A 288,358-nucleotide genomic window follows, 5' to 3' on the forward strand; every position below is an offset into this window, starting at 1 on the left:
GTGGCTCAGCGATTTAGCACTGCCTTCAGCCCAAGGCCTTATCCTGGAGACCCGGGACTGAGTCCCATGTCGGGCTCCCTGCATGGAGCCTCCTTCTCCCTCTGCCTGTGTCTCTGCCTCCCTCTCTCTCATGAATGAATGAATGAATGAATGAATGAATAAATAAATAAATAAATAAATAATCTTAAAAAAAAAAGAAATTTGGATTTCATACAATTTTCATCACATGGCATCAAATAGTCTTTTTTCCAACTACTTTGAAATGTAAAAATCATCCTTAGCCCATGGGCCTGATCAAAAGAGGTAGTGGGCTATATTTGGCCCAATGGCCATAATTTGATGACTCTTATCCTAGAACATAATTTACAATAAATAACCTTTTTTTAAAAAAAAAAAAAGGATTTTATTTATTTATTCATGAGAGACACAAAGAGGCAGAGACACAGGCAGAGGGAAAAGCAGGGTCCATGCAGGGAGCCTGATGTGGGACTTGATTCCAGGTCTCCAGGATCACAACCTGGCCCAAAGACGGCACTAACAACTGAGCTACCCGGGCTGCCCTACAATAAGTAACCTTAATGACCTTAAATAAAATATCCTGTAGTCTCTGAATGTATTCCCATGCCATTTAGGGACTAGATAGATATGTGGAGAGGTTTCTATTCTAAACTTTCAGATTAACAGACTCCTGAAAACTTCATCACAATTACTAGTCAGCCGGTTCATTTCAAATGGTTATTAAAATAATCATTTCGGGATGCCTGGGTGACTCAGCGGTTGAGCATCTGCCTTTGGCTCAGGGCACGACCCAACATCAGGCTCCCCACAGGGAACCTGCTTCTCCCTCTGCCTGTGTCTCTTGTCTCTTTGTGTCTCTCATGAATAAATAAATAAAATCTTTAAAAAAAATCATTTCATTTATATGAAATTAAGTTTTTGAAATTTACAACAGAATTTATCAGATTAAAATCACACTTCTGTTATTCTTTATTTTTGTCATAGCAAGTTTGCCAACTTTTCTTGGTGTCCTTCACCCTTTGACCCAGTGACCTTTTACCCATTTAGCCTTCAAGTGTGGTTTCTATAAGCAGTCACTACTTGAGATGGCACAGGTAAGTGATAGGTATGATTTCTTATTCATCAGCTGTAGAAAAGATTCAACCCTTATATTGGCATCATTTATAGTTATGTCATAACACTAAGATCATTTTCAGAATATTTAATATTTAATGGTGGTAGTGGGCTGATTTTAGGCTCAGAAAGGTAGTACAGACTATAAATCTTTGTGTGTAACCAACATTAAGCTACATGAGAACTGCGGATCCTTTCACAATCCTGCTACCTACCAAGTAGTTTAAACAAGTGCAAAATCCAAATGAGACCAAATTTAGCAAGGCAATAAACATTTATTGGACAAAATTATTAGCACTCAGCAAAAAAAGTTTGCACTGTTTGGTATACTCAATGAAATTTCAGTTTTGTGTTTCTTTGGGTGCTTCAATTTTTGCATAAAAGGTTCACTCCAGACAGATGCAACAATACCCCATAGGCATTACTGTTACCTTGTAGTGGGCAACAGGCAATTAAAATCTACCAAAATCAGTTCCACATTTCACTGTCAATGCCATTCTAAGAGGGAAAGAATATAAAGTTTACCAGATCTATGTCCTGTTTCTAAGTAAGGGGAATATCTTCAAAATATTTAGGCAATTCACATGTATCAAATGTCACCAATTTCAAAAAGAGCCCATTTCTAACATCTGTTACTTAAAGGAGTATCTGTTATGTAATAGGAATAGCTTCTGACGGCTTTTAGTAGCTGCTTTGGGAGTGTGAACTTTCTGATTAAACACTAGTTGATCACTCCTAGAATGTAAATTCTTACTAACATTTAGAGAAAGAATGTAAGCTCCATAAAGGCAAGGATTTTTGTCTTTTTTGCTCAGTACTGTACCTGGCCCAGAGTAAGTGCTCAAATATTTGTTGAAATGACTGCTGAAGTATTTAAGGTATAACCATTATATAAAAAAACACATTTTGGCCACAAGCATTCTTAATGCAATCACAATAAATAGGTTTCAGACATATTCTTATTTTAGGGGAGTTCAAGAACTGAAAAGAAAACAAAGGTAAGAGGACATGCACACTAGATTTCCCATGTTGGATATTATATTTATATACTTTCTCTGAGATTATTAACAATATGGCAGCCATCACAGAGGCCCACTTAATCTAAAAAACTGGTACTTACGGCTAGGACATTGTGGGCCTATATTTTCTGTATAGCTCTTAACTCCTTTTTCTCAAAATCCTTCCCTTTTGAGTAATTTATTTTTAAATATTTCACTTTAATATTTTACATTTTTGTATTATACTAATCTGGCTAATCCTTAAAATGTTAAAGGCAAGACATTACTATATTTCTTAATGAATACACTAAACCTTTACATAGAAATGTTTTAATATTCAGCCCCTGTAAAGCCATCAGATTTTGAAAAGTTTTTAAACATGAATCAGAGAGTCTAGTTTTAAGAATTTAGCTATGAATGGGTGAGATCATTACCCATTTAATATAGTCCCCAAAAGGAATAATAAGAGTAAAATGAAATGAAAGAAAAGTCCCTCAGTTTGAGATTCTGTTGCACAATCCTGTCTTCTTTGTTCAAGAGGTTTGTAGTCATTCTCAGAATCCACTCCAGGAACCAACTTCTTAATCTAGACATCAGGCAAACCATTCTGTAAAAACCAAATATTTGTCAACAATGTCTCCTTCCCATTTTAATACTTTACCCCAATATCTGAAAATCCAGGTTGTCTCAGTCATTTACCTATTCCTAAATGATTTATATGTTGATAAGAGAGAGAGAGAGAAAGCCTGGAGTATACCTCCTAAGGCTTCCATTTTCTACCCAAAACTTAAAACTCGTGTCATTTAAAAAAAGAAAAAGGAAAGAAAACATATTTGAGATATCAGTCTTTAGCAAAAAAAGGCAAAGCAGAGGAGAGTGGAGACTCTAATGGTTGGGCAGAGGATTTTAAAGAAATCCCCATCTCTTCCATTCACCCACTCAACCTTCTGCCTTCTAATCTTGTCACACTATCCAAGAGACCAGCAACAATGGGGCCTTAGATACAATGAGTTTATGCCCAAATCTTTGCCAAAATTTTGGAGGTGGGGAAGGAAGATATAATTGCCTATCAAGGATTACAAATTCTTAAGCATAATGATGGAGAAAAGTTAACTTACGGTTAAGCAAACAACCCTGAAGTCCAAGCGAGCTCCCTAATGTCCAACCAAATGAGCTGCGCCGCTTTTCCACAGGTTCTCTCTTCAGCTCACTGCTTCTCCTGAATTTTCCCTCATCATTTCAGTCCCGTCTCCCTCTTCTTGTTCTGCTCCCCTGCCCTTTCTTTATCCTTCCTTCCCTTACCCTTTCCAAAACTGTCTTTTCAGAGTGCGTTAACATTTACCGAAATGGGGACCCTGAAAAATAACGTCTTAGTAAGACGTTATTAAGCGTTCATATCTGGACCTGTCTGAGATCTCTACCGGGCCTGCGGGACGTCAAGCTGCGCAGTACAGCCAACACCACCTTTCGTTGAGCGCTTACTGCTGCCGGGCAAGCGTGCACATCGCTTTCGGATCAAGTACTATGTCATTTAATCCTCACTACACCCCTATGACCTGGTTACTACTGGTCCCAAGTGGTAAATGGGAAAAATGAAGCTCAGAAAAGCTAAATAGTATCTCTAATTTTGCGGTACTAGAGGAACTCAAATCCAGCTGGTTTCTTTTTCTTTTATTTTTCTTTTGTAAGATTTTATTTTTTTATGAGAGAGCACAAGTGGAAGGGAGGGGCAGAGGGAGAGGGAGCAGTCGGCTCCGCGCTCCGCAGGGAGTCTGACGCGGATCCCAGGCCCCGGGGATCATGACCTGAGCTACCCAGGTGCCCCCAACCCCAGGTGGTTTCATTCCAAAACATAAGAAGAAGAAATTATGAAGCCAAATTCCTTCCACACCTCTTTGAAGACCCTGAGGTGCCCAGGAAGAACACTTTACTTCGTCTCATCCCGACCCCCAGCACCCCCAGTCGACTCTGCCACTTGGCCAGCTGGGTCATTATTTTGGGCGTACCCTACTCCCTGGAATTCAGTTACCTGGCCAACGCCCACACCGTGGTGGTCGGCTCCCTACCCGTTCAACTCCGCGTTCCGAGTACTCACTACGGTAAAAGATACACGAAGACGAACAACACCACGTCGAGGAGGATGAAGAGCCACAGATCCAGCCAGTAGGAATGTTTCGGAAACCGGTCGGCTGCGGATTGAGGCCGCACTTCGTGGTTCTGCGGCTGCCTCCCGGCTTCGCCCAAGCGCAGTCGCTCCCGGGGGCCGTCCCGACCATCTTCTGCTGCTGCGCCCGCCTCCATCACCCACCAGTCGTCGCCCCGCCGCAGCCGGAAATCCCTCAGGTCCCGCACTTCCGGGTTCGCCTTGCCCGCAAACGGCCACAGCGCGGCGCCTACGCATGCGCGCTCCCCTCCCCGGAAACGGCCTGGTCCCCTCGCCTTCCGGCGCTTCGCTGTCTCCGTGACGCTCGGCAGGCAGCTCGGCGCGCAGCTCGGCGGGGCTCGGCCTCCTCCCGGCCGCGGCGTGCGCGGGGCCGCCCCCTCGGCTCTGCTGCGCCGAGGGAGAGCTGGTTAGACTGGTTTCACTGGAAGAAGTCACCCTCAAGTCCCGCGGACGTCAGGTGCTGGATCCCACCCAGGAACTGCCCACGGTCACCTTTCCTTGTCCCTGTATTTCTTTCGGGTCCTCATTGCCAAGGGTTTAGGGCCCCCTCTGATAGGGTCTGTATTGTGTATATGGCACGTCACACCTATTCATTCCTGAAACAGTCATAATGAGGTGGACGTCGTAAGTAAGAGCCGGGGCTTCTAAGGAGGCCGAGAGCAAATCCTGAGACTGCGGCATGTACCCCATGGGAGTGAATTTAAGGGTAACCCCCAAGGTTTTGGGAATGTGACCCCCTAGGAGATTAGAGTGCTAGCAGAAAGAGAATGGCCATTGTAAGTGAGGAAAAATTCCCCTCTACCGACCTTCTTTGGGTCTCCAGCAGGGCCTAGGCATTAAACTGACATAAGATGAGACTTCAGGGGAAAAGCACTCAAGGTCTATTAGTTTTTGGTTTTTATGTGCACATGAGAACCTTCACAAGAGAATGAAGATAAAAGAAGCGACCAGAACAGAGAGCTTTACTCCTTTTAGATAGAGAGTCAAACCAGGCAAAGGGGTTTGGGTCAGGGGTGGTAAATTGTGAAGAATGACAGGGAGATAAACATCAGGGTCCCAAGGTTTGTTTGTACAGATTTCTCAGCCTGATTCCCCATCTCTGGTGATAAGAATGTTTTTCTTCCTCCTCTTAGAGGGTAGGCACCTTTCACATGGGAGTTTTATCTCCTGTCGGGAAGAATTGAGGAAGGCCAGAGTGGCCCTCTTGCACCTGCTGTTTCTCAGGCTCCTTTAACTTAATCAATATGCCAAAGCAGTGTATTTTGGGGTGACACACTCTGAACTCCTTCATTTCCTCTGTCTGAAAGTTCATTAGAAGTTTTACATGAAAGCTGAATTGGTGGCTGTGGAGAAAAAAAAAAAAAAGAAGTTAGCAGCCAAGTGGCAAGGGATCTATCTGCAAAGGGAAAGAATAGGTTAGGATAAGAATACATAGGAAATAAGTCGAAGCACATTTCCTCATATCCTGTTAAATCAGCCTCCTATCCCTAGAAATAGGTCAGCCCAACAGAATGGCTGAACCTCATTTATCTGATGGAGAGTGTTTATCTGGTCTTTCAAAAGGTGCAGGTTAAACACTATTTGTTTCAAGCAATTTACACAGAAGTAGCATTCTTCACCAGTGATTGCCTGAACTCCTCCTTTGGGGCTGTCAGTGTGTCTAGGAAGAGGTAACTTTGGAGTATAACAGAAAGCCTAAACTATTAACTGATGATAGAAGGGCTTCCAATGTGTGTGTAATGATACTGAAATCCTGTTATATTTCTGTGGAAAGATTTAGAACTGCCTTTTCCAACTCAAGAGTTTGAAAGCCTGGGAAAAGGGAGCCCAATATTGAAAAAAGAACTTAGAATTGTGATGCACGAGCCAGTTTTCTGTAACATCTTGTTTAGTGTATTCATGTGGCACTACTTTAAGACCAAAGGACCCTAAGTTTGTAATTGGGCTGGCATTTAAGGTGGAGTACCAGGACAGAGAGTATCAGGAATCTGAGTCCGCATCATCCTGACCGTCTAGGTGGAACTCTTTGTATACCTTATCATCACATAAGATAAAAAGACCAGTACCGGAATGCCTGGGTGGCCCAACGGTTTAGCGCCGCCTTCAGCCCAGGGTGTGGTTCTGGGCTCCCAGGATCCAGCCCCACATCCAGCTCCCTGCATGGAACCTGCTTTCTCCCTCTACCTGTGTCTCTGCCTCTCTCTCTCTCTCTCTCTCTCTCTCTCTCTGTGTCTCTCATGAGTAAATAAATAAAATCTTAAAAAAAAAAAAAAAAAAAAAAGACCAGTACCATTCATGGATGAGATCAGAATGAAACTTTTGACCTACTAAGTTGTGGTCTGATGTATCTTGTCACCTGCCTTATTGGCATCTGCACATCTCCATCTTCTGTGTATTCCTGTCAGTCTCTAGAAGAACAGGTTGTGAAATATTGGATATAGGAGGCCTGCAATTAGGCCTTAGCAGCAATAAGGCATGGTTTTGTTATATGATTAGGTTAGCGCAAATTTTTTGTTTCCCCATATGTGATCTTTGGCCTTTGGCAACTCAGCTGCTCCCGGGTTACGCTGGGAACCTGCTGTAAAATCTGGTGGTTTGGTAAGTGTCTGTACCATAAGAGTCAGTAATGAAATGATTTCTGACCTTCATGAGAGGCTTGAGGATGCACCTGTGGAATCAGACCAAAAAGTTTGATTGTAGTATTGACTTGATATGTCATGTGGGAAAGGTCCAGTACCATCGGGATTTTCAATAAAAAGGAAAAAAACTCCCTTCTAATGTCTTTGAGCAAAGGACAGTCCTTGAGCTTCCATAGAGGTTTTTCCACGTACAGTTGACTCACCAAAAACTGAAGAATGATATGTATTTTTGGTCATGGATGCCATACCCTGTCATATATCCATTTTCCCAAATTGGTCCACCAGTTGGTCATATTCGCAGGAATAAAAATTAATTTCAGGTTCTTTTGCAAGATCTAGATGTTGACATAACCAACAATCAGATCGATTAGTTAATGTGGCCAGGGTTTGGAAAAGTGATTTAATGGGGTGTCAGTTCTGCATAACCTGCTGAGAAAACAAGAGTTAAGTGAGACACAGTTTGAAAGACAGTCCATAGCAGAGGGTCAGAGGGAGAGTAGGATAGATTGAGACAAGCAATCTCCTCGAAGATTTTATTTTTAAGTAATCTCTGTACAAACTCACAACCTGGAGATCAGGAGTCCCATATACTCCACCAACTGAGCCAGCCAGGCACCCCTCCAATCACCCTTTTAATAAGTGGCTAAAGAAAGGGGAGGCTTTGTTAAAAGGAAGATTTTTTTTTCCTCTTTCTTAGTTCCCACTGGGAGTAGGGAGACCCAGTGGGGGAGAAAATAGGTGGAAGTGAAGGTTCTTGATCTGTGATCTTGGGAAAAGCTATCTATCTCATGATTTTGTCTGCTTCTAGGACTTGGGAATTTGCCTGGGAAATCTTTACTTTAAGGTCATCTTAGGAATGGTCTTCTATTTGTCACAGGAGTGCTGATCCTGGTGTATGTTGGCAAGGCTTGTGTAACTCCAGGAGGATTTTCCCTTTATTTTGATAGCAGTGTGAGTGGTTAGCAGTACTTCATAAAAGTCTTCTCAGTGAGGTGATAATATGTGCTTTCCTCTAATGGCAAAGCTTCGCATTCAACATTTTTACTTGTTGATGATATGCTCCATTTATACTAGTTAGGTCTTGTATATAGCTAGTCACAGTGACGTGAAGAAATGTAGATAAAATTAAATCTTGCAACTTGCAGTCTGTTGACAAATACTTGTGGCGGGCAGAGTATGACATTCCTCAAGAGACTCACAACTGCCATAATGTTAATGCTTTGCTAGAGTCAAAAAGCAATCTTAACTTGACATTTGTCTGACCTCCAGGATCCTGTAAGTCTTCTTTAACATATGAAAATACTTTTGGAAACTTCCTTTGTCTCTGCCACTCCCAACTTAAAGTATATAATCAGTCGCTACTCACCATCACATTGCAGCTCTTATTTGCCCATGGTTCCTGTCACCTGCTATAGTAAAAACAACTTCTTTGCACTGTCACAAGAATTCTTTTTTGACCATTCACTCCCAGCCCACATCACATCAGTAGCATCAGATTTTTCACTTACACTCCAATAATGTTTACTTAATCCAGGAATAGAAAATTTAGAGATGCCAATAGGAATAGAGTGACCAAACATTATTTCAAAAGATGTTAATCTATGTTTTCTATTTGGAGTATTCCAAATATTTATAAGGACCAGAGGTAATGCTCCTGGCCATTAAATCCAGTTTCTTGACAGGTTTTTCCTATAGTCCTTTTGATATCTGGATTTATATGTTTTGTTTGTCCTAAGAATTAGGGATGATACAGAAAATGAAATTTTAATGAGTACCCCTAAGTTTTTATGAGCAAGTGGTTAATTTCTGCTGTAAAATATGTTCCTTCATCTGACCCAACCCATAAAGGAATGCCAAAACAAGGAATACTCCCAGTTATTAATTCTTCACCACTGTTGTAGCGTTGGTACTTCTGGTTGGCTAACATTCAGTCCCCCCTACTAAATATACAGACAATAACCAAATAGTGGGAATAGCTTGACACTGGAAATAAATCTATGGAATCATTTTGGGGTCCCACAAAGGGCAATGTGGGCCTTAGAGGATTTCCTGAGGTATGTTTGTTTCCTCCAGAAATTTGGTGAGATTTATAAGTAGTCCATTGGGAAATAACTTGGTCAGGAATTTTGTAGATGCCAGGGAAGAAAAAATTATCTTTTAGTTCCTTAACTATCTCCCATCGTACCCGTATGATGGGATATCCCATCAGATGGGAGATAAGTACAAGCTGAAGGGTGAAAAGAAAGGGGGCCTCAGGAAGTCTCTTTGACCCAATATATAATCTCTAATCACTTGGCACCCTTTTGTATTCATTTGTCTTTTTCAAGATTGTGGGATATTTGCCTGAATAGTTAATAATATCAGTCAGGGATAAAGGCAGGTTTATAAATTAAGTGGAAAAGGAAAGGAGCTCTATTTTCAACTGCATATATAGCAGCCCTGTCAGCCTTATTATTCCCTAGAGATACAGTAGCTGTCACCTTAGTATGGCTACATAGTGAACAATAACGATTTTAGCTGCAGTGAATAGCTTGTATATAGCAGCAGATATGCCCATTGGCAAAATGAACCAGCAGAGGTTAAGAATCCTCAGGATTTCCAGATTGTGCCAAAAGCCTGAAGGACTCCAAAAGCATGTCTAGAATTGGTGTAAACTGTGCCAGTTTTTCCTTTTGCCAGTGTTCAGGCTCTGATGAGAGCTATACGGTTAGCAGCTTGGGCTGACTGTAGTGGGACAGAGAGTGTGCCCAGGTGTTTTATGTAGAGAAACTATGGTATGACCAGTTATTAAGTTTCTCCCAGAAATCTCCTCTGTAGGAACTATCACAAAATAGAACTTAAGTCTGGGGGCACCTGCATAGCTCAGCGGTTGAGCGTCTGCCTTTGGCTCAGGGTGTGATGCCGGATTCCTGGATTCAGTCCTGCATCGGGCTCCTTGCATGAAGCCTGTTTCTCCTCCCTCTGCCTATGTCTCTGCCCCCCTCTCTCTCAGTGTCTCTCAAAAATAAATAAATAAAATTAAAAAAAAAAAAAAGAACTTAAGTCTGGGTTGTGTAAAGGCAGTATCTAAGAGATCCTCTCATTGCTTTGAGAGAGTTTCTGTATTTGCAAAAGCAATCCTATGGGGTGAAGTGACTCCGTCCATTACAAGGAAGGGATAATAGAGTAGTCAGATTTGAAGTGTTACAGCAATGGAAGATGAAAGAGGTTGGATAATAAGGACCTATTCAAGGACCTGGTTGTGATTTGCAACCAGGAAGAGAGGTGTTGTCATATGAACTTGTAAGAGAGCAGACGAAGCATGAGGAACATACAGGTGAATGGGGAGCCTGATCTAAGCGTACCGGCTCTGGCAAGGAGGCAGCTGATGCTAGTGCATGCAGGCATCATGGCATGCCTGCTGTCAGGGGACCCAGCTGACAGAAAGGACATAACTGAGAGACAAAGGTTTTCCTGGAATTCCTACAGCAATCCCAGTAATTTTCATGATAATATAGGTGAAAAGTTTTGTCAAAATTAGTAAGCCGAGACTTGCTGGTGTTGACAGTGCGAATTTCAGCCTTTAAAGGAGGTTAAGGCGGGCCTGGTAATGGGCTCTGAAGTAGCATCTTGGGAGAATCAAGGGCAGCAAAGTTAGGAATTCATTTGCAGCCATAGCCAGCTGCCCCTGGAAATTTATTTAGCTTTTTTTTTTTTTTTTCAATCATTTGTGAGAGAGGGATATACAAAACTGACTGATGGCATTTTGAATGCCTTGAGACATCTCCTGTCCTGAGTAGGTAACAGTTGTTTGTACCCCTTGAAGTTTAGATTAAGAGGTCTTACGGCCTCTTTCAGCTCCTATATGAGCATACTGCTCAGTTTGGTTACAAGGTAGAAGAGCATCAACATACTGAACAAGAGTGGAGCCTTGGAATCTAAGTTGGTTTTAAGGACTTGAGAAAATACTGAGGGAGACTTGTAATACCCCTGAGGTATACCAGTCTAGTTACTTACCTCCCTCTAAATGTGAATGAAAAGAGGAATTGTGAGTCAGGTACATTGGAATTGAAAAGAAATTTGAGCAGAGCTTAATTACTATAAATCAGGCTGCATTAGCAGAAATTGAGATAAGAATGGTAGCTGAAGGGTGCCTGGGTGGCTCAGTAGGTTAAGCCTTGACTTTTGGTTTCAGCTCAGGTCAAAATATCAGGGTCATAGGAAGGAGCCCCACATAAGGCTCTGTGCTCAGCACAGAGTCTGCTGGAGATTATCTCCCTCTCTCTCCCCCTCTGCTCCTCCCCCTGCTCCAGCTCTTTCTCTCTAAAGGAAATAAATAAAATCTTAAAAAAAAAAAAAAAAAGAAAAAGAAAAAGAAAAAGAATGGTAGCTGAATTAGGAACTATGGGGTGATGAGGAATTAAAAAGGCATTAATGGCTCTCAGATCTTATACAAATCAATAGATTGATTCTAGTCTGAATTAGATTTTCCTTTCTTTACTGGTAAGATTATGGTGTTACAGAGCTAGAAAGTAAATACCCTGCTGTAAAAGAGAGTATGTTCAATACCTTACTGTGCACTCATGAGGGAGGCACTGGGGTACTGATAGGAGAAGTTTATTCCTTTTTCCAGGTAATATGCACAACTTGTGTTACTGTAACAATCCAATCTCATTTGCAGGTGAGGCCCAGGCTGGGCCCAGGCTGGGACATCCTTTAAGGTTGCATCCTCTTCAGAAGATTTTTAGTTGAGATGGGTTTCCATTAGGGAAAACAAGAAGTTTGCAGTTTGATCTGAGGGCAGGAAAATTAAAAACACTTTTCTCATTAAATCGTACAGTGACATTGGTGAGGAGTCAGAAACTAGAAAGGTATGATGGGTATTAAAAGGACCTAAGGATATTGGGGTGGCCTGAGATATAGACAATGAAATGGGTTGACCAGAAACTTGAATAGAATAAGAGGTGACAGCAATTAATCCTCTAAACAGATGGTAAAGTCACAGCAGTGTCAGTTAAGAACCAGTTCCTGATCCTCTACTGAGTTTGATGGTGAGTTCTGGGGTGCACTTGGGGATTAGTTGACCCTATTAATCAGTGGGGTATTACCCCTACAGAAGGGGAAAACGAGATGAACCCTCTGAGGGTGCTGGGGTCTAGGGAGATTGTTTTTTAAGCTTTATTTATTTATTTATTTATTTATTTATTTATTTATTTATTTATTTTGTTACAGCCATTTGAAATAGAAAACAAGAATACTTGTAACAGAAAATCACTGTGCCTAAAGAACTAGTTCACACCAGAGTTTATACCTGCTAATCTAAATTTGGAAAGGGAAAAACATGAGGAAAGATTCTTACCACTTTTGCTTTGATTGGATCTTATAGGCAGAGCCCCAGGAGACAGACTGGTGAAAATTCTTACCTTGTACTGGCTTATGTCAGAGGTCCCCGTGATATGAAATGTTAGAGTGCAGGAATGAGTGGTCAAGAAAGAATTCTTGAGATGTCTTTAGTGCAAAAAAAGGTAGTTTTATTAAAGCATGGGGACAGGACCTGCAGGCAGAAAGAACTGCACCCGGGTTGTAAGCAGTGACTAATTTATACTTTCAAGTTGGGAAGGGTCTAGGGATAGTGAGTCTCCAAGAAATTTGAAAGTGAGCTTTCCAGGACCTTGGGAGCCTAACAGCTGTTAGGATAAGGTTATTTACTACTGTCTAGTAAAACCTTATTCGTGAAACCCTCCAGATGTCTATCAATGGGCCATATGTCTGGAGGATGATTGCTAACATATATCCTGGGGGTGGGGGGCAAAGGTAAAGGAAGTTTACAAAGGGATTTTTATATGTTAAAGAAGACTTAGAGGATCTTGGAGGCCAGGCTAATGTCAAGCTAAAGTTGCCTTTTGCCTTTAGCAAAGTATTAATAGTGAGAGAGTTGAGTTCCTGGAGAAGGTTATTCTGCCTGTCTCAAGTACTTGTTAATGGGCTGTAAATTATAAGAAAGTTTAATTTTTTTCTATATTTCTTTTTCTTTTGTTCTCCACATCACCAGGATCTCTCAGCTGCAGTGACCCCAGAGTGAGCTGTAGGTGAGGAAAAATTCTTCTCTGTCAACCCTCTTTGGGTCTCCAGCAGGGCCTAAACATTAAACTGACATAAGATAGATTAACTGGACAAAAGCACACAAGGTTTATTAATTTTGGTTTTTAAATGTACACGAGAACCTTCACAAGAGAATGAAGACATGAAGAAGTGACCAGAACAGAAAGCTTACTCCTTTTAGGCGAAGAACCAAATGAGACAAAGGGGTTTGGGCCAGGGTAGTAAATTGTGAAGAAAGACGAGGAAGATAAGCATTCGTGTACCAAGGTTTGTTTGTACAGATTTCTCAGCCTGATTCCCCATCTCTGGTGATAAGAATGTTTTTCTTCCTCCTGGTAGAGGGAAAGCAGTTTTCACATGGCAGTTTTATCTCCTGTCAGGAGAAATTAAGGAAGGTCAGAGTGCCCCTCTTGCGCCTACTATTTCTCAAGCTCTAACTTAAAATAATCAATATCCCAGAGTAGCATACTTTGAGGTGACATGGCTCTGAACTCTTTAACCCTACTGCCTGGATTTTCCCTGGCTCCAAATTCAAATATTTTCTTCCTTGTCACATTATGAATCTTGAATTATTCAGAAAACACAGGTATATATTAGTGGTTCTTTTAGTGTGATATGAATGAAGATATGACCGTGTACCACTAAATCTTTACAAAACCTCTTTGAAGCTGTAATAATACCATTTTGCAGAATTTGGAAGTGAAATACAAAAGGAGTACATAGCCTAAGGTCATTAAAAAATTATAAGCTTAAAATTGATTCCAAATCCAGCACTTCGAATGCTGTTCTATAGATGCCCCACCCTTGCTTTAATTTGCCTCCAAATCTATTACCCAATAATAGAGCAAAGACAGTATACTACCTTAAAGAAAATAGCATTGTCCATTTGCCTTGTAGAATGCAAATGGGAATGAGAAGACCATTACCTGAAAATTAGCTAGGCTGTATGTTGTAGCCCAAATTATAGGCTGGTAGTAGATTGGAAAAGCCCTTATCATAAGTGACATTGAGGCTTTACAAAAATTTTTGGAGGCAAGTAAGCTATTGCCCATACTAATGAAGGAAGCATTTTTCTCAATGGCAAGGTTGAGTCAATTGCTTCTAATTATTGAAATAGGATTGATAAAAATTATTGGAATTATTAGAAGTAGCCTGACATAAACTGAAAAAGTTCTGAAGTGGTTTTAAACTTGTCCTTGGCAAAAAGTTACATCTTGGTACTAGAGAGTCTGATCTCTTGAGTCAGGAAGGTCTGTCACATTTGGGAAAGCAATTAATGCAAACAGGGAGGGATCATTCAGACTAAATTCTTTTTTTTTTTTTTAATTTTTATTTATTTATGATAGTCACAGAGAGAGAGAGAGAGAGGCAGAGACACAGGCCGAGGGAGAAGCAGGCTCCATGCACCAGGAGCCTGACGTGGGATTCGATCCCGGGTCTCCAGGATCGCGCCCTGGGCCAAAGGCAGGCGCCAAACCGCTGCGCCACCCAGGGATCCCCATTCAGACTAAATTCAATTGAAAGAGCCTGTGACCTCTTCTGGCTTCCTCTCTGTAAAAATTCCAGTAATTCTTGATTATTCCACATGACAGAAATGAATATGGAGTATGTGGTGGAATTTTCTATGTCTTTAAATAAAAAGCAACTTAATTCCTTTTTTAAAAAAGATTTTTTAAAATTTAAATTCAATTTGCCAACAGATAACACCCAGTGCTCATCACATCCTGTGCCCTCCTAAAAGCAATTTCAAAGAAAGTACTTTACTGAAATCCAGGTACACTGTTAGGATGTAGGAGCTCAGCATTCCCCACACCCTTAACTCTTCTGCCTGATATGTCCAGTGGAAAAGATGCATCAGAAACCACAAAATGAGTTATTACAGTGCAACCGTCATCCAGCACATTCACAATACTGTCAGTGCAGTTAGTCTGCCTGGAGCTAGGGTAGAGAAGATATTGAATGAGAATGCCATAACAATTAGATCAAAGATAGATATTTTCAGGAAGACTTTCCAAATTTCTGAAGTTCAAGTGCACTAAGTTCTCGAGAGGGAGGTGATAAATTATGCTTTAATCTGAGGTGATAATGCAGGTTTCTTCAGGCAGCTATCTAGTTAAGTATGTCCACATAATAAATGATCCTCATGATCATTCTAGGAATTAAACTAATTTCATAGAGTAACCTCTCCAACAGTAAAAAACTTCACTAATTTTTATCTGAAAACATGGGTTTTTCTTAAGTTATCCTCTTCTTATCTTTATTCCATTTCTGTCTCTTTTCCAGATTGAATGAGTATTCCAATCATCGTGTTGATTGGTACAGCAAGTTATTTCTCTGTCTTCTAGAATTTTATACATTTGTTTTTTTTTTCTCTTCCATCATCACTGCTATATACCTCTATTATAGTTTCCTTTGAGAATTGTATAGTCATCATAACTAATTGTTATTTGTTGCAGCTTCCCTTTTATCTCCATCTTGGCCTACAGCAGCTGCCATCCATATATCCCACCATTAATCTGTCTCCACCCTCCTCAGCCAACCTCCTGTCTAGCCAGACACCCTTTGCTCCAGCCAGATTGCTGTCTTCCATCTTTCTCATGGAAACTGTATGCCTCTTGGCCCTTGGTGCATATTGTTCTCATTAACCTAATACTTCCCCACCTATCCTAATTCTACCCATCCTTTTTCAACTCAAATGCCAACTTCATAAAGTTTCCCTCTAGAATTCACATTGATTTCTGTTCTCAGTATTTCTAACATACCAATTGTGAAAACTTCACATTTAATTTGTTTCCACCTATTTCATACACCAAGATTTCTTCTTTGGGAGAAAGTTATCTTTTCAGGATCAAGGCAGTGAAGTATTTGCTTCCATACTTTTTTTTTTTTTAACCTTCTTTTGCATTAGTTATTACCCCCTGCATTGTATAACAGCTACCTATTGATGAGGCTATTTCCTGGGCTGGTCATTTTTCAAAATTTTTCTACCTTCAACTCAAAAAAACACCAAAATTTTCTTGACGTTGTCTGGCACATTTGCTTGCTTTATATAGCACAATGTTATGTAAGTTTTCTTCCATATTAGAGTATTAAGTATCCTTTAGAAGGGAAACTATACTTTTACCATCTTTGCAGCTTCCACAATCCCTCAAACAGTACCTTGAGCATAGAAATAAATATTTATTCATTTATATTTTGTTGTGTTCTGCAACCACTAATACAATCCTGGTCGAAAAATACATGTTGAATGACTTCTCTTGTAACATAATAGTATAATGATACTACTAAGCTATCTCACTACTGATTTACTACTCTCCAGAGGGGATACTTTGTGAGGTCTTTTTGTCTTGTTTTGTTTGTTTTAAAAGATTTTATTTATTTATTTTTTTGATACAGAGAGAGTACAAGCAGGAGGAACAGCAGAGGTAGAGGGAGAAGTAGTCTTCCCACAGAGCAGGGTGCCCAATGCAGGGCTCGATCCCAGGACCCTGGAATCATGACGTGAGCCGAAGACAGACGCTTAAACTACTGAGCCATCCAGGCACCCCCGAGGGTTTTTTCAAGTACTAGTAACAGATATGCACTAACCCATTCCTCCCTTTTGGATTTCTTGTCTTTGATTTCAATAAATACTCCTTGAATGCATTGAAGCACTGTCTGAACAACCATAGGAGGTGGTGCAAGTCACTCAACTCATTAGAAGTACTGACCAAGGACATTTAACACAGCAGTGCGATGTTCAAATACTCTGTCCCAGAGCCCTGAGGTTCTGCATCATGGTTTTGGAGTTAGGAAGGCTAAGCAGGATTGGCTGTTGAACAAACTACCTTCTTCCACCTACACACATGTACATACTTAAACCGTAAAAGCTCAGTATTGTTTATTTAAATTTTAGGATTTTATTTTTTTATTTTTTTAATTTTTATTTATTTATGATAGTCACACAGAGAGAGAGAGAGAGAGAGGCAGAGACATAGGCAGAGGGAGAAGCAGGCTCCATGCACTGGGAGCCCGACGTGGGATTCGATCCCGGGTCTCCAGGATCGCGCCCTGGGCCAAAGGCAGGCGCTAAACTGCTGCGCCACCCAGGGTTCCCTAAATTTTAGGATTTTATAAAAGATTTCATTTCGAAATAAAAAAGGAATTCTGCTTTTTAAAGTTTAAAAACAACCTCAATAGAACAAGGCTTAAATTGGTAGGCATAGATGACAAAGATGTTGAAATCTATAATTTTGAAATCTCATTACTCTAATCAACTGAGTGATCAACCTGTTTTTGTTTTTTGAAAGGTGTTGGAAAAGACAGTCATTGAGGGTGGAGATTGAAATATTAGTCACCACATGAAGTCTTCTCTCATAAAATTATATAATAAGCATCTAAAAGAAGACATGATGATATTAATATAGGTGTGAATAGAATAACAATGTTAAGTAAATGATTGCCAAGGTGATAACTTCTATATATAAAATATTAACCAGAATTTAACTTATTTAATAAATGTGAAAAATGTTAACATATTAATATCAATTATCTCTCGAAATGGGATCATAGATAATTTTATTCTTTGTGCCTTTTAGTATTTTCCAGATTTTCTCAATGCAAATGCATTAGAAGTTGGGAGTAATGAGTAAGTTTAAAAATAAGCAAGAGATAGACTAGGCCAAAATTATTATTTAACTGTTTCTAACATCAGGTCATAAACACCAGGCACATAACTATCAGAGGGTTATAATGACTTATAATAGTGCTTTTCAGACTATAGTTCATGGAGTTCTAGGATTCCTCAAGGGCTGACATGAAATGAAAGAGCTAGATGCAGGGAATGAGGCTTCAAACCCCTACTGGAGAAGGTCAGCTTTTATGTTCATATCTATAAATATGTCCTGTTAGAAAACAATTATTTTTTTCTGCTCTAGTGAGAGCTGTGTCAAAAAGTCACCTTGGGAGACCCATGTTCACATTGGTGAAATAGGCTATGCCTAGCATCCAGGAACATTGAAAAATAAGCAGAAACTATTTGAAGCAAATTTGTCAGAACTCTGGGTTATAGTCAAAGGTTTGCAGCAATGAAGCAAATGCTGAATCAAAATGAATCAATATGAAGAAGATTAGTACAGAATTAAAGGGAGAAATAGCCTATTCTACAGTAATAGTTAGAAACTTCCATATGGGATACCTGGGTGGCTCAGCAATTGAGAGCCTGCCTTCAACCAAGAGCATGATCCTGAAGTTCTGGGATCGAGTCCCACATCAGACTCCCTGCATGGAGCCTGCTTCTCCCTCTGCCTGTGTCTCTGCCTCAACCTCTTTCTCTCTGTCTCTCATGAATAAATAAATAAAATCTTTAAAAAAAAAAAAAAAAAAGAAACTTCCATACCTTACTTTCAATAATGAGTAAAACATCTAGACAGAAGATCAGTATGAAAATTGAGGTCTTGGGGCTCCTGGATGGCTCAATTGATAAAGCATCTGACTTGGTTTCTGCTCAGGTCATGATCTCTGGATCATGAGATCGAGCCCCACGTGCAGAGTCTGAGATACTCTCTCCCTCAGCCCCGCTCCCCACTTATTCTCTCTCTCTCTAAAATAAATGAATGAAATCATTTAAAAAAATAAGAAGAAAACAAGGTCTTGAACAACACTATACATCAATTAGACCTAATAGACATATATGAGATACTCCACCCAAAAACTCTAGAATATACTACACCAGTTGGTAACCCAGACAGAGTAAAATAGTGTATTAACTTTAGAAACTGGGAAGAGGGGATCCCTGGGTGGCGCAGCGGTTTGGCGCCTGCCTTTGGCCCAGAGCGCGATCCTGGAGACCCGGGATTGAATCCCACATCGGGCTCCCGGTGCATGGAACCTGCTTCTCCCTCTGCCTGTGTCTCTGCCTATCTCTGTGTGTGTAACTATCATAAATAAATAAAAAATAAAAAAAAAAGAAAGAAAGAAACTGGGAAGAATGATTCCATGAAGTTTTCAACATTGCCAAGTCACGAAGCAATCCTACACAAATTCCAGCTCAAAATAAATGAAGAGGCTGTTGCTTGTTTAATAATGTTCATTCAATAGCATTATTCTGCCCTTCCTAAACTAGCAACTTGGAGCTCTCATAGAATGTGCTACTTAGGCTCTTTATATCGCAATCCCAGAGTTCCTAAATGTAACTCCAGGGCTATTTTAGTACTTTCGTGAGTCCAAGGATCCAAACCCAGGGCTCTTACTCTACCAAATATCATATAAGGCATACTTAGAGTGATACATTCCCTCACTTCTTTCAGGTTGTTGCTCAAATATCACCTACTCAGGCTACGTCCTTGAACACCTTATTTAAAATTGTACCCATAGTGTCACCCCTGGCATTCCCCTTCCTTCTTCCTGGCTTTATTTTCTCCATAGCATTTATACCATCTAATGTATCTTGTATTTTGCTTCTCATATCATCTATATCCCCTCCATGAAAACAGGGATCTTTTTGTTTTGTTCTGATCGCTGTTATATCTCTAACAGGTAGGTCAGCACCTGCACATAATAAATGCTCAATAAATATTTGCTGAATGATATTTTGGAAGAAAATTTACCTGCATAAGCACATTAAATTAAATTGAATCTGGGAAAAAAAAAAGGGGGGGGGGCGGGGCGACGCGCGGGGGCGGGGGGCGGGGGGGAAAAAAATTGAATCTGGACTCTAGGACACATAGACTCTAGAACCAGACTGCATGGGTTCAAATCCTAGTACAGCCACTTACTGGCTGTTGACCTTGGCCAAGTTATATAACCATTCTCTGACTCAGTTTCCTCATCTGTAAAAAGAGGACAGTAATACTAGTTCTTATTGTACAGAGTTGTGATAAGGATTAATGTAAAAAAAAAAGGATTAATGTGAGCTGATTTTTATAAAGCACTTTGAACAATACCTACCATAAAATTTTAAACACCATTAGATGTTAACTTGTAGTGGTAGTAAAGACTTGTATTGAACTGCATCTGAATTAGTGCTGTGTTCCATGAATAAAACATTGTTTGTTTATATTTTACAGTTTCCTCTTAGTATTTTGAAACAAATTCGTATTTTGAAGATTTTGTAGGCCTTGGGAACTAGCTTTTTCATGTCTGGTTACAGATGAAAATAAGAATGAAAAGAATCTCAAGTGGAAATTAGGCGTCCTGGAATTCCAGAAAGGCCATATAATCAGGCATTTTAGGAAAAACATATTCTATGATGAGAAGCCCCCTGGAACACTGTTCTTTATGGGTGACTATTAATTTTCTTCATGTCCCCTAACTTTCTTCATCCTCTGCCACAGCCTTGCTTTCTCTTTTTTTCCAAATGATTCTCAGTAATGTCTGCCTCACCCAACACCCTGAAGGCAGCCCATTGGGCCTCAAGGTCATAGATAGATACCACCTTCACATTAGCTTACACTGAATATAAAAATATAACTCTGTCCCTAAAAAGAGGATGTTATTCTAAGTATTCTGATTCAGATGTAAGATAAACTTGAGAATTTGAATTCATTCGATATTCTTAGTGACCTAAATATCTCTACTAATGGTGTTCATCACTGAACATTTGATTTCTGGAACAGTTACTTTTTAAAATTTGTTTGGTGGGGGGGAGGCTGGGTGGCTCAGTTGGTTAATGTCTGATCAGGGTCATGATCCCAGGGTCTTGGGATTGACCTCACATTGGGCTCTCTGCTCAGTGGGGAGCCTGCTTCTCTCTCTCTTTCTCTCTGTCAAATAAAATATTAAAAATAAAATTTGTGGGTTTTTGTTGAATAAAAAAAAGCTGTAAGAGATTGCTCAGAGGGATAGAAAAGATCTGTCTTTGTTATTACTTTAGTTTGGAAGTTGGAACTGTGGAAGCACTTAATAATTATTGGTTTTAACTGCAAAATATGTTCTCTCTCAAACCATTCTCCATCAACCTTGGGACACTGAAATGCAAAGACCCTGCGTTGAAGTCTTTGAAAGAGTTTATGTCATTGACCAGTAGATGGCAGTCTTATTCAGGGAAAGCAAGTAGCCCACGGTAAAGAAACATTTCATAAATTGAAATATCCATCCACAGTGCTCTTGCTCTCCTACTCCTCCCACTTACTTTCTCCCCCAGTCACCTCTCTTTAGGTTCCAAGGGATCTCTTGCTGCCAGTCTCTATTTTCTCACAGGAAATATGTTTTACACTTATTCATAGTTCATAGGAACAGGGCCAGCCACATAATCTGCAGGGCCCAGTGTAAAATAAAAATGTAGTCTTCTTGTTCAAAATGTATTGAGAGTTTTAAGACCGTAACAGCAGCACGTTAGGCCAAACACAAAGGCCCTTCTGAGCCCACATAGGACACACATGCATGAAGCCAGCTATGCTTTTATGAACTTAAAAGGTATCTTTCTTTGCCCACTCCACCCTCTGCTATTGCAGTGCCATGCTGTCCTGTGACACACACCAAAGGGCTACTTAAAGGAAGAATCACTTAATGTTATGCAGACATCATAGAGTTTTCTTTTCTTTCTTTCTTTCTTTCCTTTTTTTTTTTTTTTTTTTGGTAGGCTCCACACAACATGGAGCCCAATGCTTAAATTCACAACCCTGAGATCAAGACCTGAGATGAGATCAAGAGCCAGATGCTTAACCAACTGAGCCACCCAGGGGCCCCCAGATATCATAGAATCTTAGTACTGTGAGAGAACTAGAGATAATCTAGCCCGATTGCCTTATTTTAAAGATGACTAAACCAGGGCACCTGGCTGGCTGACTCAGTTGGTAGAGCATGTGACTCTTAGGCGTCATGAGTTCAAGCTGCACATAGGGCATAGAGCTTACTTAAAAAAAATAAATAAATAATTGAACTCAATTCTGAAGAGATGAAGTGGTTCACCCAAAGTCCCTAGCTGTGTCAGACTAGAACCAGAACTAAGAGTTCTCACCTGCCAGGCCAACACTCACTCTACCGCATAGGCTTGGTGAGGGATATTTTGAGAAAAGAATTTTCTTGTCTATTCAATCAAGACTGCTTTGTTTTGTTTTCTCTACAAGAGAAGGGCACAGGTTCATATTACATATATACATTATACTATATGCTTTGCATCATGTTAGATGTTTTATATATCATGCCTCAATTAAAAACAATCTTAGAAAATCATTACTTTTTTCCTCATTTTTCAAGTAAGAAAAAATGAGGCTCAGAACTTGACTTTTAGTAAGTAGGAAGATGAGAGCTGAAGTGCCTCTGTAGGATTCCAAAATCCATTTTCTTTTTACCACATCATTCCTGAGTTCTAGGAATGCTGAGTCAGCCTGCATTTCCTGAATATTGCTCCTAATTTTTGGTCAGCTCTAGATAATCTAAAATAATCTCTTACTAGACTTCTTACGTTCTTCAACTTGACCAAGCTTGGCTGTTGCTTTAGGACTTTTGCTCCAGGATGTTTCCTCCACTTGGGATTCCCCTGGACAATCCATGAAAACAGGAATGCATGTCAGCTAAATAGAGGACCTGATTGTGGGCACTGTAAGGAGATAAGCTTTTTCTCTGAATGAAATGGGAGACACTGCGGTTTTTTGTCAGAGTAACATAATCCGATTTAGATTTTTCTTTTTTTATTATTTTTTAAAGATTTTATTTACATATGTATTCATGAGAGACACAGAGAGATAGGCAGAGACATAGGAATAGGGAGCCAGCTGCAGGACTTGATCCCAGGACCCTGGGATCACAATCTGAGCCACAAGCAGACACTCAACCACTGAGCCACCCAGGTGCCCATGATTTAGATTTTTAAAGGATCCTTCTGGCTGCATGAAAAACAGACTAAGGGGGTGAGGAAAGGAAAGTAGAGGTTGGGAGACTTTTTAGGGGAATTACATTAATCCATGGGGAAGGCAATCGTGATTCAGACCAAGATTTTAGTAAGTGGAAGTGATCGGAAGGGGTTAGCTTCTGGAGTTATACATGTATTTAAGTATTATATATTTAACTTTGTGTTATGGAGAATTTCAAATATGTACAAACATAGGGAGAAAAGTATAATGAATTCCCCTGTTCCTAGTGCACCTAATGAAACTATCATGTGTTAGGTACTTTTCAACAGCTGTAACAATTGTTAACTTGTAACCAATCTTGTTTCACATATTACACCCTCCTAACCTGACTCCCCACCCCTAGATTGAAGAAAAAGCAAATTGAAGCAAATCCCAGATACGTATTTCATGTGTAAGTATTTCCGCTTTTACTATTTCAACTACTTCTGACTGTCCTTTTTGCTTTCTGTTTGCTCATTCTTTTGGATCCTCATGACTTTTATTTACTGTCTGCCCTCTTTGTCATCTTTAAACCTTTTTCATTCCTACCAATTACAAATTTTATATTTCTCAAATTCAAACTTCCTAAAGAGAAGTCCGTCCGTCTTTCCTTCCTCCCTCCCTCCCTCCCTCCCTCCCTTCCTTCCTTCCTTCCTTGGTGTAAGTTCTATGACCAGAAATGGGACTTGAATTCACAACCTCAAGATCAAGAGTTGCATGCACTACTGACTGAACCAGCCAGGCGTCCCAAGAGAGATTCTTCTAGGTTCAGTTAGTTGAAGTGTTCTCTCTGCACGGAGGTTATAAACTGGCCAAATTATGATAGATTGGCTGTTCTTGAGTCTGGCACCCTCCCTCGGTCAGTCAGGTTGACATAACATTAAGGTCAGGTTTTCAAAGAGGGTTGATGGCAATGGCACTCCATTAGCAAATGACAGGTGGATCTCTAATACTAATAAATAGTGGAAATGTAATACTGGAAAGGATATAAATTGTGGAAAATGTGAACCTGCAGTAAAGCTGGAAATCAGTAAGTACCTAACCACTTAATTGCCATTATTTTACTGTCTGACTTGACTCATTTTGAGTGCTATTCTTGGGTGCCACTAAGGAATGAAGGGGCATTTTTTTCTTGAGGTGTTTTGTTTATAACAAGCTGGGTAATAGTGTAGATCATAATGTACTGGATTGAAAGTCAAAAGGTACATTTAATTCCTCCGTTCATTATGGACTCTGTACAACATTAGACAAGCTAATAAACTTCTTTATGCCTTAGCTTCTCCACTTTCAAATGAGATTAATGCCTGCCTTTTTTCTATTTCACATATGTAGAGAAGATTAGAGATAAAAGTACTTTGAACTTTTATTTTTTTAAAAAAGTGAAACTCTAAGTAATTACCATTTTCTATGTATAGTCTTTAATGCAGTTATAAAATGAACAGTAGGGGGCAGCCCAGGTGGCTTAGCGGTTTAGCGCTGCCTTCAGCCCAGGGCCTGATCCTGGAGACCCCAGATCGAGTCCCACATCGGGCTCCCTGCATGGAGCCTGCTTCTCCCTCTGCCTGTGTCTCTGCCTCTCTCTCTCTCTCTCATAAATAAATAAATAAATCTTAAAAAAATAAAATAAAATCTTAAAAAAATAAACATGGATTTAAGTTCTTACTTTTGCAAAAGATTACATATTCTCTAATCATTTTCTTTTCATCATGTACTCAATTGTTTTCCTTCCCACACTGTAATGTATCTGCCATATGTATGTAACACTTAGAACAGTGCCTGATACTTGGTAAGAACTATGTAAATGTTAGCTGCTACCTTCATATGAAAAAGAATTATTTAAAACAAAAGTTCATAGAGTTAAATGCTAAAAACGTTGATTCCCCTCTCCACCCCTTAATACCCATCTTTTTAGAATGTAGTTGCCTGAAGTATGTAACTTAGCACACTGTGTGAGAATATGAGGAAATGAAACTTTTGGGGGCCCTAGCCAAACATCAGAATCAGTGTTTATGGGGAAAAAAAGGAGAGGGGGGTAGCAGTTGAAAGTGATATTTTGGTATCTGATTGTCCGGCTGTTCTCAAAGACTGGTTAGCAGACCTGCTGCAGCAGAGCCACTTGGGAGCTCTCTGAAATCTCTGGTTCTATTTTCAGAGATTGTGTCTAGTAGGTTAACAGTAGAGAGCAAGAAAACAAAAAAATTTAAGTTTCTCCAGTGGTCCTGAGTCTCAGCCAGGTCTGGGAATCACTAGTGTAGAAAAATACAATAGAATTCTTTAACTTAGTACATTGTTTGTTTATTTCCCATAATTTTATTCCGAGTAGTATTTATGGGGAAGTATACATATCTACATCCAGAGAAGGGGACCAGGAGGATAAGTGTCAAAATCAAAATAGCGATTATCTCTGGATTGTAGGTTATGGAAATATTTATTTTGTGATTGCTTTTCTTATTTCTGAGTTCTGGTTGAAGATGTATTGTTTTTATAATAATGTTTCTAAGGAAGATATTTACAACCAGTGCAAGATTTATTTTTATTGAAGTATAATTGGCATACAGTATCCTATTAATTTAAAGTATGTATCATAGTGATTCCATATTTTTTATACACTATGAAATGGCCCCCTGGGTCACCCGGGACACCTGGGTGGCTCAGCGGCTGAACGCCTGCCTTCTGCCCAGGGCATGATCCTGGAGTCCTGGATCGAGTACCACATCGGGCTCCCTGTGAGGAGCCTGCTTCTTCCTCTGCTTATGTCTCTGCCTCTCTCTCTCTGTGTCTCTCCTGAATAAATAAATAAAATCTTAAAAAAAAAAAAGAAAAAGAAATGATCCCCATAGTAAGTCTAGTTACTGTCACCATACAAAGTTAATACAGTATTATTGGCTATATTCTCTTTGTGTATGTTACATTCCTATGACATTTATTTTATAACTGGAAGTTTGTACCTCCTAATTCCTTTTACTTATTTTGCCCACCCCTCAACACCTCTCCCAACTCTGGTAAACAACAGTTTATTTTTTATTATTTATGACTATTTCTGTTTTATGTTTGTTTTATTTCCTAGGTTCTACATAATAAGTGAAATGACGCGGTATTTGTCTTTCTCCGTATGACTTATTTCATTTAGCATAATACCCTCTACATCCATCCATGTCACAAATTATAAAATTTTATTCTTTTTATAGTTGAGTAATATTCCACTGCGTGTGTGTGTGTGCGTGTGTGTACACCACATCTTATTTATCCATTCATCTATTGATAGTTTCCATATATTGCTTATTGTAAATAATGCTGCAGTGAATGTGGAGGTGCATATATCCCCTCACATTGGTGTTTTTGTTTTCTTTGGATAAACCAAGAAGAGGAATTGTTGAATCATATGGTAGTTCTATTTTAAATTTTGGAGGGGAACCTCCACGCTCTTTGCTACAGTAGCTGCTCCAGTTTACATTCCTACCAACAGTGTATGTGGGTTCCCTATAGCTTTGCTAACATTTATTTTTTGTGTTTTTAATAATTACCAATCTGACAGATGTGAGGTAAAGTTGTGGTTTTGATCTACAGTTCTCTGATTTGCATTTCCCTGATGTTGAACATCTTTTTATGTGCCTGTTTACCATCTGTAAGTCTTCCTCAGAAAAATGTCTATTCAGTTTCTCTGCTCAATTTTAAATCAGGTTGGGTTTTTTTATATTAAGTTGTGTAAATTATATGTATTTTGAATGTTAACCCCATATCAGATGTATGATTTACAGATATCTTCTCCCAGTCAATAGGTTGCATTTTCATATTGTTCCTTCTTTGTGCAAAAGCTTTTTGCTTTGATGTAACCCTATTTATTTATTTTAGCTTTTGTTGCTTTTGCCTGAGGAGACTAGTTTAAAAAAATATTTCTCAGACCAATGTCAAAGGGTTTCCAGCCTATGTTTTCTTTCTTTCTACGTTTATGGTTTCAAATCTTGCATTGAAGTCTTTAATATGTGAGATAGTGGTCCAGTTTCATTCTTTTGCATGTACCTATCCAGTTTTCTCAACAGCATTTATTGAAGAGGATGTCTTTTCCCCATTGTGTGTTCTTGCCCACTTTCTCATAGATTAATTGACCATATACACATGGGTTTATTTCTGGGCTCTCTATTCTATTCCATTAATCTATGTGTCTGTTCTTATGTCAGTACCCTACTGTTTTGATTACTATAGCTTTGTAGTATAGTATGAAATCAGGGAGCATGATACCTCCAGCTTTGTTCTCCTTTCTCAAGACTGCTTTGGTTATTTGGGGTCTTTGTCATTTCAAATAAACTTTAGAATTTTTTTGTTTTTGTTTTTGTTCTAGGAAAAATGAACTTGCTATTTTGATGGGTATTGCTTTGGATCTGTAAATTTCTTTGAGTAGTATGGACATTTAAACAATATTAATTCTTCCAATCTATGAGCACTGTATATTTTTCCATTTGCATGTTTCAGCTTCAATTTCTTTCATCAGTGTTTTACAGTTTTCAGTGATATATGCCTATAATTTTCTTCTTTTCTTGTGTCTGGTTCTGGTATTGGGTAATGCTGCCCTTGGAAAATGAGTTTGGAAGCACTCCTTCCTCTTCAATTGTTTTGGAATAATTTGAGAAGGATAGGTACTAACTCTTTTTAAAATGTTTGGTAGAACTCACCTGTGATGACATCTGGTCCTGGACTTTTGTTTGTTGGGAGTTTTAAAATTACTGAATCAATTTCATTACTTGTAACCAGTCTCCTCAGGTTTTCTTTGTCTTTATGATTTGGTGTTACAAGGTTGTGTGTTTCAAGGAATTTGTTAATTTCTTCTAGGTTTTCCATTTTATTGGTGTATAATTATTCATAGTAGTCTCTTGTGACCATTTATATTTCTGTGGTGTCAGTTGTAATTTCTATTTTCTGATTTTATTTGGGCCCTCTGTGTTTTTTCTTGATGAGACTGGCTAGAGAGTTATTGATTTTGTTTATCTTTTCAAAAAACTAGCTTTTAGTTTCATTGATCTTTTCTATTTGTTTTGTTTCTATTTAATTTATTTCCACTCTGGTCTTTTATTATTTCTTTCTTTCTACTAACTTTGTGCTTTGTTTGTTATCTTTCTTCGTTTTTCTAGTTTCTGGTGTAAAGTTAGATAGTTTATTTGGGATTATTTTGTTTATTTCTTGAGGTAGGCCTGTATTGCTATGAACTTCCTTCTTAGAACTGCTTTTTGCTATGTCCCATAGATTTTGAAACATTGTGTTTCCGTTTTCAAGGTGTTTTTTATTCCATTTATTTTCTTCATTGACCCACTGATTGTTTGGTAGCATGCTGTTTGATCTCCACATGTTTGTGTCTTTTCCAGTTTTCTTCTGGTAATTGAAGAAATTACATGCTGTGGCCAGGAAAGATGCTTGCCACAATTTTAATCTTCTTGATTTTATTGAGATGTATTTTTTTGTGGCCTAACATGTGGTCAATCCTGGAGAATATTCCATGTACACCTGAAAAGAATGTATATTCTCTAGTTTTTAGATGAAGTGTTCTGTGTAAAACTATGTCCTTCTCATCTAGTGTATTGTTTTAAGTCACTCTTTCCTTATTTTTATTATTTTTATTTTTTGGCCTGGGTGATCTATGTATTGATGATGTAAATAGGGTGTTAAAGTTCCCTACTATTATTGTATTACTGTCAATTTCTCTGTTGCTTTATATATTTAGGTGCTCCTATGTTGGGTGCATTAATATCTACAAATTAATTGATTTTTGGATTGACCCCTTTGTCATAATGTCCTTCTTTGTCTTTTGTCACTATGTTTGTTTTATTTTATTTTTAAATTTTTATTTATTTATGATAGTCACAGAGAGAGAGAGAGGCAGAGACATAGGCAGAGGGAGAAGCAGGCACCATGCACCGGTAGCCCAACATGGGATTAGATCCCGGGTCTCCAGGATCTCGCCCTGGGCCAAAGGCAGGCGCTAAACCGCTGCGCCACCCAGGGATCCCATGTTTTAAAGCTGATTTTATCTAATATGAGTATTGCTACTCTAGCTTTTTTTCATTTCCATTTACATGGAATATCTTTTTCCATCTCTTCTATCTTTACTTTCAGTCTCTGTGTGTCTTAGATCTGAAGTGAGTCTCTTGTAGACATCATATTGGTAGTCTTCTATTTTTATCCATCCAGCCAACCTATATCTTTTTATTGGAGCATTTAGTCCATATTTATTTATTTATTTTAAAGATTTTATTTATTTATTCGTGAGAGACACAGAGAGAGAGAGAGAGGCAGAGACACAGGCAGAGGGAGAAACAGGCTCCATGCAGGGAGCCGATGCGGAACTCAATCCCAGGACTCCAGGATCACGCCCTGGGCCAAAGGCAGGCGCTAAACCACTGAGCCACCCAGGGATCTCATCCATTTATATTTAAAGTAATTATTGGTAGGTATGTACTTATTGCCATTTTGTTATTTGTTTTCTGGTTGTTTTTGTAGTTCTTCTTTGTTTACTTCTTCCACTCTTTGCCTTCTCCCCTATAGTATGACAGTTTTCTTTAGTGTTAAGTTTGGATTCTTTTCTCTCTCTCTCTCTTTTTCTTTTCTTTCTTTTTTTTTTTTTTTTTTTGTTATCTGTTACAAGTTTTAGGCTTGTGGTTACCATGAGTTTTATCTATGTTGATCTATTTATACAGAAGTTTATTTTAAGCTGATAGTTGCTCAAGTTCCAGTGAATCTAAAAGCACTACATATTTGGGATACCTGAGTGGTTCAGTTGTTGAGCGTCTGCCTTTTGGTTCAGGTTGTAATCCCAGGATCCTGGGATCGAGTCCTGCATTGGGCTACCCACAGGGAGCCTGCTTCTCTCTCTGCCTATGTCTCTGCCTCTCTCTGTGTCTCTCTCATGAATAAATAAATAAATAAAATCTTGTAAATAAATAAATAAATAAATGCACTGCATGTTTAACCTCTCTCCATGTTTTTGATGTCAGATTTTTTTTTGATGTCAGATTTTATTATCTTTTTATTTTGTATATTTTTAACTACTTAGTTATAGTTATTTTTACTATTTTTGGTTTTTAACTTTCATACTAGCTTCTAAGTGGCTGATCCACTATCTTGAACATATATTTACTAGTGAGATTTTTTTCTTTTATATGTTTTCTTATTTCTAGTTATGACATTTTCCTTTCCAATTAAAGAAGATCCTTTAACAGTTCTTGTAAGGCTGGTTTTAGTGGTGATGAACTCCTTTAGTTTTTGCTTATCTGGGAAACTCTTTATCTCACCTTTAATTAATTCTGAATGATAACCTCGTGGGGAAGAGTGTTCTTGGTTGTTAAGTTTTTCCCTTTCAGCACTTTAAGTATATCCTGCGACTTTCTTTTGGCCTGCAGTTTCTGCTGAAAGTCATGACCAGTGTAAGATTTTAAAGACTGCCTCCCATGCTGTTTATCTTTTTAGTTTATCAAATGTGAAAAGAAAAACAACAGCCGTATCGTTAATCAATATATATGTCATATAGTTATTTTTTTAAAGGAGAAGCTACTTATAAGGCAATGTGGAAACAGAGTTTATTCATCTGTTATTAAAAATGTTACACATTCCTTTAGAACACCAATAGAGCAATAATTGTACATTTTAGAGAATGTAAAACAAATTAAATCGTAATTAGTTTTTACTTCTTTTGCCTTGGCAAGACTGGAAGTATGAGTCACTGGTTATGTTTACAAAAGGACTAATCAGGAAGGGAAAAACAGTTTTGGTATAATATAGATTTTCCATTCAATTTGTGTTCTGGGCTGTGCTCCAAGAACAAAGCTCATTCCTTTTTGAAGATCCTCTTGGCTTCTACTCCTTCATATGTGTAAGTCTGAAAGGTGTTAACAAACATAGAAGGATTTGTCATAAGATTTAAGGTTCAATTAAGGAAAATATTAGTATTATTATAGCTTTGAAATGATATAGTATTTTTTTCTTAGTCTTGATAGCAACATTTTATACAGATACAGGATATACCACTTAAAAACATGGCTTTTGGTTTTTAGTCACATATTTTTAGTTAAAATTGTCATTGATATATTTTACATCTATATAAGTTCTCTTCAAGAAATAGGCAATAGAAAATACCTATCTTTTAAAAATAAGATTTATGAGAAAGGTAATACTTTATTTGTTAAAGATATAACTCAGCAATCAAAATACAAAATAATTATTATGTAATTACTTTTGTCTTTAAAAAATAGCTATAATCTTTTTATAACTCACCTGCACAAGTTCACCACCTATAATTTCTCGGATAGCATTCAGTTCATTTCCATTGTCTACCCGTTTGAATTTTCCAACAAGTTTATTTCCCTCTAAGTTCCAAGTACCCTATAAATATAAAATAAAAAAAAAATAATACCAAATAGCTTTTTTTAGAGTCTTACATATGAAAAAAAATAGAGTCTTCCATATGTCAAACACTGTTCTGCGTTTTATAGGTCTACTTCTCAGTCTTCACAATGACCTTATAAAGTGGATATCACTATCTCCGTTTTATGGTTGAGAAAACTGAGACATAGTAGTTCACTTAAAGTCACAGAGCCAGGATTGAACCTAGGCTTTTGGGGCTCTAGAGTACATGCTGGTAACCATTATGCTAGTCTCACTCGTTTCCAAATGCTAAATATTAAGGTAGATGAGCAATGCCTCCCTTTTCTAAATCTTTCATGTTAAAAAGAGTGTCCTAAATTTAGTCATGGCTCAACTTAGTTTCATAAAGAGCCTAACAACTTTGTATATGTTTTAATTTTATTATTGTTGTAATAATTTAAAAAGTCCGGGTGCCTGGCTGGCCCAGTCAGTGGAGTGTGCAACTTTTGATCTTAGGGTTATAGGTTTGAGCCCCATGTTGGGTGTAGAGATTGCTTACAAATAAAATCTTCAAAAATAAATAAATAAATAAATGGCCACAATTGATCAAATATTTGACAATTTGTCATTACAAACATATAATTTAACTAGAATATCCTGAGGACAAAAAAGATTTTAAAAAGCCAGTTGAAAAACATCACTACCTAAAATTTCTTGTCTTAAACATTAAAAGGTATATTCCCGGGACACCAGGGTGGCTCAGCGGTTTAGCGCCTGCTTTCACACCCAGCACGGGATCCCAGGGTCCCAGGATTGAGTCCCACATCAGGCTCCCTGCATAGATGGAGTCTGCTTCTCCCTCTGCCTGTGTCTCAGCCTCATTCTCTCTCTGTCTCTCATGAATAAATAAATAGAATCTTAAAAAGAAGGGGGGGGGTAGTGCAAAGGGGCTTCTGACTTCCAGGACACAAATGCAAATATCACCTTCCAATAAATAAATAGATAGATAGATAGATAGATAGATAGATAGATAGATAGATAGTATATTCCCAATAACCTACAATGTAGCGTCAGATTTTTCCATTTGGCCACTCATTCATTAACTAATTTATTCATTTATTTTATTATTTCAGTGTATTTATTAATGACTATTATGTTTTAGATAAATCTAAAAGCTTTTGTTGCTATCATGTAAGTTAAGTTGAAAATACTGAGCTTTAGTTTTCTTTATAAATAATAGGTCTATACTTAATTTTCTGAAGGATGTTTTTCTAATTCTTATTCTTATTCATACAGATACGAAAATAAAAATATTAGATTTAAATATCCTACCAATTTGTGCGGCATGTAATGTGGATAGACTCTATTGACTGCTTCAGTAAATGAAGGAGGCTTAACATTAAATCTATCCAGGGACAGAAACATACTATTTTAGTATCATGTAGATAAATCAAGAATACATTGCTTGTAAAAAAGTTTCTTACAGTGAGTTCAGTTCCATCTGCTAGACTGTAATTAAAAGTGACACCAAGCTCAAAAACAATTTCAATGGTACGAAAAGTGCTTGATTCCTTGACGGTGAATTTATTTCCTTCTTGTGTAATTGTCAGTTTCAAATTGTCATGAGTTGCAAGCTTCCTTTTCACCACATTAATACCTGCAAAGCAAAAGATGTTGGAATAACATAAAAATAAAAATAAAGTCAAAATGCCATAGAAAGTGTTTATTTCAAAAAGTTCTATTTTATTTGTTTATGTATATTTTGAGGGTGGGAAGGAAAACCTGATAGCATTGCCTTTGCACAAGAGCATTCAGATTGCCTGTTGCAAAAAAATTTCAAGCTTAGTCAAATCAAGACTAGTGATTCAAACTATCTTTCCAAAACTTATGAAAAATTAAATGAAAAACAGAATTGAATCTTGAATTGAGTAATTTTAATACAATTATCAAACTTTTTGCTTCAATGTTAAGTAAACTAAGTTCCAGAAATGTAGAACATAGGATTTAATATATTAATATATTTATAAGGAACTTTAATTCTGCATAAACAGTATTTTTTAAACTTTTTTTGACTTTTCATAATGGCTTTATTTATTTTTTTCCATAATGGCTTTAAAAATTTGAACTTAATAATTCTCTTTGCTTTGTGTTTCATTTCTCTCACAAAAACGAGAAAATTGGCAAAGATTTCAGTGAAATTTATTATTGTAAGAATGTACAAATCCCATAAATTTCAACATGGAATTCTGGAACTATAAGATATAATTGATGCAAATTTTGTTTTTGGGGAATGACTCCAATTTGTTTGCACATCCTGTGCAGTGTATGAGCTGCCAGGGTATTAGAATAGCTATTAAAGTTAGTTAAATTATTATTAATTTTTAAATATTTATTCATGAGAGACACAGAGAGAGAGAGAGAGAGAGAGAGAAAGGCAGAGACACAGGCAGAGAGAGAAGCAGGCTCCATGCAGGGAGCCTGATGTGGCACTTGATCCTGGGTCTCTAGGATCATGCCCTGGGCTGAAGGCAAATGCCGAACCCTGAGCCACCCAGGCATCCCAAGTTAGTTAAATTAAAACCCACAGAGAAACCACATGGAAACATAAGATTATTCCCCAAATTTTGTATGTCGGAGGAAATGAGAATTAAGTCCAATTTATTTAGAACTGCCAATTATTATAGAACTTTTTTCCATTACTCTACTATATGATCTTTGTTTTTCCACCCTCTAGTTTTCCATCCTCAAAGTTTTGAAGTTTTCATAATGCACTTCCATATTTTAGAGTTTTGAATTTTTCATTATGCACTTCCAGGTTTTGCTCTCTAAACCAAAAAAATACCAGTTTTCAATAATATAGGCACAAACAGCAGTTGAAGAATGAAACATACCTGGATCTTTTCTGTTTCAGAGAACTCAAAGAATCTTTTCTCCCACTACAAAGACTAGGTAGTTTTACTAATATAAGAAGTAAGAATATTATTTTCCCTACTCTGAGCCATCACACATCCTGGATCCTCACCATCAGAACAGGAACCATTCCCTAAACCCTGAGGTTTAGAAGGAATTAGAAAAATGTCTGTAAGGAACAAAATAACAAGCCACTAAAGAAATAAGCCCTTACCCATTTTTTCCATGAACTTGTCATAGTTCTCATTCCGGTCTATCTTCCAAGTACCATCAAAAGCCATGATCTCCAGTTGAGTCAGCCTCTAAGCAATCAGAGATTCAGGTCTGTCCTTAGGAGACAATTTATTCTATTTTCTTATCTTAGAACCAACTTCATACTGTGATGTGGAAGTTTAAAGTTTAAAAGGTCACCTAACTACACTAATGCCCAGCCATTGTAGTTTATCTTTCTATAAATTTCTTAGTTCCTCTCCTGAAATTCAACTGAATTGCAGTTGACCCTTGAACAACATGGGTTTGAAGTGCATGGATCCACATATATATGGATTTTTTTTCAATATATACAATACAATATTGTAAATGTATTTGCTCTTCCTTATTTTTTAAATATTTTCTCTAGCTTACTTTACTGTAAGAATACAGTATGTAATACATATAACATACAAAATATGTAGGAGTTTTTTGTTTTTTAAAAAGATTTTATTTATTTATTCATGAGGGACACAGAGGCAGAGACATAGGCAGAGGGAAGAGCAGGCTTCCCATGGGGAGCCCAATGAGGGACTTGATCCTAGGACCCCAGGAACAAAACCTGAGCCAAAGGCAGACGTTCAACCACTGAGCCACTCAGGTGCCCAAAATATGTGTTAATTGACTGTCTATGTTACCAGTAAGACTTCTGGTCAACAGTGGACTATTTAAGTTTTTGAGAAGTCAAAAGTTATATAAGGATTTTTGACTACATGGGGGGGTTGATGCCCCTGATCCCCATGTTGTTCAGGAATCTACTATAAAACATGATAAACAATACTTATTCTGTCTCCAACTACAATTTGTGAGTACATTTATTTCAAGAACTAGAATGTATACTCTGAAAATAAAATTTTCTGCTTACAAGTTCAAAGTGCACACTACATTGGAGGTAACACAATTTAGAACATATATCAAATAACATCTGGTATATGAGACTATTAATGACCTATCCCTTTTTTACAATAGCAATTACCTTGTAAAGTTAGATTTTATGACCAAATATAAATAAAAAGTTAAAGTTAATACAATATTGAGACTGAAGATTTATTCATGTTGCTAATATGTTCTTTTGCATTGTGTTTTAGGTTGCCAGGAGTTTGGTAAATATCCTGGTACCTGGTACAGTGCATGGCACATAGTAGATACTCAGTAGGTTTTTACTTTGGTCTTGAATGGTGATAGGCCTCTGAGAAAAATTTTAAGATGTAGAAGTGTAGTTAGATAACCCGAAAACTTCCATAGGAGAATCAGTTTTAAACATCTGCCATGTACAGAGAAAACCAAAATCAGATGTCAGCTATGTCATTAATTAAAACTATTCCTTTGTTTTGCTCTTATTCCCTCTCATCTCCAATCCTGGTACAATCAGAAACTAAAACTCAATATGTATATGGGACAAGGCTAAAAAGATAAAAAGACAAGAAGATCACATGTCTCTCCTTTCCCCCACTGCAGGCTTTGAGCCTGGAGCAGGATTGAGCTGGTGGAGGAAACACATTAAATTACTCTGAAGTGTAGAGTTTTGATTATTAACTAGTTGGAACATATAATTTCTAAAAAGAGACAGTTATTGTGAATAAATGTGACCAGGGAAACTCTTATCAACTAAAGGTCATTAGAGAAGCAAAAGAGCATGCCGAAAATTTTATTCAGGGTTGGAGGAAGGATGTATCTAACATGTGAATAGAAAATTGGGGAATAGAATTAAGTTTTTAATTTCTGTTTTAAGTAGGCTCTATGCCCAGCATGGAACCCAACACAGGGTTGAACTCACAACCCTGAGATAAAGACCAAAATGAGATAAAGAGTCAGACACTTAACCAACCAAGCCACACAGGCACCCTTAGTTTTTTTTTATTTGATTGCATCCATTGGGCACTTTTTCAGTGGAGTTGCCCACTTATTATTTTATCAAGTAAGTGCTTTAAAAAGCAAATGACCTTCTGTTAGCTCCATTATTTCATTAATGGGGAAAAACACATCAGAACATAGAGAATGGGATAGGGAGAGGGATATTGAGAGAGAGAGAATGCAATTTTAGAATAATAGAAGTCCTTTACATTTGTAGCTAACCTTATGAAAAAAAAATTACTTGTCATTGTTTTTCTCCCTTTTGTCAAAGGTAATGAAAACTTCATCATTTGGAACCATCATCGTAGTATACTTTCAACTTGAGAAGAGTAGAAAAGTTCATGGTTACCCTAAAGTCAAGGACTGGTCTCTTAGGTAATCAATCCACTACTTATGGTTTATTTGTGAATTTAGAAGGCCATGAATAATGGATCCAATATTTCTTTCTAGATTAGAAAAATAGTTATATCTGGTCACTGGAATAGAAATGTGGTACAGTAAAATGAAGATGTAGTTTAGAAACAAAAAGACTTAAGTTTCAATACTGCCCAGCACCCATTACTGTACAGGAACTTGGTGAGATTGCTCTATTTCTCTGAGTCTCAGTTTCCTCAGGTATAAAATGAAGAAAATAATAAAATCTAATACATAGGGTTTATTAACAAATTATATAAAGCACACATCTGAGCAAGACTTCAAGTAGACATCAAGTCCTCAGTAAATCTTTCTCCCCTCATTCTCTGAGAAAGAAACTCCAACAGTCATAATAAACTTTGAGATAGATGCTAGGTCCAAGCCACTTTAATTTTTATAAATAAAATCCCTGTCTTTCTGATGTTTATTAGAAAGTCATCTAATAGTTGTTTGGGTATTTCATGACTTATACTCATGATTAACTTGGGACTGGGTATGACTTGGATTTGCCTGTTATGGATATAGCATGATGCTTTGGTCCCTCTAGGAATGTATCTATCTACCCTGTAATCTCATGACTGAAATAAAAGTGCCTGCCCCAGTTAGTAAGGTGGGGAGTGTTGTGCCCAAGATTGCGAATCCTAGAAACCACCAAGGAGCCGACACGGATGCAAACACACGAGGGTTTATTTACAAGCTCGAGCTTGGGTCCAAGTATAACCCGACACAGCGGAGCAGGGACTTGGACCCCAAGACTAAGAGGCGTAGCAGCTTTATAGGGGCCAGTGGCCAATGGGATACGCAGAAAGTTGCACAGTCTTGTCGGTCCACATGCAGGTGGCCAATTGAATTACATTTTACCCTAAAGTATCCATTTGAATTGGCCTATCACTGAGCCAATTTCCGATTAGGGTGTGCCCAGCGGCTTGACTAGGGTGGGGCAGCGCCTTAAGCAATAAGGTCATGTAGGGGCCATACAGGAGGTGGCGGGTGCAGCACAAAATTAGTCCTGCTCTGCTTGTCCAGGGGTAGGGGATTTTTGTCAAATTTCCTGGGTCCCACAGGGAGGAAGAAACAAGAATGGCTTAAGTCAATTGGAGAAAGACAATTACAGTATGGTTTCACTCATATGTGGAATATAAGAAACAGCACAGAGGATCATAGAGGAAGGGAGGGAAAATTGAGTGGGAAGAAATCAGAGGAGACAAACCATGTGAGACTCAACTCTGGGAAACAACTAAGAGTTGCTAGAGGGGATGTGGGGGGTGGATGGGTAATTGGGTGATGGATATTAAGGAGGGCACAAGATGTGATGAGTACTGGGTTTTTTATACGCAACTGATAAATTATTGAACACTACATCTGAAACTAATGATGTACTATATGTTGGTTAATTGAATTTAAGTTAAAAAACATAAAAGAATGGCTTCTTGCGCTTGTTCACCTAATAGTGTCTTCTGCCCTACGACCCAGCAATTGCACTGTTGGGGATTTACCCCAAAGATACAGATGCAATGAAATGCCGGGACACCTGCACCCTGAGGTTTATAGCAGCAATGTCCACAATAGCCAAACTGTGGAAGGAGCCTCGGTGTCCATCGAAAGATGAATGGATAACGAAGATGTGGTTTATGTATACAATGGAATATTACTCAGCCATTAGAAACGACAAATACCCACCATTTGCTTCAACGTGATGGAACTGAAGGGTATTATGTTGAGTGAAATAAGTCAGTCAGAGAAGGACAAACATTATATGTTCTCATTCATTTGGGGAATATAAATAATAGTGAAAGGGAATAGAAGGGAAGGGAGAAGAAATGGGTAGGAAATATCAGAAAGGGAGACAGAACATAAAGACTCCTAATTCTGGGAAACGAACTAGGGGTGGTGGAAGGGGAGGAGGGCGGGAGGGTGTGGGTGAATGGATGATGGGCGCTGAGGGGGGCACTTGACGGGATGAGCACTGGGTGTTATTCTGTATGTTGGCAAATAGAACACCAATAAAAAATAAATTTATTATTAATAAAAAAAATAGTGTCTTCTAAACTTAGTCTTGTCTCCTGGCCACCTTGAGTTTCCTAGGAGGAACAGGATGGGATCAGGTAAGTAAATAGCACTTGGACTCATGCCACCCTACTAACAGAATGGACATGTTAAATTTTTCAGCTTCCATTTATCAGTGGCAGTCCCTGTTGTCTTTGGAGTGGCATCATTGGATTTTTCAAATGACTAGATCAAATTTTTAACATTATACTTTTCCTTTTTCAGCTTCCCAACTCTGTAGCTTCTCAATTCTTATCACTCACCTGGACCCCACCTAGAAAAAATTATACAGAACCTATGGACCAAATTCCCTATAGACAAAGTTCCCCACAGACCTCTCCTACTGATGATACAATTGAACCACCCAGCTGAGGGCCGACACAGTTCTTTCTTTTCTTTTTCTGATAAAGCTAGAAGACTTAGGGTCCTGCAGTTGGGAGAGTGGGTGGATCAGGTACATGTGTGCATGTGGGTGCAGATGCTCTTTCTCTGGTCTTGTAGTCCATGTTAACCACTGAGTAGTATGGAAGAAGTGGAAATCAGCAGAAGCTCCTGGTGATCCTTATCCCTTTGCTGCAGGGGATTGTACAACCTAAATTCATAACATGGCTTATGAGGCCTTTACTCTTATTGCCTGTCTCTTGCCATTCCTTACTATATCCAAAGGTCTGAACACACTTAACTTCTTTCAATCTCTGGTCACTTGAATGTGGATTCTTTCTGTTGTGTCAGGTCCCAGCTTGGTCATTAACCGCTCTGAGAAGCCTATCCTGAACCACAAGTGGGTCAGTAAGCCTACTTCTCCCAAATGTAATGACCTTCGTAAGGTCTCATAAAAGTCATGAAAGACAAAAACAGCTGATTCATAATAGCCAAGGAAATATTAGTATCATCATGAAGACCAGAGACATCATGAGGAAGGGCAGTACAATGTTTCAAGCTCATCTCAAAGAAATAGCTCTCTAGAGATCACAGAAATCCTTTCATGTCATTGTATAGTAGGAGGGAACATTTTTCTAGAGTATTTAAAAATATATCATTTATGGAAAACAGCAAAAAAAAAAAAAAAAAAGAAAGAAAACAGCATTTTCAGGCCTTTTCTAATCACCTCAGAATTTCAATCCCAATTTGTTTAACTTTTACATGTCAGGGAAAAACAGTGGTCTCTATCAGGCCTGTGGAAAAGGAGGATTTGAGGGGCCCATTAAAGGAGCAACAAGAAGTCTTAAGATTACTCTCTAATCCCTAGCAGTGGATAATGAGAAAGAATCTAATGTTTGCCTACAGAGACCACTTCATTCTGTTTTAACCATAATCTTCATAATATTTTAGAAATATTAAGACCTGTTAAATTATGTCTTAGATTTTTGAACCTGACATGACTGGTTGGATTTCTTCCAAAAAGACTGTAGAGTTATAGCAGTGCATAGCAGGACATCTGCCATATAATGGCAGGTATGGCTTGCTAATTGTCGTTAATAACAGGACAGCCATTTTTTGGGATCCACACAAGACAGTTGAATGATCTTGCATGAAGGATTTAAAACTCCTTCATCTTCTGCCTTCTTTGTAATCTTATTCCCAAAATGATCAGTCTCCTCAAGCAATTTAGATGGAAGGTCACTCATCTCCTATGCTCCTCATACCACAAACAGTGGAAGATGGGTTTGCATTATTTCAGTTCTCCACTGCCCCATCCAAACCATTTTGTTTCTGTTACCCCCCCCCCCCATTTTAAAGAAAGTTTCTTCTTTTGAGATCATTTCCTTTTGGCTATCACTTTCCAGCTTACTTCATCATAGTTATCTGCCATTTACCCCGTCTATCATTATCTACCATCTGTCCCCATCTAACATTGCTATATACCATCTATCACTGAAGATCTTGACATCTGGCTCACGGTCATCCTCTGTGTCCTGCCATTATCCTGGGTGACCTCAACGTCCACGTAGATAAGTTATTTGTCACTCTGGCCTCACAGTTCCTTAACCTCATCTCTAGTAACCTTTACTTCTGTTACACTTTATCCACTTACATCCACAGCTATAATCTGTGATTCGTGTTTACTCACTAGAGTTGTTTCTTCTGTAAAATGTAATATGTGACCCTCTGACCACAACTCTCCATTGTCTCAATCTTCTTCATTTTCTCACATATCTTGGGAAAAAACTTGGCTTGGAGAGAACATTAGTCAGTTCCCTTTATTTTCTCCCATATTGAAGCCCCCCCGGTTGCTTTACATTCTCTAATCAATATCCTGTTGCCAATAAAAAGACTCTCTTACACATTCTCCCTGCACCAACCCCTGTGCTATCACAAATGCATGGTTTCTAGTCTCAGCTATATTGTCCACACTGCCTGGCAAGACTTTTCTGTATCCCAATCAACTCCCCCCTCATTTTATGACAATATCTTTAACCATTCTTTTTTTTCTATCAAAGGTGGAGTTTTATTCTTTTTAAAAATTATTTTATTGCAGTACAGTTGACATGCAATGTTACATTAGTTTCAGGTGTACAACACAGTGATTCAGCAACTCTATACATTATGCTATGCTCACTATAAGTGTAGCTACCATCTGTCACCATAAAACACTATTACTATATCATTGACTATATTCCCTATGCTGTGCCTTTTATTCCTATGACTGGTTCATTCTCTAACTGGAAACTTTTATATCTACTCTTCACCCATTTTGCCCATCCTCCCAACCCCCTCCCTCTGACAACCACCAGTTTGTTTTATGTATTTATGGGTCTGTTTCTGCTTTGTTTATTTTATTTTTTAGATTCCACATATAAATGAAATCATATGATATTTGTCTTTCTCTGTCTTTTATTTTACTTAGCATTATATGACCTAGGTTTATCCATGTTGTCTCTAATTGTAAGATCTCATTATTTTTTATGGTTGAATAAAGTTCCATTGTATCTATCTATCTATCTATCTATCTATCTATCTATCTTTCTATCTATATTATATCTTCTTTGTCCATTCATCAATCGATGGACACTTGGGCTGCTTCCCTATCTTGGCTACTGTAAATAATGCTGCAATAAATATAAGGGTGCATGTATCTTTTCAAATTAGTGTTTTTGTCTTCTTTGGGTAAATACCCAGTAGTGGAATTACCATATCATATGGTGTTTCTTTATTTTTCTTTTAAAGACTTTTTTTAAAGTAAATCTCTACACCCAATGTGAAGGTCAAACTCACAACCCTGAGATCAACAGTTACATGTTCTACCAACTGAGCCAGCCAGGTGCCCTTCATATGGCATTTCTATTTTTAATTTTTGAAGAACCTCCATACTGTTTTCCACAGGGGTGCACCAATTTACCTTCTCCCCAACAATGCACAAGGAGTCTTTCTCCATATACTCACCAACACTTGTTATTCCTTGTCTTTTTGATACTAGCCATTCTGACAGGTGTGAGGTGATAGCTCATTGTGGTTTTGATTTCCCTGATGCTGAGTGATGTTAAACATCTTTTCATGTGTCTGTTGGCCATCTGTATGTCCTCTTTAGCAAAATGTCTATTCAGGTCCTCTGCCTATTTTAATTGGATTATTTGTTTTTTGGTGATGGATTTCATCTTTTTCTATTCTCTTCTTTCCTTGCCTTCAACAAATGACCTACACATTATTCCACAGGGGAAATAAATGGTCAAATAAGAATTCCCTCAATTCTTGCCTTCTCACTTTCAATATTACCTATTACTTTTTTTACTCCTATAAATTCTTTTACCCACTTACTCAACAAATATTAGAATTTCTACCGTGACTTAGACTCTATACTTAAGTATAGAAGAATGAATGCATACAGTTTCAGTCATGAGGAAGCAAGGCTTAAAATTTTAATAGTGAGGCACATGCAAAGACTTTTTCCCCCTTCATCTTCATGTTTCCCCCTCTCTCTCTTTTATTTATTTAGCTGAGGTTGGATCTTTTCTCCTCCACTTCAAAGTGGCCAAGTTTTTCTCCTTTTAAGAAATGAAAAGAACTCTCTGGATTCTTTTGATGTTTCTAGAAACTACTCAGTCTTTCTCCTTTCTTTTGTAGCCAGGCTTCTTGAGAAAATAATCTATACTTGTATCTACATTCTTCTCTTCCCTTAGTGCCTCAATCTACTGCAATACCAGCTTTCATTTTCATCACTCCACGAAAACCACTCACTGAGATCATAGGTGAATCTTTTGTTACCAAACTCTATGCACATATCTTGGCCTTTATTTTATGTCACTGCAGCATTCTAGACCATTAATTCTTCTGCCTTTGAAATTTCTCCTTTTCATTTCCTGACTTGATTCTTTCTTGACATTCATCTTAATTCTCTGAATACTGCCTTCGAGGCTCTTCCATAGGCAGTTGTTCCTCACTTTACACCTTGTATTTAAAGTTGTATCTTAAGAACTCTTTTCATTCCACATAGTCTACCTGGGCCATCTTTTTCATTCCCATATCTTCAGTTCCCACCTATGTGATTCCAAACGTCAGATCTACAACTCAGATCTCTCTCCTACCAGGTATTATCCCTTACTAGGTTTCTTTACCTGTATGCTTTATCAGCACCTCAAATTCCACAAAACCAGAAGGGAGCTTAACTTCCCACTCAGTCTTGTTCTCTCCTCTTCTATTTTGTATATCAGTAATTGATCCTGCCATTCTAGGGATAATTCTAAAGTCTTTTCTCTCCTTTATTCTTGGCTTGCCATTTTATCAAAAAAATCAACCTTTACTCCCTAACATCACTTAAATATATCCTCTCTTTGTATTTTCTAGCAGTCACTATTACTCACCTAGATTGCTACAATAATTTAAATAGTGTTCCCCTCCTCCAGTATCTCAGAATCCATTTTATCCAGAGAATTATCTTCATAGAATGCACATGTGAGCATGTCCTGTCTTTGCGTCTTTATCATTCAGTGATTCCCTATTACCATCAGCATAAAATTCTGTATTTCTTACCTCTCCTGTTCATCTTACTTTACTCTTCTTCTACCCAAAGGGCTCTAACTCTCCCATCTCTGTATTTTTGTTCATCTTCTTAACTCTGCATGTCAATCCCACCCCTTACCCCATGCTTTCCTGACTGATACCCACTTAGACTTTAAGAGTCAGTTGGGTGTCACCTGTCCAACAAGCTGCCTTGCCAAGCTTCCTCCTTCCTGCTGGCCTGGGTTAAGTCTTTGCCTGTGCTCCAGTATTGCCATCATAACTCTTTTACACTTTACTGTATTAACTGTGGTATCTGTTAACCTGTTGTTTCTTCTAAGAGATTTTCAGATTTGAGGGCAGAGACAATGCAAAGTGGGTACAAAATATGAACAAAGTAAACTTATGCATCCTAATTAAAGCCTTTGTTGCCTGTTTAGAAGTTCCATTTGTTTCCCAGTCTGGGTTCTGCATGTGGGTCTTTGACTAGCTAACAGGTTGTTTAATAATGAACAGTAGTACCCCACTGCCCTCTATTTTGATACTAGGGCCATGGGTTTACCAAGTGTAATATTTTGACTCCCTGCCTATTTTGCAACCTAATTGAGGAGCCTCCATTTGCAGGCTTTCCAAAAGAAAGGTAATTACCGATCATAGGCTCCAAAGCTATCTGGTTGGCGGACTTTGGCTTCTTGATGAAATGAAGCAAACTTTTATCTCAGAGTGAAAGAATAATGTTGCCAAAGTGATACTTTTTTAGGCATGGCAGAAGTAATCCTATAGAAATCAATAAAATGTTACCAGTGTTAGGAAAGTATCAGTTGGCTTAGCTATACCATAGTTTACATCCTTGCCATAGAGAAGCACACTTAGTGGGAAGACTACCATGACTGTATATGTCACTGTAGAAAATTTTAGGAATATAGCTAAGCACAGAGAAAAGAAAAAATTACTCAAGATCTTATCTCCCAGGGTAGTCAGTGCTAGCATTTATATATATATAATAATATATATTAAAAATATATGTATATTTATACACACACCATTCATTTATATAAAATACATGTTACACAAGTAGATGAATTTATATCATATATATTATTTTACAAATCTTTAAAAGTTAACTTTATCAAAATTTTTCCATTTCATTAAATATTCCTCTACATCAAGAAATTTTTTAAATTAATTAATTATTTAATTAATTAATTTATTTCTTTATGGGGCTGGCATAGAGAAAGGGAAAGAGAGACTCTTAAACAGGGTCTATGCCCAGAGCAAAGCCCAATGTCGGGATTAATCTCACAACCCTGAGATCATGACCTGAGCAGAAATCAAGAGTTGGAGGCTTAACTGACTGAGCCACCTACCTACCTGCCTCAACAAATTTTTTTTGAAAAATTTTTTAAAATTATAGATTAATGAGGAATCAATGCAGATAACTTAGTACAAAAAGGCATAAAGAAAAAATTAATCAAGGACTTATAACCAACTGGGCATAATTAATATAATGTTTACATATAACTCATCTAGTTTTAAGTGCGTTTAAACATACGTATATATGTATGCATATATATTTTTATGTATTTCTACATACCCATATGTGTGTATATGTACATATAGATGTGTGTGGGGGTGTATTCCTATAAGTTTGTGTGTGCATAGATACCCATGCACATATCTTCATTTGATCAAGATTTGTATTTTAGAAGGCTTCATTTGGCACCAAATATAAGAGAGATTTGAGGAACTCATCTGGAATCCTTACTGAGAAATGAGAACTAAAAATAAGACTGTGAAAGTGAGACTGGAGAAAAGAGAACTATATAGATGTGGGAATGCCCTAGGTGGCTGTCAGACTAGATTAGCAGATCAGACAGCAGATGGCAGCTGTGCCAGATGTGTATGCTATTTCCCAAGGGCATCCAGGCACCAGCTTCTCTTTTCAGCAAGCTTATCTATATGGAAGACGGACCTTTGAAATACAGATAAAGTCCCTAAACAACATCAGTCAGTCAGACATTGAAATTTGCCCCCAGTGAATGTTTGTTCCTCTTTCAATTGGCATTTGCTTCTTAAATCCTTTCCCTGTTAAAGAAACAGATTAATTTAAATAGAATCACTCTCTTTAATAACTTAAAGATTGGCCTTTACAATCTGTTTGTTTATTCATCCATTCGTTCCTCTCCTCATCCTTCTGTAACCATGAATTGAATGAGCACAATTTATGGAGTTTAACTAAAATGCAAATTTATTTTTGTCTTTATCTTTCACTGGGTCAAGTTTTTTTCCTGTGCTTGTTTGAAAAACTAGGCAGTCCCTTGTTTTTTCAGCCCAATCAAGTAATGAAATGTTCTATCAGGGTCTCAGAGACACCCAGCTCCAGAGGGCACCATTGACATTGTAATCTTTGTGAAGGAGTCTCCTGGAGTTTAGCCCCAATAGAGTCTATGGAAATAGTGCCTTTGTAGTTTTGCAACAGACCCTTGGGTACCAAGCCCACTTTCATATCGAAATCATAGTTTTAATTCAATATTTAGAAATGTTTTGTCTGACATCTTAAGAATATTTTTCGGGGGTACCGGGTGGCTCAGTGGTTGAGTGTCTGCCTTTGGCTCAGGTGGTGATCCCAGGGTCCTGGGAATGAGTCTCTGCATCAGGCTCCCTGCAGGGAGTCTACTTCTCCCTCTGCCTATATCTCTGCCTTTCTCCGTGTGTCTCTCATGAATAAATAAACAAAATCTTTTTTTGAAAAAAGAATATTTTTCGTTCAAGGTCAAGACTTCTCCTCTACACTCTACCTTCATTCCAGGGCCTGGCTACAAGCAGGCCAGCATTCTTCAGGGAAGAGGATGCCATAAACCTTCTTTTGCTTCTGGCCTCTGGGGTTGGAGGGTAGGGTAGAAGGTAGAGAGAAGTGGAGCCCTTTTCATTGCCCTGGCCCTCAGTCTATCTCTCCAGATATAGCAGTGCCTCATTTTCAGTTAGTGACTCTCAGTGCCCTTCTGCCTGCCAGCTACTAGGTTGTCTTCAATCCTCTCAGACCATTCTCTTGGACAGGATACTTTTTAAAATGACCCCAGGACAATATTCCTACCATTAGTTTTCATCCAGTTCCTAGAATTCCCATACTTTTGACCCACTCTGAAAGGAGGATGCAGATCTTCCTAGTCACCCACCTCTATCCTCCTGTGATAGGCTGCTTTAGCAGGCACAGGTGAGGGTCAGACATCATTACCTGGTACTCCTCACTCAGAACTGGGACTAGGGTGGAGCTAGTGAGGCACTCACCTTAAGAGAAAAATTAAAGGGGATGCCAATCAGCATTCAAGATAAATAGATAAGATAAATAATATTTTATTATTTATTTATTATTTATTTTATTATTTATTTATTATTTATTTTCACTAAAATATAAATAATATTTTAGTGAAACATTTAAAAATATATTAATGCAAACAAATATGGGCAAGATACCAAAATTTTAAATAAAAACAGGATTAGTGCAGTAGATAGTGAATTCTATGACTATCTTGAGGTACATTGCAAACAATTCTTGTCATTCATTGTTCACCCACAGCATAACCATCGTTCCAATGAAATAATCCTCAAAAATTCTCTCAGTTGCCATCATCTTTTAGAACTATGTTGAAATTTAGGCTCTGTGGTCTAACAGCTCCCTTTGAAATGTATTTTATGTATTGTTGTACTGTTCAAATTTCCAACTTATTTATTTGTTTTTTTAATGATTTTATTTATTTGCAGAGAGAAAGAGAGCACAAGCTAGGGGGAATAGCAGAAGGAGAGGGAGAAACAAGCTCCCCTCTGAGTAGGCAGCCTGATGTGGGGCTTGATCCCAGGGCCTTGGGATAATGGCCTGAGTGGAAGGCAGATGCTTAACCCACTGAGCCACCCAAGTACCCCTAAAATTTCAGTTATCCATCAGAAGAGCATGAGACTCTTGATCTCAGCATCATGAGTTGGAGCTCCACATTGGGTGTAAAGATTATTTAAATAAATAAAACTTGAAAAAGAAAAAGGTAATCTTCAAAAGCTAAAGACTAATTCATTCTAAGAGATGTTAAACTAATGACTGGTGGGCAGCCCCGGTGGCGCAGCAGTTTAGTGCCACCTGCAACCTGGGGCGTGATTCTGGAGACCGGGTTCAAGTCGTGCATCGGGCTCCCTGCATGGAGCCTGCTTCTCCCTCTGCCTGTGTCTCTGCCTCTCTCTTTCTGTGTCTCTATGAATAAATAAAATAAAAAATCTTTAAAAAAATAAAAATAAAACAATAAACTAATGACTGGAAATATTTATAGTAACAAAAGATTTGCTAGATTGGTCCGCCTCACCAAGTAGGCCCTGAGTGCAGACTGATGTGTAAAATTACAGGGGGTCACAATGCATTTTACTCTCCTGTTAGAACTGTCCCCTAAAACATGCCTGTTACCAACTCCTTTATTCTGCCTATTTCCCCACCTCTATAGAGTCAGTTCTTCTTTTTTTTTTTTTTTTTTTTAATTTAGTTATGATAGTCACACAGAGAGAGAGAGAGAGAGTGCGGCAGAGACATAGGCAGAGGGAGAAGCAGGCTCCATGCACCAGGAGCCCGATGTGGGATTCAATCCCGGGTCTCCAGGATCGCGCCCTGGGCCAAAGGCAGGCGCTAAACCGCTGCGCCACCCAGGGATCCCCGAGTCAGTTCTTATGAGCTGTTCCTAAACAGCTCATTCCATAATTTCTGATGAATTTGTTGTTAATGTAAATAGACACCTTCAGAGGTAGAATGGTGAGCCTTGTTTTGTTCAGAGAAAAATGAAGGACCTTCAAGCTAGTAAATTGTCAGTTCCTTTGTAAAAAGTGTTTTAAATTGTTTTAGCCTACTGGATTAAGTCAAATTTTGTGTCAAAGAATACAGGCATGTCATTGTAGGCACTGAGATTGTTTTGAAACCTATTTTCTAAGTTGTGTTTTTTTTTAAGCTGATGTATTAAAGGGGGTAATTTAGTGAATAAATATGTGTTGTCTATTTAGTTGACTTCATACAGAGCTACTGGATCCAATGATTTTTGAGTAGTCAGAAATAATTCTCTAGAATCAATTAGGGCACCTTTGGCCTATTTGTGTAAGCCAGTACAAATTAGTAAGCACCCCCCTTGAGTCCAACTGCAGTGCATGGTTCAGTAACATCCAGTCATCAGCTATTGTTGCCTTGGTTAGTTAAATGTGCTCCATAAGCACACCATAAAATGCATCTGGCTCAATAAACCAAACTGTAACATGCTGTCCACAGAAAAGGAGATTTTATAGACCTGTTCTTGCTTAGAATAGCATAATTGGGAATTCAGTTAATTGTAATCCAAAAAGTTGTCTTAGCCCATGGCATATGAGTTCTGAAACCCCAAATTCTAAAATCTTGCTACATAAAAATGGCCCATATAATGTGAAAAATAGACACATAAATTGAATTGAATTTCACAACATGTTGTTTTCCTAAAATATACTGTCTAAAGAGTTCTTGCAAATCAGTTCCTGCTGCTTTATAAATGACCATATTTACACTGAATTACAACAGCCCTCCTGCAGTTGAGGCCAGCTTGTTCAGAGAATGAATTAAGGCCCAATGACACCAGGGACTCTATGGCCCCATTGTTGCAAGTGAGCAGAAGGTCAGTGAAAATGAAACATATTATAAAGTTTCCATTTCTAACAAACATCTTCCAAAGAATAAAATGGGAATTTAAGAAACATGTACAAGTTTACTTAATATTGTTTTTTTAAATGAATATTTTATTTATTTATTCATGAGAGACACAGAGAGAGAGAGAGAGGCAGAGACACAGGCATAAGGAGAAGCAGGCTCCATGCAGGGAGCCCGACATGGGACTTGATCCTGGGTCCCCAGGATCACACCCTGGGCTGAAGGCGGTGCTAAACCACTGAGCCACCTGGGCTGCCCTACTTAATATTCTTAATTAACATTAGCATTGATATGAAAGAATACATTTCACATATAGAGTGTGAAGAATAACCAAATAAATCCCATTTTAGCCATTCCTAGTTTAAAAAATAGAATAGTGCTGTGGCTAGCAGGCTTACCCCCCAGTGCTCACTATTCCCAAAAGCACTAATGACTCTCTGACTTAAGCACCTGAGAAGCTTTGCTTGTAGGCTTTCCTGTGATCAAGAAACATGCTCAACCCCTACCAGTACGGCATCTGGCTGTGCCAGGGAATTAAAGCCATCAGGAGCAAACCTCAACTAATAATGCACAGGAACTAGTAGATAAATACCTAAGCTTCTTTGTCTCTCAGGTAGGAAGACTTTGACATGTATTCTATACAGTCTTCAAGAGTTCCCCAGCGTGTAAGTCACAAGAAAATTCCCCAAACTGAAAGATGGTATTTTCCACGTTGAATGGGCCACCAAGCACTTATACAGTAGGTGAAAATAGGGCTACACTCAGGCACAATGTGTAATTTCATATATGTGGAGAAAAATAATTTTGTAAATTTCTGTGATTCTGGGGAGTACGATGAGGTGGCAGGGACAAGTGACATACACGTCATAATCATAATGGGTTTAAATTTCCCACCAGTGTACTGGAAGTTAGATGATCAAGGAACATTGCCTTCAAAATATAAAGGAAATTATTGCTTATTTTTCTAATCTAGAATTTTACCCCAACCAAACTATCAACTGAGTAGAAGGATAGACTACAGTTGTTTTCCAGTTTTACATGTCTCAAAAAAATTATCTCATAAACATCCTTTCTGAGAAGCTGCTAGAGGACAAAGTGTGCATATAAAATTTGGATTAAGAAAAAAAAACATTAAAACAGATTTTTAAAATATGGGGAAATATAATACCAAGTAACTTTTTCAAAGTGGTGTATTAATGTACCCTCCATAAAACAGTGTATATATATGAGTGCCTTAGGCCATGTCTTCATCAGTATTTATTTTTCCTCTAAAAATGTGATAGGATTCACTGTAAATCTGTCTAAGCCTGACAGATACTTGTTTTTCTTTATGAGAAAAATTTTAAAAGAGCAATTTAATTCCTTTAATTATAATAATATATATAATAATATGGTGTAATGCTATAGTATATATAATGCATATCATATAATATGTATATTATATATATTACTATGATTTTTACTGCTACTATTATATACATATTTTATGTTTTTTTGAGTCAGTTTCAATCAAATATTTATTTCCAGGATGTTTTTCATCTGTTACGATTTTTTTTCACTAATATATATAATGTTAGTATTAGTTTTGTCTTCTCTTCATTTTTTTTCTTGGTCATTAAACATGAAATATTTATTCAAACTCACCAATTACTAGACAAATGCAAATTCAAATAACAATGTGATAAAATATTATTTCCTTCAAATGTCTCCTCTTCATTTTGTATATTATAAGTCACTTCTCACTGGGTGTTTTTCCTCTGAACCTAGGAACTCCGAAAAATTTTATATATATGCAATGTGTATGTATGCATATATAGCTCTTACTATAGAAGTAATTTATTGTTGAAAATCAGAAAATGCAGATAGAACCTTCAATAATCTCTTCATTTAGGAATTGCCATTATTCACATTTATTGTAAGTTGGGTTCCCTGAGAGTCTTTTTTTTTTTTTTTTTAATTTAAAGATTTTACTTACTTATTTGATAGAGCAGAAGCAGGGGGAGCTGTGGCAGGCAGCGGGAGAGGAAGAAACAAGGAGCCCAATACGGAACTCGACCCTAGGTCCCAGGGATCATGACCTGAGCTAAAGGCAGACACTTGACCGACTGAGGCACATAGGCATCCTAAAAGACAGACTTGAAGACAGATAATTCAGTGCAGCTGATTGGGGAATGAGTGAAGGCAGCAGGACTGGGCAGAGGGAAGAAGCTGGTCCTCTCTGTCATACCAACAAAGTCCTTAGCCAGTCCTCTGAGGAAGTCTGGAACTGGAACAGCCCTTCAGAGTTGTACCTCACTCAGATGAGCGGGTTGGGTCTTTGTTCTGAACCTTCATTGCCCTGTGATAGGACACAGGCTGCGCCTGGAAAGAAGGCATAACCTTGAGCCTGGCAGCTCCCTTAGGCCTGGGACAATTTTTTGGCCCATCTGTAAGCTGACACTGTCAGCAGCCAAGAGTCCTGACAGCCTGGACGGTGAGTGCCTTTGTGCCTTGGTGTAGCATGTGTAGGGCTCGGGGTAGAGGTGGTTAGAGTGAGAGGTGAATCTTTTCAGTAAAGCACAGCATCTACTAAAATCTGCCTCTTGTATTTCCTGGATCAACTTGCTTAATATAATAAGTTTACTTCATCTGGGAACAGTTCCTCTAATTCTCTTTTTTTGGGGAAAAGTAGAAGTTTAGTGGGATAATCTGTTAGCCCCAGGAAGGCAGCTATCCTTGAGGTCCCATAAACTGAGTTTATAACCTCTCTCTTCTATTCCCCATTCTAGGTTTGCCTCACATTAGGGGCTTTCCCTGAGAAGCCTGGGATTCTGGCTCACACCGTGGTGGCTGTACTTACCCATTTTCTTCTAAAATTTGGCAAAGAAATACTAAAAGACCCTCCAGTGAATCATCTGGGTACCAAACCAATTTTTTTCTGCTTCCACAGTGTAAGAGCAACCCTATCTTCTGATACTCTGCTGTTAATTATTCCTGCCAGGATGGTGACTTCTTTTCTTGCCTACTGGCCTCTTGGGAAATAGGATTTCCTAACTCACAGAGGCCAGAGTTGGGATGGGAAGTGGTGGCAATGGGGCAACTTTTACTTTTTATTTCTGAGACCCATGTATTCCACCTGTTGAAGACAGAGCACCATATAGTGTTAGTGTTTTTCTGAGTGTGTACTATACCCTAGAGGCTGATGCCCTACTCTTGCAGTGTATGCATATATTCATTATTTAGACAGAATTCCTAAATTAGGTTTGATGACCAAATGCCCAGAGTAAAATCAGCTCACACAGATGAGAGGAGGTGTTCCTTCCCATGTTGAGGCCACGTCACAACACCCTGGGCTATCTACCAATGCTCTCCTCCTATTCCATTCCAAATTGTTTGTTCTACCTGCCAAGTAACAGCCCAAGTTGGTGCTGCCCAGGAACGCTGCTCTGTTGTGGAGGAATGGATTCTGACATGGAATTATCCTGGCAAATAGCTTGTAAAAAGAAGGATATAATTGTAGCTGGTAAATACAAAGGGAAGTATCAGTTAATACCCTACTATTCTATAATAGTTAAAATCCCTGCTGGGGAGTAATAAATTATATATTCCCCCCCCCAAAAAAAAACACTATATAGTCCCAAGAAGAAAGGAGTCTGTTTTTGAAAGGGCTCAGTTTGACCAGCTTGAAAATGGGAATACGAACTTCACAAAATATTATTCTTCTGACTTAGATAGCCTAATGAATGATTAACTGGCTGAAATATCAGTGATGGTTATGACTGTGTTGTATATCAAACTTGCTTAGGGCACATAAAAGAACACTTAGAGGATTATGATGGAATAAGCAGATTGCAGCAAATGCTGTTTGGCCTCCTTTGCAATAAAACGTTTACCTCAGCCTTTTTTTTTTTCCCTCATGGAAGAGATAACAAAAAAATTGATGATGGCTTTCTGTTTAATTGACATGTGTAGGGGTAACTTGGAGGAAAAAGGTCCGGAAGGAGAAAAAGGAATAGATAGAATAAGTAAGGATCATCCATGAGAAAAGCTCCCGGCTCAGCTCCCGGCTCAAAACCCCAGGTTTTGAAGAAGTTTGATCTCCAACCCCTTGTTTGGTGGTAGGTGAAGGGCATAATGATTCTCCCTCAGGACAGCATAATTAGGATGTGTGTTTATGGAAAGATGGCACAGGTGATGTCTACCCTATGATTTCCATTGAACTGTGGGCAATAGCTCACACAGGGAGGCCTGAAGTGACCTTTGCTCAGAGACAGGTGGTGAGCCCAGTGAGCCCCTTCTGCCGTGACAGCACTATGACGAGGAGAGCAGGGACTTTGCAACCAGACCAGAATTCATATTCTGGCTCTGCCAACTGCAAACTGGGTTGACTGAATAAGTAACCTAACTTTCTCTGCTTTGTTTTCTTGTCTGAAAAATGAGTATAAAATGATCTACTTAAGGGTACCTGGGGGGCTCAGTCGGTTAAGCGTCTGTCTTTGGCTTAGGTCATGATCCCAGAGTCCTGGGATCAAGCCCCTCATTGGGCTCCCTGCTCCTGAGGAGCCTGCTTTTCCCTCTCCCTCTGCCCCTTCCCCAACTTGTCCATGCACGTGCATGTGCACACATTGTCAATCTCTCTCTCTCTCTGTTTCTGTCAAATAAATAAATAAAATCTTTTTAAAAAGATTATCTACTTAAGGAGATTGTTGTAAGGATAAAATGAGTTAATGTATGGTACAGGTCTGGCACATGGTTGCTGCTCAGTAAATGTTCACCTCCCTCCCTCCACAATGTGAGAAGGCCTTACAATGCCGAGAATTATCCTCTGGTAATTCTATAGAAAAATCCTCTTTAGGCATGAAATCGCCTGCAAGTTGTGCTCAGGACACAGGCCTTATGGCTCTTGTAGACCGACTAAGGTGCAGGGCTCAGGCAGAAAGATGTTTCACTGAACCTGTGGCAGGACAGTCATCAGGGTCTCTCCCCTGGCCTGGGTACAGCTCTTTCCCTGAAGAGTTGGAATAGCCCCATTCTCATCTGGAGTGTACCCCAGGTTTTGAAGAAGCTTCAAACTAGAGCAGCAAAGAAGATCTAAGTGTTGTGCCCAAGATTATGTATCCGAGAAACCACCAAGGAGCCGACACCGATGCAAACACATGAGGGTTTATTTATAAGCTCTAGCTTGGGTCCAAGTATACCCGACACAGCGGAGCAGGGACTTGGACCCCGAGGTGGGTTTCAGCTTAGTTTTATAATGGGCTGGTCTAGGGGACCTCCAGAAGGGGGGAGGAACTTCTCAAGTTCTGTTTACATTCTAATATGGGGCTTTCAGAGGCATTGAGCTCCGTTCTCATTCTGATATGGGACTTTCTGCCACTGGCTTGGGCTCTGTTCTCATTCTAATATGGGGCTTTCCAGGTCGCTAAGCTGTAAGCTGTTTTTTTCCTGTAACTGAAGTAATGTGAATTTCAGCTCTTATTCACAGGGGCCTGGGATGGCTGGACCTGTGCTAACGCTGAACTTAAAGTGGAATGGCCTTAATTTCCTTGGCCTCCACACTAAGGTTGAGTGGTGGACCAACCTTACCCTAGATTTTGATAAAAGTACCACCAGCCTCACCTCCTCTTCTGAATCTTCTTTGAAATGTTCATTGTCTGTGATAGACTAGGAACAGATTGCTTTTCCTCAGGGATGATTGTTTGCCAGTCTTCCCCAGGGCCTCTTTCAAAGCTGGACTGATCTCTTGGTTCTGATAATGAGCAATGATTGTCGGACCTCTGGTGTGGCAACCTGCAGGAATCTTTGCCCTCCCAAATTGCTCCAGGATTTTGATTCAACCCATCAGGACACAGATGATAAATCAGAATGAGAACCTTTGCCCTTACTCCTGGATCTAGAAACAATTTGGTGAATTGCTAGTAAGCAGTATTTATAACATATAAAATGTCAGCTCTCCCTTTGACCTTCTTGGCCTAGGGCATGCCACATCCAATTTGTCTTTGTTCCAACTGTGAGAGGACTTAATCTCATCATTCTGGCCTGCTGCAATTAAGTGTTCTCTAAGCATATGATCTATGAGGAGGAGCAAGAAGACTGATAATGGATCTGATCTTTCAAGGTCCTGCTTAAACAACTGTAGATAGCAGAAAAGGAGAGGAAATTCTGGAAATCATCATTTCATTTATTTGTTTATGTATCCTACAACTTATTTTTAAAAATTTTAATTCTAGTGTAGTTAACATACAGAGTTATATTAGTTTCAGGTCCCTATCACTTATTTCACCCATCCCCCCACCCACCTCCTTTCTAGTAACCTGTCTGTTCTCTATAGTTAAGAGTCTGTTTTTTGTTGTGTTTCCTCTTTTTTCCCCTTTGTCAATTTGTTTTGTTTCTTAAATTGTACATATGAGTGAAATCATATGTTATTTGTCTTTTTCTGACTGGTTTATTTCATTTAGCGTTGTGCTCTAATCCATCCATGTTATTGCAATAGGCAATATTTCATTTTTTTATGGCTGAATAATATTCCATTGTGTGTGTGTGTGTGTGTGTGTGTGTGTGTGTATAGAAAGAGAGAGGCCGAGAAAAATTAAGGCCATTCCACCTCAAGTTTAGCATTAGTACAAGTACAGCCATCTTAGGCCCCTGTGAATAAGAGCTGAACTTTATAGGAAAAACTGCAGAATGTCCTCCGCAAGGAATCCCATATCAGAAAGACAACAGAGCTCAGAATTGCCCTCGGCAGAGAATCCCATATCAGAAAGACAACGGAGCCCAAGCCAGTGGCAGAAAGCCAGTGGCATTCTCATATTAGAATGAGAACAGAGCTCAATGTCCTTGAAAGCCCCATATCAGAATGTAAACAGAACTTGAGAAATTCCTTCACCCCTTCTGAAAATCCCCTAGATCAGCCCATAAAAAACCCAGCTGTAACCCACTTCGGGGTCCAAATCCCTGCTCTGCTGTGTCGAGTATACTTGGACCCAAGCTCGAGCTTGCTTATAAACCCTCCTGCGCTTTCATCCGTGTCAGCTCCTTGGTGGTTTCTTGGATTTGCAATCTTGGGCACAACATATTGCCACATCAAAATAAAAAGCTGTTGCCAGCAAAGGAAAAAACCTACAAAACTAAAAGACAACTTATTGAATAGAAGATATTTGCAAATGATGTATCTAGTAAAGGGTTCATAACCAAAGTGTGTAAAGAGGGTATACAACTCCACACCAACAAAACAAATAATCCAATTAAAAAATGAGCAGGGGCAGCCTGGGTGGCTCAGCAGTTTAGCGCCACCTTCAGCCCAGGGCGTGATCCTGGAGACCCACGATTGAGTCCCACGTGGGGCTCCCTGCATGGAGCCTGCTTCTCCCTCTGCCTGTGTCTCTGCCTCTCTCTCTCTCCTCTCTGTGTATTCTCATGAATAAATAAATGAAATCTTAAAGAAAAAAAAAAGAAGAATGTTCTGATTTGTACATTACATCCCTTGAACAGCACAGCCTATGACAGACTCAGGAAAGCAGATCTACCTCACTGATCAGAAGGAGGAGAGGCCACTAATTGAAAAGGCCCATTGATATTTCAGAACAACATTCTGGAAATACTTTGTAGGAGATAGGCATAGCACTCTGAAAAAACCATGGGCTGCTGGCTGGTGTGGAGCTTTGTGGAGATGGTTAGGTAAATAAGGTGTCTGAAGAAAATGTATAGGTTGGAAACATGCTATGGTTATATGGGTTTGCTAGCATTCTCTGCCCCCCTCCCCCTTCAGAAGGTTAGATCTTGAGACAAGGCCACATATCCGGACACACTTACCTAGGATTTCTGACTTACACTGGATCAGGATTAGAAAGGTAAGGAAAAGAAACAAATCCCCAGCATTCACTGCTTTTATTATATTTACTTTACCCATTTAAAGGCTGTCAACTGATATGGCTATCGTCCTCCAATCTGACTGAGTTGGAGTTAGAGGTGGAACAAGAGGCTAAGAGTGTCATTTTAGGGGTGTTCCTTCATTTGGAAATACAAGAATGAGGAATTAATGATTTCTCCCAACAGTCCCTATCAAAGAGTTCAATTGTCTGAATTTCTTGGGGATCTAATCCTAGTCTTGTGGCTTCTGACTTCCTGCATTGTGAATTGCTGCCTCATGTGTTTTGCAATTACGAATTATGAATTGTCTTTAGTGGCATAATTTCTGTAGCAATTTTATGAGTCTATTTGAGGTTAAATTCTTCCAAAGACATTTTACCTTTATTTTGCCAGAGGTCCAGGGATATTACTGGCCTGAGACTTCTTTTGTGCTTGCAGTCTAACTTGGGTAGTCCCAGATCATATTCAAACCTCAAATCTGTGTTGAAGATGGACACAATGTTAGTTTTAGCCCAGATTAAGCCAGGCATGCTTCTTTTGTGTCTCCAAGTGGATTTCTTCTGTCCCCCAACCCCTATCTGAATTTCATTGATGGCATAACTCTTTAAAGTTTTCAGCCTTACTTGGAGAGCCATAACCCATGTCTGGGTTGGATGGGCATTAAACCCACTTCATGATATAGATCTGCACATATTCCCAGGTCTGACATAATATCAGTTCATGCTTACTGATTTGATTTTTAATTAACTTTATTTTGGCCTCTGTAAAGTTCTCTTTCTTAAAAGTTTAAACACACATTAAAGCACATTTGCTTTATTTTATAAATATTTATACATTATATATGTTATAGTATTTATATTTAAGTATTATATCAGTACTTTATAGTTTTAATCTTCATCATTCATAATTATAAAACCCAAACAAAACAAAACCTGCTGGGTGAGGGATATTTTATCTCTAATGCTTCTAGATAGCCCAATTGATCCACTAAGAATGGATTCGAGACCTTTTACTATTAAGATTCAAAAAGAGAACTAAGAGGAATATATATACCTGCCTTGAAACTAGACAGGTCTAGGCTCAAATCCAGCTTATACCATTCGGCAAGAATAGAACTCCTAAGCCTTAACTCCTCATGCAACAGGAGGCCAGAAATAATCACCCTCCACAGAGCTGTTAGGAAATCCAAGTGAAGAAGGCATGGAAAATGTTGCCCTTAGATTGGTAGCAAAGGATGTTAATATAAAGAAGACTATTACTGAGAGGAGTCTTGGCTAAAGGAAAGCATCTAATAAAACCACACTTTTCCAGCCAATATGGCCACAGGCTAGCTTGCCTAGTCTCTTAAACCATTGGGCCATTCTCTCTGCCTAAATAAAATTCTCCTAATAACCACACAATACTCACACCGACTTGTTCATTCTTCCTTTTATTTTTACAAAGCATAGCAAAATGAGTAAACAACTGACAGGTGAAGAGTTTGCACAACAGACCACCCTGACCATCTCTTGATTTTATGGGGATCATAGGTGGGAATGTGTTCCTTTAAAGTGATTTTTTAATAGAAGAGTCATCTGAAATGGTTCTCATAGTGGAGGAGAGGAACGACAAGAAATCAACATTCACAATTATTTAAAATGACTTAAAAGCTAAACATAATATACACAGCAACTCCTTTATCCTAGTACAAAAATAGTGCCAGAAACTATATATTTGTTCAAATATATTGAAAAAGGTATAAGAATACAAATAGATATTAACAGTGACTAGTGATGATTCATAAGGTTTTCTAAAACTGTAATAGAAATTTATATTTTCAACTATTTACACTGCTTTCAACGACATTTTTTAAGACATGTTTACACAGGCTTTTGAGAAACATACGGAAGGGTGAAGTGAGCTTTAATACTTTCTTCCTTGCTCCGTGTAGTGGAGCAGAAGGTGTCCAAAACTGTGCACAATTTAGCAATCTAAAAGAACTCTTAGTAATATCTACCTGGCTAACCTATGGGAAAAAACTCTATAGCGTAGAATACATGACTCCTTACGTAAGGTGTTCTTTAAGCTATCAACAGGTTAAATGATTCATATTTGTAAGAAAACAGGCTATTCACTGGCGGATTCTAGTAAGTTCCAGTAAAGAAGGTCCTTGGGGGTGGTGGTAGGTAGAAGGTCCTTGGAAAACTGTATAATACATATGTTGTAGATGAAAATGAAAGTGATATCATGTACCCTATATTTTCTTGTTCAATTTGTAAGATCAGAAGTTGGTAAGCCTCTTACTCAGCACTTTTTGCAGACTGGGTTCCTTGAGGTCACAGCTCTGTCTCGGGCTGAGCACAGTGCCTGACATGTCACAAGGACTCCATAAAGGGTGGACTGTCACATGTCTGATACTAACTAATTAAATTTTACCACTTTATTTCAACTACAGTTGTTCACAGGAGAGGACAGCAAATACACCTTTTCCTCCTCTCATCTTAAAATCACTCTTGTAAACAGAACAGCACTGCTTGTGATGATCTATAAAGCATTGAGTAAAATCTGGTGAAAAACACAGAAAAATCAAAAATCCAATTGGAGTACGTCTAACATTTGTGCTCTATGTTAAAAATAAAGGCACTTTACCGCTAGGAAAGACTACTATATCTGTGACCAGTTCCTCCCAGAACCCAATATTTCCATACACTTTATCTCAGTACTCCTATCTAAGGAAACTATTCTCAACTAAGAAATCAGTGGTGACAACATCACTTTCCAGAGTTTGCACCTTGAAGGCAAGTTATTCAAAATCTCACACTCACTAGTGATCTGCATGAGAAACCAAATAAATGTAACTGTCTTTTTTTTTCTTTCAGTCTTTGAAACATAGGAAGTGACATGTGGGATTAGATACCATGCTCTATAGCCCAATATCCCACATGTGACAGTGGTCTCCAGGGCCCATTAGGGCTTACACAGTGGCTGCCTTCTGTGACATCCTTGAAGACAAAGGCTTTGCCCACACATTAACTCCTTTAATAGCACTTGTTCAGGCACACAGAGGTTAAGTGACTTACACAAGTTTACACAGGACTGCAACTGACAAGGGCCAATCCTGTGAAAAATATAAGGCCGGGCAACTTTACAGACATCTTTTAACAACTCAGTAAAATAGTGGGCACTTTTTGGGCTGAAAATTGAAATTGAAATGGTATGTCATTCAGCTATACCCATGACAACTTTAATCTAGAAAAAGAATAACTTCTTACTAGCTATGGGTAATATAAATACAGAGTGGGGAAGGGAGGACTATAAATATATTTTTTCCAACTTGGGAAGATACTGGAAAAAAATATTCACATAAGAGCAAAAGCTCTCATTTGTGCCCATGTACGAGATAATCTAGATATGGAATTATTTTCCTAAAAATTAAAAATTATTTGAACCAACTAACTGGTCCTAAAGAAGTACTCTTTTTCTGTAAAAACTAAAACTTCTAACAATAGAGCAGACACAGCACTAACCAACTTCTTTTAATTGCTAAATTAGTAAAGTAAAATAAACCACTATGTAAAGTTAAACCAAACAATTCCAATCTATGTACATCTTCTCGCTTGTGAAAATGACACACATACAAAACCTCCATATATCTCAGTGACATATTAGATGGGTCTAAACAAACTATTAAGTATATGATTACAGATTTTAGCATAACTGCTAAATCACAATGCGTATGATAAAAAGGTTACTAAGGACTGCTCTTCTTTCAACAATTTTTCTACACTAAGGAATTATGTATGCATGCATAGTTGTATACCAGTATATGCTATTTTAGTGACAGCCTGTGTAACTTACACACCAGTGCCACCAAGAGGCAACTTTGTAGATCTCACCTATATGACATCAAATAAAAATTGAATAACATCCTGAAAACACAAGTATTACGACAATTACACATATAGCAACAAACAGTTGGTAACTTCCTAGACTAGCCTTTACCAGTAATAAAGTAATGGCAATACAATTTATTTTGCTTTTTTTTTCTTTACCTGAATAGTAAGAATAAAGTCACATTATTTAAGATACACACTCAGAATTTTAAAAAACTTGATGGATATGTTGAATTTTAGGCAGTTTAGAAAAAAACACCAATATGGATGGGAAAAATATGTTTGGTAAAAGTTCTTTGAGGGTGCTGCACCATGTCCCCAAGAAATTCTCCACCCAATTTAGTGACTGAAACTCAGAAACATTTTTTTTGGCATGGGTGGTTAACAAATCACACAAACAGCTCTCTTCCTACTTTCCCTGAGTCCAAACATTAGCATATATTTGGAATAGATTTTCCTTTCCTGAACCAGTTGCTAGATTCACTATCTACTTCTCCAATAATGAATAAATTGGTATTTAGGGTACACACGATCAATGGGAATCCACTCAAACAGGCTCAAATCTAAGACAATGTTAGCATTTTCTATATGTGCTAAAATTAAAATCTATGAGAAGTAAATATCAACAACTATATGGCTCAGGGTAAGCATTTAGTATACACACCCAAACTTCCGTGATACTGAGCTGACCAGTCCTATGAACTGAAAAAAGGGCAGTTTCTCAATTGCAAACTCAGTACTCTTACGTTTAATTCAGGGCTAAGCCTTCTTACCTTCCTGCTCTCTCACTTTAATTTTTGACCCCAATAGCAGGATAGTCCTTTGCTGTTTATACAGTTAAAACTATTCTCTATACTTGCTCTGACAAAGAAAAATGATGATTCATTTTACCTTTTATCTGCAGTCGTATCTCACCTCAAGTCAATGCTCCAATTATCATATTTTCCTCAGTTTTCTGTTGAGACCTAAACTGTTCACTCATAAACTATGGCTTGTAAGAAAAAGGATAAGGAAGTTATTTTAAAAAGGAAGTTCAATATTCAAAACACGGACTCTCAGAGAGGCTTCCAACAGAATATTTCTCTTCACTGAGACAGATACAGCCATTCCATTTCCGGATCACACCCCCATCCCTCCCTCATAAAGCCAGGGACCATGAAGTCCATGAAATCATTGTCTTCTAAGGCTTCCCCTGCTTTCCATCAGGCAGTGTATACTGAAATGACTTACGGTTAGTCTCTGGATAGATGTAAGTACTGAAATGAAAGAGTTCTCCCCTTCCTGCTCTCAAACAAAAACAGCAAATTGATTAAACAATACCTTTTCTTTACAGTACTGCCTTAGAGTACTTTCCAATTGTTGCAGAGTTTTGACTTTTTTTTGTTAAGGTAATACAACTGTTGACAAATACTATCCTTTCCCTGTAAAATCCACTAAGCCAGCACTTTTCTCTAACTATGATGGTTTTAAATGTCACAGAATACATTCAATTTGCTCCTAGACTATTTTTGAGAATGAAAAGATTCCAAACATTCTTTAGAAGATTGGTAATTCAGAAAACACAAAACCAATTATTTAAAATCCCCAAGCAAAAAACAAAAAAGCAAACCCCCAAAACCCAAAAAACAAAACAACAAAAACCTACCTCAGTGCAAGAACTTAACTTGCACTTTGCAGTACACAAAGTATCACAGAGCTCTCATCTGTGTGCTAAGAGTGGGTGGTGCCAATAATCTCAGATCAGTGGCATAAAACAAATATACAGAAAATATGTAATAGTCCCCTAAAAACGTTTCATGCTGTGCTCTTAAAAGTTGTGCAAAAATAAAAATACAGCAGTGGCAAAGTATATACTAAATCTGTACAGTGTATAGCAAAATTAGACATCCTGCAGATACACCATCTGTAAACTTCAACTCCACGTAAATAGGCCACTCAGTTCCGCTTGGCCTGGCTGCTTTCCCCATTAATCAGCGTTTTCTCCTGCTGTTCTGCTAGGGCCTGCCATTTTTGCCTGTTCTTTCTGCAGCCATCCAGCAAAGGGAAGCAGTCCTCTGATACGTGGGTCAGAGCCTAAAGAAGAAAAAAGAAAGCAAACAACTAGAAGGCATCCAGGAAATAAGCCCTCTCCCCAGGCCTATTAGCAAAGAGCCACATCTTACACTCATTTCATGAGCAGGCCCACTGTTGGGGTTTCCACAAGCTGTGTGAACAAACAGGCAGCTCATTTATGACTGATCTCTCCTCATCTATACTGACAAGTGGCATGTGCTGGGATAGAGCATACACATATATTCCAACATAATATTACTCAGTTATGCTTGAGACAGATCTGTATGGAATCTGCTCTGCAGGGAAACAATACATTTTGCTTTTTTTGTAGTACAGATGGCTCTCCCTAAGTGTGAGTGTACTGGGCACTGTTTAGTTTTCATTTTTTTCTATAAAATAGTTCTATACAATGTACTTAAACAGATCTGTATCCAAGATTATAATAAAGATTACTTTATAATTCTGCATGGTATTATTATTTACTAATTATACTGCAATACATATTTAGATATAAAAAAGTTCACTGCAGGAATAGAGAAACTCTGAAAATAACTTTAAATACCCAACGACAGGGTTGGATATATTAGTTCACTATTTTGCAGCCTTTACTTTTTTTTTTAAAGATTTTATTTATTCATGAGAGACACGGAGAGAAAGGCAGAGACATAGGCAGAGGGAGAAGCAAGCTCCCTGCAAGGAGCACAATGTGGGACTAGATATTGGATCCTGGGATCATGTCTTGGGCCAAAGGCACACTGAGCCACCCAGGTGTCTCTAATTTGCAGCCTTTAAAAATATCATAGAAACACATATGGTATGGAAGAATACACATTATGATATATTATGAATTACAAAAAGCAAATTTGTTAAGTGAAAAAAATGAAAATTTCATAAAACATATACACTAATATATTAATAGTAGTTATCTGCATAGTGAAATTATAATTCCGTGATTTTCTGCAAGAATATTATTTCTGTAATAAATAATAGTAAAGGTACGTAACAATATTACATAGAATTTAACAGTAGATTCAAATGAAATAAATCCTTACACAGATACAAAATGTAGGATAAAACAGTTATGAATTGTGAAATGTCTGGATTAGAAGATTCTAGGGTTTCTTTGAGTCTTGACATTCTATAACCCTATGATAAATGCTGTTTTCCCAAACAGTTAAAACTTAAGATAGTTTCCTATTTAACCTTTAAAAATAAGGATAGTGTCTACTTTCTGTACTTTGGGCTTAAGCATCTAAACTAGCAAACTGGATGTTTTAGGAAGACTATCTCTACCTAAAAAATAAAAATCCCAAGCCAGCAAATGGGAACCTGTACTATTCTTCCAGCTACCTCCTTTACATCATTATAAAAATTTTAACGATATTAAAGCTACACTATACAGGATCCCTGGATGGCTCAGCGGTTTAACGCCGCCTTCAGCCCAGGGCATGATCCTAAAGACCCAGGATCGAGTCCCACGTCGGGCTCCCTGCATGGAGCCTGCTTCTCCCCTGCCTGTGTCTCTGCCTCTCTCTCTCTCTCTCAAATAAATAAATAAATAAATAAATAAATAAATAACTCTTTAAAAAAATAAAGCTACATTATACAATGAGAAAAAGAATGATTTTTTTTCTTTATTTAGTCCTAAACTGAAAAAAAGATGCTAACATAGAGTATGCACAGTATCCCTCCTTAAGGTAACGTAGTTAATTCTTTTTAGTATTCCTACATCAGTTTGCTAGAGTCTAGCACAAAGTACGCACTCAACAGATAGTTCTACATTGATGAATTAAAGTTTTTGAGAAAAATCAAATATAAAATGTGTTCTTTATTCAATGCAAACAGTGTGATCATCAGGAAGGGAAAAGAAAAGAAAAGAAAAGAAAAGAAAAGAAAAGAAAAGAAAAGAAAAGAAAAGAAAAGAAAAGAAAAGAAAAGAAAGAAAAGCCTAGTGTCAATTGCTTCAATTTACTTGAGGTTTTAATTCATAACACAGTCTAAGTTTAGCAAGTCTCGTGTTTTCATATAAATACCTCATATAGTTGCAAGCAGATGGCATCTATGAACCCAACTTGCATACTTGGGATTTTGTTTTTCTTCTCCCTGTTCATTAGATCCTGAAAACACAAACACAGAAACACATACACACACATACACACACAAACACAGAAACACACATACACACACAGATCTGCATTTACTTAAAGAACACAATGCAAGTTGGCTCCAAAAACATGCATCATGGGCAGGGTGAGAAAGGCCAGGTACTTGCCTATCTGTCTCCTTCCTTTGTGGGGAAGTTTCCTACACTCCCTGCCAGCCCTGTGCTCTGGAAGACCCTGATCCTTACTGCCTTGTTCATCCTGGCTGACTTTTCCCACACTACCTTGGAATTGATCTCTTACTAGAGTCAGCCACTGACCCAGAGCTGACCACTGACATATATCTGGAGAACAGCTCTGAATTGTCTATTTATTGATGTAAAATCAAACACCCTCAGTTTTGTGGAAGAAGCCACCGAGGCCACAGCTGATTGCAATTCAATTCATGCAGAGAGCTTTCTGAGTGACGATTATGCAGATGTCCCTCTGTTTATTCCCAGGAGGTCATGGCTGGAGCACCAGATGAGCCCAGCACTGCCATGGGAAGAAATGAGTCTGTCTCAGTACTTGTTTAAAATGAAGCAGATTTCCCATTAGCTGTTATCATCACTCTGCTACCCACCACTTTCTAAAAAGATTCTGAGCTTCTGAATGAGCCTACCATTACATTAGAGGACACTGAGTAATTGTGAAAGACACAGGATGTGCCCAGCTGAGGCTAAAGAGCAGAGTGGATGGAGCTGTACACAGAGGGGGGTCATAACCATGTACCCATTAATATGGGTTCAATAAATGTCCATTTGAATTGAAAAAAAGACTCAAGGCTTCATTTTCAGGAAAAACTCATTCTAAAAGCCAGAAATGGCTTTTTTTTTTTTTTTTTTTTTTTTGTCTGTGAGATCCATACTCTGTGTATCAAAGACCTTAAAAAAATCTGTGCCCTTTAACATAGCAATTCTGGGAATTTATCCTAACAAGATGATGAAAACTGGCACAGAAACATTAGCAACAGAGAAGTTTATCAAAGTGCTATTGGTCATAGTGAACACTGCAGACATTACAACAGAGGAAGCAGGGGAACTATGACTCCATCTACTTCATGTGATCATTATAAATAATACACACATGGACATCTGTTAGAATGGGAATTAGCTTATGATATTTAAATAGAAAAAACAAATTATAAAAAAGTAGGTACATTATGATGTAAAGAATCTTTTTCTCTTATTTGCTTATGTTTTCTGTAATGAACATGTATAATTCTTTTCATAAGAAAAAATGTTTTAAAAACTAAACTGAAAGAAATTGTGTTCCTCAGTAAAGATCCCATAGAAAATATAAGAAGTCTACACTAAGCAAGTCTATCTGTATAATTCCTACCACCAAGGTCTCATACTTACAGCAGGCTCTATGTTGAGTTCTTTTCTCTCTCTGTCTCCTTGGTCAAAAAATTCAGTTGCTACAAGTTCTGCTATCTGAAATAAATAACCGAATGAGTTTTGGCAATTAAAAGCGTGTAACTGTCAAATAGAGACTTTGAATAAAGATAATAAAGTCTATCAAAGCTAGCTTTCAACCACGTCAGTAAAATGATAATAAAGCAATAATGAGTACTAGAAATTATATTTTGTTTGCTTTTAAATATGTGCCTCATCACAAAGGCTAGAGCTTGTAACTTGTAATTAGGCAGAAAAAAGCAACAGGTTATTTCAACTTCAGCAATCAATGGGGAAGAGGCAGTGTGTGCCCATCTGTACGCATCATCAATGAGATATTGGTTAAGCACCTGTTATACCACGGTGCCGATATAGGTGCATATATGGCACCTGACAGATATGCCTTTTAAGTTTATTTTAATCTACATGTTCCTCCTCTTTTCAAAATCTTTCCCTGTAATTTTTGTTGTTGTTGTTAAATAAACTGAGTTGTGTATCCTGAAGTTCCCCACTATCTGGATTTTGGCAATTGCTTCCCCATGATGTCATTTGATGTTCCTCTGTGCCCTGGATTTCCACACACTAATAAAATCTAGAGGCTGGATTAGATAAATTCTTTTCTTGGACTACTTCATAGGCAGTGCTGTGTACTTCCATCAAGAGCTATATAACGCCTGGCTGCCTCTCTTTTTGTGCTATTAGAGACCATGAGTGATCTTTGTCTAGATCTGCTAATTCAGGGGCTACAAAAAGCTGATATTCAAAGTGATCATTCCTTTATAAAAAGGAATAGTTGAAATATTGAAATACAATAAATACAATAAAAAGAAAGTTCCCACCATCAATTATTTAGTTACCCTAAAGCACAATTCATATAAGGAAAAGAAGGAGAAATGTTGGATTTTTCTACTTTAATTACCATTTGAAAAAAATAACTTTGGGTTCCTAAGCAACTTATCAAGGATAACTAGGGAAGGTTTCATTTTATTTTTACTATTGTTTTGAACTTTTAAATTTAAATATATTTAATGTATTTCAAACCTTAGTGATACTGAGATTGTCCATTTTGACCAGTGAGCTTAATAAGGTGGCTTCTCTGTCTTTTGTCAAAACCCTATGAGTCTTTGATAGCTTCTCTGCTTTCTGATATAATAAGATGTTCCAGGCTCATTTTGTACATTTCCTGCTTTACAGCTGCTATCAGCTATTTCTTTGTTGGAGCCCTTGTTCATTTAAACTGAGGTACTTAGAAACCCCAATATGAGCTCAATCATTACTACCAGGTTAAGTCATTATTCAGAGGACAGAGCCAGGATATACAACAGAAGTTCAAATAACATTTCAATTCAAGTTCAGGACTACAACATTTCCACCCAACCTTATTCACCTTTATCTTTCTACATAAACTGACGATCCTGGCTGTCAACAATACCAATACAATCTTTTATTTGCTTTTATTCCATATAATCTACAACAGTGATTGAATATCTGTACAAAATTACCACTAACACTAAGATTACTGAAAACAGCTTTAAAGGCTTTTTTTTGGTAATTCCTTTTTGTTTTTAGGGTACATTCCACTGTAGATACATGATCAAATTACTGTTTTAATGTCACGTGGAATGAAATAGTTCCTTTTAGTGTGGTTTTGCAACCACAAATCAGGTTTGTCTCATTTTATTTTCAAGGCTTAGGGCTACTTAGAATTCAACTTTACAATTTTATTTTTTTTAAGATTTTATTTATTCATGACAGACACACACACACACACACACACACACACACACACACACACAGAGGCAGAGACACAGGCAGAGGGAGAAGCAGGCTCCATGCAGGGAGCCCCATGTGGGACTCGATCCTGGGTCTCCAGGATCACACCCCAGGCTGAAGGTGGCGCTAAACCGCTGGGCCACTGGGGCTGCCCTCAACTTTATAATTTTGAAAACGATTTATGTGGTTCCAAAGTTAAATCTACACTAGTACATAGAACTCATTCTGTAAATGTACTATAAATTACTTAATCAGTCCCCTACTGATGAATATTTGGGTTACTTCCAGTCTTTGTCCTTACCAATAGTACAAAAGTGAACAGCCTTGTATAAAGGTCTTTTTATATTTTTTCCACTATATCTTTGGGATAAGATGCCTAGAAGTAATGGTAAATGAATATGTGTATTTATAAACTTCCCAAGAGTTACAGTATTTTGCATTCCTTGTTTTCCCTCAACTTCCCCAACAGAGTAGATCATAAAACCTTTGGATTTTGCCAACTGGACAGTAAGAAATGGTATCTCAATGTTGTTTTTCTGTGTGTGTGTGTGTGTGGGTGTGTTTTAAAAGATTTTATTGGGGCAGCCCCAGTGGCGCAGCGGTTTAGCGCCGCCTTCAGCCCAGGGCCTGATCCTGGAGACCCGGGATTGAGTCCCACGTCGGGCTCCCTGCATGGAGTCTGCTTCTCCCTCTGCCTGTGTCTCTGCCTCTGTCTCTCTCTCTCTCTCTCTCTCTGTGTCTCTCATGAATATATAAATAAAATCCTTTAAAAAAATAAAAGATTTTATTTATATATTCATGAGAGACACAGAGAGAGAGAGGCAGAGAAAGAGGCAGGGGGAGAAGCAAGCTCCATACAGCGATGTGGGACTCCAGGATCAACTGCTGAGCCACCCAGGGTCCCTCAATATTGTTTTTCTTTTAATGAAGTAGAATTTACATACTGTGAGTTGCACAGAACATGAGTTCAGTGTCTTGACAAATGCATATAACCATGTGACAAATACCCCATCCAAGACAGAGAATGCTTCTACCACCCTTAGGACCCTTCTCAGTCAATTCCTGCTCCTTCCTTCCTTCCTTCCTTCCTTCCTTCCTTCCTTCCTTCCTTCCTTCCTTCCCTCACAATCACTATTTCATTTCTTTCACCACAGATTAGTTTTGCCTGGTCTAGAACTCTATATAAATGAAATCACAGGATATATTCTTTTGCTCTGTAGAGTGTTTATGAGAATCCGTGTTGTTGCATATCAACGGCGAGTTTCTTTTTATTGTTGAGCAGGACTCCACTGTATAAGGAATATACTGCAGTATGTTTAGCTATCCTGCTGGTAGATGTTTGAGTTGTTTCTAGTTCATTTTTTTTTTTTAATTTTATTTATTTATGATAGTCACACAGAAAGAGAGAGAGAGGCAAAGACACAGGCATAGGGAGAAGCAGGCTCCATGCACCGGGAGCCCGATGTGGGATTCGATCCCGGGTCCCCAGGATCACGCCCTGGGCCAGAGGCAGGCGCTAAACCGCTGCGCCACCCAGGGATCCCTGTTTCTAGTTCTAATTACAGTAGCCACTCCTCATCCACAGTTTTGCTTTCCATGGTTCCGGTTACCAGAGGTTAATCACGGTCCAGAAGCAGATGATCCTCCATCTGATAGATGTTCAGAAAGTCAACAGTAGCCTAACGAACACTACATCACAACACCTGTATCCTCCACCTTGCTACCTCTCAACTTTATTGTCTCCCATCGTCACGAGGAGAGAGGGTGCAATATAATGAGAGAGAGAGACACCCCACATTCACATAACTTCTATTGCAGTATATTGTTATAATTGTTGTATTTTATTATTATTGTTCATCTCTTACTGTGCCTAATTTATAAATTAAACTTTATCATAGTTACGTATATAATGAAAAAACATAGTATATATAATGGCTCAGTCCTATCTGTGGTTTCAGGCATCCGCTGGAGGTCTTGAACATGTCTGCCACAGATAATCTATTAGGAATAAAGCTGTTATGAGATTCTATACAAGCTTTTTTGTGTCAGTGTAGTTTTATTTGCCTTTTTTCTTATGAATACGGTTCTGAGAACCTTGGCAGATGAGTAAGGCCCATTCACATTCCAACAACTTTTAGTTCAAATTTTTGGCTTATTTTTCTTTAGTGTTGCTGTCATTTTTTCTTCTCTATTTTTACAAGTTTTTTAATATTAGGGGTATTAACTATCTATCAAATATAAGCTGCAAATATTTTTACCATTTTCTCATGGACTTTTACTTTGCTTATAGTGTCTTTTGCCATTGATTCTGCATGTTGAGCCATAGCTAGGAAAGTTTTCTCACTCCTAAGTTATAGAAGAATCCACAGATGTTTTTATTTAGTACTTCTATGGTTTAATTCTCACATTGATCTCTATGCTCCATTTGGAATTTAAGTATGCAAAGTACATCCAATTTTGTCTTGCCATCTGGTTATGGAAGATGGGAAAGTCACCCTAAGATTATTTAGTAAAAAAGTCTCTCTTTTCCCCCAGTTATTTGAAATGCTATCTTTATTATATACTAAATGTTCTATGCAATTCTCAATGCTCTATTGTGTTCCGCTAGCCTGTCCCCAATAACAAACTATTTTAGTTATAGAGGCTTTATAATATTGTTTTTCATGTCTGGACCCCAACTTCACTGCTCTTTTTTGGGGATTTGATTAAGAAGAAAGGATAAATGAAAAAAACAAATTATTCTCTCCTCCATTTTCTTCCCTATTTGGAAATGGACATATAGTCCCAATTATTATGGAGCAGGACAGTCTGTAAAGACTACCTTTCCTGAGTGCTTACAGAGTGTCAGCTTTGGCACGTAAAGGGGACATTTCATTTTTAAAACTTTTTTTTAAAAGATTTTATTTATTTACTCATGAGAGACACACACACAGAGAGAGAGAGAGAGAGAGAGGCAGAGACACAGGCAGAAGGAGAAGCAGGCTCCATGCAGGGAGCCTGACGTGGGACTCGATCCTGGGACTCCAGGATCATGCCCTGGACTGAAGGTGGCACTAGACCGCTGAGCCACTCGGGCTTCCTGGAGGGTACATTTCTGATCTCGTTTTCTCAGCATGTGAGATGAACCTGTCACTGGGCTCCATGACTATGCACCACAGAGCCCTGACCAGCAGCGGGCTGTCAACAGTCTTGGGTAGTGCATTTAGGATTAACAGCACAGTTTCAAAAACCAAAACACAATATACACATCACTGTATGTACAGCTATCCCTTTTGTGAGCCGAGGCCCTTTACTGCCTCTGCAAAATGTTAGGACAGTTACTTATTTAGAGAGAAAGATATATGTCTAGCCTCCTAGCCATAGGCCCTGATCACATCCCTCCTGATACCTTATATCAACATTTCCTATATTTATGAGCCCCAAGAAATGCTTAAGTTCTACTCGTTAATGCCTACTTGGAGCTGAGGTATAGCTGGCTAGGCTAACTATAAAGAAGAAGAAAAATAATTTGCTTCTCCTATTTTTCAGGGTTATTAAAAAAATGTGCTAAAAAGATTCCTAAGTGAGGCAGAAGTAGTACTGGGATTAAAAGACTATCAACAGCTAGGTTTTTGCTGTGTTAATATAGATGTTCTCTTTCTTAATATAGCTTATATTAGTAAATGTTAAGGAATCTTCTAAAAAAGAAAACCTGTTTATGTCCAATTATCTGCTTTTAATGCTACTTAAAGATCAGATAAAAAAAATTCCACAAATACTTTAGAAGCCACTTTTAGGAAAACAGACTTTTCTTACTTTGGCTTTTTTTTAAAAATTTTTATTTATTTATGATAGTCACACATACAGAGAGAGAGAGAGAGAGGCAGAGACATAGGCAGAGGGAGAAGCAGGCTCCATGCAGGGAGCCTGATGTGGGACTCAATCCCGGGTCTCCAGGATCGCGCCCTGAGCCAAAGGCGCCTGCTAAACTGCTGCGCCACCCAGGGATCCCTTACTTTGACCTTTTAATCCCTACTTTTACTGTCACCAAGCAACATACCCGTTGTTGAATAGGCCACGGTTTTGTAATGGCAGACAGGTCACAAGCTGTCATCAGCATCGCTCTGTTAAGGCAAAAAGAAGCCCAATGCTATGATTAACTTTTTATGCAAATATATATTCTCAGTAAATAGTTACAGGTAAAAAGGTTAAATTAAAGCCTCCTAAACTCTGAAGATGTCAGTTTATAAAGACTAAAGAAACAGAAACAATTTATATGGAAGTGTGGCTGACTCAGTGATAGCAGAATGTCAACTCTTTTGGTTGCCCATTGAACTGGAATTGCCCTAAAATTGCCTCATTTAGCTCCAGATTGGCACAAGGAGAGAAATTATTAACCTCTGGGCAAAAACTTGCCTCCTGTTACTATTTTTTTTCACCTTGGTAGTCCATTCTCAGTGAAGTAAGATGAAAACACACTGACTACTAATAATTAGCCACTGAAGGATAACATCAGATATCCTACTGATAAAAGTCCTAGGGGAGCAAGAATTATGGTGGGTCATCCTTTTTTTTTAATGTTTTATTTGAATTCAATTTACCAACATAGAATAACACCCAGTGCTCATCCCATCAAGTGCCCTCCTTAGTGTCTGTCACCCAGTTACCCCATGCCCCCACCCACCTCCCCTTTGGTAACCCTTTGTTTCCCAGAGTTAGGAGTCTCTTATGGTTTGTCTTTAATGGTGGGGTCATCCTAATGCTGACCTCAGCACATGTGAGAAGCTCTGGCTTCCAAACAGTTCTGCCATTTCCCTTCAAGAGGGAAATGAGAGGATAGTGCTGTTTCATCTTTCTGTTGAGAGAAGTGGAAACCATGCTGGGCTGTAGAGTCAATGACAAGGTGCTCTAGAGCTCAACAGCATAATTGTATGAAAATGGTTCTGTCCTTCGTGCAATGTTTTCCTATGTTGGACCCAGATGTCTGTTTGTAATAATTTATCTAAAGGAACAGGTGGAAAGGCCATCACCGTAGTATAGAAACACTTGTGGTGAAGGACTGTATCCCTTGTCCCTGCAGGGAAACCCAACCTAAAAAAAAAAAAAAACAAAAACGTCCTTCTTAACTACGTTAGGCAAAAAGAAGAGTGGTTTTCTGCTGCTACCCTAGCTCTTCCACCACCTCTCCTGGAGAAGTGAGTGCAACAAAGATACTTTTAATCATGTTTAAACCCATTTTCATGAAGGATTTCAGTGCTTGCCAGTATAAACCACTTGCCCCAAAGAAGGCTATGCATCCACAGAGGCTTCACTAAGATCTGAAAAATGAGGGGATCCCTGGCTCAGTGGTTTAGCTCCTGCCTTTGGCCCAAGTCGTGGTCCTGGAGACCCGGGATTGAGTCCCACATCAGGCTCCCTGCATGGAGCCTGCTTCTCCCTCTGCCTGTGTCTCTGCCTCTCTCTCTCTCTCTCTCTCTCTCTGTGTGTCTCTCATGAATAAATAAATAAATAAAATCTTAAAAAAAAAAAAGATCTGAAAAATGAGTGCACACAGGGACACTGACAACTCCAACCGCACTTCTCCACTCGAGGTCCCTCGGGTAGGAGGGAGCAGCAGGGACCTGTGCAGACTTGGAACTGCAGTTCGTTTCTTTTTTTGTTATTGGGATAAACTGTTCACTAACTATAGTAGCAGGTCTATACTTTTTCTTTTCTTTTTTTTCTTTTTTGTTTTTTAAAAGACTTTTATTTTTAAGGAATCTCTACACCCAACATGGGGCTCGGACTCCTAGCCCTGAGATCAGGAGTCATGCTCTACCAAGTGAGCCAGCCAGGTGCCCCTTAAAAGTTTATACTTTTCTAAGCACTGTGATGAAAAACATTTTGAGGCTATGAAGTTAAGCAAGATTACAGAACAGCCGGGCATTTGAGTATTGTCTCCTTAAAATCTGCATCTTCATTTGCATGCTAAATGGTATCATTCCGTTTAAAGAAATGCTAATTTCAGGGGCATCTGAGTGGCTCAGTTGGTTAAGAGGTTAAGCATCTGCCTTTGGCTCTGGTCTTTTTTTTAATTTTATTTATTTACTTACTTATTTTTTTTGGCTCAGGTCTTGATCCCAAGGTGCTAGGATGGAGCCCCACATTGGGCTCCCTGCTCAGTGGGGAGCCTGCTTCTTCCCCCTCTGCCCCTTCCCCCAGCTCAAATAAATAAATAAAATCTTTATTTTCTCTCTCTCTCTCTCTCAAATAAATACAATCTTTAAAATTGTAATAGCACTCCTTGGAATTCTATGTCATTCTTCTATTATTGACCACTTGTTCTTTGTTATCAATCCAATTCTTGCCAAGGCAAAGGTACCAGTGAATGCTAACAGCAAAGGGGTGGTGTCTACAGCTGGAAGGGAGGGACAGGTGTACAGGGGAGTTAAATGGAAATCCTGCCTATCTGACTGTGCTACGCTACTATCACTCAAGAGAGGGAAACCCTTCACAACCATCCTCTTGCTCCCACAATCTTTGGGGTGCTATTTGCAGCTGTTCCATTCCAAAGAATCAGGAATATGAGCAAGGGGACCTTATAGCTTTGTATCAATATTCAACCGCCTTTTAAAGGTCCTTCTAGGACAAAGTGATTTATTCACTTGCATTTGCAAATCCATTTCCTTTCAAATAAATATTCATATTCAGCCCTTTATATAACACTAGAGAATTCTGACAGCCTCCAAGATCATCACCCTGTGACAAATAACTGCAGTAAAATCTGATAATAGTAAAATTAATTGGGTAGCAAAACTTCAGCTTTAAGGACAGTAAACCTACTTACAAAAACAACTCTTTTTGATGAGGATCTTCCAAGTTGAATTGATTTTTTCTTATAAGTTCAAAAAATTCTCCTCGTCTCCTTGAAAATAAAGAAAAATATTTGGTAGTTATGATGAGTCCCCAGGCTCTTGTTTCTTTGGTTGACAGACTCACAGAGTAAATTTTTTGGAAAAAGATCTCTAATGGTTTTTTCCTCTCTTAAAATCCAATATAGAAATCATTTAAGGAACTAAAAATCTCTCACTTTCCTCTCTTCTTTCATTTTCTTTGGGTAAAACAATAAACTTCATCTAGTTTTTAGCTATGAATCACAAATAATAATAGTAATTTCAATTCTTAAACATGATTTTAAGAAAATGAAACAACAGGAGTTAAAAATTTGATGCCAAGAATGACTTAAGAAATTTTAAGTGTATGGCATAATCAGATTTATATGGCTTCAGTTTAATTTCATTTATCTTATATATTATGGTATAGGGTAAAAACTTTATGTTCATAATAATTATTTTATGTCAGTATAAAATGGTAAAGGCTTTTTGAAGCAAATTGACTTTGGGTGTACACTAATATTCACTAGTGTACATACAGTGTGCAGTGAATACCTCCTATGCGCCCAGCACTGTTAAGAATCTTGGGAAGTTATTAAGACACGAGTCCTTTTCAAAATCTAGTCGGATGGGCAGCCCGGGTGGCTCAGTGGTTTAGCGCCGCCTTCAGCCCAGGAAGTGATTCTGAAGAGCCGGGATCGAGTCCCACATCAAGCTCCCTGCATGGAGCCTGCTTCTCCCTCTGCCTGTGTCTCTGCCTCTTTCTGTGTCTCTCATGAATAAATAAATAAAATCTTTAAAAATATATAAAATAAAATCTAGTAGGAGACACAAAACAAATGTAGAAAAACTTATCTAATAAAATTGACTCAAAAAAAAATTGACTATGTGATCTGAGTACCAAAAATGAAAAAATACATTTTGTAAGGGTTCAGAGGTGAGACCTGAGTGGCCTGGAAAGGCTGGAAGTCTTTGTGGTTACAGGTATTTTTAAATTCTTAGTAACTTGATAATCTTTATTCTGCAATCATTTTAAATAAACTAAGGTTTGCCGCTTTTTCTTTTATCCTAATTAACTTTAAAGTGCTCCAAAATCCAACGATGCGGACACTTTTAGATGCAGTTATTTTTAGATGTATAATAGTGAATATCTGGTATGTGTTTTTGTGTGTCTATTCTATTTGTTTTTACTTCTCCTAAGAGTGGTTGAAGCCATGGATGTGACTCTCTGTGCAGAGGGAGAGAGGGCTGCGCTTCAGGGAAATCCCATGAGTGCCACCAGCAGACTTGCCTCACTCCTATACATGTAGCAACAACCTGGTTTGTGTGTGGGAAGCTAATGCCTCCCCAAATGCAGCAAACTCTCCTCTTGATTTTAGAAAAGCAGTTTAGTTACAGGCAAATGCATACATGCATGATAAATACTACTCTAATGCACACTTTAATTTTTTGAGTCAGTAGCTTCACTAATTAAAGTTCTACATTAATATTCTTCTGCCAAAATCAAATAAAAAGAAACAAGAGTTATTTGTCTTGCACTTACTTAGCTCCTTCTCCTGCCCACCTAGGCTTAGATGACAGCATGGAGGGACTGTCACGTGGTCAGAAGCTGGGGGAGTAAAGAAAAGGAGGCAAAGCGAACGGGCTCTCAATCTTTAGGTTGGACAACCTAGCTTGGGATGACGTTAGGATGGTTATGTACTTGGTACCTAGCTTCAGAGATATAGCAGTAGATAAACAGCACAAATAACTCTGTATTCTGTAACTGCTAGCATTAAGTAAGAAGTCAAAGGAGTATGCTTTCCTGGCTTCCTTTAAGAAACTGCTCCATTTGAAAAACAAGATATTTGACTTGCCAGGACATTTGTCTTTATAATCTAAAAATTTTCCAATGTGCATTTTAAAAGTTTGAAACAATGCAAACACTTCCAAGACCTATTTATCTCAGAATATTTCTTAAAACTTACTTAATGTACAATGCTAGGTCTGTGGCTAAAATAGCTTGCTTGATTATTTTCAGCGTGGTCTTATATTCTTCAATGGAGAGGCCACTGAGAATCTGATTGCCCTTTATAAAAAAGAAAACCATCATTAGCACTCCACTTGGAGAAGCTGCTGACAAGAACAAAATCTGAAGTTACAGTGACATTATCTTAAACACACACCTTGTATTCTGAGCTAATGAATACAGAGGACACCTGCTTACTTGGAATAAATGCCATGAAATGATGTTTGCCCTCTATGCTTCCACCCCTACCACCTCGTCTGATAAGAAAGACAGCTTCATAACGGTACATCTACCTACACATGCATGTTTTTCCAAAACTTAAACTCCTTTGTCCAGACCTAAAATCTAATAACTACTATATATCTTTGTCCTTTGGACAGGTTAATTGCTATAGTGTACAGCAAGAGAAACTTTGAAAAATCAAAGCCATCTTAATGGACACGAAGAGTAGAGTAGTGAAACTTTTAAACAAAATGATTATAAAGAAATCAGTTCTCTATGGATTTTGTAATAAATCCAGTAACATTTTTTTTGGATGCAAATTTATATAATTTTAATTTATTCAATACTGAGAACAGTGTGTATTCTTTAGGAGTATGCCAATACAGATGGGTTACTGGGCGTGGGCCAAAGGTGTGTTTACTGGTGATAAAAAGCAAGGATGGGTTAAAACATCTATAAAAAATATTGAAAAGGTGGTAAATTCAGCTGTAAACAATGAAAAATTTTTGCTATATAACCATTTAAAAAAAATTTCTTGTCTGTAATTTAAAGCATAGTGGCTCTCTCATCTTGAACTACGGAAAGCATCTCTTGGAGACTCAGCATATATTCAAAACAACATCTGCAAATTAAGTCAGATGTGCTTCCTAAATCTCAGGGCCAATAAAAAACCCCAGAGGTGTAGGAATGAGATCTGGAGGCAAAGGATTTGTTCTGAAGACAGGGACACTGCTCTGTGTGGTGTGCCAGGGCTAAGACACTAGTTCGAGAATAACTAGATGCCAACATTGTGGCATATATCTAATTAATGAATCGATGATTACAACCATAAACATTGTTTTTTAAGTATGAAATCATTTTAGGTTCTAGACCAGAAAGAAAACTATTTAGAAAAAAACTCTTGATACTTATATTTATTTTAAGAGATTTTTAAAAAAAATTTTTTTTGTATTTATTTATGATAGTCACAGAGAGAGAGAGAGAGAGAGAGAGAGAGAGAGAGAGGCGGTGCAAAGACACAGGCAGAGGGAGAAGCAGGCTCCATGCACCGGGAGCCCCACGTGGGATTCGATCCCGGGTCTCCAGAATCGCGCCCTGGGCCAAAGGCAGGCGCCAAACTGCTGCGCCACCCAGGGATCCCCCATATTTATTTTAAAATAGAACAATTTCAAGTGGAAAAAGAAAGAAAAGGTTACTACTCTGTGGGATGGCTTGCAATCTCCAAGTTTTGGAGGCATGGGGTTGATTTCAGTCCAGTCCTTTTCAAGGACCACAAAGAGGGCTAAAGAACCTTAGCAGGGGGCACCTGGGTGGCTCAGCAGTTAAGCATCTGCCTTTGGCTCAGGGCGTGATCCCGGGGTCCTGGGATAGAGCCCTGCATTGGGCTCCCTGCAGGGAGCCTGCTTCTCTTTCTGCCTATGTCTCTGCCTCTCTGTGTGTGTGTCTCTCATAAATAAATAAAATTTTAAAAAAGAAAAAAATAAAGAACCTTAGCTTTAGAAAGGAGGTGAAAGTGAGCAACCCGATTTTCAGGAGCTGAGGAAGGAGCCATAAATAAACCAGACAGAGGTGATCATTCACATTAAAGAAATATCTAGTAGAAAAACCTCACAAATGAAGGCACTTGGCAGGGATCATGAACTTACCCACAAGAAAATAACTTGGTTTAAACACCTACCAGGCACAAAGGGTAAGAAACCCCTCACAGTACCTGTCTGTTGAGAATGTTCATGTCCCTCTTCTTACCTATTCCCTACTCCCCAAGTCTGGAGGGGTAGGAAACTACATGGGGGTTTAGGAATGAGGAAGGAGATTTAAAAAAAAAAAAAAAAAGACTAGAAAACTCATGGGACTCCCAAATTTCTAGGGCTCAGAGAAGAACTAGCCACTCTGGGTAAACATAAAAAGATGGAGGTAAAATTGCTTTAAGAGTATATACCATGCATTGTGTTTGTTCCACATAAGTTGTAGTCTTCACTTTTTTCCTATTATAAAGGTAATACATGCATTTAGTAGACAGTGTGAATAATGAACAAATCAAAATAAGAACATAAAAAGTATTAATAATTTAACTAGACAAAGACCACCTTTGTTGATGTTTTGGTGTACATTATTTTATTTTCCTTAACATAAATTAGCATAGCATATGCTTTTTTACATGATAAATACTCATTTCACCAAACTGTTGAGTAGCTTTATTCCTTAACATAACAGTTTGTTAGTGGTCAGAAGATTCAATAAAAAGAGGAACAGGCATGGTTTTGTGAAAGCAAACCTTTGAGAGCTGTATAAACCACTTCATTTGACCAAAAAAAAAAAAAAAAAAAAGAATTAACTGAGAGCCATAAAATACTAGTTTTGCTTGTTTCTAGTTTGCAAAAACCAAACAGAGGTGAGTAACCAGATATCCTTTATCAGGCAACACTTAGACAGTCTTGGTTGTCTAGAGAAATGAGGCTAGGAAGATCGCAAATGTTTTGGCTTTGCCTTCCTTACCCAAAAAGGAATAAAGCATGCTCAAGAATTTATGATGCTGGGAATAAATCCAAAATTTAAAAATAAAACTGAATTTATAAAGCTCCCTTTTAAAATTCCACAACCATAAAGTAGGTACTTACTGGACTATTAAGAATCATCAGGCACTGGTCAAAATGATGATGCTCCATGATTGAATGGCAGTAGAGTTGAGCAAGTGGGTGTTCACTTCTGAAAAATATTTTGTTGAAGAGAGAAAAACAGTTTAAAATGACCAATTTCCCCCCAATATGTCAGTTATTAATGTCTTCTTCATACCGGTTAATAAAAAAACAGGCTACTGCACAAAATTAATCAAACTAACAATTTTCTCTACTTTTGCTAGGGAAAAAAGTGAGTTAATCTCTGGGAAATAGAGAGTCAAACTATTTTCAAATACCTGTGTGATCAGTGCCAGTTCAACTTCACTGGTTTTAATACTGATAAAATAGTAAATTGGAAGAAGGACAAAAGACTAATTTCTTGAGACATGAAAAAAAAATCTCTGAAATACCTGTACCAATGAGATTTTTCAGTTTCAAAACTGCAATTTAAAACCTGGAACAAATTTCAGTGCTAGTCTTTCCACTGAAATAAGGCTGGAGGTCAGCATATTCACACGTGCCTACATATCCAAAAACAGCAGACTGAGATGGAATTATCAGGTTCAATTTTGGAAGGCACAGAAAAGGGGCAGGGCTGGTGCACGCCCCCCTTTGAAGGGAGGGAGGAGACAACTGTGTTGGGACACATGCCCCATGTGGGATCCAGGTTATTTCAGTATGGGGTCTCCTGCAAGCTCTTTAATTTGAGCTTGGGGGAAACAGTGGGGACCATTTGGCTGGGTGAAGGGGGTGGGAAGGATAATTACACTCAGTTCATTATATGGAACACGCAGTCACAAATCGAGATCTAAAGCATGACACACACAGCCCTCTGCCTCATACTTCTCATGATCCTTCACATGTGAATACGAAGCACAATTTTCACCATTTTTTCTGGAAAAGAAAAAGTCAGAGGTCCTGAAAGTCTCTGTTTCTAAAATTTATAGGACAGGGGTTTATGAATTGTAAAGTACAAGTCAGTGTTGGAGAACACAGTTGACTTTGTTATTTCTTTATGCTACTATATGAATCATTAATTTACTTTGCATTTAACTTGAAGATAGAGAAGCTGCCCAAGAGGGAAGGAATAGAACACCGGAAGGAAATGAGCGGAGTAAGAGTAGCTTAAGGGAAAACCCAATCAATAAAATGGAAATAAACCTAAGAGAGTGGGCAGTCGTCTATTCTTGTTTAATCTTCCACCAATCCTGCCGACTCCCAAACCTCCATTTTCGGTGCTGCTGTAACCTTTCCCAAGTTAGCTCCTGCCTGCCCGCCTGCCTTGCTCCCTCCACGTGCAGGGAGTTGTACAATGGACCAGATGCTGCGCTCGCCATCGGATGATGGGACACAACGGATGGAGTCAAATGAGCAGAGTTATAAAAAAACACACGCGTAAATTTGTTGGAGACTGCTGGAAGCTAGGTAGGAGGCCACTGGGAAGCTGGCAGTCCTGGTTCTAGTTACGTGGGTACGAGACAGCCGGGGCTAGGGTCACAGACTCCCACACAAGCAGCAGCAGAGCTGTCTGAAAGCTCCGTAGAGGTAGGAGTTGGCAATGAATCCTGATGCTGGGGCCCGGCCGGGCTCTTCCTGGGGGGGAGTATGAATGCCCAGTTCCTACCTTGTCCTTTATTGACGTTGGAAAAAAGGGAGAAGACGATTAGGGTGGGAGGTGAAGGAGGGGAAGAGGTCTAGTTGAGGGCGGGACCTGCAGACTTCAAGGTGCCTGAGGTCCACCAAGGGATATAAACGTCTGTGCTTGGCTCTGGGCTGGAGGTGTAGACCCGGAGCACTTCACCCTGCAGGTGGTTAGTAATCCGGGCCACCGGAGTAGATTAGGCGACAGGCGACGCTGAATAATGGAGGGCCTGGGGTAAAAAGAATGCTGGCCTCCCAGGCAGCCCGGGTGGCCCAGCGGTTTAGCGCCGCCTTTAGTCCAGGGCGTGATGATGGAGACCCGGGATCGAGTCCCACGTGGGGATCCCTGCAGGAAGCCTGCTTCTCCCTCTGCCTGTGTCTCTGCCCCTCTTTCTCTCTGTTTGTGTGTCTCTCATGAATAAATAGAATCTTATAAATAAAGTAATAATAAAAAAAAAAAAGAATGCTGGCCTTCCTTCTGAATTCTGGCTTGCGTTCTGTGCTTCTTCTCGACTTTGGCCAGAGCCTTTTCTTGCCATTCAGACTGGCCTCGCTAAGGTCAACCTCAAAGCGACAACCACAGCCTTCCTCATTCCCTCCACTTAGATAAGGAAAAGCTTCTAGAGTACCTGTTTCTTTCCAATGAGATGTAAGAAACTCAAGGATATACAGTATTAGTTTAATATCAATTTTGCTCCACCAGCTGGAGCAAAATTGTTCGGACATCTATTATCTTGTTAGACTGTAAGCCTCGAGTTTGGTCACATGTTTCCCCTAATGATAATAATTACCATTTGCTGAGAACCTCCAACATGTCACGGACTGTGCAAGTAGTTGATGTTCACTTTTTGTTTCATACGGGACACTTCTGCTCAGCACACAGAAAGCCGCAGCCCCACCTCTGACTCCAGCCACTGCTGTAGTGGCCAGTTCTGTGCGTGACTTCACGGGCCCACTTGCTGAGCCTGCGCTACGGAGGAGCTGAGGCCCAAGGAGGTGGTCTCTGCCCAGTGGGGCACGGCAGCTTGTGGCTGGCTGGCCGTCTCCCCTCGGCCCCGTCCATTTATGCACAGTTCTGGGTCTCATTTCCCACGACTTCTCAAAAGCGCCTGGCAGGACTGAGCACCAGCTGCCCGTCCGAGTGGACGGCTGGTAGCTCATCTTCCCCTTGGCTTCTCCTTCTTTCGCGTCTTCACTCGCAGGCCTGCACTCCAGCTCCCCGGGGATCACAGGCACAAATGTGTGCACCCCAGCGTGTGTCTCAGGCTGTGCCCCCCGGGAGCCCCAGACTGAGGCCTCTCTCAGATTGGCATTTCAGCATTTATTCTTTAGCATTTGGCATTTATTCTTTAGACAACCAAGAGTTCGGAGGGATGATCTAACTTGCTCAAGGTCAAAATAAATGGCAGAGCCGGGATTCAAACACATCCTCTCACCACATCATGCTGGCCCACGCCACCCCGGCCCTTTGCACACAGCAGCCACTTACTGACATACTTAGAAGCTGGACCAGAAATGCCATTAGGCAGATACGACACAAATTTGTTTAAACTTTCGAGCACATTATTACATTTTTAGATAATGCAGAAAGGACTGTTTCACATTACAAAAACTTCTTGGGTTGTGGGATAGATGAATGCAAATTATGTGTGTTTGCCTTTGCTTACATTCTAAAAATATGATCTGTGAATCAATAAAAGGGTGACAAATGCCCAAGGTTTCCTGTTTACAAAAATATTCATGGACAGCAATGTATTCTACATTCCATTGCTTTTTACTCCTTCAAACATGAGACTATGTTGCTTCCTTATATGAGATCCTGTCATGAGGACCCATCTGAGCCACTACTGCCACTGAGCTTTATTCCCACGCTGATGTCAACAAGCAGCATGGACTGTACGCCCTTCCTGCATTTTCCTCTTGTCCTACAGTCGTTTGTCCATCTCCTCGAGCGGCGTTAGGATACCAGTGCCCAATCCGAACATTCTAAATATAGAAAGCCTTAGAAATCGATAGAAATGTATGCTCTGTGAGAAGAACAATGCCTGCTGCCCCTGCTGCTTTACAGACTCTCAACAACCATCCTTGATTTTGCTTCTCATCCATATATATTACTCTTGGGCTCGGCTCTCTCAACTACCTATCGTAAGCCATGTCAACCCCACTGACTTCTTTACTTCCCAGTTTTTCTCCAAATGATCACTGTTTTCCAGCAGTCAGGGGCTATTTTACCTTTGCATTCTCTGCCATCAAATTACATGCCACAGATGTTCAAGCTGATGATTCATTTGGCCTTTTGACCCTAGTTCTATGAACGCCTTGACTCTACTGAGTGTCTCTTCTCACGTCAACAATACATATGTCTTTCTTTGTTCCACAGCTACTAGGTGCTGCTAGACACAGTATTTTTGCTGTTCCAACATGGGACAAAGCAAGATCTTGAATTCCTGTACGTCCTTAACAGCATCCCCCCTTTGAAAAGGCTAAAAGCTGGAGAGCATTTACTCTGTGCAGGGTACTGTTACAAGTTCTTTACTTTTATTTATACTCCTTAATCCTTGTCAACAAAACAAAACAAACAAAACAAACTACAAGACAGGTACTGTCATTATTCCATTACACAGAGAAGGAAATATGGATAGGGATGTTAAATGACTCGTTCAAGGTCAGATGGTAAGGGGAGGAGTCAGTATTTGCTTTTGCACCCAGGCATCTGGCTCGAGTTGGCCCTTAACCACCGTAACCATCGTGGCTACTGTGGGGCGGCCTGAGGACTAACTAAATTCATATATATAAATTACTAAGAGGAGCTCCCAATGCCAGATGGCAAGGGCCATATTAAGTGTTAACTTCTATTATTATTTTTATTAGCTGGTGACATTAGGACTCCTTGAACTTGCACTTTTTGCATACTGAGAGACTCTAGTAGTGTCTCAGGCCCTCCATCCTCAGTGGGAATGATCTCCTTCTTGGCTAATACAGACTATGCCCAGTTGAACTTTACAAACTGTGATTCCTGTGCTGTCTTTACTGCCCTGCTGTGGCCTTCAGAGCCTGCTGACAGTCCATTGCCACCATGCCAGCCCAGGTCTCCAGCTCACTTCTGTTTCTCTGACAGAGAGTGAATACCAGGGTACAAATGCAGGCCTGAGATACACGGTGGATTATAGTTACCAGGAAGTTCTTTCATTCTGATTTTATGGAAACTTAATCTTGGAAAAAAGACCAAACAAACAACCTATTCCTTTGATCATTTTACCTCTTCTAACTCCCAACTCATTTATTATTTTCTCCTCATTGCCAACACTCCTTTCCCTCTGTCCTTCTCGTGCCTTCCTCCCTAAATACACACGCATGCATGTGTAGGTCCCATTTCTTCCATTTTCATAAGTGGCCCCACTGCTGTTCCAGTTTCTTGGGCCAGGAGGCAGGATTTCCCCCTTCCTTCAGGCATATAACCATCTGTTTAATATTAAATGGAAAGACCTTTCTCCTTCCATCTCCTCCTCACTGCGGCCAGTAGGATGGTCACCATGACTCTGGCTTGCTATAGCAGCCTCTGAGCTGCACTCTGAGGTTCCAGTTCTGATCCATTACAGCCCGTGTCTGACTTTTCAGGCTCTCCTTCTCAAGCAAGGTCTTTACTGCCCACTGCAGTGGCTCCTTGTTTCTTCACTCTACCGCATCTCAAGTATACTGCTTGGTTTTATAGCTCTCTCTCCAAGGGGCCTATAACTTCTACTTGATCACCCTCTTACTCCCCATCCCTTGTCGGTGAGCCTCCTGACTGCACAGGCCATGATCGGTGTCCCATGGGAATGCCCCCCACCTCACAGTGTTTCTGGGATATCTTTGTCTTCTATCCTTTCTGATTCTGACCCACTTCCTAGGATCTCACTTCTCCCATGAACAGTGGAGATGGACAGCACCAGTCTTGACCAATCTCCTCTGCCGAACGCTTACAATCAATCCCCATTACTAAACAACTCAGGACTTACTAGGGGCTTTCTTGTGTTGATCACCACTGTTTCATGAGACTATGGTAATTACTTACCACAGGAACCACATTTCATGCTTTATAGCTCTCTTTCGGCCTAACAAAGTGCCAGGCCCTGGTAATTAATTGCCCATTAGCCGGCTGCCTAAAATGTAGGATACTTTCACTCTATTATTTCAAGTCTGATAAAATGTCAGACTTGAATCTAACCAGATAAATGCATCCACAACAGTCTTCTTATATTGACTGCAGGCCCAATCCAAGAGGTTTCTTTACAGGAGCTGAGTGTTACACTGTGCTCTCTCTAGTAGATGTCTGTACTTTGTCATTTTGTTCCTACTATTCTGTTTTTATTTATTTATTTATTTATTTATTTATTTATTTATTTATTTATTTATTTTTATTTATTTATGATAGTCACAGAGAGAGAGAGAGAGAGAGAGAGAGGCAGAGACATAGGCAGAGGGAGAAGCAGGCTCCATGCACCGGGAGCCTGACGTGGGATTCGATCCCGGGTCTCCAGGACCGCGCCCTGGGCCAAAGGCAGGCGCTAAACCACTGCACCACCCAGGAATCCCTACTATTCTGTTTTTAAAATAATAATTTAATATCTTTCTCTTACCCACCCAAATGGGAGAAGAAAGTATAGCATTGAACTCTTCCCACTGGCACACCTGTAGTACTCCTCATAATGGCAGTTTTCCTAATCAAGTAAGCCATTAAAGAACCAAATAATGGCGGCACCTGGGTGGCTCAGTTGGTTAAGCATCTGCCTTTAGCTCAGGTCATGATCCTAGGGTCCTGGGACCAAGCTCTGCACTGGGCTCCCTACTGAGCAGGGAGCCTGCTCTTCCCTCTCCTCCTTCCCCTGCTCGTGCTCTCTCTTTCTCTCTGTCAAATAAATGAAATCTTTTTCCAAAAACAACAACAACAATAACAACAAAAAAATAATGAGTCAAAATGAAATTTCTTGTACATCTTACCTCAAATTAATTTTCTGACAAGATGTTCAAGAGGAATGAATGACAGGAGAGTTCAGTTTCTAATTTTGCTACCACATGAGTGCTTTTCATCTTTTTGATATATTAGTTTTATTTCTGTGCCTTCTTCTATTGTGATAGTTTTCTTCATGTAGTGTTGGAATACTGACGAGATTGGACACTGTATACCTTTTTACAAGTTAGCTCCTTATATGGGAATGTTTATGGTGCTCTTATTCCCCCAAGAGTCCCCTGGTTAAGAAAGTCCTCCTGAGGTATCACTCATTTACCACTAAGGAAAGAAAAAAAAAAAGAAACATCCCTGGAAAATTCTTCATTTCTTCTATTCAAACCACAGAGATGTAGGAAGAAATAAAAATCTCTGAAACTCCTTTAACTTTTTTTCTTGAAGTTATTCTTACTTGGTGGAAGTCTGCTTTGTGGTGTGTATGAAGGCAAGATTCTGCAGTCTATGAATTTTTCCCAGGCCTTTTTTTTTTTTTTTTAAGAGAAGATGACGTTTCTCCAGATGTTTTTCTGGGTAATTATTTTTAAATAAACAAAGGAAAAAAAATAGCTGAGTCTCTAAAGCAAGGCAACATGGCATCTTAGAGCAAACCATACACCAATAATATGTTCAGCTTTGAGGTATGAGGGAACATAGTATTGCTGGCTTGGATCTTTAGGCTAGGTTCCCTCGCTATGTATCTTTTTGTGTGGTTGTTCCCTATCGTAATTACTCCCGGGTCAACATGAGGCTCCGGAGCATGATCATGCGACAGAGGACACAGGACAGACATGTGATCCAGTCTGTTCTCCAAAACGTTTCCTCTTTAAGTTTAGATCTTAGGAAAGAGCCAGTCTCTGACACTCAGGCAAGAGCTTGATATCTTTTCCCATCAAAGGTCAGCAGAGGACACGGTGGCTGCATCATTACAATTCTTTTTACATGAAGTTTTCCATTTAATTAGATAAAGGGAATCTGAAATTCCTTCAAGATATCAGACATCTGGAATTTCCTTAAGAGATCTATCCATTAGTCGCATCACTTGCATACTTTAAGAAAGTGCTCAGTAGTAAGAGATTTTGCCATTAAGATGTAGGCTTTCCAACTAAATTGCTACAAGTAAATAAACATGTGACGGTGGCTTAGAAATCTCATGAAAAGTGATGTCACCTTTATCCTCTCATTTGTCATTGCAAATGTCACTTTAGGATGGCCCGAAAAGGAGCCTGAAACACTTGTCTCAAGAGTCAGTATCTATTCTCAAGATCAGTCAAAAAGCAGACTTCTGGTGCTGATAGGACTATCACTAGCATCTGCTGCTAAGACTTAGCGCTTAAGTATGCACTTCACATTCTACCTGGTATTGGTATGTGTTATTTTTTAAAACTTACATCAACCCTATGAGGTAGGTAATATTATCTCCATTTTACAGAGCAGGAAATTGAAGCATAGAGAAATAAGTTCCCTTGCCCAAGGTCATACAGGAGCTGTGTGCCAAAGGTAGGGTTTGAGTCTCATCTGACTGCAGGCCCAAACTTGCCAACACTGCACTCCACTGTCTTCCCTAAGACCAAAAGCCTCCTTCTACTGAGTTCTTCCTAAGTAGTTAGGATCAAGCTAAGCACTTTTCAAATATTATCTCCTCTATTTCAGGGTAAAAATTTACCTTTTTTGAACTAGGTTTTTTTTTTTTTAAAGACTTTATTTATTTGAGAGAGAGAGAGAAAGAGAGAGAGAGAGAGAGAAGCAGACTCCCCACTGAGCAGGGAACCCGAGGGGCTGGGTGAGGGGGCTGGATCCCAGGACCCTGATATCTTGATGGATCTGAAGGCAGATGCTTAACCCACTCAGCCACCCAGGCACCCCCTGAGCTAGTCTTAATTGTTTTCTAATGAAGCGCTGAGTATACATAAACTAAAGCAAACCTCTTGGTAATTATCTAGTGAAATTAGATTCTCAACATAAAGATTCTGTTGAACTTCAGGTCAGAAATGTTATCAATCCAATATTGGATTTGGATTATTTTTTTTCCCCATTTCCCTTAAATAAAACCAGAGTATGTTATGGGGCCTTGATCAATTGAAATTTGGTACCATCAAATTTTGCTGTGGCTTTTACCTTAAAAAAGATAGCCCTACAATCGAAAAGAAACATTTTCTTCTCTAGCTGGGGAAAACCTGCCTTACCGCTGTATATAAGAGTTATTCACACCACGGTGGTCCAAGTCGTGGCTGAGAGCAGCAATCAGCAGGGCAAGTATCTCCAGGTCAGTCAGCTTGTTCTGTGTGACCAGAGAAGTCAGAGGAAAGAAAGAGAAAGACAATTTGGTAAAGTTCATTATCCTACCTCTTTTCATCAATCATGTATTTGTTTTTCTGAGTGTTTTTCACATGGGATTCTTTACAGTCACAGAGGACTCATGCTAGAATCCTACTTTGCGGGGAACCAGCTGTACTCTGTCTTCAGGGTGGGATTATTAGAAACGTCATTTATCAACAGAGAAGGTTGAAATGCCTCTAACAATCAGTAATCTGTCCACCTCCTGTAAAGAGCATTAACTTTTCATGATCTCTCTCTATATATATATGTGGAATCATCAAACTAAACTTTAAATAATTGCTATCTCTCTGCCTTCTAACTCCTGAAGATTCTGCTGCCTTCACTCCCTGCTGTTAGTTGCTACATCCTTCAGGAACACAAACAATATGAGCAGTAAGCAAAACGACATAAAAAAAAGAGGATTAGGAATGAAAAAATCTGCCTTTAAAAAGTTGCACAATATATTCCAAGGCCAACCATAGTTATTTTTGTCACATCTGCCATTTGTATTATTTGTACTACTTGTCTCCTTTATCAGTAAGAAAACAAGTTGAAATCATGATCAGCTCCACTCTGCGGGAACCCTCAACATTCTATGCAGTATGTCTACAACGTTAGACAAAATCACCATTTTGTTATTCTTCATAAAAACAGCAAGAATAGTCTTCAGTGGTATAATCCTGGTGACCTTTCTATAGCCCAAAATAAGTTTATCCTAATTTTTATAAATGTTTGCTATGGCAGGAAAATACTACTATGGTATTTCATATGGATTCGTGGACAACAATCCCTTCTTTTAGCTCTAGCCAGTTAAAATGTGCAGCCTATGGAAGGAGAGTCAGAGAATAATATTTTTAGAATTTCCTTAATAAAAAAAAAGAGCATGGAAGCTCTGAATTAAACACAGTTATGTGATGGATGCCTGGTATCACTTACCTAAATAACTAGTCGATTCTCACTGAAGTTAGAATCTAAGAACAGAGATATGGATAAAATTTGGCCTGGAAAGGAACAAATTACTTGAACGTTTTCTGCACTGATTTTCCTTGAATACAGGGTCTGGTCAATGTATACGATATTAAAGCCTTTTCCATGAAATACTACTTAAAAAATTTAACTGAGTGCTCCAGAGAAAATGTGATAGAGAATCCTGGACTTACCTATGAAGCCATTTGAGTTTTGTTTTTTTTTTTTTTTTTTTTTTGAGGAATTCTACTGTGAAGCTGGTTGAATATGAACACAAGAAATTTGATACTTTTTCTCATACTGTAGACATTTCCTCTGGAGAAAGTATTTATTTGCCCAAAGACTACTAAATTTAACATGAAGTTATTTTAAAGATTTTTTAAAAATATGCCATATATGTTACATATGAAAGAAAATTAATACCTAAGTATTTTGCCATGCTAGTCTTCTTCAATTAACAAGCTGTAATTTATTTTGTAAGTGACAATAAACAGTATTCCAATCATTGTTAGTGCAATATTTAAAAAAAAAAAACCTTGAAAAAATATGCTGTAAATTTTACTACTAAAGCAAGAGGTTTTATATATAAAAACAGCTCTAAAAAGTACCTGAATCTTGCCGGCCTTTAAAGCAGCAAACATGCACTGAGCTGTATTAAAGGCGTGTCTCCAATTATGATAGGCAACATTCTTCCTGTAATTCTTCTTAACACTTAAAATCCACCTGCAAAGAACCTTTAGGAAATAAAGCGTAAGTAGTAATAATGCTTGCTAACACGTATCACATATTTACTCTGTTCCAGGCACTGTAGGAAGCATTTACATCTAAGCCTTGGACTGTGGGGGAGGTACTACGACTTTGAAAATTTCACAGATGAGGAAACTGCCATTCTGAGTGGTAACTCGCTAAAGGTCACATTGCTCCAACGTAAAGGGAGAGGCTAAAATTCAAACTTGAGCAGTTAGACTTCAGAGCCCACCATGTTAACCACCATGCTAACTACGTGAGACGTAAAACGCAAGACAGCTCTAGTGAAGGTATTTTTGGCATGGGTGAGGAAGGTACTGACTAGCTTTTTAAAAGATACTGTGTCTCGTGTGCCATCAAATAGTCAACTGTGTACGAATTCACGAATTCACGTGTAGAGAGTCATGGAAATAGCCACTCTCAAGTTCTTCTCTACTCCCACTTTTTAGTTCTGCAAAGGTATTCGGTGCAAGGCTGGGGAAGTGGACTGGGAGCTGAGATAGAGAGCAATGTCTGAGCACAGAATGGAGCTCCAAGTCCTGATGCCATCAGGTCTTTTGTTCCTTTTAAACTACACTTAAGTATTCAGGCAGAGTTACTGCTTGCTTACCAAGAAGTAATTTTTAAAGATATATATGCAAAATAAAGCCCAGAGGTCCCTATGAAAAAGACGTATTTTAAAAGACTGGGAGGGGGGGGAGGACAGACCAGAAAATCTCAAAAGCTGGGTTTAATTCATCTTCCAAGTAGTGTATTCAATAAAATCCCCAGAGATGCCTGGGCCCCAAGCATGGTTATTTTTTGTTTGGGTTAGCATCAGAGTCTGCCTCTCTTCAATTCTGAATGATTTACTATACTTTGGGGGATCTGTGAGAACAAATATGTGCCTCTTCCTCAGTATATCACTGGAGATACCTCAAACACAAAGAACATTGCCCTCGGGCATGGAAAAAGTACCAGGAAAAAGAACGTTGCTTTAACAACATTCAATACAAATGACTGGCTGCAGAAGTAGGCCAAAAACAAGGTTTCTTCTTTGTTGGTAGAAATTGCTTATATAGGGTTTGGTAGAAAAATCAGTGCTTTCATAACCCTCCTTTTCTTTTCAGGTCTTTTTGTTCCTGTTCTATTACGCAGTTCACAGGGAATTCTTTTTTTTTTTTTTTTTTTCACAGGGAATTCTGATAACGAGCAAGCCAAATGTCCCCTAGCTCTTGCATCTCCAAGTCACCTTATTTAGCAGAGGATTTCTGTGTGCCTAAGACTGACATGTGTTAATCCCAAGTGCAGTTTCTTTCATCATGACCATTTCTGAACAAAATCAGCTAGAAAGAGGATAGTTTCATCTTTTTAGCAGAATTAAGAGCTCTAAACTTGCTTCGATGTGCATAGTTAGAAACTATATGTGTATAGTTAGAAACTATAAAGCGTTAAAGAAAATTACTGATGATGAATTAAAGAATCAAGGAAAACCCAAAAATTTAACCTATGAATATGTCTCTTTACTAATCATAAATCTGTAGATATAATTAAATGTGCATATAATCACAAAATGTGGAATAATGACCAAAATGACTACGAAATATTAATTCCTGATGGACTATTCTACTATCCTTGTAATAAAATGGGACTAAGAGAAATGGGTAATCCAATGGGTACAGTAGTTAGGAACTAGATATAAGCACAGTTTTGGGTTCTATTATCAGGATGACTTTTTTTCATTTTTTTTTTCAGGATGACTTTTTAAAAACATTTCTCGAGTATAGTTAACACATAATGTTACACTAGTTTCAGGTGCACAACACAGTGATTCAACTTCTCTATACATCATGCAATTCTTGCCACAAGTATAGCTACCATCTGTCACCATACAGTGCTATTATGACATCATTGACTTTATCCCCTGTGCCCTTAATCATTCCATAACTGGAAGCCTGTATCTCCCATTCTTCTTCACCCATTTTGCCCATCCCCCCAGCCCTCTCCCCTTTGGCAACCATCAGTTTGCTCTCTGTATATACAGATCTATCAGGATGTTAATAGCATTTAGGAAAATTATAGTCAGATCTGCTCAGTGCTTGGTGGATATGCCTGGCATGTTCAAATCTGCAATATAGTCTTTTGTAAAGGACTACTGAATAATTATGTGCAAATTGCATGACCCTAGGGAGCATGCTCAATACACTGATCAGTCTCCAACAATGACAAAGGCTTCCTAAATCCTGAGTGGCAGACTCAAGATGCTCTGGGACAAAGAGAAGAAACAGAAAACAGCTCAGTTTCTGCCCTCAAGAATCTCAATCAGAGTGAAAATAATAAAAGTGTACATACAAAGGAAATAAAATCGAGACCACAAATTGTCAACAGTATTCCAACGGGTATGAAGTCAAACCTAGGATTGAGTCAGACTCTGAGGAAGTGGGCTGTAGCAGAAAGTGGAACAGCCTTGTTAAGTGGGACAGTCCATTCAGGAGAGGAATGACACGTCAAAGAGAGAAGGTGAAAATTAACGTATGCAGATGTGTTCAAGTAGAGTCAAGAGTCTGTTTCATAGGTCCGCAATAGTAATGGTTGTGATGTTCATAGGAGAGTCACTCAAGATTTGGAAGCCAAGAAGAGACATGAAGATTTGACATATCTTTCAGTTGAAAATATTCTTTGTTGTTGCAGCTTCATGATCTCCAGTAATAACATTTTAATTTTGTCACTCTAAAATTATACTGACAATAGTATCTGAAATAAACATGAAAAAAAAAAAAAAAAACAAAAAACAAAACCAACCATGATAGGAGAGTCACTAAGGGGAGGAAGGCCAATCAGAACGACTGTGATATTCAAATTGGTGTTGGCCAGAATCAGAATAGTAGTTATTCAAACAGAAAAGGAAAGTAAATGAATGAGACCTTTAAGAAAAATATCTGCCTAATGAACAAAAATTCAAGAAAAGGTAAGAAAAAGAGTTGCTAAAAGAAATTCTGAGTGACTGGGGCACCTGAGTGACTCAACTGTTTAAGTATCCACCTTTGGCTCAAGTCATGATCTCAGGGTCCTGGGATGGGTTCCCTGCTCAGCATGGAGCCTCCTTCTCCCTCTGCCTCTCTGTGTGTCTCTCATGAATAAATAAATAAAATCTTTAAAAAGAGAGAGAGAGAGGAACACATACGCATGCATACAAATAGTCATATCGATGCATGTGTCATTCTCACAAGACTCTCACTGGGGAAGTCATACCATTATCCCCAATTAACAGACTATGAAACTGAGAATTTGAGAGATTAATTGCTTAAGGAAATAAGAGCTAATAACCAGTAGAGCTGTAACTCAAAATCCATGATCTTTCTACTCTTCTCATGCTATCTGAATTTCTTCATTTGAGAACAGGGCCACTAACAACAGGCCAGAGAACCATTCTTGAGAGCTTCTTGAAGTAATCAAGTAACATGATGTCCCTTAATCAACATGGCTCTAAGATGAGTGAAGTATTATTAAATCCACAGACAGTAGTTCTTTGTTTTTACCCAAGAGTAAGATAAACTTTGGCTAAATTTTTTTCAAGAGATTATTTATGTGTGTGTGAGAGAGAGAGAGAGAGAGAGTCACAAGCAAGATGAAGGGCAGAGGGAGAAGCAGACTTCCCGCTGAACAGGGAACCAGTCATGGGGCTCGATCCCAGGACCATGGGATCATGACTGGTGGCTCAGTCACCCAATACTTTGGCTAAATTTAAGAAAGAATACTCCAAGAATACCATAAATGACACTGCATTAACCTAGTTATATTAACCCTTCATTTTCATTCCTAATTTAGGCTTTTGAGAGCCTCTGCTGAAATGAATACTTAGCACAGTGCCGGGTACACTGTATATGCTAATAAAGTTTCATTTTATGAATTCATGGATTGCTAAATAGTAGAGGCTTTCAAAGGATTTAAATTTCCAGACAGGAAATCTATTTTTGATTTTTTTAAAAATTTATTTATGATAGTCACACACAGAGAGAGAGAGAGAGAGAGAGAGAGAGGCAGAGACACAGGCAGAGGGAGAAGCAGGCTCCATGCACCGGGAGCCCGACGTGGGATTCGATCCCGGGTCTCCAGGATCGCGCCCTGGGCCAAAGGCACGCGCCAAACCGCTGCGCCACCCAGGGATCCCCAGACAGGAAATCTGTACAAGACTAGAAATTCAACTGTCCAGAAAAAAAAAAAAAGTAACTTTGACGGCAAATTACTACATTTTCCCCCTAAACAATCCTTTCTCTTTCCCCCTTATTCTTTGATGCTATACACTCAGCCGTTATGGAGCTCTCCCCTAGTATCTCCGGATGGGTATTAGAAGATACTGACTGAAGTCTCGCTTTTTTCTGAGAGGTAAATAAGGTAATTGGCAGGGGTTAAAAATCAGTTTTCGTCATCACCCCATATGGGTAGCCACTGTTCAAACCACAAGCTTGGCCTCTCATCAAGCGCCTGAACGCCCTCATTTCCAAAGCAGTTCACTTTGTCTTGGTGCTTGTCCGCACTGTGTTATCATAACCTCTGCAATCAGATCAAGTTACTTCCCTGTTTAAAATTCCTCAGTGACTCACCATTGTTTTCAGGATAAAACCCAAATTCCTCTGTATGAGTTCCATACAATCTCTACTTCTTACCTTCCTCTCTAGCTGCCAGCCTCGCCACGCTGCCTCTCTCAACCAGTGCCCCATGCCCCAGCCCCACTCCATCAGCCCGCCTTGGCACGTCCTACTCCCACTCCTGGGGATACTCTCCCCTGTTCTTTACCTTGGTGCTTGACAAACAGTAAGAACCCAATAAATGTCTTTTTAGGGTTGATCGTTTTTCTTTAAAAATCTCAGGGAGGCATCAGGTGACAGTATATTAATTCTCTCTCTCTCTCTCTCTCTCACACACACACACACACACATGCACGAATGCACATGCACTATCTCTCTTTTCCAAAGGACATGATTGTATTCCTACCTCATGTTTCATCTGGAAGTTCTGCACAAGGTTGAGGTCAGTGAACATCCGAATTGTGCACAGTGCTGTTTCTAGGTCAGACAGCTCAAAGTCACTGAAGCTGAAGTCAGTAATTTTAAGCGTCTGAGCAGATGGTACCACAGCAGCCTTAGGTAAAAACAGAACAAAATGAAATAAAGCTGTAAATTTTATAAAGCAGCAGTGATTCACAAAGTTTTCTCTCTTTACTTTAGGGAAATACCACATTGTGTTTTTTTCTTTTTATGTATACCCTATAAATCTTTTGATAAAGGAGCTACTTCTGTATTTGTTTTTTTTTTTTTTTTTATGAGTCACGTGGCGGGGGTGTGGGTTCCAGGTAGGCTACGTGGAGGAGAGAGGGGGACTGTCCTGAGATTGTACTCAGAACCGTAAGCAGAACTAAGGACTCCGGCAATCTGGCCCCATTTACATCTCCAGTCTTAGTCACTGAACAGACGCTTATTGAGTAATTGTTCTGGATCCATCCCAATACTATGGGCTGGGGATCAAGTGGTGAGCAGGACCGTGATAACATTCTACGTATTTTATGTTTAATTGGCAAGACACTCTTGCTAAGCGGATACTCTAGCTCTATTTTTCAGGTGCAAACGCTTAAGCACAAAGAGGCTAACTGCCTTACCCACAGTAGCCCAGCCAGTTAGGGAAGGGATGCCAGCTTCTGATCAGGCAGACTATCCTATTTTCAGATGTGACATAATCTACTGTGGGCATCGGATGAGCAGAATGCACTTCAACCAAGCCTGATCCTAAGACTCACATAGGGTGCACGTTAAAAAAAAATTCAGCGATTCTGATTCATTAGATCTGGGGTGGGTCTTAAGAAAAAAAAAAAGACACCAGTTTTGTTTCTGGAGGGGCACCTGTTTTTCTTTTTTTTTAATAATATCCTTGGTTTTGATTTGATAATTATTTAATTGTAGCCAACACTTGCAACTTCTTTAAATATACCTTGCTCCTTTTCATCAATGTTCGTTCATAACTCCTGCTTCTCCTACAAAGCAGCACCCACTCCTCTCTTTAACTGATACACAGCTCACATCCAAAGAAGGGTTAAATGCCCTTCCGTGCAGACCCCACCTTGGGAATATCCATTTAATTACAGAAAATTAACTGTAATGTAATTTCCTGCTTATCTGTCTCCTAAGTACCCTGGGATCTATATGCAGGACTGTATCTTATACATCTCTGTATCCATTGAAATGACTGATGGATACAGTTTTGATAATTGTTAACATGAACACTTATTAAATGAGTGAGAGGGGAAAATCTTATTCCCTTCACTTTATATGAGTCATAAGTTCCAGTTTTAAAATCCCCAAACCACCAAGGAGGATGAAACCCATTAACCTGCGTTGGAAAACTAGCAGACCTGGCAAGTGCCTTGCGATCCGTTATACTATTTAAAAAATGGGAGATTTTAATGACTTTAATGACGACAACAAAAAAAAGGATTTTTGGCTTATGAGAAATCAAGCCACTCTGAGCCCCAATTCTCATGAAGCAATGTTGGCCAAGGCCAAGGCGCCTGGCTCCCTCAGACTGAGCAGAGCTGTCGGGCTTCTCTCTTAGACTTCCTGCTGGGCCCCAATGAGCATCAGAACTTGCAGGGTACTCCCTCACCCCCTTGACCATTTTCCCTGCCAGCACGTTAACTGCTTTAGCCAGATTGGGCTGCGATTTACCTGATGAAAAGAGGCTTTAACTTGGAGCCAGGCAGAGGGAAGACAAATTAGGAAATCTGAACCTGGTTCCTTCTTTTAAGGTCTTTTCCCAGACTCACTCCAAACCCCTTAGTTTTCCTAGGAGTTTCTAGGATATCACTACTCTGCTTTACCTCCATCTTTTCCGAAGTAAAAGGGCCAAAGTAACAACATCTTAAGGATCAGTCCACAGCTTTCTCCTACCCATCTTGGGGCGCTTGCCCATTCTCCTATCTTGACCATCACATTGTACTCGCCTCTCTCAGACACGTTTAAGCTTTAAATTAATGTCACCTCTTCATAGGCCACACTTCAAATCTTTTCCCAAACCCCCAATTCACGAGAAAATATGCATTTTGTTAAGTAAGTTCCACAGGCTACTGCATGGGCTGAAGCAGGGGAAGAGAGGATTTAAAATGTTTAGATCAAGGGCTTCATTGTTGACACCAGGCCCCAACATCAGAGATTGCAGCAGTCAACTGCTGTGCAACTGGGAAGTGTGGAGGTGGGAACTACCAGCCCACCCTGGTAACTCGGAGCAGATTGCAGCTGCTTCCCTTAAACATACTGCACTCCACTGGAGAACAGATTTTTCCCCCCTCAGGGCATCATTATTCTTACAGAAGTTTTCTTTCTTTCCTTCCATAAAAGATGTAGGATGAAGAAGGCCAACACAGCTTGTGCCTCTCTCCTTGACACTCTAACTCCCAACCTCTCTACGGAGAGAAAACAGTGTTGTCTTTTGCTTGTTCAGTCACACCACACCAAGACTCAACCTTTCTGAGCTGACCCAGGGGGGATGTGCAAACGTTTTCCTTCAGAACCTTGTGGTCAGTGATATAGCGGTTCAGAATTCTCGGAATTGACTGCTAACGAGCCATGAGCAAATCAGAGGTCGTTCACGGCCCTTGTAAATTGCCTCCCTGACCATCACGAGGCAGTTCAACTTTCTGTTGGTCTTGAAAGGGCTTGGGATAAAGGTGCTTTTGAATAAAACACGACCTGTAATTCTTACCATTTCATAAAACAAAATATTCTACAGTTTACTAATCGCAGAGAATAAAGGTTGTGGCATTTCTGGGATAGGCTATATATATATACATATATATATATATACAATTCTGGATTTTCACAGCGGCTTCTTTTAGTGACTGTTTTGTTAGAATTTACAAAGTGACTTTTTTTTTCTTCAGGTGATAATTTGACTTATTGCACGGCGGCACTGAAGACTAACAGAAATAGCCTGTTTCTAAAGATTTTGTGAAGCTACGAGGTGCTATAGATGTGTATATGTCTAATGGTTAATAATCTAACTCAGTTTACGATACCATCTAATCCCACAGAATAATGCTGGTTTCTCCATATGAGAGTGTAAATGCCTGTGACTCCTCAGGCAACAGTGTTTAGGTATTTTATTGCTTAATTCAAATATAGATAAGCTCTTCTAGAGTTGGGAGTTTAATTTGTGTCAAATTAACCAAATATGGGATGCAAAAAAGTACAGGAAGCTCAGTGAGTTAAAGATTCAATCTGGCAAACAAATCCGTAGTAGTCTCATTTTTCTTCTGAGTTCTGGAATTGGATCTGCCAAACTCATCAAGAAACTAGTTTACCTCTCATTACACTTCAGAGGAAATTCTTCATTTAAGTCACCCTTTTATGACCCTTTTTCTAATGCTTTGGTCCCTTTTCACCATTTCAGCAAAAAAATTTTAAAACCACAATCGGTTTCGGAAGTGAAATTCACTAAGGGTGGAACTAAACATATACTCGGGAGTAGGACTGGACTGGGTTAAAGGAAGCAGTATTGAGTCCCCCTGCAGCCCCACAGTATTTACAGTTTTAAAAATATTTTAATTTCTTAGTGTTCTTAACTCAAATCCAGTTGTTCTGAATATCAACTGACAAAGAGCTAAATATTAAATTGATCACAATTAGCGAGAGTAACTACTACATTTATATTTACATTTTGGCATTAGATAATGGTCATAAAAAGAGGAATTTTAAAGCAAAGTGAAGCACATGGTAAAAAGTTATGTTTGTGTGACACCTGCGTGGCTCAGTCATTTATTTAGTGCACAACTCTTGATTTTGGCTCAGGTAATGATCCCACGGTCATGAGATTGAGCCCCATGTGCACTCAGTGCAGAGTCAGCTTGTTCTTGTCCCTCTTGTTCCCCCTCTGTGCCTCCTTGTCGCTCTCTCTCAAATACATAAAATATATATATTTTTTTTTACAAAGGGGACATTTTTGCTATTAAGGGTTCTAGTCCCAATGTGTCCCTGACTTTATCACCCTCAACAAGATGTTCAACCTCCTTTCTTACCTGTAAAATGAGGGGGTTGGGTGAGAGTGTCTCTAAGATTTAATATTCAGAATTTATGGTGTATTTATTTCTCTAGCCACAGGACTCCAGAACTTATTGCTTTCTCACTTTGGAACGAAATACCACCCTGAAGGTGGCATGTGAATCCTACCAGTGTCTTTCCTGTATGGGGCTCAGTCTGTCTCTGACCTCTCATCTTTTAAGGTAAATGGATGGGTACACCATAGCTGTTATGATTATGCTGTGTTTTTCATGCTTGATTCCATGTTCATGTCACTGTCAGGCTTCCTCACACATGAAAAGGGATATCCCACAACTCCTGGCTAAACAGAGGACCCACAGCCTCTGTGTGAGTGTAGAGGAGGATGAGACTAGGTATGTGGTGGTATCTCTACTTACTGCAGTAATGCTCTAAATGAAAATTGGAGTTTCCTGAAATTGCCATTTGTATTTTTGTTGGGGGGAGGGTATGGGAAGAAGTCATTTGTTTGACAAGTCACTCTTATCATTTTTTTTTTTTTTTTTTAGGTTAATACTCTTTCTCACTTCCAGGCCTCTTTAAGTGTTTTTCCTCTGCCTTGGAATGCATCCCCCCAAGTTTTCATAGAGCTAGTTTTTCTCTCATCCTTCCCAGCTGCACCAGGGAAACACTCACTGTGTATCCCCTTGGTAGATACTATGGCAAAACTCCCTTAGCATCCATCTCAACCTTCTGCTGGGGAGCCTTCAAAATATATTTCTTGGGGTACCACAACCGTGCCCATATAGGATGGTAAACTTAATCAGTAAATCAGTGTATGTTCTGAAGTTCCACCGATGAGCTGTTCCACCATCTCTCTTCCTCTCCTCGGGCTTCCCAATTCCCTGAGACACAACAATACCAAAACTAAGCCAGTCAATAACTCTGCAGTGGCCTCTAAGTGTTCAAATGAAGGGAGAGTTGCATGTCTCTCCCTTTAAGTCAAAAGGCAGAAATGATTGAGCTTGGTGAGGAAGGCATGTCAAAAGCCAAAATAGGCCAAAAGCCACACCTCAAGCTCTAGTTAGCCAAGTTGTGAATGTAAAGGAGAAATCCTTGAAGCAAGTTAAAAGTGCTACTCCAGTGAACACACCAATGATAAGAAAGTGAAACAGCTTTCTTGCTGATGTGGAGAAAGTTTCAGTGGTCTGGATAGATCAGATCAGCTGTAGTATTCCCTTAAGATAAAACCTAATCCAGACCAAGACTCTAACTCTCTTTAATTCTGTGAAGGCTAAGAGAGATGAGGCGGTTCAGAAGAAAAGTCTGAAGCTAGTAGAGGTTGGTCATGAGGTTTAAGAAAAGAAGCCATTTCTATGACATAAAAGTCCAAGGTGAAGCAGCAAGTGCTGATGTAGAAGCTGCAGCAGGTTATCCAGGAAATCTAAGGTAATTCATGAAGGTGGCTACACCAAACTACAGATTTTCTATATAGATGAAGCACGTCCTATTGCAAGAAGATGCCAGGTAGGACTTTTACAGCTAGAGAGAAGTCATCTGCAAATATCTTCTTTCAATCAGTAGGTTGCCTTTTTGTTTTGGTTTCCTTTACTATGTAAAACCGTTCTTGTTTGATGTAGTCTCATTTGTTTATTTTTGCTTTTATTGCTCTTGCTTGAGGACACAGATTCAAAAATATATCACTGAGAATGATGCCAAAGAGTTTACTGCCTACGTTTTCATCTAAGAATTTTATGATTTCCACTATTACATTTAAGTCTTTAATTCATTTTGAGTTTATTTTTGTATACAGCATTTGAAAGTGGTCCAGTTTCATTCTTTTCCATGTATCGTCCAGTTTTCTCAAACCATTTATTGAAGAGGCTGTCTTTTCACCACTGTATATTCTGACCTCCTTTGTTGAAGATTGACCATATAAGCACAGGTTTATTATGGGCTCTTTATGCGGCTGCATTGGTCTGCATGTCTATTTTGTGCCAGTACCATAGTGTTTTGATTACTTAGCTTTACAGTATAGTTTGAAAACAGGGAGCATGATTCTTCCAGCTTTGTTCTTCCTTCTCAAGATTGCTTTGGTTATTTGGTGTCTTGTGCAGTCCCATGCAAATTTTAGAATTAGTTGTTTGAGGTCTGTGAAAAATACTGTTGGTATTTTGGTAGGGATTACACTGAATTCAGTGCAAACTGCTTTGGGCATTATGGACATTTTAACAATATTAATTCTTCTGACCCATAAGCACAAGTAGATTTTTCCATTTATTTGGTCTTCACTTTCTTTCATCAACATTTTATGGTTTTCAGAGAACAAGCCTTTTATATCTTTGGTTAAATTTATTCTTAGGCATTTATTCTTTTTGATCTAATTGTAAATGGGATTTGTTTTAATTTCTCTTTCTAGTTGTTTGTTATTAATGTACAGAAACGCCAGAATAATTTTGTGTCCTATGACTTACTGAATTCATTTATTAGTTCCAACAGTTTTTTTTTTTTTCCCAACAGTTTTTTGATGGGAGTTTTTAGACTTCTCTCTATATAGTAAATCATGTCATCTGAAAATAGTGAGTTTTACTTTTTCCTTTCCAATTTGGATGCCTTTTATTTATTTTTGTGTGTCTAGGACTTACAATCCTATGTTTAATATAAGTGGCATGAGGGGACATCCTTGTCTCTACCTAATTTTAGAGAAAAACTTTTCTGCTTTTTCATATTGAGTATGTTTGCTATGGGATTGTTATATACAGCCTTTATTATGCTGAGGTATGTTTCTTCTAATACTCACTTTGTTGAGAGTTTTTATCATAAGTGAATGTTAAATTTTGTTAAGTACTTGTTTTGCATCTATTGAGATGATTCCAAGATTTTTACCATTTTCTTAATGTGGTGTATCACATTGATTTGCAGATATTTAACCATCCTGGCAACCCTGGAATAATCCCTTTTGATCATGGTGATCCTTTAAATGTATTGTTGAATTTGGGTTGCTAATATTAGTTGAGTATTTCTGTATCTATATCCATCAGGAATACTGGCTTTTTTTGTGGTATCTTTGCCTGGTTTTTGTATCACAGTAATGGTGGCCTCACAGAATGAGTTTAGAAGCATTTCTTTGTCCTTATTATTATTGTTTTTTGTAATAATTTGAGAAAGATAGGTATTAACTCTTCTTTTAAGTATTTAGAGAATTCACTTGTGAAGCCATCTGGTCCTGATTTTTGTTTATTGGGAGTTATTATTACTGATTAAATTTCATCACTAGGAATTATTCTGTTCAGATTTTCTATTTCTTTGTTCTTTGTTTTCTATTTCTTTATTGTTGTTTCTAAGATTTTACCTATTTTTCTAGGTTATCACATTGTTTGGCATATAATTGTTCATAATAGCCTCTTAAGATCCTTTGTATTTCTCTCTGCTTTTTTTTTTTTTTTTTCTGGAGAGAGAGAGCACAAATGTGGGGGCAGGGGAGAGGAAGAGGGAGAATCTTTTTTTTTTTTTTTTTTTTTTTTTTAAGATTTATTTATTTATGAAAGAGAGAGAAGCAGGCTCCCTGCAGGGAGCCCAATGTGGGACTTGATCCTGGATCCTGGGATCACGACCTGAGCCGAAGGTAGCCACCCAACTGCTGAGCCACCCAGGCATTCTGGAGAGAGAAAATCTTAAGCAGGCTCCTTGCTGATTGTGGAGCCCGACTTAGGGCTTGAGCTCATGACTCTGAGATGAACTGAACCAAAATCAACAATCAGACCCTTAAATGACTCAACTCAGGTACCCCAAGATCCTTTGTATTTCTGTAGCATCTGTTGAAACTTCTCTTTCATTTCTAATTTTACTTATTTGGGTCCTTAGGTGTTTTGCTTTGTTTTTTTCATGAGGAGTATGGCTACAGGTTTATCTCTTTTGTTTGTCTTTTCAAATAATCAGTTCTTTGTTTTATTGATGTTTTCTACTGGATTTTTTGTCTCTATTTCATTGTTTCCACTTGGATCTTGATGATTTCCTTCTTTCTATCAACTTTTGCTTTGTTTTTTTTTTTTTTTTTTTCTAGTTCCTTTAGGCATAAAATTAGATGATTTTTCTTAAATTTTTCTTGTTTCCTGAGGTAGGCCTATATGTCTTAAACTATCTTCATATACTTGCTTTTGTTATATCCTACAGATTTTGTAATGTTGTATTTCCATTTTCATTTATCTCTAGGATTTTTATTTCCTCTTTGACTTCTTCATTGACCCACTGGTTGTTTAATAACATATTGTTTAGCATCCATGTGTTTGTGTTTTCTCCACTTTTCTTCCTATAATTAATTTCTAGTTAAATACTGTTGTGGTGGGAAAAGTTGCTTGATATATTTGCTACTTATATTTATTGAGACATATTTTTGGCCTAACATGTGCCCTATCCTGGAGAATGTTCCATGTGCACCTGTTTTCGTCCTTCACCAGGTCAGAAAAGTTTTTAGGCATTATTTCTTCAAACAGGTTTTCTGTCCCTTTCTCCCTCTCTTCTCCTTCTGGGACCCCTATGTGAGTGTTAGTACACTTGATGTTGTCCCTTAAATTGTCCTCATTTTAAAAATTCTCTTTTCTTTTTGTTCTCATTGGGTGGTTTCTACCTCTCTGTCTCAGAGGCTGATCTATTCTTCTGCATCATTTAATCTGCTGTTGATTTCCTCTAGTGTATTTTTAATTTGTTGTTGTATTCTTCAGTTGATTGGCTCTCTTTTGTATTTTTCTATCTTTGTTGATGGTCTCATTGTATTCATACATTTGTTTCCCAAGATCAATAAGCATCTTTATGACCATTTCTTTGAACTCTTCTAGATGGTTTATCTCCATTTATTTCTTTTCTGCAGTTTTATCTTGTTCTTTCATTTGGAACACATTCTTCTGTCTCTTCATTTTGCCTGTTTGCTTCTTTCTATGTATTAGGTAGATCAGTTATGTCTCCTTGTCTTGAAGAAGTGGCTTTATATAGGTGTCCTGTGGGGCCCTATAGTGCAAACACCCCTGGTCATCCATACCGTCTGGGTGTTGTATGATGGAGGACCACTCATTGGTTGTGGTAGGGTAAGGTTACTTGCGACAGTGCCATTGTCACCGAGGCCACCCATGAGATATGGTGGGGTGGAGCCACTTGAGAGGAGCACAGGCCAGGATGGGTGGACTGGGTAAGGCATGTCTAAAGGGAAATGCCAGGCCAGGGCAAGCAGTGCTAGCATGGTAGATAGAGTGTCAGAAATGGCATCTGCTAGGTAGGGTAGCTACTGAGGGCAGCTAGGTAAAGGGGAGTGAAAAAAAATGGCATCCACCAGTACTTCTATTGCTGGAGAAGGTTTCAGCAGATCCCCAAATTACTTCCATGCCTTAAATTTAGTCAATTAAATTAGTCAATGAATCTCATTCACATGTAACACAGGCACTTTTCTAACTGTTGCCTCCACTCTGGAACTCAGAGCAAGTGATACTGCACATGCCCTTTAACTAAGAGTGGAATCTTGGTTTCCTACTGTCCTCTGACTCTCCTGGACCTAAGCCTCACTGGTTTTCAAAGCCAAATGTTATGGGAGCTCATCTTCCCAGTGAAGGTTTCCTAGGTCAGAGAGCCTAATGTGGAGATTGGACTCCTTGTTCCTCAGAGAGGGCCTTTGCAACTGTGATATCCTCCTGTTTGTTTGTTGCCATGCTGGGGGGCGGGGGGGTGCGGGTCCTGAGTAGGCTGCATCTCTGCCTCCCCTGGTTGTCTTGATGTGACTTTTTCTCTATATTCTTAGTTGTGTAAAATCTTAGTTCTTCTGGTCTTCAAGTTGTTCTCAGAGATAGTTGTTTTATATATAGCTGTAGTTTTGGCATGTCCATGGGTAGCAGTGAGCTCTGGATCTTGATTGCAAATTCACACATTCTATTTCTTGCAGCATTAAAGTAGCCAAAACCTAGATGCAATCTTATCCTGCAGGTTGCTGAATTACAATGTAGGATGAAATCCCAGACTTGCCATATCTCTTATGGGAAAAATTACACACATCCAGACCATCATTCCAGAGTGTCTCTATATTATATAATTTTACAATGCTCTATACTTTAAAGTTACAGCTTTTTGTTCCTGGTTATTATAATCATATAATATTGCATAATTATTGTATATAGTCCTTCACTATTCAAGTTCTAAGAAGGTAGAGATTTATTATTTATTGTCATGTGGAGCACCTAATATAATACCTACATAGAGTAGGAGGTAAATATAAATGTGTAAATGAAAATCTTTTTCTGATCATCAAGCACCTAAACAATTCTTCGTAATATTAAATGTAATTTAGTTTGGAGAGTTATAACACAAATGTTAACATTAATAATGAACCATGCTATGTCAGAAACAACAGATATATACTTTCTACCCTATAGTTTAATTATTAATTTTATTTGCTTAAAAACTTTTAAATATAGTTGAATTCCTTTCATCATCACAATAAATATTTTATTACTATACTTTTTTTAAGAATCAGCTTCAGTTTGTCTTAAGTTTCATTGAAGTTTGATTCATTCACCTCCAAGATACAGTAGAAACTCAGGATGGGAAAGCAGACCAAAATCCACTTTTTAGCAACTCTGGCAAAAAGTTACTTAAAACGGTCAATTCTAGATTACTCCCCTCAAGTAGAGAGCTGATTATGCCTTATAAACAAAGATTTACATTTGTTCTTATTTCACATCGTTCTTTTTTCTTCCAGATTTTCCACTTACCTGTCCCACTTAGACTAATTTAAAAAAAAAGAATGTATACTTTCTTGAAGTCTACATTAATAGAATAGCTCAGGCAAAAAGACATAGAACATAACAAGCCACATCAAGATCTTGTTGCTGCTACTATTAGATTTTGAGAACTGATTTCCCTTCTACTGCTACGACTACTAACAATAACTAACACTTACTGGGGACATATGTACCAGGAACTCCAGTCACTACAACTCTGCAAGGTAAATTCTTTTATTATCCTCTTTTTATAGATAAAGAAACTGAGATACCAAGGAAGTCACAGATCTGCCTGAGATCACAGAGCCAGAAGTTGAAACTAGTTTCTCTCTAGACCCATGCTGCTTTATATATTTCATCAACTAATTATTTCTAGCTTCATAATCATAATCATAAGGAAGAAAGAAAGCAAAATCTTATTGAATATTGAAGGAGCTTGAGTTGTGTGATTTCATGCTAGAGTACAGGCTCTCTAAAAGTCTAGATTTTTCCCGAATCTACTGATTCATTCACTCAATCATTTAACAAGCTATGTAAACCAGGTTCTTGTTAAGCAATCACTAAATGGTAGCTATGATGATGATGATGATGACAACAATGACTTGAGAACTGCCTGATGGAGAGGATAGGCACATAAATAATTGAAATACATAGTTTTTAAAGCGCAATGACACAAGTATGTTAGTAGTTCGCACATGATCCAAACACAGAGAATGTAGGTAAACCTTTACTTATCTTAGTCACTTGTGATAGTTAATTTTAAGTCTCACTTTGACTGGACAGAGGTGCTCAAATTAAATATTATTTCTGAGTATGTCTGTGCAAGTATTTCTGGATGAGATTAGCACTGAATCAGTGGACTCAGTAGACTGCCCTCTTCAATGTGGATGGGTATCATCCATCCATTCAGGGTCTGAAGAGATCAAAAGATGGAGGAAGGAGGAATATGCCCCCTCTTTGCTTCCTATGGAGTTGGGATATTTCATCTCATCTTCTCAGGCCTTTAGACTTGGATTTCAACCATCAGCTCCTCTGTCCTCAGGCCTTTAACTCAAACTGAATTATATGACGGTTTTCCTGGGTCTGCAACCTTGCAAACAACAGACTGCTAGATTTCTCATCCCCCATTAATTGTGTGAACTAATTCCTCAGAATAAATCTCTCACCTACTGGTTTTGTTTCTCTGGAGAAGCTCAGCTAATACAGTCACATATTTTTCTAACGGCAAAGAGAATCTATCCTAAGCTTTATCAGTGCCTTACATAAGACAAATGACAGCCTTTTCTTTATTCAACTATTTCTTATTATGAAGGCTTCTACACAAATATAGAGGGTGCCTCTTTGTTTACTTAACAGAAAAATAAAACTTTATAGGAAATAAACTATTTATAAAGTGTATAGTCTCCTTGAAGGCCAAAAAGCATGTGTCCATGGCAAATAATACACTTGGGCAAGGTAAATAAAAGAACCATTTAAAAATTATTGAGTTTCTTATTTTTAGTAGACACCTCATGAAAAAGGTTTATATTTAGCCTGTGGCAAAGTTTTTGGTAACCTCAGAAGAAAATAAAGACATGTGGCTACATGGCTACACAATTTGCTCAACTGTATAATCATTATACAAAAAAGGTCACACTGTTATCAAAGACATTCTACCTGCCCTAAGTCTGAAGTATCAAATCTCAAGAGCTAAAATAAAAAATTACAAAAACAACTCCTAACAGCCAACTGTTAAGAAAAGGCTTATTCAGAAAGTTATTTATTAAAATAATTCTGAAAAGATGAGATACTGAACTTGGTCTTTCATTAAATGTCAAATTCTTCCTAATTAGCTTCAGTGTTTTACAAAGACATTTTGTTCCATTACTCCTGATGTTTATTCAATATAAACGATAGGAGGAAAAGAGATTTTTCTCAATGATCCATTCTTCAAGGAAATTATTTTCAGAGATTAAAATTAACCTAAAGTATCTGATGAGTTTATTGGTATCTAAAAGGAGAGATCCTCAGGTGTTTTAAGTTCTCCCTATCAGTCCTGGATGCCTACACCCCCCCCCCCCACCACTGGGGTACCATTTTACACAATGCAGTTTGACTCCAGGTCTTTGAATAAAGCCATTTGACAGCCATCACATTATACTTTACAGAAGGCTAATGTCTCTCTTCCCCACTTTTAACATGCACGGAAAATATGCTCTTGAAAAAAAAATCCACATCATTTACAAAGCTTATTAGAATTTATCTTTCTCTAAGAGGGAAGTGAACTCAAATGCATATGAGAAAGAAATCTACTTATACAAAGGGAGGTGAACATTCAAAGAACCAAATCTTACAGGGAATAAAAAAGGGAATAAGGGACAGCAGAACTGGATTAGCATATTTTCTTTAATAACTAAATCAACATGTTTTATTTTTCCTCCTTTCTACCATTATATAAATGTAATCTTTTAAATCTCAATAGTGAAGAGACACAGAATGTAAAAAATAATGAGCATAAGTTTTCAAAACCATGTAAAGATGGCACGTGATAATGTCAAGATTCTGATAAAATGTATATATGCTTAGAAGTAAATTTATGACTACAGTTAGGAATAATAAACGCCAATCTGTTTAACATCTAGTTAGTATATAAGAAGTTCCAGAATGGTGCCACTATACTTTGGAGCTAAGATTACTGTTGGAAGTAATCCATTAGTAAAATCATAGCAGAAAAGATGAGATTAGCTTGCCAAGGGAAAGCAGGAAGAATCAAATAGAACCTATTAAGTCTTGCCAATGTGGAAAAGATATAGCCCAATTAATGTTATAGACATCTGTAAAAGTAAATGTATCAACTGATGGTGTACAGGAAGTCCAAAGGACCCAGACGGTTTCAGGGTAATTCCAGCACCTGTTTGAGGATGAGGGTGCCTTATTGGATGCCATAGGTTACTACAGTTCAGTGACACTTGTTATTGAGATCTTTGTTATTATCAGCTCAAATTTTTCCATTTATAATTTGATGATCCATACACAGATTTTCCTAAAAAGTGAGGGAATGTGATGATCATCTTGATACAAGGAATTGGATCTATACTCTAACACTCCCTTAGGCATCAGAGATTTGGATCAGGGAACTGGCTCTCCCCTTTACGGCTGTCACCTGCAGCAGGAATGCACATGCCTGATTCAAAGGAGTTCATGTGAAGTTTCTGGCTCTGAAAAGATAAAGTCAATTCTGTCCCAAGGAAATCCTGCCTAAGAGGTCAGCTTCTTCCCTTCTCACTATTTTGATGCACAGGACCTTTCAGGATCACAAAAAGGTCTCAGTTTGCTTTTAGATACATTACGTATGATTATGGAAATTGCCATAAAGCAGAAGCTCTAGGTATGAACTGAATAAGCACTGATTCTATGACAAAACGGAGCAGCTTATTTGAAAAAACTAAACTCTAATATATGTTTATATACTGCTCTTCTAACAAGAGAGGAAAGCAGAAAAGGCAATCCATCAATCAAATATTTAGTTCCTGGAAATAAACATTGATTACTTTCTGATATCTTAACTGATAAATTTGGGGCTCAGTGGTTGAGCATCTGCCTTTGGCTCCTGTTGTGATCCCGGGATCCTGGGATCAAGTCCCGCATAGGCCTCCCTGCAGGGAGCCTGCTTTTCACTCTGCCTATGTCTCGACCTCTGTGTGTCTCTCAGGAATAAATAAATAAAATCTTTAAAAAAAAAAAACACTGATGATTTATTATTCTAATAGCCATAACCAGGTAGCTGGGGTCCATTTATTTTTATGTGAACAACTTGTTACTAAAGATCATTAAACAGTATACAGTAGAATGCTTAGTTTAAGGCCCTATTTCTGCTATGCCCAATTTTAAGTCAAGGGAAATTACATTAAAAACTTCAGTAAAACAAGAAAAAAAAAAAAAGAAGAAGAAGATTCTGAGTTTCCTATCAACTTTGTTATACTTCTGTTATTATTAGAGAACTTTTCTGGACACAGGCATAAATACTTAGCGTACTGAAGTATATTATTTAAGAACTAATTTGTAAAAATAAAAGTTAGGAACACATTAGACAGCTTTTTGATTTATTTTAGGTTTTAAATTGAGATAAATCATCAAATACATGACAAAGGCAGCAACTTTGGTAGTTGCTGGATAATGCAGACACCTGTGTAGTTGGAGCTGTAAAGGAATTTTTATTAGGTTGCTAGAAAACCAGCATTGAATTCAGTTGCTGAATTTCAACCAATTTAAATAAAGTACTTGACCTACAAGCTTATAACCCTAAATTTCTCAATGCAGCTGCCAGAAATCTATTTTCCAAATGAAACAACAGATGGTTTTGAACAATACTGCAATATAGCAATTTTCAGTTACTCCAAAGTGTTTTCTTCTTGTTAAAATTTTAAAAAATTAAGAAAATAATTTTCTGAAAGACTGCTATTTTCAAAGTGAAAAGCAAAATTCAATAACCTAAGCGATTATTTTTTTTAGCATTATCTTTAGAAATTGCTCTATTTGCCAGTTTTTATTTACTTAAAACAACACATGGCAGGGTGTAACCTTGCCCTCATTTTAGAACTAATTTAATAATCCTGCAGTGCCTGCAAGCATTTCAAGATGTATCTTTCCATGTGATAATTTCCAACTCACAGCATGCATTTAGTTCAAAACTTCATCATTCTGGGAGGATGAGACCAACAGGCCAATTAAGCCTGATGTGAAAGATATTTAAAACCTATAAACCTTTGTAAATAATTGAAAAACTGCTCATTCCTTTGAATACCATCATCAACAAAATAAATACAGCCATTTGGAATGAGCCCAACCCCCAAAGAAGAAGCTTAACCTTTTAGGACAAATCACCTCAAGTTCCTTAAACTGTCCTTGGCAAGCGGCTGTACTTCCTACGCACTATTTAATCGAGAATGTTCTCATCCTTTCTTCTTTTCCAGCTCATTACCTCTCCAGTGCTGTGCAATGGAGCATGGGCTCTGGCTGTGGGCTGCCTGGATCTGGTCCCAGCACCATCACTTACCACCCAGGAGATCCTGAGATCTCCTCAACCTCAAATTCCTCAAATTCTAAATGCTAACTGGTCCTGGCCTCTTTGCTATTGTCTAGATACACTTAGTTGACACAAGCAAAGAACTTCAAAGATGCCAGGTACATGGTAAGTGCTCAATACATGTAGCTATTCGGATTACTATCATTATTGCATCCCTTCCCTCCTGTCTGGCTCAATGCCTAGGATGCTCCAAGGTCTGGAAAGATTTCTTCTTTGCCTTGCACTGGCTCGACCCCGCATCTTCGCCTTTGGTCCTCTAGCTTGTGAGCAACCTGTACACACGACGACAAAGCAAACCAAAGCAAAAAAACTTCAGGGGGTTCAGCCAACACCCCTCGTAACTCCTTCTCCACTTCCTCTTTTACACAAAACTTATCTTTTAAAGCTAGTCTATGGTTCACTTCCTCCGTTTTGTCACCATTCACTCTTACCTCTGGCAGTTTTATACCGAAAGCTGCTTTCTGGACGGTCACATGATCACAGAGTCCAGTAGCCTTCTCTCAACCTTCCTGACCCTCGCAAGGCGCATGCCAGTTTACATGAGAAAATGCAGGTAAGGCCACAGAGGGCTGGCATTTGGCCAGCTAGGATGATGATGACGACAGGGAAAAGTCTCAGTGACCTATTCGCACCCTTCTCATTCCTTTTTTTTTTTTTAAAGATTATTTATTTATCCACGAGAGACACACACACACAGAGGCAGAGCCACAGGCAGAGGGAGAAGTATGTTCCCTGCAGGAAGGGGAGCCTGATGCGATCCCAGACACCAGGATCACACCCTGAGCCAAAGGTGGACCCTCAACCACTGAGTCACCCAGATGCCCCACCCTTCTCATTCTTTACAGACTCTCCTCACATCTCACATAGACCTCCTCCATGCGGTCCTAAGTATACTAATGTCAACCCAGAAGGCCAGCCTTTGAAGTCAGTGTGCAAGTGCCTCAAATTTTCATTAATCTGAATCAAGACCTAGCACACTTAACATTCTACTGATATATCAGTGTGCTTTTATTCTCATAACAAACTAAATAAAAATGTAATGAGAATTCAGGGACTGACCTTACTTGAACCCAATTTCATTTTTTTTTTAAGATTTTATTTATTTATGAGATACATAAAGAGAGGCAGAGAGAGAAGCAGGCAGAGGGAGAAGCAGGCTCTATGCAGGGAGCCTGATGTGGGACTCGATCCTGGGTCTCCAGGATCACGCCCTGGGCTGAAGGCAGGCTCTAAACCACTGAGCCACCCAGGGATCCTGAACCTAATTTCAAATAACATTCTATAAGGCATATGGTCAGACACTGAAATCACTCTCCATTCTTGATAATACAGAGCAGGTTGTTGGCAATAAGCTACATCTTTGTTGTCATTACCCTAACTAAGCCACTACACCTTGCGGTCACCTGTCCACATTTCCCCAGGAACTGAAAAGCAAGTTTAGTTTTGGCCTAAGAATGATGTAACATTACTAGAAAAAAAATCAAATCTTATGTATTATAAAGTCAGTGTGTTATCCATTGCTTTGTATCATCAGTGACTTTGTAGCACTACAAGTAGAATTGGTTACATTTTTTATGAATGTCCATCTAAATATTTACATTTAATTCAATGAGACCATTGCTATTAGAAGCAGTTATCCTAAGAGAACCATGTTCATGTACTAATAAGATGCCTCCAGTTAGTCACTTTTACAAAGAAAGAGGTGTATTACCGCCAAGGATTGGAGCTCTTTTGTTTCCTCCTCTGCTGCTGAAGCATGGTAGGATAGAACCTACAGGGTAAGAAACAAAGGAAACAGGTTATCCAAGAGAGGGCTACCGAATGTGTAGACTTTGACTGTAGACTTTGACGGGTGCAAGCTTGAGCTTCTGCTAAAACTTCCTGGAGACAGAACTACACACCTCTGTATGTCAGATCTTGTTTCCTGCTTTCTTCACCAGAGAGAAAAATCCCAGATTTCGATTTAATCTTTTGTCTTTGTTTCAGAAGACAAAAGATTATACTCCTTAGGTTCAGAGAACGTTTTGTCACTTTAATTCTGACACTGTTGATATATATAAAGAGCACATTATTTATCAGCCATGCTACTGGCTCAAACATGGCAGAAAAATTACTTTGTGCTGCTTTTTTCCCTTTTTTCGTATTGGTTTTTTAAAAAATAATGAGTCAGTAATTATTAAAGATGGCTAATGAGTACATGGACTCTCAGTAAGCTGTTCTCTCTTCCTCTGTATATGCTTGCAATTTTCCATAAGAAAAAGTTTTTACAGGGACGCCTGGGTGGCTCAGAGGTTAAGCATCTGACTTCGGCTCAGGGCATGATCCTAGAGTTCCAGGATCAAGGCCCACATCAGGCTCCCTGCATGGAGCCTGCTTCTCCCTCTTCCTATGTCTCTACCTCTCTCTCTGTGTTTCTCATGAATAAATAAAATCTTTAAAGAAAAAAAAAGTTTTTACAGAAAGATAATTTCTAATTGATAGCTGGCTTAGAGATTCATTCAGCAAAACCATGGAAACTAAAAATTTTTATTTAAAAACTATACACATGTGTATACATGTATACACATGTGTGAAACTACATGTATGTATATGTATTATATGAATGTAATTTGAGGTATATGTGTGCATATATACACACGCATGTTTGTGTGTACATATGTACATGTACATACACATATGCATGTATTTCTTTTTTTAAGATTTTATTTATTCATGAGAGACACAGAGAGAGAGAGAGAGAGGCAGAGACACAGGCAGAGGGAGAAGCAGGCCCCATGACGGCAGCCTGATGTGGGACTCAATTCTGGATTCTGTGATCACACCCTGAGCCAAAGGCAGATGCTCAACCACTGAGCCACCCAGGTGTCCCACATGTGTGCATTTCAAAAAGATTTCCACTGACTTATAATCCAAAGTCTCTTATATGATACTATGGCAAAACTATTAGTGTTATATATTCCTTTTAGAAAGTAAAGTCTACCATCTTGGTTATTGGTAAATTTTTACTTATAATGCATAGCTTTCATGCTATTTAGGTTAGGTATTTTTTAGAGGATTGGAGGAAAAGTTAGCATATTCCAAACACTGATTCCCACTGATCTCAATCAACTAAATAAGAATAGGCAAACATTCAAATATATTTCATACCAGTGTATGAATAAGTAGAGGCATTTGCCCTTTTGAAGTCTATTTTCCTAACCTGGTCTCTGATGTAAGAAATTTCTATTATACCAAGTGAAAGTTTTCAGGCAGTTTGTGAAAATCATCTGGGAAGGGCTGCTCCCCACCTTGGGGTAGGGTAGTCCCACTTGGAAGGGAGCCTGCCTGAGGTCAGTGTGCCAAACCAATGGCTCACTAGCTGCCTGCACATTCAGAATCGCTTGGAGGAGCTCTAGAATAACATAGATTCCCAGCCTCTACCCATGATTCAGGAATGAGGATTCTCAGAAGTGGGATCCATAAATCTGTGATCTGAAAGAGTCCCCCTTTCCTCAATTCTGATTCTCCAAGTGCTTGGGGTTTCTGTTTTTGTCTTTTAAGATGTGTGACTACGACTCCTCATGAGGAGATGGGGAGGCTCAGACAGTGGGAAAGACACTGGCTTCAGTGACAGCAGATGTCTGTGTGAATGGACTCTTAAAGTCTAAGGAGTGAAGGGACAACCAGCCCTGAGTTTTGGTTTGGTCATACGACCTTTGATATGTTTCTACAATATGCTGGGTCTCCGTTTCCTTAGCTGGTTAAAAGAGGAACTAAGGTTTCAGGCCAATTCTTGGGAGGAGACAGTGAGATCACACACAGACCCCACAAGCTGTTACAGGGGAAAGGGCAGAAGCTGAGTGTGTGGCCGCAGAGATCGAGAGCGTCCTGCATGAGCCAGCCCACCTCCAGTGTGACCATCTGCTTGGCCATGGCTCTCTCCACTGCTTCATACATCTGTGTGTTCTGGATCCCCAAGCCGCAAAAGATGACAAAAGCCTCCAGAAACTGTTCATCATTTCGGTTGAAAGGCTTAACCTTGCCAGTATTCTCCTCCATCTTATTAACAAGTTGGCAAACCCCTATAACAATCCAAGAAATTGAGCAAATATTATTAATTATTATAGTTTTTATTGACTTTAACACCACCACCCCCTCTCTCCCCCCCACACACACCGCCGCCGCCAAGATTTTCCTATACTTTCCTCTTAGGAATGCTTGCAATCTCCAAAGAAGCAAACTGATCCTCACAAATATAAGATAGAAAAGTAAACTGAATTAATTTACATGAGAATTTGTTTCACACAGTCCTAAATGTATGTTGCCTGTGTTCAAAAAAATCCTAGAGTACTATTTTCTTCTAGACTCAGTCACGAATTTTAGATCAGTTGAGTCCCCAAAGACAATTTGTCCTTTGGAGACTAATTGGATTTTTGTCCACTTGCCAAGAAAACAATTTTGTTGCACGTCAGAATTTTGGGTCACACAGACTGCCTTTCCTTACTGAGAAACCAGAAGTTAAAAAAACACAATTACATACAAAACAGAAGGTACAAAACAGGCAAATTCATATAGACAGTCTCAAATTTCAAATAAGCACCTCTGCACCCAGGAGAATCATATTTGCAGACAACTTTTGATACTGCAAATAAATGCAAATAAAAATGACTATTTACTTAGAAATAAAGGCAGAAGTAATCTTTAAAGAAAATCATAACCTCTGAAATCCTAGCTTCTCTTAGAAGGTCAAACATATGGTCAATATAAAGGAAAAAATTATGTCAACATTATGATAAATCTTGACTGAACTAGTTCTGTGGGATTCTGAGCCTCAAGGCCTCTCTGAGTTTGGTGACCTCCTACCTCTGGGTTTAACAAGTGTCATTAAATCCTTATTTCTTCTGTAAATAAATAATAACAGTTCCATCATGTGCGCCCACTGTGGGGCAGGTGTTGTGCTAAAACCTTCGGTATAACACACAATCTCTGGGCCTTACGACTTACGGTACGAGGTAGGCGTGACCATCCCTATTTTACAAACCAAAAATCTGAGTCTCGGATTAAGTCATTTGCTCAAGGCCACTAGCTGGTATGCTTAGATCTAAAATTTGAACTCTAGCTCAGCCTAGTCGCAAAGGCCACTATTTACTGCACTCTGCTGCTTGTGCCCTTTGACCTCCTTCCGATCACTCCTGGCAGTCCCCTGACTGCATCTTGCTTGCTCACATCCTTGGCTGTGCTTTCCCACCAGCCTCCACTGCTCACCACACTGCTCTCTTTCCTATCATCCAGTTGACACCTAAATCTCCTTCACATTAGCTCCTGGAGGCAGCCTACTTCCCAGGTGAGGCAGGCACTTCTCTTTTCTTTGTCCTCAATGTTACCACTCAGTACCAGTCTTTCTCCGACTGGCTTACTTCACTGAATTCCACTCCTGAAACCAATGTTACACTATATGTGAACTAACTAGAATTTAAATAAAAATTTGGAGAGGAAAAAAAATTATCCCTTGGTGTATCACGGTGGATTTTCCTTCTGGCTCTCTTCCTAGGCTGTACGTATCTTGGGCCTAGGGATTTTTTCAGTTCCACTTTCTCAGCTAGCAAAATGCCTGGCATATAGCAGGAACTCAAAAAATGTTTACTGAGTTAAAGAAAGAATGCAGGACTGCAGCTCTGACCCCAACTACTTTCCCATGAAGATTATAGTCTGTTATCTCTTATTTTTCCCAGAGTACAAAAGGATTTCAGAGTCCACAGTGATCCACGGTGGCACATTAAGTCCCTTTATCGCCATCGATATGCAATTTATTTTGAAAGCTACAAATTAATTGTACTCTCATTTTTGCTCTCATTTGTTTGTGGGAGTTTTGCTACTATAGACAGGAAATACATCCTTATCTGTCTGTATTAGTACCGGAGGGGTTACTTCTCTAACACCTATTCCATTATCAAGAAATACTTTTAACGAAACATAATGAATTTGGACACTGCAAGAGAAACCATAATGAAACAGCAATTGGCATACTCTCAGAAGAATACATCCCCCATATGGTACAAGGTGAGGGTTCTGTCCTCTGACCCATGTGAGTCCCCAAATTATAAATATGGAACTGCTTATCTGGGATCTGGCTATCTCCCAAATCACATTTTCTTGAGAGTCCTTTGTTTCATGCCTTATCTTCACATCACAATGTAATTGCCTTTCAATTTTGATTGAAGTCATCTCCTACTTGATGGCCATGTTTTATAAACAAGATTTTTCTTTTTAACACTTCCTAAGAATTACTGTATGTATGTAAAGGCAAAGACAAAAGGAAGGAGTTGAGACGTGGCTGACAGGCAGGCTCCTGGGCTTCTGACCTAGCTTAGTAACTCTCCTGCACGTCAGGTCAAATCTTGCCTTACGCAAAAGTCACTGAATGCGCATTAAGAAATACTGGTTAATACCTCTGGAATTCAAAGATATAGAAATGAATGTTAAATGTACAAGTATCAGGAGTTGGCTTAACAACCACGCTCATAGCAGAACAGCTGAAGTGTGTTTGCGTTACCATCCACCACTCCGGATACAGATGTGTAGACAGAGCTAGGCTCTGTGCAAGAAAAGGGGTGAAGACAAATTATATATTTGGGCGTATAATTTGATTCTCCTTTGAAAGCAGAATGGGCAGTCATATTTATGTAGCATTCACGATCACCTCGCTGATTTCTTTATATCTTTCAGAAAATTTAATTCTATCAAACAAAAATACCCAGGTTTTTGTTTTTGTTTTTAAGGCTATAAGGAAGAAGGTTTATTCAAACAAATAGAGTCTCTTTATGGGAGACAATATAAAGCCTGGACACATTTATAGATAGGATTTTGAGAACTTCATTAATGACTGGTAGAGTGGATAAAGAGTATAATAATGAAATTTAAAACTGGTCACTTGAGATGTCACATCTTACCAGGAATCTATATAAAATCAGAATCACTTATATGTGAAAACAGAATACCTAATGCAGACCCAAAAGTAAGACAAAACCGCTCAGCAAAAATCAATTAATATAGAAATCATAAAATAAAATATTCAAAAACATTAGGAGAAAACCAAGAGGTAGGGCAGTTAGTAAAATAGTAGTGTTACTTAATATTATTAGAGTACACAAAGTACTTGTCCAGATGTTGTTTCACATGGTCCTCATGGCAACTCTGAGAGCTAAGCTGTCACCAAAGGCCATCTCTACCAATTATGCTGAAGGGACTAGATGGTTTCTTCTAAAAATCACACAATTATGTTTTCTTTTCTGTAATTCCAGGGATCCGATGTTAGCAACCATTGTTTTTCTTCTGGCTTTTTGGCAGAGAAGGGACAGTGCTTAGATTCTATGTGTAGACTCATGTACCCTCTATCATACAGTGTGGACTCCAAAATTAGCATCCTGTGTTGCCAATATGTAAGACCTGTCCTTATCACCAGTCTTGGAATTTTTTTTTCTCTTGTCATTTATCAGTTATCTTAATCTGAGGTTTTCTGCTGTATAGTGCCTTGCTTTTAACAGCTTCTCTGATTATATATGAACCTATAGTTCTCCTAGTACTTTTATAGATTCACGATATCACATTTAATTTTTTAATTCAACTTCATTTTCCCCACGAATTACTGCTTAGATTCTTAAAATACTTGAATAGTCATCCCTTCTCCAATGATTTGAATTGCCACCTTAAATAATAAAGTCACTCTTAGTACTTCAACTACTAGGTTGTTTTTCCACATTTTAATATTTTTTGAAATCAGTTTGCATCCCAATCAATGCTTGTCATAGTTTAATTGAAATCATTTTTTTTCTTTCTTGGAAGTATAGAAAATGAAGTCTTTCAACCAATGGCATCTTAGAAACAACTATTATATACATAACACTAATACATATGTATCAGACTTGGGTCTGCATTTATTTTTTATTTTATTTTATTTTTTTAAGATTTTGTTTATTTATTCATAGAGACACACACACAGAGAAAGAAATAAGAGAGAGAGGGAGAGAGAGAGGAGAGAGAGAGAGAGGCAGAGACATAGGCAGAGGGAGAAGCAGGCTCCAGGCAGGAAGCCCGATGTGGGACTTGATCCCGGGGCTCCAGGATCACACCCCAGGCTGCAGGCAGCGCTAAACCGCTGCGCCACCGGGGCTGCCCTTGGGTCTGCATTTAAAGTACTGTATTCCATCCGTCTTTCCATCTTTTCTGGTACACATTTTTTTTTTCAATTATTTATTTGACAGAGAGAGAGATAGAGAGCATGAGAGGGGGGAGGGGGAGGCAGAGAAGCAGATTCCCTGCTGAGTGGGGAGCACAACGTGGGACTTGATCTCAGGACCCTGGGATCACGACCTGAGCCAAAGGCAGATGCTTAACCGACTGAGCCACACAGGCGCCCTCTCCCTATATTTTTAATAGCTTTGGCTTGTGTATATCAATGATGTTAGTTTATTAGAAGCATTTGTAACAATTACACTTTCTTGGTGGATTTTAACTTTAATCAATGCAATGCATCCCTTTATATGATGTTTTTACCTTAGATTCAACTTTCTCTAATATTCTCATCTCTATTCAAATTTTGCTCATTTTATATAAAAATATGTTCTTATTGGTATATACCTCATATCTTCCAGAAATTCCCTAATTGTTTTTAGTCCAGTCAAGGTAAGCTTCTGTTTTCTAATGCTATTGTGAAGTTTTTCTTACTATTTTTTCAATCAATTCTTGAAACTATAATTCTTATATTTTTTATTCTATATATTTTCACTTTTATGATTTTCACCTTACTTCCTTAGTTTTATTTTTTTCTCATTTTCTTGCAATTAATACTGCACCTACAGTCTTACTGCCTGGAGCTTATTATAACTAAGCATAATTTACAATTCTCTGGGAAAAAAACCCAGATACTTTAAGCATTATAAACAATACATACCATGGATGACACTGCACAGTTTAATTATACTTGCATTAGGAAAATCCTAGCAAATATTTTTTTCCTAGCAAATATTTTTATAAACAAATGAGCAATTAGTGACATTGCCAAATGGCAACTTTTTTTTGCAACATTTAATATGAAAAATAAAGTGAAATTGTGTCAAATTTAAACATATAAGAATCAAATTGTTACACAGAGAGGAGTAGAGGATTAGGATACTAAGCAGTTTAAAACATACATTCAGTAAGAATGACCCGTAACAACATGGATTAGAACTGCGAGGGTCCACTTATCTGTGGATTTTTTGATAAATACAGTATAGTACTGTAAATATATTTTCTTTTCCTTCTAATTTTCTTAATAACATTTTCTTTTCTATAGCATACTTTATTGTAAGAAAACATTATATAATATATATAACATAGAAAATATGGATTAATCAATTGTTACTGAAAAGGCTTCCTTCCAGTCAACAGTAGACTATATTAGTAGTTAGGTTTGGGGAAATTTAAAAGTCATATATCGACTTCAGGATGCATGGGGGGTGTCAGCGCCCACAGCCCCCATGTTATTCAAGAGTCCACATACGGACTTCTCATACTTCACTGTCAAGTGATGTGTGATATAACACTGTGATTTTTGTTATACTCTTCGTTAACAGAGATGAAAATGCCAGTTATGTAAAGTGGAGATGTTCTCAACATATATTTTTTTGGATGGGAATGGGATTAATTTCTTCAAAAATCTGTCCTGAAATTGGCATGGAAAATCAGAATAAGAATTTCTGGTAAATATGATTCGGGAAAAGGCATATTTAACCTAATAAGTAGGGGAAATAATTGGTTAAAATAAATGAATGTTGAATGAGAAAAATATTTCCTTAATAGCATTGGAAGCAAAACTCTGGAAACACTCTGTATTAGCCAGCTCACTAAGAAAACATCTGATAGGAAACAATACCCCGGGGAGTACAACAGGCCCCATACTGGTCTAATGTCTATAATTTCATCTAAATGTCAGTAATGGAAAAATATGAGGAGAGAGGAAGATCACAAAAAACACATGGGCCTGTCTGCCTTTCTGCATGTAACTCTATGGGGATTCTCTATTAGAATTACATAATAGAGGAATCTGGCCTGTGATATGTAAGAAAAATTATCTACAGCCATGACTTTTCCATGCTGCATCTGTGGGCACAAAACACAGGCAGGAATTCAAATTTTCTGTTTTGTCACACTTTTAAAAAGCAGGGAGCCCTGGAGATATTTCTTATTGTAGTTGGAATCAACGTGAGCCCACACCAAAACCCCCATTTTTTCCCTTTTTATTAATGGGGAATGTTTCCTCTCTGAAAATAACATTTGCTTACTTTCCTGGCTCTGTCATCAAGTAGGGTGACACAAAACATATGCCAAGTCTGATTACTTCAATTGGTATTTTTAAATTTTTTTGCTCCTTGAAGGAAACATGACAGGATCATAGAATATGAATTTTGAGCAGGTCTCAAAGGTTATTTAGTTCAACTCTGCAAAGGTGAGTAATGTGCTCATGAGGTTTTAACCGAATAAAGGAAGAGCAGAGCCAAATGGACACCAAGTCCCCTTCCCACTTGGGGCTGTTTGCACTGCACTGAACCAGCTCACATTTGCATCAAGTGATGACAAAGCCTGATAGATAACTTCCTCCAGCTACTCACCTTTCCCAATTATTATTCCAAAGAGATGCTGGAGAGGAAAAGCAAAGCTGTGACCTGATGTGGCAAGATGCCACTCAGTCCTCCTTACGAAAACTTATTAGTGAATAATGCATCACTTCTGGAATTTCATTTCACATTTTCAAAGGTCAGAGGCAGCTTTGTAATAAGTCTTTATCCTTAAATCAAAAAGCATTAAAATATATTTCTAATGTATATTTCTAATGTAGTTTGCACCTTGCATTTCCTAGGAAATAAAATTTTATAGTGTAGCGTTTACTTGGGATCATATCGGAAGGCACCCTTGCCAGTCTCCTTGTTGCTTATGTTGGCAAACTGATCATCTTGAGAAGAAAATGTGCTCACTATGTATTCATCAGTGTTTACTTTTCTCTTTGAGAACTGTGAAGAGTGCAGGTCAGCAAACAGCCCAGCCGGGAGTCACCAGGCTGACTTCTGGGAGGCTTTACCAGGCAGTTCACCAGTGTCAGGATCCAACTCCTCGCCTTGTAGGTTTAGAAACCAAATTGCCATGGCTGCAGACAGAGCTATCTCTCTGAGGGTAGAGTCACAGTAACTAACTTCGTAAGCCTAATATCTAACACCAAAATATTCGTGTATAGCACGAAACATCTGGCCCAGGCAATAGCACTGGCAACTCCAGCCTATCACCTCAAGTCCAGTTCACTGATTTATAATAAGAAACAACTGTCGGGACACCTGAGTGGCTAGTCGGTTAAGCGTCTACCTTTGGGTCAGGTCATGATCCTGGGTTCCTAGTTGGAGCATCGTATCTGGCTCCCTGCTCAGCGGGGACTCTGCTTCTCCCTCCCCCAGCTCTTGTGCTCTCACTCCCTTGTTCTTTCTTCCTTTTGAACAATAAATAAAATCTTTTTTTTTTTTTTTTAAAGAAACTGTCAAAGCAATCAAGGTATTTTTGAGTATATAAGTAATATATTCTCCTCCTAAGAATTAAGTTACCTTGGGGAAAAAATAATCAGAACAAGGGAAGTCAGATTGGTGGGATGGTTATTGGCATACCCTGGTGCCTGCATCTCATAGGAAGAATGCACACCGACGAAGGGACTGGAATCACTGAAAGCTACAGCCTGCTACATCCACTGCCACCAAGTAATGGCCTCACCATGTGGTCAGACTATTCAACCCACACTGATGCAACTTACTACATCCAACTCCACTTGAGGGGTGAGGAGTCTCTGACCCCTGGGCAGAACCTACATAGGTACTTTCAATATTTGTCCTTTTTTCCCCCTTTTTCATTAATAATACCTCCCTTCCCCTGCCTTGCTGGTTGATAGCCTCCTTCAATAAAATTACAGTTAAGTCCTGCAATCTGGAAACTACTCAGACTTTTTAAGGTAAATTTATATTTCTAAGCCTCACTTCATTAGGGTTTCTATTTAAAGGTTAGCTTTCAGAAGGTCTTTGTATTTCCTTTATTTCAAAGTTCTCAGGCCAACGTTAACAGTTCAGACTAGTTTCATATGTCAATCATGCATGATTGGCAAATAAAACCTCCTACTTTCTCTACTACTCTCAATATAACCTGCAAGGCCAAGAAACAAATATGTCAAGAATAGGTAACATCATTCCATTTTTTTTTTTTTTTGAGGATGCATTCTTCCAACATTCCTGAAGTAGACGTTTTTCTTATTACCTTAATATAAGAATGTAAGCTCCTGAGGGCCAGGATTTCCACTTTGCTCGCCAATTTATTCCACATCACTAGAATACTGGAGTGCTCAATAAATATTCTTGAACATATGAATACACTCTAAAACCCAAATCCCACATTTAAAAAAACAGAGGCAATGAGAGTCTCTAAAGCAATACACATTATCAACTTGATGTTTCTCAGTCTACAAATTTTCTACACATCATTCTTCAACAAAAATCTTGTTGAAATAGTATTATAATAATTACAAAAATACATTATAGTTAAGATATCTAACAATGTTAACATCAATAAAATTATTTCAAAATTATTTTATTCCAATTTTTATCTTTTTTTCACACACTTTATCAAATTTACAACTGAAGGAAAAAATTTCTGGGAACAATTTTTTTTTCTTTAATAAGTATAGAGTAGAGATGAATAAAAGGTTTTACCTATCACTTTATTCTTCTTTCCATTTTTTATAGGAGTACAAAGCAAACTTCTAATGCATTGCTGGTTTACATTTCCTGTGTTTTCATTCTAAACAAAAACAAAAATAAAACAAAGCAGATACAAATTATGAAGAAATTGATTTGTCCATTAGGTGCTATATAAACTATATCAGACATCTAAAACCACTATCATATTCATCTTTTACTAGCTGGAGATAACATCAGAGCGCAGAAAATGTACAAATTATAATGAAGTTCACATACATGCAATATACAGCAATTAGTCTTTACATTATTAAAAGTAATAAATGTCCTATATTTCCTTTTTTTTTTTTTTTCATTCTGAACTTCCCAAGCAGCTTTTGGTAACACTAAGCAAAATATTTACGTAATTATTTACTATACTGGTATAGTACATGTCTCAATAACTTAAGATGGCCAGAATCTAAAAAGCACTACACTACCTCAGATACTATATGCTACAAACTTGTCTTTGTTTAGGACTGCCACTGTTTCTATTGCTCATACTGCTAAAGTTCTAAAAAGGCTTTCTAGATACCCAAGTAACAAAATCAAGGCAGCTGCCTCAAAATGCAATGCTTTTCCAGAAATGAGAGAAAACATTAGAATTCAAAGTTTTCAGTGTCTGAGAAACTGATCTTTGTAGCTTTGCTGTCAAAGAAAACATACTCATTTCTCCACAAAGCTACTCACTGCAGTAAATGCCCAGTAATATAAGTTTGAGCCATATGGAACTTAATTTTTGAGGACAAACTTAAGAACTCTAGCAACACTGTAAGAATGTCACTGACATAAAGTAGGTAATAGAATTGACTCAAAATTAGTTTATGATAATTCATTATTACACACTGCATACAAAGCTAGTAAGTACAGAGAAAAATACTGGAGTACAGCTGACTGCCTCTCAACAGATTATGAGCTATTTTATTTTATTTCGTTTCATCAGATCAGGGAAAGCACAGATCACTCTGAAATAGCCAGTTCTAAGGTCAGGTCTTCAGCTGAAGAGGCCCTATAAGTGCAGATCTGATGGGAAAACAGCATTTGAGCTCCAAGTTTAAAGTTGGTTGACTTACTGTCCAGGGAAATCTTTTGTCCTTACTGACATCTGGGATATTAAGTGGTTCCATAGTATTTTTGACATACTGAGCATACATGTAATTGATTCTGTTTGCATCACGTTCCCTGTAGAAAAAAGATATGAGTTCTTTCTGTGCAGTGAAAAAACATGGGCAAAACAGAGTTAAATAAATGATAATAAGAGATACACACCAATCTTAAATTATAAAGTGTGTATCTTAATTGGAAAATGCATTTTAAATGTGATGATTTACAACTTTGTAGTTATTATAATTTAAATGTTTTGAAAAGACAAAGACCAGTAATTTTTCAGCTATCTAAAACAAGTCTTAAAATGTCGTAAGTGGGGATCCCTGGGTGGCGCAGCGGTTTAGCGCCTGCCTTTGGCCCAGGGTGCGATCCTGGAGACCCAGGATCGAATCCCACATCGGGCTCCCGGTGCATGGAGCCTGCTTCTCCCTCTGCCTGTGTCTCTGCCTCTCTCTCTCTGTGTGACTATCATAAATAAATAAAAATTTAAAAAAAATAAAAAAAAAAAAAATAAATAAAATGTCGTAAGTGGGGGGATCCCTGGGTGGCACAGCGCTTTGGCGCCTGCCTTTGGCCCAGGGCATGATCCTGGAGACCTGGGATCGAATCCCACGTCAGGCTCCCTGCATGGAGCCTGCTTCTCCCTCTGCCTGTGTCTCTGCCTCTCTCTCTCTGTCTCTCTCTGTGACTATCATAAATAAATAAAATTAAAAAAAAATTAAAATGTCGTAAGTGGGATGCCTGGATGGCTCAGGGGTTGAGCGTTTGCCTTTAGCTCAGGGTGTGATCCCAGAGTTCCAGGATCGAGTCCCATATTTGGTTCCCTGCAGGGAGCCTGCTTCTTCCTCTATGTCTCTGCTTCTCTCTCTCTCTCATGAATAAATAAATAAGTCTTAAAAATATGAAAATAAAATGCCGTAAGTAATGTTACCACCACTGTAAATGGGCACGCTGATTTTTTTTGTCGTTTATGTAAAATCCGCATGAATTTTTTGTCTTATTTTTTCATTAGATTATAGAATAACTAAGGTCTAGTGTCTGTTTTACTTCCCCAGTTACATGTTTTATCCACCCCAATAATCATATATACATTTCAAACCAAGGGAAAAATAAAGCATGCCTCAAGGAAATTTCTAAGGCTTCTGCTCTTCTTTTTTCTGCTTTGAGAGACTTTATGACACTTTTTTAAATTAAAAATTTATCTTCTTCAATAATTTTCTTGAGCTTACAATATTTTTCCCAGTTTTCCCCGTTTCTTGCTTAATAGGTTGAATATAAAAGATCAATCAGATGTCAGAGGGTACAATGCCAGTGCTGCAGCTGGGAACACTAAATAGACCATGTTTTTTACATCAGGAAACTTTACATGGTCCCTAGTGATGGGGATGAGTTGGGGAAAGAGTGTCAGGTTGTGGAAATTTACTCAAATTATAAGGCTATGCCTATCTTAATTATCACCAACTGAAGAAATAGAGTCTAAGAGCAAGAAAGATTTCAAAGTAAAATACATGCCTCAGGAAAAATGTCCACCTGTTCTATGTTCTCGAAGTTATAACATTTTCTCTATGTTCCATCTTCTACCCAACATGTGAACCCTTTCGGGATGGTGCTCTTGAACACTAGTAATTCCACTGAGACTCCTGAAGTTTGGCCCCATTCCTGGTCAAGATATTTTAGCCTTTCCCTTCTTTGCTATACATTATAGTTTAAGTGTAATTGGTCAGATTGGGTCAAATTTGACCCCATGAAGCAAATGACAGTAGTCACATAGGAGCAGATGAATTTTAGAATGGGCATTTACTGAACAACACTGATCATCTGTGAAGGCACATGGACTGTCTTACAAATCAGATCTGGGACCTGGCTCCTCTTTCATGCTTATTATCTCAGTGGAATCTCAAGAAAAGTTTATGAGATAAGTGCAGGATTTAGGTCAATAAAAACTACAAATATCTTATACATAGCTAAAGTCTCAGAAAAAGAAAATAAGAAGCTTTAATAAAGATAGTTACAGGGAGAAAGAAGTACACTGGAGAAGACACCTTTGTCCAGATCTTTTAAAAAATAACAATGCTATTAGTGACTTTTATTCCTCTTATCCCCATCATTATGTTAACAGTGGGAGCCAGATGAAACCCAAAATAGTTAAGTGGCTCGCCAGAGATCATAAGATCAGACCTCCAGGCATTAACATAGAGGAGACGTAATTTAAATTACTTTTAAATCAATAGAAATCTAATTCTCTTTTTAAAATTTCCTGAAAATTTTCAGTTCTCCTAATGGTGACTTTAATGAAAAATGAGTAATAAGATGTATTAAGTTATGCGATACCATTTTGTTTCTTACTCTCTAAGACATGCTGGTGAATTCTTAGTTCCCGCACTCAGTAAATACAGATTGAGCACCTGATCCACGAGAGGCCCCCTTAGTGTCACGTGGGAGACAAGCTTATATAGGTCAGTAGCCGTCACAAGGAGCTTACAATCCAACAGAGGCTGTGACACAGAACAGAGAATACATTCAGTTACATGCCCTGTTTGGGGAGAGTGTAGTGCAGAAGCTGCCAGCTGTCTCTGAAACCCTCTTCCGTTCGTCTTTATGTGGACACATGGCCACCCAGGATAAACCCTATGTTGTCCAGCCACTAGTGGTTTAGAATCATCATGTGAGTTCTAGTCAATAGGATGTAAGGAGAAATATGGCTGCTTCTAGAAACCTCACTTAAGAGAAAGCTGGTTGGTTTATACTCTTTCCTTTTACTGCCCACATCTCACCCCCACTTAAGACACAGATATGATGAGAGGAGTCTTCGCATTTGCTTCTTGGAGGACCTGGGCTAATTCCTACATCTAGTGTGTTTTGCATAGTGGCAATTGGTGGAATGTACAGGAGTATATCCTTGGCAAGACAGGAGTGTGAGAAGTTTCTGTGCTTTAGACCGAAATGGGCATCACTGCAGGCTATGTAAAGCAAAGCCAGAAAAACACACAGGAGACATGGAAATAATAGCTAATACTCATTTAGTATGTGGAGGTAATTTTCTGAAGCATTTTGTGTACATTATCTCATTTAGTCTTTACTACAATTCTGCTATTTGTATTCCCATTTTACAGATGAAGAAATTGAAGCTTTGAAAGGTTAAATCATTTACAAAATGCCCGACAGCTAGTAAATGGTGGAACTTAAATTTCACAGTCTACACTCTTCTTCTACTCAGTATGCATTGCTCCTTATAGTAAAACCTTTTTTACTGTTTTGTAGTGTTACTGTATTTGCTGCCATTATGTTCTCTAAATAAAAACCAATAACGAGTATTAACTAGTATATATATAGTATATATATATTCTAAGAAAATGAGCTTCAAGAATTATTCTATACTACTCAGTATATATCAATTCTACAATAATTCTAAACTAACATCAAGTTAATTGAGATGGAATAATAGCACTAAAATATCATGTTTTTTCCTCCTAATTGGGTGGCTCTTATTAAGTAAAGCACAGAAACTCCAAAACCTCCCACCATCTGGAAATGAACTTCCCATCTGAAATTCGTAGGCAACCCAAGTCCCAAATACTATCCTGTGCTTTTTCTCACTGACAATAGGATTCTGAGGATTATGTATAAATATTCACCCTGAATATTTTTTAGTTTTACACTTAACATTTCAAAACTGTCTTCAATGTGTTATTTTAATTTATAAAGGATGCTTAGTGAGTTGGTTGGACAAATACCAAATGAGCCATGCTTTCCAAGTGAAATGACTGGTCTAAAAGAATGATTTGCTTATTGCTGACATCTTAAAATTGCCTAGCATTTCATTTCATGGGAGAGTGTTTGGGTTGGCTAAATGTTTAAGACTGAGCATTGGAGAGTCCTGCTGGTCAAGTGTCATTATCGGCTTAGTGCTTTTTCAAAATGCTGAAGTCACAACACATCATTTTTAATTCAGAGGTTTGGCAAAATTAGGCCTAATATCTAATTTTTATTAAAATAATAAAAATATTGACATCATTTAAAGGCCTTTTGCAGTATCATTAGTATAAACGCTAACCTTAATGTTTAGCTGACATAAGGCATTTTATATTGTAAAATTAGTTGATGAGTCCATCAGAATGATCCATTAAATTACTCTTTTACAGAAATCACACTGAGCTATTTACCCGTTAAAGAAGTATCTTTATACTAAGATTATCTTGGAATGATTAAAAAAATAAATTGAAAAATACTTTCCATTTCATCTACAGAGAGGGAACACAGAGTATTCATTAGAAATAATTCAAATGAAAAAAAAAAAAAGAAATAATTCAAATGAGTAAGACTACACTTTCTAATGCATATTTACCAGTAGAGGTCACTATCACACCAAATCGCTGGGCTTGTTCAGCTACCATTAGAAATTAGAGGACCAGGCTGAATTTGTAATAAAATCAAAATGCCTATACATAAAATGTAATTATATAGACTCATAATTGCTGCACAAATATCCAAAGGTAAATGTAGATAACTCATCATTTTGTACTTTTTTTAATCTTATTTTTTTAATTCAAGTATAATATACAGTGTTATTTTCAGGCATACAAAATAATGATGAACAATTCTATATGCTTCTTAGTGCTCGTCAAGATAAGTGCACTCCTAATCCCCTTTATCTGTTTCACTCATCCCCTCACCCACCTTCCCTGACAACCACTAATTTATTCTCCGTATTTAAGAATCTGGTTTCTAGTTTGTCTTTTTTTTTCTTTGTTCATTTGTTTCTTAAATTCCACATATGGTCATTGTATATCATTTATATCACATACCATTCTATCATTTTATACTTTTCATATACAGTATCATACCTATAGATATATGTAGACATTAAATATATATGCCAATATTTTTATATGTAGCAATTCATTATACCATCTGAAAAGTAAAAAGATCAAATATTTACATGTGTCTTATCTAGAAGCTTTCTAAAACATTCTTTACAAAATCCAACAAAAATGTCCTAACATCATAAAATCAAAATTATATTAATGTTCTTCCTAAGAATAAGAAACTTCATTACTGATCTAGGCAGGAGATACCAGCATTTAAAAAGGATACACACATACTCACTAGGAGGTAGGTTTATTATCACATATTCAAAAAAAAACTCAGTATTAACTACAACTAAATGTCAAATATGCCAGAAAATACCATGGCACACAGGGGCTTAGGAAAGATTACACATGAAAATAGGATATATACTTTTCATGATCAGCAATGCCAAGAAGGAAGCAGAGGTCAGCTACTCCATTTAACTTTGTTTTTTTCTTTTTTACTCCGTTTAACTTTGTGAACCAAAAGCTCCAGGTAGCAGAAAAATCTCTAGACATAATATGGTTTATCTACTTTTGACTATGTATGCCAGGCCCAGGTTAGCAAAAAAGGCCAAAGTGAGGTGCAGCATGAGTCATCTGCTACATCTGCCCCCAAGTTACATCTGCCCCTTTATTAATTCCTCAAATTCTTTTAATAAGAGAAAACAGATTTCATTGTATCTGTTAAAATAATAGTCTAGAAGTAATGAGTTTTGATTTACTTATAATCACTTAACCAACTAAACTTTAAGTCACCGTGGTCAACAGCGTCTCCATCTTGATAAGGGAAGGCATAAGAGGATAGGAAATGTGAGACAGGATGAGAAGAAGAGGATGAAAGACAGGCCTGCAGACCTCACACCAATCCTGGGAGGTCAGTCTTAAGAGGGTTTGACAAAACCAGGCTATGCAGTGAAGTGTTCTGTTCTTGAAGAGAGCTGTAAACTCAGGCAATTGTGCTCTGCTATTCTGCTTTATGTGGTCTACAGAGATGATTTTCATTTTGTTTCCAATTTTTTTTTTAAAGATTTTATTTATTTATTCATGATAGTCACAGAGGAGAGAGAGAGAGAGGCAGAGACACAGGCAGAGGGAGAAGCAGGCTCCATGCACCGGGAGCCTGACGTGGGATTCGATCCTGGGTCTCCAGGATCGCGCCCTGGGCCAAAGGCAGGCGCCAAACCGCTGCGCCACCCAGGGATCCCTGTTTCCAATTTTTTATTACAAACATTTTCTTCCAATTTTTTTATGAACATTTTGAAATATAAAAAAAATTGAAAGTAAAATGAATATCCTACTCTATCTATTGAATCTAGATTCAATAATTTTTAATGTTTTACCAATTTGCTTTATATACATATGTATGTATAAATACACTTATTTGTTTAAATATATTAAATTTAGATATATTTATTTATTTTTGGCTGAACCATTTTAAAGTAAGGTGCAGACATCCTAATATTTCACCCTTAAATACACCAGGATGAATCTCCTAAAAATAAAAAGTTTCCTATTAACCTCAAAATGTTCCTAATTCCAAAGAAAAGTAATAGTAATTCCCCATCAACTATCTACCATCTAATCCATATTCATATTTCTTATTGCTCTCAAAAACTGTTCCTGGACAATTGTTTTAATCAGAATTGACCAAAATTTATGCGTTGCATTTGGCTGTTATGTCCAAGACAGTCCTTCCCTCCATCTTGTTCAACGACACTGACTTTTATTTTAAAAGACCTAGTCATCTTCTAGAATGTTCTATAGTTTAAATGTGCACAGAGGTTATTTTTAAAGTACCACCACCAAAGAGAATATATATTGGTTACTGAGGACTGTACTAATTGCAACACCATTCACTAAATGTAATAATGCCACACCAGGTCAACTGTTGAAAAAAATATGAAACTTTAGTATCAAATAGTAAAGTTAAAACAATATTCTATTTCCATGATCATATGAAGCTTTTAGATATAACATCAATAATTAGGGATAAAATAATTTGGGGCAAAATTAAAATTATTTTAGGGGGTGAAATAATTAGAAACAAATGAATAATGAAAATTGTGGTTAAACACTATACCTAAGAATTCCTGCTACTTTATCCTGGCAGACTTGCATTTCTTAGAATATCCTATCACTTAAGCAAACAACACTAGTTTTTTTGCTAAGAGTGAAAAACGGAATCTGAGCAAGAACATTTGGTAGTTTACTCTAAATCCTTTCCAGGGATCCCTGGGTGGCTCAGTGGTTTAGTGCCTGCCTTTGGGCCAGGGCGTGGTCCTGGAGTCCTGGGATAGAGTCCCGGGATGGAGTCCCGGGATACAGTCCCGGGATCGAGTCCTACATCAGGCTCCTGGCATGGAGCCTGCTTCTCCCAATGCCTGTGTCTCTGCCTCTCTCTCTTTCTCCCTCCCTCCCTCTCTCTCTATCATGACTATATAAATAAAAAAGTAAAAAAAATAAATAAATAAAAACTTTGTTTAAAAAATAATTAAATAAAAATAAATAAATCCTTTCCAAAATTCTTCAAAAAGCACAAATAAAATTGGGGCAATGATATCTCTAACCTCAACCATATTATTGCTTTCTATTATCCAAATGATAATTAACAACAAAAAATTAGTACAAATTTTTAAATTACAAAAAACATGACAAAGAAATGAACTGCAATAGAGATCTAGTTTGATTCTAGCCATTGGATGTATGTATTGGTGTGACCAGGATCATAGGCTTCCTTTTGTTACTAGTTAAATCCCCAGGGCTAATTCCAAATCACAGCAGACTCAAAGAAATGTTTATTCAGAAGTCTATCAAATTTCCAGTGAGGATCCAACATGCAATGAAAACTATAACTGCAATACAGACTTGTGGATCTTAAATAAGCCAGTTCACAAAAATTCTGCAGTAATTTGGACACAATTCACTATATTAGAAATTCTTCTATAGCTCAACTACAGGGGAAAAAATGCTGGAACTCTGTCATCAAATAGTAAAGTATTTTCACAAATAAAATTATTGGTGGGTGGGAGGAAGCAGCCTGTAGCTTCTTTGTTATGACTTAAACCGGTCATGAAATAACCATTTAGCCAGCATTACATATCTGGGCTTAAATAATGTGGGGGTTAGGAGTGCCAACACCCCATGTAGTCAAAAATTTGCATATAACTTTTCACTCCCCCAAAATTTAACCAACAGCCTACTGTTGACCAGATTATACAATTAACAAATATTTTGTATAAGTATTATATACAGTATTCTTACAATAAAGTAAGCTGGAGAAAAGAAAACGTTACTAAGAAAATCATAAGGAAGAGAAAATACATTTATAATACTGTATTACATTTACAGAAAAAAATCCATGTCTTAGTGGACCCACACAGTTTCAGTCGTGCTGTTCAAGGGTCAGCTGTGCTTGTGAAAAAGACAGAGAATATGTTATTTTACCTTGTTAACGTATCTGGCAATTTTTCTAATTCCTCACATTCCATGTGAAAGACGCTAGAAAAAGAATCCTGAAAACAGAGTGACAACAAACACTGAGAAGTAAGTTTGACAATGTAATGAAATCTATCTAGATACACACATGCAAGTCAATGTAATTGACACAAAACACCAATACTTGTGGTATTTTTTTAACTTATTCTCAGACTACACTGACATACGTACTCACTGCTTGACAGCTTCAAGTCTGCTTCCCATGTTCATACTGTTTCCGATATTCACTTGCAAAAATGCTCATTTGCGTATTACTTGGTTTTTGTTTTTCAACCAGGCATTAATAAACACGTTAGCTTCAAATTTTCTTGATATTTATTCAAAATCCTCATATTTTAGCTTTTATACATACATTGATTGCTGTTGTTAGATCTTTTTAAAATACATGCAATTCAGTATATTTTATGAATATTTACTGAAAATAATTGTGAAGATTTTAGCAACAAAAAGAAGTACTTTGCAAGTTACATTAAAAAGCAGAATATATATTCATACTCATGCTGTATTTACAACTGAATAAAGAACTGGAGGGAAACACAGAAATAAAATAATATTAGTTTAACTTGGGGAGGGAAGAATTGAGTACTGTATTTTTCTTGCTTACATTTGGATTTTTGCTCATGTTGTTGAAATAATTTTAATCAAAAAGTTATAATATAAATGAACATCAAGTCACTTGATTCCTAAACCCAACAAATTAAGTTGTTAAAAAGTGAGCAAAATATATTAACAGGCATATTGCTAAGTTATACTTCAAAGCACCAATGATCCAAGTCAGTTGCTGCCATGATAGATGTTAACTGGCCGAAGCATGAGGTGAATGTTAATTGAAGTGATATTCAAGTTGTCTTAAAAAAAAGGAGGTCCCTACATATAACTTTCAAAAATTAAATCCTAAGAACAGGTCACAGAGCCAAAATTGTAAACTGACTTACTGCATTAATGAGTTCTGACCTGAACTTTAAAAGGATAGCTATTTGTAATCATCTCTGTATTAAGGACTTTATATATAATTCATTGAAAATTTAAAATAATATATATGAGAATACTGATTACCTTTTAACACAGTAAATTCTCATTTGATATCTGGTTAATGAGAATTAACACGCATACACACACAAAATGATTCAGATAATGTTTAGTCATATAGTATAGTCTTACTATCTAAAACAATTTTTTAAATTTTAATATAAGTACTACATATCTTTCATTATTCTATTGCCCTAAAACCCATCAATTCAGATCTCATATATGGATTACAACTGAGTATATAAGTGGCTGTAATCCCCACTTCATTTCCTAACCCACCAATGAAGAGCTTATTTTCAGGGTCTATCAGAAAAAAAATAAACAATGATGTCAAAAAGAAATATCCCAGAAACAGTGATCCATAGGTTAAAAAGGGAAAAGAAATTGCATAAAGGAAAACTGCCTTAGGCTAGAAGCTCTGATTCTAACGGTAAACTCAATTGGCCTGTATAGAAGTAACCAGCATTCAATGAGAACACTTTGTCTTTCCACACATATCTGTTTCTTTATGTTATACATCAATGGATTGAAACCTACCAATTAGAACAGTTAGTGATTTTCCATTGTTGGTAAAGGATTTAGGACTAATAGGCTCCTTTAATACAAGGCCCTCTATTGGGCCATGCCTTTTGGTTTCTAAACAATTTTTGATTAAAAAAAAAAATTATACCCAACCCATTCAGAATGGGAGTCTACTTGTTCATAACAACCAGGACACCACTATTCCTGACCACAAAAGGTCTGCACACTACTATGACAATGTTATGTCTCTCCATCAAGGTAGTGTCAATATTGACAAAAGCAGCACACAGACATTCATTCCATGGTAACCACTTAGTGGAGGGACACAAAGGTGAAAGGGTGCTTTGAAGGCATCCTCCAATCTCACCTTAACCCCCTTTCAACCAAAATAGTTCATACTCTGACTGGCTTTGCATAAACAACCATATACAGTTGGATTTCAGAGCAATCTGAGGCTAACATGAAGTTTAAAAGCAGTGCTTTAAGGAATATAATTTCTGTCTTTCTAAAAATTAAAAAGTCATACTCTGTACTCACGGAGCAATCTTCATCCACTATGAAAATGGTGCATTTCTGCACCTGCATGAAAGAGATAATAGTGGCAGCTATTTTCTTTAGAATTACTTCTAATGATTGTTGTTCTTCAAAAATTAAGCTAGCAAGGTCAAGCAGCACCTAGACAGGAAAATTTAGAGCTCATTACTTAGTAATTATTTGTAATTATAAAGCAATACAATGATTTATATGGTTTATAAGTTGTGTATCTATAATCTAATAAGGTATAATCAAGTATATGTCCAAGAATTAAATATGTAAGTCTCTATTTACTAACAGAGCTTCCATGTTGGCTGTTAGTACAGTTAGTAGAGTGGTTACAATTGGACTCTATAATCAGTCATCAGTTTTTAATCCCACCTTCCCTTCCTGTGAGCTTTGTGATGTAGAGCAAATTCCTTAAAAATGGGGATAATAGTAAAAGTAATACCAAACCACAGGACTATCATGAGAACTAAATAAGTGAACATTTATAAAGTATTTTGAACAGCATCTGATACATAAAACACAATGACATTGCTATTGTTCTCAATTTCTGAGATCATTTATCAGCATTTTCACATAGCCCAGTAAATATTGTCCAAAACAGACTAAGCTCTAAGAGCTCCTTTTGTGTTTTTCCTGGTAATTTCACTTTCCTTTGAATTCCACAGAATTTCTTCTAATCTTGCAAAATATTTGTGTGATGAAGAAGAAGAAAAGATATCACAAAAAATTTACCAGAGGAAATACTATCCTAGCTGAAGCCTGGGGGATAAGCAGGAATCGTTTAGGTGAGCGGGGAAAGAAAAATTTCAGTCAATAACAACTGAATTGAGAGAGAGTAGCATGCTGCAAGCTTTGATCAAGTTTTAAAGAGAATATAGAGTGTAAAGAGGAGAGCTAGGGGAAATGAGATTGCAAGGGCGAGTGGAGAAAGAACCTCAAAAGCCTGTGTGTCTTTGGAAGCAGCTTGGGCTATAATGTACTGCAAAAAGAAAGTGACAGACTTGTAGCTGTGTTTGTAAAAATGGAGACTAGATTAATAGGTGCCAAGAACAGAGCAGGGAGGATAGTTAGGAAGATATTGCAGTCAAAGGCAATGGAAGATCCAATATCTTATTAACACAAGTTCTAAAAAGAGAAAATGGAGTGTGAGAGAGAGGGAGTATCAAAGAAATAATGAAAAAGAAGTACATAAAATGGAAGGGCTTAAGTCTCCAGACAGAAAGGGATGACCAGATACCAGCATGATGAATGAAAAAAAGTCATATGATAAAATTCAGTTATAAAAGCAGAGACTGAAAGGATCTGAAAAACTTATAGACAACAAAACAAAACAAAACATCTATGCAGAGCAAAGAATCAGAATAACATGGATGCTAGTTAGAAGACAAAGCATAACCTCTAAATTTTGAGAAACTGATTTTTCAATTTGGAATTTTATACCCAGCTAAACTGGGAGGATGGTACAATAGGCATTTTCACACAATGCAAGGACTCAGAAAACTTACCTGATCAATACTTTCTCAAGTAATTAATTGAAATGTGCTGCAATAAAACAAGGGTGTAAACTGAGAAAGGAGGAGTTATGGAATCCAGTGGATAACCAGGGGAGTTCTTCTGAAAAAGCAGGTAAGGGAAATTCTATGACACCTATACAGCAGGCATGGGGAGAAACGTCTCAGCTTGGAAGAGAAATGACAGAGAACCTCAACTTGGAGATCTCCAAGAAAAAGAACTCAACAGAATGCCTAAATAATAGGGACTTCGAGGGGGACAAAACCCAACAACATGAGGCTACACTAGAGCAAACAGTTCAAGGGGAAAAAAAATAGAATAGAATTCAGAAACATGAGGAAAAACTAAAAATTACATACTAAACATAATACGAACAACATTTACACAGTCATGGCACTTATAAACACTTTAACACAACTTTAGAATTAAACCAGACAAAGCTTACTAAGCTAACCATGGTTGTAGAAAAATGTATATGTTATTGTCATGGGCAACAGAAAAAGTCCAGATGGGAAAAGCACAGGGAAGGAGTGGCAGTTGGGAAGGAGAGATGAGGCATACTAAGAGCCTCATTTTACAAAAGCACAGAATCAAGAGATGATGTCTCCAGTTGATAGGGCAAGAACTAAAAAAGTCTTATCTAGCAGGACAAATGCAGCCCATTCAGTAACCTAAAATAGACCTAATGATACTGGTTGGATAAGGATAATGGCAAGTAAAGGTATAAATCAAATTCATATCTGTTAAGTTAATGAATACTGCCTAACAGTGATAAAGCAACAGAGCATAGAAAATAGGAAATGGAAATAATTATTAAAAGATACAGCTAAAATGTTAACTGGAGTTTTAATCATACTCTTATATTACTTGGATAAAAATCTAACAATTTTTTTAAAAAAACAATTTCTATAATCTCTCTTTAGTAATCAGACTTGCCTGATTTCTCTTGTTCTCCAGCAGTGAAGTCTCATAGAGTTGAGCATTATGAAGAACAATACCACAAAATGCCAAATAAGCAGCAAAGTCCTAGAAAACAGGTAAGACAACAGCCAAATTAAGAACTGTCTATAAAACTGTCTTGTTATATTGCCTGAAACACAAAAGGCACCCCAGAATGTTTTCAGGTGAAATAAATATATTAGAAAGCCAAAGGAGTACATGTTAAGTCTGCACAAAATTAGGAACAGATGCAAAGCAAGTGTTAGCTAACTAGCATGAGTAGATGACAATTATTAACAAAGTTTCCTAAAGTCATACATTAGCTACAAATTAAGAAGAAGAGGGGAGGGAGTAGGACACATATCTCTTTATATCATTTGAAATTGAAATCCACTCTAAGCAAGTATAGTTTCTGAATGATATTAAGAGTTGAATCTGTGCTGAGACTATATAAATAGCTTGTAACTCACTACTGGGGCAAATGAAAGCTAACATACTTACTTGAGAATACTGGCAATAGTAGTCTCACAGAAAGTTCTATACAATATTAGCTTAAATTTTTTTTTTTAACATGGGTCTGTCATCCTCATTATACTACCTTAAAGTGATATGCTCACAATTATAGTAATTATTGATTAAAATAAGTCTTTCCATGGCAAATGTTATTCACAATCATAGATATCTTTTGCCAAGAGATGATACAGCCTAAGAATGCAAATCTTTCAAGAGAGGTTTACATTAATGGACCATAAACAAATGATGGAATATAAAGCCAATCTAGAACCATGCCAAATATTCTCAGGTGTCATTAACAGGATAGGAAACTAGATGTCTAGAACACTGATTTAAAGAGGTACTTGCTATGCTCTGAAGCAATTAAGACATAAGGACGAAGGCAAGTGCCAATACGGCCTACACCATGGAGACAAAAATAACTCTGTGTTGTTTGAATGTCTTCCAAAAGCTCCTACTAATTTTCAGGGGAGTGACTTAAATAACAACAGGCTTGAATAAGAATTCAGTAGATTCCATGATATACATACAATTACGTATTCAAGAAGAGAAATAATAAAACCTACTGACAGAATGAAGTTATAAACAAGTTTAGGGGCTTCCGCCCTTAAACGGGAAAGCATGTCAATGTGGTGTATGGAATGTATCCCTTCAGAGTTGGATGAGAAGAGTAATAAAATAATGCTGACTGCTGCTCTTTCTGAAGCTAAATTCAAATCATCCAGCCTAAATTCACACCTTGGCGCCCCACCGTCTGTGTGCAAAGCTTATAAAACATTCTGAAATTTGCTTCACCAGGAGGGAATTCCAATTTTTAGCCAACCTGGAGTGCTGAACTTGGAGCGGTGCTTTGGGGGTTTTGACTCAGGGTTGAATTTGTTTATAGCAGTGATGAAAAGTAAATGCAATAGTTAAAAACACTGTGTCACCTTCTGTATGGCCCCAATGCACACACAGCCCTGGAGGAGGCTTGGCGGCACAGTGAGGAGGGAGTTGGGGGGCTTCTAAGCTACCCAACTACTACCTACCACTAGTACTCCAAAGTCAGCACTGTATTGAGCCGCAGGAAAAAGACACTTCTGAACATTTCAGGTCATTTTAAAGTACAATGGTTTTCGCTATCAACAATTTCAGCAACAGCTAATTCTAGGTCTACACTTTATAAAGAGAAAAACACCTTCCTAAATTGACAATACATCAGACACAAATTTTGGTACCTTTTCATCTTTTTCAGTGAATGTCCCACCATTTCCTGATTTCTTGTTGATGGCCTGGGCTACACCAACAACCTGGTATGAGAAGAAAAAAGTGGTAGTTTCATTGGCTGAAATTATTCATATAGATTGACTGAAATATGTTTATAAAGGAATTTCTATAGGTGCATTAAAGTAACAATAAGCTACGAAACCAAACAAAACCCCTCAGCATTTGAACTAGTTCTGTCTCATACATCCGTCTTTGCTCCTAAGAATTCAAATGTAGTCAACTTCTTGGGTTCCATTTTTGACTTTGATTTTACCTTGCATTGTGAGAAAAGTTATTGGCAGTCACATTTTAAGTGAATTTTTTTCAAGGTTTTTTAAAAAAATATTTTATTTATTTATTTGAGCAAGAAAGAGCACAATCAGGGAGAGAGGCAGAGGGAAAGGGAGAAGGAGAAGCCTGATATGGGGTTCGTGATTTTAAGACTCCGAGGTTATGATCTGAGCGGAAGGCAGATGCTTAACCAACTGAGCCACCCAGGTGACCTTCAAGGTTTTTGGATACAAAATAAACCATAAATTTCTATCACATTCAAATTAATTATATGCTAAACATTTTACATTGGCTTTAATGTTTCAAATGGGCTAAAAATGCTTTTTTTTTTTTTAAAGATTTTATTTATTTATTCATGAGAAACACAGAGAGGAGAGAGAGAGAGAGAGAGAGAGAGGCAGAGGGAGAAGCAGGCCCCATGCAGGGAGCCCGACATGGGACTCGATCTGGGGTCTCCAGGATCATGCCCTGGGCCAAAGGCGGCGCTAAACCACTGAGCTACCCGGGCTGCCCAAAAATGCTCTTTTACTAAAAAATGCTCTTTTACTGGAAATAGGACCCAGTGGCCAATTACAGTGAAAAATAATTCCTAATGTAGGGGAGTAGTCCAACTTCTTTTCATTTTACCTTCAACAGATTTGTCTTTGGGAAATATTTTCTTGAAAAACCGAAACAGGAATTAGCAGGCTGAATCTTACTTCAAATGCATCAAAGATACACCATATCTTCAAATGCATCAAAGATACACCATATCAAAGATACAGATACAAGATACATCGAAGACTAAGCTAAAACTCTGGGAATAGGTTTTAAGTGTCCACAAAAGGTTTAGCAACACTATAAGAACTTTCTCATCTTTCTGTATTTTACTTACCTGTTTAGTTCCAACTTCGGCTGGGTTACTGCCTTAGTGTTTTAGAGACCTTCAAACCTTACCTTTTTCCTCTTATAAATTCCACTCTCCTTCCTTCTGTGATTTAGTATCAGTGGGATAAATTATCCCCTAAATGGTTATATTTTAGGAATATAAACTCCTTGGGCTGCATTATGTATTTTCTGAAATCAAGACTAGTAAAAGTGATAATGATGGTTTAGATCACTTCAGTCCCTCGAGAATGAGAGCAGAGGTGGTGTGGGACCATGAGCCCATGGGTGTGGGGATCCTTGGTTTTCTGTGTATGGCTCAACCTTTTTTTCCTCAGCTCCTTCTAAATTCCTTGGCTCTAAGAATAGGATATAAAATTCCCTGCTAGGATGGCAGAATAAGGAAGGGGAAATGCATTCTGGTCTGATAGTTTTCTGGTCTTCTCAACATCTTTCCTCCATGCCCCATGCAGAGTAAAGGGACGTTAAAATGAAAAGAAAAAAAAAAAAACAGAATTCTCCAATTATCCTGTACCTTTTTAATTGTCCTTAGTTCAACTCTTCCATATTTTTGTACAGTCTTTAGCTCTTGAAAGTGGCTAACAGATTTCTAGAGGCTTCAATCTCAATGACTGAATGCATACAAAAACTTTTGTCTAAGGTAGAAAAAAATGTCTGGACTGCAGATAAGCATGTTCACTTGAGTAGAACTAACAGGAGCAAAAGAAAAAAAAGAAACGGACAGGAGCCACTTGAGGATCACTGGGGTCTAACAGACAGCGGTACCAGTACAACTTGATTATTTCAAGTGTTCATTCATTCACCCAATAAATACTGAGGTGCCTCCTATGTATTGGGGAGTGGTAAAAACTGGGAGAAAGACTACTCTAAAGGCACTCAGAGTCAAGAATGGGTGATACATAAACATACACTTAAGAGCACACAGGATGATCAGTTTGATCATAAAGATGCCCACAGACTGCTAGGAGTACAGAAGGGGGCACGCAATATGGGTCAAAGGGGCAGCTTCTTAGAAGTGATGACATTTGAGTTTTCATTTGTATTTAATAAATGGTTTTACTTAAAAAAAAGACTTAAAAAGACTTAAATTAAAAGTTTTCATTTTATTTTTTTTAAGATTTTGTTTATTTATTCATGAGAGACACAGAGAGAGAGAGGCAGAGACATAGGCAGAGGGAGAAGTAGGCTCCATGCAGGAAGCCTGATGTGGGACTCAATCCCTGGGCCCTGGGATCATGCCCTGTGCCAAAGGCAGATGTTTAACCACTCAGCCACCCAGGCGTCCCTAAAATTTTCATTTTAAAAAAGATAAGTGTACAAACAGATAAAAAGACTCTTAGGCAAACCTTCTCAGATAATTACACAGTATAAAAAAGTATGTATTGATGCACTGTATGTGGGCGAGCTGGGTGAGGCAAGTACTAAGCAAGAAAATAAAGAGAAAGTTCCTGCTCATTCAAAAATATAAAGACGCAAAAAGCTAGTTGTTTATTAAATGGTCATGAATTAAACTGATTTAGCGTTTTAGTGAAGTCATGAAGGCACCATAAATTGACAGTGAGAGGACAACAGTTAACTTCCACATCTTAAAAGAAAAGAGGAAAATCAGCTGCATTATGTATTTTCTGTAATCAAGATTAGGAAAAGTGCTAAGGATGGTCAGTTTAGATCCCTAGAGACCCTTGAGAATGAGGGCAGAGCTGGTGAGGGCCCATGAGCACACCATGGTCCAAGGCTGCAGGCTACAGATATCCTTGACCTAGTCCGTGATCTGCAAACAGCCTTGGGGTGGGAGGGAAGAGGAAAGGGGGGTAAATGCTGTAGAGGTGGGTCAGTGAGCATCATCCCTTACTAGAGAAGCAGAACCAAAGCATGGCCTACTCCCAGTGGGTCTGCAGCAACTTCATTTAAGTAGAAGAACACTTCAAACAAGGCTTCTTCGGTACCCTGGGATGATCCCTTCAGCTCTCCCTTTATTAAAACCTGTATGCCAATTTCGACTTCAGTTTCAATCTGCATGTTTGACACTCGGGACCATTTACACAGTAAGCATTTTTCTAACTATGGGCTGAAAAGTTTTCTCTCTGGTTAAAAAAACGATATCCTTGAAACTATACTAAATATCAGCCATTATTCACAATTTTCAACCAACCCAAGAGTGTTCACACAGTTCAACAATGATTTTCCATTCTGGAATTTCTATCAGATTCATTTTTCAAACCTGCCTATTCTTCCTTCTTTTTGTTTTGTTTTTCTTCTCTTTTTTTTTTTTTTTTTTTGAGAGAGAGAGAGAGCAAGCATGCCAGGATTGGGGGATGGAGGGGACAGCAGGAGAGGGAGAGCATCTTAAGCAGATTCCATGCTGAGCATGGAGCATGATGCTGGGTTTTATCTCTTGACCCTGAGATCATGACTTGGGCTAAAATCAAGAGTTGGAGGCTCTACTGAGCCACCCAGGCGCCCTCCTTTGTTTCCTATAAATTCTAGCACCTGATGTTCTTCATTTCTTTGAACATACTTAATTTTGCCTGCAAATTCATCTTTAGCAGGGACTGCTTTCCATAGGAATCCCATGCTCCCCATGTCATGAAATTCTGTGCTCAGTGATTTCCTGTGTGTCTTGGTACTATATTGGGGGGGGGGGGGCGTTGAATTTGAACCCCATACCTGTGTATGACACAGGCTCCTGTTCTCATGGTTCACAGGTGTCTCCTCTTTCTTTCACCACAGTAGGTAAGAGGCAAGCTTCCTTGAGGTTTCTCCTGGCTGCTAGTGGAGTTTACTGGGCCCAGTTTCAAGAATGGGGAGACCATTCATCATTCATCTGGGCTTCACTTCCTTGCCCGTCTACCCCACTCCCACAGAGTGTATGCATCCCCCTAGCTGCTGATGCTATCCCCACACATTCATCAGTAGGGACTCTGAATCTGAGACCTCCATGAGCCCATCTGGCTAATACTCTGTGCTCACATTTCGTATCTTGGGTTCCCATCTGTTTTTGACACCTGGGGGTCTTCCCTTTCTTGAGCTCATCTGTAATTTGTAAAATTTCTTTTGATGAAATTTTACCTTCTACTTGTTTGCAGAATTGTCAAGGGGGATTCTTCAGCATCTGCGCAGTCTTGCAAACAGAGAAGAAATCTTGTTTATAGGCTTTAAAACCTACTTTGTACCAGGTGTACACTAGATCTTTACTATATTTGGGATATCCCCCCCTCTCCAACATTAGAGCAAGGTATTTACTTTTAGGCAATGTCATAGAATGAGGACTTCCAATGATTAATTTTTTATCCTTTCTGGTAACCAATTATTTCTCTAATAATTTTACAGATTTCAGATATTAGAGGTTAACTTAAGAGATGATCAATTAAATATTATTAGTATTCAAAAAACAGCAAGTTCTTCTGGAAGAGTTATTAGACCAAGAAAATATCTCTAATACATATATGTGTCTCTATCCCCAGATGGGTGACATTTTACAAACAGCACTGATAAAAACAAAAGGTAAAAAAATAGGAGAGAAGGTATAGTATTTGTCCAGGGTCACATAATTCAGTAAAGGACCAAAAAGAGTTTAATTCTCTGAATTTCAAAGATCCTAAGCAAAACTAGCATCCTCTGCCCTCCTTGTGTTAATTTCCTTCTTCTGTCAACTATTGCTCCTTTAAACAAATTAGCTTTGTCTTCAAGCCAAGTAACTGCTAACCACAGGTTTTTTTAAATGTCAGTTTTGAAAGACAGCTTTTATAGCAAGGGTATGTCAGACCTCGTATCTAAGAGACAAAGGCCCTAAAAGTATTAGCTTCTGCATCAGAAAGCCCCATCACTCTGCCTACCTGCTGGCCACCTGGACCCTCAAGTGCCAGTACTCTACGCTATTTTGTGCTTAAGCACAAAGAAGGTTCTGTTTTCTATTTTACTGGCACTTTCCAACAGCATAAATGGATATTATGTCCTCACAGGGTCAAGTGTTCTTTTAGGAATGCAAAGGGCAAGACTTGATTCTCACTGACTGAACAGTGTGGAATGTGACAGCTGGTCAATTCAGGGGCAACTGATCATTGCTACAATGAGCAATTTCTTCTTCAATTAGCAGCTGCCCCAGACACTTACTGAGGCCATACATCAATCTCAATACACTTCCTCACTCTCATTTTCAGGGGATACTCAGCATGGAAGCTAAAAGCAAGAGAGGAAAGAACAGACTCTACAAATCTTAGCTAACCTTCTCTCCCATTCATGGAATGTCTCTACCATAACAACAGGACAGACTATCTATAACCTGAGCCAAAATCTTACTTCACCAAGGAAATGAGAATTCAATATACACAGGAGACAGTGGAGAAGTCTCCCCAGGGCTTTGTCCAAACTTTTCCTCAACTATCAGTCGTTCAACAAAAGAATATTTTATTCAATGAATAATCACTGAGTCCCTTATGTATCAGTCATTGTTCTAGGCAATGAAGACTGAGCAGTGAACAAGGCAGATAGAAAAGCCATGTCCTCATGGAGGTGACATTTTAGTCAGGGTGTTAGGCTTGGAAGAGAATCCTATACCACCTTCTTCTCCCATTTTACAAGTGAGCAAACTGAAAGTGACAGGGCTGGTATGACCAATCTGGGCTTTCTCTCCTCTCTTCCAAACCCTAGGCAATTATCAGAGCATGGCCATAGTCTGTGTGGTAGGCAAAATAATGTCTCCCAAGGATGTCTTCATCCTAACCCTTGGGACCTGTGACTATGTTACCTTACATGGCAAAAGGGAACTTTCCAGATGCAATTAACTTAAGGATCTGAAGAAAGGGAGATTATCCTGAATCGTCTGGGTAGGTCCAACTGTAATCATAAGAATCTTTATGAGGGAAAACAGGAGAAGGAAGAGGAGTCAGAGCCAGAGATGCTTTGAAGATGCTTTGCTGCAGGTTTTTTTTTTTTTTTTAAGATTTTATTTATTTATTCATAGAGACACAGCTAGAGAGAGAGAGAGGCAGAGACACAGGCAGAGGGAGAAGCAGGCACCATGCAGGGAGCCTGATGTGGGACTCGATCCCGGGTCTCCAGGATCACACCCCGGGCTGCAGGCGGCGCCAAACCGCTGCGCCACTGGGGCTGCCCAGGTTTTGAAGACAGAGGAAGGGGCCACAGGCCAACGGATATGGGTCCTGCAGGAGCTGAGAAACACAAGAAAACAGATCCTTGCCTAGAGACTCCAGATAGGAACATAGGGACACCACAAGGTATCCTGGTGACACCTTAATTTTAGCCTAGCAAGAACTATTTTAGCCTATGACATCCAAAACTATAAGATAATAAATTTGTGTTCTTTTAAGCTACTAAGCCTCTGGTAGTTTTTTTTTTTTTTTACAGAGCAATAGGAAACTAGTACATTCTGTTAGAATCATTCTCCCTTTCCTTTTCCTCACCCCATACTGTATCTTATGTTTCACCATCTAAATCTTCACTTTCTTTGAAAGCCCTGACATCTCATTGCTAATTGTTTTTCCGCCTTCAGTTGACCTTTGACACTTATGTCAAATTTATCTTCTTGGGATACTGCTTTACACATACAAATTACCTCTTTACTCAAAGCCTTTTAATGTTCCATCCGTCTACAGGATAAAAATTGATGACCGAATACATATCCTCAGCTTGAACTAAGATCACTTAAATGGATCTTTGAATTAAAACACTACAATGACCTTGTTCACATCATTCCTTGAAATATTACCTTCCCCTTTCTCTACTGAGGCTGAGTTTACAAAAAGCTTCCCTTCAAACCCTTCTGAAATTCTGTGTGGTAGTTGAGTTTGCCTTCCATTTCACAATCGAGGTATTTTCATTTTTAACCTCATATTCTCTACTCTGATCCTGGCCCTCCAACTAGATTGTGTTCCAAAGACATGATTTATATCTATGCCTTATTGCTATACTTTGTCCCGAACGCACTCAATACTTGATAAATATTTGCTGTCAATAACGGGATAAGTGAGAGAGGGATCAAATATTTTTTTAGGGTGATGTACTTACTTGCTAATTCACATTCGAATAATAGGTAATTTAGATCTGCTCATTTTCTTTCTCTGCCATTTGCTTGTTATTAAGTGATCTCTCCACATCTGAGAACTTTATGTGGCAGTAAGAAGTTTATGCTCTTAATAAGTCTTTAGTTATTGATTGGAACTTAAGAGCCTAGAAGGATTTGGGAAAAGTAGGAAAGAAAAGCTTAAGATTGTTCATTTTAACATTTAATTTTAAAAATACAGAAAATCACAGAGAATAAGATAGTAAATATCCATATCTCTGTCATCCAGAACAGTGGGAGTGTGGGGCTTGTTAAATATGGCTTACTGGGCCTTACCCCCCCAGTTTCATATTTAGCAGATCTGGGTTGGGGCCTGAGAATTTGTATTTCTCATAGCTCTCAGGTGATGCCACAGGCTGCTGGTCCAGATATAAAAGACACTTTGAGAACCAATGATAAAGAACTATTAAGTGTTAATATCTGGGAATGCTTCCTTTTTAAAATTAAACTAAGAAAATTAAATTGTACTTTCTCCTTCCAGGCCCATTCTTCTTCCTCCTGCCCCTCCTCCCCAGAATTAACCTCTAGCATTACATTCTTAAGAAATCTATGAATCTATAAGCAAGACATAGTATTTCCATCTTTCAAAAGGGTTACTCAAAATCAGGTAATATGCATAATTTTATAACCCATTATTGTATTCAGTGTTGCTTTTTACTTTATATAGATCTGACTCATTCGTTTTATATATAATGTTGCATTTCATACCAAATTTTATTCATCTAATTACCAAATGACAGATGTTTGGGTTGTTTGCAATGAGCATTTCTACTATACAAACATCCAACATCCAAGAGCCTCTTTGGCAAAATCTTCAGAGGGATGATAGAAGTTATACCTTTATCAGCAATGCTTAAGAGTTTTTGTTAACCTTACAGTCTAAGCAGTGCCTACTATTATCAGGCTTTTAAATCTTTGTCCACCTGAGGGCCATAAAACTGTATCTAATTGTTGCTTTAATATGCATCTTCCCGATTATGGGAGAGAATGAGCTTTTTAATTTTTATTGTCTATATTGGTTTTCCTCTTCTGTGTTGCCTATATGTATTTTTTTTAAAGATTTTATTTATTTATTCATGAGAGACACACAGAGAGAGAGAGAGAGAGAGCGTGTGCGAGAGGCAGAGACAGAGGCAGAGGGAGAAGCAGGCTCCATGCAGGGAGCCTGACATGGGACTCGATCCCGGGGCCTCCAGGATCAGGGCCTGGGCTGAAGGCGGCGCTAAACCTCTGAGCCACCTAGGCTGCTCGCCTATATGTATTTTTGCCAGTTTTGACCATTTTGTGGTTGTTTGGCTTTTATTAATAGCTTTGAGAATTAAGGTTTGATTTTTTTTTTTTTTTTTTTTAAGGACTGGTCAGACTGACTTTATTTGGTTGGGATCCATTTTTATCCATTTATATGTACAAGCACCACTACACCTACTATTTCTCTCAAGAGTGTTTATGGATCTTCCATGGTTGCAGACAACACCAGTATGAATATAGGAGAAGTGGATGCTTGTAGTTTATTCTCATGGCCTGAGATGCTAGGAAGAGGCAGCCAAGTCGAAAAGAAGCTTTGAGGAAGTTGCAAGACATAAACAGCAATGCCCTAGGGCAGCCGGCATCAGAAATACATGATTAATGACCAATATCTCTAATATATAAATCCATTCCCAGCCCCCTAAAATTCATAATGCTAAAAATTTTGCCATTTAAAAAAGGGAGAACGAAGGGCCTGCTGTAGGACGGGCTCTTTGTTAATTCATTTAACTTTTGGTAAAACCCTTTCAGGTAGATATTACCTCATTTTATTACAGAGGTAGCTGATATTCAGAAAAATTAAATAGGAGTCTGAGTACATGCAGGTCTGATCCCAAACCTACGTTCTTTCTACTTCTCCCCCCAGGAGAAAGTGAAACCTGCACTAGTATAAAATACAGATTCTTAAGCACTAGTGTTCAAATGAATCATGAAGACCAAGGATCTTCCAGTACATCCAAAGGCTGTATGCAAATTCCACACATATACCTATCTTGTTAATGCATATTTTTAACAAAGAGAATGGTACAGTTTCAAAATTATAACTTTAAGAAACAGAGACAAGTCCAAAATGGCAACTAAAAGTTGCTTTTACTTTCATTATAAATCTTACAACATGTCTTTACATCCAAGAATCTCTTATGCAACATAAAAAGGTCCTTATTCGGGATCCCTGGGTGGCGCAGCGGTTTGGCGCCTGCCTTTGGCCCGGGGCGCGATCCCGGAGACCCGGGATCAAATCCCACATCAGGCTCCCGGTGCATGGAGCCTGCTTCTCCCTCTGCCTGTGTCTCTGCCTCTCTCTCTCTCTCTGTGACTATCATAAATAAATAAATAAATTTAAAAAAAAAAAAGGTCCTTATTCCAGGCATATATAATGTACTCTCACAAATAAGTAGAATATTCAAAAGAAAAAAAAGAATTAATCTATCATAACAGAAATCAGAACAGTGCTGCCAAAGGTTATGGGATATCTAATGGAGTGTTACGGATATCTTAATGGGCATGAATTTGTCAAAACTCATCAAGTTGTAAGATCTGTGTATTTCACTGTATATAAAGTTTAACTGACCTTTCAAAAATTACTTAAAAGTCTTAAGAGTAAATTTTTAATTGCTGATGGTACATGCAAGCGATGGGTCCATGTACCAAGTTCCCAGCTGTTCTGATAATGGGGCAGCAGGCAGAGATTCTGACCACTGGCTCTGTGCTATTAAGTAGGATGGATGTTCCCCACATAGGGCTAGAACAAATCCAGCCTCTGGGGGTCAGTAGCTGTCCTGCCCTAGGAACATCAGTGGGAGTGGTGCCAACCTGAGACTGGGTTCCTTCCAGACAAGGGGATACAGGGCATAATTCTTGATCCCAGTGTTTATTCTCATCCCTTTGCACACACAAAAAAATTGCTCTTCCCTGCCAAATACCAAACTCTCTGCCTCACTAGCTTTTAAGCAATGAGGTGAAGGTCTTAAATCTAGAACCATAGGAACTTTTTGCCTTCTTATTAGACCTTTCTGTTCCTCGGAATACAGACAGAGCAGCTCATGGCCATGATGCAAAATCTCTGTACATGCCCTTTAAGAACAGGCCAGAGACACAAAGGTTACATAGCAGAAAAGAGCCTGCTGTCTTTCCCACAGCAAGGTATGCTCACCATTCACTGTTATTTCACTTTTCATCCCTCCATTTGTCTGGCCTCACAACACTCTATAAAGGGAGGAAATGGACATTTTTCTGAAGCTTCACTAGGTGAAGAGCCCTGTGGTGGGCACCATCACATTCCTTGTCTCACTAGGACCTTTAAAACCACCTTGTGTGTTTGCACTTCATGTTGAAACTTTACAGATGAGTCACCTGAGGCATAGAGAGGAGAAGACACTTGCTCAAGGAATCACTGATCATAAGCCAGCATTCAAGACTAAGTCATTTTTGCTACAAGTGCAGAGCTCTCTCTTTCAAACTCTGTCTCTGCCTACTTGGGAGGAAGTCCAAAATAACAAAGAATATGATATACTCAATATATATTATATAACTGTACTTTGATCAGAATGAATCTACCACTGTTCCTGCCCACCTTTACACAGGACATTGCCAAAAATGACTTCGGAGCCTTGGATCTATGTAATAGCGGAAGATTTATTTTCAGGGTGGTGTTCTGCAATCTGCCAGGGGCTGGCTTGCAAAGCACAGGCTTAGCCCTGTACGGTGCTGTTGGATTTGGACCCTGGTAAATCCAGCACTGCCTGAACTTAGAACAGGTCCAGGTCTCTGCGGCTTGGTGAGAGGGTGTGCTGATAGAGCTTCACATGCCCACCACGTGCACTAAATACAAACAGAAAAGAAATAACACAGCAGAAGTGGCAAAAGGCCAAACGTGTGTATCAAAACACTAACTAGGCTGGATCTCACTTCCAAACTGGAGCTGGCATCACAGATTTTGAGAGAACCTCTTCTTCCCTAGGGCTGAACTGAGCATTCAGGTCACTGCTCTCACCTGTACTGGTCCAGCTAACCACCTCATGGCCATGAGAAGCTAGATATCCATACCATTTAGCTCAAGATATCCAGGGCAAAAAAAGTGTATGTGCGTATTTATCATCTTTTATTTTTTCCATTCAAAAATCCTTCACATAGAGGCTACGGCCTATGATGTCATCCTAGTCAAATCATAATTTTATCTCTAAGTGTTTTCTCCTTCAAATGGAAGATTAGCTCCAGGAGGTAATCACATATGAAAGCTCAGATCCAGACACCTGTCTCACTAGAAAAGCCTCAAACTGTAGGTGTTACCAGCAAAAGAAGACAAGTCCTCCTCCACACAGCTGTGACAGATAATATATAAAGAAATGAATAATATTTGGAATCATTGTTTGCAACTCCGTGTTTTATTATTATATTATTCCGGCCCATAATTTGCGTTTTCAGAAACTAAAATAGTAAAAAAGAGTTGGTTGGTAGCTTTTCAGGTACAACCAATACTAAAGAAGAAAGAAGGTAATTACTTCATGGTAAGAAAAATAAAAGAATAAAGACGATGAATAAAGACGATGTGGGTCTAAATCCCAGCTCTGACACTTGCTCTGACACTTAGAAGATAGAGAATATTGGGAAATCTCCTGTACTTGACCAAGTCCCTGCTGGAGAAGTAGCTGCATATTTGTGTGCTGATGAACTCGTGTGGTAGAGGGGGAAATTCTGGTGATCCTGCACATGAGGCCAGGGTGGGGCTGGGGAGGAACTGCCGAGATGTGTCCTCGAGCAAGTGACCTGGAAAGATATCCGGTGCACAAGCGCCAGACTGACCTTTGCCATTTCACAGACGGTTTATCCCTATAAGTAAAGGGGAGACCAGAGTGTATGGAATCAGATGCAGGGGCAGACAAGGGAGACGGAATACGTCCTCTTGTAGAAGTACACTTCTCATTGCTTTTTTCACTGAAGTTGTAAGCAAGGCCATCAGCTGAAAGTGGGGTAGGGAGGCAGCCCTGAGATTCGAGGAGGGAGGAGAAAGTATTGAACAGTAAAATAACATAGTCAAAAAAGAGAGCTAATTGTTTTTATCACCACACACCAATACTTTCTTTTGTAGGTTTTCCTTTAGGGAATATCACAACTCTCCTCTGTGAGACCTATCAAAAAAGCCTAAAACATATTCTAGAGTCTTCCTTCTGCTGATTTCTCCATTTTATCAATCCTTCCGTCTCCCAAACAGAAGTGTAACAAATCTACTCCTTGTCTCCTCTGCCTCAGCCTGGGTCCACTTCTAGCCTGGATGGCTGGGAAAGCCTCCTTACTAACTCCTCTGCTTCTAGATACAGTACTTTTTTCATGTATGAACAAATACAGAAATTATTTACTTATCAAAATCTATCAAGTGTCAAATTATGTGGCTTGGAGTTCTATATGAAACAAAGAAAACTGCTCATCTCTAATGCTGTGGCTGTAAGGATCTATAAATACTAGCAAATATTTCCTGGCTTAAAAAAAAAAAAGATTCAGTACCCCGTCTGCATGGCACCGGAGAGCTCTTCAGGATCTCCTCTGCCTGCCTGCACGGTCTCGTCTCTGGGCCCCTTCCTCCTTCAAGTTTATACTCCAGCAAACACTGTGCCAAAGGACTAGACACATTCCCTCTGCTTTCGATCCAGGAATGGACAGACATAGGAAACAATGGTGCAGAAAGATAATAAGGATATACCACTGAGCATTTTCTGTGGATATCATGGAACAAAATATTTACATTACTTGCAAACAGTAATGATCTCATGTAGACCAGCATTTGTGACATAACATTTCAGAAGCCTCTTAATGCCTCAATCATTTGCCACAGTCGAAGAAGCAGATATCTTCCTGTTTTAACAGTCTTCCTTAAAAAAAAAAATTCTGCTTCTTTTCTTCTCTTTAACTCATGCCAACTGGGCAGAGTAACAATACCAACCCTCCACCTTTGTTTAAACCCAGCCTATGTCACTTCTGGTAATTCGTGTCATGTTTTTAGTACATGAGAGGGTGAGGAATAAGAATTTTAATTAATGAGCAGAATTCCTCTTTTATCATCTGGCCTGTTTTAAGGAAAGAAAATAAAGCCTCAAAGTACAGCTAGTACTTCTGGTGGCTTGAAAATATCTTCTCAAATTCTTTCATACTCCTCTCTTCAAGAGGTGGAGCCTAATCCCTCACCCCTTGAGTCTGGCCTGGCCTTGATGCCTGGCTTCTAAAGAACAGAATGCCAAGAAGGGAAGGTGAACAACTCTGGAGGTTCGGTCAGACAAGGCACTGGTGCCTCCTCCTTGCTACTCTCTGCCACATGATGAGGAAACTGAGTGCCTTGTGGAGAGGCCCACTTGGCGAGGAACTGAGGCCTCCTATCAACAGCCATGTGAGTGAGCCCCCTGGGAAGTGGGTTCTCAAGCATGAGCCAACCCTCCCTGCCTGGATCCTGAGTGCTGAGATCCACCCCTTGCAGGGAACCTGGGCCACACCATGCAGTTGGCTAAGCCACTCTGGAATTCCTGAACCACACAAACTGTGAGAGAATATGTGTCTGTTGTTCAAAATCACTACATTTGGGGCAATTTGTCAGGTTGAAAAAGACCACGAACACAGTACTGATGATTATCAAATAATGTGTAATAATAAAATAGATCTGGAATTCTAAATCCAGGTTACTTTCACCTTATTTTACTGCTATGAAGTGATGCAAAAAGGAAAAATAGGGTTCAGAAATTTTATAAAATCATCATTTCTTGCTCTGTTTTTTTTTTTTTTTTTTTTTTTTTAAGATTTTATCTCTATCTAAGAGAAAGAATGCATGAGTGCAGGGTGGAGGGTGGGGAAGGGAGATGGAAGGGGCAGAGAGAGGAGTAATCTCCTCACTGAGCAACAAGCCAGACAGGGCTTGATCCCAGGGTCCTCGGATCATGACCTGGGATCATGACCTGACCCAAAGGCAGGTGCTTAACCGACTAAGCCATCCAGGCACCCCTGCTCTTTGTTTTTTAAATCTTCCTAAATATATTTAAAAAAATTTTTTTATTAAAGAAATGTTTTCCTTAGGCCTGGAGTATTCATTTCCATCTCACTGGTAGAAGAGAAATAGAGATTTTTAGATGAGGATAGAAGACGGAATAGAGAGTACCCTAACAGTTTACATAAAGCACTGTACCTATGTAATCTTAGCTCTTAATAAATGAAATAGATGTTTGCACACATATCTACTGAGAAGAGAAATATCATTGACAACCACCTTAATTCTTTAAGAATGCATGAAAAATGGACATTATTTAATAATTAAAAATCCATCCAAACGTCTAATTATGCAGTTCTGGGTTAGACATCCTACAAAGAAATTGTTTATGCTTATTGGCAACTTGTTCCAGATCTCTAGTATTCATTATTCAAGGCCAATGTAAAACTTCCCAAAATTAAATTTATAAATGATTACATTAAAACGTAATGCATTCCAACAAGTGCTGGAATACTTATCCTGAAAGTATTGATGTATTTACTTATGATAAAAGTATTTATCAATGAAGATAAACTTCATATTGAATAAAACATAGCCTTCAGTCTAAACCAAATTTTTTGATCATTAAGAGTAAGATTTGGGGAAATACAGCCTTATCACAAATGTAATCGTCAACCTCAAACTGTCATTCACCCTTTTACTCCTGGATCAGCAGCACAGCCTCTGGGACTTAACCTATTAGCACTGTGTTTTTCATCTGATTCTCTTAACAAATGTTTTTTCCTAGGAAAGTGGGCACCATCTTCTTTGTAAATTACATTCCTGTATTATTTAAAGGGTAATGTGGAAAAGCAAAGAGAAGAGACCATCACCATCATGACCTCAAGCCCAGAACAAATGGAAACTTTGCAGAGTACTTTCGTTTCTAAGAACAAAGCTACAAGAAAGAATATTGCAGGGGAATAAGTGCAATGAACACTTTCTAAGTTTAAAAAAACACAGTTTTTTAATAAAACCACCATTTTGCACCAAATAAATAAAATAAAATAAAAAACAAAAACACGTAACTAGCCAATTCTTTAGGACTAAAATAAATCTAAATCAACTGACAGTCTGCAATTAAGCTCTGCTTCTTTTTGAAGCTGTATTTTCATTTAGCCAGACTTAGAATTGAAGGATTATGCATAAAGCCATAATGTTTATCTGTTTCAAGCTTACTTGTCAAATTTAAGACCCAGTCGGCGCTGTGAGCACGAGATTGTTGGCAAGCATGCACTCTGCCTCCACCCCCTCATGTAAAAGCATGTATGTGCCTCTCTTAAGGCTGTGAGATAAACAGCAAGAATCTGCCATATGAGACCACAGCTTGCATCTTTCCTCTGTAATTCCTCTAACTCAAAATCCAGTCTTTCTTTTGCATCAGTGAGTTGAATAACGAACTCATTCAACATTTGTCTTGTCACCATGTACTGATAGTTAATGTCTGGAGTACAAGATCTACACCTAGAAATTGAAAAAAAAATTCAACAAGTATCTCCCTTGCTTCATTTTTTTAATATCCTCACTGCCTAGACCACTGCTCTATACAGTACAGTGATTTAATAGTTACTTGTCCAAATAAGACAATTCAGAGGGGGAAAAAATCAGATTATTTAAAAATAAGCAGAAGGTTAACTTAAATTCTGGAAAAATTTATGTTTGCAAATTGCAGCTGGAATTATACATCTGATTCCATTAATGCTTTATTTTGTGATTTTTAGTAGGCATTAAATTTCTTTGAGTCACCAAAAGCATTTATCTCATTAAAAAACATAAAAATTAGTGTTTTTTGGGTTTTCATAATTTTTTTAAACAAATTTATTTACTTATTTGAGACAGAGAGTGCGTGCACATGGGTGTGCATGTGCACATGCTGGGGGAGGGGCAGAAAGGAGAGTGAGAGAGAGAGAGCATCTCAAGCAGACTGAGCTGAGTGTGGAGCCTGACACAGGGCTTGATCTCACAGCCCCAAGATCATGATCCATACTAAAATCAAGAGTCAGATGCTTAAACAACTGATCCACCCAGGTGCCCCAAAATTTTCAGGTTTTTTAAAAAGGAAGATATAAATTTAGATAGTTAGCTAAAATGCTCCTCTCTCACACTAAAAAAAGTTATTATGTATCCTCTACTATAAACTTATATCCACATCAAAGAATTCTAAGTACATCATTAAGTATGATAAAATAAAATCAAGGTGCTAAAATAAAAATAGAGGAGGAAAAAAATGTGATTCTAAATTAGATTTCTACTCAGTAACTAGAATTGACACACAACCAAGAGAAAACAAGTGTTTCAGACCAGCTTGAAAGGCATAATTGGATATAATCTCTGGTTCAGATCAATAAGAAATTTTCAAAGAACTTGCATTATCTCACAATAATGCCTTCTCTTCACTGGTGCAATGCCTATAAATAAATAAAATAAACACGCCTCTCTACCTTGTCATAACGGGCAATACTTCAGAGGAGGACAGTAGTTCTGAAATAGGTCATCTGAGTTAGAAAGAGTTGAACTTTCCTGTACTTCTTCACTAAACATAAAAGAATGGTCTCATTATAGATATAACCAATGCCAAGTGACAAAAACTGGTCCAAATGTCCAGGTCCCCAAAATCCAGCATTAAGTCTGAAGGAAATTTGATAGCAGCCCTAAAAATTCATACATTTGTTGTAATTTTTCTCATTATGTTTCATGAGCACATCATGGCTTTTCTCTGGAGCATACTGGCCCAGATTAGCATGAAACATGCTCCTGTCACTCTTATCCCTGGTGAAAACTTCCTCCTATTTACTGGACAGATTCCTCTTGAGGTACTATAGAGAATGTGACTCTGATCCGCTTTCTTTAGCTTTACTTTTTTCTTAATTTTTTAAAATTAAAAGAGTCTGTCTGCAGAGTGATTCAAACACTTATGGTTAAAAATCATCAGAATACAGCCAGGTCTCCTGGTTTTTGCCTTCAAGTCCTGCCTCTGCATTGAGCCAAACTAAATACATCAGTGCCCCTCCTCCCACCTCCCTCAGCCTCCAAATAATTTAAGTGTGGGGAAGAAAGTGGATGCAGTCATCACCCACAGCAGAATTTCAAGAAACCCCCCTTCCCATGTTATTACCTTATAGCCAGACTGCCTAGTTTGTGTTGTTTCTGTTGAACATAGTCAACAACGTAGTTGGCTGACAATATTAGTTTCAGGTCCACAAACCTAGTGATTTGACAATTCTATACATTATGAAATGCTCACCACAGTAAATGTAATTACCATCTGCCACCATACGTAGCTATTACAATATTTTTCATTATATTCCCTATGCTGTACTTTTTATCCCTGTCTTATTTATTTTATAACCAGAAGTTTGTACCTCCTAATCCCCTTCACCTGTTTCACCTGCTCCCACCTTTCTCCCCTCTGGCTGTTTTTTTTGATTCCACACATAAGTGAAATCAGATGGCATTTGTCTTTTTCTGTCTGACTTCTTACACTTAGACGGTGACTAGATTTGAATCTCAGCTTTGCCAGTTTTGGTTACCCAGCTTTGAGTGAGTTCTTAAGTGTTCCAGGTCTGTTTCCTCATCTGTTAAGTAGAAACAAATAATGACTACCTTCTATAGCTGCTAGGAAGATTAAGTGAATTAAAATGTGCCAGGTCTTTAGAAAAGTTTCCACAGGATAGCAATAATTTGTTTGAAAATAATAATAATAATAATAATAATAATAATAATTTGTTTGAAAAACTGAGAGTACCACGGGTTGCCAAGGATGTGAAGCAACTGGAACTCTGATACGTTGCTGGTAAGAATGCATATGGTGCAGCCACTTTGGGAGTTTGAAGTTGCTTATAAAATTAAACACCTACCATATGACCTAGCAATTCCCCTATATATTTACCCGAGAAAAATGAAAGCATTACGTCCACACAAAGACTTGTATGCAAACATGACAGTGGCTGCTTTCATAATAGTGGCTTTTTTCATAAAACTGCAAACAAGTGTCTATCAAACAATGAATGAATGGTCAAACTGGTATATTCACACCATGGAATAAATTACTCGCCAAGAAGAAGGAAGAAATTACTGACACAGGCAACAACATGAATGAATCTCACAAACGTGGTACTCAGTGAAAGAAGCCAGACACACAAGACAACGTATGGTAGGATTCCATTTATAGGACATTCGAGAAGAGGCAAAAACAATAGAGACAAGGACAGACTGGTGATTATTAGGGGTCAGGGGTTGCCGGAGGGCAAGGAGGTTGGCTACTGGGGGGACAGGGATGTATCTGAGGTGACAGAAATGTGTTATATCTTGATTACAGCAGTGGTTACATGACTGTGTGCACATTTGTCAAAACTCCTCAAACTGTAAAATTAAAATGCATGAATTTTATCGTGTTAAATTATACCTCAAGACAGCTGGGATTATTGTTGTTTGTTTAATTTAAATCATCCTCACAGGTCATCATAAAGAGAGAAACACATATACACAGAAGGGCAATCCCACTCACTTCACCCTAATTTTGTTGCACACTCTCATGAGTTCCCCCAGTTTCCAATGTTGGTAAACTGTTTGCACTATTTAGAAAGAGGACAGTATGATTTAACCTGGGTCTCTTTGCCAGTACAAGATTAGTTTGGGGGTCACAATTTTACTTAACAAAGTAGAAGCTGAACACCATCTTCTCAAGTGCACAGAATCACAGCCTTTCGTTTATTAACTAGGGCTATCAGATAAAATACAGGAAGGCTAATCAAATTTAATTTCAGATGAGCAACAAATCATTTTTAGCATAACTGTGTCCCAAATATTGCATGGGACATGCTTTTTATTTGCTGTATCTGGCAACCTCGTCATTAATCCATGCATGGTCTTTTCTATATATTCATCCACATAATTAACCAATTAAATTAGCCAATTAATAATTAATTGAATAATTAATCTCATCATGTTTTAACTGCAAGGATATAATAGTGACTTTGACTCTAAGTTTCCCCTTAAGAAACCACACAGCAGCCGTAAAGCACTGAGAACTTATTTCAGACTAATGAGAAGTGACTCCTTTAGGATCTTGTCCTGTAGGATCCTGTTAGTCAAATTGTGACCCGCAGACTCAGGGGGTCAGTATCAACTTGGTCCTTGTTACAAAAGAATCTCATGCCCACCTAGACCTACAGAATTCAGAAATTGCATTTTAACAAAATCCCTGTATGATAAATCTACACATTAATGTTTTAGGAGCACTGGTTCAGAAAGCTGTGTTTCAGGACAATTCCCAGGAACATAGCAGGTGGAATGGAAGGAAACTGACGGTAAGTATAGAAGCCTCTTACGAAAACATTTTAAAAAGTTCAAGCATTACTTCAATATCTGAATTATGGCAGTAGGTTTGAATAGAAAGGAGCTGAAGTGAAAAACACTCCAATGGAAAAAAAAATCAATAGGATTTGGTAAAGGACTGGATGGAGGAGAGAAAGATGTCAGAATGTGAATGTAAGTCAAGTAGAAGCATTAAAGTGCTCCTAGTACCTTTGGCAGTAGTTCTGTGGTTCTTGAACCTAGCTGCACGTTGTAATCACCTAGGAGTCTTAAAATACCGATGCCTGGGTCCCAACTCCAGAGACACTGATTTATTATTATTATTTTTTAATAATAAATTTATTTTTTATTGGTGTTCAATTTGCCAACATACAGAGAATAACACCCAGTGCTCATCCCGTCAAGTGCCCCCTTCAGTGTCCGTCATCTATTCACCCCCACCCCCCCGCCCTCCTCCCCTTCCACTACCCCTAGTTCATTTCCCAGAGTTAGGAGTCTTCATGTTCAGAGACACTGATTTGAAGTGAAGCCTGGGCATTAAAAATTTCTAAATACTTCCCAGGTGATTTTAATGTGCAGCCAAGGTTAAGATCCCCTAGCACACGCACTTTCAATCTATTTGTTTCACTTAGAGTAGCGGTTTTCAACCCTAGCTACACTGCAGAATTATTTGGAGAGCTTTAAAAAGGTATCAGTGTCTACACTCTGCTCTTAGAGAATCAGATTTAACTGGTAATATTTTAGAAGTTCCTCAGTTGATTGTAATGTGCAGCCAGAGTTGAGAACATTTAACTGAAACATACAATTTGGTTGATAATTTATTAACTTTTTTTTTTTTTCAAGTAAGTATGAATGAAGAGGGAATTCAGGGTTAACAGAAACCAAACCTTCCAGTTAGGTGAAATATAAACCCAAACATTCCATTTGCTTGTTATAATTTCACAATGAAACTTACTTGGAATTAGCTACAATTTTCATGTTTTCAAAACCTCATTTTGAGTCTCCTCAAAAAATCGGTTGATAGTCATTACAATTGGATAATCCCTTTATGAAATAAGCATTATTCAGACACTTCTAATATAATATGAAATAAATGGATTCTAGCCACAACCAAAATTATGTATCTTAGGACAGAATACGGTTCTAGGGTGGTGATGGGGGGTGAGGTAAGGAAATAAAACATCTGAAATCTATTTCTAAGTCCAAGTAAAGTCTCTATCAAGATTCAGCCCTCTCTAAAGTCTAAGTCATAATTTTTATTATTTAACATAATATTTAAGTACTTTGTAGTTAACCTGTCACGATTGTATTATTTCATAAGTATGCAAAGTATAGCTTTATTTTTTCTTCAAAAAGAAAATGTTTCCAAATGACCTTTTATAAAATGGAAAATTGGCTTACCTCTTCCCTATGATTCTTAATTGGCATACAAAGAATACTCTGTGTCTTGTAACCTGTAATTTGGTCAACTTCTGCATTGAACCGAGGATCCTAGTAAGGAAAAAGAAATTCAATTTAATGACTGACCTGTTCAAAGACTGATTTGATTTTTCTGATTTATAAGATTAGAAAAATCTAACCTTCAACTTACCTTATTGCTCTGAATGACAATTTTATCATTGGAAAGACATCAAATCATGTAAGTACCTATCATTTTTGACAAAGATAAATTTATGTCTTTTAGTAGCTAGTGTTTATGAGAAACAAAAAAAAATACAGACTCAAATGTTCAGAAATAAAGAAAATTCAAAATATTAACCAATTTAGACAGCATGCCTTAGACCCATGAGAAAGTGGCAACTCTCCCCCTCTGTAATACAATTTGCCTATTCCCATCTTGCTGATACTCCTGTGCCATCCAAAGGAAAACATCTCTGCTCTGAAACTATAAAATCTACCAACTCCAAAACAACCTGCCTAATATTGACTTTACTTCCCTTGTAAAGGTGTTCTGAAATAGAAATACTTCTATTTCAGGTGTTCATAAGAATTTTAAATATATCATGTATACGTGTGCATAAAAAAAGTTGCATGGCCTCAGTCAGACTGTAAACAATTCCTTAATCTTTGTATTTCTTTTTCCTTTCACAAGTACATCATGCACATTCAATAATCACAAAGGACTTCTCAGGGTGGTAAAGGTTCTAAATGTGGTTAAAGAAAGAAAGGTACAGGCTATTTTCCCTTGAACTTTAGATTGGGAAGATTAAAGTTAGGCTATAAACTTTAGGAGGGGCTTTTTTTTTTTTGGTCCCTCACTGGATTTCCAAAACTTGCACAAGAAATCAAAAGCATTTGTTAAAATAAATGAAGGAATTCATTAACAAATGATATCATAATTATCAGTTGTGGTCATTTTTGGCTTATTATAGTTTAAAATAAACATTGTAGGTAAGAAGGAAAACATACTAGAGGAAGTAGACAGATACTACTATAGGTGGTAAGATTAGAATTGAAACAAACATACCAGAACATAAACATATAAAGGAGTGTTGTTCCCCTCAAAGCAAAAACCTTGGGAAGTTACATGCTCAAGCTAATAATAGCAACACTGCTCTAAAAACTATGCTTTTGGAATTCCCTTCAGAGAATATGGAATAGCCACACTGGAAAATCCTTATCTTTGAAGGTCGTTTATTTATTTTTTTAATTAGTCTAAAGTCATGCAACGTCAAAGCTGTGAATTAAAGCAATGATTACAGTAGATTCCATCAACTGGGGTCAGAAATGAGGCCAATTTCCCCAAGAGAGCCAAATTTGGCATTAAAGGCAATTTAAAAAAAAAAAAGTTATAAAATGGTAGAAAACCAGTATAAATATTTTACTTTATAAATAAACACTACTGCATTTTTGCTTCTTCTTTTTTTTGGGGGGGGGGCAAACATGCTCAAAGTTACATTAAGACACAGAGAAAATGTTGACTGAATATATTTTTTAAAATTGTTCTTAATATACCATATTGGAATGTATCTAAAAAGATAGAAAGGACACTGATATTGATGTATTAAAGAAGTGACAAAATTATTAACTTATAAAGTGGGGTTGTTCTACAAGCTAATGATCAAAATATGAATATAAATATTTGCATCCTCAGCAATTATTTTGTTAATAAATATTTGAATTATAAGACCAATTTATGAGGAAGAGGACTAAACAACAATCTAATCAAAGCAATAGAGTTTGACAAACTGGAATTAACAGGGCTTTCACAGCTTTGGAGGCATCATACTAGGAATTTAAAATCAACAGCAGCCCTGGATTCCATTTCATTGAAGGAGGTGGGAGTAATGTGTATGCTTCAAATTCACTTTAGGTGAAATCTGGCATCTCAAGGAATTTCCCAATCAATGCGCTCAGTGCAAAGGCAATATGCATAAAGATCTTTAACCCCTTTAGGTCCAGGAAACACCAAAGAAAAAATGGAGCAGTACTATTACTGTGATTATTTTTTCACTGTTCATGAGAACATGACAGTGTAAAACAAAACAAAATAAAGCCTTGGATATCCACTTCCTAAAATAAAGCAATTGGTACCAGACTTGCCTTCTTAGTGAAAACTGTAAGACTGGACCAAATGTATGAGACAACTAAATCACAAATCATGAAAAAGGGAAATACACAGGACAACCACTTTGGCTTTCTTCCTTGTGGCATTTTCCTGCTGGCAAGAAGGCAGGCGGTATCCAAGTGTAGCAAGGGTTCCAAATGGAACTGAAAGACTTCAGGGCTTCTAAAGTGGCTAAAATTTGCACAGCAAAGTACCTAATAAGAGAGCTATGCTGGGGGGACTTGGGGGAGAGATAAAAGGAAGACTGAATGGCTACTCACTTCACACATGTATAGGGCAAGACTCTTAAGAGAACCAGCTAAAAATTATGTTGAAGGTTGAAAGCAGAATGGAACACCAATTAGGGAAGAAATGTTTGGAGACACTGGAGTTCTAGCTCAGCCATTCCATCTCAAGCATTCAGTTGACACAAAAAAAGCCACTCCTTAGGAGTAAGGACCATACCCTAGATTTCAGGGGCATTCCCTAAGACCATATTCAAAACTAAAATATATCTACCCAATAATAACACCAAGCCGGACAGGACCAAAAAGATCTTTCAGTAATTGCACTGCCCTATTTAAAGAAAGATGGTATGATCCAAATGCCCTGCAAAGAAACATGTACAATGTCCAACATACAATCAAAAATCACATCATATGTGAAGAAAACAGGAAATTGAAAGGTCATTCAGATATTGAAGTTAACAGAGCAGGACTTTAAGGCAGCTATTATAAATGTACTTAAGGACTTAAAGACAAATGTGGTAATGAAGAGATGGGAAACTATAAAAAAAAAGATAATAAAATAAAATTTAAAAACTTATTTTAAAAAACCCAAATGGAAACTCTGGAGCTGAAAAGTACTGTGTCTAAAATGAAAAGTTCATTGACAGATTTAACAGCACATTAAAAACAATGAAGAAAAGACAGATCTTAAAAAGTTAGCAGAGCCTTGGTGTTTTCTGGGACAATATCAAGTGGTCTAACATACACGTATATATAATTGAAGCCCCAGAGAGAAGAAAGAGAATAGAGTGGAAAAATACTTAAAGACATAGGCCAAAATTTCCCCAAAGTTAGTGAAAACCTTAAACTTACACATATAGTATGAAAATTATATATAGCAAGAAACATATAAGATGAAAATATGGAGCAGAGCTGACTTCTCATGAGAAAAACGAAGAACAAAAAGTGGAAAAGCTCTTAAAATGTTGAAAGAAAACTACTATTAACTGAGAATTGTCGATCCAATAAAATATCTTTCAACAACATAAGCAAAATAAAGGCATTTTCTGATAAACTAAAACTGAATTTGTCACCACCAGGCCTGTATCACAAGAAGTGCTAATGAAAATTGTTCAGCCTCAAGGAAAAGCTACCAGAATCTACACGAAGGAGTAAAGAGCTTGGAACTTGGCTTAAACATGTACACAAATACGTAAAGAACTAGGAAGCTTGGGTCTTCATTTTTGGAGAAGGAACAACCCGACAGACAAAGAAAAAGAAAAACAAAATGCACTTTGAGGTGTTAGATTGAAATTGGAGGTATCAGTAAGAATTCATTGTTTTTAATATAGGAAGCAGATAGATATAAAAACAAATAAAATATGGGCATATGTGTCTATTTATATCCTTCATTCCTAGCTCCTAGCTCTGTCTACTGACATACTGGTAGCAACAAACACATACCAGAAGCAATGAACACAACCCATACTCAGATTGTAGTTTCTATCTTGATTACCATTCCCTCCAGTGAAAGGAATCACAGTTGCTTGGGAAAAAGAATGATAATAGGGCTAGGAGGAGGAAAGTATAAAACAGGCATGGAACATACTGATAAGCCAATTAGAACTTTCAGCCCAAGAAAATGAGAAAGCCCAGAGTGAAGACAACCTATCAAAAAGATACAGGAACCTGGCAAATCTGATATAATTTGAGAATCTGATAAACTTATTGCACAAAATAAAAATCCATGAGTCCACAGTGATATGAATAAATGAATGAATGAATACAAAAGGTAAACTCTTCTTTAAATGAGAATGCCAACTAAAAAATACAGAACATGTGATGGAGTTAGAAAATGTGGATGCTAAACCAGTAAATGTAGGTTCATAAAGAAAAGAATATTTAGGGCAGCCTGGGTAGCTCAGCGGTTTAGCGCTGCCTTCAGCCCAGGACGTGATCCTGGAGACCCGGAATCAAGTCCCGTGTCGGGCTCCCTGCATGGAGCCTGTTTCTCCCTTGGCCTGTGTCTCTGCCTCTCTCTCTCCTTGTGTCTCTCATGAATAAATAAATAAAATCTTAAAAAAAAAAAAAAAAGGAAAAGAATATTTACACAATATCAAAGTATCTTACCATAAGATATTTATTAATTATAATACAAAAACTGTAACCTTATAGTGGAGAAACCTAGTGAACACCACTAACCAAGTTTTTAAAATTAATATAATCAACACTAGGGTAAACTAATATCACATGTTTCCTGATAACATATGCTGAGAAGACTATTAGTATTTAATAAAATATATATTTCGTCTTTGTCCCAGGTTCCTGGCACAGGGCTCCTAAAACCCTTGTAATTCCCTGAGAAATAGGAAAGTCCTTTGATAGTCATAGCAAGCCCCGTTTAACCATACCTAACTTCATTCTAATAAGATGAGTCATAGGAAGAGTATCCCTGATAGCTTCCAGATGGGGACCAGAAAAACCAAATGACTTATTAGAGGGTTAGAACTTTGAGCCCCACCCCTGACCTCTAGAGAACAGAGAGGGGGCTGGAAATTGAATGTAGACATCAATGGATTTAATCAATCATGCCTACATAATGAAACCTTGATTTAAAAAAAACAAACAAACAAACAAACAAAAAACAGAACAATGCTGTCTGCAGGAGTGTCTGGGTTGATGAAGGTATCTATGTGCTGGGATGGTGGTGCACACCCTGGAAAGGGCATGGAATTTCTGTGTCACCCACCTCCCATTCCTTGCTCCAATGCATCTCTTCCATTTAGGTGTTCCTGAATTGTAGCCATTATAATAAAACTGTAACTATATATAAATGCCTTCTTGAGTTCTATAAGTCATTCTAGCAAATTATTGAACCTGAGTGGGGAAATCACCTAATTTGTAGATAGACATAAATGTGAGTAGCCTGGGGACCCTGTTGGTGACTGGTATCTGAACTGGGAACTGGGGACAATCTAGTGGGACTGTGGAGTCTGTACTACCTGGTAGCAGTAGAGTGTCAGAAGTTAGTTACTAGTGGTCGTTAGTGCTAACTACTAGTAGTTAGAATCAGGATTGAATTGGATTGTAGGACATCTAGCTGGTGAAGAAGTAAAGAACTGACTTGTTTGGAAAACCAGACAAGGTCTCAACATTGACATCGGTGGTATTTCTGCCCAAAATACCTTACTTGAATCTCCTCAAAAAGACTTTCTACAGAATAACTAGCCTGAACTCTCAAAATATACATCAAGAAAAATAAACACTAAAAAACGATTCCAGATTTAAAGGAGACTAAAGAGACATGACACGCATATGCACTATATAATTTGGGATTAGATCCTTGATGAGAGGAAAAATATAACTATAAAGAACATTAATAGAACAATAGATTAAATTTGACTATGGCCTATTAGGAAGTAGCATTATATCATAAAATTTCCTGATTTTGAAAAATTATTATAATAGTATAAAAGAATATTTTTAGAAAATATTCTCTGAAATATCTAGTAAAAATGTTTCCAACTTATTAAGTGGTTCAGAAAAATAATATGCATAGGGGCGCCTGGGTGGCTCAGTTGGTTGAGTGACAGACTCTTGACTTTGGCTCTTTGAGATTGAGCCCAACATTGGGCTCCACACTCAGGGTGGAGCCTGCTGGAGATTCTCTCTCTTCTCCCTCTGACCCTGCCCCCTACTCGTGCTCTCTAAAATAAATAAATAAAATCTTAAAAAAAAAAAAGAGAGAAAAATAGTATGCATATATTGCTTACATGCATTGTATATAGATAAAGAAAATGATAGAGCAAATGGAGCAAAACATAAACAACTGGAGAATCTGGGGAAAGTGTATATGAAGTTTCTTATACCAGTCTTAAAACTTTTCCGTAAGTTTGAAATTACATAAAAATAAAAATAACAGAAAACAACACAGCAGTCTTACTGATATAGGGGCTAGTTTTCTTCCACAGAGTGGCATTTTTAAGATAATCCCAAAAGATTATTAGAACACTAAAAGACAGATATACCAAATCCCAAACTATGTTCCCTGGGGCAAATTAGATCATGGCAGATTAGCAGATTTATCAAAACTAAAACAATTTATCAAAATTAAAACAATTGTTACTTCTTTCTCCTAAAATTGACTTTGGAAATCATTTTATTCATCAGATTGAGAACTCATACTCTCATTTGAGAGAGCTCATATTTCTTTAAGAAAACATCTTGACAAAGTGAGATGTGCAAAGCGAGCTTATTTATCTAGACAAGGAATAGAAAAGTAGGAATGAAGTCACCAGGGTGGGAAGAATAGCAGTTACATGGTAAAGGTCACATGAGTACAATGAGACCCCCTCCCTAAAAACCTGCAAGTCTTCTCCTTAGAAACCATGGTACGACATGCAGTGCTTGTCCTATGGAAACAGAACAGTAGTCAAAGTTTTGCATTCCAGTTGACTTGGGAGGAAGAGGAGTGTTTTGACAATATAAATCCTTTGACAGGAAATCTTGGGGAATCTTAAGGCTTCTGTAGGACATGAAACTAAAGTGTTCAAGGCAACCTGAGATGGTCAATTTTAAGTGTCAACTTGACTAAGCTAAAGAATGCCCAAATAGCTCGTAAAGCATTGTTTCTGGGTTTCTGGGTATGCATGTAAGGATGTCTCCCGAAGAGATTGGCATTTGAATCAATAAACTGAGCAAAGATCTTTACCAACGCAGGTTGGCATTATCCAAATCACTGAGGGCCTGAACAGAACGAAAAGGCAGAGGAAGGACAAATTCACTCTCTCTGGTTAAGCTGAAACATCTGTCTTCTGCTCACCTCCCTCCATTGAAGTTCCTGATTCTCAGGCTTTTGGACTCAGAGCTACACCAAACTCACACCACTGGCTACCCAATTCCCAGATCTTCAGACTCTGAATTATACCACCAGCTTTCCCGGTTGTCCAGCTTGCAGGCAGCAGGCAGATCACAGAACTACTATGCCTCCATTATTGAGCCAGCTAATTTCTGTAATAATCCTCTCCATATATATACTTATATATTCATATATATTTATATACTCACGTATACATTTCTCTAAGTAACCCTAGATACTGGATGGTATCCAGTTTTCATATTAAAGGAGAACACCAAACACATTTATACAGTTGTTCTGATTATGTGATAATATCTTATCATCAGGGACACCCGGGCAGCTCAGCAGTTAAGTGTCTGCCTTCAATCCAGGGTGTGACTTGGGAGACCTGGGATCGAGTTCTGCATCAGGCTCCCTGTATGGAGCCTACTTCTCCCTCTGCCTCTGCCTGTGTCTCTGCCTCTGTGTGTGTGTGTCTCATGAATAAACAAAATATTTTTAAAAATATATCTTGTCATCAATAAATGGGTGCCATATCCAAGAAAGTTACATGAATGATGAGCTGATGCAGGAGGAGATGATGGGTGATTGAACTTCTACATATAGGCAGCAAACACCCTGTCTTTGGTATTTGTGGTCTGATTGAGAATCACTGATTTAAGTTGTGGATTTTGTTTTGTACTTTCAATATAGGAATGTGCTATCTTATTAGTAATAAAAGAGTTGAATTCTCCAATTTATATCATTCTGTCACAAGGTTTTACAAAATGAATCAAGTGTTGATCACTTCTTATAATTGACTTATATGTAAGACTTTTTTTTTTTTTATCTTCAATCTGAGCGTCATTATTTCTCATGGTCACCTCGTGGTCTTCCACTGCTACATTACAACTTGTCAAGGGTTCTGTGGTCAAATAGGCTTTATGAAATACTGCTATGGGGTGTCATTTATACAGATGCCAGTTTGAAGAGGTAGGACTCAGAAAACAGAACGCATTTTCCTGTTCTGGCTACTTTCACAAAAAGCTCTGAGGCACTCTTGATTATTGGAATTATGGGTGGGGCTGAGTAATGAATTATCCATTAGCCAAGGGATTTCCACTGTCAACAGCAATGTAAACTGCATGCCACGGATCAACTCCACACCTTTGGAATGAAATTCCTGGGACACGATTCACTTCAGCAAGGGCCACTATAAACACAGATCAAGGGTGATAAGGGGAGTCAGCAATATGAAGAGGCCACAGGAAGAGAGGCTTCACACCGGATGCACTGCAATCAGGGACATGGGCCTCTTTCAGAAAGCAGTGCAAGAATTAGATCATTCATTACTGCGAAACGAAACTTATGCTGTCAAAACTTTGACAGTGGTAAGCATATTAACCAAAATGCATGTAAGTGAGGAAATTCTCAGAGCTGCAGCAGCTTAGAACCACACAACAAATGAAGGCATTCTCAGCAAAGCTGAAGCCTATTTACGGTCCTACTGTACTTGGGACTATAGTGCCCTTGAAAAGCGGAAACCCAGCTGTCACCTAAGACAGGAAGGGAATTCTGCAAATTTGGCAGCAACCCTTCAGCTGTGTCCTTAATACCCGTCTTGTAGTCTGCTACGGTGTGACGTTACTACAGGGCTTGCAGAAGACATGGAGATAGCTCCAGGAAGAATCAAAATGGAAGAAATGGATTGTACACCCTTGTACAGAATGGATTCTGAAAAATACCTCATGATTTCACTACCTGCACTATCAGATCTGTCCCCAAATCCCTGCCCTCAGTGTTCCTCACTAGTTACCATATTTATTCACCCAGCTTCAAACCCTCACTTATCCCTGACTTCTCCAACCCCCTCACTCCCATTTTAGCTGCCACCTCTGGCAGATTCCACTTCTTCACTGGAAATCCATTCCCTTCTTTTGCTCATTAAGGCCAGTGCCCTGGTTCAGGTCCTCACTTCCTCATACTATTAAGTTATTTATCCTCCTAGCTTCTAGTATTTTTCATTTTACGACCACTGTAAAGTTCATCCTGGTAAATCAGTCTGAATCATAACGACCTTAATCTAACCACCATAATCTAACCACCTTCAATTATTCCTCATGGCTCTGGACCGCAGACATATCCTTCAGCCTGGCATCCAAGAATCCAGTAATTTCCGGGCTCTGTCCCCATAACACCTCAATGTCTACACTATTACCCACACATGTCCATTCAAGCACCACATGGTGGGTTCTTTCAACTTCTCTTTACATCTGGATCTCACCTTGCACACAATCTATTCAAATCCTAACTATTTTCCAGGATCCATATCAAGCATTCCTTCCTCAAAGAAACATTTCTCTGCTCCCCAAGTAATGTCATCTCCTACATCCCTGAACCTACCACATTTTTCTATTATAAGCATATCTATTATGATATGCTTTCTATGCTTCTTATCTATCTTATCTTCTATATAATTTTCACTCAATCAATATTTATTAAGACTTGACTATGTGCCAGGCCTTGTATTAAGCATCAGGAATACAGGGGTGAATAAGACAGCAATGACCCCTCAAATCACACAGAGGAGTTGCAAGCCAGGATCACCACAGAGCACTGAGAGCGTACCATAGAGAAGGTCGCTAGGCCAACTGTTCTATCAAGGTGTTAGAAAATACCTGATAAACAAAGTGTCATTCAATTCACATGCTCTGTTTAAAAACCATAATTCTATTAATAAAAAAGATCATTTTAAATGGGAAATTTGAAGAATCATATAGTATAATCTTTAAGTCCATAATTAAAGACCCATATACAATTGCAGCAAAAGTGGAAGAATGTCCAATATCCCTGCTTAAATATTTTACAGCAACAATTACAATTTTTTGAAGACATATATTTTTTGTCTAATAAAATAAATCAAAGAAAGGATGAAAAGAAAGAAAATCAGATCTTGGTGTCAATGGGGCTTCAAATGAATGTAAAAACACTACTGGTTTGGTTTTTTGACAGTTTTTGGATCAAGTGTTTTAGAATCTCACTAATATCCCCAGAATTTCATGTGGATATAACATAGATAAGGATATGTATACTCGGGAGGAAAAAAAAGAAGAGAATACAACTATGAGATGAACTATGTTAAATTATCATAAGGAGAAAAACAAGACAGGGACACCGGGGTGGCTCAGCGGTTGGGCATCTACCTTCGGCTCCGGGAGTGACTCCAGAGTTTCAGGATCGAGTCCCGCATCGGGCTTCCCATGAGGAGACTGCCCCTCCCTCTGCCTTTGTCTCTGCCTCTCTCTGTGTCTCTCATGAATAAATGAATAAAATCTTTTAAAAAATTTTAAAAAGGACAAGATTTCTCTATAACCCATAGAGACTCAACCACCAGTAAAGAAACTCTGGCATTTAAAAGCGGGGAAAGTTCCGGGGTGCCTGGGTTGCTCAGTTAAGTGTCAGACTCTTGGTCTGGGCTCAGGTCATGATGTCGAGGTCATGGGATCGAGCCCTGAGTGGGGCTCCGTGCTCAGCACAGAATCGGCTTGAGATTCTTGCCCCTTCCCTCTCCTTCTTCCTGTTCTCTCTCTCTCCTAAATAAATAAGTAAATAAAATAAAATAAAATTTCTTAATGAATAAATAAAAGATGGAAAAGTTCTTCCCCCCAAAACAAAAAAAAGTTCTTCCCATACATACCAGTTTTAACTAAGTATGCAAATTACTACCTTTCAGTGATCCTATTACATCTCAGTTTGAAACATCGCCCACGATTCACATCAAGTGTCCAACGTTCCACCCCGTTTCTCTCCTCACCCCACTCACCCGTCTCAGTGATCCCTATTTACCTCATAAGCATCTTTGATGTTCAAGGGCTCACCAAGTGCTGCCACATGTCCCACAATGCCTTTGTTCCATTCTAAGCGGATACAGTTATTTGAAGCTTCTTCCAGTGTTGAACCTTCTGCAACATCAAACAGGCGGCTGATAAGAAACTTGTCATTGGAGCTGTCCTCACAGACAAGAAACAGGGAATAGCGATCAGCGGAGATAAGTCCATGAATATGCAAGAAAATTTTATGACATAAGGCTGTGACATCCAAATGACTAGAAATATCTTTCACTAATTCCAAGAGTCTCGAGCACTGGTCCCCTTCATCATTATCAAACCTTGGGGGGGTTAGAGGCATCTGTTTCTTCTTTTCTGAGTCAGCGAGGAAGCTCACAGTACCCTCAGAATCTTTGACGACAATGGGTCTAAGAGGCCGGTCAAATTCAGAGGCAGAGATTTTCCTGGTTGGTGTGCCAGGCGCACTGCTGTCTGCACGGGAACTCTGCTGCGAGGAGCAAGAGCAAGATTCTGCGTGGCCTCTGATGCCTTCTTTACACACAGGGATGGTGTGGACTCTCTCAGCGAACCAGGCATTGACCATTTCTCTGCAGAACAGAATGAAGACATACTAAATAGTTAAGAAAGAAAGGTGCTATCTCTCTCTGAAAGCTGCTAACAATTCTCTCACAGCAAACTGCTTAGACAATAATTCATTTTTTCACGGAAATTAAAAACAAGATGGTTTATTTCAGACAATTATATTTTGGAAAACTGTAAAGAACAATTGCTTCAATTAACATTATAATAAAGTCTGATGCCTATAAACATATTTTCAGATATCTGATTTACAATGCATAAAGCATCAAGTCTGCTTCTTTGAAAAGCAGTTTGCATAAAAGACACTAAATTTGACCACAGTCTTAAGAAAACATAAATATAAAAATTAACTCACTGTTTAAAACGCACAACTTGTTTTGAACTTAAATATTTGAAAATTTAAAACAAATATTCATCAAATTTGGTTAGCTAATATGCTAAATGTTAGATAATTTTATCTATATTACTAATATACAGATTAGATTTAGAAAAGGGAAAATATAAACAATTTGATCTGGTATATTGAAAGATTATAGATTCTGTAAATAGTATACTAATAATGCTTGTTCAATAATGGTACAAATGATCTCTTCTAGATCATCTACTCCTGGTATAAAGGAAGAAAATTAAAAAGTAAGCAATAGCTAATTTTAAAAATTTAGTCCAAGCAAATTTAAATTATTTAAATTATGTGAAAGAGATCCATTGAGTTGAAGGCTTCACGGTGCATGATTTTTTTCAAACAAACATCAGATTATACACATCAAAATGACTGTTCAATTCAAATGATTCCATTTGGAAAAATGTTTCATATCAATGGATAGTGCGTTACTTCAAACATTTTTGGAGCTCTTCTTTTGAAACTAACTTCAACGAAAATTCATAAGGTAAAAAGAGGATATTAGTTTTCTCCAAAAGTTAGATCTTCTTCTTCACTAAGCCCTTCTCTCAAACACATAAAACCAAAACCAAAACCAAAAAAAAAAAAAGTAAACACAAAAAATCCTAGAGTAACAGCTAACTTAGTAACTCTTATGCATAAAATTTGACTTTTCCCAAAATTCAAATTTACCTCCAAAAGACAGAAACTTGCTAACACTAACAATGTTTAAAAGAATCTGCCCATGATAAAAGCAATGCAATCCCCACTCTATAAGGACATATTGATTATTTTCACTAAAAGGCCAGGACAAAAAGAGCTGGACTATGCACTATTTTCGAGAGTATTTATATACAGGCATTCTTCAATCTTTTTGTCGGTAGTAAAAATTGTTACCACCTTGATGGAGGGTAAACAGGCAACATCTAACCATCTTTTAAATGCATTTATCCTTTGTTCCAGAAGTTTTACACATGTGGCAAAAGAAGTACCAGCATATTTCCTATAGCACTATTTGTTATAGCAAAGATAGTAAGCTACCTATACCACAACTGGAAGGCTGGTTAAATACATAATGACACATTTATACAATGGAATACAAGGCAGACATTGAAAAATAGTTATTTCACTTAATAAATTTCCATAACTTATTAAATCTCCATAATTTATTAAGTGAAAAAAGAAGAATACAGAGGGAAAAAAGAAGAGGCTGCTTTATTTCTGAATCTTTACTAAGTTTTCCATTTTTGAGATATTCTCTTGATCATTTTATTTTGAAGAACAATGTATTATTTGGTAAATATCTATTATTCTGAAATAGTACCAGTCTAGAATGGAATGGGTAAAAAAAATAATAACACAGATATTATCAGGATGACCACAGAATTTCAAGTGCTGGATACAGATATAAAAGCCTTTCAAAAAAAAAAAAAAAAAAGCCTTTCAAAGACCCCTTTAAGGAGAAACACTTCCATAACCACCCCCCCCCCCAAATTGCAGTAGTGGTGCCAAAGACACTGATGTCAAAAATGCCTGTGAAGCTGTCAAAAATGCATAGGAGGGCAGCCCAGGTGGCTCAGTGGTTTAACACTGCCTTCAGCCCAGAACGTGTCCTGGAGACCCGAGATCGAGTCCCACATTGGGCTTCCCAGCAGGGAGCCTGCTTCTCCCTCTGCCTGTGTCTCTGCTTCTCATTCTCTCATAAACTTAAAAAAAAAAAAAAAAAAGAAAGAAAGAAAGAAAGAAAAGAAAAAATGTACAGGAAGTTTCTGAATAAAATTGTTTTGTAAGATGTAGACAGAAAAAAAAGCACTATATCTAAATTAATATATTTTATGTGATTTAAAGATATGTAGATGTAGCTTAAATTGCTAAATCAATATAAAAATGGGCATTTGAATTATTTCAGCTACCAACCTAAAATTTAGTCAAATGATTTCTTATCTTCTTATTGGAAAATGCTGATCAACTTTTTTTTAAATCAAAACACCTACTTGACAAGCCCACGTAGATATCTAAACAGACAACTTAAAATGGCAAAAACAGAATTCCTTTTTTTTTAAAAAAAGCAGAATTCCTAATGATACTCAGATTACTACAATCTCACTGCCTGCCAGTTTTCCTTATATTAATAAAAGCATTATCATCTCCCTAGTTACTCAAATCAACATCTAGGAATAATTCTAAATTTGTTTCCTTCAAATCTCACATCCAAGCCAAGCCCCATCTATGTGACTCCCCAAAGCTTGTATCCCAATCTGGTCATTTCTATCTCTTACATTACATCCTGGTCTAAGTCCACTATGGCTATAGCCTCCTCACTGGTCTCTCTGTATTATACTTGCCCCCTTTCAATCCATTATCTCCATAGCAGCCTGAGGAATCTTTAAACAAAGTATATCTTAACATCATAATTATGCTACTTGGTGTCTCAGTGACTAAAGAATAAAACTCAAACTCTTTCAATCCCCTACCATTGTTCCACTTGCCCAGGCTGGCCTCCCTGGTGCTCCTCAAGCACACCAAGCTCTAACTGTCCTCAGTCTGGAATGTTCTCCCCTCACCTTCATCTGGCTGATCACAGCTTCTGCATCTCTACCCAGACAGGTCTTCCCTGATCGTGCCGCCTAAAGTGGCCTTTGACACATGATGGTCTCACTTCACAGCACCTAAATTCTTATTAGTTGATCTGTTGTTTTATTGTCTGTCTCCTCCAACCAGATGTAAATTTCATCAGAGCTGCCGGTCTGCCCTGTTCCCGTGCTGAGAAAATGCCTGTCTCATAGTGTGTCTACAACAAATAATTTTTGAGTGAAGTGAATGGATCAATAAATAAGGCTCCTAAATGAACTACAACAAAAGGGACAGCAGTCTTTGATTATCTGAACGCTGGTATATCTGTTGCATAAAATCAGCACTGCGGTTTAACTATAAATATTTATCACCTCTTGGATGTAAGCCTCATAACTAACTATGTTTAATTTATCCTCATATAACCTGCAGGGCCTACTATATGTCTTAAATGGAGCCAGGACTTAAAAATTCTGTTATATGGTTTTCATTACTATATTTGTCTCACAACTGTTTTGTTTTGAATTATTTTCTTGGAGGGATGAACTCAGTGTTAAATTATACAGGAAAGCGGATCTAGTATATTCGCTCATTCAATCAACAATTTTTATTCACCACCACTCATGAGGGAAGGGATTTCTCATGACCACATTATTGATTATCTGAGTCCCTGTAGTTATATGCTTACGTAGGAAAACATACCTTATCACTTAGAAACACTCACATAGGAACCAACCCACAAATTAAATCAAATCATTTCTTACACCTCTCTCTCCTTAGACATTCCTTGCAAGTTTTCCAGTATATGACCTATGTGACTATAAGAAGTGGGCCTTTCCTTTTAAAATAATCTAGCCTCCTCTGATAATTTTTAAATACTTCAATTTCTGTATACAAATAACCTGCAAATCAAAATTAAAATGCTTATGTAGGATACAGAATTTCTAGAGGTAAGTCAAAGGTAATGTTGGAGAACCATCACAATACATTACAATTGTTTGCAATTACATTACAATATTACACAAAGCCACTGACAATTTAGGGCCACGCCCAATTAAAGACAGCTTACAAATCAAGAAAGAATCAACAAAGATAATGACATAACAGATACTTGAAAAGAGAATTTTATTTAAATAATTATACTCAAGATTAAGAAGCGTCCTTGAAAAAACAGATGAAATCTTCAGATACTAATTTGAAAATTATTTTTTGAAAAAAAAAAACAGGGGATCCCTGGGTGGCGCAGCGGTTTAGCGCCTGCCTTTGGCCCAGGGCGCGATCCTGGAGACCCGGGATCGAGTCCCACATCGGGCTCCCAGTGCATGGAGCCTGTTTCTCCCTCTGCCTGTGTCTCTGCCTCTCTCGCTCTCTCTGTGTGACTATCATAAATAAAAATTAAAAAAAAAAAAGAAAAAAAAAACAAAAAAAGAAACAACAGAAGTCTCTATAATCCTGCTGTAAAAGTCAAACACGAAGGGGACGCCTGGGTGGCTCAGTGGTTGAGCATCTGCCTTTGGCTTGGGACATGATCCCAAGGTCCTGGGATCAAGTCCTGCATTAGGCTCCCCACAGGGAAGCTGCTTCTCGCTCTGCCTATATCTCTGCCAGTTTCTCTATGTTTCTCAAGAATAAAGAAAAATAAAATCTTTAAAAAAAAAAGTCAAACATGAAGAAGTAAAGTTAATTGGTTATGGAATCATTTTTGTCAAAACCGTTTATTCTAACAGTGAGCATGGAATTTTCATTATAATCTAAATTGTATTAAATCTAGGATAAGATTAAATTACTTTCATATTCTGTGGTTCCATTTTCATGATAAAGTTCCAATCAAAACCTTTCCACTCATTTTTTTCATTTTAATTGCATTTATGTTTAAATATCTTTATTTTTTATAGAAGGAATTATTCTCATAAGGTAAAGATCTGATGTGTCAGGCACTATGCTGGGGACCAGAGATATAGTAATGAGCACCTCCAGGCATACTATTCAGTGATCACTCTTCCAAAATTGAGGTTTATGTTGTGTTCAGGAGTTAATTTATATTTTGGATTTTGCCATCACGTGAAGTAAATGTAAATGCATATAAATGAATAAAGATGGAAAAGATGACTATGAACAGATATAGGGGTAAAAAGTACCTGATGGGATTCAAGAAACCTAGATGATACTTCTGACTGGCCAAATCACTTCTGTGGCCTAGGATAGGATCTCTCTTTTCATTTCTCTTCCTTGATTTTGTGGGATTTTTGAAAAGTACTCACATGAATGATACTGAAAAAAAGGGGGACACCATTTTATTTAAACCTGGTAAGGCAGGCATTAACAACCCTGCTTTCTAAATTATGAAGCTAAATTAAATGGCTGAGCCAAAGACATTCTATTTGGTAGCAAAATCAGGAATCAAATCTAGGTCTCCTTTTTCAAGTCCTACGGCCTGTAAGAATATAAACAATTCCAGAACATCAATGCTTACCACAAAGGAGGTGCTCTGTAACTTCTAGCTACATTCAAAAGAGCCAAACTCAAATTCAACCATACAAGGCATAGAGAGAATAAGATAACTTACAATAACACATTCTCTAACTTAATTTTTTGCACTCAGATCATAAAATGATGGCACATTAAACCACAGAGGTAAAAATGGTCTCAAAGGACTCAGAGAATAAAGAGTCTTAAGGACAGTGTCCTGAAAACATTCTGACTGAATCCCATGTCTGTTTCTCTGAAACCAGGTCATGTTTTAGAAATCTAAAACAATGCACTGAAAAAAATGTATAATGAATGTGTTCAAGAGAAGAGTCATTCTCCATGTTGCTAGATTTAGCAAATAAAAATACAGAACACCCAGTTAAAATTGAATTTCAGATAAACAATGAATAATTTTTTAGTGTAAGTGGTATCTGAAATTCAAATTTAACTGAGTATCCTGTATTTCCTCTGACTATGCCAGTCATTCTATATTATTTTTCTCCAACTGAAATTGTTGTCAGATACACAACAAAGAAAAGGTAGCTTCTATACAGCATACTAATGAGTTCCAGGCTATCAAATCACTTACACTAATTTTGTCATCAAAAGAGCACAAAGGACACTACTGCACTGTGATCCTGTGTATAATAACCGAACTTTTCAAAAGTTTATAGATTAATAATTTGTAGTATAAAATTCCTCTTTAAACCAAGTTCTTTCATTTTACTCTCAAAACTACACCATATATTTAATACAGGAAAAAACAAATTATAATGGACTCATAAAAGAGAGACTGAATAACCACTAAAAATTCTTGGGACTACAAAGCATCAAGAGGCTAAATTTTAGGGAATCCTAAATTCTAATCTCATCTAAGCATTTGCTACTAATGAGTTGTATGTCCAGTAGCAAACAATTTTCTTCCTCTGAGTTTCAACTTCCTCTTCCATGTAACAGGGTTAAACCACCTGTTCTGACCTCTTGACGAGGGCCAAAGTGCTATCTTCAGCAGGATATAAAGTCAAGAATACCAAACAGGCCATCAGAAGGTAATTCTAGTTCCAGCTATATGACTACATAGATGTGAGGCTAAGCCATTTAGCCTCAACTAAGTCTTTCAGTTGTCAACATGGGCAGCTGTCTTAACAGGCCACAAAGACCCGCCCATAAAGGCTTACTTTATCAACAGGCAGCAGGTGACCATTAGGTCAGTCAACTCAATGTCTTTTTGCCCCTCCACTCCTTTTGTTTTTTTAAGATTTTATTTATTTATTCATGAGAGACACAGAGAGAGAGGTAGAAACATAGGGAGAGGGATAAGTATGATGAGGGACTCGATCCCAGGACCCCAGGATCATGACCTGAGCCAAAGGCAGATGCTCAACCAGAGCCACCCAGGCGCCCCCACCTCCTCTTTTTTTATTTTATTTTTTTTTCACCTCCTCTTTTTTTAAATGGGAGAAGGACCTCCCTACTCCTCCACTCACCATGCAGGGTTGATATAGGAGTTAACTTAGAAAATGCTTGCAGAGACATTTCAAAATCTCCTCTATGTATTTAAGATTTTGCGATCACCTGTACCCTCACCTCTCATTCCAGTGGAGATGCAGGGCTGGGGTAAGGAACAGTGGCTATTCATTTCCTCATGAGGTTCTAAGAATCAGAGAAAGGATGAGGGGAAAGAGGTGTTCCTGGTGTACAATCCCACAGCCCGAGGGGGCTAACAGCATCTGGAAATAGGCTGGCTACAGGTATCCTGACGACTCCAAGTCCTTGGCCAAGGCAGACACTGTAGGATGCCATTCTTTATAGGATCCTATGAAGTTCCCCCTCCTCCAGAAAAATAAAAGTCATATCATAACTCTATACAAGTCGCATCCTAATCATCTGAGCAAAAAGAAGGAAAAAGACACAAGTTCTGCAAGGTATTTTTGCCCTGTGTCACAAGCACTAATAACTTAGGGACTCTACTTTCGGGCACAAGCATGTCCTTGCTAAGTGCCCTGCAAACCTGGGAGGGATCAAAAGCAGGGCGGCCCTCTTGAAGTCTTTGAGTTGATTTCACTTTGTAAGGCTGTTAATGAAAGCTAACAGGCCCTAGACACTTGAAATAAAGCCATGGCCAAGGGGAATGCAGTGAAAGTTGGTGCCAAGAATTTATAGTCGATGATAAGATCCTAATGTTTAACAGCCCATTCAAATCATTCCCTCTCTTCTTACCCAAATGCACCTCATTATCCTCCAGTCACTTGTACCTTCCTTATTTTATGACACAAAGAATTTCTTACCTCATAAATGAGTTGTATTACACACCTTTTTAAAATGGGTAAATTAAATTTAGTTTTGTGTTTGTTTTTAACTTTTACAATATGTCTTAAAATAACTAGAGAAACCCTGAAGGGTACCAAAATCATTGTTGGGAGTTATTCCTCTCAGGTAACGCAATGTGATCACCATCTGTAGTTTCAAACTTGTTCATACCTTATATGCTGCTCCGGCTCCCAAAGGGATCCTTTCCCACACTGAGCAAAGAGCCCCAAGGATTGATATTAAGTAGATAATAAGAAATAAAGCCAAATGGCAGGTGTCAAAAACTTGACATGAATTGTCATAAACGTGACCTGAATTTTGAATTTCAAATCTTTTCAAATAGTGGATCCAATCAGAAGTTTATTACCTTGATATTCTACTTTAGGGAAGACTCTTCCAGCCCAAACTACGCAAGAGATGGCAATTTGATATAAAAATCAGTGTCATAAATCTATGTTTATGTTTAATGTTTAACATATTTTGATTTCACTGAAGTTCTTTTTAACACTACCAGCACTGCACCCTTCAAAATGGTGTTACAAAGTAGGTGGCGCGCCCTACTTTTTAAAAGACTTGTATTTATTTATGAGAGACCGAGAGAGAGAGAGAGAGAGAGAGAGAGAGAGAGAGAGAGGAGTGGGAGAGACAGAGAGAGAGAGAGGGAGAAGCAGGCCCCATGCGGGGAGCCCGAGGCGGGACTGGATCCCTCCTCTCCAAGATCAGGCCCTGGGCCAAAGGCGGCGCTAAACCGCTGAGCCTCTTGGGCTGCCCCGCCCTACAAATTAAATGAGTTCATGCACTCAAAAAGCCAGGAAACCAGGTTTCTAGCAGCTGCTGCAGGAAAAGGCTGAGCTGGATATTTCTAGTTGGACATTTTGCATCTTTAGTCACAGAGGGATGACCAAATTCATTCATTCGTGATAAAAAAGATCAAAAAAATTGGGGGTAGGGCAAGGCTTAGAAGGTGAATTATCTATCATTGCTTTTTACAATAGTTGTAACAGTTTATTTCTTTAAAACTATAAACATGGGTGAACCCTATGTACTTATATGTTTAAGTAGCTGAAAAGTGTATCATTCTTAAAATGATAGAGTCAACTAACTTAATGACTTAATTTAATGGTTCAAATCTAGTTGTACCCTTTGATGGATATTTAAATAGGTTTAAGTTTGTATCTTCATCTTCTTCCTAAACCATTATAAGTTGATCAGTAATCCTCACTGAAAAAAAAATGAAAGGTAACTGTAAAGCATGTACTCTGTTAAGAATCAAAACTTTTCCACCTTTTGCAATTCCTCATTTTCACTCAAGATTATTAGAAACATATTACAGAAAGAAAATTACAATTTATAGTTTGTGTTCTAGAAATTTTCCACTAATCTAGACATCTCACAGTTTCCTCCAAATGCCTTCTAACTAAAAATATTAAGTAGGAAATACACAACTTACTGACAGGACAGAGGGACGTAAACTGTTACATAGGATTTCAAATATGGTCAGCAACACACACACACACACACACACACAGATAACTGGGTCCATAAGGACTTCATGTAACAATAAATTTACTTTCTACAAAAGCTGAAGTGCTCACTCATCTTATAAAATGAATCTTGGAAAAGACAGGAATGCTTTAAAATATGTATTTAATATTCCAGATACCTTGAAAGGGAAAATGATTAAAATGCTTTGTCTAGGTTTTATAGAATATTTCTTGGCATCTAAGAAACTAAGGAAAAAAGAAGAAAAATTTACAAGGCAAAGTAAAATTGTGATATAAACACGGTAACTCTCATAAGTTAAAAATACCATTAGATGAAACCTAATTGTAGAGCAACTGGTTTAATGTGTTTTGTACTCTTGTCTAAAACAATGTTATCAAAGGATAAAAATTCTTTGAAAATATACTGTACTTCAGGTATTTGTGTTCTAATACTAAAAATATAATTGTGATGGCCTAGTACCTAAATACTCAGCCATTCTATTTTAAAATGTCATTTGAGAGTTTCCACCTTTTATACTCTAAAATTATATACGGAAATTAAACCCACTTGGGCAAAGTCTCTAGGCACATCATTTATTAACGTGCATGCACATAAATGGCCCTAGGAGAAACCTGCCTCTCTTCCTGAGTTAAGAGTCCACATGATATTAAATCTATGAGCTTTTGCTTTGCTTCCTTTAACACTGACACTAAATTAGGTAGATCTTGGTGGATAAGGACCCTAGGTGGGGCAGACTTAAGCTTCAACCCCAGAGCTACTTCTTTCCAAGAGTGGAACCTTAGGGACATTAGATTCCAAGACTGGAATCTCCATATAATGAATGGAGATAATGACATAAACCCTCCTAGGATTCTTAAGAAAATAAAAGGAGAGGCACCCAGGTGGCTCTGTCTGTTAAGCAGCTGACTCTTGATTTCAGCTCAGGGATGGAGCCTCCAGTCAGGCTCCAAGCTCAGGGGGGAGTCTGCTGGAGAATTTTCTTTCCCTCTCCCTCTGCTCCCTCCCCATGCTCCTGGACTCTCTCTCTCAATCTCTAAAATAAATAAATAAATCATTTTTAAAAATTAAAGAAAATAATGCATATAAAATGACAGCATAGAGACTGAACAAAGTCTATGCCTAATACAGTCTTTAATACATGATAGCTATTATTTTTCAGTTAATCAAACATTATTAAATGGAGTATACCTTCAAAAGTGATTTCTTGTAAAAATAAAAATTATTCAAGAGGCTTGTACAGAACAACTAGATGTTGGCCACTGCTGCTGCTTAAGCTCCTGGTTTAAAAGCACTAATATCTCTACAGAAACACTTAGAGGAAAAAAATGGTCTTTTCAATGCTTGTATTCTCTCAAATTAGAACTGAAAAATCATTAAGACTCCCTAGACTAATAACTACACTATATATGATGTAATTTTCTGAATAATATATAAAAATAAAGAGCTGAATATTTAGTTGAGAAAAATAAATGTAAGAACATATCTTGTTTTTCCATTACTACCTAAAAATTAATTTTTTTGCAAAAATAAGTTATAGATTTGGGGGGGCCTTATTTTTCAAAATATCAAAGATAAAACTCACAACAAATGTGAGAAAATACATAACTATCTATAATGAAAACCATTGCAATATTTCACAATAATCATAATTCTAAATTGCAGAATGGTTTTTAGTACTAGACAACATAATACTTTAACACTCTGATACAGATTTGGAAACTAAAGTTGGTCTGTTTTAGCTCTTACCCCAGGGGCTCAACTGAGGAAATTCTCTAAGTATGCTGAAGCTTGGGCCTCCAGGAGGGCTATGCACCAGGTTTTTGAGCAGTAATATTTGGGGATATTCGCAGGATGCTTCAGACAAGTAGAGTAAAAAGTTGCAGGCCCTGAGTAATCCACAAAACACAACATATTCCCAAATTTTAAGATTACTATTAAAGCATCATTCCTTGTTCTTTCTCTCCAGTGCTTTTTTCCATAAGTCATGTGAATTAATCACTTTAAAACCAAATTACAAAAAGTATACTAATTTCCTGTCTGGAAAGGATGGTTAAAAACTTACACGGAAATCTGCTAAGATGATCTGCAGGAAAAACACAAAAATAATTCACATAAAATAAATATAACATTAGATATTTTTCCTGCTCTTAGATCCTAATTTTATAGTTTGAATGATTCTATACTGTTTGAATGATTTGACCTGTTTGAATGATTTGACCTGCATCCACTACTCATATATTTGGAAAGTAGTTAAAGAAGGAAACTATTGAATCTGAGAATCTGATACTCTGCTCTCCTTGTGAGAATCAAGAATGCTTAGAGCTGGGGCACCTGGTTGGCTCAGTCGGTTAAGCATCTGCCTCTGGCTCAAGTCATGACTCAGGGTCCTGAGATAGAGCAAGGAACCATGGGCATCGGGCTCCCTGCTCAGGGGAGAGTCAGCTTCTCCCTCCTCCTTCTGCAGTTCCCCCTGCTTGTATGTTTTTGTTTGCATGCACTCTCTCTCTCTCTCTCTCAAATAAACTTAAAAAAAGAAGAATGCTTAGAGCTGAGATTTTTAAGCTCACTAATGAATGTCTCTGCTTTGATTCTCTACCCCCTCTCACTTTAAAGCTGAGGGTTATTAATTTGGGCCAATCCCAAAGTTGGGGACAACACTGGGAGGTCTGGGCTCTCATTCCACTTCCTTTTCCAGTACCTCACAGAATCCACAAATGGTTCTGTTCAAATCATTAATTAATATTCATGTAAAAAATAAGGACTCTTAAAATCTAAAATCACCATTCATTTGTTCTAATTCCCACTTACCAGAATAAAGGAATAACTATCAGTCTGTGATTATATTTAAGGTGCTGATGATTCTCAAGATAAGAGTAAACTACTGAAATTCACTCTAAGAGAGAGAAGAAAATGTGTTATTTCCTTTAAATTTCTTAAGAACCCTACAAAGTAAATGCTATCCCCATTTTACAGAGAAGGCAAATGAAGCACCTAAGGTCATACTCTTTGAAAGAGATAGCTCCGGGGTTTGAAGCTAAGATTTGTCCTATCTGGGGCCCTTACGCAGTATTAATCAGTAGAAATCAATATGAAAGATTTCAGAACAGTGGCTTCTAACCAAGATGTACCTAATGTATGCCCTTGGGGGCATTTGGAAACGTGGGTCAGTATGATGGGGGTGCTCTGGCAATTAGTGTCTGGGGCCTTGGGATGTTAAATATCCTGCAATGTGTTGTACAGTCTCTCACAACAACATAAAAAAGCCAACATCGAATGCCAATAGCATCCGTCACCTTTTCTTTTTGAGAGGGAGAGAGAGAGAGAAGCTGGGGAGGGAATAAAGGGAGACAGAGAATCTTAAGCAGGGTCCATGCCCAGGATGGAGTCCAAGGTGGGGCTTGATCTCACAACCCTGAGGTCATGACCAGAGCCAAAATTAAGAGCTGGACACTTAACCAACTGGACCACCCAGGTACCCCCACAGCATCCCCTTTGAGGAGTACTGGTTTAGATAAAGAAAAGATGACTACACTATAATAGGCTATTAAATGAAGCTGGGGAGATTTGGAGCACCTCCAAGTGATATCCTCAAATAACCTCTACTCCGATGTTAGTGATTAGTTCTCTTGGATCTGGCATGGAAAGGACATGAACGCTCTGCCTAAAGTTATTTAGTATTTCCAAGTTTTCTCCAGCTATGAAAACATCTGAGAAGCTAACTGGGTCCCAATACAAATAAAATGCAGAACTGCTTCATATGGTTTTACATTCACATTTGACTGAGAGTTGAAAGAGACGTGTTCTGTAAATTTCCATGCACTCACAATCACGTGTGAAAAATATTCCTTAAAGGAAAACCTACTTATCTCTGAAAGAAAACATAGTCACTGAAGTCTATGCTGTAAATATGTAAACTGATTTGTTTTCCAGCTGAGATATGGGAAAGACTGCGCTGGACTGGCACTTTCCAATTGGAGGGACCCCAAACAAGTGTGTTTTGGAGATCTGTAATTTTTCTATGAAAATGTCTTAAATTTTGTGTTTTCACACTGATGATAATTAAAAGAAAAGAAGAAGAAGAAGAAGAAGAAGAAGAAGGAGGAGGAGGAGGAGGAGGAGAGGGAGGAGGAAGAGGAAGAGGAGGAGGAGGAGGAGGAGGAGGAGGAGGAGGAGGAGAAAGAAGTATACTTTAAAATACTGGGATGACCACCTTGGAATCAAGCACTGTCCTGCAATTTTGGCAGTCAGGTTTATATTTGTGTTCACAACCACACTGCAGCTTAGTGGTTCCAGGACAAAGAGAAAATTTAAAAAGAGACCAATTTGATATGCAAATATGCTTTCAAACCAAGGAAAACCCAAAAGTTGGTATGCCGTGCTATTGGAATAAAAGCTTCCTGACTGAGCAGACCCAGGGGAAGAAGTCAATCATCATTAAGGCAACTGTAGCAAAGGTGAGCTGACCTCACCAGACCCTTTACTGGGCAGTCAGGGCCATATTCACTCTAAAAAGGTGATTTAATAAATACTGTCAACTTGTATCTGGCTGGAGTTGTACCATTTTAGTTCATAATTAACTCATAAATTTATTTTGGTATTACAATTGGAAAAATGCTGTAATTATGGCAGCATTATACCAGCTCTTAAGAATTCCACATTTAACTAATATTAAATAAAAGGAAGCCCGGCACTAGATGGTAGGTATCTGGAACTTCTTGGTGTGTCTACATCGCTTTCTTTTAGGAAATTCCCTCTCCCCCAAAGGCATTTCACATTGTGGCTTACCCACCCCTTGGATAAACCTATTCTTCTGGACACAGTGATTGGTCCAGAGCTGGCACATGACCCAAGCAGGGCCAGAGTAATTTTGAGAGGACTGACACAAATAACAAGGTTTTTCTCTAGTATCAGAATTTTAAGACCCACAGAAAGCTGCACCGAAAAAGCTTCTAGCCTATAAAGAAAACATACAGAATAAAGCCAACACAGCATAAGGCCAAAAAATGGAAGGGTAGATGGATGAAGGAAAGAAAGAAGGAAGAAGAGATGAATGGATGGACTGAAGGAAGGACAAACAGATTAAACAGACATACAGACAAACAGAATCTTGACAATATTTGATCAACTCAATTTCATAACCAAACCAATCTCCAGGCACTTAATTATGTAAGTCAATTTTATATGCATCCAAGTAGGGTTTATGTTACTTATGACCAAACACTTTCTAACTAATATACTAGAGATGAATAAGACTGTCTTTAGCAGGGGAACACTACTTAAGTCTGAGAAACACCGGATTACATGATCCTCTCTAACTCTAAAGTGCAAAAATTCTGTGTGTGTGTGTGTGTGTTTTAACTATTTCATCAGATTAAAAGATCAGGATCTTTTCTTATACCTCAGTATACGTACAGAGAGTAGAAATAATGGTGGCTAATTTTTATAGTTATCACTAGAGATATGATACTAGAAGAGGATCTTTTCTCTCCCAAGTTTAGATTTAATAAAATTATTCAGAAAAGGTAATTTGCAAAAGGTTGACTTTACAATTCAGAATCAGAGGAAAAGTCTTGAGGAAAACAGAAGCTACCAATGGCACATAACACTTTAAAAAGCATGTTCAGTACAAACTACAAACCAGAGAAATAAATAGATATCCTTAAGAGCTTCTTAAAAGGTTTTTAGAATACTTATCAAAATGACTCCTAAGAACTCAATACTCAGTTTGCTTTACCTGCTTTAAACATTTGCTTGGCAGTAAGCGTAAATTTCTACCAGTTAGAGAAAATGAATAAAGCACTTACATAGTAAAAAAATAAATAAATAATTCAAATTAAGTGGGAATACCAAGTCGGCAAATAAGATTACAGAGCTAAATATCAAATGAATGACTCCTATATTGGAAAGCCTTCCTTCAATTTTTATTCCTAGGTATGTAGCTCACAGGCGCTTTTTACTCAGAACCTGATAAAACAGATATCACCACGACCACATCAATCAGCTGTAAACACTGGTCAACTGAATCCGCATCTGTCCAGCTAAACTAATTTCATAGGAAGTCCTGCAAAGTCAGTAACTAGACTGCATCCTAAATTCAAAATTAGTCGTTTTGAACCCTCCACGATCAATCAACTCAGTGATTTATTTAATTGCCCTGTGGTCCTTATGAAAGACTTTCCCGCTAGGAAGAGGCTGTCATCCTACAATCAGCTCTGAGAACAAAGAACACATGTAATTCGACATAACAGTTACAGGTTTCATAAATTATTAGGTTGAAAAATGTTTGGGGGATAAACTAATAAACACCAAACAGTTCTGTGTAGCCTTTTCAACTACAGAAGAAATCTTTCTTGAGCATTATTAAAATGCACTAGGAAGTTCAAGCAAAGTCCTAAGTTAATTTGTGTTTCAAACCTTAGGAAACGTTCTCTGTATTCAGATAAGGATGAAGGTACAAACTCTACCTTTAAAACTTAAAAACCAGTTTCGGATATTTTAAATATTTAGGTGGAATTACTAAAAAGAAAATTTTGTTGCACAACATATTCAAATAGCTAAAAACTGCACATCTTGAGGTGAGTACTAAAGAACAGCTTAAAGCTGGCTATATGAACGCTGTTACAAAAGGACCTTACAAAAAGAAAAGGTCATTACCGCATCAGAATTACCACCATAAAATTATTATAAATAAGACTGAAGTCAGACTGAGTCAATAACCACCGAGTTTTATTATCTTCAACACTAGTGACAACTTAATAAAATATGCCTAACAAATCATTTATCTGAAAATTGGAATTATATTCCTATATAATCACAGAAACAGTATTTTTTAAAAGTGGATGGCAATATTTATTTGATATCTATCATCTGATTTTAATAGAACTGTCTTGCAAATAAGAATATTACAGCTTTTAGAGATGAGAAAAAATATGAGAGAAACAAAGAGAGAAAAAAAGAAAAGAAGCGAAAAAAATCCCAAACACAGGACCGGGAATGCCAACTAATTCAGCACAGTTTTGCAGTGTCAAATAAAAAGTCTATCGCTGAAAGCTACATGGAAGTGTAAAACTTCTGTTTCTGGACTTTGATCCAAGCGGTCATAAAAACTTGTCCTCACTTAGTAACTCCTATTTCCATTAAATGCCAAATATTCTCAAGCTTTTGCCTAGTACAAAACAAAGCAATAAAAAGTCAATCACGATACTCCTACAATACCAAATGATCTAAAACATCACCCTCTGTGGCAGAAAAGATTAGTAAATAATGAAAAGTAACATTATTTTAATATGTCAAGAACAGCTGTTAAAGTGGCACTGGCACCGGAAGCCTTCATTTGCAAATGCATGAAGATTAGAGCCCTTAATTAACTTAATATTTCAGGCGGGTAGAACAGGGAGGGTGGGATTTTCCATACGTTGTAGTTTACAAGTCTCAAAATAATTTTTCTGCCTATAGATTATGTTATGAATTCTTCAATTGACACTCAAATTCACATAAAGAGGCTGCGATTCCTAAAAAGCATCTATGCCCCAAGCTTGTAGCCTTTAACCAGCTGCTTAGCTCTGTGTTTGAAGATAAGTTATAACAAACAATGTAATATATCAACCAATTTTCACAGGTATTTAAGTGAGAATTTAGGAATGCCAGAAACCTTCATCCTGTTCAGGGACTACTTCTGAGTACAGATCATTCAGTCTGGGGATAGGATAAAAAAGCACGCATGAATGTCAAATGACAACAATTAAATCAAATAAGGTAGAAATATTCCATCAACATGCCTGTTTACAGGCACAGATGCCCAATCTAAGTGAATCCAAATTTATTTTAAATTTTAAAAATGTTAAAAAAAAAATTAAAAATGTTAAATGTTTCTACAGAACGATCTGTTTCACGGGGTCCTGAATCACAGACTCATTTTACACTTAGAGTGTAACAAAAGGGAAAAAAGCAAAGTAATGTGAGCCTCTAGTTTAAAAAAAAAAAAAAAAAAATCCTAGCTCTAAAGTCAAAATGTCTGCAATAAGTTTTTACCACAACCATATGAATCACACTGGGTTTAGAAATTTGGAATTTTTAGAATCAACTACTGTCTAATCTCTCTTAAATCTCCAGTTAATGCCACCAAATATAAGCCCGAACCAGAACCCCTGACTACACACAAGCTCTCAGATTATAATCTTTAAACTGACAGCTTTCAGCGCTTTATAACTCTTAAAATGAATGGCTTGTACTCCTCTTTAAATATTTTACACTTTCATTTTCTGACTTTTACTCACCATGAAATCTTACAGATGGATATATAATACACACATACGTTTCAAAGAAGGTAGTCAGTCTGTTGTCAACAACTATAATAACCATCGCTAAAAAAAAAGTCTTTATATAGTTTCAGATGACCTAAATTTTACACTGAGCAGCGTAACTCTGAGAAATTAGAATTTTAATTCTATGCTACTTGGGAGAAAAAGTAATGCGGAAAACAAAGTAAATTTAACTCTTTCCATTTGTTTTCCAATGAAAAGTTACTAGCAAAGTTTTGGCAGGCTCTGAGAGAAGCATTCTTGTGTACGACTATTTAACACCGACCACCAAGCTATCCTAAGTGCCTATCTTTAAAGGGAGAGAGGGGGGAAAAAGAAGAGGACATTTATGCTGATTTATGTAAGACCCGTCACTTTTTTCTTTCAACTATTAATAACCTGCCTACAGAACACCTCCAAAGAACACCCTGACACAGTGAAAAAAAAAAAAAAAATCAGCCCAGTTCTCCTGCCCACTCCCCATTCAATGAGGCAGGGAGGGGGAAGTGGGCCAGGGGGAAAGGGAACCGGGGACAGATGGCCTCGGAGTGGCAGGTGAGCCCTGGGGCCCGCGGGCCCGCAGCAGGCAAGAATTCCGGGTCCCGGTGCCCGAGCGCCCCGGCCCGAACGCGCACACCAGCGTCCTGCGCGCACACAGCACCCTCTCTCCGGGGGTTCATCCTCTGGTGGCTCCAGGTTCTGGACTTTTGAAGGAAGACTGCCAAGGCGGGAAGGACGCTTTGCAAGGAGGGCGGAGTAACGAAGCCCTGGAGATCAGATTTGCCCTAAGTCAACGGCTCTGTCCCCAAAGCCCGACAGCGATGACAGCGACACCAACTCCTTAGGAGAAACAGCCTTTTGTGAAAAAACAAACGAGCCGCTTCTAAGATCCCAAAGTACTACTGCACCGGAAGACAATAAAGGCGGAGAAGCCTATCAGACAGTCCGCTTCCAGGGAAGCCCCCCACCCCCGCCGTGACCCCGACGCCCCCACCCCGCACCCAGCCCCGCGCCCCCAAGGGAAGTGGGAAGCGGGGGGATGCTCGGGGAACTACCTTCTTTGGTGTCCAAAGGGCAACATAGCGAGCACAGAACGTTGGGGGCGCAGCCCCCGCGGCCTCCGCAGGCCCTGGGCTCCGGGCGCGCCGGGGGCGCCGGGGGCGCCGACCAGCCCAGGTGAGGCGGCCCCTGAAGCCCGCTTGCCCGCCGGCTCACTGACCCCACCGCCCGCCGCAGCCCCGCCCTGCGCCGCCCCCTGGCGGGGAGCGCCCGGCACAGCCGAGCCCGCGCGGCGGCGGGGGGATCCCGGGGCCGCCCCAGCAGCCCCGCCCGGCGCGCGTCGCCCCCGACGGCCGCCGCCTGCAGCCGGTGCGCCCCGGAGCCCGCCCGGCCGCTCCTCGGGCTGCGGGGACGCCGCGCCCCGCCTCCGCCCGCCGCCGCCCGCCGCCGCCCCAGCCCCAATCCCTCCCGGCGCAGCGGCGAGCGTTTCCCACGCGCGCGCGGCGCTCCCCGGGGGCCTCCTCCCCGCCCTCCGCCGCCGCCGCCCCGGCGCTGGGCTCCGACCGGGAGGAGCCGGCCTCGGGCTCGGCCAGGCCCGGACCCGCCAGCCCCCCGCCGGCCGCCGCCGCCCTCCCCCGCGCCTCCGAGCGCGCCGCGGAGCCCTGGGCGCAGCCGGAGAGTGGAAGGAAGCGCGCGAGCCCGGGAGGGACTGCGGGGGGCGAGAGGCGACCGCACTCACTCCGGGAGGGCTCCGGCATGGTGCTGCCGTGGGGCTCCTCGCGCTCTCACCCCACCCCCCGCTTCCCCGCCCCGCGAGGGCCGGGCGAGGGGGCCGGGGGCGGAGCGGAGCCGCTGCGACCGGGCTGGAAATGGTGCTCCCGGAGGAGCTGCAGGGAGGGGCTCCAACGCGGTTTGGGGGCGCAAAGATTGAGGGGGCCCCGGAGGCTAGGGGGGCCCGGGGAAGGCCTCTGAAGGCGAGGCGGGTGTCTGTGAACAATCTTGCCCTCGGGGATCGCCACGGCAGCCGGGGGGTGGGGGCGGGGGGCGGGGCGAGGGAGGGGGTCCGGCGTGTACACGGTCGTATCTGAACTTTGTGAGCAAGTTGGATGGACCCCGCGCTGGGCGTCTCGACTGTACCGGCCACGGAGTCGCGGTCTCTCTGCCCCAGCGGGACCAAAGCCCTCCTCCGAAAGCAAAGAGCCTGGGAACAGGGCTCATTTAAGGGTGAAGGAAGGGAGGAGGTTCAGGAAGGGGGCGAGCTGCGCCCCCGGGTCACTCTCCGCGCCCGGGCGCGTCCTCCGGGGCCCCCTCCTTACCTGGTGGCTTTCTTAACAAAGTAAGAGAAGGTGAAGTCCCGGTGATCATCCAGCCACGCTTCCACGGAGTCCTGGTCCCGCGGCAGCCGCGCCGCCCCGGCGCCGGGGCTGCCCCGCTCCATGACCCACGGGCGGCGACTCGGCAGCTGGCTCCCGCCGCTGTGCACGCCGGCTGGGGTCCCTCCCCCGAAGAAGAGAGCTCGGCCCCGAGACCCTCCCCCTCCGCTGCGCTCCAGGCCCGGGGGCTGTCGCCGGCGCTGCTCCGCCCCGAGCCAGCCGCTGGCCGCGCCCCGCCTCTCCCGGGCCTCCCCGCTCCCAGGTGTGGCGGGTGGGGCAGGCACAGCGGCCGCGCGTCCTCGCCGGGTCCCGCGGAGCCCGGGGCTCGCAGTCGCTCGGGGCCCCAGATTCCCAGGCGGCGACGGAGACAACTGGCGAGCTCGCCGGAAGCTCAGTGGCCACCGCGGCCGGAGGCCACGCCGCCGCTGGGGTGCGCTGCGCCGACTGCAGGGGGGCGCGCAGAGGTGACGGGGGTGGGGGGCGCGCGCAGTGCCCCACTTAGGAGAGGGACAGTCGCGGTGAGTGCGCCCACCCCCAGGTCCTGAGAGCAGGAGCGAGGGGCAGTTTCCACCAAAAATAAGAAGTGCTGCTACCCCGGGCACTTTGCCCCCACCCTGGGTGAACCACGACAGTCCAGCGCCCTGGGCTTGGGTCTGGAAGGAGCGGGGATCCACCTGCCTCCGAGCCCAGCCGGCCCGGGTGTGGGCCACAGATTTGTGGGCCCTGGTGGGTGACTTCCAGCAGAGGCATTCCCCTACTAGTATGTAGTAGTGATACTATGATACCATGATAACGACGATGCTAATTATGAATTAGGCGTCTTTGCACCAAACACTCCCTTTGCATGACTGCAAACAGGATGTTCTGGGAAAAGGAGAAGGTAAACTGAAATAATCGTGATGGTTTGGGGATGAAGTCAGGAAACAAGGGCACCTCTGCGCAATCAGGTTAACTTGAGAGCAAGGCACTACCCGGATGCAGTGCAGAACAGGCCGGTTAGCCCACGTTTAAATTAATTCATCACCTATATTTAAGTGGGATTAACACACAAAAAAGCATCCGTTTCAGAGGGCTCGGCCTTCCTATTCTGTTTTGTCCGATCCCCACTGTGCTTTACAAGAAGGAATTGGAGTCTTCCTTTTGCTTTCTTCTCATCTCCATCTCATTGTCCTGCAAATTAAAAATTGGCAGTTTTAAGAGGCATTTTGCAATGACCTAATTTGGGGGCAGAATTAATTCTGGAGTCTATGTTTCACAACGTGTGACGGGCACCATTAGCAGTGATATACCCATCGTGATTTAGCCGACATACTTTCACAAAGCCCTTTTGAAATCTTGGCAAGAATTTAAGACCTTACTCACTGCATAGAAACTCATAATTAAATTTATAATATAAGAACTTTAAAAGATGTCTTCCAATCCTCCAATGCAATGGGTTATCCTTCCTGCATTAAATAATTGTCTTTCTGTAACTAAACTTTTTCTGAAACTTTACTGTTGTATGCAAGTAACCACAAACCAATAAGCAGTAAGCAGAGCAGTGAAATGTGAAATAATGTGTGATAAATTCTACAGATTTTAAAATACGGGTTCTCATCGCGATGTGTGATTACAGTGCTCATGGACTAGAGGCTTTGTCCTCAGTGCTTAATTTTTCCCTGTGGAGATCCATGCATTCTCCTAACAGAGGGTCAATTGTAATTTAACACTGTACTTACCTACAAAAGATGGGGTGAAATTTTGTCTTGACTTGTTTGCTTCAACTGGCTGCCTTGATTAAATAAACAAGCACCTCTAACTGCCCATTCCCACTTAACCTGAAAGGGTTAAATGATCAGGAATCAGGAAGTTATGTAACAAGGTACTCCAAGAACAAACACCGGGGGACTCTGCCATTCTGGAGTCTGATTTCTGTGTGGTACACATGGTAGATTGCGTGTTTGTTGTGGAGGCCTGTTATTTGAAGTGAGTATATCATGAGGGATTGGGGATTGGGGTATTTCAAACCTTCTAGTCTCCAGAAATCTCAGATAAAATTTGTAACAAATCTCCTTAACTTTAAAGTTCTTAAAGGTGAGCATATTTTGCACTGACCTCACCCCCACCTCTTGTTTCCCAGCTCCATTTTATTTATTACCCCTACTTGCTAGGTTGTTTAATGTTTTAACTTACTCCTAGGGACTGCACTAAGCATCTCCAATCTTGTTTTAGAATGAGTTGAAGACTGAGTAAATAATAAACATTACCAGGAAATAACTTTAAAAATGCTGTTAATGCTATTTACAACAAACAAATGTGCAATGACTTAACAGAAAGTCCTCCAATTCCCATTGTACTAGAATAAAACCAAAACTCTCTAAGATGGCTTACAAAGTTCTGCATGATTTGACTTTTACCTTTCTCTACTGTTGAAGATTTTGATCTTACAACTAGAAAAAAATAAACCTATGATGATCAAATTCTTTTCAAGTTAAAAGGGGTGTCAATTATAAGAGTTGTGAAGTCTTTCCTGCCTTGCTTTTTGTTTTTGTTTTGTTTTGTTTTGTTTTCAAATACCACACAGTATATTCTGTCTCCCTGCAATCTTCCAGTATATCCCAGGCTTGAGAAAAGTAATATATTCGCACTTATAGTGAGATCCTGGTTTCTCACTGTGAAGGGAGAAAACTTGAGGATACATTGTAGTGTCAAAATGGAATTGGAGGTTACAAATTAAATATGGGGGGGTGTCATGTAGAGAAACCCCATATGATGAAGAAATGCAGGCAGTTTCTAAGAGCTGTTGGTACCCTCCAGCTGACAGCCTATAAGGACCTTCAGTCAGCAAGAAAACGAATCCCTCAGTCTTAAAAATACAAGAAATTGAATTCTGCTAACAACCTGTGTGAGCACAGGACTGGACATGTCCGCATTCGAGCCCCAGATGTGACCACAATTCCAGTCAATATATAGATTTGCAGACTTGCAAGATGCTAAGACATCTTCATAATCACATCTTAATAATAATGAGTCCTATTATCCATGAACATAGTATATTTATCTACTTAATCCAGTTTCTAAAAATTTTACTCAGTAATATCTTGTGGTTTTTAGTATATTTATCTTAAGCATATTTTGTTAAATATATCTCTGTATCTACTTCAGCTCTGTCACTGAGTGGTACTAAAAGCCATGACATGTCAGTAGCAATGAGTACACTTAGTACCCAGATTTTGGATTCTAAATACCATTCTCCACCTTAAAAAGAATCAGAAGTGTTTGGAGAAAAAAATTCCAGGTCTCGGACAGAAAAAGTATAAAACATGTCTGGAAAATCTTGTTTTGCTAGAAAATTAGAAAGGCTTAAAATGATGGCAACATATCAGAAGGACAGAGGATATATCTGCAGAGAGATTACAATGGACAAATCCGGAGCAATTTAAATATCAAAATATGTTATTACTATAATATAATAATAGAATGTACAATATATAATTCTAAAGTCTAATAGAATGTACAATATAATAAATTGTAACAACTGACTAAAATAAAAAACTGTAATTTCACTCTGGTATAAATAAATCATTAGATAAGTAAGTAAATAGGAAAGAAGAGCATGTTTCTTATAGTAGAATGCTAACTAATAAATACAAAAGGAATTATATAGTAAGAGAATCAATGGTTGCTGAAACTAGTCAGTGAAAGTTTGATGTTGAACGGGGTATTTACAAAGCCTTGAAGTATCTCCTTACAAGATTTTTTATTAGTTTTCCTGGGAAATTGTATCTTTACAATGGAGACACTTTATGGATACCTTTCTAACCAAGTGATCAATTTAATATCACTTATATTGGGACAAACCAAATATATACATCTTTTAATAGGATGGATATTCTTAGAAGGATACAACATCACTCCTGTGTTATTCCTGAATCTAAATCTAATCTTGAGGGGATCCCTGGGTGGCTCAGTGGTTTAGCGCCTGCCTTTGGCCCAGGGCACGATCTTGGAGTCCCGGGATCAAGTCCTGCGTCCGGCTCCTGGCATAGAGCCTGCTTCTCCCTCTGCCTGTGTCTCTGCCTCTCAATCTCTCTATGTCTATCATAAATAAATAAAAATAAATCTTTAAAAAAATAAATAAATCTAATCTTGAGGATCAGATTGAGAGATTTCCATACAAACACACCCAGATTGAGGCACTTTGTAAAAATAATTGGCCTGTATGCTTCCAAGATTTCAAAGTCAAGAAAGAGAAAGACTGAAGACCTAGTTATTTATTACTTTGTAACAATATTACCACAATTTTAGTGGCTTCAAACAATGCACATTTGTTAACTCCCAGTTTTTGTGAATAAGGAGTCTAGGCACTAAACTGTGTCGTCTGCTCAGGGGAGGTCTCAGGGCAATTGGATGTCAGCCAGGGCTGCAGTCTCATCTGAGAGTCAATGGTAGAAGGATGTGCTTCCAAGCACACTCAGGCTGTTGGCAGAATTCAGTTCCTTGTGGTTGTAGAATGAGGGATTCTTTTTCTTGCTGAGTTCTGGCTGGAGACCCTAACAGGCTGTGGGCTGGGAGCCCCCCTCTGCCTCAAGAAGCCCCCTTCATTTCCTTGCCTTCATTATCCCAACATGACTGCCTGCTTCCTCAGAACTAGCAAGGGAGAGAGACTCTAGCGAGATGGCACTAAAATCTTTGTACACAACCATGCAATCATGTATACATGGTTATACACATCCCATCACCTTTGCCTTATTCTGTTTGTTGGAAGCAAGTCACAGTTCTGCCCTCACATGAAGGGAGGGGAATCGCAACAGGGTGTGAACACCAAGGGGAGGATCCATGGAGGCCCCCTCAGGAATCCTTCTAGAATAACACTGTGTAATAAAGCATAGTGACTGTGATATAGCATGCGTTCAGTAGACATTTGTGGGGAAAATTTGAAAAAAAAAATTTCTTAGATTGCTTTGGCAGAACTTTTGTATATTGTATGTAAATGTGCAACTGATCTTTGAGGAAGGGTTGTTTCTTTTCTTGGTCTTTGGAAGTCTTATCACACTTAAAATCACCTTTTACTCTTAGCAGCACTGGGCATGTGTGAAATTGTTTTCTGGGGGCAGTGTTGGAGTATACACTTTCTGTTGCACAGCAAGGATCAGCCTAATATCTTAAATGCATGAATTTAAATTAGATCTTAATTCTCAATTTCAAAGACTGAGCCAACTTATGAATAATAAAGCCATGTAATAGTGCAATTATTCCAACTAGTACATAGCATTTTCTTTCCCAAATCAAATGTAAGGTTTTCTACGCAAATCTCTTGTAGTGGCCCAGAATTCAGTTTGACAAAGGCTGATCCTTGTGAAAAGATATTACATAGAAGCTGGTTTTTTGTTTTGTTTTGTTTTGTTTTGTTTTTGCATCAGGGAAGGTAACACTTGGAGGAAATAGACTTAACATGAAAACAGGAAGGATTTTGGAAAGATACTAGACACTTTCCTGACAGAGGGATGCAATACAGATGGATTTATGATGAAAAAACAACTGTGGAGTTTTCCCTAGAGACTTTTACAAATGGGATGGACAACCATCTGTTGACCATGCTTTGAAGTTCTGTATCAGAGATTGACCTCAGGGGCTCTTCAGGTTCTTCGCTGCCCTCCCACTTGCTTATGGAGAAGATGTTAAATGGAGCAATTATGTGGTTTTCATTGACAAATAATATTAACCGTTAACAGAAAACATATATCCTAAACACTCATACCCAGAACAAATCTATGCTGTTCTCATCCACTTTCTTATTTTCTCTAGAGAAAATATCCTGCACTAGTCGGATGACTAAAAATAAAATAATTAGCTTAGAAAGAAATAGCAAAGACTGAAACACTTTTAAGTCGACTACATCCAGGTGTGACACACTTAACTACAAACCAGTTTTAAAAAGTAGGTCGTTTAAAATAGACTTTTTTAAAAGTTGAAGGAACAAAAATGGGTGTTTTTGAAAGAAAATCTAGAGAAATGGAAATTTATTGATCTTGAAATTGTAGTCTAGAGAATCACTCGTCTTTTTTAAAAAATATAAGTTATAGGTTAAAACATTTTCAGTTGACGTGCACAATCTCATTTAAAAAATCTCATGTCTTTGCAGACACCACTCTGGAGACTGCCTCCTCCCAAGTAAAAAATCTCATGTCTTTGCAGACACCACTCTGGAGACTGCCTCCTCCCAAGTATGTAAGGAGAAGTGTGATTTAATTATCAAGCCAGAGAAAAAGAAGGAACCTCATGAATGGTGGCAATTTTCATCTTTTAGGAGTGCTTTTTAGGTAAACTTCTTTGAACTAAGTCTTTTTCTTTTTAAATCAATGCTTTATAATTTACAAAAAATCAATTTAATACAACTCAAGCAAGATTCTAAAATTAAGTATAATATAAATTGTGCAAAAATTTTCACTCACATTTGATCCATGCCTCGAAAATGCTACATTTTTTTTTTTTAACAAACAGAGGCTATGTAGAAATCTAGATTGAACTAGAAGCTCATTCTTTACAGATACAGTCACAGTGATTCAATTTTCCCATTCTTTTCTTACAGGGAAATTAACAATACATTGAAAGGGGGGACGCCTGGGTGGTTCAGTGGTTGAGGTCTGCTTTCCGCTCAGGACATGATCCCGGGGTCAAGTCCCACATTGGGCTCCTTGCAGGGAGCTGGCTTCTCTCTCTGCCTGTGTCTCTGCCTCCCTCTCTGTGTCTCTCATGAATAAATAAGTAAAATCTAAACAAAACAAAAACAAAAAAACCCAAAACAGTATATTGAAAGGGAGTGACATGCAGCCATTCAAATCTAGAAGCCCCAGGATAAAATTCTCCATCTATGCTCACAGAAAATGTTGTCTTTCAATAATAGCAGTCCCAAGATGCACAATCAATAAATCAATATAAAGAAGGAACTACCTCTATAGAACAGGCCCCAATTCCTTCTCGTTCATTTGTTTTCATTCCTCTCTGCCAATGAAATCACTGAGTGCATCAATGAGAAGCATTGCACAAACTATTCCAGCATGAGAGAGTCAGGCCTGCATAATCTCTTTTATATGAGGGCTCTGAAACTGAAAAACATTTCAATAATGTTTTAAAACTCTAGAATTCATCAATGCCAGTAATTTTCTCTTTGCAGTAGTTACCCTAGAAGGCTATATATTTTTATAAACTGTGTTGCCATTGCTGAAAACATTTTGGTAAATTTCTCTTTGGAATGCTTTCAGAATCTGCATTAGTCTTTTTGTGTCTCTTCACTAGTGACAATAATTTTGGTTGGTTTATTTTTTGATGAGAGGGAATTTGTTTTTTTTTTTTTTGTAGATTTTAAACAGCCAAAAGTCACTCTTCCTATGGTCTGGTGGGAAATAAATTTTTTTTTTTTTTTTTGGTAAAATGAGAAATGATTATAAAGTAATGGGGCTGATTTTTGTTGTCTAGATTGGAAGTTTATATTATCTTTTACATTTGCTAGCTGTGTGACCATAGGCAATTTACTTAACTACTTCCGTGCCTCAGTTTCCCTACCTTCAACAGGAATAAAAGCAGCCCACCTAGAGTTGTTGTGACTATTAAGTGATATAACAAATATATGGTAGTAATTAGAGTGCCCAGTACATAGAGCTCAATAATTCTTTTTTTTAAGATTTATTTATTTATTTATTTTAGAGAGAAAGAGAGAGAGCCAAGAAGAGGGCAGAGGGAGATGCAGAAAGAGAATCTCAAGTAGACCTCCCCCCCGCCCCCCGCATTGAGTGGGGAGCCTTACGCAGGGCTTGATCCCATTACCCTGAGATCATGCCCTGAACTGAAATCAAGAGTCAGATTGCTTAACTGACTAAGCCACCTAGGCACTCTGGTCTCTTAATTGTTAAACCAGGCACTTTGAGTTCTTACCAATAATTCTTACTGAGAGAATAATTATATGAGGAACTTCTAGCTTCACCTTCCCATCAAACTTCTTTCTCTAAAAAGCTAGTACATTACCCAAAACTCACTGCAAATCTATCCTCTGAAATCAGCTCTCCCTCTCTGGTGTTACTAATTCATTTTGTAATTCTCTCTTTTCAGCCAGTCATGGAGTCTTGAAGATTGACCTGACATCATGACTCTTAAATCCATCTCCTTTCCTCCACCCTTGTCTTTAGTCTATGAACCCATGAATTCTTCATGTGGCAGGCAGAGTGATCTCTCTAAAGGGTAAGCCTGATGGAGTCACTTCCCACCTAAAACACTTTAGCGGTTCCCCATTGTTCTCTGGATATAGAATAATCTTGGTAGGACCTATAAGGCCGTTTGCTGACTGAACCTGGTGCCTTGCAAGGGCATCAGTGCCACAGTTCTTTAATGTTGAGTGCTCTTGCTTTTCCAGGACTCTGCATGTGGTTGAAATTTGCTATCTTACTCTGTTTCTGGATTCCTCCTACTATCTCTTCTGGATTTAATTTAGAGATCAGGTGCTCCAGAAAGCTCCCACCTACCACCCACAGCTTGTTTAGGTATCCCTTTTATGTAATTTTTTAGCATCTGCACACTCATTGCCCTTAATTGTAATAATCCTCTTTCTTTGAAATTTATTTCCACATCAGAACATGACTGTCTGGAGAACACACGCTGTGTCTTATTCCTGGTCGTGTCAGTTGTGCCTCCTCTAGGACCTTATGTTCATAGATACATTCCTTTGACCCTAGTAGGGCTCAGCACTTATTTATTGAATAGATGAATGGATAGTAATTTTTTAAAAAGCTTGTATTTATTTGACAGAGAGAGAGAGTGAGAGAGCACAAGCAGGGGAAGTGGCAGGGGGAGAGGGAGAAGCAGGCTCCCCGCTGAGCAGGGAGCTCAACGTGGGGCTTGATCCCAGGACTCTGAGATCATGACCCAAGCCAAAGGCAGGTGCTCAACCAACTGAGCCACCCTGGTACCCTGAATGGATAGTAATTCTGATGTCTTATTTTAGTTCTTGTGACTTACAAATTTTATTGTTATTAAGGTTTTGGGTGTTGTTTTTCTAATTCCCAAATTCAGGCATTCACACCTACCCTCTCTGCTTAGAAAAATCTGTATCTTCTTCCAAATAGTTACATAACTCATCCTTTCACTTAATGTGTCTCCACTTACATATCATCCCAGAGAGATCTTCTCAGACCACGTGAGCAAATGGGACACACCCATCCCACTGGCAAACATGGCTTCATTTTTCTTCATGACACTTATCAATTCTGGACATGATACTCTATGTTTATTATTTACTTGTTTATTCTTGATCTCTGTAAGCTCCATAAGCTCCAGTTTGTTTGTGTTTTCCATCACAGGGCCCCAGCTCCCACAATACTATCTGGCACATAGTGGGTGCTTAATGCTAAGTAAAGTATTGAATTCCAGATTATAAGGTCATTGAGAACAGTAAGTTGTGTGTGCTCCACATCATCTAACCTGTCACAGCGTATAATTGATAAATAAGTAGAAAAAAGTCGTACTCACTTCAAAAAGCTTATCTCTATATTTTGTATCATTTCAAAGGGGTTGATTTAATTTAATTTATTTTTTAAAGATTTTATTTATTTATTCATAAGAGACACACAGAGAGAGAGAGAGAGAGAGAGAGAGAGAGGCAGAGACACAGGCAGAGGGAGAAGCAGGCTCCATGCAGGGAGCCTGATGTGGGACTCGAGGATCATGCCCTGAACCAAAGGCAGACGCTCAATCACTGAGCCATCCAGGTGTCCCATCAAAGGGGTTAATTTTGTACTTGAGTAACAGGGTGCCTCTTAAAGCCAACCATACTTACACTGAAGGAGAAGGAATTAAAAATTAAGTAAGCCTCTCCAACCTCTGGGAAAGTAGGCAGAAAGTTTCTTTGAATGAGATCTTTGTTGTGCTAAGAATCAGGTGAAGTTCTGCTCCCCATTTTTGTAAGTGTAGGATAGGAAAATGTTTCCTGGTTGAAGTGGAACAAAAGACTGCCATTCCCTGAGACCCCCTGTAAGCAAACAAAGGTCTTTTGGATGAAGTTAGGTTAATTTGAAGAAGGAGCTTGAAACTTCTGGAAGAGGAGCTAAAGTGTGTGTCTTTATTCCCTGTGATTTAACATTGGGGCTTGCTGGGGGATGGGGGCACAAGTCTGTCAGGTGAATAAGGGGGGCCCCATGAGCACAGAGACAGATAGCAATAGCCCCCACCCCACAGAAAAATCATCTGCAAAAAGGGCAGAGGTGGATTTGCCCCAAAGCTATAGAAGCTTTAACATCCTTCACTTCTGGGGCCCCTCTGAGTCTCTTAGTGGGTTCCTAGCAATGTGTCCCCATGGTCATATGTATCAACTAATGACTAAGACACCTGACACTTTCCACCCGAATATTTCTTCAGTGGACTTCAGTAAAATCACTGAGGAGTGGCTGCAGGTATCTTGGGGTCCAACTAAGGGGAAGTTGAGTTAAGGAAACACCTAGTTTGGTTTAAGGGGGATATCTTTATTTGATTCACAGTCAATTCTATGTATTGTTAGGTTTTGGTTAGCTGCCTCGTTATAGAAATGAGTTAAAACCACTCTTCAGAATTACCTGTCTCAGGACAAGAAGAGTCAGAAATCCTGTCATGATATGAATGTGCCCTATATCACCTGTCATCAGAAGTATGTGGCTAGTTCAGGTGAAACAAACTTTTTCCAATTTGGAAAATCCCTAAAACTATGATGAGACTTAGTTTAAAATGAGACTACAAAATGTTTGAAAATCATTGGACAGACACTCAACAGTTAGCAGAAGATTCCGGGAGGTATATAAGGCAAATGCTACTTTACAAGTCTTTGCTGAAGGCCTTATTAACTATTTGATGTCCAAGATAAACTAAAAAGTAAAGAGGATGTAGGATATGATTTTTAAGGGCTCCCCTGAGACTCTACCATTCCCTACCTTATAACCTCCCAAAACTTTTTTTAAAAAGCAAACCTCATGATGGATGAGGTCGGGCCCAAGTCTAATGTTACTAGACTCTTGGGATATAAGTGCACTGCACCCTAAGCCTCTGCATCATAGCACATACAGGCTGATATGTTGCCAGCTTCCCTAGTGTAAGAATCACTTGCAAGAATATTTCAATGAGTAAATTTCAACCAGAGGTAAGGCCATTTTCCCTTTAGGTTTTGAAAAATTGATGTACCAGGAATGGAGAGTATATTCTGTGAATGAAATTCTAGTCTAGTGAAATGCTATGTGAACACTGATTAAAACTGCAATTGTAGAAGTTACCATAGTGGAAGGTACAAATGTAGGTAATGGAAAGCTTACCCCATTCTCTGTGTCCTCATGGTCATTCCTATGTTCTCAAGAACATACCCCTGCATAACTCTGGCACACAAGTTGAAAGCCCTAAAATAAGCAATGAGGATTAGGAGAGTGTTTGTCCCTCCAGGTCCTACTCTGTTCCTGGGAAGCTGACCTATAAAGACTATATTAACAAGCTCCTTTGCCCTCTGGTTAGTGGTTGCCTTGTTTAAGGGGGGAGCACCAATAGGAAATGATGGGGCAGGAGGAGATTGAGTTCAGAATTTTTATTAACCTGATACAATGGACTATACATGGTGGCAAAATTTTTGCTACTTCTCCAACTGAAAGGTAGAGTCTGATTCCCTTCCCCCTTTCACAACTGAATGCTTAAACAACTGAATGCAGAGATGTGACATTTGGGGACTTTGAGGCTAGGTCATTATAAGAAGTCTTACAGCTCCCATATGCCCAGGTCTCTTGGAGTATTCAGTCTAGGAACTCTGAGATATAGTGTTTAAAAAAAAAAAAAAAAAAGATATAGTGTTAGAAGTCTGATTACCCTGAGATTGCCTTGCTGGAGTGGGCTGTAGGGAGGGACCCCATGGAAAGAGAGCGATGCCAGCTACTGCCCAGCTTTTCCAGGCAGACACGTGAGTAAAGACACCAACTTGGAGGACATTGCAACCCCAGCAGATACAGTGTGTGAAGAATCAAGAAACCCAGCCAATAATAGAACCGAGGTCCCCACTGAGCTGTTCCAGACATTTCCAGCTGTTCAAACCACCCCGGCCAAGGCCGAGGCTCCAGGCATTGTGAGGCAAAAAAAAAAAAAAAAAAAAATCTATCTTTGCTATGCCTTGCCAGGATTCCTGACCCACAAAATTGTGAGCATAATACATAATTATTGTTTTAGACTAGTAAGTTTTGGATACGTTGTTATACAGCGGGAAATAACCAGACACCTGGTAACCTCCCAGCTGTATCATCGCTGGTTGGCCCTGTTCCTCTGCCAGAGTCTCTTCAAGGCAGTCCTCCCCATATCGTTCGCTACTCATGCCTTCTAGCCGAAGGGAGGCAATGACTCCCTGAGATCACTTGTTGCACCAGCCTTTGTTATTGGCTTTCTTAAATCTTGCCCACCTCTTAAAAATAGTCCCTTAATGACACTCTCCTGAACTACCCAGTTTAAGGGTGTCATCAGTTTCCCACTGGGCCCTCAGCTCATATGCCAGACCTATTATACATGTCTCAAGACATACTGAAGAGCAGGGGAAAGCTACAGTCTATGGAAGGAGGTTCAGAGTTATGCTTCAGATAGCCACAGAAAAATTTGCCTAGCAAAACGGTATGTTTATATACTTACAGCAAGTACTTCTCTCAAGTAATTAGTATGTCACTCTTAATGAAATACTTTAGAAGAGACCAAGTTTTTTAGGCCATCCTTAAGGTTTTCTGGATTCGATAAATCTCACTCATCCTTTTGCTTTGTGAGGGAAAGGGTCATTCTCTAGCACATTCCATTATTTTATTTAACAAACATTTATATATTACATTTTCTATATTCCAGGCACTCTTCATTTATTTTTAAAGATGTTATTAATTTGAAAGAGAGAAAGCATGAGTAGGGAGAGGGGCAGAGGGAGAAGAAGGCTCCCTGCTGAGCAGGAGCCCCAAGGAACCCTGAGATGCTTAACCAACTGAGTGACCCATGTGCCCCTCCAGGCACTCTTCTAAGATCTTTACAAATAATACCTCAACCTCCTAATAACCCTATTAGCCCTGGGTTATTATCACCATTTTGTAGACAAAGAATCTAGGATATGTTGAAGTTACATAATTGGCCCAAGGGCTCATAGGTAGTAAATGATAGAACTAAGCACTAGAAACCACAACACTCAGCTATAGAGTGTGTGCTCTTTGCCACTGTGTTACACTATTAAATCCTGCCAGGAAAGACTTAGAAAACAGGAGAAATGAGTTGCCCAGGTAGTGTACTGTGTGACCAGTCTCAGTGGTTGCTGGGGCCTCCTCTTCTCAGAGGCATCAGAGATGTTGGAGAGAGAAAGAGAAACAGGTTAGAAGCTTAAGAGCACAAACACTAGAGAGGACAAGTGTAGTAGTTATCTACTGCTGTGTAACAAATTACCTCAAAATGTGGTAGGTTAGAGCAACAATAGGTGTTTATATCTTATGGTTTCTGTGGGTCAGGGATTCGGAGAGGGTCCAGCAGCATCTCTAATCTGCCATATCCAGGGTTTCAGGTGGAAGACATGGAGACTGGAGTTGGAATCATCTGAAGACTCTTTCAGTCCCACGTGGGCCTGGCTGAGTCTGCAGCCTGGAATACCATTCACCCTCTATTTGGTTCTGGGGGTGCTGAGAGTGAAAAATGGTTTCATGTGTGGGAGTTACAATTTTGGAAAACCTAGCTTAAATGATTATTTGTGTCAGTTGGGCTTTCTGAAGAAAACAGAAGGCAAGCTCAAACTGGGTAAAGGAATTATAATGAAAGTGTGAGAAGTGTTTAAAGAAATAAACAATAAGAGATTATGTAGAACCGTAGGACTAGCAACAGCAGAGAGTCATTCTCTTCCAGGACTAAAGGAAGGGAAGAAGTTACCAGAACTCTGAAGGGAGCTATTTGTAGAGGGTCTGACAAGAGCTGTGGCTTTTAGGAAGTAATGCAGATAACCAAGAAGGAATTGGTAGAGTAGAAAGAGGGTGAATTGTCCTCATTGTCTCATTGTCCTCCTGTCCTCTGATCTTCTGCTTTTCTAACCCAACTGGATGCCATATGGCCAGACCAGTGCAGATAGGTCAGCCTTCCACGACCACAGAGTCGTGATGGTGATGGTGATGAAGAGTAGAGTGATGGTGAGAAGGGTAGAGAATGAGCCTGGACAGACAAACAGAAGATATCCAACACATCAAAATATTACTCCTGATAGGTGGTAGGGAGTGAAGAGTATGTTTTGGAGGGTCACCAGTTGTCCTTTATAGAACTCCAGGTGAATGCTGCTGAAATGAGTAATGTCACCATTAACGGACTTTATATTATGGTATATCATATGAAATTACCATTTTGTAGATTAAAAATTGGAAAAATTGGCAATTTCATATAGTTCAACCCAATGTTCTGGGTACTTTCCAGTAAAGTTGCAAATGAGGGATCCCTGGGTGGTGCAGCGGTTTGGCGCCTGCCTTTGGCCCAGGGCGCGATCCTGGAGACCCAGGATCGAATCCCACGTCGGGCTCCCGGTGCATGGAGCCTGCTTCTCCCTCTGCCTGTGTCTCTGCCTCTCTCTCTCTCTCTGTGTGTGTGACTATCATAAATAAATAAAAATTAAAAAAAAAACAAGTTGCAAATGAATAAATACATCAGATAACTGAAAATGTTGCTTCTCATTTTTTTATTGTTGACTATTTTCTGAGTTCCAACTGTCTAAAATACTTAAGTGGAATAGGTATTCTAATTAGACTTTGTTAAGTATTTTTTTTTGTTATTATTGTTCAAGGATAAGCCAAGGCAAAAATATAAAGTCAGCAAAATTTTTGAGATAGATATGTTACTTACTATAGTTCATGGCAGTCTCAACCTGGGTGCTCAACTAAAGCTATTTAACCTGCCTAACAGTTTGTCCTTCAAAAGGTGGACAGCCTTGAACCCAAGCAGAGAACTATAAACGTTATCCTGATATCTGAGTTTCAGGGAGGCCCAGCAGTAAATAGAAGAGACACAGGATAGATCTGGGGAATGGTAAGTTTTAAGATTCATGTTTAAATCATGCCTTTGACCATACTGCCCTCCTAATCAAACATTATTTAGTAACTTAATGTATAAAGAAACTCTGGGGAGAAGAGGGTGGAGTTTAAAGGGATATACTGGGCTCTCCACTAATAAGTTTAGTTTTTACTGACTGGATTAATCAGATCAAAATAAAACATATGCATAAATTTTTATTCTCTAGGTTTGTGGAACAGATCACATTGGATATACATGCTGTGTTCTGTTGGAAAGCTAAAAAGCAAAAAGATTTCTAGTTTCCTCCTGATGTACTTTTGGGAATCTTCAACTAAACTACACCAATTTCTATATTCTTTTTTCCCCCAGTTTCTATATTCTTTATTCTTGCTCTTCATTAAAAGAAGTCAAATAAATTATCTTGCAATTCCCTAAAATTAAAGAAATTGCATTTATATGCCTCATCATCTTATAACATCAGCTTCTTTAATTGGGAGATTCCATCAACAGGTGTTTTCCAGAAGTTGCCTAACCTTTATGGAGGGTCTACTTTATATCACACATATAAGAGCTGGGTTTTGCCTAACTCTTATAGGCATTATGATTTTACATACTCATCTCGTTTAAATCTTCCCACAATTCAGTGAGGTAGATTTTATTTCTATTTTATAAATGAGGAAATATGTTCATAGGGCTCAGGAATTTAACACCACACAAGATGATTTGAATAAAAAGAGCAGATTTTTAAAATCCAACAAACTAAAAAAAGGACATAAATTATTTTTTAGGCACATTTAAGGAAAATCACTAGAATCAGATTTTTTTTTTACCATAAAAACATTTGACGCTTGAGTAGATGATAGTAGTACACATAATTTCTAAAAGCCATTGTGAATTTAAATTATCACAGAACTATCAATGTTGGGTTTCAAATTAAGACTACCTCAAACAACCTAAAATAATGTGTCCATTTGGTTTAAAGACCTAGAAGGAGGGGCAGCCCTGGTCGCTCAACGGTTTAGTGCTGCCTTCAGCCCAGGGTGTGATCCTGGAGCCCTGGGATCGGGTCCCACGTCGGGCTCCCTGTATGGAGCCTGCTTCTCCCTCTGCCTGTGTCTCTGCCTCTCTCTCTGTGTCTTTCATGAATAAATAAATAAGGTCTTTAAAAAAAAAAGACCGAGAAGGGAAGAATAATTACCAACTTATGAATTATCATTTTAGTCACACTCAAATTTCAAAAGTATGCTTGTGACTTGAATAAATACACTCGAGTATAAAATAAGGCCCAAATTTACTTTAAATTTTTATTTATTTATTTGTTTGTTTGTTTGTTTGTTTTTACTTTAAAATTTTAAATGGTTTTATTTGTTAAGTGATTATTTATGGCCTATAATCAAATTATAAACTGTTTTTTAAAAAAGCATTTCCTTTTCATGTAAAGAAAGATTATCTTTTAAGTTTGCTTGTTTTCCTTCCCAGCTAGCATTTATGGCACGTTTATTTGGAGTAGAGGTATAAAAAAAATAAAACAAACCCAGCTCTTATGTAAGCTAGAAGATTGACTTTTGGAGTCTCAGAGAAATTTCTTCTTTGTATTTTGCATTTGCTTTGTATTTATGTAGTTTGCAAAAAATAATAATAATAATAATTCTATTGTTTTTTAGGAAATTGAATAAGTAGCAGGATACCTGTTTTGTTGCTCAGAATTAGTTTGTATGTAATCTCAGGATTTTCCTCAACTGATGATATAGCAGTGGTCTTCCAACTGGAAAATGAACTGACAGTTGAGTATCCCAACTGCTTTAGTTACAGTAAAGAAATCCTAATCATTAACTCTAAAAATAAAATCTATTTGCAAAACAGGGATAGTTATAATGATTACCATCTCAAACTTTCATTGAGTATTACATTTAGTAAATAATATTTCCTAATGCCTTTGGAAATCTTTCTTACCTTGCCTACTCAAGCCTTTTTCCAATATCCAATTAAAGCCTGACTCTAAAAATAAATAAATAAATAAAACCTGACTCTATTCAGTAAATGTGTCCCTTATACTATTTTCTTTTCCACAAAAGCTAATTGATTTAGAGCTTATAAAACTTTTTTGTTTTGTTGTTGTTGCTTTAGGTCCCAAACAAGTAATGTTCTAGAAGGGGACATAAATCATGAATACAAGAATAATTAAACTATTCATAGGATCTAGAAAGCTCCTCACTGTTTCTTCAAGGTTTATTCATCCATTCATGTATTGAGTGACAAAGGATTTTTGAATGCCTCCTATGTAAAATAAATTGTAATTCTTCAAAAGTGTTTTGTGCAAGTATACCATTACTGGGAGGACAGTTATTAGGCCATTCATTTTCTGTTTATTTTGCAAGGAAATGTACCCCTTTGAGCCTGTTTGATTTGGATATGTATTCCTAAAGTAAATATTGCTATTGATGGCTTCCTGTTTAATGTTGAGCTAGCCTAGTGATCCTAGAAATCTTCCAGTTGTGTTAAAATTTCCTTTTACATAGATTCTAGTGTAATTGCTTTCATATTATTCCATACAGAAAAACCAACGACCTCCTGTATTCAAACTTTTATACCAGCTTATTCTTACACTTCCTGAGACAAATTACTTAACAAAAATGACACTATTATTTTTAAGTAATGATGTTATATCCTGTTCGAGCCAACATGTAACATATGTCACATTAATTTTTAGACAGAAATTAAATTAACCAAGCTGGCTTCCTGGTTCTTGGGAAGTTATTTATTACTCTTTTTTCTTATCTGCAAAATTAAATTAAATTAAATTCCGCCTAATCTATCAATGTTCCTGCATCTCAACCCACATCCTCTGCTCTTCCTGCAGGAGCACAGTCCCTGCACTTGTGTCCCAGATACAGTTCCTCCTTAACTTCTATGAGGCTCTGTGGGTCCTTTCTCTCTTCTGCATCATCCCTTCTTCTGCAGCATAAAAGCCTGCTGTAATACCTTCCATCTTACTTTTATTTGAAAAAGCCCTCTCTTGACTCCCCATCCCACTATAGTTCTGCTCATTTCCCTGCTCTCTTTTGTGGAGCTCTACCTCTGATTCTGTTGTCTTCATTCCCTCACTCTCTACTTATATCTTTCACCCAAACCCACATCTTTCACTCCTCCACAGCACTGTCTCTTGAACCCATTGCAGTTCTGCTTTATTCCATTTCTATTCCAGAAAAGAGTGTGTGTTAGGGTCACAAATGACCTCTGTGGTATATCCACTATAGAATTCTCAGTCCTCATCCAACTTGACTTTTCAGCAGCATTTGGCACAAGTGATGATCCCTTTTCCATTTTCTTCTCTGTGTTTCCAAGACAACTGTCTGATCTCCTTTACTCCATCTTCTCTCTTAGTTGCTGAATTTGCCTCCTCTTCCCAACTAGGATCAGTCTTCAACCCCATTTTACTCTTCTTCAGGTCTTCAGCAATCTCATTTCTGAGCTGAAAACTTCCAAAGTTATATGCCTATCAATGTGAAACAAGACCAACTTTATTTCTCGTTGTGATATACAGCTAGAAAAAAGATTCTATGGGATCCTTCGGTCTTGATTTCACATTTATTCCTGCATTCTTCCTGCTTATCCTTGGGATCAAGCATGATGTTCTTTTGTCCATTTATCTGACAAATACTTATTGAGCAATATATGCCACGCTCTATGCTGGCTTATGCATAATCTAGGCTTCTAATGGTTTCTGGTCCTTGTTTTCTCTCTCTCTTTTTTTTTATATTTTTTTTTAATTTTTATTTATTTATGATAGTCACACACACAGAGAGAGAGAGAGGCAGAGACACAGGCAGAAGGAGAAGCAGGCTCCATGCACCGGGAGCCCGACGTGGGATTCGATCCCGGGTCTCCAGGATCGCGCCCTGGGCCAAAGGCAGGCGCCAAACCGCTGCGCCACCCAGGGATCCCTCTCTCTTTTTTTTTTTTTCTATCAGTTCTTCTTGTTCAATTTTAGCAATTCCCAATACTTCAGATATGTGCTAAGGAGCCCCCAGATTCATGTTCCCAGTACCTGTGAATATTTTCTCCCCAAAGCTGCAAACTCAAAATTCTACACCCTAGATTTCTATACCTGGAGCAAATGCTTCAAATTTAACGATACAATTTAAATGCAATTGTGTTAGAAAAGCAAACACAGGGCAGCCCGTGGCTCAGTGGTTTAGCGCCGCTTTCAGCCCAGGGCCTGATCCTGGAGACCGAGGATTGAGTCCCATGTCAGACTCCCTGCATGGAGCCTGCTTCTCCCTCTGCCTGTGTCTCTGCCTCTCTCTCTCTCTCTCTCTCTTTCTGTCTCATGAATAAATAAATAAAATCTTAAAAAAAAAGAAAGAAAGAAAGAAAAGAAAAGCAAACACAAACAAACGCTGGTGCCCTTCCTGCCTAAGTCAGACTTGAGTCATTCTCAATTCTTTCTCTTCTTTTAGCTCACAGTGCCCTTTCTAAATATCTCTGTGACTGGTCCCCTTGTCTCTATTCCTACTAATACTGCTTCATCACTTAACATGCCGTAAGCATTTTTTCTCTAAGGATCTCTGTGCTTCCATTCTTATATTCCTTCATTTCTTGCCCCATTTTGCTGCCTAAATTGAAATCTGAATATTTCACTGCTCTAAGATAACACCTTTGCCAGTTCTCCATCTCCTACAAAGAAGTTCACAGTATTGTTCCTTCTTAGAACAAAACATTTGAACCTCATCAGCTCTTCTGTAAAGACTTGACATTTCTGGCCCAACAGAATGACTTGTACATCTAAGAAGTGGACATGCTTTTTCTGACCTTTTGTCTCTTTATACATTTCCACAGCCTGTGTATCTGGTGAATGCACATCTTCCATCAAGACTCAGATCAACTGGATGCCTGCCTTCAGCTCAGGGCATGATCCTGGGATCAAGCCCTGCATTGGGCTCCTTCGTAGGGGAGCCTGCTTCTCCCTCTGCCTATGTCTCTGCCTCTCTCTTTCTATGTCTCTCATGAATAAATAAATAAAATCTTTAAAAAAAAAAAGACTCAGATCAACTTGGGGCACCTGGGTCACGCAGTTGGTTGAGCATCAGACTTAGTTTCTCCTCAGGTCATGATCTCAGCGTCCTGAGATGAAGCTCCACCTTGAGCCCTACCTCGAGCCCCACCTGGGGCTTGTGCTCAGTGTGGAGTCTGCTTGGGATTCTTTCCCTCTTCCTCTCCCTCTCCTTTTAGTCCTCCCTCTGCTCACCTGCTCTCTCTCTCTCAAAGAGAGAAGAAAGAAGAAAGAAAGAAAGAAAGAAAGAAAGAAAGAAAGAAAGAAAGAAAGAAAGAAGAAAGAAAGAAAGAAACAGCTGACAGATCAACTTATACTGTCTTTGAAGCCCCTCAAGCCCTGACACTACTCATAATTAGGCCTTCTCTCCTCTCTGTTATTATACCTTATATAGATATCTTTTTTTGTTATTTTTAAAAAGATTTTATTTATTCACGATAGAGGGAGGCAAAGGCAGAAGGAGAAGCAGGGATATGGGACTCGATCCTAGGATCCTGGGATCACGAGCCGAAGGTAGGCACTTAACTGACTGAGTCACCAGGTTCCCTTAGATATCTTTGTTTTTTTCCATGTATTTCATATATTCTAATTATTTGTCTCTATGTCTTCCCTTTAACATACAGGGAAATCTATGCAGGCAGAAACTATGTATTAATAACCCTAAAATTTCAGTTTTTAAATTTTTACTTCATCTTTTGTAAAGAACAGGGAACATCTGGTATGCACTATCATATAACAAATATTTTTTTTTTATTATTTTTTTTTATTGGTGTTCAATTTACTAACATACAGAATAACACCCAGTGCCCGTCACCCATTCACTCCCACCCCCCGCCCTCCTCCCCTTCTACCACCCCTAGTTCGTTTCCCAGAGTTAGCAGTCTTTACGTTCTGTCTCCCTTTCTGATATTTCCCACACATTTCTTCTCCCTTCCCTTATTTTCCCTTTCACTATTATTTATATTCCCCAAATGAATGAGAACATATAATGTTTGTCCTTCTCCGACTGACTTACTTCACTCAGCATAATACCCTCCAGTTCCATCCACGTTGAAGCAAACGGTGGGTATTTGTCATTTCTAATAGCTGAGTAATATTCCATTGTATACATAAACCACATCTTCTTTATCCATTCATCTTTCGTTGGACACCGAGGCTCCTTCCACAGTTTGGCTATCGTGGCCATTGCTGCTAGAAACATCGGGGTGCAGGTGTCCCGGCGTTTCATTGCATTTGTCTCTTTGGGGTAAATCCCCAACAGTGCAATTGCTGGGTCGTAGGGCAGGTATATTTTTAACTGTTTGAGGAACCTCCACACAGTTTTCCAGAGTGGCTGCACCAGTTCACATTCCCACCAACAGTGTAAGAGGGTTCCCTTTTCTCCGCATCCTCTCCAACATTTGTTGTTTCCTGCCTTGTTAATTTTCCCCATTCTCACTGGTGTGAGGTGGTATCTCATTGTGGTTTTGATTTGTATTTCCCTGATGGCAAGTGATGAAGAGCATTTTCTCATATGCATGTTGGCCATGTCTATGTCTTCCTCTGTGAGATTTCTGTTCATGTCTTTTGCCCATTTCATGATTGGATTGTTTGTTTCTTTGGTGTTGAGTTTAATAAGTTCTTTATAGATCTTGGAAACTAGCCCTTTGTCTGATATGTCATTTGCAAATATCTTCTCCCATTCTGTAGGTTGTCTTTGAGTTTTGTTGACTGTATCCTTTGCTGTGCAAAAGCTTCTTATCTTGATGAAGTCCCAATAGTTCATTTTTGCTTTTGTTTCTTTTGCCTTCGTGGATGTATCTTGCAAGAAGTTACTATGGCCGAGTTCAAAAAGGGTGTTGCCTGTGTTCTTCTCTAGGATTTTGATGGAATCTTGTCTCACATTTAGATCTTTCATCCATTTTGAGTTTATCTTTGTGTATGGTGAAAGAGAGTGGTCTAGTTTCATTCTTCTGCATGTGGATGTCCAATTTTCCCAGCACCATTTATTGAAGAGACTGTCTTTCTTCCAATGGATAGTCTTTCCTCCTTTATCGAATATTAGTTGCCCATAAAGTTCAGGGTCCACTTCTGGATTCTCTATTCTGTTCCACTGATCTATGTGTCTGTTTTTGTGCCAGTACCACACTGTCTTGATGACCACAGCTTTGTAGTACAACCTGAAATCTGGCATTGTGATGCCCCCAGATATGGTTTTCTTTTTTAAAATTCCCCTGGCTATTCGGGGTCTTTTCTGATTCCACACAAATCTTAAAATAATTTGTTCTAACTCTCTGAAGAAAGTCCATGGTATTTTGATAGGGATTGCATTAAACGTGTATATTGCCCTGGGTAACATTGACATTTTCACAATATTAATTCTGCCAATCCATGAGCATGGAATATTTTTCCATCTCTTTGTGTCTTCCTCAATTTCTTTCAGAAGTGTTCTATAGTTTTGAGGGTATAGATCCTTTACATCTTTGGTTAGGTTTATTCCTAGGTATCTTATGCTTTTGGGTGCAATTGTAAATGGGATTGACTCCTTAATTTCTCTTTCTTCAGTCTCATTGTTAGTGTATAGAAATGCCACTGACTTCTGGGCATTGATTTTGTATCCTGCCACGCTACCGAATTGCTGTATGAGTTCTAGCAATCTTGGGGTGGAGACTTTTGGGTTTTCTATGTAGAGTATCATGTCATCGGCGAAGAGGGAGAGTTTGACTTCTTCTTTGCCAATTTGAATGCCTTTAATGTCTTTTTGTTGTCTGATTGCTGAGGCTAGGACTTCCAGTACTATGTTGAACAGCAGTGGTGAGAGTGGACATCCCTGTCTTGTTCCTGATCTTAGGGGAAAGGCTCCCAGTGCTTCCCCATTGAGAATGATATTTGCTGTGGGCTTTTCATAGATGGCTTTTAAGATGTCGAGGAATGTTCCCTCTATCCCTACACTCTGAAGAGTTTTGATCAGGAATGGATGCTGTATTTTGTCAAATGCTTTCTCTGCATCCAATGAGAGGATCATATGGTTCTTGGTTTTTCTCTTGCTGATATGATGAATCACATTGATTGTTTTACGGGTGTTGAACCAGCCTTGTGTCCCAGGGATAAATCCTACTTGGTCATGGTGAATAATTTTCTTAATGTACTGTTGGATCCTATTGGCCAGTATCTTGTTGAGAATTTTTGCATCCATGTTCATCAGGGATATTGGTCTATAATTCTCCTTTTTGGCGGGGTCTTTGTCTGGCTTTGGAATTAAGGTGATGCTGGCTTCATAGAACGAATTTGGAAGTACTCCATCTCTTTCTATCTTTCCAAACAGCTTTAGGAGAATAGGTATGATTTCTTCTTTAAACGTTTGATAAAATTCTCCTGGGAAGCCATCTGGCCCTGGACTCTTGTGTCTTGGGAGGTTTTTGATGACTGCTTCAGTTTCCTCCCTGGTTATTGGCCTGTTCAGGTTTTCTATTTCTTCCTGTTCCAGTTTTGGTAGTTTGTGGCTTTCCAGGAATGCGTCCATTTCTTCTAGATTGCCTAATTTATTGGCGTATAGCTGTTCATAATATGTTTTTAAAATCGTTTGTATTTCCTTGGTGTTGGTAGTGATCTCTCCTTTCTCATTCATGATTTTATTAATTTGAGTCTTCTCTCTCTTCTTTTTAATAAGGCTGGCTAATGGTTTATCTATCTTATTAATTCTTTCAAAGAACCAACTCCTGGTTCTGTTGATCTGTTCCACAGTTCTTCTGGTCTCGATTTCGTTGAGTTCTGCTCGAATCTTTATTAACTCCCTTCTTCTCTTGGGTGTAGGATCTATTTGCTGTTTTTTCTCTAGCTCCTTTATGTGTAAGGTTAGCTTTTGTATTTGAGTTCTTTCCAGTTTTTGAATGGATGCTTGTATTGCGATGTATTTCCCCCTTAGGACTGCTTTTGCTGCATCCCAAAGATTTTGAACGGTTGTATCTTCATTCTCATTAGTTTCCATGAATCTTTTTAATTCTTCCTTAATTTCCTGGTTGACCCTTTTATCTTTTAGCAGGATGGTCCTTAACCTCCATGTGTTTGAGGTCCTTCCAAACTTCTTGTTGTGATTTAGTTCTAATTTCAAGGCATTATGGTCCGAGAATATGCAGGGGACAATCCCAATCTTTTGGTATCGGTTCAGACCCGATTTGTGACCCAATATGTGGTCTATTCTGGAGAAAGTTCCATGTGCGCTTGAGAAGAATGTGTATTCAGTTGAGTTTGGATGTAAAGTTCTGTAGATATCTGTGAAATCCATCTGGTCCAGTGTATCATTTAAAGCTCTCGTTTCTTTGGAGATGTTTTGCTTAGAAGACCTATCGAGTATAGAAAGAGCTAGATTGAAGTCACCAAGTATAAGTGTATTATTATCTAAGTATTTCTTCACTTTGGTTAATAATTGATTTATATATTTGGCAGCTCCCACATTTGGAGCATATATATTGAGGATTGTTAAGTCCTCTTGTTGAATAGATCCTTTAAGTATGATATAGTGTCCCTCTTCATCTCTCACTACAGTCTTTGGGGTAAATTTTAGTTTATCTGATATAAGGATGGCTACCCCTGCTTTCTTTTGAGGACCATTCGAATGGTAAATGGTTCTCCAACCTTTTATTTTCAGGCTGTAGGTGTCCTTCTGTCTAAAATGAGTCTCTTGTAGACAGCAAATAGATGGGTCCTGCTTTTTTATCCAGTCTGAAACCCTGCGCCTTTTGATGGGGTCATTAAGCCCGTTCACATTCAGAGTTACTATTGAGAGATATGAGTTTAGTGTCATCATGATATCTATTCAGTCTTTGTTTTTGTGGACTGTTCCACTGAACTTCTTCTTAAAGGGGAATTTTAAGAGGCCCCCTTAAAATTTCTTGCAGAGCTGGTTTGGAGGTCACATATTCTTTTAGTTGCTGCCTGTCTTGGAAGCTCTTTATCTCTCCTTCCATTTTGAATGAGAGCCTTGCTGGATAAAGTATTCTTGGTTGCATGTTCTTCTCATTTAGGACCCTGAATATATCCTGCCAGCCCTTTCTGGCCTGCCAGGTCTCTGTGGAGAGGTCTGCTGTTACCCTAATACTCCTCCCCATAAAAGTCAGGGATTTCTTGTCTCTTGCTGTTTTAAGGATCTTCTCTTTATCTTTGGAATTTGCAAGCTTCACAATTAAATGTCGAGGTGTTGAACGGTTTTTATTGATTTTAGGGGGGGATCTCTCTATTTCCTGGATCTGAATGCCTGTTTCCCTTCCCAGATTAGGAAAGTTTTCAGCTAGAATTTGTTCAAATACATATTCTGGCCCTCTGTCCCTTTCGGCGCCCTCGGGAACCCCAATTAAACGTAGGTTTTTCTTCCTCAGGCTGTCGTTTATTTCCCTTAATCTATCTTCATGGTCTTTTAATTGTTTGTCTCTTTTTTCCTCAGTTTCCCTCTTTGCTATCAACTTGTCTTCTAGGTCACTCACTCGTTCTTCCACCTCATTAACCCTCGTCGTTAGGACTTCTAGTTTGGATTGCATCTCATTCAATTGATTTTTAATTTCTGCCTGATTAGCTCTAAATTCTGCAGTCATGAAGTCTCTTGAGTCCTTTATACTTTTTTCTAGAGCCACCAGTAGCTGTATAATAGTGCTTCTGAATTGGCTTTCTGACATTGAATTGTAATCCAGATTTTGTAACTCTGTGGGAGAGAGGACTGTTTCTGATTCTTTCTTTTGAGGTGAGGTTTTCCTTCTAGTCATTTTGCTCAGTGCAGAGTGGCCAAAAGCAAGTTGTATTGGGAAAAAGAGAAAAAGAGAGGAGAGAAAGAAGGAAAGAAAAGAGAAAGAAAAAAAAGGGGAAGAAAAAGAAAAAAAAAACGAAAAAAAAAAAGAAGAAAAAGAAAGAAAAAGAAAGGAGAAAAAAAAGGGGGTGGGGGAAGGAAACAAATCAAAAAGCAAAACAAAACAAAAACAAAAACAAAAACAAAAACAAACAAACAAAAAAAGAACCACCGGGGAGTATCTTCTGATTCTGTGTTCTTTAAGTCCCTTGGCTTCTCCTGGAAGTTGTCCGTCTAGCTGGTGTTCTGGGGGAGGGGCCTGTTGTGCTGATTCTCAGGTGTTAGCAGTTGGGGGAGCTGCTGTGCCCCTGCCTGGTGCAGGGCTCAGTGGGGGTTGTTTACCCCCTGAGGCCGCAGGAGGAACAGCCCCAGTGGCGGGGCAGCTCTGGAAACCTGGATTCAGCTCCGGCAGCAACTCCGTCTGCAGGGCCTGGAGGCTCCGGGGCGGGGCCGCTGATCTGCTCAGCTGGGGCAGGAGCGTCCTCGCTGTCCTGGGCCCTCCCGGCCTCTGCCTGTCCCGGGGGAGGCCGGATCCTGGGCTGTGTCCCGGCGCCCTGTGCTCCGGAGCCTGCGCTGTTGGATTCGCGCTCCCGGGCCGCGCAGCCCCCTCCGCGGAGCCGCCGCCCGAGCCCCTTCAGCTGCTCCGGGTCCCGCCGTGCGCGCTGCAGCCCTTGGGGAGCTCGGCGCATCTCCTGGGCGCGCAGTTGCTGTTACTGTCCCGGGGAGCCCGAGGGCATCCTCGCCCTCCCGGGTCCTGCTCCACCTCCCTGGAGCCTCTTTCTGCCCGGGAAGGTCGGCGCAGCTCCTGCGTCTCCGGGACGGGGCTCTCCTGTCCTGGGGACACTCGCCCCGGCCTCAGCCCGGCTCCTCGCGGCCCCTCCCCCTTGGAGGCCTTTTGTGTCTTTCTTTTTCCCCGTCTTCTACCTTGATAGATGCGCGAACTCTTCTCACTGTAGCATTCCAGCTGGTCTCTCTTTAAATCTCAGGCCGAATTCATAGATTTTCAGGATAATTTGAAGGTTTTCTAGGTAGTTTGGTGGAGACAGGTGATTTGGAGACCCTACTCTTCCGCCATCTTGCTCCTCCCTCCTGTAACTGACATTTAAAGTCTAACAAATATTTTCTAAAATAAACTGTGGAAGTTTAGATTATGAGACAAAACTTTTTTCTAAAGCATAACTATTTTCCTAATATGAGTTACTCACTTATACATTTATTTTTTTAATAGTGAAATATAACACATATACCATAAAATTCACCCTTTTAAAGTATATAATTCAGTGCTTTTAAAATATATTTACAAAGTTATATAATCATCACCACTCTCCAATTCCAGAACATTTCCAATTTTAGAACATTTTCATTATCCCCAAAAGAAATTCTGACTCCCATTAGCAGGTATTCTCCATCTCCACCCTCTCTCCAGGCCAATTAATCTGCTTTCTACCTCTATTTTTTATATTTGCCTAATCTGTATATTTAATATAAATGGAATTATGTAATATCTGGCCTTTTATGCCTGGCTTCTTTCATGCAGCATCATGTTTTTAAGGTTCATCCATGTTGTAGCATATTTTATTACTCTTTATGACTGAATAATGTTCCATTGTATAGATATACCATATTTTGTTTATCCATTCTTTAATTAGTGGATACTTGGGTTTTCTGCTTTGGGGCTATTATGAATGATGCTTTTATGAATGTTCATGCACAAATTTTTGTGTGGGTGGACATATGTTTTCAATTCTCTTAAGTAAATGTTAGAGATGGAATTACTGGGTCATATAATTCTATGTTCTTTGAGGAACTGCCAAATTGTCTTCCAAAGTGACTGCAGTATTTCACATTCCCATGAGCTATAAAGGTTCCAATTTCTTTACATCCTTGCCAACACTTCCATTGTTTGTCTTTTTGATTATAGTCTTCTTGGTGGGTATGAAGTGGCATTGCATTGTAGTTATATAGGGTCTGATATCATCCTCCCATAGAAGGGCTATAAAGATTTCCATTCTATTTAGAAACAATATGTAAATATTTCATTTTATATTACTCTGAAACAAATTGGAGGTAAGACTCTCAGAAGATGGAACTATTCTTCCTACTTATCTAAAATGTTTCATAGGACTCAGCAAATTTTAAATTATTTCTTATTATTCCTAAGATACTTCCAACATTCTTCTGTTTCCCATTCTTGTTTTCTGGCAATATAATACCCTCAAATGCTATTAATTAAGATTTGACTCCTGTTGATTTTGAGGGAAAAATACTTTCTAGTTCCTATCTAGTCTACATGTAAGCATTATATGACTGTTAAGGACTAAGGAAAAAGATAATACATTTAATTTGTCTCCCTTGTGACTCTTGAGGCTTTCTGTCTTATTTTTTTCTTAACTATTCTTTTCTGATTACTAGCAATTACTTTGTTTTTGTCTGCATTTAACCCATTCAACTTACTATTGTTTGAAACTTTTTATAACAGACTGTAAATTCCTTTCTGCTGCACAACATGGGGGTATTCAGCATAGGCAGTGGGTTTTAGAAGTTGAGTAATTTGTTTGAACATGTGGAGTGTGGAGTGACATTTGTTATAGTGGCTGTTCGTACCTTTACACACACATTCCTTTGGTTGAGTGTTACAAATGAGGTGACTGTGATTGTGGCCAGCCCTCCAGTCTCTAGTTGAACAGAGGATTATTCTAATTTATCCAAAAAATGGTGACAGTGATTTGCCCAGATGGATTCCCAAGCTGATAAGATATAGTGAGATGCTGCAGCCATTTTCTGCAGTGTTAGGACTTTTGAGAGACTTCTGTTGACATGTCCCAAATATATTCTCATGGGGTTATTGCTCTATTTTTCCAATGCTTCTAAAAATATTCATCCTATGATCTTGTATTCATGCACTTTAAGTATTTCTCAATTTTGTTTGGAGGCTTTAGCTTAGTCATTGACTAAATGATTTTTTCATTCATTCACAAATTATTCACCTTGGATCCTTGGTGGAGGTGCCTGTGATTTTCATTACTTTTACCACTAAGCCATTATCTCCTCAAAGACTTGTCTGACTTTTCCTTAAACTACCGTGTATTTATATAGCTGTGTATAACCTAATCTACCCATTCCATACAACCAGATATCAGATATTTTAATTTCACTCTCATGTGAGTGCATAGCTGAACATTTAGCTTAAATAGTATTACTTCACCCTCACAAATAGGCACAACTAAACATATAATCACCATATAATTCACCAATAATTACCAGTGAAGCACAATTATTTTATTTTGAGCTAAAGTCAAAAGTAATAAGCAACCATATTTGTCTGTTAATATACAGTGATTTTTAAAAGGAAGGAAAGCAAATTATGTAGAAGAATCATTTGACCTGATAAATGTTTGAAAGTTACTTACCTTAAATATATCTCATCAGTGATGGTGGTCCTGTCTCATTTTTACCTACTAATGCATTTTAAATATAAAGTACTTTATTCTGCTTTCAATTTCTTTGTTACACTGACTTTTCCTAAAAAGAATGTTAATATTTTTCATTGATTCTTAAGATTAATATTGGCAAGCAGCTAACTTCCTATGTTAAAGTATATCTTTCTCACTAGTAAAATTTCTTGTTTTTATTGCTTATGCCTCTAACAAAATTACATTTAATTTATGCCACTAGGAACTCTGAAGATGGGCCATAAAAAATGGTCCTTTCTCTTTGCCCCCAAGAATATAATGCTTATCAAACTAAAACTTTGGCAGATTAAAGAACAGGAATTGACATAGCCATTTGTGTTTAATTCCAGCAACTGGAATTAAAAGAAGTTGAGGGTAGCCCCGGTGGCTCAGTGGTTTAGCGCCGCCTTCGGCCTGGGACGTGATCCTGGAGACCCAGGATGGAGTCCCACATCTGGCTCCCTGCGTGGAGCCTGCTTCTCCCTCTGCCTCTGTCTCTGCCTCTCTCTCTGTCTGTGTCTCTCATGAATAAATAAATAAAATGTTTAAAAAAAAAAGAAGTTGAAGCTCAGAACATATCCCATTTATTATGAAGTTTATATAATGAGGAAATTTGCCACTGCTCTAGTTAGATGTACACCTGCAAAGTCTGGGACTTATAGGAATGTCTGTAAATGGAAGGTATATGGGGAGTTCCCATAGTTACTACAGCATTTGTTTCAATTCAAATGTGTGATTTATCACATACTCACAGTGCATAAACTTGAACGAGTGTGTAGCATGGAGCTTGGATGACATGGTTTTTTGGTTCCAGATGTTTTCAAATCATTCAAATTTGCTTTGAACTAAATGATCCATCCATTTTTTTAGAATTGTTTTTCTTTCATTGCCAGTTGCATCCATTTTCTCTAAGGAAGAAGAAGCATCTTGATCCTCAAATAATTAATTCTTGTTGAATTCTAAACTAGTAGGTCCTATTCTATATCAGATCATCATATCACTTTCAACAACTTTAAAAGTCAAGAGTTTAAAGTTTCTCGCTTCCATTTTTTTGACTTCACTGGCCAAATTCTTCTTATGAAAATGATTTTAGAATCCTAATTTTAGTAGCAATGCCCTTTAGGACAGAGACTGGATGTTGCTAGATGCCTGGCTGTGTTATTGGTCAAGCTACGGAGCCATGTAAAGCCATAGTTTTCCTATATAGAAAATGGGTAATAATAAAATAGGAGAGCCTGCTTACCTGAGAAGAATCGATACTGGAAGAAAAACTCACTTAAAATGAGTATACTTCAAATACCATACATTTTATAGCAAATTATAAGAAGTTTGAAAATTCATCTTTAAAAATTCAAGCTAACCTATCTTATAATGAATTCATTTTAATTCATAGTTTAACATTGCAAAGATATGCTATTTTTTAGCATAATACAGAATGAAGCAGGTATTAATTGTTGGCATAATTTTGCCTGGTAAAATTATATGATAGACAATCTGCACTTCAGACTCAGCATTTATTTATTTATTTATTTATTTATTTATTTATTATTTATTTATTTATTCACGAGAGACACAGAGAGAACGAGAGAGAGGCAGAGACACAGGCAAAGGGAGAAGCAGGCTCCATGCAGGGAGCCTGATGCGGGACTTGATCCCGGGACTCCAGGATCAGGCCCTGGGTTTAAAGCGGTGCTAAACTGCTAGAGCTACCCAGGCTGCCCCAGACTCAGCTCTTAAAGCAGGATCATAATTTTTTGATATTTGATTCTTTCTTTTTTTTTTTTTTGAAAAACATAACCTGCCAACAGTTTGCTGATTTTTTTTTCAGTTGCTAGCTACTCTAAATCCTGCCAAGTCTTCATTTGTTTATGTCTTTGGCTGTGATTTGAACAGTGTTCCAGCATTTTTTTTTTTTATCAATTTCATGAAAACCACATCTCTTCCAAAATCTACAATTATGATTTGTTGTTGATTTTCACTGTGTTTCTGGATGTTTGACTAAAATAACAAGAAATTGAGGGGCAAAATCTTTGTCTCTTGTACTGAGATGCTGGCATTAAATAGAAGTGATGTTTGCTTGAGTGCAATTCATTCTATAAGTGGTCTCTTAGTGAATATTTTGTGTTTAGTGACTTTTACTTTCTCTTAATATTTGGACTCAATAATACTGATAAAAGGGCTCCGTAATGCATCTAATTATATTATTAAAGAATATAAATGTGGGAATATATCTACGACACCTAGCACAGTGCCTGGTATATATTAATCAAACGATACCTATTAATGATTGTTACTCTTATGATAATTTTACAATCATTTTATAACAAAGATAGTTGATTATATATGGTAAGTGTTGGAGATACCCATTTAACGAATGAACTTAGCCATCATTATATATGATTCCCAAACCATTAGGCCAACAGACCACAACTGTGATTGGGGCAACCCATTCCATTTATTTAATTCACCAGAGTTTATTTCCACAAACCAACTGACAAAAAAACCCAAAAAACAAAAAACTTTTTTAGAGACTCTGCAGCCCAATCCATTCATGCTAGTTTTCTCTTCAAAGGAAGGATATAGGAAGTATAGATAGAGAGTTTAGGCTTTTAAGTCAGAAGTTGAGAAGGAACATGATTTTTGGCTGGATTAGTGGCAGAGTGAGAGATCAAGACAGTTATGTCAGCTGCAATTTCCTTTAAACACTTTGTCTCCTTCTTTTCCTTCTTCCTTAGGTTTATCTGGGGTCCTCTTTGAGTTAAGATAGAAATCAAAAGTAAAAGTAGGATCTAATTGTTACAATTTTTATTTGAGATGGTGGAGAAAGGAGACAAAGCCCAGGATAAATGGAAAGATAAATCACCCTGGCTGAGAGCAGGCAGGGCCAAGTTCCCAGGACATGCAGTCAGAATGATCAGGGATGCCTGGGTGGCTCAGTGGTTGAGCGTTTGCTTTCAGCTCAGGGCATGATCCCAAACTCCTGGGATTGAGTCCCGCATTGGTCTCCCTGCATGGAGCTTGCTTCTCCTCCCTCCGCCTATGTCTATATATATGTATATATATATTTGGGTTATCAGATAAGTAGGTACTTTACCTATCTGTTCCAGTGCTTCTTAAAATTAAAGGGCATAAGTATCCCCTGGAGATTTTGCTAAAATGGAGGTTCTGACTCTAGGTCTGGTGAAGGTCTTGTTTGTTTCTAATAGTTCCTAGGTGATATTGTTGCTGGTACAGGGTCAAGGACCATGCTCTGAGGAGCAAGAATCTAGTATTTTCCCAGGAATGTTTGGTGAGACAAAATGAAAGGCCTTACTGATGATTAAAGAGATTAAATATGCAGTTTTCCCCTTATCTATATTGTTTTGCCACATATCAGGAAATTAAATATGTCTTTCTAGCACTATTTGGGCTTACAAATGCATACTAGTTACTCTATTTCTGGCCCCTCAAGGACATTTCAAAATGATAATGTTCTACATTCTTCTTGGGTGTCAACATTAAGCTGTCTCATATAATTTTGCTTTGACAAAATTGTGAAAGCAGATAGTCTGGTTTTCCAAGTCACCTGAAGATCTCTTGCTTTCTCCTCCTTACAGAAGCCTAATAATGTGTAATGACTAATAATGTGTAAAGTGTTCCATCTAATAGTGTAAATGACTAATAATGATAGTGTAAGGCAGATGGAAAGGCAGTATTAAGTTCCTACCATATGACATAAGCTGTTCTCAGTGCTAGAGACACAAAGGTGAACAAAACGTTCGTGGTATGCCTCCTCCCTTTACGCCCATGAGATGGGTATGATTTTAATTGTGCAGATGAAAACAAACAGTGAATTAAGTAACTGCAGCAGTAACAACTGACATGGGGTAGAGCTGAGAGGTAAGCCCAGTTCTTTTGGACTCCAAAGCCCCTGCCAAAGCTACTGAACTATTCTGAAAAGGAAGTTGCCTCCTCCTTCACCACAATAAATCACTGGGGGGTTTGTATTCTCTAGTGTCCAAAAATGTCACTTTATTTCTTTTTCTTATCCTTTCAGAAGAAAGCTGTTGACTCCATAGTGATAGCTTCCTATCTGTTTTGCAAATAAGGATCTTATCTTCAAACCCAAGTAATCCAAACATATATTATATTTTAATACTGATTTACAAGCAAGCAGATGTTCTTATTTTAGTGCCACTTCCTATCTTCTATCTCTTGTCCTAGTTAATCAACTATAATTGATTTTTTTTCCCAAAAAGACAAAGAAGGGGGCCCTGAATGGCTCAGTCAGTTAAGTGTCTGCCTTCAGCTCAAGTCATGATCCCAGAGTCCTGGAATCAAGAGAGTCCCACATGGGGCTCCCTGCTCAGCCAGGAGCCTGCTTCTCCCTTGCCTCCCTGATTACGTTCTCTTGCTATCTTTGCCTCTGTGTGTGTGTGTGTGTGTGTGTGTGTGTCTTTCTCTCTCAAATAAGTAAATAAAATCTTTTAAAAAAAGACAAAGGAAACTCCTACTATACATGGAAATCAATTTGAAGTGATGTTGAGATCTAAATGTGAAAGATAAAATAATAAAATTTCCAGATAACCCAGAAGAATGTCTTCATGAACTTGGAGAGGGGCAAATCTTCTTAAGCAGGATACAGAAAACACTAACCATAAGAGGACATATCGATAAACCATACTATTTTAACTATTTTTGTTGTTAAGAATATATTAAGGGAGTAAAAAGGTAAGCCACAAATAGAAGATATTTGCAATATATAAGCCAACAGAGGACTCAGAATATGTACCAAAAAACCTTCCAATAAATCATAAGAAAAAAATAGAAAGCACATTAGAAAATGTTGCAAGAGACTTAAAAGGGCACTTCACACAAAAGCATATCCAAATTGCCAGTAACATGAAAATGTCCTCAACCTCTTTTGTCACCAGGGAAATACAATTAAAACCACAATAAGATATCAGTCCACACCCTCTAAAAAAATCTAAGATAAAAAAGATTGTCAACGCAAACTCAAGAAATGCTTAGAGCAATTGGAAATCTTACACAATGTTAGTGGGAAGATTAATACAGCAACTTTAGACAACCTTTTGCAAAAAAAATTAAAACCGAGCAAATGCACAGCCAATGAGTAAGCAATTTCACTTCTAAATATATATGTAACAGATACATGGCCAATAGAAAGTCATGTTTATGAATATGCACATTCCTAAGCATCATAATCGTCAAAACTGGGAACAATTCAAGTATCTATAAACATAAAATGGATAAATAAATTGTGTTTTATTCATTCACTGACATACTCGTCAGCAATGGACAGGAATAAACAATTGCTACTTGCTACAATATAGGTAAGAGCTCATAAACATAATGTCCAGCAAAAGAAGTCGGACACAAGGAAGTACATATTGCATGATTCTGTTTATAGCAAGGTCAAAAACAGGCAGAGCAGAACTGATATATAGTGTTAGAGGTCAGGATAGATACTTTTGGGGGGAGGAAGAAGCAACTGGCAGGGGCATAAGGATGATTTCCAGAGTCCTGGAAATGTACTATTTCTTGACCCGGTGATGGTAAGCTATGTCTGTGTGTTCACTTTATGAAAATGCACTGGAGATGTATATTTGTGTATATGTAGGCTAATGCATATACTTTACTATATGTGTGTTACTTTTAAATAAGAAGTAAAAGATATGAAGGAGTAAAATCATTTAATCTCTGTGTTTTTAATGTCATGTTACTAGTTTTTCTCCCTCTATAGCAAAGAAGAAATTTTTTTTTCTTAATTTCATTCCTTTGCCTTGCATAGCTGAAATCTGTTTTTTAAGCAAATTTTTATGACACTTGTAAAGTACATTTTTATTACTGCTTTTATTTTGCCTACAGGTTTTGCCTCTTTTACATCATATTCATTCTGTGTTATTATCTTTTTTGGAGTTCTGACCCAACCCTGCTTTTTGCCACTTTTCCATTTGCCATTCATATTTCAGCAGGGTTCTGGTAATAATTCCATTTGACCTTAAGACAAATGCATTACCAAACATTAAACAAAGAGCAGCCACCATGGACCTGATGTGTGACCTCATTCCTTCTAACATTTAAGGAAACAACAGTCTTCTAAGAATGATGGGACACTTTTTTCCTGAAGGTGCGACACTTATGATGAAATATGTGCTCTCTAAAAAAGAGCACAGAAGACGAGAATATAAAGGGACTTTATCCTGCCCGAGGGGGAAAATCATCCTACTTCCATAGTGTGCTGGGGATTGCTTCACACACTGTCCACTGCCGCCACCCACTGCAGTCTATGGCAGCACATGGTGGGAATGGTTTGGAGGACTTGTGTTCTGAGGTCATCAGGTAGGGATTCAAACCCTAGATCTTACTTACAATGTATGCTTGAGCACGTATTTAGCCTCTCCAACTTAATCAATTTCTCTATAAAATTGGGAGTAGAAAAAGCCTATATCACAAGACTGTTGAAAGGATATACAGTTTTTTTCATGTGATGGGAACTTTTAAGATCTACTCTCTTACTGATAGTTTTCTTAAAATATGCTTTCTTTAGGTACTTGTTCCATAGGTATTTTAGGAATTTCCTCAAATGCCACTTTTTCAGTGATGCTTTCCCAGAATCCTTACTTTTAAATTACAATACCTCCCACACCCATCTTTCATATCCCTTTACATCCCTTTATTTCGCCTGTAACACTTAATGCAATTTGACAAAGATTTTGTCTCTTTTTTGTTTCTTTTTGTCTCAATCACCCTTCTCAATAACTATCTCCAGAACACAAGTTTAAAGGAAGAATTGTTAATTTTTTTTCGCAAATTGTCTATTCATTATATAGAAATATACATTAGGAGATATTTTATTATGTGTGTGATGAATTAAGATTTGCTAAGAAACATGATGTACTAAGAAAGGAAAGAAAGAGAGAGAGAGCAAAGAAGTAAAAAAAAAAGACAAATGGCAGAATTTTATTTTATTTTATTTTATTTTATTATTTTATTTTTAATTTGTATTTTAAGGACAATTGTCAGTCTGTATCACACAAAAACAAACATGAAGCCAGATGATATAAGGCAAATTAATTAATATTTTTTAATTAATCAAATATGTTAAATTTTCACCTGAATGGAAATAGTTCCAAATATTGCTCTTAAGTTGAACCGTGAAGAAACATTTCAAGTTAAAAAGAAAATTGCAGATAGTATTCTAACGTTGAAATGCAGAAAAATGCTCTCATAAATCATTGTAAACATTCCCAATTTGTTGAATATTTTACAATACTAATAAATAACTGTAATATTAGATATAAAAGCATGGAATTAAACTTACAAAAATACCTCATATGAACAAAAGAATTATGCATACTATTGTGTCTTTTAAAGTATTATTTTAAATTAGGAATTGTTTAATATACTAGCATGGAGGCTGCCTGAAATTCTCTCTCTGCTCCTCCTTGGCACCACCTCCTCCCACTTGTGTGTGCACATGTGCACACTCAGTCCCTCTTTCTCTCAAAAAAAAAAATGCCAGAAAATATTTATTTTAATACCACTTGCTCTGCAATCTTATGCAGAATATTAATTTGTTTAGCTTACTTTTTTAAAACTACTTGTGTGGCACTGGGGAAAATGTCAACCTACACCTTGTCCAAAATATTTTTTTTAATTTTTTTTTTTATTTATTTATGATAGTCACAGAGAGAGAGAGAGAGAGGCAGAGACATAGGCAGAGGGAGAAGCAGGCTCCATGCACCGGGAGCCCGATGTGGGATTCGATCCCAGGTCTCCAGGATCGCGCCCTGGGCCAAAGGCAGGCGCCAAACCGCTGCGCCACCCAGGGATCCCTTGTCCAAATTATTTTAATTCCAGTTACTATTATTCCTTTTTTTGGCTGTTATCTCTTTCTATATTGTTTGATAGATTTCTCCCTTAGCATCAAACAATTTAGTATAATACTTCGAAAGTGAAAGTCCTTAGAGGATTATACAGAATGACAATCCCTTTTACTTATTCGAATTTATGTAGGGCTAGTTCTCCAAATTCTTGAGGAGTTATTTTATAGTTTCAAATTGTAAACAGCTTGACTTTGTCACTTCATTAGCAAATCCATCTGATATTAGTGCAAGAATAAACATGAGGAGGTTTTGAGGACATATATTGTTTTGTTACATATCCATCAGACCATAAAGGATCTGAAGCATCTAAGCCATTACTGAGGAAAGGACAGCCTTTGTTTTCAGGAACTTGCACCTAGTACAACTGTATCTAGCAGTGTTGATGTGAATGAAATATACAATGAGGAGTCAAGTGAATTCACTAATGTGGTCTTTATAATTTGTTAAATCCTTTGTGCATCTGGGAAACTCCAGGAAATAATTGAAAAAGTTGGGAGGGTTGACATTAAAAGGCAGTGCCTCATGTGTCTCCAGGTGGAATCACACCTCTCAAGAAAAATAATGTTAGTTTTATTACTTGGCCATACTTTATCAAGCCTCTTTCATTTCATCTCTTTCTTGATCCTTTACTCTGATTCTCTCTCTTCCAAATAAAGTCTTGTTTCTGAGCACACAGTATATATTAATCTTCGATCTCTGTGATATTCTATCACAAATCAAAGTTATTAAAGGGTTTTGCATTGTTTTGACCATAAAACATAAGTTAAAAGGACATTATTTTTCATGTATTGAAAATGGAGCATGTGGCTATACTTTTAGCTAAGCAAGTGGCTTTTTTACAATGATACATCTTCCCATTTCTGTTAATGGAAAGTGTAACTTATACAGGCTGTAAAGGAGGTATTGCTTCATCTGCCCTTGTTCACTCTGGACTGACATTTCTGTATTCTCTTGAAAATAGGCAATAACTTCCTCTGGCTGTAAACGTTGTCTTTTGTTGAAAGGAGTAAAAGCTCAGGGCCTCTATATGGCTTGGTTTCTTTGGGTCATGACTAGTTTCATAACTGTTTTATCACTATGACACTGCACTCATTGCATTCCTATAGTCCACAGATTTTGAAGAGCCTGCTCAGAATATAGAATATCTCTTCAGAGTCTTTGTTGCTCTTTAGTTTATGAAGTGAAGCTAATGGTTCATCTAGTTCCGTAGTTCATAACGCAGGGGGGCAAGAAGAGAATCACCTATGGGGCTTTTAGAAAATATACATGATGATTTTTGAGTGGGGCCCAGACATCAGAATATTTTTAACCTCCCACATTTTCTTCCCAAGATGATGTTACTGAGCCTTTAGAATTGGTTATCACAGAGCTATTCACCCAACTGTTTTTTTCTGTCTCAAGAACTAATGCTACATAATGGTATAATAGACCCAAAGCTAGCCTGCCTGGCTTCAAATCCTGGCTGCCACTTTTTACCAGGGTGCCTTTAGGCAAGGTGCTTAGCGACTCTGATCCTTAGTTTCCTCATTTGGAAAGTGGGGATGGTGGTAATAAGAGAACATACATCATACATACAAAACAACCAGACTAGAGTCTGGCACCAAGAATGTAGTATAAAAGTATATTAATAAATATTTAATTCCACTTAGAGCATTTTTATATTTCAAAATTTCTCCAAAACATTAGGGCAAGCCTTGTTTATCTGTATATAATTTATGCTTTTAAAAAAATATTTGTTTATTTTAGAGAAAAAGAGTCTGCACGTGAGTGGGGGTGGGGAGGGGCAGAGGAGAAAGAGAATCTTGAGCAGACTCCCTGCTGAGTGCAAAGCCTGGGGGGGGGGGGGGGCCAGGCTCCTGCCGAGGAGGTGAGATCATGACCTGAGCCAAAATCAAGAGCCAGATGCTTTATAGATCTTGGAAACTAGCCCTTTATCTGCTACGTCATTTGCAAATATCTTCTCCCATTCTGTAGGTTGTCTTTAAGTTTTGTTGACTGTATCTTTTGCTGTTCAAAAGCTTCTTACCTAGATGAAGTCCCAATAGTTCATTTTTGCTTTTTTTTCTCTTGCCTTCATGGATGTATCTTGCAAGAAGTTACTGTGGCCAAGTAAAAAAGGGTGTTGTCTGTGTTCTCCTCTAGGATTTGGATGGAATCTTGTCTCACATTAAGATCTTTCATCCATTTTGAGTTTATCTTTGTGTGTGGTGAAAGAGAGTGGTCTAGTTTCATTCTTCTGCATCGAAAGATGAATGGATAAAGAAGATGTGGTTTATGTATACAATGGAATTTTACTCAGCCATTAGAAATTACAAATACCCCCCATTTGCTTCGACGTGGATGGAACTGGAAGATATTATGCTGAGTGAAATAAGTCAATCGAAGAAGGACAAATATTATATGGTCTCATTCATTTGGGGAATATAAAAAATAGTGAAAGGGAACAAAGGGGAAAGGAGAAAAAATGAGTGGGAAATATCAGGGAGGGAGACAGAACATGAGAGACTCCTAACTCTGGGAAATGAACTAGGGGTGGTGGAAGGGGAGGTGGGCGGGAGGTGGGGGTGACTGGGTGACAGGCACTGAGGGGGGCACTTGATGGGATGAACACAGGGTGTTATTCTGTATGTTGGCAAATTGAACATCAATAAAAAATAAATTTATTAAAAAAAAAGAGCCAGATGCTTAAATGACTAAGCCACTCAGGCACCCCATGATTTATGCATTTTAAGTGGTTAACAAGTTGGTGTTCTAAGCAATGCATTAGGATTTTTTATTGTTCCTTTGTTTCATCACCCCCATAAATACCCAGTGTGTGCTCAAGAAAATCCAATGGATTATACAGTTTCATTAAATTTGATTATTTATACCCTCATTTTTTTCCAAAAGAGTTCTGGGCAGGTATCTTACAAAATAAATATATAATATAACGAGTTAAAAGAGCTACATATTAAAATCAGAGCAAAGGGTAAACAAGAGTAGGAAGATAAATTAGGCTTTTAAGTTTAGCTACCAAGAAGGTACCCTATAAGGTCCTGTACTCTTCTAGCGCAGGCCCACATCACTCATTCGGGGCTAAATTCATGCCAAAGTGATATTTTATGTTATCTGTGCAATAGCTTTCCTGTTAACACAGGAATAGAAAGATGACTTTTATTATTGTTTTCACAAGCAGGAAAATTTAAGTTCTAAAAATGAAGTAAGTTATTCTAGATGATTTGATGGGTTAGTGACAATGAAATACCAATGTTCAGATGTTATTTGCTTTACCTAAAAATAGCTTAATTTATATAATATTATAAGATATAATATAAGCCCTTTAAAAATACCTGTTAGACATTACCACCTCATAAAAGACAACTGTTTACATTCAACTATCCAAAGGAATGAGTCTACAATGTGTGCCAGATATGGCATTTATTTCCATTTCTATGATCCACTTTTATCAAAGCATGCAACTGCTTGTGGTTAGCTCTCAAGTCTATAAAAGGAGATTAATAAGAAGTTGAGCAGTTTGGCCTAGCACTCACCCACAATCTCCTCTGGACATCCTTCCCCTGTGTTGTTGAGCAGCTGTCACAATTATATCCTACAATCCGAGCTGTAAGGCGTGCATCCCAGACTGTAAGTAGATAGGTTCTCAGCTTCCAAAGGGTATACCATATTCTTGTGGACAAATTCACTAGGATAGGAGAAAGACAAAATAACAGTCAAATCTAAATTTGTTAGAAACAGGCTTAGTGCTCCAACACTATCACCTCTGAGCTTGACTGTGACAGCATTTTATTCTCTGTGTCCGAGAAAGCAGGTTTGAGATGGAGCATATTAGTCACTGATGACATTAAAATCCTTAGGATTGTTTTGTGAATCCATTCCAGACTAAAAATTTCCAAGGATCTTAAAAGTCACAATGGCTCCTGGGACTTCCCAGGAAATGCCACCTGTATAGTATATATGTAAAATTTCCCCTCCTATATAGCTAACATATTTTAATCTCACTGAAAATAATAAGTTGGCAGGAAAAGTGGAACTATGAGGTAAATGCCTCCTAATTACTCTAAGTCCAGTTTTGGTCTTATGTTTGATAGTGTTTTATATTTCAGACTGATAATTTTTAACTTCATATTCTTATTAACCCATTCTGAAGGATGAAGAATGTTAGTAGAAACTCCATCTGTGTTTTTATTCAGAACATAGACAATTACAGGTTATTGTGGGAGTGTTTTGTTTTGTTTTGTTTTAAGTAGGCTCCAGCACAGGGCTTGAACTCATAACCATAAGAGCAAGATCTGAGCTGAGATCAAGAGTTGGGTGCTTAACCAACTGAGCCACCCAGGAACTCCAACAATTACAGTTTTTAATTTTTTTCTTTGGTGGGCTGTCCTTAAAAATACAATCTTCTTTTTTTATATCCCATTAACTACCTTCTAGGATAGCTGTTATCACTAGCAGTATTTTTTTTAAAGATTTTATTTATTTATTCATGAGAGACACAGAGAGACAGAGAGAGGCAGAGACACAGGCAGAGGGAGATGCAGGCTCCATGCAGGGAGCCCGATCTGGGACCCTATCCCCGGTCCCCACAGTCATGCCCAGGGCGAAGGCAGGCACTTAACCGCTGTGCCACCCAGGGATCCCCACCAGCAGTATTTTTATTCATTCATTGGTTACCATTGACTGCTTATAAAGCACATGGTGCTGGGTTAGGTATTGTGGAGAATATAGAGAACAACAACTAAAAAAACTTAAGTGATAGTAAAGAAACAGATTTTCATGTCTGATCAGAGTTTGAATCTCAGCTCCATCACTAATTTGTTGTAAAAATTCTCAATTCTTTTCCTTAATCTATATGTCTATCCTTGGCTAGTTCCACACCATCTTGATTACTGCAGCTTTGTAGTATTGAAATAGAGAAGTGCATTTTCTAGCTTTGTTCTTTTCAAAGATTGTTTTTGCTATTTGGGGGTCCCATGAGCCTCCACATGAATTTAGTTTCAGCTTGTCGATTTCTGAAAAAAAAAATTCAACTGGTAGTTTTAATTGGAATTGTGTTGAATTTGTGGATCAATGTGTGGAGAATTTCCATCTTAATAGCATTGATTCTTTCCATTCCAACATGTCTTTCTATTTATTTAGGTCTTCATTGATTTATTTATTTTTTTTAAAGATTTTATTTATTTAGTCATAGACACAGAGAGAGAGAGGCAGAGACACAGGCAGAGGGAGAAGCAGGCTCCACACAGGGAGCCCATTGTGGGACTCGATCCCGGGTCTCCAGGATCACACCCCAGGCTGCAGGCGGCGCCAAACCGCTGCGCCACCGGGGCTGCCTGTCTTCATTGATTTAAATTTTAATGATGTTCTGTACGCTTCAGTATGCTTACATTGCACTTCTTTTGTTAGATTTATTCCTTAGCATTTTATTCTTTTTGATACTTTATCAATGTAACTGTTTTCTTAGGTTCATTTCTGGTTTATTTATTTTTCGTGTATAGTAATATAATGAATTTTTGTATACTGCTTTTATATCCTGCAACAGTGCTGAATTCATTTTATTAGCTCAATAGTATATGTGTATTTGACATAAAAATCATGTAACCTGCAAATAGAGATAGTTTATTTCTTCCTTTACTGTCTGGATGCTTCTATATATTTTTCTTGTCTAACTGCCCTGGTTAGCATCTCTAGTTAATGTTCTGTAGAAATAGTGCAAGTCAACATTCTTATCTGATTACTGATCACAGGAAGAAAACTTTCAGTTTTTCACCATTGATAATGTAAACTGAGTCTTTCTTTCTTTCTTTTTTTTGATAGATGTCATTTATCAGGTTGAAGAAATTTCCTTGTACTCCTCATTGGTTGAGTATTTTTTTCATGAAAGAATTTTGAATTTTGTCAAATGCTTTGATGATCATGAGGCTTCTATCTTTTATTTAGTTAATATACTATATTACAATGACTGATTTTCATATGCTAAGCCAATTTGTATTTCTGGGTTAAAACCCATTTAGATATTATTATTATTATTATTATTATTATTATTAATTTTTATTTTTAAACCACTGTTCTAGAACAATGCTTCCCCAATGTAAGCATCAGAACAAACACTCCATAGGCATACTAATAGCTGCTCCATGAAAAAAGAGGTACATTAAGTAAATTTAGGAAATGCTGGATTGGACTTAAAGAGGTTATTGTACAGTAGACTATCTCAGAGACTATAATATACTGACACACTTTCCAAATCTCAAAGAAGGAGGTATAATATATGGTAAACCATATATTATAAATTTATCTGTCAAGAGTATGTTGTGAGAGTCATGTTCCATCAAAACACCTTAAGAAATTCATGTCCTAAGAATTATTTTTAAATAATAAATTTATTTTTTATTGGTGTTCAATTTGCCAACATGCAGAATAACACCCAGTGCTCATCCCGTCAAGTGCCCCCCTCAGGGCCCGTCACACATTCTCCCCCACCCCCGCCTTCCTCCCCTTCCACTACCCCTAGTTTGTTTTCCAGAGTTAGGAGTCTCTCATGTTCTGTCTCCCTTTCTGATATTTCCTACCCATTTCTTCCCCCCCCTTCTGTTCCCTTTCACTATTATTTATATTCCCCAAATGAATGAGACCATATAATGTTTGTCCTTCTCCGATTGACTTATTTCATTCAGCATAATACCCCCCAGTTCCATCCACATTAAAGAAAATAGTGGGTATTTGTAATTTCTAATGGCTGAGGAATATTCCATTGTATACATAAACCACATTTTCTGTATCCATTCAACTTTTCGATGGACACCGAGGCTCCTTCCACAGTTTGGCTATTGTGGACATTGCTGCTAGAAACATCGGGGCGCAGGTGTCCCATGGTTTCGTTGCATCTGCATCTTTGGGGTAAATCCCCAACAGTACAATTGCTGGGTCGTAGGGCAGGTCTATTTTTAACTTTTGAGGAACCTCCACACAGTTTTCCAGAGTGGCTGCACCAGTTCACATTCCCACCAACAGTGTAAGAGGGTTCCCTTTTCTTCGCATCCTCTCCAACATTTGTGGTCTCCTGCCTTGTTAATTTTCCCCATTCTCACTGGTGTGAAGTGGTATCTCACTGTGGTTTTGATTTGTATTTCCCTGATGGCAAGTGATGCAGAGCATTTTCTCATGTGCGTGTTGGTCATGTCTACGTCTTCCTCTGTGAGATTTCTGTTCATGTCTTTTGCCCATTTCATGATTGGATTGTTTCTTTGGTGTTGTGTTTAATAAGTTCTTTATAGATCTTGGAAACTAGCCCTTTATCTGATAGGTCATTTGCAAATATCTTCTCCCATTCTGTAGTTTGTCTTTTAGTTTTGTTGACTGTATCCTTTGCTGTGCAAAAGCTTCTTATCTTGATGAAGTCCCAATAGTTCATTTTTGCTTTTGTTTCTTTTGCCTTCGTGGACTTCTTGCAAGAAGTTACTATGGCCAAGTTCAAAAAGGGTGTTGCCTGTGTTCTCCTCTAGGATTTTTATGGAATCTTGTCTCACATTTAGATCTTTCATCCATTTTGAGTTTATCTTTGTGTATGGTGCAAGAGAGTGGTCTAGTCTCATTCTTCTGCATGTGGATGTCCAATTTTCCCAGCACTATTTATTGAAGAGACTGTCTTTCTTCCTGTGGATAGTTTTTCCTCCTTTACCAAATATTAGTTGTCCATAAAGTTGAGGGTCCACCTCTGGATTCTCTATTCTGTTCCATTGATCTATGTGTCTGTTTTTGTGCCAGTACCACACTGTCTTGATGATCACAGCTTTGTAGTACAACCTGAAATCTGGCATTGTGATGCCCCTAGATATGGTTTTCTTTTTTAAAATTCCCCTGGCTATTCGGGGTCTTTTCTGATTCCACACAAATCTTAAAATAATTTGTTCCAACTCTCTGAAGAAAGTACATGGTATTTTGATAGGGATTGCATTAAACGTGTAAATTGCCCTGGGTAACATTGACATTTTCACAATATTAATTCTGCCAATCCATGAGCATGGAATATTTTTCCATCTCTTTGTGTCTTCCTCAATTTCTTTCAGAAGTGTTCTATAGTTTTTAGGGTATAGATCCTTTACCTCTTTGGTTAGGTTGATTCCTAGGTATCTTATGCTTTTGGAAGCAATTGTAAATGGGATTGACTCCTTAATTTCTCTTTCTTCAGTCTCATTGTTAGTGTATGGAAATGCCATTGATTTCTGGGCATTGATTTTGGATCCTGACATGCTGCCAAATTGCTGTATGAGTTCTAGCAATCGTGGGGTGGAGACTTTTGGGTCTTCTATGTAGAGTATCATGTCATCAGTGAAGAGGGAGAGTTTGACTTCTTCTTTGCCAATTTGAATGCCTTTAATGTCTTTTTGTTGTCTGATTGCTGAGGCTAGGACTTCAGTACTATGTTGAATAGCAGTGGTGAAAGTGGACATGCCTGTCTTATTCCGGATCTGAGGGGAAAGGCTCCCAGTGCTTCCCCATTGAGAATGATATTTGCTGTGGGCTTTTCATAGATGGCTTTTAAGATATCAAGGAATGTTCCCTCTATCTTTAAACTCTGAAGAGCTTTGATCAGGAATGGATGCTGTATTTTGTCAAATGCTTTCTCTGCATCTAATGAGAAGATCATATGGTTCTTCTCTTGTTGATATGATGAATCACATTGATTGTTTTACAAGTGTTGAACCAGCCTTGTGTCCCAGGGATAAATCCTACTTGGTCATGGTGAATAATTTTCTTAATGTACTGTGGGATCCTATTGGCTAGTATCTTGTTGAGAATTTTTGCATCCATGTTCATCAGGGATATTGGTCTATAATTCTCCTTTTTGGTGGGGTCTTTGTCTGGTTTTGGAATTAAGGTGATGCTGGCCTCATAGAATGAATTTGGAAGTACTCCATCTCTTTCTATCTTTCCAAACAGCTTTAGTAGAATAGGTATGATTTCTTCTTTAAACGTTTGATAGAATTCCCCTGGGAAGCCATCTGGCCCTGGACTCTTGTGTCTTGGGAGGTTTTTGATGACTGCTTCAATTTCCTCCCTGGTTATTGGCCTGTTCAGGTTTTCTATTTCTTCCTGTTCCAGTTTTGGTAGTTTGTGGCTTTCCAGGAATGCGTCCATTTCTTCCAGATTGCCTAATTTATTGGCGTATAGCTGTTCATAATATGTTTTTAAAATCGTTTGTATTTCCTTGGTGTTGGTAGTGATCTCTCCTTTCTCATTCATGATTTTATTAATTTGAGTCTTCTCTCTCTTCTTTTTAATAAGGCTGGCTAAAGGTTTATCTATCTTATTAATTCTTTCAAAGAACCAACTCCTGGTTCTGTTGATCTGTTCCACAGTCCTTATGATCTCGATTTTGTTGAATTCTGCTCAAATCTTAATTAACTCTCTTCTTCTGCTGGGTGTAGGATCTATTTGCTGTTTTTTCTCTAGCTCCTTTATGTGTAAGGTTAGCTTTTGTATTTGAGTTCTTTCCAGTTTTTGAGTGGATGCTTGTATTGCAATGTATTTCCCCCTCAGGACTGCTTTTGCTGTATCCCAAAGATTGTGAACGGTTGTTTCTTCATTCTCATTAGTTTCCATTAATCTTTTTAATTCTTCCTTAATTTCCTGGTTGACCCTTTCATCTTTTAGCAGGATGGTCCTTACCTCCACGTGTTTGAGGTTCTTCCAAACTTCTTGTTGTGATTTAGTGCTAATTTCAAGGCATTATGGTCTGAGAATATGCAGGGGATGATCCCAATCTTTTGGTATCGGTTCAGACCCGGTTTGTGACCCAGTATGTGATCTATTCTGGAGAAAGTTCCATGTGCACTTGAGAAGAATGTGTATTCAGTTGAGTTTGGATGTAAAGTTCTGTAGATAAGTGTGAAATCCATCTGGTCCAGTGTATCATTTAAAGCTCTCCTTTCTTTGGAGGTGTGTTTAGAAGACCTATCGAAAAAAAAAAAAAAAAAGAAGACCTATCGAGGGTAGAGAGAGCTAGATTGAAGTCACCAAGTATAAGTGTATTATTATCTAAGTATCCCTTAACTTTGGTTATTAATTGATTGATATATTTGGCAGCTCCCACATTCGGGGCATATATATTGAGGATTGTTAAGTCCTCTTGTTAGATAGATCCTTTAAGTATGATATAGTGTCCCTCTTCATCTCTCACTACAGTCTTCGGGGTAAATTTTAGTTTATCTGATATAAGGATGGCTACCCCTGCTTTCTTTTGAGGACCATTTGAATGGTAAATTGTTCTCCAACCTTTTATTTCCAGGCTGTAGGTGTCCTTCTGTCTAAAATGAGTCTCTTGCAGACAGCAAATAGATGGGTCCTGCTTTTTTATCCAGTCTGAAACCCTGCGCCTTTTGATGGGGTCATTAAGCCGTTCACGTTCAGAGTTACTTTTGAAAGATATGAGTTTAGTGTCATCATGATATCTCTTCAGTCCTTGTTTTTGTGGATTGTTCCACTGGACTTCTTCTTAAAGGGGAATTTTAAGAGTCCCCCTTAAAATTTCTTGCAGAGCTGGTTTGGAGGTCACATATTCTTTCAGTTCCTGCCTGTCTTGGAAGCTCTTTATCTCTCCTTCCATTTTGAATGAGAGCCTTGCTGGATAAAGTATTCTTGGTTGCATGTTCTTCTAAAGGCATCCAAGGGGGAGGGGCCCCTTTCTGGCCTGCCAGGTCTCTGTGGAGAGGTCTGCTGTTACCCTAATATTCCTCCCCATAAAAGTCAGGGTTTTCTTGTCTCTTGCTGCTTTAAGGATCTTCTCTTTATCTTTGGAATTTGCAAGCTTCACTATTAAATGTCGAGGTGTTGAATGGTTTTTTATTGATTTTAGTGGGGGTAATCTCTCTATTTCTTGGATCTGAATGCCTGTTTCCCTTCCCAGATTAGGAAAGTTTTCAGCTAGGATTTGTTCAAATACATAGTCTGGCCCTCTGTCCCTTTCGGCACCCTCGGGAACCCCAATTAAACGTAGGTTTTTCTTCCTCAGGGTGTCACTTATTTCCCTTAATCTATCCTCATGATCTTTTAATTGTTTGTCTCTTTTTTCCTCAGTTTCCCTCTTTGCCATCAACTTGTCTTCTATGTCACCCACTCGTTCTTCCACTTTGTTAACCCTCGTCGTTAGGACTTCTAGTTTGGATTGCATCTCATTCAATTGATTTTTAATTTCTGCCTGATTGGATCTAAATTCTGCAGTCATGAAGTCTCTTGAGTCCTTTATGCTTTTTTCTAGAGCCACCAGTAGCTGTATAATAGTGCTTCTGAATTGGCTTTCTGACATTAAATTGTAATCCAGATTTTGTAACTCTGTGGCAGAGAGGACTGTTTCTGATTCTTTCTTTTGAGGTGAGGTTTTCCTTCTAGTCATTTTGCTCAGTGCAGAGTGGCCAAAAACAAGTTGTATTGGGAAAAGGAGAAAAAAAGAGGAGAGAAAGAAGTAATGAAAAGAGAAAAAGAAAATAGAAAAAAATGAAAAAAAAAGAAAAAAGAAAAAGAAAGGGAAAGGGCTCCTCAAAGAGTTAAAAATAGACCTGCCCTACGACCCAGCAATTGCACTGTTGGGGATTTACCCCAAAGATTCAGATGCAATGAAATGCTGGGACACCTGCACCCCGATGTTTCTAGCAGCAATGGCCACAATAGCCAAGCGGTGGAAGGAGCCTCGGTGTCCATCAAAAGATGAGTGGATAAAAAAGATATGGTCTATGTATACATGGAATATTACTCAGCTATTAGAAACGACAAATACCCACCATTTGCTTCAACGTGGATGGAACTGGAGGGTATTATGCTGAGTGAAGTAAGTCAGTCGGAAAAGGACAAACATTATATGTTCTCATTCATTTGGGGAATATAAATAATAGTGAAAGGGAATAGAAGGGAAGGGAGATGAAATGTGTGGAAATATCAGAAAGGGAGACAGAACCTAAAGACTCCTAACTCTGGGAAACGAACTAGGGGTGGTGGAAAGGGAGGAGGGCGGGGGGTGGGGGAGAATGTGTGACAGGCACTGAGAGGGCACTTGATGGGATGAGCACTGGGTGTTATTCTGTATGTTGGTAAATTGAACACCAATAAAAAATAAATTTATTTAAAAAGAAAAGAAAAGAAAAGAAATGAGCTCATAGATACAGAGAATAGATTTGTGGTCGCAAGAGGCCGGGTTTGAGTGGTGGGTGAAATGGATATGGGTGCTTGTCATAAGGTACAAATTTCCAATTATAAAATAAATAAGTCGGGCAGCCCAGGTGGCTCAGCGGTTTGGCACTGCCTTCAGCCCAGGGCCTGATCCTGGGGACCCAGAATTGAGTCTCATGTCGGGCTCCCTGCATGGAGCCTGCTTCTCCCTCTGCCTGTGTCTCTGCCTCTCTCTTTGTCTCTCTCTCTGTGTCTCTCATTAATAAATATAAGATTTTAAAAAATAAAAATAAAATAAATAAGTCATGGGGATATAATGTACATCATGGTGACTATATTTAATATTGTATTGCATATTTCACCGCTACGAAGAAACTAGATCTTAAAAGTACTTACCATCAAAAAAGTGTTTTTGGTTACTATGTAGATAATGGATGTTAACAAGACTTATTGTAGTTTTAGTTTTATATTTTTATTTAACACATTTTATTATATTATTTATATATTGTATATACCTTATCTTACATATTTTGTAATATATACAAATATCAAATTATAACATTGCAAACTAGAAACTAATATAATGTTATATATCAATTATACCTCAATTTTTAAAAAAAGAAAAAGGAAATTGGTTTAAGAAGACTTGGAAATTCTGGGTAGGAGGATGAGTAACACATTGGAATATTTAATAGGACACTCAGGATAAGTCCTGTTTAGAAGGCAATGTTGGGGAGAAAGGTAAGAGAATATCTAGTTTGTACAAAACCAGCAATGAGGTAATTATGTTTGAAGCAGACTGAGAGGGAGAGTAGTCAGAGAATTTATTATCTCCAACCCTCATTTCTGCAATAACCTCTTAATTTCATTGCTTCTACTTTTTCCTCTTCCTCCTACTCAATGAGTTGAGAGTAGAGTCTGTGTGTGTGTGTGTGTATGCATGTAGAAGAGCATGGAGGTGGTCATGGTGGTGATGTTAGGTAAAAGTAGAAGCAGTGAAGTCAGTTAGTGGTCTCTTTCAGTAACCCAGGGAACAGAGGATGGGGGCTTGAATATCAAACAGTGAAGATGAGGAGAAGCATTTATATTCTGAGCATTTTGAATATAGAGTCAACAGTACTTTCTTGAAGCTTAGATAAAAATGTGTGAGAGAAGGAGAGAAGTCAAAAATGACTCTAAAGTTTTAGTCCTGCGGAAGTGTTTGTTTGGATAGAATTGCATCAGCAGAGAAGGGAAAGGATGTGTGTGAAGCAAGTTTGTGGAGGAAAGTCAACTTTTCAGTTCTGGAAAATTGCATTTGAGATTTCTATTAGATCTTTTATGCATGCTAACTCAGGACAGGAATTAAAACAGATGGTTTCTGTTGTTGAATTGTCACGATGCATCTTTTATGTCACGATGCATACCAGTAGAGACATCAATCTGCCACTACTTTACATTATGAATAACTAAATAAATGAGGAAAAAACCAGAATTGAATATATAACATCCATTCCTTAATTTGTATCTTTCCCTCCCCCTCTGCTTTCCAGAAAATTGACTGCTTCTTAGAATTTGCCTTATTTGTGGACTAAAGAGCTCATGCTTAAAGTATTTTTTGATCCTGTTTTACCAAACCACCCACAAAACAACAAATAGAAACAAAAACAAAAACAAAAACAAAACAAAAACAAAAACAAAACAAAACTCCTCCATGTGTCTTTTAAAGAGTGAATAATCGCTCCCTAGACTTCTGTTTTTAAAATGCACACCCTGGGCTGATATGTAACTGTGAATTAATTAATGAGATTACTTTCCTCCAGCAACTGAAGGGTGATAGAGGTAGCTGGGAAAGCACTAGTGACTGAGGAGAGGAAACTATATACCTTGCAGGCTGTAGATTATCCAGAAGGGTGTTGCACTGTTGCCTGTGGTCCCTGGGATAGCTTGGGCTGTATTTCCCAGCTTCCTTTGCACATGACTGAGTTTCAGCCAGTGGAATATGAGTGGAAGTGTGTCCGTCTCTTTCCCAGGCCTTTCCACCAGATGCTATTTATTCTCTCCTGTTTTGATTGGCTGTAGACTAGCATGAACATATTGGAAACATGTTGAAACTAAGGGAGCCAAAACTGAAAGAAGCCTAGGTCTCTGAGTTTCTGCTCACAGGAGACCATCTGTCAAAAAAGAATTCCCATTTTGGACTTAACACTAGTGGGAAATAAATGTCTACTGTATTTGAGCTGTCATACTTCTGTAAGCTAATGATCTCAAAGCTAATACAAAGAGGGGCACCTGGATGGTGCAGTCAGTTGAGTGTACAGGTCTTGGTTTCAGCTCAGGTCATGGTTTCAGGGAGAAATCAGCTTGGGTTTCTCTCTCTTTCTCTCTGCCCCCGCCCCTAAATAAATAAATAAATAAATAAATAAATAAATAAATAAATCTTTTAAAAAAGTGTATACAGAGAGAAATAGGGGTTCAAAAGTACACTTGTTTATGCCCACACTTCTCTATTTAGCTCTCGGGTTTGGAGCCCATTATTTCCTTCAAATCTCCTAAAAGCATAGAGTTGAGGAGTCAACTGGGGAATGGAATCACAAGTGCATACCTTTAAAGGTAGTCTTAAACTAGACTCATGGAACATTTCATATAATATACTATTAACTTAAGCATGAATTCAAAGATCTAAATCTTTGAGGCCTGAGAAATTGGCAGCATTACTGAGATATTCAGTTTTCCAATTTGATTTGCATTGCCAGGGAAATCTGTTTATTGAGTACTTGGTGGCATTTAGAGATGTAATTCAATGCTCTACTTGAAAATTTCTGATCATGCTTTTGGATCAATGCCTTTCACAAATATTACATCTTTTCTAGGGCAGTATTCATTACATAAAAGTTTTCTCAAAAGTTTTTTCCATTTTTAATATATCTGTCCTCTGGCCTTATAGGCATATAGAGTAAGCTCATATTTTTAAATTTCATGCACATGTCTTTCAGAGAAAAAGACATTTGTTTTCAACATGAGGGACATCTTTTGCGATAACTCTATGTCCAAAATATATCCTTCAAAACAAAGTACAAAAATTACAAAAGGTTATGGATTTTCCAGTCCTGTACCAAGAGGAAAAAGACAAGTAAATTAACATTCTTTAAGGAAATTAAAATATTTGAAGGTTTTATCTACAAATTTAAATGCATGGAGTAAAAATCTTCCAGTATGTAAACTCTGGTTTAGTTTTCTGTGAAAACAGATGCTATAATAATACATAAACATTGGCAAGTTCCTCTTCCTAAAATATCTTCTCTTCTAAGTAAATGACACAGGGTCCCAAATGTATTTAGTTTACCGTGTAATATTCCTTGAAAGTCTCATGAATCTTTTTACATAACTCTTACAATGACCCTATGAAGAGACAAACATTATTTTTTACTTTCCCAGTGAGGAAACTGAAGCACAGACTAGTTTAATGACTTGTTCAAAGGTATTTCTACTATGTGGGAGAGGTGGGAATTGGACTATGCGGTCTGGCTCCATGGCCCATGCTCAATATATCTGGAAAGGCTATTATATTAAGTCCCTTTCATTATGTGCAAATCAATTCATCATTTTTATTAATGATATTATATATCAGGTGTTAAAAATAATACCCAATGTAAGAATTTGGAAAAATAAACTATTAGTGCTTATCTTTATATTTATAGTTGTTTTTATGGTTATGTAAGTATAGTTAAACTTATAGTATTTATTATGGGAAATATAATACTTATATTAGTATTTATACTTATATTAGTTCATTAGTGCTATAGACTATACATAAAACTAACTGGGAAAGTTTTTAACTTCTTACCTAAAAATGTAGCAAAAACTTTAAATATTTGATATGATATACATATATTTATACTATACCATATGCTAATATACTATACTAAAGAAACTTATAGGATATAAATAATAATCACTATAAAGTATAATTGAATAAAATATTTAAAAAATCATTATTTTGTACTCATATGAGAAAAGTTCAGTACTATTTATGTGAAAAATATAAAATATGAAATACATTAAATGAAGTGCTGGTGACATGTTTAAAAATAAAAGTTTTTTGGATGTTAAATGGTTTAATGTTCTTACATATCTTCAAGGTGGCAAATATATTAATATTAAATTCTACTAAGTCAAAGGTATACATTTAATTTCTAGGGCAAAAATGGGCTTCTTTAGGGCAAGTTTAAAAAAGAACCTTCAGCATATAGTTTGAGTAAATGCTTACACATTCAAATATTAAAGAGTTGTGTTAGGTAGCATTCTCTGGAAAAATAGAATCAATGGGATATATATAAGAGGAGATTTATTACAGCATTGGTTTACATGGTTATGGAGGTCCAGTCCCATAATCTGCAGTCTGAAGAGACAGAAAAGCTTGTGGTATAAGTCAGTTGAGTCTGAAGGCCTGAGAAGTAAAGGAGTTGATGGTGTAAGCACCAAAGTTGCAATGTCCAAAACCCAGGAGCACTGACATCTGAGAGCAGAAGCTGGATCTCACAGTTCAAGAAGAGAGAATGAGAACTTGCCCTTCCTTCATCTTTTTGGAGAACTTGCCCTTCCTTCATCTTTTTTTTTTTCAAAGATTTTATTTATTTATTCATGAGAGACACACAGAGAGACAGAAGCAGAGACACAGGCAGAGGGAGAAGCAGGCTCCATGCAGGGAGCCCAATATGGGACCTGATCCCAGGTCTCCAGGATCAAACCCTGGGCTGAAGGCAGCGCTAAACCACTGAGCCACCCAAACTGCCCTCATCTTTTTGTTCTACTTGGGCCATCAATTTTTTGGAAGATGCCCACCTTCATTGGTGAAGGCAGATCTCTTTACTCAGTCCAATTCAAAAGCTAACTTCTTTCAGAAACACGCTCACAGACTCACCCAGAATGTTTTACAGCTATCTGGCCATCCCGTAACCCAGCCAAGTTGACATATAAAATTAACCATCTTCAGAGTGTTTCCAAGTAAGGGTTCATTTAGACCTGCTTCACATTAATGAATAATAAAAGTGATTCATCCTCTAACAAATTCATTATTAATTTATAGTTTTAATGGTTATAAATTAGTTCTTGTAATAAGTTTCTGCTTCTATGCAACTTTTGATCTTAATCTGATTATCAGCCGTTTCTTCATCAGCCATGTCTTCATTCCTTCATAATTCAAGAAGTCAATGACAGATTAGTTCAATCCAAGTCAAATAATCATGGTTTCCAAATTAGTAGTTTTGTAGTGAAATGATACCATATAGCTGAACATGATAACTAAAAAGCCATGTTCAAGAGCTCCATTAACCACTGCAATAGCTATTAGCTACAGGTGGCTATTTAAATTTAAAATCATTAAAATGAAATTAAAAAATCAGCTATTCGAGGCACCCAGGTGGCCTAGTTGGTTGAAAGTCAGTTTCTTGATTGTATCTTATGTCACGATCTCAGGGTCATGGAATCAGGCCCCAAGTTGTGCTCCATGCTCAGCAAGAAGTCTGCTTGAGATTCTTTCTCTCCCTTTTCCTCTTCCTCTCCCCTCTGCTCCCCCGACTTCTGCCAAGTGCATATGCTCACTCTCTCTTTATCAAATAAGTAAATAAATCTTATTTTAGCAAGAGAGAGCATGAGCAGGGGTGGGGTGGGGTAGGGCAAAGGGAGAGGGAGAAGCAGGCTTCCCCCTGAACACAGAGCCTGACTTGGGGCAAAATTCCAGGACCCTGGGATCATGACCTAAGCTGAAGGCAGATGTTTAACTGACTGAGTCACTCAGAAGCCCCAATAAATAAGTCTTAAAAAAAAATCAGTTACTCACTTGCACTACTGGCAACTGCATTGAACAGCATAGGTACAGAACATTTTAATCATCATAAAAAATTCTACCAATTTTGTTCTAAAGAAAGAGAGAATTAAAAAAAATTTTTTTTAATTTACTTATTTGTTTTAGAGAAAATGAGAAAAAGCATGAGTCGGGGAAGGAGCAGAGAGGGGAGGGGAAAGAGGAGAGAGAATCTCTGAAGCAGACTCTGTGCCGAGTCTGGAGCTTGATGTGGGGAACGATCCCGTGACCCGGGATCCTGACCTGAGATGAAACCAAGAGTAAGATGCTCAACTGACTGAGTCACCCAAGCGTCCCAAGAAAGGGAGAATTTTTATTTTTATTTTTATTTTTAGATTTTATTTATTTATTTATTCATGAGAGACACACAGAGAGAGAGAGAGAGAGAGGCAGAGATATAGGCAGAGAGAGAGACAGGCTCCATGCAGGGAGCCTGATGTGGGACTCGATCCCGGGACTCTAGGATCACACCCTGGGCAGAAGGCAGGCGTTAAACTGCTGAGCCACCCAGGCATCCCAAAAGGGAGAATTTTTTTTTATATAAAGGAAGAATTTTTAATATGAATCAATTATATTAATAGATGATTTACAAACAAACCTCACTTTTGCTGGTAATTACTTATTTTCCATAACCTCTCCAAGCATTCCTCTAATAATATGGCTGTCCTAAATTTGAAGACTTACCTTCCTCTTGCTCAAGCTCTGGAGAAGTCAGTAACCATGGGGAAAGCATGCGCAAAGAAAGCAAATAGGAAAGCAAAAGCAAGAAGCAAGATAATGCAAAAATTGCACAATCAGCTTTTATGAGATCAAGAAAGTTGTCTATAATATACCATAGATGAGTCATTTAGTCTTACAACTTTTGGTGAATAACAATTTCCTTAAAGGAAGTATAATAGAGCTATTGAAGTTGGGTGATTAGCCTAAAATCAAATAGTACAAATAAAAAAAGAAATTAGAAACAGCTAATATAAAAAGATATAGGTAAATTCCAAGCCATTCAATGACAATGTTGTTCAACTGCTGCAGAGGAGAGAATTTTTCTGTGATGCTTCCACACTTACAGAATTGGGATTCCCAGTGCTTCCTTTCTTTCAGCAATCAGCCCCCTTCAGTGAGCTCTTGATGTCTAGGTTTCCAAACACAACCACTAGCTCTCCTCTAGATATTAATCTCCTATTTGAACTTTTCCATCTGTGATTCCTTTCTCAAACTAAAAAAAAAAAAAAAAAAAGACTGATTATGTCCAAGTGGGTTTCCAAGGCAATGGCACAATATCAGCTATTTAAATGTTCCAGAAAATTCCTATTTCCATTACAAATTCGCTTATTCCTAGCCTCTTGCTGACCCAATTAATGGTAATTAGATCTCTTATAGTTACCATCCTTTCTTTTTCAAGCTGCATTTTAACCTGTCTCTTTTTTAAACACAATGTAATAAATATTGGATTTCAAAAATTCACAAAGACAAGCAAAAAGAAAAAGGTGTTTGCACATAAGCAGAGAAATAATTCACTGCAGTGTTTAATCTTTGTCTTTTTAAAACAAACTCTAGCTTTGGGAGTAATACTGCAGGAAATAGAAAAGGAAACAATGTCTCAAATGCTTCCAAATGTAGTTGAGACATTATAAATAAAATATTTAGTGATTTAACCAAAAATTTTTTTTATCACCAAGCAATCCTGTGTTTTATGAGTTACTATGAATTGCTCATACACTGCATTGTGTAAGATACATCAATTTCATCTTAAGTAGAACTAACAAAATACTTACAGGAGTGTTTCAGGAAGTCTTAAATCATTTTGGTGGCTTATTTTGAACTGAGCAAAAAATAAATATTAAAAATTATAACACATGCAGAAGAATGAAACTAGACCATTCTCTTTCACCATACACAAAGATAAACTCAAAATGGATGAAAGATCTAAATGTGAGACAAGATTCCATCAAAATCCTAGAGAAGAACACAGGCAACACCCTTTTTGAACTCGGCCACAGTAACTTCTTGCAAGATACATCCACGAAGGCAAAAGAAACAAAAGCAAAAATGAACTATTGGGACTTCATCAAGATAAGAAGCTTTTGCACAGCAAAGGATACAGTCAACAAAACTCAAAGACAACCTACAGAATGGGAGGAGATATTTGCAAATGACGTATCAGATAAAGGGCTAGTTTCCAAGATCTATAAAGAACTTATTAAACTCAACACCAAAGAAACAAACAATCCAATCATGAAATGGGCAAAAGACATGAACAGAAATCTCACAGAGGAAGACATAGACATGGCCAACATGCACATGAGAAAATGCTCTGCATCACTTGCCATCAGGGAAATACAAATCAAAACTACAATGAGATACCACCTCACACTGGTGAGAATGGGGCAAATTAACAAGGCAGGAAACAACAAATGTTGGAGGGGATGCGGAGAAAGGGGAACCCTCTTACACTGTTGGTGGGAATGTGAACTGGTGCAGCCACTCTGGAAAACTGTGTGGAGGTTCCTCAAAGAGTTAAAAATAGACCTGCCCTACGACCCAGCAATTGCACTGTTGGGGATTTACCCCAAAGATACAAATGCAGTGAAACGCCGGGACACCTGCACCCCGATGTTTGTAGCAGCAATGTCCACGATAGCCAAACTGTGGAAGGAGCCTCGGTGTCCATCGAAAGATGAATGGATAAAGAAGATGTGGTTTATGTATACAATGGAATATTACTCAGCTATTAGAAATGACAAATACCCACCATTTGCTTCAACGTGGATGGAACTGGAGGGTATTATGCTGAGTGAAGTAAGCCAGTCGGAGAAGGACAAACATTATATGTTCTCATTCATTTGGGGAATATAAATAATAGTGAAAGGGAATATAAGGGAAGGGAGAAGAAATGTGTGGGAAATATCAGAAAGGGAGACAGAACGTAAAGACTGCTAACTCTGGGAAACGAACTAGGGGTGGTAGAAGGGGAGGAGGGGGGGTGGGAGTGAATGGGTGACGGGCACTGGGGGTTATTCTGTATGTTAGTAAATTGAACACCAATAAAAAATTAAAAAAAAAAAAGATGCCAGCTAAGGCCTTAAAAGTCAGTGATTAAAGAGGATAAAAATTTGATGGTTAAAAATAAATGAATAAATAAATAAATAAATAAGGGAAAAAAATTATAATATCTAATGGTACCTTTTTAGACTACTATGTCTAGCCACTTGCTAGTTGTCATAAGACATGTGAATGCAGAGTTGGGCAGATTCTAAAGAACTTTGAGCTTCCTGGAGTTACTTGATTTCTGGTGCATTTTTCTTTAATAGGAAAAGAGACACAGTATTTTCTAGAGGTAAGACAATAAGTCTTACCTCTATATTAATTTTTCTAGAAAGTCAAGAAGTTACAGACTTGACTCAGAGATAGTACATACTTCAGTATATTTACTGAAATGGAGGAATGGGTGAAATAGTAGAATGCTGATTTTCTAAAATATATGAAGAATTTAGGAACTTCCTTGGAAAGATATCAAATTAAAAGAAAGAAGAATTTAGATATAACAAATCTATCTATGTAACAAGACCCTCCTCATTACTGAAACTCCTCATTACTGGAGAGGAGTTTCAATTTTGAGTACAGCCATACCAGTCTGGCTCCAATTTGATTCCTGTAGGGAGTGAGAGATGTGTTCTCTTCACCTCCAGCTTGCACTCTTTTTTTAATGATGAAAGTATTTATGAGGTACATTGGTGTTGGATTAAAGTGCTTTGTTGCTTCTTCAACTGAGGCCCATAAGGTCAGTGTTATACATGGTCAAAGGAGCAGATAGATTGATATTTACATGTTGATAATCATCCAATTTCTTCTTTTTCATAGTAGGTGACATCCTTCAATAAAATCAGACAGCATTCAAAGCCCTTACTCTGTGTATTAGAAATACAGTGGGAAGCATGACAGGCACAATCTCATCCATGAGAACTGTTTTGTCTCATGGAAGAGGCAGATCTCAAAAATAAGTACAACACTGATATAATTTTAAGAACATGGGAACTCACAACAGGAGGATCTAATGTAATGGGGATCATGTAGGGAAAGCCTCTTAGAGTGAGATTTAAGTTGATGTCAGTTGACATCGGCAGGATGGGCCAAGTTAATCAGGTAAATAAAGAATGGAAAAAATGTTACAAGTACAAAGAAGAGCATGTGCGAAGGTCCTGGGGGTAAGAACGGAATCTACTGTGTTTCAGAAAGAGAAAGAAGCTAATGTGGCTGTTGCAAATAGATTGAAGAGAACAGAGGAGGGATGAGTCAGCGGAAGTAGGCAAGGATCAAATCACAGAGGGCTCTATCAGCCTTGGTAAGGGTTTTAATTTTATCATTAGAGTAATGGGAAGTCATAAGAGGGTTTGAGGAGGAAGAGACATGATTGCAATTGCCTTATTGCAAGTCCACTTTGGCTCCTTGTTGGTGAATGGGTTACATAATGGCGAGAATGGATAAGGGGAGCCTCTTGGAATAACCAAAACCAAGAGACATTTGTGATTTTGAACTAGCAGGATAGATCTCAAAAGTGTTGTCCATGGATCCCTAGGGCACCCAGAGATCCTGTCTCAGGGCCTGTAAGGTTAAAAGTGATTTTCATAATAACACTAAGATATTATTTGCCCTTTAAATCATTTTGACATTTACACTGACGGTGCAAAGCAATAGTGGGTAAACTGGAAATTTAGCTCCAGTGAAGGCTTATAGTTACTGAATTTTTCATCTCAATATATTCCCGATGAAAAACTGCAAGTTTTATATAAAAATTTCCTTGATTAGGGGCAGCCCGAGTGGCTCAGCGGTTTAGCACCTGCTTCCCAGGGCGTGATCCTGGAATCCCAGGATCAAGACCCAAGTCGGGCTCCCTGCGTGGAGCCTGCTTCTCCCTCTGCCTGTGTCTCTGCCTCTCTCTCTTTGTGTCTCTCATGAATAAAGCAATAAAATATTTTTTTAGATTTCGTTAAGTGGAAATATTTACTAATTTTATTAAACCTCAACGCTGAGTAAACAACTTTTTAATATTGTGTGACAAAATGGTAAACCATATTGATGAAGTAGCTCAAGGTTATTGCCAGCTTCCCATAGCAGAAGTTGCTTCTCTCTTTGTAGCAGCAGAGATCAGGTGCTCAATGTAGTAAAGGGCTAAAAAGAGACAATATATGAAAGTGGACACTCTAAAATCAAGACAAGACAAGAGATAAAGACTACGGGAACATAGGTAAATGTATCCATGTGCATTTAGGAGTCATTCTGCAAAACTACTCAGCCTCCTAGTTCTGCCTGTTTCAAAGTTATAAATAGGCTCCTAGTCTTAAATTGTCTGGTAAGTACTAACAATTACGGCTACAGTGGGTTCATAATGAATCAGGAGAATGGGCTGTGTGCATCTCTTCCTAATTCCACATTCAGTAATGTCAGGATGTAACTTGAAATCAAACATGGCAATCATACTTCTATCACATTAATTTGTGAACACTACAAATCCAACCTCCTTTTTTTTTTTAAAAAAAGATTTTATTTATTTGAGAGAGATTGAGCATGAGAGAGCATGCATGAGTGGAACAGGGGCAGAGGGAGAGGGAGAGGGAGAAGCAGGCTCTTCACTGAGGAGGGTATCCAATGCAGGGCTCCATCCCAGACCTTGGGATTATGACCTGATCTGAAGGCAGATGCTTAACAGACTGAGCCACCCAGGCACCCCTCCTTTTTTTTTTTTTTTTTTTAAACCTGGATTGCCAAGTGTTAAACATTTACCAGCACACTTCTGGCCCCAGGCAGGCAGGTCTCTGAATTCTTTCTCTCAATCATGTTCCCAAGACAAATCATTGACTATCTCCATTAATCCTCATTTATTTAATAATCTTTGTTTTAAAATTTTTTTGAAATAATAGCTGGCATTGTTAAAATGTAAACATCTAGCATGTATTAATAATTATATGCAATGTATTACATATAATGTAAACATCTGGCCCACTAAATATTTATTGAACGTTGAATGTTAATTGAATAAAATGTGGGTTGAAAAAGGCTAAGAATACATATCTTACTTGCTACTAATATAATTTATTGTCTGTTCTCCCATAGAACATATTGTGACTATAGTACCTACATCATATTAGTTATTTATTTACATATAAATCCAAAAATCTAGCCATTGAGATGAGTAATAGAGCTCCCTTACTTCTAATTTACTTTCAATAAAATATATTTAGAGAAGTAACTAAAATATTACTTTATTTCTTTTCTCAGTGATAACATATTACTTTAAATAGTTTTAGGGTTGACATTTATTTAGGGAAAATATGGGGACTTAACCATTTTGAGAGTGCCTCTGTTCAATTATGCTTTATGATCCTTTGCAAAGCCATCCTTTTATGGTCAATAATTGAAACAAACGAGCTCACTAATAATCAATTCTCAGTCATTCAAGGATTAATGGTATAGTTTGTGGAGTCATTTGTTATCTCTATCTTTGCTTTTCTTTATTCTCTTTTTGGCTTCTTGCCACTGAATCTTTGCATTATTCATGAGAACCCACACTCTTGCATGATTGGGGAAATAAAGGGTTCTGAAGTGCAAATCTTTCTTTTACCTATTTGTTAGCAGTCCTCCAAAAAGTGTTGTTGCAAGAGGAATAGGTCAAAACAATTCACTTAAATGAAATTTGTTTAAATTTATAGGTTTCAAATATCCATTTAGTGTAAAGGTAGATCTGCTTAACTTTATACACTAGAGAGGGGCTTAGAAAACATGCTTAAAGTTGTTTAAAATCTCTAAGAATTGTATGTTTTGTCCTTTCCTACAAAGAATCAACAAAATTTAAAAATTAGATAATAACCCCTGCTCCTCCAAAAAAGCCTTCAAGCTTCACAATTTAAAAATGTATTTCCACAGCAGGTACTTTGTCATGATGAGTGCATTTGAGCATGTTCCTTGGAAGATAAACAGTGGAAGATAAACAAAATGTTGGGCTTCGGTTATAGTAGAGCCTTCCAAAAGAAATAAAGTGACTAGTTAATCCTTAGAGTACTGGAATTTGCTGGACTGTTAGCCAAAAGAATATTTAGGAGATTGCCTATGTGTTTCTGTGTACATGTGCTCAAATCTTGATGCTCTGGTCTGAGGAAAGAGCAGAAGGAAGACAAATGTAAGACCCCAGACCTCAAAGTAGAAGGTAAGGATTGTAGAGAATATGTGTGTAGGGGTGTTCGTGTGTGTGTGTGTGTGTGTGTGTGTACACGGCAGCAGGTGAGAGTGAAGCAAAGAGGACAGCTAATTGTTGATACCACTGTCCTTGGTGACACTTGGCGTCCAGCAGCCAGAATCTCTAAGAGATTTTTCCTGATTATCTCCAAAGCTGCCATGTGGAAACCTCTGGCCTAGGTGAGCTTTACTCCAAAGCTCCAAAGTATAACTCCAAAGTATTTTTTTTATTGATGATGATGCCATCTCTCCCATCTCTCTAGTTTGAAGATTGAACTAGTTTCATTACAATTCAGTTGGTCATTTTGCCTTGCTGCTAAGTCTGTGTGTGTGTGTGTGTGTGTTTTCAGCAGTCTCTCTGGATATTGAAAAATATCCAGACACATACACATAAATGGCCAATACCATGCAGCATCTCAGAGTGCAAAAATATATTGTACTTTTCTGGGCACAGAAGAGAAATCTAACTCCCTAAACCCTCTCACAAAATGGGTCTTGAAAATTAAATGAATCAACATCAACCATATCCTTCAATTTCTTGTGTCTGTAGCAGCCACACTGCTGGTGGCACTGACACTAGGGACAAAACCCTTGTGCTTGAATTGGTTGGCAGTTCATAGCAAAATAGGAGCTGAGACAAGCAAACCAAGGTGCTGTAGGTACAATTATCAAGAGACTTACAAATGTTGTGCAGTTTCCAGAAAAACTGTTTCCTGCCCTAGTCAGGTCAACCTCTGGAGTGATGTCTCATTTCTCTTCCGTGCCAATAAATAAATAGTGAAGATCAGCCTCCTAATGTGGAGCAGGGATCAGCAGAAAAGAAGAAAATTGATATTTTATATTGGTAATAGTTGTGGGAATTTTAACTTTATTTTTAAATCTATGCTATTTCAAATATTTAATTCATGGCACATGTTAGTGACAGATTTCAGAAAAGTACAAACTTTTGATTTTTTTTTTTAGATCTTTAGAAATTGTTGCCCTTTATTCCTGAAATTTCCCTTGAGGCCTTTGCATATTTCTGTTCTTTTTGTGTGTTCCTTAGTTTCTTTTCTTACCACGAGTTCCAGAGTTTGATTTTGTGAATCAAACAAATTCACATTAAATCAATAGAGAAATGCATTTTAAAAATCTTCCTGTGAGCTGCTGTTTTACCATATTATCCTCTAGTAGAGAATTATTTCCCTTAATTGCACAAGACACAAAAGTGTCTTAGAACATTTTTCAGAAAAACGCACGTAATACAAATCAAAAACACGAGGCTGAAACATCCCTTGTGAAAATCAAAAGGAAGGGCAATTAAGTACAGTTTTTAGACAAAGACTTTGAATCCAGAATCAGAGTCAGAAGAATGGCTTGGCTGGAATTATATAATCATACATAGGCAAAAAGCACAACAAAAATTATACTGAATTGCAGTAATTTTTTAACTTCCTAATAGTACCCTGATAAGAGTAAATTGCATCCCAAACTGCAACAAATCAGATATAGTTCATATTTGATCGACACATAATTTTTATTATCTATCCTATGTTAGTCAAAGTGATGAATTGCTTTTATTCTTATTTATCAGGATGAAGGATTTAAGCTTCATCCTGTTCAAAATGACAGATAAGTAATTGTATTTGGAAGTTAGTAGATATTTAATAATCATTCCAATTACTTATAAATGTTAATTATAGAATATGTTCCCAAATATTTAGTTTGAATAATATTTCAAATCAATAAGTAGAAGGCAGTAATTGCATGACTACTCCAATTAAAGCATTCTGAACAAGAAAACAAATCTCCATGTAGAATTACATTTTAATAACTGTCATCATAACCAGTTATGTAGTTAGCACTAACAAGACTTGATCTGTTTTACCTGTCTTTCCCCCAGCATTCACCTTTAAGTAAGGGCCACCTCTGTGCCTCATACCAGCTAACCCATAAACTTATTCCATACCCAGTTATCCCAGGACTTGCCACATGTTCCCATCCAATTCCAGTTGTACCTGTTGTTGCCCCTTAGATCACACTCTCATGGTCAGCCTTGCTCCAGGCTGTGATTCTAATTTGTAATACTTGGCTTTCCCAGCTACAACTCCTTGTGCTTCTTAAGAACAATGGTTTGGACCCTCCATTTCCTTTCTGGATTTTGGCTCCTTCTTGTTGAATTCCTAACCTAGCTGTGACATGTAGGATTTGTGGTGTCTGACCAGTACCCCAAGTGAGCCCATTCAGGTTATAATGCCGTTACATATTTAAGAGTGAACTAAAGAAGATTGATAGGAGTCATGGTATATGCATTTTTATATGTAAATGAGAAACCATTTTTTCTGACATATTTGTTCCAAACCTATATTTATTTCTTCTGGTAAAATGCTCTATTTACTTATCAGAAAAAGCTAATAAAAGTTTTTTGATATATGAATTCTACTATGAAATATGAATTCATACCATGAAATATGAATTTAGTTTTTTTCTGCATTTTGACCAATCCAAAGAATTATTGACATTTATAACTATCTGTGATTAAATGATAAAAGATAATGCATATAAAAACATTTTAAATAGTACATTCTACAGGTGCTTATGAGGATATTATCATTATGTACACCAAGTAGCCTCAAGATAAACCAATGTTTTAGCTTATTACTAAACCCTGCATGGAGCCTGCTTCTCCCTCTGCCTGTGTCTCTGCCTCTCTCTGTGTGTGTTTCTCATGAATAAATAAATACAATCTTAAAAAAAACAGAATCTCCTTCTCCATACCTCCTATGAAAACAATTTCTTTTCAAATAATAATGTATCTTAGTGAGAGCATACAATTAGCCAACTAATGCAGTCACATGACAATTATTTTGAAGAGTAACATGTAATTTAGGAACCTGAATTTTTCTACATTTTATTTATTTATTTGAGAGAGAGAAAGAGAGTGTGCGAGAAAGTGCACGATCAAGGGAGAGGGACAGAGGGAGAGGGAGAAGCAGACTCCTTGCTGAGCAAGGACCCCAACGTGGGACTCAATCTCAGGACTCTGGGATCATGACCTGTGCCAAAGGCAGATGTTTATCTGACCGAACCACCCAGGAACCCATTTTTCTACATTTTAAAAGTTAGGAAAAGTAGGTAAATGTGGGTTTATGTGTGATTCATATTATTCACGGGGAAAATTTTGAATGCTCTTCAAATTATGGGTCAACTGATCTCACTAAATATTTTGAAAATTATATAACTTTCTGCCTTGCTTAGGATGTAAGGATCATGTCCCTATCCAGAAATTTAATTTATAACCCATGAAGGAATGCATTCAATACATTTAGTCTTTGTTCTAAATAGTATACTCCAAAATGAAAATACAGCTCACTGGATAAAAAGTGTTCATAACTATGTATTTTCTAAACATAAATGGACAAATATGTTGAAATCAAAGCCACATCACAAAAACTAACCCAAAATAATTTGCTGGAGGGAAGTTCATGCATACTAGAACTCATGGAACTCTAGCTCTGGCTAAAGACTTTGTAAATAAATCTTGTGCAGCATAGTGCATTGGGGGTTAGAGGCTATTTAGTATAAATAAGCAAAAACAGAGCTTGTATTTGACATACCCTATTACAGAAGGCTTTCCCCCAAGGTTTTCAAGTATTGGAATTCATAATAGAAAGTCAAATATGTCTCTGAGGTTTAATGGATCTCATCAATTATATGACATTTTAAAACGTGTGTATTTGGACCATGAGCTACGGACTATTTGAAATCCTAATGATGCTTGTTCTGGGGATATGCCTGGAATTTTAATTTCCAAATTTGGGATATCATCGAACTTTATTATAGGAAAAGATAACTCTAGACTCTGTGCCAAGCAGAATATAAGGTTTTTCATTTATAACTCTCAGTTTCCTGTACAATCAACAAGGTAGGCATTCTACCCACAATAGAGAAAGACTTTGCAATTCAGGCTGTAAGAACAAGCTTTGTGGGGAGTTCTCAGACTCATTCATTAATTAATTTATTTATCTTAAGCAAATAAACTAATGCTTCATTCATTGAGAAAGATATATTTATCTACCACAGATTAAAAAGGAAATGGCACAATTCCCATATCTGCAGGAATGAATGGTAATTGATCCAAGAAATTCCTTTCAAGAATGGGATGATGGAGCAGGAGTTTAGAATCTAGAAAAGAGGATCAGAGAAAGACTAGAACATAGACTTATGCTTCTGGAAAAGGTATTATATATCTACTGATACAGGTTTCACATTTGCATTTTGAATCTCAAGATGCTGAGGGACACCATATTCCTTCAGTATTCTTTATTCTTTTTCCTTTCCTGGTAGTTACTCCACTCTTCAGAGCTAGCCTATTCTCCTGAAAGAGTTCTAGGAACCAGGGCAGCCCCGGTGGCTCAGTGGTTTGGTGCAGCCTTCTGCCCAGGGCGTGATCCTGGAGACTCGGGATGGAGTCCCACATCAGGCTCCCAGCATGGGGCCTGCTTCTCCCTCTGCTTGTGTCTCTGCCTCTCTCTCTCTCTCTCTCTCTCTCTCTCTGTACGTGTGTGTGTGTGTCTCATGAATAAATAAGTAAAATCTTTAAAAAAAAAAAAAAAAGGGTTCTAGGAACCAGAGAAAATATTACAAACTTCTCATTCCCCAGTGTTTTGACCCTCAAATTCCTGTGGAGGAGAACCCAGGAGACTTTTTAAATTAAATTCAGTTTAATTCAGTTAAAAAGTATTATCTTTCTCAGAAGACCATCTGTTATGCCTCTCTCTGATTGTTCTTTTCTCCCTTCTTATGCATTAACTGGAAAACACCATCACTTCCACCTTTGGAAACCCTCCTTCCGCCCTCATCCTCATTTGAGGCAAAGATGAGATGAGCGGTGTTTATATTAAAGTTCTTATTTCAGTTTGTTTAAAGGCTTGACTTATTTGTGTTTTTTTTTTTAAGATTTCATTTATTTATTCATGATAGTCACACAGAGAGAGGCAGAGAGGCAGAGACACAGGCAGAGGGAGAAGCAGGCTCCATGCAGGGAGCCCTATGTGGGATTCGATCCCGGGTCTCCAGGATCGCGCCCTGGGCCAAAGGCAGGCGCCAAACCGCTGCACCACCCAGGGATCCCTAAAGGCTTGACTTATTTGAAGCACTCATTTTCTTTTTTTAACTCCCTAGCTTGAGCAATCTGTCGACAATCTATGACCCATCAGAAGAAAAGTGACAAAGCTGGGGTTGGCAACATGCAGTATGTAGACAAGAGTGATTTTTTATGACCTTTGACATAGTCTGATATGAGTCATATCTGCGTCCATCTAATTCAGTATTCTATTACCAATAGAATATCTAAAGAGTATGGCATCAAGTTTAATATTTAGGTTCACCTAGCTTCTTTTGGTAACATACAACCGTAGTAGTTTAGAGCTAGAATGGACTTCTGTTTCTCCACTTAGTCCAATGCCCTCAAGTATCTTAACAAAAAAAGTAATAACTTCTGACACATGCCAAATAGAATATTATATAAGGCTTTTTATATACATATTCTCTGTACATATATTCTATATTCTCTCAAATTCTTATAATAACCACTAGTGGAGAAATCATTATCCTCAGTTTATAGTTGAAGGCCCTGACATTCAGAGAATTTAGGAAGACTTTAAGATTTCCAAGAGGGGGAGAAGCAGACATTTAAAAAATACTCTGTATCATAGGGGAAAAAATGCTCAGAGCACAAAACTAGATGCAATGAAGTCAGTTGTGGCTTATTGTATTAGTCTCAGCAAGTCATGATGTAGGTCCAGACTAGAGACTGTGGGATGCAGAGAAGGGGAAAATAAAATCAATAGAAATTTAGAGTATAGAACCAATGGGATGTAGTGATAAATTTGCTCTGGGAGGTAGGTGGAAGAAGACTCAAATTTAACAACCAATTATTGGCTTACAGAGCTGCTAAAGAGGGGCATGTAGGTGGCTCAGTGTCTGCCTGAGTCTCAAATCCTGATCCCAGGGTCCTAGGGTCTAGCCCTGGTTGGGGACTCCTTGCTTTGCAGGGCGTCTGCTTCTCCCACTTCCTGTGGCCTTCCCCCGCTTGTGCTCTTTCTCTGGCTCACTTTCTCTCTCAAATAAATAAAATCTTAAAAGCAACAACTACAACTGGCTGAATGGTGGGACACTTGAAAAGATGCAAAGCCCTGACAAGAAGATTTGGGAAGTGGGGGTGAAGCAGAGAGCAGAGAGCAAGGGTGCGGGGAGCAAGGAGATCATGAAGTGCTGACATGGTACGGCAACTTCTTCAAGCAGTTTTTAGGAGGGGAGATCTGAGGATACATTTCTGCCAAATGCCCTCTCACCCTTTTCTTTCCCCTTATCCATGTGACAATCCAAATAGCGCTTGGGCTTTGGATTTGAAAATACACATGTTAACGATGTGTTCTGAGCAACTATAGGGCTTGGTATTTAGCAACTCACTTGATTGAAGACCTTGAGATCTCCTTGGATGTAGCTAGATTTTACATAAATTGGGAGAAAAGGGTATTGTCATAGAAGAATTACTAGTGTAGTGGTAATTCATCTCAACCTAAACTGGGATTTGGGATTTTGGTGTGTGTTTGATGAAAATGGGCAGCTAAAAGCTCAAAGAGGCTTTTTGGGTGGAGTAGTTTACATAGTAGGAAAGTATCTCCAAAATGGGAGGTGTCTGGAGATAGATATGGAGGGGGCAGGGTGCGGTCTCTGTTATTAATGCAACCCATGGAGTAAGCCTGAAGCCTGATGCAGAAAGGGGCTACAGGGAAGATCTTAAGGATCTGTTTTCACTGGCACAGAGGCATCTATCATGTGGTTTAGAAACCTAGGTGGTGAAGTAGGAACAGGTTAGGGAAGAGGAGCATCATTTTCCTCTCAAGACTAAATATTTTGCTCCATGCTCATTTTGCAGGGCTTCTCAGAAGTCAGATATCATTCTTAACTTTGTTCTTCTGCAAGTAAGGTGTTTTTTTTCCCCTCTGGCTTCTTTCAGAATTTTTTCTTTATCTTTAATTTTCTGGTTGTGACGCTTGCTCTATCTCTTCAAATTGAGGGGTTTTTTTTGTTGTTGTTGTTTTGTTTTGTTTTGTCTTTTGGTGTGTCTTGCAAGTTTTTCTTGTTAGTTGGACATGATATGTCCAGTAAAAGCAACTGCTGTAAAGAGCCTTTAGTAATGTGGTGGTGAGGTATGGGAGGAAGGAGAAGAATTTTATAGTTCTGAGATTGGGTCTCAGTCTTTGTGAGCCTGTGCCTCTGGACCATGGAGGAGTGTCACTTCCCCATGTGTAGGCATAACACAGCCTGGCTCTGAGATGGCAAAGGCTACATGGGCTTGTGAGTGTTTGTACTTTGGGAGAACCAGGTTAGGGGTCAGCACTCTGAGCAAGGAGCCAGTGTTAAGTACCACTCAAGTGGCCCTTCTAGCTGAGACTTCAACAAGGGATGAGAAGCAGAAAAGTTTGGAAGGAATTCTTTCTAACCCCATGCTATGCATTGGGGGACTACAGAAATAGGTAGATGAGACCGTGCAATTACACACAGAGGACCATGAATTTTCAACTATTGCTATTATTGTGGTTTCATAAGCACAGAGTGGCCAAGCCTGAGGGAAATGTGGATTATATTAGAATAGTAGTTCTTAAGATGAAGTGTGCTTCACAATCACTGGTGAAACTTTTTGAAAAGGTCCAAGTCCATGTCCCATTTTCAGGGTTTCAGATTAAGAAATCCTATATGGTGGCATCTTGGCAACTGTGTAATGAAAAACCTCCATAATTCTGCTACTTATGCTTAGTTAAGAATCAAAGAGATAAACATTAGGTTTTTGGAGGTGTTTCCCTCTTTGAATTTATTGTTTCATATTGTCATCTCTTTTTCCTCAGCTTTCCCCCTTCCCATTAAAACAACTTCCTTTCCCCCTGACATTGACTTTCTTAATTCCTCACTGAAGGCTTTTCTGAAGGAAAATTATTGAAAGATCCAGCCAGCCTCAGACTCTTAGATTCTTCATATTTGGACTCAGATGAAAGGAAATATTAAGAATGTAAACATCCTATTTTCTTCCTAAGAAGAAAAAGGCTCACAATTTTATTTTGTTTGATCAGCTCAATGTTAAATAATTGTGTGAATATTTTTCTTGAAACATCCTCTCTCTTCCACTACTATTTTCACAGCTCACTCTACTGTTATTTTTGCTTAAAAGTTATCAGTGGAATTTAGACATCAAAGCACTTTCAGCTTCATTTCTCCACTCTGGCTCCACAGGCTACAACCACCCTCCACAGTTGTAAGCCACAGAAATGATCCCACATCACACATTCTTTCATTCATTTCTGTGTAAACTAAAGGAGATTGTCTTTCTTTTGCATAACGTATAGCATTGAAAATAAACTAGGTTAGTGACCTAATTCCTGGTTAATGAATCCTTTATTCCCTAATGTTACTGTTAATTTTTAATCCAATGGATTTCTTGTCTTCTTGAAATAAAGCTAAAATATAATAACTGTGTAGTAATTATTTTTTCAGTGCAAAAATTTCAAATGCCCATTCTCTTAATCGAGCAAATGGAGGTTATAGTTATAACAAGCATTAAACATATTTTTCCATTTACTCTCCAGGAATGAAAGAGGAGAAAACTGATCATGCACTAGTTTGAAAGAGACCCCAGTTATGCATTCTTTTTGTATTACTTCTCAGAGAAGGAGCCTAAGATTCTAAAGAGAGGAATGATGCATTAAATGCTGAGAAAAAAAAGGAGTCTTCAGTCTTGGGAATGTAATAACCTGGTGGTCAGCTGAGTGCCCTGAGTTGGACTGACCCAATCAGCTGCTGGGAAAAGTAACACAACTGCTCTGCTGGAGGGAGATAGATTCAATCAGATATGGTCCACTATCCAGGGAGCTTCCGGTATCATGAGAAAAGGAAGTGCTGTTCCTTTCAACTGAGAAACTGTGGAATGTCTCACTCATCCTTTTTTTTTTTTTTTTTATTCCTGTCTCTTTTTTTTTCTTAGCTTTGTGATAAAATTATTTCAATTTAAAAATTGATTATAGAAATCGGAAGTGCTTCAAATCATCTCTTCAATATTTATTTATTTTTTATTTTTATTTTTATTTTTTTTTTCTTCAATATTTATAGGTAACATTCATCTCTTTAAAAATTTTTAAAGAAAATTCTAATGCTCACTGCACATAAAATGGAAACTGATCCTTTTTATTGCATTTTTTAATTCCTTTACTCATTCAGTTGCTTTGGATTTCTTATTCATAAAGTGAAAAGAAACTCTTTTCCCCAAACTCGAGTGACTTTAGACAACTGATATGCCCTATTCAAATCTCAGTACTGGGATCCCTGGGTGGCGCAGTGGTTTGGCGCCCGCCTTTGGCCCAGGGCGTGATCCTGGAGACGCGGGATCGAATCCCACGTCGGGCTCCCGGCGCATGGAGCCTGCTTCTCCCTCTGCCTGTGTTTCTGCCTCTCTCACTCTCTCTCTCTCTGTGACTATCATAAATAAATAAAAACTTTTAAAAAAAATTAAAAAAAAAAAACAAATCTCAGTATTTTACTTGGACTTTAGGGAAAAAAATGTGAGTACCTACTTTTTATTATCATAGAATAGATTTTCAGATAAAACACTAGGAATTTATTTAAACATATTCCTCTGAACTATTTCATCATAAAAACTAAAACAATACATGATTAAATTAATATTACTGTTTCGATGAACTCATTTGACAAAAGTTGCAAGGTGCAATTTGAGGAGTTCTGTGGGCCAATGTTAGGTAGGCATACTCTTTCTATCCCCAAATCTCTGCTATCTTTGTATTATCTAGAAAATGTAGTGGAGTTGATCAGAAATGGCCTTGAAAATAAACTAGAAAAAAGAAGAGAAGAAATGCCTCTATTAATGCTTATTAATTCAAAATTCAAAATTCATTTACATTTTTCAGTGGAGGATTCATGAGTTTTATACATGAAGTGGCATATGAATAGTGGCAATACCAAAGTGAGGCTCAGGGGACCATCTTGTAGTGCCCTTCCCCTTGCTCCAGCTACCTCCACAAATTTACCATCTAGACAATTGCCATTTTCTCAGGGATGTGAAAATCATCTCTTGAAAACATTTCTATTTGTGACTTGTAATTTAAGTAAAAACAGTAAGACAATCCCCTACTTTCCTCACCCCCACCACCTCCTGCTGCCCCTCAATTCCTCCATGTAACCTGCAGATCCCAGCAGATGTATGAGTGAATATGGACACATAAATTTATTTTACTGATCATTTTCTCACAACACAATGAAAATAATAGTGCCAGTATTCCATAAAGACTCAAACTGTCATATAAAGTCCTTGCTGAAGAAAAAGAGACAAAAACAACTTTCTAGAGAGCAGAGAGACTCAAACAGTAATATAGTATGTGCTCTATGGATGATTGGGATGAAGTCATATTAAAACAACTCTTATTCTATTATTTTTTATAAGTGTGTCTCATAGGAAAGCTATACTGGAAAATAAGGAAATAATGGGGACTGTCTGAAGGTTTTAAAAAAATAATTAAATTGGCTTGAGCTCACTTTTTGAGGGTTTCCATCTACCATCTGCTTCCACATACCTATACCCTGCACAGGCAGAGCTGGAAAGAAAGCAGAGTGCATTTTACAAAATCAGAGGTTGGAGGATAGCAGCAATTAAATAATGAAGCCCAGAGAAATGCATATAGTAATGTTTAAAATGTTCTTTTATAGTTATTTGACAAAAACTCCAAAATTCATCAGCTTCTGGAAATTCAAAGGAAGGCAAGGGCTGTAGCTGACTTTGAGCCTGACATATGTCTGAAATAAGAACACAATTAACATTTAGATGCTGGTCTGAGAAGTCCCTTGAGACTATTGCTTTAGTTTCTGTTCCATCAAAAGCATATCAGGGAATAACTATATGTAAAATGTTGTAATTTGGAGATGGATAGAAAGTAAAAATAGACATGGCCCCTGCTTCAAAGATCTTAGTCTGGTGAAGGTGACAGACTGAAGGGAGTACACAAATCAGATTTAGGGTAAGAACAAGACAGAAGGGAAAGTGCTGAAGGTAAGCTGCAAAGGGAAGGTTGTACCTCTATGGTCCTGAGAACAGAAATGCTGTGGAATGTCTTTTGATCTCCATCCTTGCAGAGGGACCAATGTTTTACCACCTAGGGTGGAGGAAGAATTTGAGAAGAAATTTCACCTGAATCTAGAATCTAATAGTACTCATTTGTCCACCTATAGTATCTAGTGGTTTTATGACATTTATATTTCAGTGGTTCTTTTTTTTTTTTTTAAGATTTTATTCATTCATTCATGAGACACACACACACACACACAGAGAGGCAGAGACAGGCAGAGAGAGAAGCAGGCTCCATGCAGGGTGCATGATATGGGACTTGATCCCAGGACTCCAGGATCACGCCCTGGGCTGAAGGCAGACGCTCAACCACTGAGCCACCCTGGCATCTCTATACTTCAGTGGTTCTTAAACTTTGGAACAATGTGTGCCCCTTAGAAAATGTGAATAAATTATGGTTCCTCCTCAAGAGTGGAGGGTGGGGTTTGCAGGGTGTATGTTAGGGGGTAGATGGTGAAGAAGTAGATAAACAGATTCAGGGATCTTTCTTTCTTTCTTTTTCTTTCTTTTCTTTCTTTCTTTCTTTCTTTCTTTCTTTCTTTCTTTCTTTCTTACTTTCTTTCTTCTTTGTTACAGACTTTATTTATTTATTCATGAGAGACGCACAGAGAGAGGCAGAGACACAAGCAGAAGGAGAAGTAGACTTCCTGTGAGGAGCCTGATGCGGGACTTAATCCCTGGACCCCGGGATCATGCCCAGAGCCAAAGGCAGATGCTCAACCACTGAGCCACCCAGGTGCCATCCACCTTTTTCTTTTTTAATAAAGATTTTTTTATTCATTTATTCATTTGAGACACAGAGAGAGAGGTAGAGACATAAGCAGAGGGAGAAGCAGGCTCCCTGTGAGGAGACCAGGGACTTCTTTCTAAAGTCCTTAGGCAATCCCCTAACTGCTTTGGGTCTGTTTCTCAGTCTGTAAAATGGGAATACAATACCTATTCCACAAAGTAGTTGTAAGAATTAAATAAAATAATTATATAAAGTATGTAGGACCGATGTCAAAACAAATATTCAATAAATAATAGCCATTCTTTTAATCATTCTTCTCTTTTTCTGTGAGACTGTGTCTTTCCTGCACTGTGACTGATGAGACACCGACAAAACTGGGGGATTGAACAAGGACTTCACCAAGGACATAAAGGGGAATAGATGAATACCCCTTCTGTAAAATAGGGATAATGATAGTACATAGGACATAAGCTTGTTATAAGCTTGTTAGAAGGGGTAAGTTTAAAGGGCTTATAGCAGTACATACATAGACCAGTGATTATATACCTCACAAAATCAGTATGTTTTAGCTCTTACTATTATTACAACTATGACATAGGGATGCTAGTAAAGATGAGGAGGATATAATGAAAGTCAATTCTCATGCAAAGGCTTACTATAGAAGATAATATTTTTTCAGGCATTAAATCAGTTTATTTTTTGTTTCCCAGTTCTGGGTGTTTATTGGATGCTTTACCTGTTAAATCAATGATACTGCTTCAGAATGAGAGAGTAGGTACAGAACAAAGAGTCTTTTTATTCCTTGTTGAGTCCTTTTTTAGTCCATTGCAAAAGTTTAGTCAGAAAGTCATGCTTTGTTAAAGAACAAGTGTTTTTCAATTTCAAAAGCTTCTCTTTACAATCGAAAGTGGTGGCCTTGATTCATTCAATTTCTATAGTATTGCACTTATAAGAAAACTTAGTATCGCATTTATAAGAAAACAAGAATGGAGACCATATTGCAAACAAAGTTTCCTTACGACAGGAAGGAAAGTTTCCTTTACTAAGAAGCATAGGATTTGGAAAGGAGAGAAAGAGGAGAAGAGTATAGGTATTAGTGACTTACCCACCTACTTGGGAACTAATGCTCCGGGGAGAGGGAAGAGGGAATGCTGTACACTCCTTTGCAAAGCCTTATATTCTGCCTTTTGTTGGTGTTATATAATCCTTGGGCAGAAAAGCAATGTCTGAGGAAGTATCTGAAGCCTGCCTCTTTCAAAGAATTCTGCATACTGTGGCATGATGAGGAAAATCAGCTGATAGCTCTTGGGTCTCCAGCAAGGATCACAGATTTGAGACAATCAGAAAAATGTAAAAGAGCCACTGTGGGGTCATGACAAGATCCAGAGGCATTAACAGACATGACATCACAGAATAAGCCAGACCAGTCATACCTCAGTAGGCACTCTGGTGGGCCATCCAGTGATGAGAGAAGGAAAGGAAAATTCCAGAAGACAGCATGTGGACCCCTTTATACCCACCATGCTGGCATGGACCCAGAAGCCAGTTGTACGGGAAAGAAAGTTAGAGAAGACTCTGTAGAGGGGAGAAACAGTTGTGATTAGCGTTTAATGGATTTTTTCACCAATGTATTTTGAATTCAAGTTGAATTAATCTTATTTGGCCAGTGTTACTGTGTTTTTTCCTGCTAGTAAAAGGACTCAGATTCTGGAAGACTTGTGAGGTTAAATAACAAAGGCAGCTAACTTTTTTTTTTACAGCTGAATTTACATTTAGTTCTATTATACGTCAGAGACACTAAATTTCAGGATTTTCTAAAACCAGCCTTCCTGCTAAGTGTTGTCAGAATTTGGCCACACACAAGATACAACAAGGATTTGCAATTACCCTCCATCCATAAACAACTAGAAAACTGGATATAGTTTAGGAAGTAACTACTTTAAGAAACTTGATGGTAAAAAAAAAAAAAAAAAAAAAAAAAAAAAAAAAGAAACTTGATGGTAGGCAGTATAGGAGAATAATCTTGGAGGAAAGAGAAAGGAATGAGGTGAGCTCTACTTTTGTCTAGACTTTCTGTCTAGAAAATTTCTACTGAAGTTCAGGAAGGGGAATTCTAACAAAACTTGTGTATATTAATGACTTGAGGAGATAGAAATCATCATTTGGGGAAGCCAAGGCAATTGAATTTGTGAGGCAGACTACCTACGAGGAGGGAGCTATGCAGAAGTGCTCAGGATATTTTCATGGAAGTCGCATCAAGTCTTTGGCCGAAAATGAATTTGCAAACACGTCACTGGATATGAATAATTTCAGAGAACAGAACAGTTACCAGTGAGCTGAACAATTCCTGGAGTTTGTAAGGTCTGAGATTCATTCAAGTTCCCATAAACCCAAGAAAAGAGACCTTCATGAATACATGGTACATTTAGTGGAGAGCCCAGAGAAGCCTCATCTTAAAAGTGGGGCTAAATGAGCATTAAAAATATTCTTTTTTTTATAAATTTATTTTTATTGGCGTTCAGTTTGCCAACATATAGAATAACACCCAGTGCTTATCCCATCAAGTGCCCCCCTCAGTGCCCATCACCCAGTCACCCCCACCCCCAGCCCACCTCCCCTTCCACCACCCCTAGTTCGTTTCCCAGAGTTAGGAGTCTTTCATGTTCTGTCTCTTTCTGATATTTCCCACTCATTTTTCCTCCATTAAAGGTATTCTAAATTCACCCAAAAAGATATAACAAATTGCAGCACTCAAGAACATAAAACCATGATGTCCCACATCTAACTAAAATCACTGCATATATGAAGAAGCAGAAAATGTGACCCATAACTTGGAGAAAAGTCAATCAATGAAACAGACCCAAAATTAAAAACATAATCAAATTAACAGACAAGAACTTTAAAACAGCACAAATCCAATATGTATATTGGGTAGTGATAGAAATGCCTAGAACGAAGCACAGAAAAATAACAAAGGCTGAAAAAAAATTAGTCTTTAGTGACCTTCTGAGACAATAACAAATGATTTGACACTTGTGCAACTGGAATTTCAGAAGACAAGGAAAGGAAGAGAAAAAAATATTTGATGACATAATAGTCAAACTTTTTTCAAATTTAATAAGTTATAAACTTTCAGAACCAAAAGACAAAATGAAGCCTAGGTAAAATAAACATAAATCAAATTTCTCCAAGTTTTATTGTAATCAAACTGCCAAAAAAGTGTTAAAGAGGGAATCCTGAAAGCAACAAGAAAACAGACACATTGCATGCAGAGACACAAAGATAAACAAAACAGCAGACTTTTTGTCAGAAATCATGCAAACCAAAGAAAAGAGGCTTATCTCTCTAAAATGTTGACAGAAAAAAACTCTAAATTCTATATTCAGCAAAATATCTTTCATAAATGAGGGTAAAGAGAATTGACAAGCTTATTATATAACTCATAGGGAAATTCAAGTGATCTAGAATTTGCAAGTGATTTTTTAAAAATAATAAAGTTGGAGGATTTATACCATTTGATTTCAAGATTACAAAGTTAAAGAACCAACGGGATCCTTGGGTGCTCAGGGGTTTAGCACCTGCCTTTGGCCCAGGGCGCAATCCTGGGAGATCCTCAATCTCCCAGGATTGAGTCCCACGTTGGGCTCCCAGCATGGAGCCTGCTTCTTCCTCTGCCTGTGTCTCTGCCTCTCTCTCTCTCTCTCTCTATGTCTATCATAAATAAATAAATAAATAAATCTTAAAAAAAAAGAAAAAGTACCAAGGCAGTATAGTAATGGCAGAGAATAAACATAGAGATAAATGGAACAGAAATGGCAATCCAGAAATACACCAATTATATAACCAATTGATTTTTCAACAAAGATGTAAAAAATTTAAGGCTGGGGGAAAGATTGTCTTTTTAGTAAACTATGCTAGAATAATTGGATATATATGTATGTATATATATACACACACACATACAAATGGATCTCAGCCTTCTCATTACACCATACATGAAAAATAATTCAAAATAAACATAGGAGCTAAATCTTTTAAAAGAAAATATAAGGGAAGACCTTTATAATCTTGATTTAGGCAGAGATTTCTTAGGCAAGACATAATCATAAGCCCATAAGTGAAAATTTTGTTAATTGGACTCCACCAAAACCAAAACTTTTACTTGTCAAAGGACACTATTGAAAATAAAAAAGCAAAATGAGAGAAAATATTTGCAAAACATACATCTGACTAAAAGTGGATCCAGACACATAGCCACAAAATATACAAAGAACTTGTATAACACAATAACAAGAGAAACATTTCAATTAAGAAATGAGCAAAAGAAAGAAGACATGAATACTTCATAAAAGAAGACACTCTGTGGCTAACAAGCTCATGGAAAGATACTCAACATCATCAAGCATTAAGAAAATGCAAATCAAGGAGGAGCAAGGTGGCGGAAGAGTAGGGTCCCCAAGTCACCTGTCCTGACCAAATTACCTAGATAACCTTCAAATCATCCTGAAAATCTACGAATTCGGCCTGAGATTTAAAGAGAGAACAGCTGAAACGCTACAGTGAGAAGAGGTTGCGCTTCTATCAAGGTAGGAGGACGGGGAAAAAGAAAGACACAAAAGGCCTCCAAGGGGGAGGGGCCGCGAGGAGCCGGGCTGAGGCCGGGGCGAGTGTCCCCAGGACAGGAGAGCCCCGTCCCGGAGGAGCAGGAGCTGCACCGACCTTCCCGGGCGGAAAGGGGCTCGCGGGGAGGTGGAGCAGGACCCAGGAGGGCGGGGATGCCCTCGGGCTCCCGGGGACACTAACAGACACCTGCGCCCCGGGAGAGTGCGCCGAGCTCCCTAAGGGCTGCAGCGCGCACGGCGGGACCGGAGCAGCTCGGGGGGGCTCGGGCAGAGGAAGAGGCTCCGTGCGGAGGGGGCTGCCTGGCCCTAGGAGCAGGATTCCAACAGCGCAGGCTCCGGAGCACAGGGCGCCGGGACACAGCCCAGGATCCCGCCTCCCCCGGGACAGGCAGAGGCCGGGAGGGCCCAGGACAGCGAGGACGCTCCTGCCCCAGCTGAGCAGATCAGCGGCCCCGCCCCGGAGCCTCCAGGCCCTGCAGACTGAGTAGTTCCTGCGGGAGCTGACTCCAGGTTTCCAGAGCTGCAGCAACCACTGGGGTTGTTCCTCCTGGGGCCTCACAGGGTAAACAACCCCCACTGAGCCCTGAACCAGGCAGGGGCAGAGCAGCTCCCCCAAGTGCTAACACCTGAAAATCAGCACAACAGGCCCCTCCCCCAGAAGACCAGCTAGACGGACAAGTTCCAGGGGAAGTCAAGGGACTTAAAGTATACAGAGTCAGAAGATACTCCCCCGTGTTTTTTGTTTTTGTTTTTGTTTTTTTCTTTTTGATTTCTGATTGCTTCCCCCACCCTTATTTTCCCCTTTCTTTCTTTTTCTTTCTCTTTTTCTTCTCTTTCTTTCCTTTTTCTATTCCTTTTTTCTCTTTTCTTTCCTTCTTTCTCTCCTCTCTTTTTCTCCTTTTCCCAATACAACTTGTTTTTGGCCACTCCGCCCTGAGCAAAATGACTAGAAGGAAAACCTCAGAAATCTGGATTACAATTCAATGTCAGAAAGCCAATTCAGAAGCACTATTACACAGCTACTGGTGGCTCTAGAAAAAAGCATAAAGGACTCAAGACACTTCATGACTGCAGAATTTAGATCCAATCAGGCAGAAATTAAAAATCAATTGAATGAGATGCAATCCAAACTAGAAGTCCTAAGGACGAGGGTTAACGAGGTGGAAGAACGAGTGAGTGACATAGAAGACAAGTTGATGGCAAAGAGGGAAACTGAGGAAAAAAGAGACAGACAATTAAAAGACCATAAAAACAGATTAAGAGAAATAAACGACAGCCTGAGGAAGAAAAACCTACGTTTAATTGGGGTTCCCGAGGGCGCCAAAAAGGGCCAGAGGGCCAGAATATGCATTTGAACAAATCCTAGCTGAAAACTTTCCTAATCTGGGAAGGGAAACAGGCATTCAGATCCAGGAAATAGAGAGATTCCCCCCTAAAATCAATAAAAACCGTTCAACACCTCAACATTTAATAGTGAAGCTTGCAAATTCCAAAGATAAACAGAAGATCCTTAAAGCAGCAAGAGACAAGAAATCTCTGACTTTTATGGAGAGGAATATTAGGGTAACAGCAGACCTCTCCACAGAGACCTGGCAGGCCAGAAAGGGCTGGCAGGATATATTCAGGGTCCTAAATGAGAAGAACATGCAACCAAGAATACTTGATCCAGCAAGGCTCTCATTCAAAATGGAAGGAGAGATAAAGAGCTTCCAAGACAGGCAGGAACTGAAAGAATATGTGACCTCCAAACCAGCTCTGCAAGAAATTTTAAGGGGGACTCTTAAAATTCCCCTTTAAGAAGAAGTTCAGTGCAACAATCCACAAAAACAAGGACTGAATAGATATCATGATGACACTAAACTCATATCTTTCAATAGTAACTCTGAACGTAAATGGGCTTAATGACCCCATCAAAAGGCACAGGGTTTCAGACTGGATAAAAAAGCAGGACCCATCTATTTGCTGTCTACAAGAGACTCATTTTAGACAGAAGGACACCTACAACCTGAAAATAAAAGGTTGGAGAACCATTTACCATTCGAATGGTCCTCAAAAGAAAGCAGGGGTAGCCATCCTTATATCAGATAAACTAAAATTTACCCCAAAGACTGTAGTGAGAGATGAAGAGGGACACTATATCATACTTAAAGGATCTATCCAACAACAGGACTTAACAATCCTCAATATATATGCCCCGAATGTGGGAGCTGCCAAATATTTAAATCAATTAATAACCAAAGTGAAGAAATACTTAGATAATAATACACTTATACTTGGTGACTTCAATCTAGCTCTTTCTACCCTCGATAGGTCTTCTAAGCACAACATCTCCAAAGAAAGGAGAGCTTTAAATGATACACTGGACCAGATGGATTTCACACTTATCTACAGAACTTTACATCCAAACTCAACTGAATACACATTCTTCTCAAGTGCACATGGAACTTTCTCCACAATAAACCACATACTGGGTCACAAATCGGGTCTGAACCAATACCAAAAGATTGGGATCATCCCCTGCATATTCTCAGACCATAATGCCTTGAAATTAGAACTAAATCACAACAAGAAGTTTGGAAAGACCTCAAACACGTGGAGGTTAAGGACCATCCTGCTAAAAGATGAAAGGGTCAACCAGGAAATTAAGGAAGAATTAAAAAGATTCATGGAAACTAATGAGAATGAAGATACAACCATTCAAAATCTTTGGGATGCAGCAAAAGCAGACCTAAGGGGGAAATACATTGCAATACAAGCATCCATTCAAAAACTGGAAAGAACTCAAATACAAAAGCTAACCTTACACATAAAGGAGCTAGAGAAAAAACAGCAGATAGATCCTACACTCAGGAGAAGAAGAGAGTTAATAAAGATTCGAGCAGAACTCAACGAAATCGAGACCAGAAGAACTGTGGAACAGATCAACAGAACCAGGAGTTGGTTCTTTGAAAGAATTAATAAGATAGATAAACCATTAGCCAGCCTTATTAAAAAGAAGAGAGAGAAGACCCAAATTAATAAAATCATGAATGAGAAAGGAGAGATCACTACCAACACCAAGGAAATACAAACGATTTTAAAAACATATTATGAACAGCTATACGCCAATAAATTAGGCAATCTAGAAGAAATGGACGCATTCCTGGAAAGCCACAAACTACCAAAACTGGAACAGGAAGAAATAGAAAACCTGAACAGGCCAATAACCAGGGAGGAACTTGAAGCAGTCATCAAAAACCTCCCAAGACACAAGAGTCCAGGGCCAGATGGCTTCCCAGGGGAATTCTATCAAACGTTTAAAGAAGAAACCATACCTATTCTACTAAAGCTGTTTGGAAAGATAGAAAGAAATGGAGTACTTCCAAATTCGTTCTATGAGGCCAGCATCACCTTAATTCCAAAACCAAAGACCCCACCAAAAAGGAGAATTACAGACCAATATGCCTGATGAACATGGATGCAAAAATTCTCAACAAGATACTAGCCAATAGGATCCAACAGTACATTAAGAAAATTATTCACCATGACCAAGTAGGATTTATCCCCGGGACACAAGGCTGGTTCAACACTCATAAAACAATCAATGTGATTCATCATATCAGCAAGAGAAAAACCAAGAACCATATGATCCTCTCATTAGATGCAGAGAAAGCATTTGACAAAATACAGCATCCATTCCTGATCAAAACTCTTCAGAGTTTAAGGATAGCGGGAACTTTCCTCAACATCTTAAAAGCCATCTACAGCAATTTTCATTCTCAATGGGGAAGCACTGGGAGCCTTTCCCCTAAGATCAGGAACAAGACAGGGATGTCCACTCTCACGACTACTATTCAACATAGTACTAGAAGTCCTAGCCTCAGCAATCAGACAACAAAAAGACATTAAAGGCATTCAAATTGGCAAAGAAGAAGTCAAACTCTCCCTCTTTGCCGATGACATGATACTCTACATAGAAAACCCAAAAGACTCCACCCCAGGATTGCTAGAACTCCTACAGCAATTTAGTAGCATGGCAGGTTACAAAATCAATGCCCAGAAATCAATGGCATTTCTATACACTAACAATGAGACTGAAGAAAGAGAAATTAAGGAGTCAATCCCATTTACAATTGCAACCAAAAGCATAAGATACCTAGGAATAAACCTAACCAAAGATGTAAAGGATCTATACCCTCAAAACTATAGAACACTTCTGAAAGAAATTGAGGAAGACACAAAGCGATGGAAAAATATTCCATGCTCATGGATTGGCAGAATTAATCTTGTGAAAATGTCAATGTTACCCAGGGCAATGTACACGTTTAATGCAATCCCTATCAAAATACCATGGACTTTCTTCAGAGAGTTAGAACAAATTATTTTAAGATTTGTGTGGAATCAGAAAAGACCCCGAATAGCCAGGGGAATTTTAAAAAAGAAAACCATATCTGGGGGCATCACAATGCCAGATTTCAGGTTGTACTACAAAGCTGTGATCATCAAGACAGTGTGGTACTGGCACAAAAACAGACACATAGATCAGTGGAACAGAATAGAGAATCCAGAAGTGGACCCAGAACTTTATGGTCAACTAATATTCGATAAAGGAGGAAAGACTATCCACTGGAAGAAAGTCTCTTCAATAAATGGTGCTGGGAAAATTGGACATCCACATGCAGAAGAATGAAACTAGACCACTCTCTTGCACCATACACAAAGATAAACTCAAAATGGATGAAAGATCTAAATGTGAGACAAGATTCCATCAAAATCCTAGAGAAGAACACAGGCAACACCCTTTTTGAACTCGGCCACAGTAACTTCTTGCAAGATACATCCACGAAGGCAAAAGAAACAAAAGCAAAAATGAACTATTGGGACTTCATCAAGATAAGAAGCTTTTGCACAGCAAAGGATACAGTCAACAAAACTCAAAGACAACCTACAGAATGGGAGAAGATATTTGCAAATGACATATCAGATAAAGGGCTAGTTTCCAAGATCTATAAAGAACTTATTAAACTCAACACCAAAGAAACAAACAATCCAATCATGAAATGGGCAAAAGACATGAACAGAAATCTCACAGAGGAAGACATAGACATGGCCAACATGCACATGAGAAAATGCTCTGCATCACTTGCCATCAGGGAAATACAAATCAAAACCACAATGAGACACCACCTCACACCAGTGAGAATGGGGGAAATTAACAAGGCAGGAAACCACAAATGTTGGAGAGGATGCGGAGAAAGGGGAACCCTCTTATACTGTTGGTGGGAATGTGAACTGGTGCAGCCACTCTGGAAAACTGTGTGGAGGTTCCTCAAAGAGTTAAAAATAGACCTGCCCTACGGCCCAGCAATTGCACTGTTGGGGATTTACCCCAAAGATTCAGATGCAATGAAACGCCGGGACACGTGCACCCCTATATTTCTAGCAGCAATGTCCCCAATGGCCAAACTGTGGAAGGAGCCTCGGTGTCCATCGAAGGATGAATGGATAAAGAAGATGTGGTTTATGTATACAATGGAATATTACTCAGCCATTAGAAATGACAAATTTGCTTCATTTGCTTCAACGTGGATGGAACTGGAGGGTATTACGCTGAGTGAAGTAAGTCAATCGGAGAAGGAGAAACAGTGTATGTTCTCCTTCATTTGCGGAATATAAATAATAGTGAAAGGGAATAGAAGGGAATGGAGAAGAAATGTTTGGGAAATATCAGAAAGGGAGACAGAACATAAAGAGTCCTAACTCTGGGAACCGATCTAGGGGTGGAGGAAGGGGAGGCGGGGGTTGGGGTGAATGGGTGACGGGCACTGAGGGGGACACTTGACGGGATGAGCATTGGGTGTTATTCTGTATGTTGGTAAATTGAATACCAATAAAAAATTAATTTATTAAAAAAAAGAAAATGCAAACCAAAATTATAAAATCCCAGTATAGAACCATTAAAAAGCTTAAAATAAAAAGGCTGACAAATCCAGTTATCGACAAGGATGTAGGGAACACTGGAAGTGTCCTATATCTGTGGTAGGAATGCAAAACACAGCAATCACTTTGTATAATAGTCTGGCAATTTCTTAAAGAGTTAAACATGGGGCGCCCGGGTGGCTCAGTCCCTTAAGCATCTGCCTTCCACTCAGGTCATGATACTGGGGCCCTGGGATTCAGCCCGCATCCGACATGTGGGCAGGTGCTCTGTCTCTTTCCCTTTCAAATAAATAAATAAATAAAATCTTAAAGAAAAAAAATAAAAGTTAACCATAGGAACCTCTGTGTCTAAAGTAACAATAATAAAAAAAATAAAAAATAAAGAAACAGTAGTAATGTTTGGCAGTGTTTTTTAAAACATGTAGAAGTAAATTGAACGCAATTTTTGGCACAAAGAATGAGACAGGGAAATGGAAAATCCACCTATGCGAATTAGCATAATACTGTTTGAAGGGGATGATAATTTATTTTATTTTTTGAAGATTTTATTTATTCATTCATGAGAGGCAAGAGAGAGAGGGAGAAAGAGAGGCAGAGGCACAGGCAGAGGCAGAAGCCGGCTCCAGGCAGGGAGCCCATGCAGGGCTCGATCGGGGTCTCCAGGGTCACCCCCCGGGCTGCAGGCGGCGCGAAACCGCTGGGCCCCCGGGCTGCCCCAAGGAGGTGAGCACCTAAAAACGACAGCCCCTATGGACCCGTAGTGTTTCCTTTCTGGCTCCAAAAATCGTTTCTTTCGTCAGCTGAGAAAGCTTCTCCTAGGCTGCTGCTGCAGGCTCCTCCGGGACTTGGGCGCCTGCACAGCCGCCCCGCGGCGCTGGGGTGACCCCCGGCCTCCGCCCCCCGCCTGCCAGGCTGGACGGCGCCTTCCCCTGGGGCCCGGCAGGTGGGGGCAGCAAGTTCTCCAGCCTTTCCTCCTGTTCTCCGGGGCCTCTGTCCGAGCCTGGCAGGGAGACCCCCGGACGGCGAGCTCTCCCCGCGCGGCCGCCCACTGCGAGAGCGCCGGGGTGTGCAACAGCACGTGAGCCCCACGGCTAGGCCCGCGGCCGCACCGACCACAAGTCTGCGTCCAGGCAGAGGCTTCCGGCCGCAGGCGGGAAAGCGCCGGCTTCGAGCTTGCTTCCTCCCGCACGTCGAAGGCGAGCGCGGCTGCAGGCTCCGCGGGACCAGCTCCAGGCCCGGGGACGCCCGCCTGAGCGGAAGCAGCTCCGCCCCCACAGGCCTCGAGCGGCTCCGGCGCCCGCCGGCTCCGAGGAGCGACTGCGCACGCGCAAGTCGAGAGGCGGGCGGGGCCGTCGGGCGCCTGCAGCTGCCGGCACGTGCCGGGCGCGGGGCGCGGGGCGCAGGGACTCCCCGGGAGAGAGACCAGGGCTTCCGGGGGCCTCCGAGACCCCGCGGCCGCGTGCTGGAAGCCGGCCTGGAAACACCCCGCCGGGGCCGCGCCTCTGCCGCCGGCTCCTGCCCGGCCACTGTCCGGGGCCCTTGGCCGCACGACGGAGGAGGCTCTCTGTGAGCAGCGCGCGGGCTCCCCGGCTCGCCCCCCTGCCCGGGCTGCGGCGCGAGGTACGTGCGGCTCCGGCCCTGCCTTCCTGTGGGCGCGACGAGGGGGAAGGTGGGACGAGGAGAGGGTTTGAGTACAAGTGGATGACAGGATGTTCCGCGGGAGGTGGAGGAGGGTACAGCGATGGCGGTTCGGTTTTGGCAGAGACTTTTTAAAGTTCAGCTCTAAGAATGAATGGAGACGGGGCATTCGTATTTAGATGGAGTGAATTCACCTGCCAAATCCATCCCATGAAAGAAAAAATGTGGGCAGCCCGGGTGGCTCACGGTTTAGCGTGGCCTGCAGCCCAGGGCGTGACCCTAGAGCCTCGGGTGTCCCTAACAATTCCCCTTTCTTTTAGGAGTTTGATGTCTTTCAGGATTTTCCTTTTTGTCGTTTAAAGCCGCTCATGAGATGCAATGGGTGGTGGGTTAGGTGGGGAAGTCAGATCGGTGTGGCCAAATGTGGAGAAAATTCCTAAAGACAGGATGGTCAACGACAACCACAAGAGAAGACACCTGGGTGACCCAGTGGGTTAAGCCTTTGCCTTTGGCTCAGGTCATGATCCCAGGGTCCTGAAATGGAGCCCCGCATCAGGCTCCTTGCCCAGTGGGGAGTCTGCTTCTCCCTCTCCTCCTGAGCTTGTGCTCTCTGTCACTGTCTCTGCGTCTCTCTCAAATAAGTACAATCCTAAATAAAAACAGCCAAGAAACAACAATAACAAGACCGGGTCCCAGAGATTATTCCAAAGAGCAGCAATCAGGTTTCAGGGATTAGAAGATACTTGGGTTTGGTGGAGGGTTGAAGGGCGGTTGAAGGGACAAACTCACTATCAGCAGCAAGGAGGGTCACAGAAGGAGCAGAAGCCATGCTTGGTAAAGTCAGTGAGAAAGAGACCTGGATCATGAGAAGCCTACAATTTTGGTTCAGCTCTTTATTACTTACCTCCATGTTGAGACAGAGAACAGAGAAGTAGAAATAGTGCTAAATCAAAGGGTGAAATTTAGGAGTAATTGTAAACTAGGTAAGATAGGGGACATATTAACAATGAATATGACCGAAACAGGGTTTCTATGGAATAACTCTTGCTTGGTCCATAAATAAATAAGCTATTTATAAATAAACTATGATTTCCTGTTTTGAATTCCATTCTTAGCTTCTAGAAATCTTAAGTAGGGCTTCGTTCTTCCCTTTGCTTTAGTGATGGAGAGCTTCATGGTTGTCCTTTTCTCCCATCCACTGGGCTAAGAGTACCAGAACTAGATAGAATGGAAATAATTTCAGAAATTAACAAAAAGTAAGGCAGTATATCTTCATTTATGTTTCCCAGTGTAGATATTTGTTATTATTTTTGCCCTCACATGTTGATATTTGGAATCCTAAAAACAATACAATTTTGTATTCTCTATTTTAGAATTCCACATGAATGGTTTACAGTGTTGGTGAAATGGTCTGTATAATACCACAAAAGGACTTCTTAAAACCAACAAACTGATATTGATCAGTGAATTTGCTTCTTCAGTGACCTCTATGGGCAGAAATCTGAGTCACGTGAACAAGGAGTGCTCAGAATTGTTGAGATCTGTAAGCTGCTTTGTGAGTACATGAGGCTGTGTACCTGTGGCTCTGTGATGGTGGTTGACCTCGGTAGTGGGAAGGTTTCGACTTTTCTTCCATTTAAGAAGATTTTTTTTAATAATTATTTTTTGCTTTACTCTGTTCACACGTGACAGCCCAAACCCAACACTTGGTTTTTCTCTTTTGACTTTACTATTCTGCCACTACCTAGGTCAACAGTCTTCCTCCCAACAGTATATATGGTTTGATCCTCATCATGTAGATACAACACAGGTCCTCAGAGATCGTGGCTCTCCAGCACGAGGACCTCCGTCATCCGCTTTGACTGTCCTGCCTGTGCTGGGGCTCTGGCCAGGTCCTGTCACCCCTAAGGTGTCCCTAGGCCAGAAACACCAAGCAGGCTACATGTTACGTGCCAGCTCTAAATAAACGTGGGGATGCTTAGAGCCTAGGGTTGAGGGTAGTGAGGCAGGCTGTGTCTGGGGTTTTTCACAGCATCCATTACAAAGGGATGCTGTGCTTGATTAACGAAGAAGTCTGCCACGGGCAGCGATGCCCTCAAGAAGTCTGCCACGGGCAGCAATGCCCTCTAGACCTGTCTGGAATGGGGACCTTAGGGAGAGAGACTGCATGCCCGCCACAGGCTGCTCAGACTGGGACAAGGTGTGTACTGCATACTTGCCTTAGGCGGTTGTTCTGCTTCCCAGGCTGCATTGTCTCACACACCAGGTGGCTGAAGAGGCATTCTGAAGGCCATGAAGGTTTAAGTGGCTTCCCTAGGCTCTGGAAGGAAGAGAATAAGCCCCAAGCTAAAGGGTGCTTGGGAGGACGGCTCACACAGACCCCATGGGGTCTGTAAGCTCAGGCTGTGCTGGCTCCTTATCCTCTGGAGTCCCTTTCATCCAGGTAAAGGCAGCTAGCTGGATGACTGTCTGAATGAGATGCAACTTGAGGGTAAAGACACTTTTTTGTATGTGACACAGAAATAACCTTAATCTCTAAATAAACCTGTACAAAATTTCCAGTCCAAACTAAAAAGGTTTACCTTCTATGCTGCCAACAAACCAAAATGGAGTAAAACAACAGTCTTACTTTAATTGAGTTCCAGCAAGAGGGCACACTGCTTGGAAAGCATTTGTCTCAGCAGAAAACGCAAGGGTGTGTGTAATAGAATGTTTCTAGAAAATACTAAAGGCACCAAACAGAACCTTAACTTTGCCTTCCATTTCTCCTCGACGCCACTGCATACCCTGGGTGGGGAGGCTACTTCGTCCAGCTGACTGGGAATGTCAGAGTGCTCCGTAAGGGTGTCCAAGTGTCTGTTGAAGTCCTCCACTCTCTGCTTGTGGGTTTTGGATGCTTTCTTTAGGATCCTTTCCATTTGCCGCTTCTCCTGCATCTTCTTGAAGGCCACCTGGGCCAGGGTTCACTTGTCCAGGCCGCGCCGCTTCTCATCCTCGTTCTTTTTGCTTGTTCCCATAGTTTCCAGGAGTTTCGCCTTGTCTTTGTCCTTCTTTTTCTTCTTCTGCATGGTCACACCGGGCTCTGAAACACCTTTTAGTTTCAGGGGCCCCTTCTGAACCTGCTCGTAGGCCGCCATGATGCCGCTTCCATTTAAGAAGATTTAAATAAAGACACGTGGAACATTGGCTAATAGTGTATACAACAAATCTGGAATGAAATAATGGGAAATTTCATACCTTGCATTTTGTTTTTGAGTAAAAGTCACATAGACTAAGAGTCACATTTATCTGAAGGGTGTCTTCTTATCAAATAATTTGAATTTGCTGTGGTCAGTGTCTATGGAAGTCTTCATGGGATCATGGATTACACAGGACTGGAAGGGACTTTAAGAAATAAAGTAGGTATTGTACTGGAATTAAAAGAAAAGGAGTTAAGAGTTAACGGGGTACGATAAGGGTCTGATTTTCATCTAGATTTCATCTTCCACTCCAGAAAGTCCAAAGCCAAAGTGGCAAAAGTAACTGAGTAAAGCACACATGTGGGGAATGCCTTTGCTCAATTTTTCCCTTGTTTTTTAGGAAGACCAAAATGATCTTTTGTACTGCAAGGTACTGACACTTGATATAGATGAAAATCTACATAAACCAACATATCTGTCTGCAACAGGTAGGTACTATTTAAATGCCTTTTAGGGAGAAGGGATAAGGTCTGAAGCTTGGCCGTGTCTTTAGCTTCTTTCCCAATATCTAGGCTTTGCCATCCAGGAAAAATCCAGAGCAGTGTACTAAATCAAAGTAATTGATTGCTTTACTGAGTGATAACTTGACAGTTTAGAGAGTTGGACTTCTGTGGTTATTGTTTGTATAAATAATGTGTTTTATGAACCATAGTGATATGTGATAAAATCTCATAAACACCTATAGATGTACTCAAATCACCTTAGATTAGGTAGTGGACTTTTAATAAAACTTCTGCACATTTGCTTGTAGATTTCCTGGTTGATTTCTTAGAATCCTGGCAGCTTCTGAGCAACAGTTTTTTTCTAAGACTCTGAGGCAGTAGTTATATCGTTTAACAATCCAATCAGTAGTTTTATCCTTATTCTGGATACACTTCTATTATAAACAGTTGATGGAAATACACACACACACAAACGTGTGTGTGTGCATATACACACACACAGGTCCGTACATAAAAGCCATTATCCCTCATAAGTTTTTCATCTATATTCATAAGCCAAAACTGAGTACTATTGAGGAGCATATGGTTCTCTAAAAATCTATTAAGGAAAAATTTGGATTTAAGGGAAATAATTATCCATTAAATTCTCAAAACATTCTTGGAGCACCTGGGTGGCTCAGTTGATCAAGTGTCTGACTCTTGATATCAGCTCAAATCATGATCTTAGGGTCATGAGTTCAGGTTCTTCATTGGGCTCCATATAAATAATAATAAATATTATTAAAATAATAATAATAAAATAAAAGGAAATTCTTAGAACATTTTCAATCTAGATTTTACCCTTAAGTGGAAAGAATGGAGAAATTTAATATGCCCAATTTTTATCGTTGTTTTTCCTCTGTTCTGTGCAAGAAAAACCAATAGAATTAATGTGGTATTGGTGTTATTTTCTTATTCTAGTTAGCTTACTTTAATAATATCACTTAATATTCTTTTCTTTTATACTAAGTTTCTGAGTTGTTCATGTACAATGAATGTATCTGTGTTGTGATTTCCTAGATTCTTCATGGAATGTGCTATTTTATTTCTGGATATCTGATCATATTTAAATGCCTTAAACTTTCCTGGTCAAAGAGTAACTTCTTTTCCCTTTAATATTCTGCAGAGGAATTAAGCAGATTCTTACAGGTTGAAATGTTTAAATATGTCTTCAGAACACTCATGGGAGAAACAGTAGCTCTGTCACATTTTTAGCAGCAAAACACTTAAAAGAAGTAGCTGTCCAACAAAACTAAAACTGCTTGTGAAGTCCACTAGAGATAATCCCATCCTAAATTACTTGGCTGCATTAGTACATTCGTATAAAAAAGAGCAAAAAATAACAGGAAGGTAAGATAGTTGTGTCTGAAACACTTGAGGTACTGATATATATTAACAGACATCAGTTTCTAACTTGTGCTTTCAAATTATGAAAGGAAATTTGTTTGAGATGCTTTCTATCTCATTTTTGGAAAATTTAAGATAATTTTAGAATAGGTTAGATTTAGAATAGGTTTTTTTTCTTAGTTTGAAGAAATAGTTGAGAAAGTAAATAGGAATTGTGTGCCATGGCCTCTCCTCCATCAACTGGATCTCAGAAACAGCGTTCTGCTCTTCCTCTTGGCTTACAGAAACCAAGTTTCTGTACTTCTGCTGCTAGGTGGACACTGTGGGTGGACGGGGAGGGACAGAAGGAATAGAATACACAGACTTCTCTTTCCATTTCAGTTTTCTATCATCTATCGGCTATGAATGACCAAGCCTTGTTTCTGCCCACTTGCAGCCCCCTGAAATGAAGCTGTAAGAGATCACCACCCCCTAGCCCCCGCCAACATTCACAAATTGATAGCTTCTGGGTCACATTAGAATGTTTTAATTTTTTTTAATTCAACTTTGCTTTTTTTGTTCTTTGCTTCTTTTAAAGTAAACTTTGTATTCAAGTACTCGTCATACTTGAATACAGAATGATACACAAATCAAAGTGTATTATATTAATTGAAACTGATCACATCATGGGGAAAGTTGGCTGGGGCCTGAGTGGCAGTTATAAATTCCAACTGCTTGAGTCCTTGATGAACATTGGTTTACTGAAAGGTGTTAGGACCAGGTTTTGCCAAATTCTAGAACTATTCTCAGATTGTGGTATGTGCCTTTATTCTGTAATTACATTTAGGCTGCTTCAAATCTTTATTACTCCAGTATTCAAGTTGTATAGTCACAGAATCTCCCAGTTACTATTTCCTGCAAATTAATTGGCTACCTTCAAAGGCTGATGAACAGGATACCTCTTATTGATTGTAGTATTGAGTATTGTGTGACTACTGAGTAATAGCTCCTGCACCCCTCCCCACTTCTTTCTAATGCTGATTTTCATTCAGGTAATTTAATCTCTTTCACATGACCATATGCTTTCCTAATCCAATTACGGTAATCTTTTTTAAAAAATTGTATTTAAGTTCTAGTTAACATACATTTGCAATATTGGTTTCAGGAGTAGAATTCAGTAATTCATCACTTACATACAACACCCAGTGCTCATCCTGACAAGTGTCCTCACCACCCATCTAGCCCATCCCCTGCTCATATCCCTCCAGCAACCCTCAGTTTGTTCTCTGTCCTTAAGTCTCTTATGGTTTGTTTCCTTCTCTCTTTTTTCCCCTTTTCCCCCACTTTCCCATATGTTCATCTGTTTTGTTTCTTAAATTCCACATATGAGTGTGAAATCATATGGTATTTGTCTTTTTCTTACTGACTTATTTCACTTAGTGTAATGTGCTCTAGCTCCATCCACATTGCTGCAAATGGCAAGATTTCATTCTGAGTAATACTCCATTGTATATAAAAGAATGCGTATTCTACTTTGGGATGAAATGTCCTGAATATACCTGTTAAGTCCATCCGGTCGAGTCTATCATTCAAACACTTGTTACTGTCTTTGTTTTAAAATCTAGTTTGATATAAGTTTGGCAACTTTGGCTTTGTTTTGCCATCCATTAGCATGATAAATGGTGCTCCATCTCCTTAGTCTCAATATGAGTGTGTCTTTAGGTCTAAAATGAGTCTCTTGTAGGCAGCATATAGATGTGCCTTTTTTTTTTTTTAAATGTATTCTGATACCCTATGTCTTATGATTGGAAATTTAGTCTACATACATTCAGATTGCTTATTGAAAGATATGAATTTCATGCCACTGTGTTACCTGTAAAGTCGGTGTTTCTGGTGATGTTCCTTTCTAGTCTTTGTTGCTTTTTTTTTTTAAGATATTTTATTTATTATTCAGAGAGAGAGAGAGAGAGAGAGAGAGGCAGGCAGAGACACAGGCAGAGGGAGATGCAGGCTCCATGCAGGGAGCCCGACGTGGGACTTGATCCTGGATCTCCAGGATCACACCCCGGGCTGCAGGCGGTGCTAAACAGCTGGGCCACCAGGGCTGCCCGTCTTTCTTGCTTTTGATCTTTTTTTCTCCCACTCAGTTCCTCTTAATACTTCTTGCAGGGCTGGCTTAGTGGTCTATGAACTCCTTTGGTTTTTGTTTGTCTGGGACACTCTTTATCTCTCCTCCTATTCTGATGACAGCCTTGCTGGATAAAGTATTCTTGGCTGCATATTTTCCCCATTCAACACAATTATGGTAATCTCATTCTTCTTGGATGCTCATATTTTAGGAACAGGTATGATGCATTTCTGGTCAATGAGCTAGGAAGTGGAATATTCTGGGAGCTCAGGGAAAAACTTTGTCAAAATTTAAAAAAGACAAAAAGACAGCATTTTTACTGGATATCATTTTGTCACATATGGTGTAAGGTAGTTAACATAAGGATAAGCCTATATCCTGAATAATGCAATATAGAAAAATGGAAAGATCCTTGATGATGATGTTGAGGCACTGAATTAAGCAACCCTGTAGCTGCCCTACTGCAGAATTTTTCATATGAAATGATAAATTTCTTAGGACGTCAGCTAGTTAGGCCAGGGTTTTCTGTTTCTTGTAGCTGAAATCTTCCTAATTAATACACTAGGGGAACTACTTCATTAGTGAATGATTTACAATTAAAAGATTTATCAGGTTATATAGAAAGGTTTTTATCTCAGCCTGTCTTGCAGAATAAATTATCCTAGAAAGGAGAGGGAAAATTGGATGATGGTAGAAAGATAAAACAGAGTAAGGTTAAACAACAAAAACGATGTGATAGTAGCTGAGACCAGGAGTCAGAATCTATTCTAACACAGTCATTTACATTTTATATATATATATATATATATATATATATATATATATATATATATATAGTGCATATATATATATCATAAGTGTATGTGTATATGTAAATGTTTCCTCTAAGATTGTGCAGATAGTTCATATAGTTTGTGCTTCTGATGAATCTCGAGTGCTTTCATGTTTCTTAAATTGCTAAACCTAAATTATTAATGTTGTGTTTACTCAACAAAGTCCTCTTATCTACCCATTTATTGAGCTTAGCTTCAATAAACTTTGAACATAAATTAAAGGTTTCTGTGAACTAAGTTTCTCTTCTGAAACTGATGTATCATCTCAGTATAAGCAGGAACAAAGAATACTGGCTTAAATAAAAGGCAGGTGGGGATCCCCTCCTCTAGCCACCTCCCACCAATGTGTCTCGTAGCCCTGAGAGTGGGGCAAAGCTCTTTTTTTCTGGAGGGAGAACCCTCTCTGGCAGTTCCTCCTCAGTTGTTTGTGATCCACTAGCCTCTGGAAGGGGAAGAGCAAGATGTGCAGACTTCCTATGTTACTTTCCAAGAGCTTCAACCTACTTGAAGAGTCAAGGAGAAGGATATTGTGGATCAAATAGACACAAATCCTGACTATATATTTAGAAATGCTCAGCATAGTTGGTTTGAATTTAGAGGCAAAGAGTTTTTCATTGTGATCAGTTTCCTATTCCTTTGGAGGCAGGTATCGTATCTGTCCACCTGTCTGTCTATCCACCTATAGCTTCCTAGTTCAGCCTCTCTGGTATGTTCTATTCTGCCAATGAAAAGGAAACAGTTACACCATCACATCATTTGACAGGAACGTTATATTACATGTTAGAAATCATAAAGAAGGGACAGAAATTTTTTTAGGATAAGTTAAATAAGTAGAAGATAACTTCTCTAAAGTCACATATGCCAGAAAATACACATAGGTGTTTAGAGTCCTGGGGAGAGTATAGGAGGAGCGGTAACATGTTGGCTAAACAGTGATGTGACATTAGCCTAGACCAAGACTGCTGACTCTGATCTACAGGCCAGATCCTACCTGCTGCCTGGTTTATTTTTTTTTTAAAGATTTTATTTGTTTGTTTGTTTGTTTGTTTGTTTGTTTGTTTATGACATAGAGAGGCAGAGACACAGGCAGAGGGAGAAGCAGGCCCCATGCAGGGAGCCTGACGTGGGACTTGATCCCGGGTCTTCAGGATCAAGCCCCGGGTTGAAGGTG

General features: G+C 38.6%; 2 protein-coding genes and 1 pseudogene across 6 annotated transcripts; all 3 read right to left on the minus strand.

Annotated features, from left to right (window-relative positions):
* Nucleotides 1-30,365: 30,365 nt before the first annotated feature.
* On the minus strand, nt 30,366-62,005 carry FABP2 (fatty acid binding protein 2). The gene is made up of 5 exons (XM_072810136.1): nt 61,892-62,005; nt 34,299-34,386; nt 32,659-32,831; nt 31,085-31,192; nt 30,366-30,689 (listed from the first exon to the last, which is right to left on the minus strand). Exons 2-5 carry the CDS (start codon nt 34,363-34,365, stop codon nt 30,639-30,641), a joined length of 399 nt encoding a protein of 132 aa, XP_072666237.1. The 5' UTR covers nt 34,366-34,386; nt 61,892-62,005; the 3' UTR covers nt 30,366-30,638.
* PDE5A (phosphodiesterase 5A) lies at nt 58,542-192,761 on the minus strand. Of its 5 annotated transcripts, none has more exons than XM_072810129.1 (21): nt 192,574-192,760; nt 172,143-172,731; nt 161,087-161,176; nt 140,054-140,125; nt 138,321-138,410; nt 135,867-136,004; nt 133,728-133,795; nt 125,400-125,508; nt 124,303-124,390; nt 115,433-115,608; nt 113,259-113,318; nt 95,694-95,840; nt 90,581-90,706; nt 88,874-88,968; nt 80,063-80,150; nt 77,182-77,282; nt 75,169-75,246; nt 72,403-72,466; nt 66,555-66,629; nt 65,086-65,169; nt 58,542-63,073 (listed from the first exon to the last, which is right to left on the minus strand). In XM_072810129.1, the coding sequence occupies exons 1-21, from the start codon at nt 192,693-192,695 to the stop codon at nt 62,936-62,938; spliced, it is 2,598 nt and encodes an 865-aa protein (XP_072666230.1). In that variant the 5' UTR covers nt 192,696-192,760; the 3' UTR covers nt 58,542-62,935. The 5 variants fall into 5 exon arrangements, with proteins under 5 accessions (XP_072666230.1, XP_072666232.1, XP_072666231.1 ...); XM_072810131.1 differs by lacking the exon at nt 192,574-192,760 and adding an exon at nt 191,997-192,131; XM_072810130.1 differs by lacking the exon at nt 192,574-192,760 and adding an exon at nt 191,314-191,475.
* Nucleotides 192,762-280,970: 88,209 nt separating this feature from the next.
* Nucleotides 280,971-282,316, minus strand: LOC140623540 (protein FAM32A-like; annotated as a pseudogene).
* Nucleotides 282,317-288,358: the final 6,042 nt, after the last annotated feature.

This window comes from Canis lupus, chromosome 33, assembly GCF_048164855.1.
Source record: "Canis lupus baileyi chromosome 33, mCanLup2.hap1, whole genome shotgun sequence".
NCBI lineage: Eukaryota > Metazoa > Chordata > Mammalia > Carnivora > Canidae > Canis > Canis lupus.

What these genes read in the sequence shown, in the direction of transcription:
- FABP2 (XM_072810136.1), bottom strand. Translation starts at nt 34,365, where the DNA reads ATGGCTTTTGATGGTACTTGGAAGATAGACCGGAATGAGAACTATGAC. An exon ending in CAAGTTCATGGAAAAAATGG is followed by an intron (nt 32,832 to 34,298) that starts GTAAGGGCTTAT and finishes TTTGCTTTGCAG; the next exon opens with GTATTAATGTGGTGAAAAGG. An exon ending in TAGGTGGTGAACTTGTGCAG is followed by an intron (nt 30,690 to 31,084) that starts GTGAGTTATAAA and finishes AACACCTTTCAG; the next exon opens with ACTTACACATATGAAGGAGT.
- PDE5A (XM_072810129.1), bottom strand. Translation starts at nt 192,695, where the DNA reads ATGGAGCGGGGCAGCCCCGGCGCCGGGGCGGCGCGGCTGCCGCGGGAC. An exon ending in AGCAGATGGTCACACTGGAG is followed by an intron (nt 113,319 to 115,432) that starts GTGGGCTGGCTC and finishes CTTACCCTGTAG; the next exon opens with GTTCTATCCTACCATGCTTC. An exon ending in AAGAGCTCCAATCCTTGGCG is followed by an intron (nt 95,841 to 113,258) that starts GTAATACACCTC and finishes TTTTTACCTAAG; the next exon opens with GCTGCTGTGGTACCATCTGC.